Raw genomic sequence first — 231,949 nt, 5'->3', positions numbered from 1 at the left:
ATACAGGACGATATCCTCAAGCAGAATTTGTTTTGGTGAGCTGGTGGTTGGGATTGAACAGATTGGTATAACTAGGGAACTAGCTTAACTAACTTCATTAACCTCTCTGTTAGCTTCACAGGTGCAAAATTCGGCCAGAAATTCAAAATCGAGAGCATCCCATACGATCGGCCAGATTTTCAAATGGAATCAATACCCGGCATTTGCTCAGTCTTGTCAGCCATGGAGGCTGCCCGGAAAATTGTATTTATATTCTCAGTCAACGTGTCTCATCTGGATGAACTTGAAAACTGATTAAAATGTAATAATGTTACCTAATAACATGACAAAAGAAGAGAAATCAAATTCCTTGTGATAATGATTTTCATTAAATTGATTGCATTCTTTTGAACATAAAAATAAAAGGACTACCAAAAAGATAGTAGCTACTAAAGGCATAACGGGTCTATCTAAATATAGCAAATATCTGTTGTATAATGGTTATCTCTTCATTGAAGAAAAAATTAAAATGACTTAGAAAATTTAAAACCGAAAATGACAACTGATGCTCAACTTGAATATCTGATGAACCTGAAACATGTAGTCCGTATTAACAGGACCTCTTATACGAAAAAAATAATAGTATCATACCCACTTTTTTTTCGTCAGGCAGTCATCAATGGTACGGCTGCATAGATATATATTTTCCTTATATAGATTTTTTTATTTTTAATAATTATATAATATTATTTTTCATTACTTTTTTTAAACACTTTAGTTTTACTAACATTTTATTTGTTTGCATGTTGTGTCGGCTGCACTTCTATTCTTTCCTTCCTTTGCATTTGCTTCAGCTTCGATTCTCGTCCTTCGTTTCTTGTTCTTTCTCAGTTTGGTTTTGCGCTTACCTGTGATGCAGTCAAGTCACAGTGCACTTATCGTTCCCCACTGCATTGCTGGCTGCATGGTGCATCCTATTTGCGTACAAAAACGCCTACTTCAACCACGATGATCGTTGCGCTCCGGCCACGATCGTCATCTTCGTTTTACCATCTAACCACCCGAGAGCGAGCGTTCCACACTTTGCCGTGTATGCTTATTTTCATTTTCCATTCCTCCTTCTCCTAACCAGTGTTTGTTTATTGCATCCTTATTTCAACCATTTGCATTGCAAGGATGTTTTCCGTTTTCTTGTTCTCCATCGGTTTATCCTTCACACACGCTTGTTTTCCTTTATTCACAGAGTTTGTTCTTTTTTTTTCTTTTTTGTTGTTTGTTTAATATATATATTCTTTGTTTTTCTCACTACCCGCAGACGCCTGCCTGCGCCTGTATTATGTGCTTGCGTGTGTGCACATTTATCCCCGCTTTTCGCTCCCACAAACCGGCAACAAGACTCGTGTTCCGCTGTTTCACTTGTTTGTCAACATATGTTTCGCCCTGCTTGAATTCTCTTATTTGACTACTATTATTTATCATCAGCACAGCATCATTCTCTCTATTCTGGATGAAGAAGGCTACACTAGCCTGCTGCCTGCTTGACTTTACTGTTATGGGTTCAGCATCTGTACCGGTTTCTTTTGGTAAGAAGATCCATTACGACTGTCCGGTGATGAGAATGAGACTAAGGATGCAGCGGGGCGTGTGACTATGTGTGTGTCAGTGTAAGTGTGTGTGTGTGTGTGTTAGTTACATATTCTACCACAATTGCATTTTTACGTGTTGCTGTGTAAATCAGTGGGTGGTGTGTATTTATGTGTACACGTCTTCATATGTTTATGAAGGATCTGTTTGTCCACTGGGCTATACTTATCTGTGATTTATTTAGCCTTCCTGATCGCTTAAATTCTTTACTTAATCTCACTGACATACGTTCTGCGTAACATTGTTGTTTCTTCTTTTTTCTTACTACAGCATATCTTTCATCCCACTAAGTTTACCACAAAGCGTTGCGTAGGAGGTTTCTAATGCTGTGAGTTTTTTTTTTCTTTCTAGTTTTGCGTACAGTTGCTCGTAAGTTTCACGTCTATCATCGTGAAAAGTCGCTAGGGATGCGTTTGTTTTTGTTTTTTTTTTGTTTGCGTTTGTTATCGGTGCATACGCACAACACACTTCATAGCCGAACATTGCGTGCCTAGGGTCTATCATTTCACTTCCCCGTTATACGCGTTTTAGCTCTTCTCGGGAAGCTTCTGTTTGCAGAATATCTATGATGCTTTCATTTTTACGATCTGTTTTGTAGTTTTTGTTTTATGTTTTGTTCACTTCGATTGACGATCCTCTAAACAAGTTTTATGCTTCGGTACAGTCACAAATATTCCGCAACGCAATTTAAAAACATTTGTCATTCGTTCTCCTAGACAGTGCGTTTTGTGGAAATTCGAAAGTTTTCATGGGGTAGTTGTATGTAATGTAATTTGTGTGTATGTGTGTGTGTGTGTATTTGATTAGGAGATGAGTTTGCTTTTGAATTTCTATTAATTATTTATACAACGGAGTTTTTACCCGGTGTGCTTCTGTTCTACTCCCATACGATTTTACCAGGTCCCTATAGATATTGGTACAACAAAAGAGGGGATTATTTTGCATTACACAGGGTTTATTTTTGTAACCAACCATTTCGAGGGGTTTGCACCGGGCAGGGTAAAGCACGACTACTTCGATCGCGAATTTACGCGGTAACCGTCGTAGATTTTCAAGATGACTCGATCCCGTCATTAATCATGCCTCCCCCCCAAACCTTAAGGATGCCTCTGCTGCAAACGCACTAGCTACGGGGGAAATCAAAGTAGCACATCCACGCGAAACTACATACATTCACACACCCACACAAATGCGCACATACAAACACACATTCCTATGCTGCAAGGACACTCGAACATGATTTGCACTCCTAGTAGCAATAAATCATACTTTTTTGCGACATTGCCTACTAAGGTTTGCCGGTGAAAGCTTAGTTATCATACACATACACCAGATCGGAAATACGCGAACAAGCCTGGGAAATAAGTGCAGTACACATTTTCTTTTTCTCTTAGACTTTGCGGCGGAATTAACAGAAACACTAAATCCAGAGTATATTTCAAACCGATGGTGCCGCCGGTCTTTTGTTTACAATAGCATGATTTCTTTTAACTCATGCAACTCAAGTTTATACTACAACGAGGATGATGATTGAGCAAATGTTTTGATTTTTTTTTCGACACTATATTTTATGATCGTTCAATTGCACTTCGCTATCGGAAAGGTTGGTTTAATGATGCTTTTTAAGCTGATCAAACGATGGTTGGTGAAAACTTTGAAACAAATAATAAGCATGCGGATCCTACAAGGATATTAATCCATGCTGTCGTACGTATGGCAGATCGTGTGCAACTAAGATAAACAGCATACACCCTTTCATCCATCCATCCTTCCACACACCCACACAACACACCCGTAAATCCATCGGCCGCTTAAACGCCATCGGCCGCTTAAACGTAGCAATTATGCAGAGTTCCATATGTTTCCAATGTCATATATTGAGTTTATTGATGTATCCATCCATCGTTCCATTGCTTTCTTTAGTCGAGTACAATATTTTTAGATAGTCGATACAAGCAGCTGCTGCTCTACCGTGACGTGCATAGGCTTTCTTCCTAGCCTTTTGGGTCACACACACACACACACTGTATATTTCTGTCCTTCTTATATGGTTTCAGCTGAAGTGTTTTGTTCTTCTAGTAGCGCTTGTGGGGGGAATGCCATCCTACAGCTGTTGTTTGTCCGGATGATGGGTGGTTTTGTTTATTAGTATCACGTCGATCGGTGCGCTTTCGCAGCCCTTCAGGTTATGGTGGTTTCACATCCGATGTTTTTCAAACATTCGATCTGCAACTTGTATTTTGGGTGCACAATAATTATTCTTCCTTTTAGTTTTGTTATTCTATGCGTTAAATTTAATGAATTTGGGGTGACAAACCGACTACGTGAAAATGTTCTCCTAAGGGATGAACCCAGAGGTTCTATTATATTTCACCGCGAAAAGAAATGCCCGGAGAAGGTACAATCTAACAGGTTGTAGACCAGGCTGCAATCGGGGAGCAATTGTACAGCCTTGTTCCGCATGAAAGGAAGAGAAAACAGAAAAAGAAGCTTTGAAACAATTTCCTCTCCCGGTACAAGCTGACCGGATTGGGTGTCAGGCATGGGCGATTGGGACAGACGGAAATTCGTGTTGGTCACACATGGACCATGATAGTGTCGACCAACGTCGCTAATAGTTTCCACCCGGGCTGGAACCGTAATAAGGCGAAGGGTGACGAAGGACATAGCGCATATCAATCGGGGAAACGAAAATAGCGAATAAACATCAACAAAGGCTAGCCTTTTATGCCGTATCATTTCCTGCATACTATCGAGCTTAAGCTTTCAACGACAGCTGGTCAATTTCTTTGCTGGCCACTTTCCTTCCTATCGTTAGTTTTTACTAGCCAAAGGTAGTCATATGGTTTTACATTTCTACTCTTGGGTTTGTTTATTAGAGGAGGTTTTTAACTCCTGGCACAGAGTTGGGGAAACAGAACTTATCCCGTCGGTTCTTTTGTATGTTTGTCTATTTGTTGAGGGAAGGAAGGGGATCGTCTTATGGTTTGGCAATTCGGCACTTGTGTTGTGAAGCATCAAAGTATCCCCTGCCACAGTGGCACACATAAAACACACAGCGGAGCGCAAGCGTACAGAGTTTGTGTGTGTGTGTGTGTGGGTGGTGTTCGTTTCCTGTTTGACATGCCATTATCAGCTAGTCACTTGCTGTAAGTGATCTTTCAGGTTGATCTCTGAATGATTTGCTGTATGTATGTATGGTATATATGGTGTGTGTGTGTGTGATAAGGTGAATTTTGTTTCGTTTTGTTTTGCTTTATTTCATTCCATTTTCCATTGTTGATATCTATTAACGTGTACAGCACGGTGTGAATTTCCCAACAGTTTAACGAGCGAGATGTTGTGTTTTTGCTTTTGTTTTTTTCCTGCTACCTGCAACCTCACAGCAAGGACACATTCATATCTGCACGCATACATACACACGCACACACACACACACCCCCGCCGCTACAGGATGTACCGCTCCATCTAGCTTCTCTGTCTTCTCTCGTTCTCTCCCTTCTCGTTCATACACACAAAGCTCAACTCATGCACACTAGAAAAAAAAAGCGGGAATCACATCGATATCTCTCATTCGCTCTGCTTCCATAGCGGGGACGACACTTTGCCATGTTCAGGATGTTTTTTTCTTATATCCTGCCACTACAAGCAAAACTTTCATGTCCCCGACTCACCCGCTCTACAGTGAGTGTGTGCTATAATCTTTTGTTTTTCTTCTGGCGCATAATAATAATTAATATTATAATTTTTCATATAACTACAACAAATACATCTTCTTTTATCAGTGTGTATGTGTATGTGTATGTGTGTGTGTGTTTGTATTGGGAGGGGTTGTGTATGCGTGTGTTCTCTTTTTATCCTTTACATCACTGATCTACATTTTCGTGATTTTTCCACTAAGTTTCTTATGTATTTTCACCTTATTTATAATATAATCATCTTGCATATTATTTTATCTTTTTTCTCCTTTCTTCGGATGATTCATTCTGCAGTGTTTAGTTGTTTGTTGACTTGTTACATTACGCATCCCCTATTAGTTTTTTCCCTTCGACGCGCAAATTTTTTTCCCTCGCTCTCTTTTCTCTCTTTGTAGTATTGTTAATATGTCTAGAATATTAAGCATGGTTGTTCAGTAATTCTTTTTTTTTCTCTGTGAGTGAGTTTGTTGTGTTTATGTGGGGCGTGGGGGAGTGGGGGGGAAAGTGTACGTTGTTACTCGTTTGTTGCACTATTACTTTGCTTTTTTTTCTCTAAATATTTGTTGTGTTTTTTTTTCTCGTCATTTTTCCTACACATTCATCTGGCATGTTATCTTTCGTAGAAGTTTACCATTTCACGATCCTTATTACTTATAAACATCGTAATTCACTACCGTGTTTTTTATTTTTGTTTTTTCTTCTTCACCGCTATCCGGTTACGCCGCCGTATCTGATACTGTGTGTGTGTGTTAGCTAGCAGATGATGTTATGCTATGCTAATGCAATGCAAACCGCGGTGTGTGAGTTGGTTTGGGGCAATGATGATGACTATGATGGTGTTGCTTTTTTATGTGCTTCGCATGTTATGGAGGGGCAAATGACGAAGGATCTAAAACAAAAACTTCTTCAAAAATTTCTCCTATTCACGTTATTCTTTTTATGATGGTCATATTGCATTATTGCAAACCCGGTGGTAAAGCGTGTATCAATTAGTTTTTTTTTCCCAAAAAACTCTATGCTTAAGCAGCTTTTACATATGATTTCCTTGTCGCAGTGTAGTTTATACTGTTTTCCTCTCGCCAATTCGTCTCGTTTCTTCGTCTTCGACTGCCGATCCGTCCATGCCGGTTTCCATAAATTGAAGGCTACCCTATGCTTGCAATGAGTGAGTAATATCGAGCTGCATTTTTAAACAATTGTTTATGACATCGCACCAAATGAAGATCAAGTATTCTGTACATTATCCGATGCGAAGAGTACATTTGAAATCAGTACAAAAATGAAGTTGTAAGACACTCCGACGTAACGTCCAAGAAGAGGTCTAAATAATTTGTGAAATTTCTTTACGCATGACCAACAGAATACACTGTCGTTTCGAAAATTAAGACGACTCGTGACGGAACTTTGTACTTCGAAGATAATCAATAGCTTCAAGATTTTTTTTTTCAATTCTAAAGAACTAAAAATCAATTTGTATTTCGTCTACTAGTAAACTCTCGTTGTATGTAAACTATTTCACTGGAGTAGGACTGCTTACAGGAGCATACGATTTTCTTCTATATTCGTTAGCTTTTGTTTTGCCTCTTTTTATTTTTCATTAACTTATAAGGATATTTGAGTAGCATCAATGACAATGTTTACTTCTTGAAGAAAAGATAAGTAGTAATGCAAAGCAACCGAAACGATTTCTTAGAGATTAACGGTAACGGTTCTTTTTAACATTTTTTTTTTCCATGAGCTCGACATTAACTCCTTCATATTATTGATTATTTTTTTATCTAGCTGTTTTCAATGGGTACAACACGCACATATTTCGCAGATAGGCATTTTCGACCTTGCTCTTTCGGCTTACCCAATCGCTACAGTCTAGCTTTCGAGGGCGTAGATGGTGTAGCGAAATATTTTTAACAGCTTTTACGACGAAGTATGACATCAACACGTGACGAAGGAAATGTGTTCGTTTAGGTGTCTATGCGTGTATGTAAGTGTGTGTATGTGTGATTTATTTGACTCCATCGAAGTGGAAGGAGCGCGAATGAAAAAAAAAACAATTATAATTCAGTGCAAGTCTATGTGTTGCTGCTGCTGCGGCTGCTCCGAGGCAGGGGCGCACTTTTAGAAAAAATATTTTTCAGTACATCACTTGTTTAACGCAGCTGCCGCATCAACCGCCGCGGCGTTCTGCTGGGAGGTGGCGGATAGTGCGCTGGCAGCAGCACCGACCGATGACCCCGGCGGCTGCGAGCCAATGCTATTGTTGTTGATGTTATTGCCAGTCGAGTTCGCCGACGACGGCGACGAGGATGAGGCTGATGTAACGGATGCGGACGATGAGAGCTGGTTGGGATTTAGCTGCGCGTTGCCGGGACCCCCACCGAGTGGCGCATTGCCACCGTCCTGTATTAGTCCTCCGGCCGATTGATTGGTGAGCTGATTTTGTTCTTTGTTTGGCGCACGGGACGATATCTCGAGCTCGTTCAGACGCTTCCACAGTTCCTCACGCTCTCGTTCCCGCCGCTTCTCTCTGCCAATGGGGTTGAAAATAGTGACGGACGGTTGTGGAGGGACCAGCGGGTGGTAAAAGCCACGCATCAGACAGGGAAGGGAAAAGATAGCGCGCAGTCAATTGATGAAATAGAAGGAAAAAAAATGGTGGTTAGCGGCGATCGTGAGTATATTAGGGTAAAAGTTTGCCAGTAAAAGTTGAAAAGCTCCCAAAAGCTATGTTTACACTCCATGGCCAAAACCGGTACACTTACTTCTGCCGCTCCGCCTTGTAGCTTGCTGTTAGCTCGTCGAACAACTTAGAATTCATCTCCATAAATGTTTTCAGCACATTGTAGACCAGCGCGACAATCGTCTGATTCCAGTGCTCCTTGCTGATCCGGTAGAGGGCCGGAAACATAATTGGCATTATAACGGCATTGTTGTCCTCGATCAGCGACATCGCGTACTCATTGTTCCAGAAGTAGAGTGCCCGTTCGGCAACCTATCGAACGAAACAAATGCGGTGGATCACACGTGCCAAATGAATTTGTTGTACCGCCCGTCCACGCCGTACCTGAAAGTGTGGACTGGAAACACACTTGGCGATCTGTCGAAACAGTGGTTCCTGTATTTTGACAAACTGCGGCGGCTCGATCACGTCCAGTATCTCCTCGATCTCGCCCAGAAACATCACCTCCTTCTGTGAGCACGTCTTTGGCCAGAATTTCAGTAGACCCCGCACGACCGGTTCCGTCAGTGAGGCATCCTTCTCGAGGAACTGCACCACGCAGTAAGCGAGCTGGGCATGGTAGAGGGACAGCACTTTTACCTTGTGTAATGGCAACAGGACCTTCACCAGAAACTGCTTGTGTTCCGCCTTCAACGGTAAAGCAAATCCATTGATTATGCTGCAAAGAAATGAAATACGTTTAGAATTTCGTTAAAAAGATTACTTCTTTTATCTTTTCCATTACAATACACATTGATGTAAGCACGTTAATAAAATGCTTTTCAAAATAATGTTAGTGCATATTCCCAAGATAGGGTGCCTCAGCTTGGGGGTGTTTTTATGTGTATTTATTTTATGAATCAATTTTCACGCATCGACACATGCGCCAAGAAAAGCACGTACACACATCCATGTGTGCCCACCAACGAACTTCTCTCCCGTTGTATGTCTCGAGATCATTTCAGTATTCCCAATGAATGAGGAAGTGTTTGAGGAAGACGGTCAAACCCGCGAAGGAGGCGGACGCGGAATGAGTTCCCCGTCTTGCGCGAATGAACGCAAGCAGCGCCGCCGCTTGCGAGGAATGAACACGTGCTGTCTGCGCATGGTCATTGTGAGTGTGCCGCTTACCCCAACCCAACTCTCCCCCCAACAGCTTTGGAAGAACTGAGGATTGGAGACTTTCCACGCAAGTGTCAAATGTGCCTCTGAAAGCTGATGTTTTTTACGGCTCCTTTCTGACAGTTCCACATAAAACCAAAATTATAAACCCGAAAGATCAGCAGATTCACTTCTCGAGAATGATTTTGTATTTTTTTTTTTGTTTACTTCGAACTCACCTTCCCAAAATCTCCAGCAGTTCGCCGACGCCATTGAAGTGTTCCGTTTCGTATATAAAACGTAGGAATATGTTATTAATTTGCTTACGAATAAAAGCGCGTAATCCTAGAAATTTGCCATAGATACGATGCAACACGGTTTTGAGAAAGTCGCGCTCTCTCGGATCTTCAGAGTCGAACAGTTCCAACAACTGCAAAAATGTGTAGAAGAGGAATGAGAAACACTCGAATTTCATACTCCCAAAACAACACCACCGAAAACATACCTGTAGGACAAATTTCTGATCAATCACCTTCTTCCCGAACGTGGCCTGAAAGTCGGCTGACTCGAGAAACCGAAGAAAAACCTCGTACACCAGCTGCAGATGGGGCCAGGAAGCTTCTAGGGTGGGATCGTCCTCTTCCGGATCGAAGTCGGGGTTTTCGCTCGGCGGCAGGGTTCGAAACAAATTTACCGATATCTGTTTGCGAACGCGATGGGGCGAACGGGGACAAAAAAATTTGTCAGAACATCAGCGTTAGTTCCAGTCGCAATTTGATGCTCCGCACGGAGTGGATATTGCTCTACGCACGACATCATTGCACGCTTACCATTTTGATAATCTCCGGATAAACATTCTCCGTCAGCACGCCGCGGCCGTGTGTGATGTAGGCTGACAGATCGTTCAGGGCTGCCCGCTTGATTTCCTTCCCCTTCAGATCCGACAGGGGATCCATAAAATCGAACGATACGCAACATTGCCGTAGCTTTCGGATAAACAGTTCCTCCTGCTCTAAACTGGAACAGTCAACTGGAATGACAGCAAAGCGTTTAGTTTCGCCACAGCCAAATCTTCTTCCTCGCTAATGCACCACAAACATACCTTTGAGGGATGGCAACTGCTGAAGCTCCACATCCTGTGAATTCCTGTACCGTGATGAGCCCTGAGATTTTTTGCTTTTCTTCTTGAGCGAACGTTTGGCGAACGGATCGATTCGATCTACGAACGTTCCAGACGACATCGTTTGTTCTGCGGGTTGCTGCAGTTTTGCGTCCTTGCTTGATGCGGGTTCAGGTGTGTGTATGCGTGTCGTTGCTAGGTGACGATCCTCGCCAGCTCCGAAAGCGATGGATCCACCTCCCTGTGACTATACCTGCAGAAGGATCGACGAGTCACCGCCAGTGGCACGGGATTATCAGTATTTCTCGGCCGGTCGTTCGTTTCGTGGAAACGACGTTTGGCTGTCGGTACGACAACGGTTTTGCAAGCTTCCGGTTACCGTGCGCGCCGTGGAGGGATGAGTTACTTTATATTTTATCAGCAAAAACCTACGGCAGTAGATATCGTACGATGAATCAACGCCAACTTTTCGACTGTGTGTTGCCTACTGTAGTACACTCAACGAGACACCACACACACTTAGCAAAACTTGACTCACAAAACGATGCTTTCAAGCAGGAGCAACCGTTCGATGACAGGATAACCGTAACCGTCACTGAACCGATTCGCCGCAGTAATCACACCGAAGAGAACAGGATTTTCCTTTTGCGATATTGCATTTGCGCTACACTGTTTAGATCATTTTCCTCACGACCGCGTACCGACTGGCTGGCTATTTCTTCTACCAAAATGCACAAAACAAAAATTATGAGCTCAACGATCAAAAGGATACGCTATGAAAAAAATAATCAAATTAGCGCTTCCCACTTGTTTGCGGTGAGTTGCGAGCAACACTTCGTACACTGGTTTTATATCGGCCTGCTTGGTTTGGTTGGGCAACAGTAACAATAAACTTAAGAAAACCAACGGAAAATTCAACTCGCGTACAAAAACACTCGGTGCTGGCTTCCTTTACAGAACGGCAGGACAAACGTACACACGCCTCGAACTGATTCGTGAATCTGTTAAACTGGCATCTGTTACCGGATCGGGAGCTAGTTGCTTGGCGTCACATTACACCCAGAACAAGACAAGTTGCTGATTAACGTGCCAGCTTCACGACGATTTGAAGGTACACTTAGCTTAAACTAGAGTGCAGCAGGGGCAGTACTACGGATTAGAGCATACTTTTGTTTTTTTTTTATGCTAAACGCATTCCTCTCGCTTGGAATACTTCCGTTTTCACATGCAACACACAGCGGAGGCTTCTCGTTTACGCCGATATTTTCATCAGATTTTTTAACTTCAACATTCACACAACAGGGGAGCACGGGTTCGATTATTATCACTTTGAATTTCAACGGCTTCTTTTACCACGATTGCCGCATCACTGTGAAGTACACATCCCTATAAGTAAAGATGTAAAATATAAATGACATTTATTGCAAATAGTACGCCGGATTGACGCCAGATCAACGCCATGCAATGCAATGTGGTTTTTAGTTGTTTTGGTCCCTAATTGAAATCTTTACGAGCATTCCAGTCCATGTGTTTGTTAGCCATAGTTTACAACTTTTCTTTGGAACATTTGTAAGTCATATGTTAAGCTTTGGCTTTGGTTCTTCGATACATGCAGCATCATATCTAAAAGGAGAGAAAAGTAAGAAAAAATAAATTAGTTAATCGATACCGGCTAAAGTAAATAGAGTGAGGTGCTATGTCCAAATGCAATGTCAGTCCAACGTGAAATTTTCCCTTTCAAAAACCTCGTCACATTCCGTCACATTGTCCTAGTTTTATGCTTTCTACGCCACGATCGGTTCAATACAACATACAAGTGATTCCACTTGAAGGAATTTTTCATTAAACAAGAAAGCTGAGAATGATAAGTTTGTCTGCTCCAGATAAACATCCCTTATATGATAGATACAACCTGTGTTGTCCTCTTTCCCCTCCTATTGGGAACGTAAAAGACTGCCGGTAGAATGAGTGCGGGCAAGAGAGGTCACCCCTATACACCATGAGGGACTTTAGCGCATTGCCCACCCACAACCATACTACCCCTCCCTGGTCAGAGTATGGTGAGAAGGGTTGCATGGGGTGTGTATTATTTGTTTGATATTGATTCTTTTTTTTTACTTTTGTCCACACCCCACCCGGCATCTTATCAGTTATTGCAAATGGTATTGCCACCGTTTACAGCAGAGGTGTGTTTGTGTGCAAAGCTCTATCCCCCGTGTTAAGCGCCAGACATTGTATGGTGACTGCCTTTTTTATAATAAGTGTAACATAGTTCTCGGCCGCTAACGTTAAACTTCACTCGGCGCACAGCAGAGTTTATTGAAAGTTTCCTTTTACATAATGACATCGGTAAAAACTTTTCCATTTCCCTCTGTCACTGTCGGTTGCATCATTTCGAAACCATACACCTTCTTTACATAAGAACATCCAGCATCAGTTCATCAGTTTGACCTAGTGTCGTCTGTGCCTCGATCGCTTCACAAAGTATTCCATGCTTCACCACCCACCGTCCTGGCATGGTGATGGGGACCTCCTTCCGGGAAATGCGCAGGTGCATCACACATCAAAGGCAAGCCTTGGAGTGTTCATCTTCGTCCCGCGTACGTTTATTGAAAAAGGAACCGCAAGAAAATCTCTCCCAAACCGTATCAAGTATTCTCTTTCTCCTCCCGTGCGGAAAGGATACGAACGGATGCGTTAAAAAAAAGAACACACACACACACACGCACAAGATCATTTAAATCCGAAAACAATTCCGTGCCATTGGTGTAGTGGTTTCATCTGTGCGAGAAGCAATACTCATTTCGCCGCATGGAGTTCTCTCGTTCGTTCAATTCATCGTCATCTCATCGTCGACGACATCCACCAGGGCCGTGTCCTTGGAGTGTCAGTCGTGTGGTGGAATGAAGGTGGGGAGATGTGGAGGGGACGCGTACAACGCAACGGACGTAGCCCAACACACTGTGTACTACACTGCCGGGTGTACTTTGAACCAGCTGATTTTACGATGACGCTCCACATCAAAGCCGAAAGCCACAGCCATCAAAAAACCCTCCAGGCATCATCATCATCATCATATAGTTCTTGCACAGGATTATTTTCCTTTTTTGCGGCACATGCGAAGCACCACAGCCATCGATAGTATGGAGCGAAGGAAAGAATATCGGGATGAGGTTGTAAAGCAAAATAACGAACACTTTTCCAGCACTTTTTCGTTTGCAATCAACGACGATTCTTAACCGACAAAGAGTTTGCGCTGGAGAAGTGCTTAATCGTATAACTCGTTAAAGCGCCATTACCACAATCTTTGCAATACTTGTTATTAGTGTCAGGAGGGTTTTGTTCAAAATTTTGCATTGAATTTAACGACACTCCTGGTTCTCAAAATTAACAATGTTTGCAAAACTGAAAAGGCAGACCTAGGGTGATGGTTTGGTAGAATGATCCTTTTGTTGCCTATGATCCTGTATCCGGTTTAGACCGTAGGAGCGTTCTACTCGCATTTCCTGTACTCTCAAGCAGCCCCACCAAAACACTATTGACAAAACACAATACTTTTACGTACTAAAAATAACACAAACCTCCGACACAGAGAACATTACACACTTCTCTGTGAACCGCTCACTCCATTCCGGATTGGTTTCCTTTTTTATCCCACCCTCCATTTCTCTTCTCACCGGCGATGATGATGATGGCCGTTCAATGCACGTTAGACGCAGCGATGCGAATTCCAACTGCTGCTGATGGGTGGGTGGATGGTGGGAGCGGCATCGGGGATAGGGGCCACCGCCAACAGATTGTTCAAAAATTTGCATTAACATCAATCAACGGCGTCAAACAATCAACAACCCATTCGACAAGCTACGCGATTTGCAGTTTTGATGCATTTAAGCGCACACACGTGGAAGATGTGGTGGGGTTGGAGTGTGAGAGTGGGGTGGGGGAGAGGGTCTAGAGTTGATGGCAAGGGCAGTGGCAGTACATCATTGCGTACATTCACATCAAACTATTCCCAAATTAGAGCACCCATTGTTCGAGGACCCACGAGGACCGACCCCGGACTATTGCTCCGACAGCCATCCAAGCCTGCATCTGGCCGTTATCGGGAAAAGCATTTGGAAAATTTCGATTCACCGACCGCGCTATCGGGGGTGATCCAGGAAGCGAGCGAAGGGAAGAGAACTGTAATTAATGTGCACCAATGATTGCAACTCCTCACCCTCGCAGGCCCGTTGAGAAACGCGTCCTTTCCTGACGCTTGCTCGCCTAAATACAGGTCGGCCATTACGAAACGGCCATGAACTTATGCATTTGCGCGCGCGTCAGCTGTGAGAAACAACACAGACCTTCTTCTTTTTTTTTGAGGGTAGCGAAACAAAAAAAAACAACTCCACTTGACGTGGGTGCGAGTGATGACAAACTGTTCGCACGAATCGATCTCGAAGTTCTCGGCCCCACGAACTTGAGAGAGATTAGGGATGACGGATTACGTGCGCTTGGCCCTGCGTCGGGGGATGATGCGGGGCTTAAGAAAGAAACCAGAACGGAAACACTGAAACAACCGATTGGTTAGAGGCTTGTATGCAGTATAATAAAAATAAAACCACTTTCAAAAAATACATTCTCTGCCCTCCCCTAGCATCCGCCCGCCCCCTCCCCTCATTACTCGAAATTAAACAGAAGGACGAATCCTACACGCCAGGCAGAAGTGAAGCAGAATAAACCGGCGAAGAGATGATAGCTTCTAAAAATAATCGATTCTACCGTACGAAAATATCACAACACACCGCATTCGAACCCCGAAAGCGATTGGAGGAGAGCACCAGTGCCTTAGAGTACCCGTACGCCGAAGGATCGCTCGCTCGCTGTTCAGCTACCAGCGATCGTCGTCACCATCATCATCACAGATGATAATGATGCTGATGATGCGTACCGCCTGAGGCGTTCACCGATATTTATAAAGCGAGACGCCCACCGCGCGAGACGACGGTGGACCGGCCGTAAACACTGGGCTTATCATTATGGTAGACAGCAATACGGGAAGTAAATGAGCGTTGGGTAAACTAATCCACTAAGGGTTGCAGTACCTGGCGTACAGGATGGGGGAGTTAGACTTCCTTGTTGCTTGACTTTTTTTTGTTACTCCGAGCGTACTAGAGCTACTCCGCAGCTATTGTGTCTAGGTAACAGAGACAGCAACGATACAAAGTATGCTTTTATCTCGTATCTTAGACAGGAATCTATAAACTATAAACAGTATCAAAGTTTTTCTATTTTATTTTTGCTGTCCAAGGGAGTTCCTATATAGTTTAATTGTTTATTTGTTTTACATTACTTTCCTCTAGGGCTGTCTAGATACAAGTTAAGATTAACACAGGTATCGTACAAACTTAACTACATAGATGTAGGTAGATTGGTGACGACCATAATGGAGCTAGATTCGATATAACGAGCCAGCCAAATTTTGAATTTGTCACAACATAATCCAGCCGACATCCCTAGTGAATCTTGACCTCTCCAAGAATAGTAACATCGTATAGAGACCAGACTCAAAATGCGAACCCAGAATTTCCGGACTGGTTGGTGGATTGTTGTGCTCGCGCAGCATCATGAAAAACGAAATACTTTAGATGTGGCAGTTTCAACCATCCCAAAACCCGATTCTACACCATCAAACGTAATTAACAGAAAACATGTCTTAATTTCTTCGATAAGACTTATTAAATGCTTGCTCCAATTTCATCATCGTGTGATAATTATCAGTTCGTGGATTCGATAGGTTGATAGGGCGCCCATTTGTTTAACAGCATCCCAATACCACTACCCTCACCACCAACCACACCGTAAGTCAGCAGTAGTTACCCACAAACAATAAGTTGGCCCCGGAGCGATGCGAGTGTGGAACTTACATCCCTCCCAACTATTCCCAGCTCATACATAGTTTGATGAGCTATAATGAAGCACGAGCTGGGAAATATAATTGCATCGGTGCACTCGAGAAATGTGTGTCTATTTGTATGCGTGTGTGGGTGTGTGTGTGTGTGTGTTTTAACAACTACTACGGGCTAAAGAAAATGCTTCGGATCCTCGAGAGGCACGTTAGAAAAATGTGCAGGCTCTCCCCCGATCCTCACCAACCGTGAGCTCATTTCTCCACTGCACTTCAGTTGAGCGGAAGAAATATGCCTTTCGCATCCCTTGTGCATCTCCTTCCTCTCTCTCTCTTGCCTACGACGTCGCGAAAAAGCATCACCTCCTTCAAGACGAGGGACGACAGCAGACATTGCAAAATAAAATCATACTGCAAATAACTGTACACACTCTGCAAAACACACTGCACGCGGAACGGGGGACCGCCGTGGGGTGGGGGGCAAGCAAACAGTAAAAATAATTGCCATACGTCCTGCCGGAATATACAGCAGTGAAAGCAAAAGCTCCTTTCTTTCCACTTGCCCATGGGCAACGGTGGTAATGTACCGTTTTCGTTTTTCTAAATGCTGTTCCACCACCGCGTACATACATATCTGGCAAGGACGTGAGTAGAAAGAAAAAGGAGGGGAGGGGGGAGGACTCGGTCCATAACAATCCACCCACGTCGGAAGTGATGAAGGGATTCCAGCTACAAACGCTGAACCTTACCCGTACCCCTTTTTTCCTCGCGTTGCATATTTTAATCCCCATCTTGTTTCCCAGTGCTTAAGGAAGGATGGTATGCTTGGGTGGAATATGCATTTTACTTCGCCGCTCATGAATACCGTTTTCCCAGCGGAAACGGGGCAACATGTTCCCGGAAGGTAGTGTCGTGGGCTTTACATATTTGTTTGTTGAAAATAACGAAACTATGTCCTTCGGTCCTTTTCCTTTGACAATCATCAGGGGTTTAGGACACAATGCTTCAAGAATCTCAAGCTACTACTTCAGCTCTGCTTCATAAACAGTATTATATTTGGTTTCCCAAAGTTGTGAAAAATAGCTATAAGACAGAACCCCTGTACCAACCCCTCTGGAAGAGAATAAGGTTTAACCTCTGATCGTAGGCGGGCAAGGGTAAGCTTCACCTCCGGTGACGATGCAACTAACACCCTTCGCTTGTTGGAGACCGAAGGTCCGAAGCAATGTAGTAGGTGGTGAGGAGCATGCGGCGCGTTATAATATCCGCCAACCGAACCTCGCACGTAGCACACTGTCAAGGACACACGGTCCGCAGGCGACACCAGTGATTGGGACGTTTTATAGCAACTGCACCTGCGAGAGAACTAGAACCAACTGAGAAGGACTATCATCAGTGGCCACCTTGCCAACCCCTTCACTGACGGACTCTCACTGTCCCACACTTGGGGGTATATGTAGGATGGCACAGGAAAAGAAACACAACAATTTAATTTGCACCACAAGATTGCCACATTTCTCGACTTTTACCCTTTTGGTTGGATGGTTGGTTGTTTGCTGGCAAAGGCGTCGTTGGTACGTCTGTCACCTGCCTGACGGAAGGCAATAGCATTTTGCAAAGATCTTACGGGCCGGGATGCCAGTCATTTTGGGTAACGTACGTCATTTTCCTTCCAAGCATCGGTGACCCAAAAGCTGTCCTGTCTTGAGGCGGGGACACGATAAAGAAAGTCTCTTATGAAACCTGATAGAATGGCAAGGACAAGTAGATAATACAAGGATCAAAATTATAAAATAGCATCTTTTGTTCCGATCCTCGCCCCCAACCGTCCAATGTCAAGTCAAAGGCGGCCGTAACTACTTTTCACAACAAAAAAAACCTAAGATTTTACACTGGCATAAGAATGGGCGAAGCGGTGACAACAACTAACCCGCCTACTGCTTTGCACATCTGTTATGAACTTTTTTTTACACATCACAACAACGACAGTATTGATAATTTTCGCAAGTAGGGTGAAACAGCGTAACATCGTGCACTTAGTAACGGCGAACATCCCACACCCACAATAAATGGGAGTAGGCAAGAAAACCCCCCTTCTCACGAACGAACAAATGGATGGAATACAAATCTACTAGTGTTAGAAAGAAAGATTGAATAATTAATCCACATCCGCGTGCATTTTGTCGTATTTCTAGCCTTTCCTGGTATACTCTTTTTTAGTTGTTAACCTTCAGTTTTCACTTACACGCGCTCCCGTACAATGCAAATGCACTAATAAAACCGAGCATGGGTGCGCATTGTTTGTGATCCAGCGGGCGATCGGAGGGGGACAAAAAAAAACACAACGTTTGTGCAAAACACAAACAATGCAAACTGCACCACATCCCATTGCACTGGGTGGGTGGGTGGCAGCAGCTTGTGCAACAGCAATATGATTTACACAGGCGCTAGGATTGTCCACCAACACCCGGCTAGGCTTGGGACGAAGAAGTAAAGCCAAGGGTGACAATAATTTAAAGACAATTTGTGCAACACGGCATCATTGTGTGTCGGCGACATGTTGTTTTGTTTATTGTTGTATCCAATGCAAGCACACACACACACATTTGGAGGAAACACATCCGGCGAAAACCTTGAATCATAAATCTATTACACGTTCATGCATCGTATTAAGTTAAAATCGTATTTGTATTCATTGTGCTAGGAAGTACGGATGATGGTACAAGTCGTCTCTAATATAAAACGTGCTTTCTTATGCTTTTAAACCTTACACTTTTCTACGAGATGTGGTAAGATGGGTTGATGATGCAATTCAATAGTTGAAATGCATATTATTGTTGCATTGTTTGCCAATATTCCTACATGTGAAAGCTGTAATGAAAGGATGGCGAGAGTAAAAAGTATTACCACCGCTTATCCATATTTCTCCTTATATCCTTTTCAGTTTAATGAGTATCCTTCCTGTTCCTGCAACGGGGTGGATTTCTGTTCAATTAAGGACAACCAATTCCATTTTCCTTTCCTGCCTCCAAATGTGTTGAAATTCCCAACCTTTGGGCACAACGTATTGTTTGTGAAATGCAATGCGCCACCGAATGTTCTTTTAGCAGGCAAATTGAAATCCTTTTCCAAGCACAACTAACTAAAATACGACGGATGATTGAAACAGCGAGTGGTGCGTGTGCTTGTGAGCTTTACGGAGCCGATGCGCTCGCTGAACGTCAACGAACTGAATGGTGTTAGTGGCGCACTAATCAGCACATGACTGTATTTGCCTGGCAGCACGTTGGTTGGGTTGGTTGGGTTGGGTGGATCGGAAAGCCGAGACGGAGCGGGGTGCGCGCTATCTTGCGACTGAAGATGCGATAAAAAAAGAATATTCAAACAAACCATCCGTACGCGGCCACACAACATGAACGTCTACACAGCACACAATCCACCCTGCCACAGCCACCCATTCACCCACTCTCTCTCTTATCCTTCGTTCTTGCTGTCAGTTTTCTTTCGTGGCATTATATAATACACGCGAAGAAAATTATTGTTAGGAGGGTAAAAGCCGCCTGCTTAAAAATAAGTCAACAATCGATGCAACTTGCCACCCCCCTTGGAGCTGTTATTGAGCAGCCGTTTAAGGAAGGTTTTATCATTACACTTTGGACAGCGAATATACACAGTTAATGAGCTTGCAGGAACAACCCTGTTGATGGATCAACACTTAACATACACAAGGCCCGGTGTAAACGGGGCAAACTACATCTATCTACTTTTACTACCTCAAACACAATAACAAATCCGATAGGGGTGAGCAGCGTTAGAATGAGGCTATTGCAAAACGTTTACAGCGTTTGATAAAAGCACCAGGAACAGATAACACCGCACACTTTTCCCATAGCGATCCATTTTTGAGGCGATATCCTGAATAAGAAAGACCCCAACAGTGCAGCAGAGACAGGGAACAGAAAATCAATCGAAACATTTCATCAACCTTTTAACACCACCCTTGCGCCCTCGCTGCAAAAATCGTTGTCGTTCGATCAAGTGTACAATGTCCGGCTCCACGTTCGGAGCGGGATGTCAAACATACTTTTGCCGAAAGAGTCCACGGCGGTGCCAGGCGCTTTTCTATCTCTCCAGAATTCCCCGTTGGATACAAGGTAGTACAGTTGGGTTAGTCTCGCAGAGCGCATATATGGGCCTCGAGAGGCCACAGCTACAAAAGAGACTGAAGGAGTAAATTTCCGTATGTATAAACGCAATCCCCATTGAGGGTTTGGGTGGCGCGTGTGGAGCGATAACAGGGGCTAGTAGTACTAAAGGGAGTGATTGTCCCTTTAAAGGGATGCAGAGTGAGAAGGCTAGCAATACCCTGTGACCGTTACCATACTAACCTACTGTCAAGGAGTCGATCGAATGAACCTTGAACGTACAGCAGTGTATCCAACAACTGGCGCTTCCAAACTCGTGCCGCCGTGTCCGGCGCCACGATCGAACGGTATTCCGGAGTACTGTTCATGGGAAGTATCGTGGAAAACGATGCATCACCACGGGCGATTGTGAAAAATGTTCGTCCATCTATTGGAGGGGTTTCGATTGATTTGGACGGTCAGACGACGGTGGAGCGCACACACCTGCACAATTTACTACAGAACCATACCAATACTTTTGCAGCCCATCTGTCAAATGACGAACCGTTTTGAGGGAGCTCACTCGGTTTCATTGGGGGGAAACCTCGAGATGAATGCGCCGCTGCGCTGTTCATCGTGGTCCAAATGAACATTTCCAACATTTGACAGATGCTAGAGTTGATGATGACCAAGAAAAAATACTTTTGCAACCCACGACATCAGCAGACCAGGAACACCTTACGCATTAGGATTGCACAGCCTGCTTAAATGAAACCCATTGTATGATTTTCACGACAGCATTGACTTTCAATACCATACCTGTGGGCAATTTTCCATGAGGTCTTGTACGGCTCAGCCGACAAGTATTAGGACATTTCTTCCACAATCGACCACACCACCGTCCTCTCTCGCTCGCGTATTACTCGGGCCGGGGTGGAAGAAGGGATTTGGTCACGGTCGAAGAAGGAAGTCATGTCGACTGGTGGTCACGACGGCGACGGAAACTATACACACATTCACACACCCACGTACACCGTCGTCTTCATGTGGACCCTCTGTCCGTTTCTGTCACCATAAACTGCTGCTAATTAAATCTTCTTTTCTTTCGACTTTCTTCCGGTGTTCGGTCAACGCGAAGCAATGCAACCGCCCGTGAAGTGCACGTAACAAAATTATATCTGTACACAATATTCCTCCTCTTTACGCAGCAAACGACACACCGTCAGCCACAGCAGTCAGCCAGCCGTTCGATAATCTTATTAAGCAATACAATGGCGAGTGAACACACACCTTCGTCGCCCCGTTCGTCACAGGTAGGGCCAGAATAGCAGACGAGCCAAGAAAGCGCTACGACAAATGTGTTCCATTTCGCGATATCTTCTCGTCTTCACACACTTACGAAGGAGCGGAAAAAACCTTTGGCACTGTGCGGTGATAATAGAATTCCTTACTCGAGCACCCCAACCCACGTACGATACTCGACTTTTCGAATGCCACCGTGAATGGATAGTTTTTATCACTTGCCACAACGGTGCTCGTGCAAGAAAACTATACGCCGAACAGCGATACCGTGGCCGGTTTCGCTAGGGAAAGCGCAAGAAAACGGAGCACTGGCAGCCGTGCCCTGTGTACGCACTAGCTTCGGTTTTACAATACCCATCACCGAGGGCTTCTTTTTCTTGGCACCAGAGAGTTCAGGTTCAGACTACACACCCATTTTTCTCATCCATCGGGGCAAGGGGATGACTTCACTGACCGCCTCTGTACCGCTGAATTACTGACTTTCTAGGTGACCGATCGGCGGACACAACCCGCAGTTCACAAAACAGCAGCAACACCAGCAGTAGCAGCAGCTCTGTGCCAGCCAAAACTCTCCACGAAATAATATGTAAATAAAAATCAAAATGGCGGAGTCGGCTGAGTTCCGGGATGAATGAAGAAAAGACACTCAACCATTGACAGAGGTTCATCTCGGCGAAGGTTTCATCCACGAGCCCCTCCTCGACGGTCTCGATGAACGGCTTTGTTGACAGCCCATTCCGCTACCACATCCCCCACCAGTCTCCTCGCTGAGGAGAATTTTCCGGAGAGATCACCCTTTCATCGAGTAAGATAGAAAACATCCTCAAGTATACGCAGATTCAGTGATCATGTTTTTCTTCTACAGAAAAATGATCACTACACACGTTGAGGCGCCACAAACAAACAATCAAACTTTCATTGTCATATCTGAATAGGCTGTGCACCTATTCTTCGCTTCGTGCGTCATTGTACAGACACCACACACAAACGATCGTCATTGATTTATCATTCAATCATGTCAACGGTGAAAGGTCAGCCAATCAATTCATTTATGTATAACTACTGCACCACAATTGTTCTTATTTTGCTTCATACGCAGAACGTTTACATACAAACAATACGGATAAGCGTTACCTGGTGGTGAGTATTGGGATAGGCTTTTATCATCAGGGGATTCGATCCCCTGCCAACTGTGAACTACAACAAAGCATTTGTAGCACCTTTACCAGCTGGACCATGGAACTGTCTCAATGAAGCTGGACTATTTTGCTGTACATGAATGCAAAGCAGCAAGATGCAAAAAAGATTGAATTAAACGGGTCTTCGTATGCGCCAACAAAATAGATCAGAGGCGCACCCTTTTTCTTACGCTACACGCTCTTACAGGTACAATTTACTACCAGCTTTATTCACAAATTACGACGATCATTCCGTACAGTAGCCACAGGATGAATGATAATCCATTAGCCGAAGTATTTCTCAGAAACGTACGCAAACACGATACACTCTATGACGGAAGGAAAAAGTACGTGGAAAACACAATAAAATTAACGACCCATAACGTCACGTTTCGGCCAGTGGCTGCTCCTTTGGCCACAATGCGCACCTACCGGCGCAAAACGCTTTCTCTGATATAAAAGAAAATTTATATTCGCATGTTCCACGTACCGAAAAGGAAGGGCCTGTTAAAAGCTCGAGACAGTCCAAGCTAGTTTGAAGGTATTTTATTTCATACTTTCGCTCCAAAACAAAGCCAACCCTGTGAATGGAAGAATCGAAGAGACCGCTTGTTTTATCGCTTTCATTCAACAACGAAATCGCGATGAACCTTTGTTCTTTGCACCTTGTACAGTTTTCTTGCTAATTCGAGTACACTGTACCTATTTTCGTGGTTACCTCTATTTATAATTTCTAAATGAATGGCTACAGTAAACCTATGTAAAGTGAACCAAGTGTGTACTACGTAAAGAAAGCAGTTGTAAACCGATAAAAAAATAATATACAGTGCCTGCGACGGATGAAAGCATCGTACAAACAGCTGACCTTACACGGTCATGGGATAAAATATTATCTGGATTGGGACTTTATTGAATGGGAAAGTCATTTGTTTTGCATAGCAGTTGAGTCGACGACGAGTTCCGACTCTTGGCATAACATAGGTGTCGTGATTTCACGAATCATTTCTCTATTTCAATATATTTCAACTTCCAAATTCAACTATTAGCTTCATTTTCACTATCCACTCTCGTCAAAATCAATCACAAGACTGATGGTTCAATCCTTTTCGTTTTTCAATGTGTACTTTGTTCCACCTTTTTCCATATGCAGATCCATCTCGGTTCAGTAGTAGACCATCACTCTTCCAATTTTCGTTGCCAACTATCTAGCGAATAATATCATTTTTAATTTTTCGTTGCCCCGCATTCAAAATTCATTCGTTTATAATTTCGATCAGTTCGTCCATTGTTATTATCATTCTATATATTCATCTAGCTCGGTTCAATCCCTACAATAGGTTTGAGAATGACAAAGTTATCTAAAGATAAAGTTGACGTCAAAGTCTATTACGAAGCTATGGTTTTAAGTTGGTCCCGTTAAGCAAAATTCGACATAACTTACCTTTAGCAACTATTGAGATATTTGATGCCTGTTTCTGCGCCGATAGAAGCTTTTTGCGTTTTGCTTGAACAATATCCTTGTTTAACGCAAACTACACTTTAAACGGCAAGAGAATTTCGCACACCCTCTTTAATACCGATGGAAAATGGGCAATTTTTGTTTTGTTCTTTCCGTACCCTCCGGTTTGAGGTTAGAATTCGTTTGCTGATCATATGTCGATCGCTTCCCCGCTGCCGCTATCCAGAGTTACTTTCTGCACTTTTTTTTTATACGTCACAAAACACAAAATGCTTCGAACCATCAATGCAAGGCCCTCACTCGCTCTTTCATACTTTTTCTACTGTCTCCTTCTCATTCTTGCCCACATGGTTTAGCGCGATATGGAGCGATGTATCGATTTTTCCGTCGTACTGTCTGGGGTTATTTGCGGTTGGTCTGCAAAGCTTGTTGTGACTACTAATAGTGTAGCGAACTTTTTGAAACCTTCTTACAAATCGAGAAACTTAAGTTAACAGTGAACAAATATGAGAAAAATAATCTAAATCCATATAAACCACTACGTTCCGAACTACGCTCCTGAGAGCAAGCAAGACAACACGAATCTCATGGATCCGCTTTTTCCATATAGTTTTCTTCTTCGCACGGCTATTCGTTCGTGATGAACATAGAATTTATGCTGCATTTGCATTTTTCACTTCAAATCAATTCCACGCCAAACGATTGATAATTCTAAGGACTCGAAGAGAGCGCCAGAATTGGACAAAATTCGTTCGATACTTGCTTGGAACGTCAACACATTGCGTAGTCATAAAGAAGGAAGCGTAGATAGGGTTAGACAGAAACTTCCGCAAAGAAGAAGTGGGAGAGAGAAAGAAAGAAAAACTACGGACTCAGTGAGGTGAGGTTATGGCATTTTCAGCGGGGATAGTGGCTTTTAAGAATTTATTTGATTTCAATCGAATCTCTAAAATGGAGTAACGAACACTGAACGCCACACACTTTGCTCATGTCTAGTGCCAACGCGATTACTACGGGATTTCACTACTTTTTTTTCTTTCGTTGGATCACCCACGGGATTTGAAGAAACACACAAAGATGACGCCTTTTATGACGTAGACTGGGACAGCGAAGGGTTTGTTGCTCGTCGCATCGAGCAACAAAAACGAAGTTGAAGCACTTTACGCCTAATAACACCCGTGCACTTGAGGAAGGGCTATCAGCTCTTCTATGAAATTTTCGCAAAGGCGACATAAGGCATTGATTAAATCATCACGGTTTCGTGGCGGTGTAATGGCTCCACCGATAGGTATCACGCACTTTTTCTTTCGCTTTTCGAACGACACTTGCAGAGTAGCAACTCGTGCTACCAACACTTTGGCCGCCGTTAGGTTGGCCCCCTTTTCTTGCACATTGATATTAGAACTTTGTTACTGCAATTACGTATAATTAAATCGTTGTAAATTAGTTTTTCCAACCTACTACACGAAAGAACGCCGCGAAGACTATTTTTGCAATCGAAGAGAGATTTTTTCACACCGTGGTTTGACAGCTAAAAGACTCAATCGCAATTCGGCCGGCCATGTTGGATTTGTTAAAGCGAAACAGCGATATGTAAGAGGGAAGGCTATTTGTCTCAGTCCCACGTATCGCGATGGAGTAAAACATCCCAATACCGCTAGAGGGCAGTTTTAACGTTTTTATTTGATCTATTTTCCCCAAAAAATCTCTAATTTTATTACCACCAGCTTAATATAATTTGTATTAAAAATACATAATGGATAACTAAGTACATACCAAATCAAACATTCAATATGCCGGCATGTCTATACACATCTTTCAATTTAAACATGCCTTCTCTTTCTATTTCCTTTCTGTTTATGAACTGACGGTTAAGTGCAGACAATTGTAAAAAAATCTATTTATTCTTTAACTTGCATCGAATTTTACGGGAATTTTATCAACACAGTGTGCAAATAAGAAATAGTAGATGGAGGTTTAAGTGACATATATTTTCATAGTTCTTCAAGTAATACGCTTACTACAAACACGTTCACACTATTACCCAGTACGCGATAACGTTGTTTTTTCGATACAGTATCAGGAAAACTAAAATATTCTGGAAAATTCATCAACCTGGCCACCTCCTTCGGCGTAAAGTAACGCATCTGGAGTTGGTTTAATAAATTTAGCTTGATGTCTTCATCAGGGCTAACGGATGCTCGCTGATAAATCTGGTCAAATGTTTCCTTTGCTAGGGGACAGAATACTGAGCCGGTTCCTTCCGCAAAATGCGTGTAGGCTTTAGTAAAGCACATCGAATTTGTTGACTCTCTAGTGCACACATCCATCAGGGGCAAATGTTTCTTCAACGATACATCAGATAATAGGTAAGGCACCGGGTCTTCGGATCCATCAATTATATCTTGGATCTTGGATTGTGTTGTGCAGGCATTTGCGGGTGGCTCGGTAATTATACCATCATATTTCCTTCTGAAATCGCAACCCTTTTGTTTGGCGATGCAATAGTACCTGTGTCGCGTGTTCGGTATTCCAAACTGGTGCGGAGATAGTATGTATTCCTGATATTCAAATCCAGCCGCCGTAAGACGTTGCTTGTAATGTTCGCACGCTTGAGATTTCTCAAATCCTTTAACATTTTCCATCAGTATGAACTGTACGGTAGGAATGGCATCCAGAAGATCACAAATGTGACTAAATGGATCGCTTCGTCGGTCGTTTAAATCATTAAACTTTCCGTTCCTGGTAAAAGGTTGACACGGTGGGGACATGAGAATCGTATCGACATTCTGCTTAGTAATTTTCTTCGCCGTTAAACTGAGTATGTTTCCATTGCGGACAGTTTTTTCTCCAAAGTTGTGAGAGTAAACTGTATTGGCTACAGGATTGACGTCGATTGCAGAAACAATTTCGAACGGCTTTCCGGTCCCTGCAAAGAACGAGAAAATGTGTTTAGAATGTCGCTGTTGAGCCAAATCCACATGCTTACGTTCCAGCGCCATACGCATTCCACCGATGCCGCTAAATAATTCCAGCACTCGACGTTGTTTTCCCGTATGTGCAAAACTTTCCATCGTTGAATTTGGTATGAGCCTTTTGCACGCTGCTCAGCACTTTTGTTTATTATTCTAGGATGGTTGACTTCTGTCAAAACTATTTTTGACAATCGAGTATCGCAGTGCCGGACCATTTGTTTTCCTTCGAAGAAGCCGGCGTACACAGTCCCAGCAGCAAACATGTCTAATTCACATTTATTCCTCAAATCAGGATTCCCCCGAGCTCCACTACAGAATGGAATCGGTCGGTACGTGTGTCAGCTACAACGCATCACCCTGAAGTACTGCAAAACGAGTGGCTCCAGCAAAGGCATGCGTGAGTTTCTCGAACACGAGCTGGTGGACTTCAGCCGATCCAATCCCGGCGTTGTGGTGTACGTTAAACCTCGCCGGCACCGTACGGCGGTGATGACGGCGGAATTTCTAAACGGCGAACGGTCGTGGATCAACTGCCGCAACAATTCTCGGGAGGAGATATCGAAGTGGATTCAGGTGCTGAAGCAATCGAATGGGCAGTCGGAGGAGCTGCGCTTACGTAAACACTGGCACACGGATGTGCCGAGTGTGCAAGGTGCCTGGACACCGTTCACGCATCAACATCCCACAACCAATGTTACCGAGTTTCCCTGCAAAGAGCTTTCGCAGCTCAAGGTGGACGAACCGAGCGCCACGGAAAAATTGTTGCAGCTGTACTTGGCTCAGAGGAAACCGCCTACAAATGATTCGCCTAAAGAGGAAGCAAAGTAATTAAGGAATTGTTAAGTAGAATAAAACCAGCAATGAAAGAGTAGTGATAAAAATATAAATTTCATTTTTATGGCAATTCTTGAAGCGAAATGGTAATTTCTGTTGAAATAATCGATCATGTTGATGTTATGTCAAACTTATGTTTACAATCATGCGATCGTTGAAGTCTTATTCATGAAATGTCAACAAAAAGCAGCTGATGGAAAAAGTGGTGCTGCTTCGAGGAGGAGTCATAACAAAGCTGTGGTAGAGGAAAGGTCGTAGTAGAAATTATCACCTCCCATGATAAGACCGATAGGCTAGTCATTGTGCCTTGTTAAGCGATAAACCGGGAATCCAATGTTTCCCAAGCAAAGTGCAATGGATTCTGGTAATATGCGCAAACGTGTCCCACTTTTTAAGCCATTCTCAACTTTCACTCCCTTCCGCTGATTACACAGCTCGTCGTACCCAGGGCGATGGTATGGAGAATGAAGACTTTGCTGCACCGATCAGTGCAAAGCGAACATCAACGACGTCAACTACCTCCTCGTCGGTAGTATCGGCGGATATTAAATTGCCGGTTAACTTTTCCATCGAAAGACTACTGCCTCACTCCGGAGCCAACCCAGTGTACCGTCCGACGGAGCTCGTCACCGGTGGCAATACGTCGCTCGCGGCTGTTGTACCTCGCGGTAAGGTGTTCAATCTGGTCCCTCGGCTAGTGTCGACAGGCACACGCAGCAAGCTGTCCACGATGCACAACAAAGAACCAAAGTTTGTCCCGTTCGAACCGTACAAGGGTGCCGTAACGCCAATCATTCCTGGACGAAACAGTATTCCCGGAGGTGGCAGCCGTGTGAAGCTTAGCAATCGCAATAACCTCGACCTGAGTGTGCTTGTGTCGCAAATGTCCACCATCACCGATATGGAACTGCGAAGCAAGTCTGTACCATCGACCGCGGACGAGGAAAAGCTGCGGTACGGGAAGGAACTCGAGGAGCTGCGCAAAGAGCGCGATTACTTCCAGGGACAGCTAAAGTTTCAGGCGCAGGTGAATGCGGAGCTTAAAAATCTCCTAGTCGCTGCCGTCGGCGAGGACCTGCAGACGAAGGTTAACGTGCTGACCGAAGACAAACTGCATCTCGCGCGCAAGCTGTTGAACTCGGCCGAAAATCTCTCGTCGCACACGGAACAGATTGAGTTTTTGGCCGGCCAGAGTGAGGTGTGGCGCAGTAAGTTTCTCGCCAGTAGTTTGATGGTGGAAGAGTTGGCCCGCTGGAAGACGAGTCTGCTGCAGCGGAACGGTTTACTGCTGACGTCCAACAAGGAACAACTCGAAGTTATTTCGAAAACGCGTGAAATGACGGTCGACGTGCTGAAGCAACTACGTTTTTTGGCCAACTTGAAGGATCCACTACAGCTTCAGTCGGCCACTGTGCTCGATTTGGCCGCGGAGTGTGTTAACATATCGCAGCTATTGGCGCTGCAGCATTCGGCCCTCGGTATGCCGGATAATTTGATCGGCTTGACGGAGTTGGAGAGTATGACGGAGGCGGAAAAGTTAGCGGTTCAAGCGTTGCAGCACTCAAATCAATCTCTCGTCCCGACGGACGATGCATTTCGGGCTATCGTTGGCCAAGCGTTTCCGTCCATACACTCCATTAGGCAGCAACAGTACCATGCGGACATGTCACCGATGTCGACGGGTTCCGATTTTGAACTTATAGCAAAACCGGACAGTGAAGCGATGAACGAATCGTCGAATTGATAGATTTAATTTGTGAACGCACTTCACCTAAGTTTGTTTGTGTTATTTTAAATTTTCAATGTTTTACCCCTATTATCAGCTGGACAACTTTATTCGTGGAATTAAGTATTCAGCAATAAAATTCAAACGGGTCCATCAGATAATTTTCTTTAACTTGGAACGGGCTGGAAAGAGATTCCTTCGGTACATCCAATTCGCGTCGGGGTGCAGGCCAACGCCGTTCAGCGACCGCCGCTGGCGTTTTTCTCGACGAAGGTAATTCCCTCGGTGATCTTGACGTCTCCATCGACGGCATCAACCAGGCGCAAGGCACGTTCCTATTCGGTGTCAGTAAGCGTTAGTGCAACAAGAAATGAAACAAAAAAATTATCCCTCCAGGAAGGGTTCCGGATCTTCCAGAGAAATTAATCAATATCAATTGATCACACACGATCCCTGTTTGCATAACCGCTTCATAAGTGGCAATAAATTCTGGACGTGTTGCACCAACATGGCGCGTTCAACGATCTAAACGGAATGATAAAGTCTGCATCGTCCGAATCGGCTTACCTTGGCGCAAAGCACAATTGATAGTTCGCCGCAGTCCCGCACGAACTTCAGGGGGGAGGTTAGTATTCCATCGGCTTCCGTTTGGGGGGCGGCTGCGGCCACGGTTAGTACGATGATCAAAACATAGAATTGCTTCATTCCGAATCAACTGTAAGTTTGGATCGTTTGCTTCGTCCTTCAACTAATTTGCAGGATACGTATGAATGAAATTACCTCTCAAAACGAAGGTGCAACGTGGATTACCACGTTTTACTTTTGATATACGTTAAGACGTTAAGACGTATATTAAACGAAGTAGTTTATATTTCTACCATGAGTACTTCAATCGAAATAATTTTCCTGCACGATCTTGATATCATTCCAAAAGCATTGGATCATACTACCAAAGAAAACAACATGATATTGTAAACAGACCGGCTTCCGGAAAAATAACATTCCTGACTTTTTTAATTGTACGATCCGATTCGTAAATTCTTGTTGATGTAAAATAGTGCCACTAGTGCAGTTAAGAAATTTTAAAGTTCAATGTTTATTTTATGTTGCCGAAAGCGGCGTTGAATCACACAAATACATTGCTAGCACGACTCAAACGAGTTGCATAATCAGCGTAGACGTCTAGTTCATTCTTCGAATCGTAAAAACAAACACAGTGTTTGCGGAGTGAGAAAGATGGTAATGTTAAATATTCAAAAACCCTACGCGGTAATATTTTGCTTGTCATTGATATTCCACTTCCTATTTGTACAACGCAGTTGCGGACGATCGGATTGCGCACGGTCGGATTGACACGCGGGGTGCCAAACTTTTGCCGTACGATGTCTTCCACCGATACCAGTTTGGTGCTTACGGACGAGGTCGGTAGCAAGGGAGTGATAACGCTTAACCGGCCAAAGGCGCTGAACGCGATCAATCTGGAAATGGTGCAGCTGATCTATGGTGCCATGCGGCGTTGGGAGAACAATAAGCATCTGGTCATCATAAAGTCGGTCGGAGAGAAGGCTTTCTGCGCGGGTGGCGATGTACGTGCCATCACGGAAACCGGCGGAGCAGAGCTGGCGAAGAAATTTTTCACGACCGAGTACCGCGTGAACGCGCTGATCGGTAGCTACCGTCCGACGTACGTTGCCTTCATCGACGGAATCACGATGGGTGGCGGTGTGGGTTTATCCGTGCACGGAAAGTATCGCATCGCGACGGAACGCACAATGTTCGCCATGCCGGAAACGGCAATTGGACTGTTTCCCGACGTTGGCGGTGGCTACTTCTTGCCGCGGCTCGAGGGAAAGTTGGGTCTTTACCTCGGATTGACCGGGTTTCGGCTGAAGGGTCGCGACGTACATAAGGCGGGCGTAGCGACTCACTACGTCGAGAGCAAGAATCTTCCGGCCCTTGAGCAGCAGTTGCTGGCGAGCACGAGCAACGACGAGGTGGAGAGCGTTTTGGAACGATTCTCCGAGAAGAAAGATGCCGGTGTGGAGTTTGTTCTGCAGAAGCAATTGAAACAAATCAACGAATGCTTCGGTGCACCAACGGTTGAGGGCATCTTTGCGAAGCTTGAACAGGATGGCAGCGAGTGGGCCCAGAATACGCTGAAGGTGTTACATAAAATGTCCCCAACGTCGCTGATGGTCACGCAGAAGCAGTTGGAACTGGGCGGTAAGATGGACCTGAAGACGTGCCTGCGGATGGAGTACCGTTTGGCGGTCCACCATGCGATCGATAGCGATTTTAAGGAGGGCGTTCGGGCGATGCTTGTCGATCGGGATCAGAAGCCACGTTGGAATCCGGCCACGTTGGCGGAGGTGGATCCATCGAGGGTTGAAAAATTCTTCGGACCATTGCCGGACGGCGCCGAACTAGTTTTTGAAGATGATGATCCGAAAGCCAACCTCTAGATTTGGTGCAATTTTTCCCCTTTTTGGAGACGCCAAACAAAGAAAGTGCATTTACTAGAAATTAAGAATGTTTATGTACCACAGCAAAGCTGTGGGAAATTCCACGTAAGCAGCGAAATTGCGCTTGCTTTTCCTGATTAAATTTCCAATTAAATTCCGAAATAAAAATATTATACATATATTCTTATAAATGAATTATTTTTTTCGGATACTACGGGTTGCGGTCAACGTGCTCCGGGAGGGATAAAAACTGTTTCGTAAAAATGGTTCCTTTCTGTTTATGTTTTTTTCATTCTTCAATCTTTTCCATTCATTTCACTCTCGTGTGTAGTGTGTTCCGGGTCCCTGTGGTCTTGAATGGAATTTCTTCTTCCACGGTTTACTGCGTGCTTGATTTTTTTTGTATGTAAACATTTGTTTTTTTTTTAATTCGACTGGGTTGCTTGTTTGAATTTTTTAATTCTATTTTAGACTCAATGCTAAACTTGCTCACTTGCTAAAGCGGAGGGTCCGGAAAAATCGAGCGTAGGCGTAGTTGTGACGAACCCAACGAAGACGGGGCCCTCCCCTGAACGGGAGGACTGAATATCCACGTACGCAAAGCCGCAGCATAAAGTACGTGCGGCAGAAGCCAACTAGTCTAGTAGACGAATGAAGTATTATTTGTTCCTAATGTGTTTGTCTGACAAATGCTGCTAGTTCAGGCCATGGTGCGTGAGTTTCGCTAGATAACAAAAAAAAAAAAGTTTAAATAGACAACCAAACAAGATGCACAAAAGAACGGTCCATAGGTGGGTGGTAAAGTACAAGTTTTCTCAAGCGACTGAACAAGAAGTAGATGAAGAGTTTAAGCGAATAAAAACCTAGTGTTTCGATTGGACGACAGGCCTTGCGCAGCAACAGATGGAATGCTTTCGGTTCCTTTCGTTAGCTTCTGAGTACTTTCCTTCCTTAGACTTAGTAAGTTGATGACAATGTGGCGCACAACGGTTTTTTGATGTTTCACTCTCACAGGTGAGTTTAATTTCTCTACAGTTTTAAGCACTCGTGGGCGCAGAGGTTGCTGCGTTGGATTGACGTAGTTCGACCAATTGTTTAACAATACGTTTTGTGCTGGCCTGACTTTTCGGTCATAGCAAGCAGATTCGACGGCGCACACAATAGTAGTACAGCACCACGCACACCACTCACACACGCACACAACGGCCCGTGTTGTAGTTTTTGTCCTTCTGAAGGGAGGTCTGTTTTTGTTCACGCCTGTAGGTTTCAGATGATCCGGTTGTGTAGTTGTTTTTGTTTGCCTTAATCCCGCACCCTTTGATACCCGAGGAAAAAAAATTATAACTGCCATACGGAAGGATACTATTAATCGATGTACTGTGCCAACCAGCGGAATCCTTCGCCGTAGCCCTGTCGCTTCAACACGGAACACATGAACAGCTCGAGCGGACGGCCTGGGAGCTCCGAGCGGGACACCTTGCCTTTGCCAGTGGTAAGCTGGTAGAGGGCGAAATAGTTCCTCAGCTCGTCCTCGCTCGCTGCACCCGGTTTGTCGATCTTGTTGCCGAGAATCAGTACCGGGCAGTTCGATAACGCTTCGTCGGTGAGCAGCGAGTCCAGTTCGTTTTTGCTTTCGGTGAAACGGCTTCGGTCCCAGGCATCGATCAGGAACACGATCGCGTCCACCGCCGGGAAATAGTCCTTCCAAACGCGTCGTGCTGAATGAGGTAGGAAAAGAATGTTGTAGAGACGTTTTTCGTGTCATTTTATGTCAACAACGCGCTGAGCGTTACCTTGCGTGTGTCCACCCAAATCGAATGTGGTGAACCGCATGTTTCCAATCGACAGCTCTTCCGAGGCTGAAAACAGGAAAAGCGTACAATTGGATTAGAAACGTTTCGAAACAAACCAAGATTGGTATACAAGACGGGGGAAATGAAACTCACTCGGGTGGAGTGTTGGGACGTGCTGTGCCAGTCGGTCATCCTTCAGCATGTGTAGCAGTGTCGTCTTACCAGCATTGTCTAAGCCAAGGAAGAGCAATTTGCCTGATTTCTTCCACAGCCCTACAACGGAAAGAAAAGCATGGTTGGCAGTTACATTATCGTACCCCCGGGGACATGCCAATCTACACTCACCTAGGTATCCTAGTACTCCGGTGAACCAATCCCAGATGAACATTTTGGCAATGTCACACTAGCCTTAAACCCGGTACGCTAACGGATGGGATCCAAAAATATCCACCTCACCACGGTGCGGGCGACCTGCGGGTGTGTGTGTGTGTGTGTGTGTGGTGATGAGCAACAGCAGCAACAACGGCGCACGATTCACAGCTGCGAGTCGGTGGGAAAGGACAAGACAAGAAGCATTGATTACAAACATTCGCGATCGCACGATGATGGGGCAGATTTTCCTCCAATGCAGGCCACCCCGTTTAACTGCGTGGATCTCCGCCACGGGCTGGGCTCACTGTGGTGCAAATTGTGTGAGTTGTCGGTTGATAAGGTGAATCAAATAACGGAGGCATGGGTTTCTTTGAGTTATGCGTAGAGTTTTGGGGGCAGAAAAAGCGGAAGGGGGAAATGTGGAGCTCGAATGTAAATGTATACGTGCTCTTTGTCGCGCCTTGGAGCAGATGATTTGTCCTTCCATTCGGGGTCTACAAGCGTTTGAACTTTACCCTTTCCTTTGTGTGTGCATTATGGTCAGTTCTGGCGTTAATGAGAATTATCATTTGCCTCGTTCGGGCAATAAACCCTCCAGAAGGCGGCAGGTATTTATCGATTCGTTAATGAGAACTAAATCTAGTCTTCAATTTCACACATTTTACTATGTTAAAGAGGTTATTATAGGAAGGAGGAGGAGGAGGAATAGGAGAAAACTATTTACTCTTTGATAACGGGATAAAAGAATGTTTCCCTTGAGCACTTGAACTTGAAACAGCACCGTTTACACAGGGTCTTCCGTACTATCTACGTACAATAAACACTAGAAGCGCGAATATCAAATCACGCACGAAGCTGCACCACGTCCGTATCCAGCACGCGTCATTGAAATTCGGTGAAAATGTTACACGTAAGTATGTTTTAACGCACTCCTTCTTCAAGGCAAAGAAGCGACCAGATAACTCGCCTGACCCTGGATAAGTGCTGCAGCTAGACTTACACACCACACAGGCCAACACGGCAGGCAACCAATATTTTAACTCACCTAGCGATTTGTCCGAAAACAAATCTCACTCGAACTGGACGAACAACTCGGTGATGCGATTCGTGTCAGTCTGAATGTAACTAGCGCGGAAGAAAAGTGACCGAAAACCTCACAAGTTTCACGACACAGAAACAGTTTGCTGTTTCTTTTTCCTCGAGATCCAGCCGTTTGGATGATAGAGTGGAGCATTGGGTGATGGATCGTATGTAGAATTTCGATTCACTCATGTACCGTTTTTGGTCTTACTCCAGCGTTAATTTGATAGCTACATATCGAAATTGACGAGTGATATAATCAATTGATTTAGATAATTTATAGTTATGTGCCTTGTTTTTGGCCTTACGGTATACAACGTGATTCCGTTTTAGACCGAACTCAATCCGTTCAGAGCGGTTGTGGAAGATCTCTGTAAAATCCGAGCTACCATCACTAGCAGAAAGTATTTGACGGATTTAGACGAACTGCTCGAAAACTGATCGAGTTTGGACGTGGAGAGTCGAGCAGTCCGATGCTTGACAGCTGTCAAATATGACGCAATTGCTATTCGAATTGGTCGTTGTTGTACATGAATTAATAATGCTCTTTTTAACCTTCAGGTCTACGACCAAAAATACCTACGTTAACATACGACCGCCTACCCGGGTAGGCCATACGTTTTGTATGGGGGTTTGCATTTTGCTGTGCTTCAAAGCTAATATCTTTTGTTCTAGATGCCGTAGTGAGTTGAAATTTTCAGTAATGATACTTAAGAATGTTTTCTAACACATCCCATTCAAATAATATTATTAAAAATTCAATAAGTAAGTAATTTTTTCATTCAAATATATTTTAACCCATAGATCTACAATCGCCAACTCTGTAAACCATACATTTTCAATAAGTTATTGTGTTTGTTTATACTTCTTAAGTTTCTGGTGAAGTAACTTCTTGGTGCCTTCAACATTTTTGCTTATAAATTGAAATTTCAACGATGTAGAAATATTTTTCTATTAAATTTTACGTTTTGGAAATGTTCATGTTCCTCAGTAAATTCAGTGGCATATCTGGAGGAAATTCTTCATTATACATTGTTACAACTGATATTTAAGCCTTAACATTTTAAAACTTAGCTCATATACATAAATTCGATCGTTTTGTTTCAAACGATAACAGTTTCTTTTGTATTTAATTCAACCCGTTGCATCATGATTTTTTTGCAATTAATAAATTATTATTTTGTGTAGCAAATTATGAAAGTTCACCTAGAATGCTTTCGTTGCCGCTGTGTGGTCCAAAATGTAGCATAATTTGCATATTTGTACATCGTCTTCGAGTTTATCTCATTACTAATTGTTCGAGGAGTTCGAGGAGTAAAACAGTCTTTCATAGTGTGTCTTAGATAAATTTGGATTGTTTTCAATATAAATATAAAAAGAAAAACCCGAGGGGCACCTCCTTTCACCTACTGGTGGTTTGTCTTGGTACAGAAAAATATAAACTCTCGTACAAAACGTATGACTTACCCGGGTAGGCGGTTGTAGATTTAAGGGGTATAAATAGAAAAATGGTGTAAAAAAATACTTAGAATAAAAATAAAAAGTCGGTTTTCGGCAGAATGATAGAGAACATGTTGCTTGAGGCATTCCAGGAATTTCGAGTCGATATAACTGTTCAATTCGAAGTAATTGCAAAATAAAAGGGCAAAACTTACCCAGGTAGGCGGTTGTAGATCTGAAGGTTAAAATGCCCATCGTTGTTGATCAAAATTACGTCATAAACATACTAGATTGATATTTTCATTTGGTTTTTTTGAATTAAATTAAAATATCACAGCAAACAAATAGTGTCTGCAAACCACCATGTTTATTTCCATTCAATAAAAATAAAATTGCATCTTTGTTTAATCGTCCCAGTCCGATTCATCCATCCATTCCGGGCCGGCTAACGTAGAGTCGCTCTGCCAAGTGCAATCAATCTCCTTGTAATATTCAGGATTCCACCAATCAAGTACATTCACGCTTCGGGTCGGGTCGAAGATGATCTCGTCCATCCGCTTTCCGCAGTAGTTCGCCAGTTCGAGACGAACCTTGTAGCGCATCATGCTTTGGGACAGAGACTGTGTAAGATTTTTCACGAAAAGAGTTTCGCTGTACATCGGTATCACTTTAAGATAGTCCGTTGTTATCTGCAATCATAAAAGATACAAATAAAGAATGAGTTGGTCAAACTCCCGCCACCTTTCAAACCCAGTGTCTACCATCAATATCTGGCAACCTTCTTCCGGATTCATGTAGATATCCTGCATGAAAGCAAGGCTGTTTTTCTCCCGTTGCAGTTTCGCAGATTGCGCCGGCCGACTGCCGGGTAGTGAAGATGCTTTCAGTCGGAAATAATACGTCCAGCAGTTTTTCGTGCGCCTGTGCCACACGGATAGCAATTGTCGACCAACTACACGGTATGGGTTGTGATAGGATGCTAGCTGGAGTCGTTCTACGAATGGTGGGTAAAGGTAGAATAGTGACCGTATCACAGCCGACCTGAGTCCACGCAATCGGACCATACTATCGGGCTGGAAACGAGGGGGCAACTCAATCAGATGGTTATAGTACGATCGATATAGTTGAGACCAAAATCGACCACTTTGTACTACTTCTGCCGTTTTGCGGCATATAAGCGCGAATCGACAGACATCCTCCGGGCGGATATGTTCCGCTACCAGGAACCATAGATCGATGTGATAGTCGTGATATTCGACCATTTGCAACGTTTCGTCCGCTTGTCGCTTCTTGCCCGCCCGCCCCCGTTCTCCGACTAGTTGGTGATCGAGATCGGGATCGTCTGCAGCTATCTCCGAATCTAGATCGATTTCGGCGACGGTTAGCTGGTGCGAAAGCTTCGATGCCCGATTCGTACACTTTGAACTGTTGGCATAATCATAGATGGTAAGGTCTGAAAAACAAAAACCGACATGTTGAGCATTTTCCATGTTTATCCCGCAAACACACAACATCGTTACCTCGCCCGAAAGTGGAGCGGTTCTTGGTCGCCTTCACTTTCACGCTGAGCGCCATGGAATTGAGGCAAGGCCAAAATAAGAGGTTACACTGGGACACGGGATTGTAGGGGGTTTTCCTTCAAGCGGCAACATACGTGGTAAATCACAAATTAAAGGTTGCAATGCTAAACGTTGCAACATCCATTGCATGGATATAGCGTGTACGAAGCTAATTACGAATTCTATCGAGAATCCATCGCGTAGCGATAAGGTTGCTTTCGGCCCACTTTAGCTCGTCCGAATGAAGAGCAGATTTTATCACTCGTTTGTAAATGTTGTAAGTTGAAAAATTCTATGTTTAATCTGCACTTTACTTGTTCGTTTGTTTACATTTTCACGTTTGTTGTGACGTTTCGGAATCTTACCGGTTCTTAACGGTTATAACGCATGTAACGGCTATAACGCAAAATACAAATATTAGAAACAGCAAAAAAAAATTTAAATTGTTTCAAGCGCATTAGTTTTCTAAATAACTAAAGTATGTGAAGAAAACAGTAGTAAGGGAAAATACATTTTTATTTTTATAATTTGGCCATATTGCAGAGAAAAATTACGGGTTCAAAACTGTTTCACACGCCTCTTTTCACAAGATTACATGTCCTCCCTTCAAGAAGTTCGTTTCGACACCACTGAAGATGGAAAGCTGATTGAAATTTAAAACCCGGGCGCATGTGTTAGTTCCCGTAGAAATATTACTTAAACCCTGCGCACCGCCCAGCATCCGACTCAGTAGCAGTCGTACTGTCGATCGGTTAAAAAAGTCTCCCAAACTATGGAAAAGTGGGTAGGAAAGGTAGCCCTAGTGACCGGCGCAAGTTCCGGCATTGGACAGGATGTGGCTCTCGCGCTGGCCAACGCCGGCATGGTGGTCGTCGGTATAGCCCGCCGTGCCGAACTGGTAGCGCTTCTCTCGACCCAGGTGACGGGCTCGGGTAAAATCTACGCCAAAAAGTGCGACGTTGGCAGCGAGTCGGAGATCATGGAGAGTTTGCAGTGGATTCGTCGCGAGTTCGGTGGAGTCGATGTGTTGATAAATAATGCGGGCATTTTTCGGTACAATTTTATCACCCGTACGTTTTGTTTTGTGTGTTACGTCCGAAGGAAGATATCGTACTGATTTTTATTTCCGCTTTACAGAGAGTGAAACGACCGATTTTAGGGATACTTTCAACGTGAACGTACTGGCCACCTGTATCTTCGTGCGGGAAGTGATCAAAGACATGAAGGAACGGGAGTCAAAGGGCCATATCGTGCTGCTGAACAGTCTGCTGGGAAAGCGCGTTCCAGACGTTTCTGTGCCGGTGTTCGGGGTTTATCCCGCTTCCAAATACGCCTTGGTCGGGCTGGCGGAAGTACTTCGTCAAGAGTTGAACTTTTTCAAGCTACCTATAAAACTAACGGTACACGTTTCACCCCATAAATAAGCTACATCCATTACGGTTAGTTTAACATGCTGCTTCCGTTTACTCCTCTCAGAGCATCCACCCGGGAATGGTCCAAACCGATATGATCAAAGTGTTCGAATCGCAATTGGCCGAACGGCTGCCCAAGCTACAAGTGAAGGATATTACCTCGAGCATCATACATTGCCTCGAGACTCCACCACATGTGCGCGTAAGTAAAGTTCCGGTTTGAAAACCCCCACCGCATGATTTTGATCGTTGTGGCGGAAACAAAAATCTATAGAAAATATCAAATTACAATTGACGTATTCTCGTTCATCGTGTGGTTAGCGACTGCAACAACATGAAACCGGTTGGTAATTAATATGGCTGATGTTAAGAGAATTCTTTTTGTTTTTATCTTCCACAGATTGACGAAATCACATTAATGCCTGCCATGTAATAATCGACCAAACAAAGTTTATTGTAGCGGATTAAATAAAACATTCTTTCGAACACTGGAAGCCTTGTTGATAATTTTTCACTCCCAATAAATTTGATCTCGCGTAGCAGACCTAAAAAGAGATCAAATTGGATTAATTGACAGCAATCAATGAATCCACTCGCTGCTGGATTAAATAATTGGCGGAGTATCTGGCTGTAACTTCCGTATGACAGCAGCCGGGCGGTAAAATGCAGATAAATAGGGCATCATAACCTGCACTAGAGTCGAGGTATTCCATGTAGTTACTAATCCTTTAAAACAATGCGCGTGCATATATAATGCGGAATTTTGAAATCACATAAAATCTGAGTTTAATCCAAGCGGAAGCAGGATATTCTATCTATAGGAATACTATCTAAGCGACATTTTGATAGTTAGTAAAGTGTCATTTATAACAGTGCTCGCAGTTGGTAGTACATTCCGGTTCAATCTGCCACGTTAATAAATGCTCGAAACTAGCACAGTTTTTCCAAATAAATAAAAAAGAAACCTGGTATGCAACATACTCTAGCCGCTCGGTTCATTTCGAGCGAAACTATTTCGGCGTTGCTGCAGTTTTGCGGCTCATTCAACGAACTTGGGGTTTGCAGTCGCGCAGGAAAAGCGCCGCAAAGCAACCGGAAATAATGGTTGTTCCTGGCCGGCGTTCATCCTCATCGAAACACCACGACCGTGTCCGGTCCCAGGAGGGGGTGAACTCCGCGGGAAGGGGGAAGGTTTTATGGGCCAGAATGAAGATATGTACTTTATTAAAAGAATTATGCGAACGGGGCAGTGCTGCAAACGAGCCGGCGCAGCCCATTGCCATCTATTCTCCGATACTGCTAATGCATTTGTGCAGTTGAACCAAGGGCGGGTTCAGCCGAAAACGAAGCCGAAACATATTCAAACGGAGCTACTGCCGTTAAACCAGTAGGAGTGTAATGTAATCGATACGACTGGTTTTTGCATTATAATTTCGGAGAGCATTTGGAAATATAGTAATGTAGGTTTTTGGGGTAAATGGGGGATGGCCTAAGGCGGAAATTATGGCCAACTATTCGTTTAACCTGTTATGTTGTTAGAGTAAATTTGCGCTCTGAAATTATTTTCAATTGAAATAGAAATTTTTATAGTCTTTCGAAAAGAAAAAAAATCCCATGAAGGAATTTAATGGTCGTTTGAATTTTTGGGATTATTTATTATTAATATACTTGGTTTGTAAATAAGTTTGATCCAACCAATTTAAAATGTATTTCCTTTTTAAATAACTTATAGTAAACTTTCCACGCGTGAAAGGTACGATCAAGTAGCAATATCGGCTAAACTTAAACTTAATTAAATAATCAACGTTGTTTTGGATGAAGCACACACTAGAAGCTTTGGGGTTCACAGGCTCTATCCACTCTCTTGGATTTTCAGTAACACAAAACAAACACTCGAAGGCATTTGCACAATGTAACGGTGCCATGTTGTTCCAAAAAATCATGCCACAAAGTAGTACACCGCTCTAGCACCGAAACCCTACCGGTGGTCCTGCATACCGGTAGTAAACCAAGGTACACCGACGCAACGTTGCATCCCGGTGTGGCCGCTCCGGCGGTAGTTTTATCGCGGTTTTATTTATTTTCCATTTGCTGATGTTTTATCGCAGATGAGTGGCGAAGTTGAACTGTGTGGTTCGTGTTGGTGACACTATTTTTGTTTTCCGTCGCGTATGTTGTTCCACCGCGCGTCCGTGCCTTCCTCCCCTCCCCACCCACGGGGGTGCATCTGCCATGTGGAAAAGCGGGTCAGTTTGCTGGATCGCGAATCACCACCCCACGACGGCAGCATCCCGATCCCCGGTGGGATGAGCTCACATTTTCCTAATCCCATCGCGTGGCCTGCCATGGATACTGGCCCCCTTCCCGTTTCCTGTGTTGTTAGCTGGTGTCCTTCCCGTTGGCGCCCTTTGGTGGAATGTAAATTATGCAAAGTCTTTTTCCATCCTTTCTGGTCGGGACCCCGCAGAATGCTCTTTTGCACTCTAGGTTTAGGAGTTCGGCGGGGTTCGGTGGGAGGATGTTGGTAGATCGGGACTTGAAAAGCATTCCGAGCGTCTTCATCGCTTCATTCGCCGAGGGGAAGTGTTGCGACGGGCGCGGGGTCGTTGTGGAGAAGTTTTCCTGTTTGGGTTTTGTTTTGTGTGGGGGTTGTACTTTCGGTAGCGTATTTTTTTGTCCATTTCCGTGTCGTTCCGGGTTTGGAGCGTGAACATAATTTTCCATTCTTTCACCCACTGGCGGGTTAAAATGACAACAGCAAAAAAAATGTTAACAATAAAATATTTCGTGCACATTTTCAGCACCGAAAGGAGCCACGGTGAAGCAATACCATAACCCGTCCCACTGCGGTGGGACGAAAAGCCTGATGAAAGGACGATTCGCTGTCATCGCGGTACGCTCACGAGCTGGTCTTATTGAGTTTCGTTAGCTCGTGCTGGTCGGCCGGTGTGCGATACTCCTCGGCACGGGATTCCACCGGCGGGGAGGGACGTTTCGGGACCGCCCAGAACCGTTGGTCACGTCCGAACTGGCGTCCCTCCTCCATCGTTTCCGGCAGCTTTTGGTGCAGCGTTTCGGGCAGGAAGATCGCACTGACCGCCCCGACCAGCGCAATCAGCGCCATCGCAACGAACGGCAGCCGGATGTCATAGTTGGTGCCAAGAAACACGATGTACGGTCCCAGTGCGCCGAACACGTTGGCCATGATGATCCCGAAGGAGGCGCCGGTCTGCCGCAGGGACGTCGGGTACATTTCGACCGACTGCAGGTAGAGCGCAAAGTAGGTAACGCAGACGAAGAACTTCACCACGATGGCCAGCATGGTCACGTACAGCTCGTTGCCGGGCCGCTGGATGAGCAGAATGACGGGCAGGCAGACCAGGGTGGCTCCGAGGAAAGCGCCACTGTTGGTGAACCGCCGACCGAGCCAGTCGCAGCAGATTTGACCGAGTAGGTACGCGGGCAGTTCGACCGCACCCTGCCAGAAGTTGTTAAGGAATGGGTTGCCGCCCATCTGGAGGCTCATTAGGAACAGGGTGAACGTGGGTATCGTATTGCAGATCCAGCTAACCTGCAATAGGCACGTCAGCTTGGTCATATGCCATCCACTGAACAACGATGCTATACCATAAGTCCGTTCGATCTCCGGCCTTGGTACGAGGGCTCGTAGTTGTTCTTCGTCGATCGTCAGCGGTCGGCCATTGATGGAGGCGATCTTGCGCAGTTGCTTCAAACAGTCACCGTAGCGTCCCTGACTGGCAAGCCATCGCGGTGATTCTATGTTATACTGCGGGAAGCAGTAGAACAGCAGACATGGCAGTGAGGTCACGATCATGAACCAAAACCAATCACGCATCCACCAAAGAGCGAGCGGTGCCAGGCAAACGCCGGCGGTCCATCCAACCAACTGCCAAAGGGAAAGGGCTGCCCGGTTGGCATCTTTCGAGATTTCCATCACGATGATCAACGGTGACTGGAACGAGGTGTTGGTCGAAAAGCTCCCTACGAAGGCGAGTGCCGCAAACAACCAGTATTGGTGAGCGGTGAAGATGGCAAACACCCGCCCCACGACGGCTGTGAGGATGCTGAACAAGTACACCGGAAGTCGCCCAATGCTACAAAATAAATGGTGAATAATGGTCCAATTGGCGAAATCTTTACTTCGAGCCATCATACCGATCTCCCAGCTGACCCAAGATGAAAGTACCACAGACCTCGGACACGCGTACGATGGCAAACGCATTGGTTCCGTAGAGCTCCTTCTCGCATACCCAGTTCTCTTCAGTCACCGGTGTTCGGTCGTAGTACGTGCGATCGTATTCGTAACCGTAAATGCAGGGCGTCGTGGTATTCGATGGAAGAAGGTCCAGATTTTGAAAGGAAACGTTGTACATAAGACAGGAGCTTGCCACATACTCTCCTCTGCTGTTGTACTCTCTGGAAAATGAGTTGAAAGATCAGTGATACAAAATGTCTCAAGGGCCTTAGAAGAACCTCTGATTTTGCTATCCAAAGCTATCCAAAAGAAAGTATGTAAAAAGTAATTTACAAAGTATGAAACAGGTAAATTTCAGCATATCTTTGTTTTGTGGAGTAAGCGTTTTACATTTATGGAGTGAAATTACGAGCTCCATCTTGATCGCAATTGGATTGAGACAAGATAAGATATCTTGCACTCAATGTTGATCAAATATTACCGAGCAAAATGGTATGTGTATGCTTTATCAGCGCAGTAATCATGACTTTATCAGGAAAGATGATCGACATTGTTTAAGTAAGGGATCATCGAAGGATTAAAATGTATTCACTTAGGAATAAAATAAGTATGATAGGAAAAGATTCACACCTTCGTTGATACTTACTTGGGATAAAATAAGTCTTCCCAGTGCTCTGTTGATGTTTGATTCCGAGCTGTCTCTATAGCGTCCGGCGGTATGCCGCACCGATGATCCGGTACTGCCAGTATGAGAAGCACGTTCACGACCGTCATCGCAAAGAATAGTACGGCTGCGACATTGAAGATGATATTGTAGCGCTTCTGAAACGGTCCATCGTTGCCGATGGATTCCATAATCCGATCGAACGCCGCATCCGATCCATCAGCTTCACCGCCCTCTTGCGTTGCGGACATGTTTTCATACGGTAGCACTCGGTTTTGGTTTGGTTCACAGTGAATCGTGCCCGACTCAGCACATCGTGTCACACGCTGATATCACACTGCATCAATGGAGCACGTATTCCTCTAGCTGCCCTTCATTTGGGGAAGGGGTTTAACAACACCTTTCCTTATCACATCTTTTGGTCACTCGTCGTCGGTAGTATTATTTCTTTACTTAGCTCCTAAGCACTGCAAGATATGGAACACGGACCAGCTGTTACTGAGGAACGAAGGCAGCGAATTCAACTGCCTGCCACAGTATTTCGCCACCATCGTCAATGCACTCTCGAATCGAAACTCGACCGGCGACTAACGCCCGTCCTCGACAACTAACTGGGGGTGGCAAGAGATTGTCGTTGTACCGGCCGCGGTTCGCGCGTTGTAGATGTGCGGGTGATCTCGCGGTATGCTGCACATGTGCTGGTCCGCGCTCATCGTGGTTGTTTGGTTTTTGAGTTACACTAACCAAACCATCATTGTCTTGGGATTTGTTTGAAAATAAATACTAGATTTTTGTATCTGATTAATATAAAAAATAAATAGAAATGTCTTCAACCAAAAATTTGACAAATTTTTCTTTGAGTTAAAGTTAAAATGATGTAAACCAAACTCTGTAAATCTTCACGATTAAATCTGATTTTGTCAAAATTGCCTACAATGGTTTGACTAGTGTCACGTAGGCCAAGTAGAAGACACTAGATCGAATGCATTCTTCTGCTCTATAGTCAACACCAGTGCAATGTGCATTGAGATGCACAGTTGTTTTTGATGTCTATGTATTTGTGTTCTTGGTTGATTGACGCCAATAAAACGTTGTTTTCATTCATTCGGTTGTACGGTTTCCTGTCCTTTTGTGTGTTGGTACAATGCAGAATAGTGCAACGAACTTGAGATGATCGACTGCCAAGGTTTCAATCCAATATGAGGCAGCTCAAGTAGTTATTATGCCTTTCGAAGATTTTAAGTTTTAACAAAAAAGAATACAAACAATTTAAATTATTTCTTCCCAAAATTTGATTCTGTACATCAACTTTTAAAATTAAGCAACATACAAGTGAGAAAAACTAGTTTCTTGACGCTGCTAGAGGCTTTGCCTAGACGAAAAAGAAAAAAAACAAATAAAAAAACACAACAAAAGGAAACGTTGTTATTGCGCTGAATTCTCATTCAAAACTTTGACTATAAGCCACTATGCAACAAAGCGGCAGAATAAAGACCAACAGCTACGGGATGTAAATTTTCTTATCGATGAGCGAAAAACTTTTCCCTTAAGGCCCCTTGTAAAAGCTGAAGGAAAAATTCCAACCGAAAGTAAAACTACTGTATAGAAGTCGGAAGCTTGACCAACGAAAGGCTGTTGAAGGCATTGCTAAAGCAGAAAAAGGAAATCCCTGCACCAGTGCTACAACACAACGGGTCGTTCAACGTTCGTCGTCGGCCCTTGATAAAAAGTAACCCAATAAATTTTACTTTTAATCTTTTCGAACCCATTTTCCTTTCGGGGTGGCGAAAAATCACGTTCGTTGGACGTCAGGCGCCAAGATTTGGTGAAATGCCCGCGCGCTCGCGTACGGCGAGGTGTGGATGATGAGATCGTAAGAAACTTTTCTGCCAAGAAAAATACCCAAACTTCATTCCATCGGGTTTGGTTCGGAGTGACAAGCAGCGTTCCTCGGCGTGGCGAAAGGCGTGCCGGTCCGCAAGAGGGCAGACCTGGCGGTAACGAATGGTCTCATGTGACATGTGACACCGGTTCGTGTCGTCCTTGCCCGTCTAATTCTCATGGACAGGGCTTGCTTCACGTTGCTCCTTGGTTTCGTCCCGGGAACGGTTTGCCGAAAAGGTGGCATACGTTTCGCTTTGCAGAGTGAAGGTGTCCGGCAGTCGACAGAATCAGGACCGGAAGGAACCATTCCCGGAATTTAAGGGTTTCGAAATAGTAGCTCTCTCGTTCGTTGGTGAAAAGAATTTCCATGCAACACCAGCACCAGCGTGCCCGGGGTGGCAATGTGTCTGCCTTTTTTCGGTTCTAAAATGCAATAAAAAGAGAGTTAATTGTACATGCTGACAGATCCTAAGCCATGTTACGAGTCAGCGTGTTGTGGAAGTGCGTTGGAAAAACTGTAAAACGTTCTCCCAAGCCCTGTCTCTAAGCCCTATTTAGATCGGCAAAAGTTTGACTACAACTTTCCAACACTCTGCCATGTGGGTATGCCGTACTGAATAAAATACTAGCCAACCCGGAGTGTTGACCAGCAGCACGCATTTCGCCACATTTTCGTTCGTCCAGCAGGCAGTAAATTGTTGTTCAAAGTGTAAAACTTTTTAACGGCACATCCCACCTCCTGCAGGCAACAATTAGTTTTTCCTTGCAAGAGTGTATTTGTTTAATCGACTGTATGTTGGTGTGCTTTGGAGAGGAAAATTAACCAAATTTAAAACTGATGCGAGCGCACCAAGAAGACATTAACTCACTGGAAGGGTTATACCATAACATGGATGTTTTTATGTGATGAATCGGATTATGTCAAAAATACAGAAAGATTTAATAAAAACAATCTCACACTTGTACCCTGATCCTTGTGGCAGCTAAGTTACGCAGTGGTAATCCAATGTTTGTTGGACCTTCTGCGAAGAACCGGTTCGGAATGATTACCCAGTAATTGTCCGTAAGTTTTGTGTTTTGTTGGGTTATTCTTGACCATGCTGTACTCATCACGCACACGTGCGCTGGTGTCCATCCTAAACCTCATCCTAATCAGAGGTATTAAACCTTTCGTTTTTGCTTTTTTTTCGTTGGGACGGCCATTACAAGAAGCTCCATAAAGTGGCAAGAATGTATGAACCCATATGGGAGATGTAATGTTCCTGAATTGAATGAAGCAAAGGACGAAAAATAAAGAGAAAGTCTGCAGGTTTGCTACAATGATGGCAAAAACGTGGATAGGACTCGTAAAAAAGGGCAGTACATTTTTATTTTACATACCCGATGGAGCCCCAGCATCATTTAGAGAATGGTAATACAAAAAAGGACACAGGAAAAAAGAAACATCGTAAACCCAACGTCCCTACACGTGGCATCGAGTTGGCTGTGCAGTTCTAACTTGATTTGGGTGCAAAAGTAATTAAAAATTCCCCCGTTTTTCGGCTTCGTGCTTTCCCGTAGCTGTGTGCCCTGGTACTGGTTACGCTGGTGACCTTTGTACGTTTGCGTACGTTTTCTTGCCGGCTTCTCAAAAACCGGGCCGAGTGTCAGGTGATGAGGTTCATCTTTCCCTTAGGGTGAGTGGCGGCTTGTTGCCGTTACTTGCGGTAAAATAGAATACAACATAAAACCAAAACCAGCAAGAAAGATTATCCGAAACCTACACAAAGCCTTGTCCCGGATAGAAGCATCTGTTCTTAGTTCTTTTATATTTTCATCTTCACACTCGCGGAAAGGAAGAACGCCCGTATCCCTTATCATCATCATCATAATCATTTGAAAGTAGAACGGTAGACTGCTTTTGGCAGGCAAAGCTCCACGTTGGGTTGGGCAGGGGGTGCTGGGAACAAGTAAAACCTCATCCGGCCGACGCGGGCATAAACTTCAGTCTGATGTATCAAATTATTTTCACCCAAAGCCGGTACAGGCCCGACACGGAGCGTTAGACGCTCTACGTGTCTACGGAGAGGATCCTTTCATCTCACGACAAGGTGGCCCCGCAAGGCACCGGGGATATTATCCCTGGTACCGGCACGTCTGGTCTAACGGCGCGCAAACGATGGTCCTTTCCCGGACCGACAGCTTACAGGTGCAGCGTTGCGAAGATTTGCCTGTTAATTGGGACGGGCACCTACATCTGGAACTGATTGGAGTCTGTGGTTTGCCGACGAGTTAACTGGAACGTATCCTCTTGAACTGGCGTTTGGACAAAGATTGATTTCTAAAGTACTTACCGATGAGTGTTGCAGACACTAAACTACGCTGATAGTTGTCACCTATATCAAACACTAGTTAGAGTACCAGCAGCCGATTCCAGCGTTTGTTATTTGCTATGGGAGTATGTATTTTTTATTTCACTCCGTCATTATTATCGCCACGAATGGTTGACCAGGCTCACCATCCAGTATCAAGTTCGTTATCGGTGAGTGGGTATGTTGCGTTCTGTCATTAAAATTACACTTAATGTCAGCAAACAGATACGCTCCTGGTTACGCTTAAGTCATTCGACAAACCAAAGGCTTGTTATGGAGTGAACTCTGTCCGAAAGATTATTTTATGGAGGTGCATATTCCGATCGCATAATGATGGTTCTACCGATGTTACCTCTCAGGTACCTCGTAGTGCGTTTGATGGAAACAGTATGCTTGCCTGTGTGTCGTTGACGACAATTTTCAAGTCAGTAACCACGCATACCACGTGATACACGTTTCTAAGCAAATGAGACAACGTTGCAAATAAATTGTAAAAGGAAATTGTGGACAGAAATGATCCATGTTATTACTAAAGCGAATAGGAAATTTTGAATAAATCTTCGACGATATGGTGATGTTTTTTCTAAATTTTGTTGGAGTTTTGGTCTGAGGTTTTCTAAGCAAAACGTAATTTTTCATCAAAATTTAATTCTAAGCTAGGCTTATTTTCCAGAGTTAGTTTTGATGTAAAAATAAATCAATTATAGACTTATCGTTGTCCAATCAAATCAGCAATACTACAAAAATATTGCTTTTTTTGCATGAAAGAGAAGAGCACTCTCAATCTATCAGTACGACGGTAACTTACTTCGCTTGTGGTTTTTCTTTGTTAAGAACCGTCTCCATCACTGTTGAACTGCTCGAACTTCCTGGGAAAGATTTCATCCAAAAACCACAACGAGAGACAAATTACGTGACAAATAACCTCAATTTTCCGGCTACTTGCAACAGGCGACGGTTCTCGGTAGGGAGGAAGTGTTTCGCGCCATCGTAAGCACTGCGGCGGAAAGCTGGCGTATCAGTGGCCGAATCATGTGCGAGAAGAGCTATACGGTCCCATTCAACATTTCCAGTTTCGTACTGTCAGCACTTTTCTACCTCGTGTTTACATCATTAGTCCGCCCGGCAAGAGGACGGGGTAGGACATGTGTGTTGTTCCTTTCTGCGTGTTGGGTTGTGACAAGTTTTGCCGAAGAGTAACCCGTAACGAGGCACGTCCCTGGTAGGACAAAGATTGAAGATGTTCGATTGTGCGGTTTTGACACCTTTCAGGTGCTTAGCAGTGCTATTTTTTAATCAAATAAAGGCAGTCAATGAGCTAAAAGAATAACATTAGGGAGTTTGAACTAATTCATAATATTAAAAAAAAACTAGGAAACCAACCAAACAGATGGGTTGACTCAAACATTATTAACATATGGGGTGTTCATGGAGAGACAATCAAATCGTGTCCTGACTTCACTCACATGCTGAAGGTGGCTGCTTATCGATGCAATTATCCTGATCCTTTCAATTTTGCCTTTCAACGATTCCACAAGGAAGTGTGAATTAAATCAAGCATTATCGGTTAGCAAGTGTTGCATGAAATTGAATTCTAAATTACGCACCAACCGGCATAAGCGTCCTCCCCGAGGTGTTAAGATAACTATCATACCGCAAGCTACCTGTCGCATGATAGTGCTATTAACCAAATGCCTTTGGCGGCACAATCAGTTGAGCATCGAAGATAATGAATCAAATGAAGTGATCTCTCCGAGAAAATGACCTACTTTGTGCATATGCAGTAGCTTCTGGGTCAATTTATGTGGATGCCTTTAGACCCAAGTAAACCACTGATATTATGCTGCCTCAATTTGTGCATGAATTTTTAAGCAAAAAATGTTCCTGCATTGTCCCTGACAGCTTGCTATCTCATTTTCGAAGTTGAATGTATTCAATCATCATCCACCATGCGTCTCCATCGGCGTTGTCAAGGCAATTTTCAAGACTATTTAAACGAATAAGTGATGTTTGAAATAGTTTCAAATGGATATTTTCATGATAAATAATTGTATAAAATATAAAACAGAGTCTAGTAAAGAGCTCAATATGACTATTTGAACCTATTGTACCACGATTGTACGTTTAAACAAATGTTTTGAAAGTGTTTATTTCCACACTGTACTGCTCTTTTCGTACTTGTGTGCTTCATCGACATACGAGAAAGGCCCAGTCGCTCAACAGTACTTTTCTTCCACCGTAAGCACTTCCGTTCGCATCGAGGTGTGGACTCATAGGAAAATTTTCGCCTTTGCACCCAGCACCGGAAACTTTCTGCTTTTTAAATAATAAATTAACTTGAAACTCATTACGAATTTAAATAAATTACATCCCCTTTCCATCGTGTACAATAATAAAAAAATGTACACACACCAATACTCTCGTACATATTTCGCTTGCAACGAGCTCGGGCAAAACCATGACCTAGCCCGGCTGGGAATAAGCACCGGGAATGGAGCTAGTTGCTGCCGGCGTCCTACCCCATCCCCGAGGGAACCTCAACGAGCATCATAAACCGGAATTTCGTAGCAGGAAGTGAAACTATGAAACTAGCATTAAAATCTTTTAACTTTTTCACTTCCTTCCCCCGCTCCTCTCCCCCGCTAGCGAGGTCAAAACGGGTGGAAGTAGAACCGGAATGCTTGCGGAAGTGATGGCCGTTAGGGAGGAAAGTGCAGTTTCCGAACCAAAAGTAAGGGGACGAGAGGGGGAGGTAGTAAGAAAACGAGCCAGGTTCTTGTACTATGATCTTCCACTGGCTTCAGGGTTCGCCTCGGGCCAGGGAGACAAGAGATGTTGGAGTTTCTTCAGCCTTCAGCGGTTTGCACGATAATGGAAGTTCATTTACGGCAGGAAAAATAGAGAAAATTTCGTACTTTCTTGTACCCGTGGGTGATCGTCGTGGGGAAAATAGTTTTCCAAGGGCATTCGAAGTTATTTTCCATTCTTTTTATAAGCCAAAAAGTCAATAAAAAGGAGTGTTGCGTTAAAGATAAACATTGTTTCTGTTTGGTTGGTAAAAAATCAAAGACATCTTCGCAGCAGTTAATTACGGGTTTGAGAATTGTCAGTATTCTGTTAGCGGGTACTGTCGTAGCAGGCATAATTAATATCATTATTTCCTGGAGGCGTGTATTAAATCAAGTTTCGTTGCATCCATAATTCAGAGCAATGTAATGTTAAAGTTATCAACCGTTTTTTACCGTATCAAATTATTTAAAGCAGTATTTGTATGCTTTTGTTGATTGAAACAGTTTGGTGAATATGGTGAAAAAAAAAAAATCAACGGTTTTTTTGCCGCGTCTTGGTGGGAAACAGCTGAGAGCATACGAAAAAGTTTTACGAAAGCCTGGTGAAAAGCCTCCCTCTCATGAACGAGCACCAAACCTTAATTAGCAAACTTTGAATTACCTCAAGTGCGTTTAAAAAACGCACGCAAAGGTACTTTTTGCTCTGGTAAATCGAAATACATACAATTAAATTTTAATAAGCAACACAAAATTACTAAATTTTGTTTTTCCGTACATGTTGTCTGAGCTTTTCCTTGATAAAGAACAAAATGTTTACTTCGAATTACAAGTTTTTATCTTTCAACAATGTCAAGATAGTTACAATTTATAGTTGTAGATGATCGCTTGAATCCTCACAATAAGCTGAGGATGTAAATAGATATTTAGTGAACAATCGGTATGGAATTTCTATTAGATATTCCATAAAAAAAGGAATGCAGCATATAACCATGTTTTTGCTGTATCAATCGAATTCCCTGCTTTTACATTTTATCATGTAAGCCACATTTCTTTGGTTCTTTTTTTACGACTTGAATGGCTAAACTCTTGTTTCATCAAAACGCTAATAAACGCTTCAGCAGGCCTGTCGGAAACGAACATTGAGGGGTTGAACCGACAGCACCATAATTCTCATTCTAAAACTTTGAAAACAACATTGGACGTTAGGGCATCTGGCAGCACAGCTTCCTCAGACACAATACCAACCTCCCCTTCTGGGAGTGGGAGAGAGCTCGAAACCGCTTTTTTTCTCCACCGTTTCATCCCGGGTGTATATTTCATAAAAATTCAAAATTCAATTTCACGCTTTTTGATCATTTAAAATTCATAAAATACTGTTTTTCGCTAACATTTTCTTTTGCTCTGCTGTGGCCATATTTTCCTGTATCTCGACATCGTCCGGGTTGGTTTGGTTTTCTCACATGACCAGCCACCATCTATCTGCCGCGTTATTATTGTTGTCCCGCGTGGGGTAGGAGGGAAATAGAGAGCTGATGGAAAGAAAAAAAACCTCCAAAGCCACAACGCCATTTTTAACAAGGAAAAAAGTTTCACGCGAAAACATTCGGAACATACCGGTCGAGCCTTGGCCTCACGCTGGAGGTGCTTTTTTGTGCTCGCTGTGCCGTGGTGTTATGTCAATTTTTTATGCCGAACGATAAAATCGACTGAACAACCACTGAATCATGTACGAACGCGTTAAATGGATTTCACGCAAATATCGCCGGTGTTAGTTAGTACGAGGTAAAGAAATTGTTTTCAATTTTCGAAAGGAAATTCGAAATAGAACGTGAGTATGTTTTATGCATCCCTGTTGGGGAATGATCGGTATCTGTCTAATCCACTCCATAATTGAGAAACTACTCGTACAAATGAAATGAATGTGGAATGTATTCAGCATTCAACATTATCCACTCAAACTACCGCGTGTGACATTCATTTACCAAGAAACACTTCTTTATATAATGTTATAATTGTGTGAGAATCCTTCTCAAACAAACTTTCGAATTAGAAAGCTTCGAAAGAATCCTCATCTCAATGTATTTTGTGTGGTAAAGTCTAAAAGATTTTTCGAATGAAGATATGCTCCATTCGTTTTTACATTGTTTCGGATACTTGTGTATTGTTTGTTTACGAAGGATTATCGAAAAAAGATGCATCGCTGAGATGCAATGAAAAGGAGCTAATTTCAAAAGTAAAACGAAAAACGCATGACATAACTGTATCCATTCACCTGAGATTGATATGAAAAAGAGAAATTTCAAAATTACAATCAACACTAGAATTACAATACATTAACTTACATCCATCGATAGTTTGAAATGATTTACACACCTTCTGAATTTAGTGCCAAGTTTCCAGAGCCACATAAATATATATCTTCACAAGAAGATGGGGCCATAATTCACGCACAGCACCCATTAATAGTCCCGACCAAGAGCCACTCGTCTTTAAGCTGGCAGTTGCATATAAAATTCTGGACAAACTGCAAAATTATTCATTCGCTCGTGGACCATTCCCTTCCAGGTCTGGGCAACGCCCGGCCTCTCTTCTTTCCCGGTGAGTGATATTCGCCATTTTTCTTTACCTTTCCCGATAGAAAGGGTCCCCAAAAGAGGCGGGGGTTGGATGGACGAAACAAAGGGGGCAGCTAAATGAACGAAGATGAATTGGGTTTGAGGACCGGTAGCGTAAATTTGCTCCCCGGCTCGGTCGCCCGGCCCACGGAGCGAGTGGACGGAACTTTATTTTATTTTCCAGCTGAATAGCGAATAATTAGTGCTTTGTGCTGTCGGTGGAAATAAGGGATCGGTGTCCTTTTCTTTGATCCCTTGTCGGCTGCCAGTGTCAAGCGTTGATTGTCCGGTAGGGGTGACTTGCGCCAGGTCCCTTTCTTTGCAGGAGGACCGGAAGGAGTTTCAAGGATGGCGCTGGACTTTCGATTGGCCACTTGGCTTTTGCAACGCGTTTTTGCAACCCTTTCCCAGCGTCCCGTTCGTTCGAGGAAAAGCGGTGAACTTGTTAATTAGAAGCAATTATACGATTGAAAGCACCAAAAGAGACCGGGACGGTAAAATGATTCCCCGTCTGGCCAAAGGATGCGAAAAGGCAATCGGACAAGTATTGACCGTGCGAAACGAAAGAAACCGGAAGTGGAAAGGATTTACTGTTGACCAATCGACGGAAGCAAGTGCGATCGGAAGTGGCGCGGGACAGATTGGTTGAAGAAGTTGTGTGGAAGAACAAAGTGGACAAAAATGTCCACCGTTCCAATGTGCACGTTGGTCACAACAACGTCGGGCGCCATTCGAGTGGCGTTTCGTTGAAGTCAAGTCGGCGATCGGCCGTCGATGGTTGCACTTTTTCCCAAAGGAGTCCTCAATGGGTCTTTTTCTTTTGTGAGTCCTTATTGAAATGAATCGGTCCGTTTTTGAATAACTTGGCGGCTGCCAGAAGTGTGCAGCGATGATGACCGTTTGTTCTTTCTTCCGTTATGTTTGATTTCGTTCTGTCATACTGCACCTTTTTTTCGAACGATTTTATCTTCACTAATCTGGATGCATCGCTTTGAGGGTTGTGATGTTTTCTTCAATCTCCACTCGTTTTTCTATCCACACAGACTTGTCGTATTCGAAAATAATTAAAGTATAATTTTATAGAGTAGCAACAAATGTAAAAGCCATTCAAAAATTATTTCAATTAGTATGTGTTAAATTATGATATTCATAAGAAATGAAAATTTTACCATGAAGAGACAATTTTGAGAATTGATCAATTTGCTAATTATTTTATTTAAAAAATGAGTTGTTTTCGTTCATATCAGTACAATTCGTCAATTAATATCATAATTCTCCCTCAGTAACGTGCCCTCCCTGCGTTTATTTTTTCCGCCCCTACACTACACAAATTTACGAATGTGAATTATCGTCATATAAATGCACACCCTCCGGGGTTTTTTTCCGACCGTTCCGAAGGCAAGAATCATTTGCAAGAATATCATACTGTATGTGTGCGTTGTGCACTGGTTTTTTTCCCTCCCATTTGTGCACTCGGGCTGTTAATTTATTCTGTAAGTAAAAAGGATAATTTCACCGCAGCCGGGAAGCCGGTTCGCATCATCCACCCACTCCCGGGGGACAACGTCCATAAATTCACACATGACTGGCCCAGATGTACGCCTCTGACACATGATGTCACATTTCCGAAGTGGTCCCGACACGGTCGCTGACCGTTCCGAGGGCTGGGATGCTGTTGCACGAACCGCAGCTCGCGTTGAAATGTGACCCATTCATGTGTTCATACTCCCGGTGGACCAACCCGGAGCATGACTATGTTTTCCGGTTTTTCTCCGGCTACATTTCTCCCTTCCCGTGCGGGGTGACGAATTTTTCTTCCGTCCGTTCGGTTCGGCACTCGCGGGCAAAAAGCCATCCTAAAGCGATAGCCAAAGTGATGGCGCAATTAATCGTTTCATTAGGACACTGCCGTGCCGTACCGGGTTGGTGGTGAATCCTTGTCGAAGCGAGCGAGCGATGAGAGCGCAAGCTAGCTCACGCATAAATACCACCATATGGAAGCTGGTGTTTGCCCTCCGGGGAACGCAGCATCGTCGAAAAATAAAGTTGGGTGACGAAATTGTTGGCGTAATTTCGGACCACCGGTGTCTCGGTGTTGCTCGTGAATATGTGATAATCCAATTAGAGCTCCCCTGAGAGTGGACATTTGATTCGGCAGGGACTGAAAGTAAGATTTATGGTGCGACCTAGCACGTCACTGTATCTCTACCTTCCGGTGAGGTTGGTTTCCGGATGGTTCCTCGGATGTGGTTGTAACTTTCGCTAGCAAATCTTTCTTGCCTAAGCTCGCAGTAGCTTTACATTTTTCCTGTACCGATAGTATCGTTTATTTCATTAGCATGACTCGTCGGCCGGTTCGCTCGTGAGCCGTAGAATAGACGCGGCAAAGGAAAAAACAAATCGTTAAATGTTGGAACGATGATGGTGATGGAAACCAACTGTCAGCGAAGCGCCAAACTCGCGAAAACTAAACCCCGTTGTTTGGCTCAACTATCGGCGGACCCCGGCTGTTGAACCTGGAACGCTATTTTAATAGGAAAACTTTCGCACTCCAAATTAATGATCATTTGAAAATTTTCAAGACGAGTTTTTCTATGCACTTCGACCCGGCGCTGGCTGGCGCATAGTTTGCTGCCGTCCGCAATTGGCATGTACTAGGTTAGCATCGCGCACAAATTCCCTGGAGAGTGCACTTTTCGGTCAAAAGTGTTTGACTGAGAATTGTTTGAAATTGTAAAAATTTACATAGATATAAGTTAGTACTTCCATTACTTTAATCATAATCGGCACGACGGCTAGCTCATGTTTGGTGCTGTTCCATGGAAAAATGAACTATTTTCGGAACACCTAAAATAACCGAATCTCAATCCCATCGTGTACTTTTAAAACCACTGGTGAGACCAAACAGAAAAGTTTATCTGCTTTGCTTCACGAATCAAACCGTGTTCCGTCAGACGAACGTGGTACGGGAAATAAGGCAAACATTATGTCGAGTGGACCGAAGGAGCATGGTTTGATTTTTCAATAATTTCATACATAGTAATTTTATTGTTTCATAGGTTTGGATTTATTGTTGGAAAAGTGAATTACTAATTAGCTGAGTCGTGCACTTTATAATTAGTAAAGTACTTTAGTAACGGGTTTTTGCTGAAAAAGTTTATGCATGATGACCATTTGGAAGCATTTCAAATATAGTTTTTGTTTGCAAATTTATTGCTCAATGAATTATTGAACACACCGTCTAACTTCGTTTAAATTCTCAAACTCAAAAACATTTGAACGATCTTGAGAAACAGCACTAAACAACTTTTTGAGCAATTTGAGCACTAAACTCAAATTATTAACCACTTTTACACTGCCCAATACTTATTTGATTACAACAGGCTTTCGTCGCCACAATAAAACCTCTGACTTTAAAACATAATTTCCACCATTTCTAACACCTCGCCACCATCCGGCCATTCCTTTGGTAAATGTTCGATTCGTTGTGCGCTTTGTTTACGTCCCGCTTTTCCACGGCACAATAAATTTCCACCGGCTAATAATTTATGAAACGCAAGCCAATGATTTACTACCCTCGAAAGATGACTCCTATCACCATTGCTCTTCCGGCTGACAGTTGTTGCGGTTGTCGCGTGCCCATACCGGCACGATTTATTGGACACGTCCCGCGATCGATGTCTGCTTCCGGGGCCCGGATTGGTGGAGTTTTCTTTTTTGCTTCATCGCCATCCTGTAATGTTTGTCCCTCTAGACATTTTACGTGGATGCACATGTTCAGGGTCATTCGGATTTGTTGTTCGTTTTATGTACTTCGTATCGAAAAAAGTAAGCCCGACCGATCGTACCGGGGTCAACGGCAGGTACCTTGGTCCTAAGACACTCGACGAGGATGCTTAAGGCTGCCAGTGTTACTCAAGAACGGTACATTGGTGGAACTTCCTTCCGTTGCGACTTGCTTCGAAGCGTGATTTGAATACATAAACAATGTCCTCACCCTTCGTTACTTTCCACCCACGCTGTCTGGCCGTAACACATCTAATTCGGTGAGAATGGGTAGGATTATCCGTACCGGTGGTTGTGCGAAACGGAAAAGCAACCCCCGATTGAAGCCATGCTTTCGTTTACTTTTCGCTCGGATCTTGATCGCGTGCCGTTCCTTCTCGCCGAGGAATCTAAGCGCTGCTTCCCTTTTTTCTCGATTGTTTTCCTCCCACATTTGTTACGTGTTGGTTGCTGAAAGTTTGTTTGAGCCGCTCGTTTGTATGAAATGAGCGACAATAATTTAATTCGAGTGAGGACATACTTTGGAATTCTGGCCCAGCGTGGGCTACGGAATCGATGCCGGCCGACTAACGAGCATTTCCTCCCGGCCTGTAATGTCTTTAGTATTGATTATCAACTCGTATAACGGGCCACGATTGCACTCAAAGAAAAAATCCATCGTTGTCAGGGAAAAGTATTTTCTTGAAAACGACTTTGGGTTGACAGTGTTGGTTCCAGGTGAGTGGAAAAGATAAAAGGGAAGTTAACGTTTCGAGTGTTCTTTGAAAATTGAGAAATGCTTAACCATCTCAGCGAAGGGTAATCAAAAACGATAATAATCGTCTGATTGAATTTGAAAGAAAGGTGTTTTGTAGGTGTATCAAATATATATTTACCTAGATTAACTATAATTATCCAAATTTGATACAACTATTTTGTTCTTTCAATTAAGGTTATTTATTAAATTAAAGATGACAAAATGCTTAGTACATGATTTTTGTTAGCCCCTAGAACAATATTTTAGGCAGAGTAGATTAAATCGTTTCGTTTGCAAATAAATTGAAACACCGCTATTAAGTTCGTTACTAAGAATTATGTAAAATGAGTCTGATCTATATTAGCACGCTTACCATGTTCGGCAAGATTGATGGAATAAGGCAAGAACAAAATCGATTAATCCACCCCTAACGAGCTCAAAGCTTTCTTCTTGCAAGGTAAGTCGAAATTTCGATCCTTAAGAAGAACATGGAGCAATATTCCAAGACGTCTCGCTCCCATTTGTATGCGAAATGGCAATTTACTGCGACGGATTCTAGATCGTCTCGCTCGTTGGTATGTTGTTGGTGGACATTTCGATTTGGGAGTTGGAATTGGGAAGCGTTCAGACGTCTGCTGCTTGTGCTAATTTATTTCAAGTATCATTGACGAGTAGAAGATTAAATTCAATAACACCGTACAGCCTGTATGGTGCCGGTGCACCTGAACCAATCTTCTAGCCGATGGAGCCAAGTTAGAATGTTTGGATTGGAAAATGATTAAAATGGGATATTTCAGGATGAATTCGTTAACGGGGATTTGGTATCAAATTTAAAAAATAGTCTCGGACTGAGAAGTTTTAAAATTAAAGTACATGTATAAGAATATAAAAATTGAAATGAAACAAAAACCGAATGTTCAGAATAAAATGTGTTAATGGTATCAAGTACGTAAAGTTTTCTTTAAAAAGGGGAAAAAGATTGGATAGTATGTTTGAATTGCCCAAGATTTCAATCCTGTTAAGTTAAGTTTAATGCTTTCCTTGTATAAAAGAAGCCAGTCCCGGAAAACATAATTTGTGTTCGTTTGCACTAGTTCAGACATATGCCCCATTTAAACCGTATTGCATACGAAAAAAATACAATAAAAACATACGTCAATAAGTGGTAACGTTATGAATATAAAACATAAAGAATGCATTCGAATAATATTGTAAATCGTTCCGAAAAATCATACTTGCAGGGAGCTGAAAATTGTGCGTGGAAGATGTAAAACCTCAGATCGATTAGAAACAGATCGATCGTGTGTGGTATGAAGGCTTTCCTGGTAGTCTTCTAGGATTCGTAGCCATTCCAGATACTCCATCCGGTCTTCGGTTTTTCCACCCCATTCAATATTTCATTCCTCCTCCACTGTTTTACTACTTTCCACAATGTCTTCGCCTGGTAAAAAGCAACAGGATATGAAATGGGTGGGTGGCCAGCGTAGAAGGGTGGATAAATTTCTGCTGCACCGAGGATAGGTGGATTGGGGGCGGAGGGATGAAACCACAACCGCAGCCGAACCGATGGTAGCAGTTCCGTTCTTTGTCGATCCGTGTTTTCTCGTTGGACTCGCAAATCGGAAACTCCTTTTTTGGTATCCTCTACTTCGAAGGGAAGTCTTGCCAGGAAGCTTCAAACAACTTTGAACAACCCTTTCTCTGAAGGACACAGGCATCCCTTGGCAGGTCGTGGGTTTAAAAGGAAACGGATGCACGCTCTCTCCGTTCCTATCTCTCTTTTCTTCTGAGGGTAAACATGGTGAGGGCAAAGCCACAGGAAGCATGAACTTTCGAATTCGTGCACGCACTTTCGGGTAACAGGCACGTTCGTTTGTTGGTGCGTACAGTTATGCTGGTTCGAAATTGGCAAATGGTACGACCACATCCAGGAATTCCCTTTGCTGCTTTGTCTTGCATTGCTGGAGATCGTTGTGCTCAACTTGCTGCTAGGATATTGAAATTAATCTCCTAGAATAACCAATTTTCTAAATCCGACGTATTGATCACTGGCTCTAGGGGATTTGCCTGAAGGGTTCGCTAGCAGTAGGGCAAACTCAAACGCAGATATGTTGAATATATTAGGCTTGAGAATAAGCTCAATCTCACCCATTTCTCTACGATTTATTATTATAATTGAAGAACAACGGATCCGAATTTTACACGGAAAGAATCTTACTCCTTGTTATTTTTGAGAACTATGATCATGAAAATGCTCGAGATCTTAAATGTTCCCATAATTTTGGGATAATTTTGGATGGTTAAAAAAAACTAACAACCCGACACACATAACAAGGTAACGGTGTAAAGTAACAGATTGATTGGTGTGAAGCTTGTGTTATTTGCGCCACAGTTTGAAGGAGAAAATGAAAAATGATAAATTTCAAAATCATTTCGTACAAGAAATCGCGAGTTTCCACCTCGCCTGGGTGGCAAGGGATTTGGTGGCGAGCAGAAGATGATCGAAACAAGATTTGATTTATGGACTTACAATAAATTATGTGCATGCTCGCTCGCAGCCAGGACTTGCGGGGACTTTCGAAAGTTGTGCACACGAACACGTACCCGCTATCCACAAGGGGCATAGGAGCCGAGCCAAAAGCGAACCGGTTGTTGATGGTCTTCATGTTACATCTTAATTTTATTTGATGCTTCACATTTCCCGCGAATGGAGTAAAATTTCCAATTTGAGCGCTACCGCTTGACAATGTTGTTTCTTTTGTCCACGCTGCTATTTTTCACCTCCGGCAGTTCGATGGCCAGTTGTGTGGATCAGGTTTTGGCAGGTTTCCAAATTGAAGGCACTGTGGATGAAAAGGTGGAAGTTAGGTGAACCAAAAATTATGGAAGAAACGATATAATAGTTCATCTCATTGTACGATAAGAGCATTTTAGGTATGGGTGAAAATTTATAGTTTTTTCCTTATGACGTAAATCTCCCAAATACTAATCTAGGAACGAGAATATCACTTGGTGGAAATAATAAATCCATTCTATTCCACTGGTCTTACCCACTGTGCGGTGGGACGGCGTCAAACAAAATTATCACTACCGCACCCCGGGTACGGAAACGGGGACGAACGAAATCGAACGTGATGCCAATCCACAAACAGCGCCGAGTGCCCCCCGGGAAGCGAGTGATAAGAATGACCGGTGGACTGCCGGATGCTCACCCATTCTAGGCCACCGTTACATTTGCTTCCGTTTCCGCGCGCGGTTTCGGTGAAGTGATCCGGAAGCGAACAGTCGTTGTCGAAATTTTCGGCAACCTCCATCGTGCTCGGGAGCATACACGTGTTCGAATTGGTCGGTTCGATCGATCGAAGGCCCACAAAACCCGTCCATACTTTCACTTCAATTTCTCTGTACGAGTTCGCTTGGGAAAAGCTGTGACTGACACGTATACCGGTATACCGAAGCTTTGTGATGCTGGGAAGGGGGATCATCTTTTCGCCGGTAGGATTATCTGCGTGGCAGAGCGCGACGCAAAAGAAGGAACCAAAGTTGAGTGAGAAGAAGTGGAGTAACATAAATCCAATCATGGGCACAAGGATGCTCCAACCTCGCGACACTGCACCGGATGGTACCGTAAAGTGTCGAAACATGTTGCAAAAATGATAATTAAGTAGCTCACATTTTTTTCCATTTCGCCTTCGCCTCAGAAATGCTTATCCGCTCGAGCGGTGCAAGGACACAGACAAAACGCGATGTGAGATGCCGATGGAACGTTGTGAGATGCCTGCGGAAGGATTCTATCTGCCGCTCGCTACCATTTTTCTCCGTCCGTTCCGTTCGGGCCGCACGTGCCGGTTTTTGTTATTAGACGTCACTCCTCACGAACGAGCGCCGGGAATGGGCAGAAACGTAATGAAATCGTCTGCCGGTGGGCCAAAATAAAAATGCGCCTTCCGTGCCGTGCTGCTCGATGATTTATGGTGATCAATATGATTATTCGCTATTCGCTACGCTTCACTGACGTTCGCCCGCTTACTGGTTGGCACGCGGGTTCCTCACAACAACCACCAGGGAAGACTCAATCGAAAGTCAAAGAAGCGGACGGTAGGGATGGTCAAAATACAAGGTTGAAAAAAAAGGTGACAGAGCACGAACGAGAGAAAGGGAGAGAAGGAAAGAAAGTGTAGAAAGTGAACGACTTTGCTATTTATTTGACAGCTACGGTGCGCATCTCCCGCGCGAGCAGGGGAGAATTGGATTGGGAAGACGTTTTTTGATAGATACGTGACGCTAGGACGCCAGCCGGATTAAAGCATGCGGGCCGAAAATGGGAGGCAAATGTCAATAATTTGCCGCGTGGAAGCGGGATAAAAAGTTTGCACGCGAATAAATTGAATTTTCCCGCTTGGCACAGCACGCACAACTACTTGATCGTGGAACGGTTGTTCGCCGAAGGGACGCCTTTGCTTACCTATTTCCCTAGCGCCAGCCCAGTTCGATCGCAATACGTTAGCCAAGTATCCTAGAGTCGAGTTAGATACTGCTTAAAGTTGGTTGGCAGTTAGTTCGGGCACACCCAAGACTCGGCTTATTGGACGGCTTTAGTCTAGTAAAGTTTCCGACACTTTCTTTGTGCCGCGCAGTGTCGACTGGTTCCGTTTTAAGTTTTGTCAAGCTTTTCTCCAAGCAAAGCGACTGCATTGCAGATTATCGCTGGGAAAGGAGCTCGCCGAATCGTGCTTTGTTTTTTTGGATGAAGAAAAAATATGAAAAGTTCTTCAATGTTCAGATACTTTGAGCAAAAATTTGACCTAGAGAAAAAGTTCCTTAGAAGTGGCTTGTACAGCGTTCTGCTAGAGGTAGTGATTCCTACCATAAGCTTTTATATTAAAAACCGAAATACCTACCGCGTGTGTCGGAAATCATAGTTTTATGCTGTTTAGTTCATAATAGTTTCGTGTTACTTGTGAAGTATTTTAAATTAACGGTTTTTACCCAACGTACCTTCTCGAACCCAAAGAACCGGTTCTCTAAAACACAGGAAAGACGCAAAGTTTTACTTATTTTACTTGCTTTAGAAACATACATTGACATGAGCAAAAAAGATTCGTTGCGATTAAAAAATCTTCGACGTATTGTAACACGAACTTTTTTACATTTACTTGCCCATATTCCCTTCCTAACGCACACAAAGGAAACCACACACCGGGAATGACTTTGGTTTGGAAGACGAATACTAGGAATGACTGGAAAAAGGTTCGGAGGAAAAAATGGCCCGAACGAGAATCGAATATTTATCTTGTTCACATAATTTAAGTCAATTTGAGTTATTGACTTTCCACCGGAGTTTACTGGAACACAAAAAGACGAGCTATGGAAGCTCGGGCATGCAATAGGAAAAGAGATTTCGCTGCCGAAGTTGAACCTCTGCTGCGAAGTTAAACGAAACCCTGTGGAATAAGTTTTCGAAAGTGTAAGGGAAGCAAGCGCACTGTAAAAATGAAGGATTGAACACCAGTGTGGATCGAAGAATCTAAGATTTTTTCATTTCTACTTCCACTGGGATAATGGAAAGCTGCATCAAGGCACTAACAGTTGTCGAAAGTAAAGAAAGGTATCATGATTTAGCATTGTTTGTAAGTTTGTATGAAAAAAAAAAAAGATGTTGGAAAAGTGGTTTTTCACCAGTTTTTTTTATGAACTGTAATACTAGAAACTCAATTATTATAAGAAGAAGTACATGGTAATTGTCTTGTAACAATTTAATGAGATGAAATTATAATTGTAGTACGTGGGAAATATGACTTACAACATGCTTGATAATCAAAGTGCCACAGTCACTTCCTAGCATTTCATTTCATAGGAGCGATCATCCACTTGTTAGTGGAGAAGAGACTAAACTCGAATCTTTGCAATCCTCTCCTTTGCGACGATTGAAAGGTTTTGCATACGATTGAAATGTGTTATTGAATCAGAAGTACCTGACCTGGGGGCTTTCAGTCAATCAAACATAGATTCTACTCGTATTAAGTCTGGTCTACAATAACTGGGAACTATTCATTGGTTATAGCTTTTATCGAATGGGCTGTATAGGAGGAAGAGGGACAAAGCATCTTATGTCAGTCGAAGTCACCCGGATCTGAAACCTTCAAATTGGCCACCGACAATCAAATACTCGAAAACACGAGAGCTCTTTGTTGGCGGGAGTGTCCGGCGCATTATTCAAAAACCGTTTGACAAATTAATCACCCACTTAGGATGGACAACCATCGGGTGACATCGTCTTTCCACTCTGCTAGGAGCTGCTGAATATTCCGAGCCATGCGCACCGTGCAGATTAGAGTAGAACGCTTCTTCGATTCGAAAACGCCGCGAAGGATGATGGAAAATTGGAAATTTATCGGCAAGAAGCATCTTAATGGGAAAATTGTCAATGCTTCAATCAAAATCACAGCGGTATAGACCGTCAAAGGACTGGGCAAACGAACTGTAGGCTAGCAAAAGAGCAGTGCAAGAGCATCTTATATTTGGATAGGATAATTTCCCTCATGAATAGCTGTTAATTGTAGTGCTGTTAAAAGTGTCTTAGAAAACAAGTATTTAATAGAATTAAAAGTGAAATTTAAGACAAACCATCAAAAATTATCGTGTCAGTGACCGTGATCAGCGTCATATGTTTTTTTGAAGGTTGATAGAAAGGTTCATCATCATCACCTCTCTGCTGCTACGAATAGACCATTGAGGTAATAGAGATAATAGACTAACATAAAAATGCGACTGAAACACAGTAGTGAATTTAATTGTTGTGATGCTATAAAGTACGAGGGCTCAACCGGGATTTGAACCCGGGACATCTCGCACCCGAAGCGAGAATCATACCCCTAGACCATTGAGCCGATAGAAACAATAGAGAGCAGAGCAGACCAGCAGCTACAATCAAGTGAAACATAGTAGAAAATTCCATTGTTGTGATGCTATAAAATACGAAGGCTCAACCGGGATTTGAACCCGGGACCTCTCGCACCCAAAGCGAGAATCATACCCCTAGACCATTGAGCCGATAGTAACAATAGAGAGCAAAGCACGTCAGCGGCAACAATCAAGTGGAACATATTTGAGAATTTCATTATTGTGATGCTATAAAATACGTGGGCTCAACCGGGATTTGAACCCGGGACCTCTCGCACCCGAAGCGAGAATCATACCCCTAGACCATTGAGCCGATAGATACAATAGAGAGCAGAGCAAACCAAGAGCAACAATCAAGTGAAACATAGTAGAAAATTCCATTGTTGTGATGCTATAAAATACGAGGGCTCAACCGGGATTTGAACCCGGGACCTCTCGCACCCGAAGCGAGAATCATACCCCTAGACCATTGAGCCGATAGATACAATAGAGAGCAGAGCAAACCAGCAGCTACAATCAAATGAAACACAATAGTGTGTTTCATAATTGTGATGCTATAAAATACGAGGGCTCAACCGGGATTTGAACCCGGGACCTCTCGCACCCAAAGCGAGAATCATACCCCTAGACCATTGAGCCGATAGTAACAATAGAGAGCAAAGCACGTCAGCGGCAACAATCAAGTGGAACATATTTGAGAATTTCATTATTGTGATGCTATAAAATACGTGGGCTCAACCGGGATTTGAACCCGGGACCTCTCGCACCCGAAGCGAGAATCATACCCCTAGACCATTGAGCCGATAGAAACAATAGAGAGCAAAGCACGTCAGCGGCAACAATCAAGTGGAACATATTTGAGAATTTCATTATTGTGATGCTATAAAATACGTGGGCTCAACCGGGATTTGAACCCGGGACCTCTCACACCCGAAGCGAGAATCATACCCCTAGACCATTGAGCCGATAGATACAATAGAGAGCAGAGCAGACCAACAGCAACAATCAAGTGAAACATAGTTGAGAATTCCATTTCTATGATGCTATAAAATACGAGGGTTCAACCGGGATTTGAACCCGGGACCTCTCGCCCCCGAAGCGAGAATCATACCCCTAGACCATTGAGCCGATAGAAACAATAGAGAGCAAAGCGACCAATAGCAACAATCAAGTGGAACATATTTGAGAATTTCATTATTGTGATGCTATAAAATACGTGGGCTCAACCGGGATTTGAACCCGGGACCTCTCACACCCGAAGCGAGAATCATACCCCTAGACCATTGAGCCGATAGATACAATAGAGAGCAGAGCAGACCAACAGCAACAATCAAGTGAAACATAGTTGAGAATTCCATTTCTATGATGCTATAAAATACGAGGGTTCAACCGGGATTTGAACCCGGGACCTCTCGCACCCGAAGCGAGAATCATACCCCTAGACCATTGAGCCGATAGATACAATAGAGAGCAGAGCAAACCAAGAGCAACAATCAAGTGAAACATAGTAGAAAATTCCATTGTTGTGATGCTATAAAATACGAGGGCTCAACCGGGATTTGAACCCGGGACCTCTCGCACCCGAAGCGAGAATCATACCCCTAGACCATTGAGCCGATAGATACAATAGAGAGCAGAGCAAACCAGCAGCTACAATCAAATGAAACACAATAGTGTGTTTCATAATTGTGATGCTATAAAATACGAGGGCTCAACCGGGATTTGAACCCGGGACCTCTCGCACCCAAAGCGAGAATCATACCCCTAGACCATTGAGCCGATAGTAACAATAGAGAGCAAAGCACGTCAGCGGCAACAATCAAGTGGAACATATTTGAGAATTTCATTATTGTGATGCTATAAAATACGTGGGCTCAACCGGGATTTGAACCCGGGACCTCTCGCACCCGAAGCGAGAATCATACCCCTAGACCATTGAGCCGATAGATACAATAGAGAGCAGAGCGACCAATAGCAACAATCAAGTGAAACATAGTTGAGAATTCCATTTCTATGATGCTATAAAATACGAGGGTTCAACCGGGATTTGAACCCGGGACCTCTCGCACCCGAAGCGAGAATCATACCCCTAGACCATTGAGCCGATAGAAACAATAGAGAGCAAAGCACGTCAGCGGCAACAATCAAGTGGAACATATTTGAGAATTTCATTATTGTGATGCTATAAAATACGTGGGCTCAACCGGGATTTGAACCCGGGACCTCTCACACCCGAAGCGAGAATCATACCCCTAGACCATTGAGCCGATAGATACAATAGAGAGCAGAGCAGACCAACAGCAACAATCAAGTGAAACATAGTTGAGAATTCCATTTCTATGATGCTATAAAATACGAGGGCTCAACCGGGATTTGAACCCGGGACCTCTCGCACCCAAAGCGAGAATCATACCCCTAGACCATTGAGCCGATAGAAACAATAGAGAGCAGAGCAGACCAATAGCAACAATCAAGTGAAACATAGTTGAGAATTCCATTTCTATGATGCTATAAAATACGAGGGCTCAACCGGGATTTGAACCCGGGACCTCTCGCACCCGAAGCGAGAATCATACCCCTAGACCATTGAGCCGATAGAAACAATAGAGAGCAGAGCAAACCAGCAGCTACAATCAAATGAAACACAATAGTGTGTGTCATAATTGTGATGCTATAAAATACGAGGGCTCAACCGGGATTTGAACCCGGGACCTCTCGCACCCAAAGCGAGAATCATACCCCTAGACCATTGAGCCGATAGAAACAATAGAGAGCAGAGCAGACCAATAGCAACAATCAAGTGAAACATAGTTGAGAATTCCATTTCTATGATGCTATAAAATACGAGGGCTCAACCGGGATTTGAACCCGGGACCTCTCGCACCCGAAGCGAGAATCATACCCCTAGACCATTGAGCCGATAGAAACAATAGAGAGCAGAGCAAACCAGCAGCTACAATCAAATGAAACACAATAGTGTGTGTCATAATTGTGATGCTATAAAATACGTGGGCTCAACCGGGATTTGAACCCGGGACCTCTCGCACCCGAAGCGAGAATCATACCCCTAGACCATTGAGCCGATAGAAACAATAGACAGCAGGGCAGACCAGCAGAAACAATCAAGTGAAACTCAGCAGTGTGTATCATAATTGTGATGCTATATATACGAGGGCTCAACCGGGATTTGAACTCGGGACATCGATTGTTTTTTTGTTATATGACGTGCAACATAAATTACTTTCAGATTTGAATTTCTTGTAGTAGTGAAGAGTATTGTTACCATTCAGTTGATTGTATCGACCAGATACTGGTCAAATGAAGACGCCTCAGCCAATAGTTGCACAATAGCTGTAGAAATGCGTCAAATTATCAAAAAGTTTTAACAAAAAACTACGTGGTTTAAATGTTTCAGCGAAGGCATAGCGTAAAGTGAAAAGTCAAAGTTTTTCTTTGACGCCCATTTTTTTCTCAACAGTAGCAGAACAATAGACTCGTCTCGTGCAATGGACGGTTGATGATGGGCTTCGAAATAAACACCCAACAGCGACGAGGAAAAACTTTTCCATATCCATAAAACGGTGTCTTCCTCTGTTCTCGACCCGTACCAATCACTCAACCTGCTGGCCGTTGCGGAGGTAAAGTTCAATTTAAAAGAAAGTTTCTCCACTGCTGCCACCGCACCCCTCATCGTTTAGGGGCGTTCAAGTGTGAGCCGGGCACGTTGCTGGTTTTGATTCGACCATTTTCCGCTTGCAAGGACACTTGCAATGCATGAAAATGGATTTTCGTGTGGAACGAGTATTGACAAGCTCCCTTTGTGTGGTTGCTCGTTGCGCTTGCCGTGGTTTGGTGTTTTAATAAACTAATTCGGATAAGACGAATTTGCTGACTACAAGTGGCCTTTCTTCATTTCCTTATTTTCGTGAAAGTATTTTTCTTGTGGCAAGGTGAAATTTAAACTTTCATGAGAACCAAGCACTCCCCCCAAACATCAGATCCAGGGTCTGTTTAATCCATATGAATATTTCCATGCTAACGTTGGACCGGTTAACCGGAGCAGTTGGTTGAAAAAGGATGAGCAAAAACACGCGAAGTAAGTGATTTTTTTACCCCACCCGAGCTTTGTCCAAAATATTTCGCCAAGTGTCAGCCTCTCAGCCATGATGAATATACTTTGTGATAAGCGCAGTCGGTGCGTCACCATTTACGTCTTGAAAGCAACTTTTTCTGGCATCCCAGTATCTTTACCCACCGTAAGTTTTCGAAATCACTTTCCCGAGGTCATGCAAATGGAAGCCGCAGTCAGCACTATCATTAAAAATAAATTGAAGAAGGTTCGAAGTGGGCCTGTTTAGGGATTTTCTTGTACTCGAACAGGATGAAAAGAAGCACTGTTTAACGTATTACAAGGACCTTAAGACATAGTACTTTAAGAGAACTATGAGTTTGGGTCATGCGAGTATTTTAACCTCATTGTTCGAGGCAAAAGTAATAGACGTTTTATATTACTTTCAATTTCAATTAAATCATACCGAACGATTGATGTTTTTTCTAAATTAAATTCGATTCTTTAAGAATTTTCCGTTCCACAGTTTTCCATTTAGTTGAGCCTTTATCCAAGCATAATTTTTAATGCTCGTGTGTTATTTACCGAAATTCATCCTTATCGCTTCAAATGCTAAGAAATTCGCCAATGGTTGGAAACCATTGCACAATGTTGTTTCTTCGTCCGTCCTCTTGTTACACCTTTTTATTCTTTTTTATCCGCACATTCACGTAGTGTTTATCTTTCAATTCATTGTTCGGCTTCTAGTCCCTTTTTGCAGTTCCAACCCGAAGGCAGTTCGTCGGGGGGCAGTAAAATATCAATTCAAACGATAGTCCTTTCTGGTCCGGCACGATTTACTTGGTACCGTCTCTACCCCGAAATGGACGAAAAAGCGTCACGGTCAGTGTTGTGTATTCATAAATTTCAATAATTTCTTCCTTCCTCAACTATTACCCTGTGCACTTCGGTGGCCGGCAGTCCGGTGAGGAAATTTATGGACCTTGTATCGTAGGCCTGTCCCGGCCGCTGAAGTGTTCTTAGGAATAGCAGAGGAACCCTACCAGGAGCTATGAACGTATTTTGTTTTTCCCATTCCACCTGTAACGATCAAGGGTGGTGAGTTGATGTCCGGAAATGTTTAACGTCCGTCCGAGTGATCTCGATCTAGATTGACCATCTGGCACAGTTCGCACCGCCCTCCGGTGTCCATCGATTGCTGGGAGCTTCATTAAAAGGTTCCGTATATCCTGAATGCTCGTCGTGCGCGATAGTGTGTCATTTTTATTTAACCCAAAGCAGACGTAAAAGTATTCAGAACTCTCTCCCGCTCGTACCGGGGACGCAAAACGCACTTCTTTCTTCAACCAAACTTTTCCAGTGGGATGAGAACCCTACCCTCTGCCGTATCCATTTGTCGGTTACTTCAGTGGGAATGGGTGTGAGCTAAATCAATTTGTCAATACGTTGATGGACACACACGAACGAATGCGAAAACGTTCGTCAACATGTTCGGTGTGGTTCTATTGATGGATGGTAAATTAGATTTTTGATACACACTCCAGGGGATAATGTTTTGTTGTACGTTTGATAAAGCACGTACATAGCTAAGAAGAAGAACATTATATAATGGAAAAGAGGGTATCACACAGAAGAACAAATTGTTTTAAGATGTTCTCACTTTAACAAAACAAGATACAGATATACATAAAAAAGAACTGATAGAGAAACAGGGCTCAACCGGGATTTGAACCCGGGACCTCTCGCACCCGAAGCGAAAATCATACCCCTAGACCATTGAGCCTCTCTACAAATAGAGATAAATAATTTGTACTAAAACCAAAATTTCCAAACGAACCCTCACTAAACCGAACTGAAGGAAACATTCAAAAGTAAAGTATGCTCACTGAATTGATAAAACTATCTTATTATGCCCTTTGTTACGCAGTGCTCGGAATTTGCTTCCATTGCATTATTGTGCGTGGTGTCAGCTAATTTCCCTTGCTTACAATATCATGAATCTGTTAAGACAGCAGCGGAAGTAAAACGGTAGCAGGAGTCGTAGATTGTTCAAAGAGCCAACAACAACCTGCGAAGAGGCTCACAGCGACGTGCGAAGCAAATTAATACTAAGATGAATTATTTAGTTACACTTGACTCCACCGTAACGGTGGTGGAAAGAGATCCAAATCTATCTGTTGAAGGTTTTCAAGAAGGCAAACATGTGTTTGATGATTTCTTTAAGCTTTTGTTGATTATGATGATAATTTTCTTTCCGTAAGGTCAATATAGTCAGAAGGAAGTTCTTAAGATTAAGTTTAACCCAGTTTTAATACTCTTCTGAGCACCACAAAAAACGTTAAGTGCAGAAGGAAAGAAGAAAAATGAACGTTTATAATATTCGTTAAATAAGTATTAGGACGTTTGGTGAACCAACGATCAATGTTTCTTAATTTTCCCATTGAATTTGTGCAGTAAAACGAACAAAACTAAAGAAATTGAAAATTTCAAATTTCGGTTCAACCGTTAGTTTCAACCGGTTTTGGTTGCATAGATTCCGGCGTTGGATTCGAAATGATAATCATTGCATCATTGATTCATCATCAAGTTACCCGCTCTTCTTATCTCTCTTGAACTCAAAATCTTCTCTCTTCGACGGAAAATCTGCAATGGTATGTGTGACTACCGCACAGAGCGGAGAGCCGTCATTGGTCAGCGAACCGGTAATTACTGATTTCGCAAACCGGTAAGTTGAGCGCAGGGACGAGGCTTTTTTAGCCGGCAAGGTCAATGAATCGGTAATTACCGATTGGCTTGCGTATCGGTAATTGCCGGTAAATGGATTTTGTTCCGCGAAGGTGAACGAAGCGGTAACTAGAGGTCAGAGAGTAGGAACTCCAAACAGCTGACAGCTTTTTGAAGTCAGTTTGAATTTGTGCATCGTCGAGGGCGGACGTCTTTTCGATCCCGTGTCGTCGCGTGCGCGTTATTCGATGAGATTGGTTTTTTCCCTTCCGTGTTTGATTCGCGCGCCGCCCTTTCAAGGGAGAAGCAGTGTGCTTTCGTGAAGCAATCTTCTTTCGTGAGGTGAAATCTTCTTGAAAATGATAGTGTGATGCAAAAAATAAATGATCAAGTGCTAGCTGGCTCGCCGTTCCAGGCACGTTTGTTTGGAAAATATTAAGCAACAACAGTGCAGCGAGCATGTGAGTGGTTGTGCGTGTTTGTGTATTTTTGCCTATTTCTCTGTGATTTTGTGGGAGGCTGCTCCCCTACCGATAGAATGCAGTGTACCAACCCCTCCCGCCGACCCAAAAAAAGCTCGTGCAACTTTGTGCACACTTTGTTTGTTTATTTTTGAGCCCCACCGCCAGACACATAACGTGCAGTACGCCCGTGTGTCGGCATTGGGTTTCATCGTGATCCCTTCGCAGCATCTTTCTCTCCATTGGCGAACGTACATAAAAAGCTTCCCCACGCCGAGCCAGTTAGTTTAACGCTGCGTCCATGAAGTTTGCCTGCAGACGAAACGGTGGTTTCATCCGGAATCTGGCGGGGAGGCTTTCGAGGGCTTCATGTTTGAGCACGAGGCAAGAGGCAAAGTTCTTGCACCGACACACGCTGTGGAGGGCTGTCGTGGAAAACGTGAAAAGAAGACCGCGAACGTTTTGGAGCTAGTCGGGCTGAGAAAGATGAGAAAAAGTACCCCACGAGCCTTTGTGTGGCTCCTTCGATCGGCATGTTGTTTTCCGGTTTCGTTTCGTTTCGTTCGTTCGTTCGTTCGCTCGCTCGTTCGTTCGTTCGTTCACCGTGGATGCGATGGGATTTGGTTAGTGATTTTAGTAGAGTGTTGGATGTTTATTTATTTCTTTTCCTGCTGCTGCAGCCACCGGGAGCCCCCGAAAAGGGAACCGGGCCGGCAGCACCACCACACGGAGCTTTAAACGGTGAGAGTGTGCAATTCCCTGCGCTGGTGGATGCTGGGACCCGGTTGTTATTGTACCTGCCTACACCTGACTGCGTGTGTTCGTGCTTTAAGATGGATTGCATTTTTGTCACACAACACAGCACCGTCCGGGGCGGTTAGGGAACCGGCGATGAACATCCCTCAGGGATCGACGAAGGTCAACCGGGAAGAAGTGTGTGGATAAATAGAGCAGCAGCAACATAAGAAACCGTAAGAACGAAGCGAATGGAAGACGGGGAAAAAACAACAAAACGTGGTGGTGTTGTCGGAGGCCATGATGTTGGTGGTGGTGGCGGTGGTGGTGTTTGTGCTCGATCTTCGATCTCCCGTGGGCCTTCGAGGCAGCAATAAAAGGAGAAGGTAACGATGCAGAAGACGAAAACCTCCCGCTCGCAAAAAGAGGCTAACCCGATGATGAAAATGCTATGCAAAAGTTTGCAAAAAAAAACCACTCACACTCCCTGGAGGATGGATAGCAAAGAAAGAACACGCCAAAAGGCGGCATAGGAAAGGAAACGGCCGAGAGGGCAGGAGGACGAGCGAAAGACGGGGTAAAAAAGCACACGAAGACGCGCGTTCGAGAGCAGCAGCAGCTTAAGACGATCCAAAGCTCTCCGGTATGCAAGCGGCGGAGAAGCAGGAGGAGGATGAGGAGGAGGATGCGAAATGTAGCAGATCTCTTTCTTCCATTCCGCCCGAGCTAACGTAGATGAATCTTTCGTTTCTGCTTTCTTTCCCACTATTTTCCATCCATCGTAATGCCACTATTTTTCAATTCTAAATCTTCCGACTGAATCGCTCCGTAATGGAAAGGATGTCCCATTTGTGGTTTATTTGAGGTTCTCCTTTTAAAAAGAGCTACAAAGCGTACCGTGATGTGTCCTCGTGGGAAAGTAGGAAACTAGACGATCCTTTTCGGATGTGAAATCTTGTTCAATTTTAGTTAATCGGGTAAGTTTGTGGTAAGAACTCGTCAGCAATGGAAAATAAAAAGAACTGGTGTTATTTATGTTCGTAAGACCGAGGATTTTTGGAATAAACTATTCCAAAAGTGGAAAAAGCTGAAATGGCATTTGATAAAAAAAACCAGAATCGCCGTAATTATCGTTGCGTCGCAGCAAGCAGTTCCAATCCAGTGTGCTCCAATCATCGAACCAGAGGAATAAAGCAGGCCGTGCTCAGGTGCATCGATTCGTCGTCGCGTTGAAACCAAAAAAGCGTGTGGAACTTGGAGCGGAATTTTGGACCGCAAAGAATCCTTTACTTGGCCTTCTTCCCCGCGTAAAGAAAATACATCGAGAAAAAACACATCCTTCTGAGGTAAGTTTCTGTTTGTTGACGCCAAAGAACACCACCGGGGAAGCAAAGGAAGGAAACCTAAGGGGTCCACGGTTTTAAGATTTTTTGGCAGACTTTTGTGAGACGTCGTGCGCGCTTCGTGATAAATGATCGTTCACGGCGCGTCTTGGCACGGTGAGGGCTGTGTGTGTGGTCCATTAAGAAAAGGGTAGAGAGGGACAGGGGGGTTGTTGGGGTTGGGTGCGCTGCTTTCGTTTTGTTTTCGAACCTTCCGGATTGCGCGCTTCTTTCCCGGTTTCTCAATTTATTAGTCTTGTCCGTGCGCGCGTGACGGTTCTTCGTGCGTCAGCATGACCTTTCTTCGGGCGGAGGAGAGTTTGTGCCGCTTTTAATCTCATTAATCAAAACAAAAGGAAACTTAACAGCAAGAAAAAATATGGTTTAAAGTTTTTCCACAGCGAGAAAAACAAAAAAAAAAAAAAAAACGTGTGCTTCACTAACCGGACGCGGAAAGCGACTGTTATGTTGCCCGGTCGTCCGTGAAACTTGCCGATGCCGCAATTTTAGCAGCTTTCATCCGCCCATGCTAACGGGCCGGAATGTCAAAATTCCAGAGCATCTGGGCTGAAGTACTCTGAACCGGGTCGGGGCAACCAAGAGCAGGAGGACGAAAATGACTCGATGGTCACCGTTCCGGGCACAGGGTCGGGCCCTGTTGGCCGCTTCAACCACACTTCCACCCGGTGGAGATAGGACGGTTTGTCAAAAAGATCGAGATTGATATCGTGGAGCCTCGGGCCCCCGGGGGGATGTCTCCACCCTCTTCCTCGTTGGTGCTCCAACGCGACATCTCGAGTTCACTGCCTGAAGAGGATATATTCTGGTTTTTTGCTCTCCCAAAGGCAGCAGGCGGAAGATGGCAGATACGTCCCGTCGGTCGTAAAGAAGTTTTGTCGAAAAAGATCGCGAGATCAATCGTAGATGGATTGTTGTAGGAGCGATAGGCAGGAGGAAAGGAAAAACCAACCAACAAGAAGAAAGAGAATTAACGAACGATGGCGCTCTCTTTCCTTCAATCTTATTTCGTGTTTATCCACTTCTTTCTTTAAATATGCTTTTTTTTACCTTTCTACACTCGTGCCCACCAAGACCACCTGCAGTTCACACCGGACTTCGATTGATGCGATTGCGTCCAAATCTTGCTTTTGCGCCCCCATCTCTTCCTCTCATGCGTCCGCAAAACGCGACCCAAACGATCGTCGCCCGTCGTCGGGTGGGGGCTTGAGATTTTTAGTTTTCTTTTCGTTCGAGCCCACGGCCGCATTAATGCTTGTTGGATGATTTTATGTGCATTTAATGTGATCGTATAGCAAAATTTATGCCCCACCGTGGGATAGTCATATTTGCCCCGGCTCTTTTTTTTTGTGTCTCCCTTCCCAATCTTCACCCTCCCCCTCGATTCCTTTCCTCGCGTGCTGTTCCAATATCGCCGTCCGATCGATGTAAAATCGATACGCCGATACTTATTGCACTTTAATGGCCACATCAGTTGTCGGTTGACAGGCGCACGCAGGGAAATTAATCGTACCTTCGTTTTCCGTTCCGCGAATGTGGAATGCCCGCGTATGGTAATATGGGTACGGTTGGAGGCCTTTTCGATATCCGCAAAGTGTAAGCATTTGAGGAGCGTAAAAATATTTTCCGGTTAAGCTTGTTTTGCTTAATGATGACCCATTACAGTGTTGCAGTTTTTGGGGGAAGATGAGTAATAAATGGAAACGCGTATCGGAATCATAAATACACATCCGCCTCGGTGATGGGCTTTTGCCAATTTAGGTATTCTTAAATGTGACTACATTAATTTTTAACGACGTTCCATAGCCTTCATTTTCGATAGGAATTTATGTGTATATTGAATGGAGGATGTCGGTTGGTCATACATTCCACGTTAATTTATTTGCGTATGTGACTTTTACGCGATCCCGTTTTAGGTGAAGAGGGAATTTCATCGATGCTCGTTGAGATTCTCATTAAATGGCACAAAGCGAGGAATCCTTTCGAGCAGCCGGAAAGGAAGGAATGTTTTTCATTAAATAGACACCTGATACCGGTTTCCCCGGAGCTGTGAAGCACCGGGTACCGGGTTTCAATATATATCCTTCAATTGGCATCGGTTTCATCGGGAGAGTTTTGAGAACAAACAATCTTCAACATCCACTTTTTTCCTTCCCCAACCGATCTATCCTCATCCGCACCTGCATGGCTGGGAATGGAAACAATTACGACTTGAAAAAGGGAAAAGAAAAACTTGCCGTAAATTATCCCAACCGTTCGAATGCCGCCCGGTGCTGGAAACTCCCGGTTTGAAGAATACGGTGGGATGCGGTGGTAAAAGCGTTATTTATCTTTCTCACTTCCCACCAGCATCGAATCCTTCGGTTATCTAAGGACCCGGCTTTCGTCGAATGGAAACGAACGCACACACACGTACGTACAAACACGTACACACTGTGAGGAATACCCGGGGATGGAACCGAACTCGAATAGCACCTAATTAAACATCCCTTTTCTTGGTGCGCTTCCGCCCGGCGTTATCCTTTTCACAGGCCACCGTTTGTTCGCACGTCTTCTTGGCCACTCTTCCTGCCATGGAAATCAACGTTTCCCGTACCCCCGTGGCCGCGCGGGAAAGGTACCTGACGTTTCCCGGCACCGGTAAATACTTGTGAAAGTATCTTTGTACGCGGATCGGCCGCGCGCGAAAAGGACAACCGGCGGTGGCGGTGGGGGAGTTTTGGTTTTGGTCACGAGTTTGGTCCCCGTAAACGATCCTCGAATGAAATTCTATCTTCCAATTAAATATTCTCTCGCCCGCCCGCGTGTTGTGTTGGGCCGGGCCTTGTTTTGTTTTGTTTCGGGGTGTTTCGGCTTTTGTTTGGGTTTGGGGAACTTTTCGGAAACTCGGTCGCACCTCCGAAGACAACCCTGGGCAAACCGGGCTGCTGCTGCTGAGCGAACCCGGGAATGGGGCGTGGGCCGGGACCGTTCCGGAACGGGAATTTCTTACCCAGAGCGCGGCTGGTAGGTGGCAAAGTTTATCCGGTGAAAATTTATGACCCAACCGAGCATAATCGGACGATGCTGAAACGATACGGCTGCGGATGATGCTGGCCTGCTGGTGCCTTCGCTTTGTCTTTTTTGTGTTTGGTTTTGCGCCAAATGAAAGTGGAATTCGGTTTTTGCTAATTGAAATATTCAATACGGTTTTCGGGGAGGCTGTTTGGGAGGAATTAGCGGGTGGCAAAAGCACGTTCGTTTCGATTGAATATTAACGACAAGGGTGTTTCAATTATTGATATACCTTTCCGGTTTTTTCGCTCGGTGAAACCAAAATAACGATCGATAATACGCCTGTGCTGTTTTTGTTTTTGTGACAATTCATAGAGTTTGTTGAATTATTATTTCCGTCGGTAAATGTACCATTTAGTGTAGTATTTGAAACACATTTCCCACATGACGTATTGACGGTTTTATGAAACGAAAACCCTTCAAACGCCCTTGACATTCTTGCCGAAATTTGATTAAGCGTAAACGCTTAGATTAACAAGGATTTGGGATGTTGAAGGAAAACGAAAAAAGTGGGAAAACCTGTCTTAAAACACGCCAACCGAGTGCGCAGATCGCAAAATGCTGCGACCGTTTTCCCTTAGGTATTTGTCATACCAGGGGCTGCCGCTACCCTTTGTTGTTGTTTCGAGCTGTCCGTTTTTTTTTTCATGCTGTTGTTCGACGCTAGGGTGGGCGTTGGACTGTTTTCCAATTTTTCCGAACAGCTGGCAGGTCCGTAATTTTAGGATCTCTACCGGGCGGAATGCCTGATGCGTTCCTTGCGCACCGGGTTTTCCCGGTGGGAGACATAATTTAGCATTTTGATTAGATCCAAACCGAATCGCCCAATCATAACTTTTGTTTTTCACGCAGGGGTGAAAATGCGTCGGAAATCATGTGGGCTGGAATGTGCCGGTTGTGGGAGGGTGGGAGTACAGGGACAGTACCATTTGCGCCCGGTAATAGAGAGATTTTGAGTCGAAGGGGAAGGCTGATTTTATGACATTCTCATTTGGTTTTGTTCGCCTTTGTTTTGATGAAAAAGAGCCTGATATATTGAGATAGCAAAACAAGCAAAAGTCCTTCTAAATTTCATCTAAGGATAATTACACAACAATCCCTTTTTGACGTGTGTGTTTTGCAAATGCTCTAAACTAGTTTTCAGTTTTCGTTGAATGCTTGTAAATAAAAGAATCTCCTCTTGTTGATATCTGATAATCGATGTGCATAATGACCTTTAATTTGTCCTTCCTTTTCCTTATCTTTAACTACTTGTCCTTCGCCTTTCGAACAGATGATATCTCAAAGTGTCCTTTAATGCCACCAGCGTAGTTTGTCGGATGCTTCTTATGCACTTCCAGTTTCACTTGATGGCCATCCCGCGTTGGAACGAATATTTCCGTTCCAGCCGTTCCCTTTCGAAGGGTGACAGCTTGCACCTTCAGGCGTTTTCTTTGTCGTTATTTTTTCCAACTCATGCAAGGTGTCCTGGGTGGGCTTCAGTGCGCCTGCCTACGACAGAATCAAGTGATACCATTTTGTTAGGAAAGAGAAATGAAGGGTGCGATCGGTTGGAGGACACCGGTGGTGGAGGACTTTTTATGTGCTCCTACACGATGTCTATGTATGAGGCGTGTAAGAATAAAAAAGCAAACGGAAGGGTGAGTAGGTGGTGATCGAAAATTGACCCCGAAATCGTTGACGATAATTCGAAGCGACGGCGTCTCGGTTGGATTTCCGGGGGGAAGATCATAAAAACCAGCGAGAGACAAATCGTGCGGCTGTGGCCACCGGCTTCCAACCGGCCTAAACGACGGTTCGAGCGGAGAAAACAAAACACGATAGAACCGTAAGATAGATGGCATCCTGGTAGAAGTAAAAAAGTATCAAGTCTCACGTCGTCGTTGTCGCGTTTCCTTCCCCCGCCGGCGCCCGGGCCGTGGCGATTGCGTGAAGTTTTGGTTTTCCATCGACTTCGGTCACAGCTGAATTTTGGCCACACCGTGTCTCGCATGGCGCAACCGCTGGCTTTACGGGCGACGCGGGGCCATGAAATATGATTGAAGTAATTCTATCCGCGCACGGTTCGGTTCGGTTTCCACGCCGGGGGGAAGCTCGCGGTGTTGGCGTGGCGTGGAATTGTTTTCCTGGTGAATATTACTTCGTAGGTTATGATTTCGATCGTCAACCGAACGGGTTCCCCGCTGCGCCAGAAGCCCCGGGGATGGAACATTTAAGGGGCGCGATCTTCGATGCTTCGGCACCGAGCATCATGAAATCGATTTTCACCTTCTAGGCTTTAGAGAATAGGTTCGATGCGCACCGTGACCCTCTTTCCAGGGCATCATTTCAGGTTGGCTAGAGTTGATTCTTCTGCTCGATTGCTTTAAAATCCCTCCACCTTTTGCTGTCGTCAGTGGGAGAATTTGTGGGCGCGATGTGAGTGCGGGAAAGATTCGAAAAGTTAAGGGAGGGTCTACCGAAAATGTCGGTGTGTACAGCCCATTGATTGGTTCGGAATATTGATTACGGCAGAAGTCACCGGAATGCGAATGGGGTTTTGTTTGATCAATTTAGGCGAGATGGCATCGTGGGGGTTTCCGGTCGATTTTCACCTGCCGTGGAGCTGTTTGATTGTTCCTCGAACAGAACGTTTGTCGACTTTAACACTATCGGGTTGCTTTAAATTTAATTCTTTCGAATTGTGTTTCACACCGATGAAAATAATTATTTCCTTTGTTTCATATTTGATACTCCTTTTACAACTTCTCTTTGCTTTAGTCCTACTTAAACTTGTTGCACGCAGTTTCCTTTTCAATTGTCAACCCACTGCAAAGGCGTGTGTATTTACATTCCCTTCATTTTTCCACGAGTACTTCCACTGTTCCGGAACGCAGGGATTTACACACACATTTCCAAGCAAATAAGGCTCGTACCGAAAGGGCCGCAGAGGCGCCAGCGAACAATTGATCGTTGTTAGCGTACACATTTATTTGCACGTTTGTTTTATCTCGAAAAATGCTTTTATCAATTGAGGTAGCGTCGGGGGTTCGGAGGCAGAATGTAAATGTTTAGCTGCGTTTGGGGTGGCTAAAGCCTTTCCCCGATGGGTCCCACGATGGGGACGTGAAAATGTACGAACAATACTCGCCGGCACTGTGCCAGCCATCCCGTTCGTTGGCCCTTCACGAATGGGTTTCGTGGCGAATGAAAAATCAACACCGACCGTTTTCGACACCAAATTGACTTGCATGAGTGGAAACCGACTCGCTGGAAAATGTGGATATTGTTTTTGTTGTTTTCGTTGTTGCTGCTGTTGTTTATGTGAGCTTCCTGCTCGGTTATTTGTATTTTCAATCAACCGAAATTGTGTTTGAGTTTGCACTGCAAATGTGAAAAATAAGACCAGCAAATCCATAAAAGAGTTATTTGCACACCGAATCATAGACTCATCGAAGGGTGGTTGTTGGCTTTGGTAAATTGTTTTCCCTTCGGAAGGACATTTGCTTTGCTCCGTTCGGTGTATCGCGCGACTTATGGGCGCACGATGGATAAGCATGAGAATTTTTCCGCGAAAACTTAATTACTTTTGAAAATGTTTTCCCTTCTTTACCGTCAAATATGTAAATGGGGTGCAATTTTCTATCTCTGGCAAAGTTTTCGTTTTGTTTTTCCTAGAACGCCGAGTTGAGTTACTATGTATCTCTTCTCGGCGCGACCCGGTAAAGTTCTCCTTTACGGCGTACGACCCAATTAGCAAGTGCAAACGTCCCCACGCGAGCCAAACCCCCCCCCCTCTCCTCCTCCCTCTCCCCTCCCGGGGGAAAGTAGAGTTTTCGCAAGGACAAAAACCAAGGAAAATTTTACTTTTTTTCACAGTCGCCTCGACGGAGGTGTAAAGTTTTGTAAATATTTAATATGCAAAGCAACGACCGTCGTTGTCGTGGTGCTAGTTGTGCACCATTTCAACCGCTAGGCTTCTGGGTCGGTCCACCGTGGTGGGATGTTGTTTGGACATGTTTTAAAACTTGCGCCAGCGATGACTCGTGGAACGTTGGGTTTTTACCAGTGCAAGATAATCGAGTTAGCTGTTCCGGTTGGGGACGAGTTCTGTCGTTCCTGGAGTCTCCCCCAAGTCCTGTGCATGGCGAGGGTGATGGTTTTGCTGGCCGCAAATTCTCTGCCGCTAAAGCAGTGCTTTAAATGAAGCCTTTTATGTACACTTTTCGGTCGTTTTGTTTTGGTTTGAGCTATGTTTGGCATCCTTTGTTCTGTGTAGTTTATTTAGGTGTCGTTGAATACTATAGAAACAGCCATAAAGAGCGCGGAAAAAGAGTGCTAAAGCCCAGCATGGATATGGCATTTTCGTTTAGAGCTACTTCAAAATATTGAAATTAGATTTTTCTGTGGCTGTGATATTAAGTGAGAGTGACACAAACCCCTGAAGACATTTGTGATATTCCAACCACTCATCCTGTTTGCCCATTTACCATGATATATCATACACGCTGAGGAAAATTCTCCGTCAAACTTTGCATTCCTGGGTTAGAATTGCAAATATTCGAATGCCACTTTTGGGAACTGACACTTGTGTCGCATATCCGGTATAATATATAACCATTTTCCTTTGCGACAGAACCTGTCCACCTAGATATTTTAATACGTCTGACCCGTAACCGGGCATCGGTGTCGAACACCACCGCCTTCCACCGATGCGAAGGCCATGCCGGGACGTGATGCGTTTTGGTTGCGCTACCACATGAATAAATTAGCTCTCAAACCTACCTCCTGGTCAGTTCGTTCCATCCACCTTGAATAATGTGAAAATGGTAATTCCTCACGATGTGGACCTATCTCAAGAATCGGTCCTGACGTGCTGCATTAGAAGATTTCGCAACCGACATGTGGAATAGAACACGGGACATCGGTTGGGGTAGCTCCGGAATATTTGTGACCCACTTTTCAGCCATTAGTGTTGTCAACCGGTCCAGTTCTGCCTGCTGATGGATGGCGAAATTGTGGCTTCCATTAATGGCGCCTCACTTCGGGGTACCGGTGTCCGTTCCATTGCCACTTATGACTTCATAGATCCAGATTTGCATCGGTGCATCGGAAAGGTCGAGAACTTAAAAGCTGCATCAACTTTCTTTGGGTATTTGCATATTTCCTACCGGGGGTGAATTTACATTAACGGCAAATGTTTTGCATGAACCGGTATGATGTTAGATGGCTCGAGAGCATGGCGTACCTGGGTGTTTTATGTGATGATACCCGCTTCGCCGCCCAGAACCAGCACCACATCCGAGCCCTTGACGATAGCGGCAAATTGTTTGTTGCGTGCGTCGGTAGCAGATTTGTGTTCGTTTGTGCAAGTTATTTCGCTGAGCTTCCTTTCCAGCCCGAAGGCAAGCAGTGCCGGGCTCGAAAGAAGCTATTACGACGCGCAAGGTGAATGACTTTAGCGGGCACACACACATCGTTGACGGTGCCTTGGTGGAAATTTATTCCGAGGAAAATTGAGCACCCTGTCTGCGCGTGGAAAATATCTTCGTACCTTGCACGATTTGAATCTATTCCCGGTGGAGGGCACGCAAAGGGCGGATGTGACGCAAACGAAACGAAAAGGGTTCCATACTACAATAGTCTGATGAAAATCACCCAGCACAAGCATCCTTTGCGAAAACCACCTGCGAAATCTTGCAGAATTCGAAGGGAAGGCGCCTGAAGGTATTCGTACCCCGTTTTTTTTTATTGCGTTGCTTCACGTCTCGCACTTTGCGAACGACGAGGGAGAACACGACGCGGTAGGGATTTCCCGAGGGGACCGGAAAGTTCACCGAGCGACGAGAGTCCTTTTTACCTATTCCGGCGCTGCCTCGCCGGAACGGTGACCTTCAGCCAGACGACGAAGGTGACGGCCTGGGGATTCGCATTCATTCAGCAGATTCATTCATCGTGGTCGGGAAAATCGGTAGACCATCTGGGTTCGGTTTGGGTCGTGCGGAACGTCCCACTGCAGGAGGTCGACGTCCATCCATGTCTGTGCAAAATGTAAATTGGCCACTGTGTTTGCGCTGTGTGCTGGGTTTGTTGTACGCTAGGATTCTTTACCTTTCTTCCTCTCTCCTTTAATGTTGCGTTTTTCTTGCAAACACGCATTCCCAGGACACAGGGCGTGCTTTTGTATGTCCTGCGAAAGGGCACAAGGGCGACCCAGCCAGCAAACGACGAAACACGCTGGAATGTTGGGACGTTGGGGATTTTACATAAACAAAAACAAAACATGATCTGGTAAGATGGGCCACCGGTAGAACGATGGGGTTTTTTTTGACGAACTTTCACCTATGCGTGGGCATGTCAGAGGTTGAAGCTTGGCTTGCGTGCCATTTTGATCCTTTTTGGCTAATGAAGCTTGCATATTTGTTTTGGAAATTCAAGCTTACGAAGGGTTGCAACCGTAAAAAAAGTACTTTAAATGATAATGAAACGAAGAAAAATTTGTTTCACTCAAATGTGTAGAATACATGTCTTATGTTTGAGGCGGAATTAAAATAAGTGAAATAGGGATTTAATGTTTTACCACTAGTTCGATTTCTGTAACAAAATATTGCCAATTATATTTTGATCCCTTCTAACTTTTCCACCATTTCAAATGCTTTTCTTGAAGTTTGATAATTTTTGTTTACAGATTATCCTCTAAAGTGAGGTATCAAATTTCGTCCTAGTAAATACTTTTAAAAGTTAGACATCTTTGAAATTTCCTAGAAAGCGAATGGCGTTGGAAAATGCATAGCAAAATTAGTAATGATTCATAGAACATTGTTTTTGGAATATTTTGAAAACAAATATTTTATTAAGAGGCTTCGTAATTTTTATAAACAAATTTGGAAGAATCTTCTCCAAAAAAGAAAAATTCTAAGAAAAGCGGACAGATTACACTCCATAATCGGTATAATGTGAAACTTAAAGAACGAACAAGTCATTCCATGCGCAGCTTTGTTCTCATTTACGCATTCCTGTTGACTGCACATTTCGTCAAACGATTTAGTGTCACTCATTTTCCCCGCAACGCCACACCGGCAAGGAGAAATGTTTCTGCTTCCGACCTGCTGATCACCTTTCTTCGTGTGCCCAGCAGATACGGCGCACGTTTGTCTCCATAAGTCATCATCATCGCCAGCATCATCACCGAACATCGCCGTTTCACAGCACAGTGGTTTCCATTAGCGCGCGTCATGAAGTGTTCGCGGGCACCTTTCTTCTCGGGGTTCTCGATACGGGGTGTAAATGTGACTCCTATGCGAGGAACGGTGCGAGGTTGGATGCCGTGCTCGCCAGCATTAGGCAGCCTTCACCTCCGTTGTCTCTTTCCTCTGGTTTGTGCGGTTGCCGTCTTCACGTTTCTTTTTAATTGCCACATTCATAAATCTTAATCTGTCAACAAAAATTTTTCAAACCCACCAGCCTCCTATCCTAACTTCGTGGTTCGGTGATGGCTTCGGTGAAGAGGCAAGGAGCAGTTCCATTTTTCCTTCCTGTTGGACCTCCGCGCTACCCGAACCCCCCCCAACCAGCGAAGGTCATCACGAAGATCCTGTCCTCGCGACTGGCTTGACGGCGTTTCACCTCACCCTGTCATAAATCTTACTCGATTTTTGAGCCGAACCGAATAATGCTACCTCCGGTATCGGAGTCGAGACGATGCTCGATGGCTTTCGGGAGGTGGTGGAGGTACACGAAAATATGATTTCAACTGGATTTCAGGCTAAGCACACGAGATGAACGACTAGGCACATCGATCGCCTGGCGGAAGGTTCTTCCGTCGAGCTTGCTGGCGTCGAATGCCGTGGGTTGCAGGTCGGGCCAGAACCACGGCGAATGTACCGTTGCAAGGAAGAAGACTGTTCGACTTGTGGCGTTTTTCTTCCCGTGGCATGCTCATGCTTTCGTTCCTTAATCTTAAGGGCCGCGGCCTGAGCGAACGCCCAAGTACAGGCGCACTTGAGGGGACGGGTTGAGGGTGGTGGAATGGAGAGTAATAATAATCTTTATCATCATCATTAACCAACTCGTCACGATTCCAAATGGTTAACTTTGTTTGCTTCTCCTGTTGCCGTTTTCTTTCCAGCTTTCCGCCGTGGTCCTGCTGCGAGCTGCTTTCCTGGTTTGGAGTTCCCGCGCCGTTCATCATCCGTCGTCGAGGCAGAAGGGCAAAAACGGCAACAGATACACACACCGCGCCTAGGACCAGTTTTGTGGCTTTAAAGACGACGACGACGACGACAACTATGATAGCGATGTGGGAAAGCTCTCGCTTCGAGTAAGGAGCGAAGTAATTGCGCCGGTTTTGCGATCGTCTTGGGATTCGCCTGTGAGGTGCAACGGGGACGAAGCGTCTTCTGGTCAGCGGTTCGTGCGAAGGAGGACGAACGAAGCCGGTTCTTGCGGGCGGCGGCGGCCCTTCCCGGTGCAGGAAGAAAATAAACCGACAAGCCAATGAAGGAGCCATCTCGGAATGTGCCCTGGAGAGAAGCGATGAATAATACCACACTCACACACAAAAGGCACGAAAAGCCAAGTAGCAGGCGCACTCCTCAGGAAGATCGTACTAGACGAAAGATACAGAGAGAAAAAAACACAAGTGAAGGAGAGTCAAATGAAATGTGTTACTGACTGGTGCAAGAGGCTGACAGAGAGACAAGAGGTGACTTACAGTGGATAAAATATGACAATCAAACCGAGCGCTCGTTTCTTGAACATGTATGCACAAACGTGCACTTAGTTAAGCTCCTCATCTACACATCAAGGAATCACCCTAATGAGTCACAGTTGATGAGTCATTAGCAAACACAATGTGGAACAAACTTGCTTACCTCACCTTAACCCTCCAAGTGGTTGCAAAAACCAACAAAACCCAATGACTTTGAAAGAAACACCAAAGCCAAACAAATGTTGAGAGAGTCGAACGGGAAAAGAATTCAGTTTGACGCTTAAACGTATTTCAAATAAATGATCGTCCCAAAACGAACGAACGCGCACACAAAAGTGCGAAGGAATGTGAACGAAACGAAACACGGAACGAAACTGCCTGACCCCCAGAAGGCAGATCGGTCGAGATGAAGAAATGCAGCCCCGGAGTGAGGGACGCTTCGGGGGAAACGGAACATTAAAACGGCCGAATGTGTAAGGTCGAAACAAGGATAAACTTTGTGGCATGAAAGAAGTGTTGAACGCAAGATGCAAGAAGGAAGTAGGAAGTGGGAAAATGAACGAACGAGAGCAAAGGGAGAGAAAGTGCAAGGGCTGGTGGGACACAAATGGACGGCCCTGGGTCGTCCGCTCGGGGGGTGTGGGTGTGTCGTCGTGGGAATCGTCGTCGCTCGGCGCTGCCGGGCGAAAAGGACGATTTTAATTAAACGTTTATGTTTACCTTGAAATTTCATTTCTCTTCCCTCCCCCCCGCGGGTCGTTTTTCATGGCACAGCCGAGAAGAAAATCGTGGTCCCGAGTGGCGATAAAAAGGTGTCCGTGTGTGTGTGTGTGTGTGTTTGTGTATGCGTGTTTGTGGGAGTTCGTGGTACAAGATCCACTCGCGGCTCGAATGGCGTTCGAAGTAAGTGATGTGAAAGTGTGTAGGTGGTCGTAAACGTGGGACGATTCGTGAGGCGGTGAAAAGCGGGTCGGAAGGCGAAGGTTTGGAGTAAAGTTTTCCCGCACGGTGCCGTTAGGAGTGTGCCACCCCTGGAACTCAGGGCGTAAGGGCGAAGAAACGCCGAGTAGTGTGCGCGAATCGTTCCGTGTTGTTCCGCGCGAGCCGATCAGTACGATCGGAAGTAGATCGAACCGACTGCAGCTAGGAAGATGGCCGTCAGCAACATTGTGTGCGAGTGGCTGCGCGCCCTCGGGCTCGGCCAGTACGCGGAAAGCTTCCTCGACAACGGGTACGACGATCTGGAGATCTGCAAGCAGGTGGGAGACCCGGACCTGGACGCGATCGGCGTGCAGAACCCGGCGCACCGGAGCAAGCTGCTGAAGAGCGTGCGGTTGCTGCGCGAGAAGGGCGCGGCCAGCGTGTACTTCCAGCTGAACGACCCGAAGTCCCTGCTGTCGGACAACAGCGACAGCCTGGAGCGGGACAGCTCGCCGCTGATGCTGAGCGAGCTGGAGGCGCTGCTGCAGGAGCAGCTGAAGGCGGACGGCGTCTGCCTGACGGCCCATCCGTACTCGACACCGGTAAGTGACCCGGGCCAAAGGCCACCATTTCGCAATCCAGTACAGGCGAGCTGCCAGCCGAGTGAAACAATAACCCACAGCAAACGTCACGGCTGTCAGCGGCGTGTCGAGGGATTCCCCAAACGAACTTTGCTGTCCATTCCAATTGTTCGAAGCCCCGAGGGGTGGAAGCAATGCGGCAACTTTTCCAATTTCCACCGATCGCCACAAACTTCCGCCAACAACGCCAACCATCATTGCAGGTCGAGTGTGACGGAAATTCTTTGCCAAAGTCTTTTCGCCCTCAGCTGGAACGAAGCCGGCTTGGTCTTGTTTCAAAGAAGAGTTAAATCTTTCTTCCCGGGGAAGAGATTCTGAACGTAGACGGAAATAAATTGTATTTTGAAGAAAGTCTTTTTGGTTTCTACCAACACCGTAGAGAACGTGGAGACATATCTTGATGAGGGATTTCTTATATCTGTAGAACAATCAGGTAGTTTCTTTGGGATGTCCTTGCTCCGTTTCACATATCCGAATGGATAGGACACGAGATGATGTGAAATTAGATCATTCGTCTCGATTGTCTTTGCTTCCGATTTGGGAAACCGGATTCAAATTCCACAAAAGGGTCCCTTGTCAAACCAAGGTTGCTTGATGTTCTAATGTATACTGATATATAAATCTTTGGTATCCATAAATCTACAAATTTGTTTCTTCTGCAACCTTTGGTAGGGTAGTATTTGGTAATACTTCCTCCACATTTTTCATCAAACAAATCACTGGCACGGATCTAGGAAAAGCTTATTATGCACTCCCAACCCGTCCAGCGTCTCTCTTTGGCCTGAGAGAACGCTGACAAAGGGCAATCTTATAACGAACAACAACGCTAGTGAAACCTACTCAATTTGGAATGGAATTTCATGATGCATAAAGTCCATGTTTTTTTCCAGATTGTCTACACGCGGGGCCCTGTCGTTGCTTGGAAGGAGAGAACTTCCAATGAAACCCGAGTGCTTCGTGATTGCACTCCATGCGCGCCGCTCCAATTATTCCCCCGCGAAGCATGTATTATTGCATTTGCATTGCAATCAGTGCAGTTAATATTACATGAGCAAATTGACGGGCGGAGTTTCTGTTGGCCGCCTTTGTGAAAGTTCTTTTCTTCGTTTTGTTACGTCATTATCGTGGACGTCGTCTTCGCTCGCCGTCAGACGCGACCTTCTTACCGACTCCGAGCGGATGCCGGTGGTCCGTTCAGCATTAGTGTAAGCAGGCTAGCCGGGGACACAGGGATGCGAATGTTCAGCTTTGTTGGCAGGTTGTCAGCAGTCGTCATAAAACGTTGGCCAAATAAGAGTCGGTAGCCTAAAAAAGGTGGGGAAGAACTTGTTGGTGCTGGTCCTTTCCCTTTTGCTTTGCGGTAGAACATGTAGCGAAATCTTTGATCTTGCGTTCCCCGATGCGAACCCTTGATAGTTTCCTCCGTAACGCAAGTAACGTTGTCTACGGCAAAGGTTTATGTTGCCAACCAAACGGGAAGGTAATTTTCATTGCTAATGTACCGGCGACGGTACAAGAGCGAGAGAGAGAGAGAGACAAGAAAGATAAAAAATAAAATAAAATAACAGACACATAAATGGTTAGAAAGCCCAAAGAGGTCACGGGCGGGGCGGGTAGTCGATGGTGGTAACGAAGGAAAAAAAACAAAAACCAAACTTACCCTCGGTAGGGCTTCCCCAATCCAACTGAAACTGCCGCTTCCAAGCCAAACGAAAGCCATTCGCAAGCGGTCACTGCCACTGCGAGGGGGAAAAGGGAGGAAAGGCAGGGAAAGGTTTGGGTCGGGTCAGAGCCATGAAGGTATCTTAAGAAAGCCCCCAAAAACTTCACTCGTGATGGAGTCGGGGAGCCGCGCGCGGGCAAGGTTGTACTAAAATGCAATAAAACGTAATTTACGATTGGAGTTTCTTTGGCGAGGTTTTTGGGCGGTCGGCCGGTCGGTCGGTCGGTGGTGTTTTCGGTTGATTTTTGGAGTTGGTTTGCGTTGAACTGTTGTTGCTTTTTTATTATTACACGAGGATCTCTCATGCGGTGCGACGACCCGAGTGCCAGTGCAGATTCTGAAAGCACACAGATAAACGGCCCGAGGGAGTCTGAGCGCGTTGGCTCGAGCGAAAAAACTGTGACCCGTGAGCCATACGGTTGTGTGTGTGTGTGTGTGTGTCTTCGTGCTGGTAGGCACCTGCGGGCAAACAGGGAATGTCCCGGAAAAAAGGGGTGGAACCGCCGGAAACGGTGGAGCGCATCCTTTTGCGCCCGCGAAGACAACCTTGGTCCGGACGGAACCCGCAAAACCCGAAACGATTTTTGGGGCCGAGAGAGTATCATAAAAATAAATCAACGAAGACTGCAACTTTTGCGACTCCGACGTTGGACTGTGACTTTTATATTTGGTTTCCCTTCCGCCCCCCACCCCATTCCCGTGGTCCTGCCCTGTCGGCCACGAGTCTGATGTAGGTTTGCCCTGGAGGGCTTTTTCTCTCCGTTCTTCCGCGGGAAACGGAACGTGAACGCCCGATTCAAATATGCACGCTGATGGCCGGCGGGTGCGCGACGGGGGGCGGCCAGGGTTAGCGCCACGCTCCCGCGTGCTTGGGGTGGCTGTGGTCGGCATCCTTCCTTCCGTTTCTTCCCATGTTGGAGGGGTTTTGTTTTTGTTTTTGCATTCCACCCAGCAAAAGTAAATGCCGAAACGTGCGCGCCAGAGAGTGAGTTCCAACCGATGGGCGAAACTTTCCGTAGTGCACAGCGGGGAGGGGGTGGGGGGAAAATAAACCGTACACATTTTCTTTTAATAACGTACATGGTTTCCTGCACCGAACAGTGCTGGGTGTTATTTTGCCAAAGTAAATCCATTACTTCGTCCCAGGTGTTGTAAAATCAAATGGACAAAGTTCGACTCAAAGTCATTGCGATCGTGATGTCGTCGGGTGTGTGTAGTTGTGCTTGTTGCGGGAAAGTAAGTGATTTTTAGTCGGTAGAATCTTCTTGCGTGGCTTTATAAAGAATTGAAGAATATTTCTTTTTTTTACTGTTTACTGTTTTTCTAGTTGTTCGTTTACTTTTAGTTTAACATATTTACAAAAGCACAACAAAGATGTTTCCATTTTGATCTATCATTTTACTATTTGCTTTTTGAAATGATCCGGTCGTTTGGTCTGTCTAATGACTATAAGAATATTTTTTTGCTTTATTGTTCAATGTTTTTAGTGTTTCATTTGATTTTATATTTACAAAATTAGAACAACGATGGTTTGCTTTACATTCCATCACTTTACGGTTTGCTTATGAAATGGTGATGGTCGTTTGGTGATAACAGGAAAGTAAATATGGTTTATTCACTGACTCTGGCACTAACTCTCGCCCACCGTCCGTTCGATAGAACCACTGTAAACACGCTTTCCGCCACAAATCACTAGCCCACAATCCAATAAAGTCGGTCACATCTGCACCGAACGGCGCTACTGGCTTATATTTACTGCACGAACACCCCGCCCGGGTGCGTGGCGCGTGGTGGCATCAATTTTGCAGCTTCTTATCAGCTCCACCGATGACCTCGTAACCCGTAAGGAAGTCTCGGCGCGGGACGGCGAGGTTCCGCGAACCGGAGACCACACAATGGAGTAGAAAAAGAAATGTTCCATATAGAACGTCATCTTGGGGACGGCGAAGGTTATCGCTTGCTCAGCTCGATCCGCCCGGTCTCATCGGCCTCGACCTTCGTCAGGTTTCTAACGGCGCCTTTTTGCCCGCGTGGTCTGATACGATGCCACGAAGACATTAATAATTACTTAAAGCAAAGTAAAAAACACCGACCGAAATGCTTCTGTATTCAGAAAAACAAGAAAGAAATTGAAAGAAAAGGGAAAAACGGGACCGGTAAGCGACAAGATCGACAAATCCCCGTGTGGTGACGAGGTTTTTAATAACAAACGCTTCGGGTGTACCGGCGCAACAGCTGGGTCGCGAAAAGGTCGCCCTCCCCCGGCGGTATATGGCAATTGCCAAGTTGTGCTGAGGTTGTTTTGCCGACGGATAAGGATTTTTCGACCAACGAAGGGATATTTTTAGCCGGCAGACGAAACAACAAAGCAGGAAAAGGCAAGCCTCGAAGGTCTGCTGGAGAAAGTAATACCGGAGAAACATTGTCAAGCGCGTAATGTAGGTTTTTGGTTTCTCGGAACAGGGGACAGTCTGTCCGAACGGGAAAAGAGACACAACCCGGAGCAACAGGATGGTGGGTTCGTTAAGCTTGGGTTTTGATTGTCTTTTTTCCCGACTCGAACAGATTTGCAGATGAAGATCAATATGTTAATTTAAATATTGCCCGGGACTTGACCGTCCTGACCTCAATCTCGGTCTGGCGGTCTGGAGAGTGGGGGTAAAAATCTTGCTGTGCGTCTTTTTATCTTCCGCTGCGGCATCACTTCCGAGGCACTACGCTTGTTCTGCTTTGTCAGGATCGGCGGTCCGGAGGTCTCTCCTCCTCTTGAGAGTACGTTCCCACGATCGGCGGACCCTGACGCGCTCGTCGTTTGATCTGATTGCCTCCCAGGCGAAGCTCCCGGAATCATTTCGATACGCCCGATAACAACAGGTCCTGTTCCGCTCCGTGCCCGTCCAGGGTTCTCTCCCGCGGGCGTAGCCCACCGTTTGGACAGGTTGGAAGCCGAGGCCGAGCCACTGAAACGGTAGTCTCGAAGCCGGCCGGCGGCAGCTGCTTCAGTCGGCGCCTCGTTCGTTTTTCCGTCAGCTCCTTCCGTTCCGGATGATGCGGTGGAAATAATTTGATTCCTTTCGAACGCTCCGTTGTGGAGCGCGGGAGGACGGAAGCGACGTGCACTGTTGCTGTCCGTCGGCGGGAGAAAAACCTCGTACAAAACAAAACGCAATGAGACACACGAAACGAACAAAAAAACGAAGTAAAACACGACATCAAGAATGTGTACCTTCGAATCTCGTCGGCGCAGGATATTAGGTTGTTGGTGCGGGAAGGGGCTGGCGGCCGATAGCTGGGGCGGGCCCGGGGAAATAATCATTCTTAAGCGCAAAGAACATCAACGGCGCACCGGAGATGAAAGAGCTTTTTCCCCGTCGACCGATGTCCGCCGTCCGGTAGTTCGCCAGGTTTTGCGCCCGGATAAGCTTTTCCCTTTGAACTTTGACCGCATCCTTCGTTGGCTCTTTCTCTCTCTGGTGGGAAGAAAGGAAAGGGTCGGACGATGGTGGAGGAAGGAGGGCGGTTATCGAGAGCAGATCTTTGCCTTGTCTGCCGGTGCGCTTAATAGCTGCGGGTAAATATTTCAATCAATTTCCCTGTGTTTTTCCCCCGTCTCCCGTCCCCCGTTCCTCGCCGGGCCAATATAAAACCATCGAATCGGGGCAATTAAATTTTAATCAAAGGCAAACGCGAACGCGCGGCCGGGAAATTGTGCTCCCATCGGTAAATAGAAATCAATCCGACGCGAATCGGAAAACCGGGCGCTTCGACGTCTGGGGTGGGTCGGTTTGCATTCCCGGCTCGTTCGCTCGCTAATTAAATGATTTGTTTTGTACTCGTCAAATGTTTTTTCGGCGGAAAAAGCCACCGACCAAGGAATAACCTAACGCAGAAGGCATAAAGGACAATCGGACGGTGGCGTCGGAGGACCATCAACACTTTGCCGTGATTCGTTTGGCCACTTTATAATTGATCGTAAAAGGGAAGTTTGCGTTGGGCGAGTTCCTTTTATATCTGGATTATTTTCCTCCCCCCTCCCACACGGCGGAAGGTCCGACCTCCTCCAAAGGGTCTGCTTTATCGGTGTGGGTTTTTGACGAGCGCAAAAGAAACTTTCCGGCCGGCGCAAACTTGTTTGGTACATCGGCATTAAATAATTTACTTAATTGGATTCAATTTTGAAATGCTTCTTTGCCGGCCCTTGCCAGTTGGGCCGGTTCGTCAGCGTCGGCAGTCCGATGGGAAGTCCGAGTGCAACTCGTTTCGGGCGAGATTTCAAAGTTAACGAAGGAGAACTTTTCTTCACGGGTTGTTTTTGGACGCCGGACGCCCTGGCAGTTCTCGCGGACCAGCTAAATGATTTGAATTGCCTTCTTTTTTCCTCACTCAAAGTGAGCTAATCAAATTGTTGCAAATAAAATCAACGCTACGTTTGGTTTCCTCAACGCTTTCTCGGAATTGGGTTTTATGTGGTTATTTTTAACAACTGGAAGGTAAAATGGCAATCTTCTAATTATTTTTAGTTTGTTGGTTTTATGCCGGGATCATGAATTTTAAACTAAGTCTTTTGCAAAAATAATGAACCCATTTGTTTTTTTAATGCATTGTGCAAGGTTTGTAAATGTTTGATTCCAATTTACTGCTTAAATAAATTCTATGAATAATGAAACAAATTATGTGCTTTTGATTTCACTTGTCAAGTATTTTAGTTCGTTTAGTTCGTTCTGAACGTTTGTTTTTTTATTTCCCGTTTATCATAAACCTATAATATTATTGACTTTTCAAATCATTGATGCATTTTTTATGGATCATTTGTCTTCATCAATGGTTGCCCCGTGGAGTTATCCCATTTATTTCGTTCACTCAATACAACGTTTTAGTTCCTTTTTCCTTTTTACTTTTCGGTTTCTTTCTTACCTTCCCTAAGTGCATTCTGCTGCAACTTGATGGTTGATGGTGGGGCGTCGTTGGTCATAAATTCGGCCACAACAACCGGGTGTTGCGTCTTCCGAGCCGGCAGCTGGTCGGAAAATCCATGTCCTGCCGATCATCTGCCCTTTCGGTGTGCAACCTAACCTCACAAAGTGCACCGAGTGTGGACGGTGACAATAGATTTTTTGACTGATTGCCGTTTATCGCTGGGCGCTCTATCTTTTTTCCTGCCATTTCCCTTCTTCTTGGGCTTGCTCGATGTCGCGCTCGTTGTATGCGCAAGGGCATGTATGCGTTCCGATGCCTGCATGGAGGCACGGGCCATGCTTCATTAGGGTGACCATTGTGTGTCGGTGTTATTGTAACACGGGAGGGTTTCAGTATCGGTGTCATCCTTGCCGAGGACCTTTGCTCTGGTGCATATGTTGCCTATGTGCTGCCGACCTTTTTTTTTCCTCCACCATCGCTAATCGGCTTTTGCGTACACACGCATTTTCCGAACGCATTTTCCGGCCCGCTGTGGCGCGTGGTGAAATAATACCGAAGAGGATACATAAATGTGGCCACCTTTTGTGCCGTGGCAACTATTTTGTTCTGGCCATTTTCGGACTGCATTATGCGAAACGTGTCGGAATCAAACCAAACCCATACACATACTCACGGATATTACATGTTACCTCCGGGGGGGTGTTTCGGTTTCGTGCCGACCTCGGTGCAGGCAAAGTGTTTTTATGTTAAACTTGTTGTACGACCTCATTAAAGACCCACCTTTTAGAATCGTGTTTTAGAAAACTCCTAAACGGCAAGAAAATTGTGCTTTCCCCCGGAATAAACCCATTACCGCCGGCGGTTTAGTTACCTTTTCGTGTGGTCGCGCCGGCAGAACATTAGTGGTTTGCGTGCCGATGTGCGGATGGTTGGTCGGTTGGTTGATCATTTAAACGGCCACTTTCATCGCGAACAGCGGAGAAACCCGCGCGCGCGCGCTGCACTGATTTTAAACAATGGCATGTAATCTCGCCCGATCGTCTTGCCAAGCTGGTAAAACTAATCATTCGTCTGGAAACGAAGGGGGCCGACCGGTGGTGGCTAATTAAATTACATCGTAATGTTTGCTAATGGATATTTTATTTCTCATTATAATGGTAATGTAGTATGTTATACAGCCGCTAACGTTTTGTTTGGTGTGCCGACCTTTTTTTCTTTGACCTTCCTTTGGTGTGGGAGGGGGAAGAAAGTTATACTCGCCGCGAAGGGAGTGAAGGGAAGGCGAAGAAATTCTTAACGTCGATGAAAGGCATAGTGATTGTGAACCAATTTAATCAAATCGTATATTTTAGGTAAATTTGCTTGGAAAGACGCATAACAAATGTGACACATTTACTGACACGGATATTAGTAGTTCTTCTTTCGATGACTGTATTTCATTCCATGGGCACGCGAAGTTTGGTTGGAAAAGAATAGTCGTAAATATGCGAGAACGCAATCTTGCAGAAGATTACATTTTCGTGCAGGGTAGACATGGCCTCTTTGTCGAGATTACGATATAATTAATCTTCATTATCTAAATTGGAATGTGATACGATGTTGAGTTTTTTTTGGGGCTTATTATAAGTTAATAAACTAACGAATTAGGAAGAAGTTTGAATTGTGTGCTTTCATGAAACTGAATGCGTTTGTTGGTGTTACTTTAAACTTGATCTTAAGCCATCCTATAATAAAGAAAAAAATCTGAACAGCATATAAAAAATTCTACATTTCTTAGTACGGAATGGACACAAACTGTTACAGTCCACCTAAAAACATTGTTTTAATTACCAGGATAAACCAAAGCGACGCGAGTTTCGGCAGATGTGCGAACATTCCAAAGCAGCTTCTTTTCCTTCCAATTTTCCGGCCTGGCAATGTACCGATGCTGCCCGACGTTGCCTCAGCTGCCGGTAAACAATTTTAACGAGTAACGCTTAACAACAATTGCCAGATCGGTGTGGAATTTTGTGCTGTGCCTGTGCGCAGCAGCATCCCGGGTGGTATATGCGCCACCAAAATGCAGTTTTAACTTGATCGATGTTTAATGTGTCACCGAAACGGCTGCTAATTACTACCACGGCGCATTCCGGCATGATGTGTGTGTGTGTGTGTCTGGATGAATGCATGTGGTTGGAGCATCGTCTAGAGATGCACATTATTGCTGCTTTATTTTATTTTTTTTTTGTTTCGTTTCGCTCGGAGCAGCCACCCTCCTTGTCATCAATCTTCCCATTACCAACCGAACGGTGGGAGCTTAACCTGAAGCCGGAGGGATAAAGTCAGCGACATAAAAAAGCAAACTGGGTACGGTTCCGATCCCAGAACGGGGAAAGGGGAGAGACATACGGGGTGAAAACACAGCGCGAGTTCCAAAATTATAATAATCACTGCGCTGAATGTGCTTAATTAGGCATTTAAATTTATTGTTAATTACCATTGTGCAACATAATTTTCCATTATTTTATTGCCATCGGCTGCCATCGGTGGGGAGATGTGCTCGGGCGGGATGGGATTGGGGACGGGAACGTCGGTTGGAAAGCTGAACTGGTTTATGGCTGGCGCAGTGGTACAGTTCTCCTTTGCGGTGTTAATGCTTACAGCAGCCACTGCGTCGAATCCTTGCACCAGCCCGGGTTCTCGCCACGAAGTAACAACGCCAAACAACCCGTACGACACAGCTGTCGATGATGACGACGACAAAGACCGCGACCGGTGTCGTCGACTTCAATCGACGGTGGAAGTGGGATAATTAGGCGCGATTTCTTCTAAATTCGTCGCGGAAGTTAGTTGTAAACGTGCGCTCGTTTGTAGACGGTTTGTGGAAGGTGGTGGCCATCCAGACATGCATCCTGCCGCTCGCCGTCCGAAGTCTTTGTGGACGCAATCGGGCTCCGGAAGCGGACAACATGCTCCCAAACCCGAACTGCGATAATTGCGCTGTCGAAAAATGACGACAATTCGGTCGCTGGTGCGCTACATTGCCTCTAATTAGACCGAATTGGAGGATAATCGGTTTTCTATTTTGCTGTTTCTCGCGCAGGAAACCAGTCGTCTTCAATGACTGATGTAATTTCCTGCAAGCGGACTTGAGTTTTTGGTTGCTTCTTCTTGGTTGAGAAATGGCAGTTAATCGTTGTGTACTAACGCTTTCAATTTGACAGTGAGAATGTTACGGCACATTAGAAAAAAGAGTGGAACAGTTACGATGTTGATGATGTTGTTACATGGTGTGAGGTCAGTCGAAGTACATTTGAGGTCAGTCGAAGTTACAGCCTCTTCGAAGCCTCAACAGTTATAGCCTCTTTTTTGTCAAAAATTGAATATAATTTTCTAGTCAATTCAAGGTATTTGTATATTTTTCGTAAAGTTTAGCAACCGTTTTTGAGTCCTTTTGTTCAAATTACAGAATAATCCGTGTAAAATACCATGCCATACGTAAGCCTCAGAACTCATAATAAAGAGAGCATCAATTTCTAAATTTATTGCTTAAGTTTTTGTCGTTTTTGAAATCCGTGTTAACATAAACTTGGTTTAATGAGTTAAACAATTTTCTGAAATCAATCAAGAAGAGTTTGTGTAACTAAGTGGATTGAAGATTATTATTTGAGTTGTACTTCGTGTGGTTTGAGTGTGTAAATTCTGAGTTTTTTTATGCAACTCAAACTAATCTTTAAATCATAAGAACACACAGACAACTGACTTTACATTTTAGTCTTCCAATCAACTGCTCTCAACATTTGATATCTGTTTCCTATAAGTTTTAGCACACAATGTTACGAGTCGCTTGTTGCAAACCGATGCAATTTACATTCCTCTCACTGCCACCAATCCCAGGTCTACCTTCCTCACGTCCACGACCAACATTGTTTTGCACGTGCCTTTTGCGAGCATTCCCTTTCGGTGGAACGGAATGTCTGCATTCGCCGGTCGGTGCATCGCGTCGCCTAATCGTCGATAGATATGCCCTTTTTTCGCTCGGAAGGTCGGACGTTGTTGTGTTTGTTAACCCATGACTTTGCCGTCCCCGTTTTGGTGGCAAACATATTTTCCCTGGTTTGGTTCGACGGAATGCCAACGAGAGGTATCGGGAGACACACATTCCAGCGGTGGCCTCCCCGTGTGTTGAGGTTCGTTTCGCCGGTGGCACAGCTGGTGGCCTGGTGCGCGCGGTCGAATGGTCCCAGAGCGCTAAAAACGACACCGGAGGGACACTGCGACTTCCAGCAACTTTCGAAATTCAAATTCTTTTGTAGCAAATATTTTGATTTGCTCGCTAAGATTCCGTGGCTCCCGGCCACGAACCTCGGGAAAGGTGATCACATTGGGGGATGAATGGATGGTATCGGTGGACAGCATCTGCGGCGGTCGCCTAAGGTAGCGATGTGCAAGCCGAACACTAGCGTAGGCTATTAAAAGAGCATTAAGAAGCGGTGGAAAAGACCGACCCAACGCCAAAGACAATCCAAGGGGGAATCAACGGAAAGAAAACCGAAAACCCAACACCGGCCGGGTTTCGGGAAGCGGTGGCGTCGATGGCATTTCTCATCTGCATTAATTTTCGTTAATTGATTTAAGCTGTTATTTTATCACTTGTTCCCCGGAGCTACGCAGGATCGCTGCAACGGGTGGGCCCTTTTCTTGCCGTCCTCCCGTTGATGCGTGCGTCACATATTCCTGTCTGTGTGTTTTGTTCCCTTCGAAGTTGGATAGTAGGCATCGGTTGAAATTTGAAAAACAAAAAAACCGACAGACATATCCCCTCCACTCCCGGCTGTCAAACGGGTTCCTTCTACGGCACTGGGTCGTTTTCCTTTCGGACGGTCCCCGACATGGTTTATTCAACGTTTCGGCTTTGGGAAATGTTTTCGGAGAGAAATCTTTCCGGGGCCCGAAGAAATACCGAAATGCCACACAACAACACGGAGCGCTAGGGCACTCCGCACTTGGCTACAATCAATCAAACTTAAGCAAGACCGTGGTAGAAAGAAACCTGAAATTCGGAGACTAGAACTGGAACTGTGTCGGGGCCGGCTTCCGAGCCCTTCAGCGTTTCGTTGTTTCTGGTTGTTGGGCACCGACTAGCTAACACAACATCGATTTCGATTGTGAACCACTACGCAGCGGCCGTACTTTGACAGGTTGAGATGAAATGGAAAGAAAAACATAGCACCCGAGGGGGGGAAGGGCATGGAGAGCAGTGAGGGAGGCGATCCCAGAAGTCGCGTTGAAAAGCCGTCCGACCGAAAGGGAGAGGTTGGGTGCCTTTGCGAGTTGCGGTCGTAAAAGCGAGCAAATGTGGGAACCCCCGGCGAAAGACAATCCAACTAGGAAACTAATTAATTGCCAAGTCGGTTCGGTCCCGAGTTCTCTCTCCCTTGCGTCGACGTAGCGTTGTTGCGGCTCATTGTTAATTACCCAAAATAGACAAATTACTTGTCAGTTGCGGTGTTACACCAGACCACGCGCGAGGCGGCCCGTTTTTGGGGTAGGAAAATTTTGAACATTTCCACCACATGTGCGCACCGCCGGGGATGGTTCTCGTTTTCTTGGTGTCTGCCTGCGTGAATCTGCCCTTTTCTTGGGGTCGACGATTTGTCGTTTCCATTCTTACGCCCGTTTGTCATTCGTACGTTTCCATTCATGGAAGGGCGCAGTGTTGTTCCGAGCCCTTGCGGTGGCAAATGTTGTGAATGTCTTAATTTATGGTCTCGTGAATTCGGGCACCTTTTGCTCCACATCGGGGAGTTTTATCTGCAGCGCGCGTGTCTGTGTTGGGCGCGGAGAAAGTTGTGCCTCGCAAAAGCGATCCTTTTTCCCCACTTTCGTACCGAGGGAAATTATGTTTGCACTGGTCCGAAACAGTCGTTACACTTTACCGCCCCACCCACCCACCCAACCCCGACGGCGTGGTTGTGCGATAGTTAATTTCCAAAATCAGTTTTTATTACCGGCTCGATAAACATCCTTTTTTTGTTGCTGTCCTCCGCAGCCTCGGCACACAATCTCGATCGGCATCATCATCATCCGCCGCCGTTAGCTTACGTAATCTGTTATTTTTTGTGTGTCTTTGCGAAGGATTTGGCTTTGATTTTCCTCCTCTCTGCCCTTTGGCCTGCGACTTTTTCTCCGTTGCCCAACCACGACGCTGGACGTGCCGCTTTCTGCAGGGTTACGGATGATGGATCAATGACGGATTTTCCCTCGGCGGCGCCCATCGATTGTTTTTGTTTGTCGGCTTTTCCACTTTCCTCGTCGGGTGGAGGATTTTCCTTTGATTGACCCGATGAAAGGTGGAGGTTTGGGAGAGAGTGGTGGACTATGAAAAGGGAAATGGGATTTGCTGGAGCTTGACTGTAGAAAGGGCTTTAAGTGGAGTGGAGGAGGCGGCTACAAGTGAACGCGAGGTTTGGTTTATGTTTGTGTTTTTATTTCGACTACCGCACGCGGTAGACCGGGAGTCGTCGACACACACGAAAAAAAAAGTGAAGTCTTCCACTTCAAAAAGTACGTGAACGCATGCAGTGAAAATAAAACATCGCTACAAAAGGAGGCTCCTCCAACCGAAAGTTCGGACGATTCCGGGCATGAGCTATCCTTCCGGCGAAGAGATCGATGAGAGTTGTTTTCCGAGAAAGTGGGAAAAACACGGAACCGGGACGGGAGGGTCTTTGCTTTGGGTATGCTTTACAAGCCTCAGTCATCGATCGTTCGGAAGCAAATCAAAGCGAAACGCTTTGTAACGTACGATACAGTGAAATACGGCCCCGGATGTTAAGGTCAAAAGAAGTGGTTTTAGCTGAAGGGATCAACGAAGGGATGGGAATTCCATCCTGTGTTATCAGGGCGTTGAGGATTATCAGGGGGGAAAACCGGAGTCTCAGTTGTTATAGAACAAACAAATCTGATTCTTTAGTTTGGTGTTTTATTTTGTTTCTTGTGTTGTCTTGTTTTTACCTCAACCAAACTAAGTAAACATATTTTATAATCATCAATATTGTTGGTTCATGCGGTTCGAACTGCTGATTGGCTCCACCGTATTATAATCAGCATAATATCAGTCTGCCACTAAAGCTAATGTAGAAACAATGAGTCATCCTACCGGCGGTCTATAAATTGAATGCAACGATAGTTTTGTTTGCTCTAATCCCCGATGATCATTTATCATCATCCGACCTACACCGACGCCCCCTGGTGCGAGTGGGAGGAAACGAATTCATCCGCTTTAAACGATGTTGAATAAACCCGTACAACATGTCCCAGCGGGTGGATGGTGCGTGCTGTCCTAGTGGTTTTGGGAGGGGGAGGTGTGCAGCCGAGGTACGCAGCTAGTGTAGAGCATCTTCTCGCTGCATAATTCTCCCATTAATAAACTGCAGATGTCTGAAATTAGGCTTTGCCGGAGCAAATGAATAGACGATTGTAGTGGGCAAAATGGTTATTATTCCCTTGCCACGGGCCTTGGTGAGGAGCCGGGTGATGAAGTCGTCGTGGTCATATGTCGACCCTCCGACTCCGTTTCCCATTTCCCTCTTTTGCTTGACGAACCTAGGGTGTGATGTTCATTGGCATTTGGGGTTTCTTTGTTTCTGCCGCTCGGACGGAGCGGATCGTCCTTAAGATGGAACCGAACGGACATCTTCACCTCGAAGTACCACGTCATCGTCGAGCAGCAAACTAACAAACTCCTGACGCCGTTGGGAAAGGCGGTGCCTTGCGGTCAAGGCGATAGGCTTCCTTTCCTTCTGCCAGCAAAGGCGCAACAGCGTTCGGGTCTAATGCTTCTGAACGCAAAACACCGACCGAAAAGGTCGGTTTGTCCGGACAAACCGTTCGCCAAAAGTGAACAAAGTGTGAGACATTTTACGACATATTTCTCGTGTCCATCGGTGCTGGGAAAACTATGGGAAAAAATCGTTCGGGAAAACGCACCGTCACTGTGCTGATGGTAGTGATGATGATGCTGCTACTGCTGCCGTTGATTCCAGACGATCATGATTCGGATGACGACGGCAATGAGCACAAATATTGCCCTCGTTTTATGGAGAGTCATGCCGGATGAGTAAGCAAACCGTGCAATCAATGCAAGCAGCGAACAACTTCTGGGGCAGGTGGTGACGAACTCCTTATTCCAATAGGAAGAGGTTGTTTTTGTGTTTGACGTACTGGTTTTTTGTGGGAATAAAATTGTCTATCAAAGTCACTGGAAGAGATGTTTACATATGTTTCTACCTAGAACATCAAAGAGAACTTGAATTTGAAATAAGACATTTTGGAAACTTTTGGAATCTGAAAAAGGGTTTGCCACCCCTGCACCAGAACTTCCATCCCGGAGAAAAGGCACATTTCTCCCCGTACGTGCGAACAAATACTCGATCTGAAAGTGCCTGTGTTGTGGTGAAGCCAACTCTTGGTTTCATTTCGTGCATCATAATACTTTTCGTCACCTGCCAAAACTGTTCCGATGCCAACAATGGCACTCACACACACACACACACACACACACACACACACACACACACACACACACACACACACACACACACACACACACACACACACACTCAGTGGAAATAAGAAATTTGCCGGAAAATAGCCTTGCCGACGGCTGGCAACGCTTTTGCACCAACGTGCCGGAAATTTACCTGTTCGATAAATCTTTCGTTAGACGGTGTTAGTCACGTCTACTTCCGATGCGAAAGCCGTCTCCTCCTCCTCCTACCGAAGCTTCCGGCTCCGGCCTCCCGAACCCAGAGAAGGGAAAAGTTTTAGCAGCAGCAAAAGTTATGTTCACGTACCACATGTAGATTGTTGGGTCAACGCAACAGGAGGATTATGAATAAACAACAGAACCACCGACCCTGCTTGAGTTGAGGAGGGGGAAGTTTTCCTTTTTTTTTGGTTTCGTTTCTACAAGATCCCCTGGACAAAGTGGATAAAAGCATAATAAAATCATAAACGAAAGCTCCAAATTGGTTGGAAATAATTTAGACGCTTTCATGAAAGATTTATAAGCGGAAGGAAGGTCTTAGGGATTTGTTTCGAGGCGAGTGTGATACACATGATGTGTAGTTCTTCAACCGATTATAGGTGCCTAGATTGAAATTCTTCTCATGTGGAGTGTTTTCTGACCCACTAAATGGTAAACCATTCATCAGTCTCGGTTACAAAGGTCCATTTCGGATACTTAGGAGATAGTATCGACATGGGTCGACAATATGTCACACCGCAAACGCATCCCGTTTCATATTTCACTGTGCATGTATGCGCTCATATCTGCATCGACGATTGCTCCTTTGGGAAACCGTCCATGGTTGGGACAGCCCGAACGACGTGATAAGTGAGGACAAATGACATGGGGGCGTACATTTTCCAATCGATCGAACTCCTATCATTAGCACTTGGACTGGTTTGGGAACTGGATGGATGGGATGAAGCGGACCGGAGTTTTCCCGCGGTTTCGGGCAAACAGCTACGACGTACGGCGCTTGCTGCTGATGACGCGCCCGGACGAGTTTGGTAATGGAAAAAAGTGTCGCCGGAAAAGCCCGAACCGGTGGCGTGCTGTGTGATTTCCTGCTGAAATGATACATTAACGGTTTGGTCGTTGGTATAGGACCTCTTTGTAGTAGGTGGGTTGGAGGTTGTTGGAGAACTCACATGTTTGTCGATTGACGAACGCCGAGGAGCGAAATGCGGCGACGTTCAAATTGCTCACTGATGCGGCATGTCGTTAGTGTCGACCTGTGCGCTGAGGAGTGAAAAACCAGCCGGATGGTCTGATGGATTGCACCTCGTACGAGGAATCGGAAAATCTTTCCATTTTCCGGACACAATCCCACTCGGTGCATTAGCGTACGCTCCATTGGTTTGCGGGCGGATTTCATCGTCAGTGCACGGTGTACGGTCGATCGATCGCTTTAAAGCCTTGCTTTCTTTTCCACCACGAAAAGTCTAACTCCCAACCCTGATGATGGAGAACGGCCGCAGACACATGGGCAGAAGAAAGAGAAGCTGATAATTTATCGCGCGGGGCGTATAGAAAACTAACGGAAATAACGATTATATCGTCATAAATTATCGATTGAACCGCGTCTCCGGGTGGAAATGAAAGGCCACCGATTGAATTTGGGCATCAGATCAAGGGTGAAATGGTGTGCACGTATGTGTGTGTGTGTGTGGGTCGCTGTGGGCGGGTTAGCTAGCCGCAACCAAGTGTCACCGTGGCACCGCATAATTATACAGATGGCGCGGCTCCCGATGATAGGGGTTTGTGCGCTCGTGCCATCGCGGGGTGGGTTGTTTATTGTGATGTATTATGGTCTTAAAGTGTTCAGTTTCAATTGATAGGCCGTGGCGTTGTCCATTAGTGTCCATTAGAGGCGTCTTAAGCGTCCCGCTCGCTTTTGTGGTGAGAAATGGAGCCGCCTTGGAGGCGATAATAAAATCTAAGTGGATTGGCGGTGGCGAGGATCATTTGGTGGCATTACCGTTTATGTGATACTTTAAAGGGTTTTACCAATTCGGAGAGGCTTAGGAGAGCGTTAAGGATCGAACCTTTGTTGTTTTAGTGGTATTAGTTTCGTTTTATGCACTAAGGTTCACTGTTGAAATACTTTTTGTTTACTTATTTGTTTGTTTTAAACCAGAAGGAGTTAGAACCTTTACCTTTACTTTAATTTTTAAGAAACTCTCAATCAAACTTTCACCAGACATTCTACCATGAATTTCGAATCATCTTTAGAAGCCCAAACCCTTTATTTAGAAAACAATTTAATTCGGGTTGACACATTTATCTTCCAAGTGTCTTCCCTGTTTCGAGTATTTCGAAAATAGAGATGTTTCACCCCGCGTCCAAACGTGCGGGAGTCTCGGAGGCAAAATAAATCAACACCCGTATGCCGCTTCCAATCGCCAGCGGTGCATACTATTAGCTTAAATTATAGATTTCCCCCGGGAGCGATTGATAAATCATACAACGGTAAAGGTGCTGCTCCGAGTCCGACTCATCGTCGCCGAGAGGTTGCCACCAAAGAAGAACGAACATTCTACCACCAGCCGGATAGACGCAGACGAGCGCACTATCTTCAACGGTCGCGTTCGCTTTAATTAGTCCAAATGTCTTATCGGCGGAAGCATTTTTCTTTGGGCAAAGCGGTGGGACCGGGGCAGGTAGGGTGATTGGTCTCGCGCGGTTCTCTTCCAGAGCCAATTCCGTTGACCTCCCGATGCCGGCGACAGTTGCTCGGATGCTGGGACGGGATTCTTTGGAATTCAACTGTTGGTGGGCCCTGCTCTGTTAATGAGAAAATGCCACACATCCCGCACGGTGAGCAATAAACGTTCCACGATACACACCGCACACGGCATTCGGTCGGTTACTTCTTCCATCCTGCCTTCCCTCACTTCTCTGTGGTTGCCTCTTTCAGAAAAGTCATCGCACACACGCTCGGGAGAGCCAGGCCAGGGGGTTTCCGTTTCCATTCGCGCCGGTATATGGTTTGGGAAATTGAAATGTCACATTCAGCTAATTGATCTCAAACTCGAAACGCGAACGAGTGTCCCGGAGGTGGCTTTCGGGGGTGGCCGAGAAACCGACGGGGTAAGACGGTGGGACCGCGCCGGTTTAATAAAGTTCCAAAAAGCGCACCGCCGCGCCGGTAAGATAGAGAGCATTCTTAATGTCCCGGGTCCAGTTTTAATGTGCACCGATAAGACACACACAAGGGGGGTGGGCGGTCGGTAGGAGCGAAAGGAGCGGGACCAATTGTACCGCCGCCGGGGGAAAATTGAACGTGATACCGGACGATGGTCGTCGCCCGGTGGTCGCCAGGTTTATCGGACCAACCGCCGCGGAGCAGGTTCTTCCCTTCTTTTTTTTTTTGGTTCGCTTTGCCGGTATTTACAATTCCATCTTCTGATACGGAGCGCGGGGAGCGGTTGTACCGGGGCCCGGGTCGGCAACACCCTTTTGGATGTCTCTAATTAAGGTGCTTCAATTTGTACGGTAGCCCTCGGGGAAACGTGAACATACAATGGATGCATTAATTGGAGGAATTTTTGTTTTATTTGAAAACAAAACTAACCTAATTGAATGTTACATCCAAAGAAACGTAATCTGATTGGTAATATATTTAGTATACTTTTTTTTCATTTTTAAGGCATCTCATGTCGAATAAAATTAACCTCAAACTGTGTGCCGAAACAGATGAAAACCGAAGAAAAACTAGTTTCCCGTGCACGAAAAGTGCAGCTGCTGAGAAGTTGTTTGTAAACCTCGTTAAAACTGTCCCTCGAAGGTCCTTCTCGTATCTCCTGGACGTCGGGAGGGGGTTTTTGTCCACGTTTTCTTGCGAACCACTGTACCAGTGTTCGGTGTGTGTGCCCGATGTCCAGTATTTCATTCCCCCTTCGGGGTTGACCGGTGGTTGTCTTCCCGTTTTTCTCCTCCCCCCCACCCCGGCGGAGGACTGGACGAAGGATGGACACGAAAGGTAGCGGCAAGTGCGGTAGCAAAACCCTCTTTAAACTTTGCTGACAACGTTTTTCCCAAAAAAGGTTTTCCCTTACTTGGCGGGTTTCCCCTTTGGTGCAAAGGGGTTTTTTTTTCGTCGTGGTGGTGGAGAGAGTAAGAGAGGGTAGGGCAGAAGATAACGAAGTTACCAATCACTGGACCCCTGATGATGGTCGGGGCCTTGTCCTGGCGGTGGTGGTTCGTGCCCTCGCTACTCCGGAATCGGACTCAGCTGTAGTTACCGTAAATGTTGTAGCTTGCTTTTATGACGTGTTTGTCCTCCTGCTCCTACTCCTTCCTTGGCCCTCTTTCAGTTTACCAAGTTCTGCTCAGGACCTTGCACGACCCGAGGTTGAAGAAAGATTGGAGAGAAATTGAACCGGTTTCCATCTTGCGCTTTTTGCTCGTCTTGGCTGTTTTTTTTTGTCTTGCGAATTCTTTATCGATTGCTTCTGCTAGTTGCTTTCGGTTCGTGGGAGCTTCTGGTAAGACGGGGACACAGGAAAGGGAAGGAGGCGCTGGAGAAGGTGAAAAAAGTCAACAGAAAGCGAGCCCGAGTGTAAGCGAGTTGACATTTCGAAGGCCACCGGGCACACAAACACACATACACACGTCCATCGATGATCTCATTAACTCATCCTTGCCTTTTTTGGCCCCGAGGCCTCGTCCCGTCGTCGCAACCAAGGAGTCCTACCACCCGTCGCAGCAGGAATTCTTCATCCGGTCGGGTCCGCGGGACATTCCGAAGATCCGACCGGTCGATTTCTTTTGATCCACGGTTTCGGTCACGTCGCAGCCTTTTATTCCGGTGGCATTATTTTCTTCGCCTCCGTTTTACGTTTTCCCTTCGATTTTTTCGGGATCAGAATCATTCGCTATTGGGCGCATTTGGGGCGGTTTGAGGGTGGTTTTATCACCGCGCTCTCCGGGGTTCGATGATGCTAACCTTTTGGGTTTTTTGTTTTTCAAATGTTCAAATTGGGTTCAGCCGAAAGGATACAACACACCATTGTTTCCAGCGGGTTCGAATGGTTTCGGGTCTCTGCTTGGCTCATCCCTGTTTTTTTTTTGACAGAAAGAAGCTGTAATGTATTAATTTTTCCACCACGAAACGCCGCGCAGAAAGGGAAAGGTCAAACTTTCTGCCGATGGTTTCTTCCAACAAGTTTTTTTCCTTTCATTACCTTACAAACGATTAGTCCGGTGGAAAGATATCCCGATTGTTCGGTTGGCTTTGTGCCGTTGTTGGTTTATTTACCCCAAAGAAATTTGACCTCATCGTTTCGCCGGCTGTTGCCACGTGGCAGGGAAAATTCTTTCCCCGCGGACAACTTGTGGCGCCGGGGGAAAGTTTTTTAATTTCGCGCGAACTGTTTGCGCTTCGCGGGTCACCGAAAGTTGATGATTTTTCGCGGATGGCCGAGCCAGGTTGTGGTGTTGCCGTAAAACTTCGCGTGGGTTGCGGCCAATGGATCAATCGATGAACTCGGGCCGAGTGTTCGATGGCGTATTTTAATGAAGTATCGGTTTTGGGGTAAAAAATTGCCCAATATTGGAAGACGAAATTGTTAGATTATACAAAGTTTTGGGGTTTTTTTTTATCCTGCGAATGATAATTTGAAATGTGTTTGTTTAGCAATTTTGTTTACCGGAATAAAGGCGGAGGAATTGCAAATTTCGGAAGAGGCTTAAAAACAACCACTTTCTGCCGATCATGAGCAACGGCGTACTCAAAACACCCGATGACATCAATTGCATATTCAATCAGCACGTCCGGTGTGTTATGGTGAACATTTTTTGTTGACGTTTTGCATGACTGTCATCGCTCGTGCTGCCAATGATTAATATTTTATCAGCTTGGCTTTTTGTAGGTCCTTTACGGTGTCGAATGTCATCACTTCCTTCTTGCCTTCGAGTGGCGTATTCTATGTTTACCTTTGCTCTCCTTCTTTTGTATTTGTTCGGAAAGCTTACCGGCTCAAGCTGGCGTTCCGGAAAACGGCCGGCCGGGTGCGCGTTCGTTGCGCCACTTCGCCCGAATGTTCGCGCGGATGTACGGAGACACATTAAAATGTTAATTAAATAATTACATTAGAACGCCAGACGGGGACCGGGACCCAGTGCTCGCAGAGTCGCCATAGTCGCATGTCAAGGTGAGGTGTAAAGTGAAGCGGTGATGAGCAAGGCAGCTGTAAGAAAGCAAAAACGAAGGTGGCCCTAGCTAAATACAGAAGTCGCGGCACCCATCAACTTATCCTGCGACAACGACACGTACGGTGAGAATGGGAGGCCGAGTTCCTTGCGCCAGTTGTCACCCGTCTTTCGCCCTTCGGCCGTCTCCGTCGCCGTCCGACAAGCCCTCCGAAACGGTGGCGACGGTTGACTTCCACTTTACGCTTTGGCGAGCACGCATTCCCAACGCGCGCGAACCACTTGGTTTTCCCTACGATTCCTTCTGCGATCGTGTGCGATTTTTGTCCTTCTCCCGTTTGGCCATTGGGCCCGGGGGAAGAAATGCAACCGTGCATATGTGCATGGATTCGCGGGGCCAGACTGACAGGCAGACGGACCGAACAGACAGACAGACAGACAGACCGACAAACAGCGCGAGTCCGGCCCAATAGAGGCGACACCTAATGTGGAGTGCCAACTGTCTTTTTTCCCTCCCCCCGGTCGAACACCTTCAGGGGAGGGGGGAGGGTAGTAGTTGGATGGAAAACTCAACCCACCACTTCCGCCACTCGAGTAACATGATACTCCATTGGCCGCGGTGTCTAGAGTGCCGCAGGGCGAGAGGCCATCTTTGTCGTCGTCGTCGTCGTCTGCTGCGGGCGGTGTGAGTTTTAGCACGTTCCTGCGCCGCTTGAAGTGCGAAGTAAGAGGCCCGCCAGCGTATTGATGCGTTGCCGAGGATGTCGCTCCACCCCTTTTGGTGTGCACCAAAAGTGAGCATGCAAGTGGAAAGCCCCCGCGACGACGACGACGATGCGAGGTGTTTGCACGTTGGGACAACATTTATCATTAACTTTAATGAATAACTAACCGCAGCCTCTGCGACAATGGCGTCGGCGGCGCCCATCACTGTGTTTTTTTTTCCCGCCAGGAATGGAACCACGAACAGCTGCTCGTTCCTGGTGCTTCACCGCCTCAAGAAGGATACCCGACACAATGAAGGCAAAGCCCGTGCGTTGTCGCGACGATCAAAACCCGCCCCGACGGCGGTACGACAAATGGTGGGAATCGCGTCTCACGATGGCGGGAACTCCCGGCGGGGGAGGGGGAAAGCACCCGTGAGGAGTACTTACGTTACCACTTCTTTTTCCCCGTGCATGCGTGTGCAATTGCACGTGCAATTGCTCGCCCCATGGGCGTAAGTGTCGCCCCAAGAGTGTGTGTGTGCCGTCCGTGTGCTTTGATCTGCAGCCAGCGGCCATCTTCCTTTTTTTTTTTATTGTCCCCCGACGAGTCGCGCGAATGGAAGTCTGTCTTTCAAGCTGCTCTCAATTGGTTTCTTGCTTTGGTGCGATTCTTTCTTTTCTTTCCACGATGAAAAGCGTACCTTTGAATGGCAAGTGCCATAGGGGGCGATAGAAGCATCCCCCTTCGGATGGACGTATTGAAAGGAAGCAAAAAAGGAGATGACAATTAAGCAGGGGATCATTGAAAAAGACAGCGTTGTTAATTAATTATACAACGTGGCATCGTAATTTCAGACGGCATTTCTGTCCGCTCGTCGTTGGCGTTGCTTTAATTGCTGGTACTGTAATGTTGTTTCATTTGAAACATAATGCTGGTCTTTTAAACCAGAGTGTTGTAAAAACAAAAAAAAAGGTTGTTTATCTGAGCGTCCAATTTGATAGGACGAGCTCATAATAAATGTATTTGTTGACCAGTAATGCACGGATGACGACGTCGATAAACAAACAGCACAGAAACATCAATCGCTGGTTCGTTTCAAAAACGAATAACTTAAATCCGTTTGATTTTTTTTTGATCGCGCTAATCGGAGAATAAAAAGTCCGCCCAACAAATAAACAGTTAATAATTAATTCTCGCTCGCTGTTTGCGATGTGAAAAGTTAATAGATTGGCCAGGTTAATAGGATTTTCCTCGAAACAACGGGTAAATCACGATTGCAAAACTAATTTGCGGTCCTTTGCGGCAAACCTAACCGGAACCATCCTCCCGTTGGTTGGGTTGGTTCAATATTGATTGTGAGCACACTTGAGGCTCGTTTGTTGATATTTGGAAAAAATGTTGTTAAAAAATAAATATGACATGAACAAACGGGAGGATCAAACTAACATGGATCTATGGTCCGCGGTTGGGCGAGCGGAAAGCCTTCCATTTAGGGGGGTGGGATGGAAAAGCATTTATGCTGTGGGGCAGCCAGCAAAACCGATGTTTATGTAGTGGCTATGAATTGACCGCTCATCCATCGGTAATGATGATGGGTGGATAATAATAACATTACGCTAGTAATTGGCCCAATTTCACGTCCATGTTCCCCTGCGCGGCTCTGCTGTGTGCGTGCGGCCTTTCCCAAAGTGTGGGGGCGGTTGGGAGTTACAGAAAAGAAGAAATAAACGCTACATAAAGCCTCCCAATAATCATCACCATTCCACATAATGGTCGCTAGGGACGGACGGCGATAGAAGCGACTGTTGACTGATAAATTAATTGATCGCTGAATTCATGTACCATTCGTTTAAACTGGTATGTGGGATAATTTCTTTTTTTCTCCGCGTGGAAAAGTCCTATGGCCCAAACGGGCGCCGTTGGGGTCTGTCGAATCCCAACCGATGGACACGCATTATTTTAATTGATCCATTATTACACATCCTTTTAACACACTTCCGGGCTCTCTGGTGGGTGACCGGGCGTGGATCTGCGTGTGACACCATTCACCCGATGTTGCATGTGTGTGTGTGAGTGCGCGTTTGAAGGGGGTTGCATTAAATTCAATGTTTACCAGCACCCACGGCGCCACACCGCGCCAGGCAGGTTCGCCGGGTGAGAAAGAATTTGTTCCGCTTCGGCCGAAAAAAAAAAAATGGGAACCGAAAAGTTGAGCCAACGTTTTTCGCCACGGCGTACGCCAGGGTGCGTCCTCTGTTTAATTGCTGTAAAATGGAGCAATCATTTTCTCATTTTTCACGCTCATTGCTCGCGCCGCTGGTCCCCCGTCCCGGCCGTTTTCCTCGGGCGGCCGTTTTCGCACACGCCCTTTTGCCTCGCGGTCTTTTCCGCCGTTTGACCCGCGCGATCGAGTTCTCACCTTCTGCACGCTTCAGCTGGTTTCCAGCTTGCCCTCCGTATGGTACGCACCGTGTACGCCGCCGGAGGTTTAAAGGCTGCAGGGTCTCTCCACCGCGCAGCATTCCGCCGGCGCAAATCATCATCAATCCCGCGGCAAGAACCGAACCCCCCCCCCCACCTTGTGGGGAAAAGAAAGGGGCGAGCGTGGAAAGAATCGAAATGCATTTGCATAATTTATGAATCCATCATAATGACACTTCAACTCGTAGTAGTGTTCGGTAGTTTTTCCTTCTTTTCCTCTTCCTCCGATCTGCCGCGCGGGTTTTTCTTTCGGTGTTAATGGTAGCTTCTTGTTTTTTTTTTTGCAACGCCGATTCTCCCAGGCTTCTAGGTGGAACGAATTATTTCTGCATTGCTTTGGGAGCGCCATTACGGCATTCTTATGCTGTCGGCTTTGTTTCCTCTCCCGCACCCTCGTCGGAGGTGTGGTAATCTAGTTGGCGGAAGTATTTGTCTTTGTGTGTGTGTCTGTTTTCCTTTGATGTGACCGTCGGAAGGGAAACGCGTGCGTTGCATTGTTGGTAGATGCTTTTGTTTTCATGTGCGAAAAATTAACTACATAGTGGATGTTTCATGTTTATTTCACCTAATCAGCATTCACCGTTAATCAGCGTTAATTGCAGACCACTGATTTACCGCTTACTGTTGCAATATCTTCTGTGCAGTGTACGTGAGAAGCCTAATTTATGATTACAATATGAATAATAGAATTTTATAAAAATATTAATCATTCAAATCATATAACTTTATTTAATTTGAAGTTGGTTTTGGGTGAATACCAAACAGGGTAGGTTAAAAGTAAAGCAAGCAAGAACTTTACTATGTAGTCGCCACAGTTATTTGAATCTCTCCTAAATCGTTCACATGGTTATCGATTCAGTTTTGTTTTTCACTTTTCTCCAGTAAGTAGCAAGTATTCAATCGATGTGTATTGCTTCATCGGTCCTTAATAGTTTGGGTGTTTATGATGGGGGAAACTTTGTTATTTTTATAATATTACCCACAATTTCAACCTGAAATAAAACCAATTATTTTCTTTGCAAGCTCACGATTTTCACTCTTCATAACTTTGATTCATTGAAGATTAATTTTTCTTGATCAAAAGGTTTTAATAATAGTTGACATTATATTCTAATTTTCATCACTTAATTTTTAGTTGGTTGGTGGCGAATAGTTGCCATATAGCGTGTGTGGGCTGTAATAGGAGTTATAATTCGGTGTTAACTCTTGATGATAGCTATAAAATGGAATAGCGATTTGTGATTCGGCTGGCTGTAATGGCATGGCAGGCACAGCAGATGACTCAACGCAGCAGGGACGCTGGAAAACGGTGCTCTATGTGTGTTTTTTTTCTACTTTGACTCTGCGGCTGGGAGCCATATGACGTTTTGTCTACTTCGGAAGCCTGTTTCAGTCATCCGAACGCACAACGGGGGGGCCCTGGGTTTAAATTTTGATCTACGAAACATTAAAGGCTGTGGCGAAAGGTTAGCAAAATGTAGCCGGCAAGCATTCCAGCGGTCCGGCAGCGTGAAACCCGAGGCGAGATGGCGCGCGCTTTTCACGTTAATAACCATTACAATAATCATAATTTCTAATGCGTCGAAAACGATGACATCGACACGAATGGTGGGTCGGTTGGTCGGATAACCGGTAGAAAAAGGTGCACCAAAGCCCATCGGCTTTAATATAACCGATTTCTGATCATTGCTTCCCCCCTCCCCACCTCAAAGAAGACTGCGGGCGAGGGGAAATTTGGCCATAAAAATGATCGGCAGCCACATTCCAGGACATGTCAACGCCTGCAAAGGTGCGCTCGAGGGTGTACGGGCCGGATCGGGTTCGCTCCCGTCACGCTCCTGGAACGTGGTAATTTATTACCGGTAATTCCTATCGATTACGACACCGTGGAAGGAGAGAGAAAGAGTGTCCAGAGGTCTTTGGCGCGCGCATCCGGCCTTACGTTGGGGAGGGCGGTAAACGGAGGGAAGGATTGGTCGATGGCGATGCTCGGGAAAGCGGTGAAACTAGGATGGGTTACAAAACGACGACCGCCTGCTAGCGCGCACGATGTTGGGAAATGTTGAGTGGTGAAAAAAATATACGTGCGGCAATAAATTGTGTGGTGACTCCTGGTGGCGTCCGTGTTGCGCTGTTTTACTTTTTGTATCTTCAAACCGTCGTCGACTGGCGTCCCCGTTTCCCGCTGAAGCTTCACAGGAAGAGTGTGAGAACGCGGGGCACACCTTCAGCAAGCCGTCTTCGTGGACGTTTGGTATGGTTTTTCATGGGTAAGACTATTTTTTCCTAAACCGTCCATGACAACCAGGACACTGTAAAAAAAAGGGAAAGTGGTTTCCTCGATAAAGATTAGCCGACTGCCGACGGTACTGGGTGGGAGGAGAAAAATACTCTGCTCTATAACCGGGAAGCACCATGAAGGCAATCGATAGCGGCCTTAAAGACACTCGAAAACGAACGCTAGAGAACAATTTCGCAAGAATTCGCGTCTAGAAGGAGAGGCCAGTTTTTCAACTGTTTGTTTTTTTCTTCTTCTCTGCTCCTTTCGGCAAATGAACGTAAATATTTCACCCGCCTGTCATCGGGCGTATCGAGTGTTACAGTTTGCTGCGAGCGACGCAAGGGCAAAGGCAATATCTTGCACAATCGTTTCGTGTTGGGTTTTTCGAGGCAGGGCAAGATAACTTACAGTGATTAAATTTAACCTCATTAATTAGCCAAATTTGGACGAGATTTTGTGTGGCGTGTCGTCAAAATTAATTTCGAACGTAGAAGGCCAATGTTTCTTTTGTTTCGTCTGTTTAAAGTATTTAGTCAACGGCGGTGGAAAGCCGGAAAAACAATAAACAAGCGGGGAACTGAAGAATGTGATATTGCGTTGAGTAATTCGAGAGTAGAAGCTTAAAATTTCAAATAAATAAAGCTTCTTTTATCAATCTAATTTCGTCACACAAAACACCAAAGTTACAAATTTTGCCTTTAGAAGAATCTTTTTCGATAGTCACATAAAGACCCTTCTTGTGGTCAACGAACGAATACGTCCTCCGGATGTACTTAACTGTCATAGCGTCTGTCAGATTGTGTTTTCATCTTGTCGACCACAATCGTCGGAGGAAAACTTCGATTACTCTCAACAGAAGGAAGAAAGAAAAAAACCTTATGCTAACTAACTGCCACCTAGACGGAAAACTTCCCGCTGAACTGTTCGCCAAACTTCATTGCGCTTCAGTGAACGCCGCACTTCGCTAACGAGACACGGGACATCGCAGCTTGTTATGGGAAGAAGATGCGTCGTTCGCTGGTGCACTGAAGCCATCCGCGGAGCCATCGTCCGGAAACGTGACCGACTTTGGCACAATCGATGCAGTCGCGTTCGGCTTTGTGAGTTCGGTCTAAAGTTTCGAGGCGCTTTTTTTTCTTTCTTGTTCGCCGTTGAGTTTGACTTCTATTCCCAGCGGACTTCTCTCGTTGGAAACCGGAGACAGCAATCCGTCAGCCATCCGTATCTGTCAGTTAATTGGGCCTAATAGGAAGTGTGCGGTAAAGTTGGGTTATGGTGTTTGTCTTTTTTTTTTGCTTGTGTCACAAAGACTTCTTTCAACAGGGTCGCTTTGCTGGAAATGTTTCGAAGTGCAGTTGTTTGTCGCTCGATGTACAAACGTGGCTATCTGTGTGAGCTAATCGATAATTTCCTCGGAAAATAAACTATCTTAATCTGTGCATTTGACTTCGCGTGTGGAATTTTTCCATAATTCTTTCGATTCCTAATGGTCGTAATTTTTCACCTCATGGGTCGCTGTTTTACTTTTAACTGGTGTCCGCATGAAAATTGACCCTAAAAGCCGAGTAATTATTCATCGTTGCGATCGAAATCGAGCCATCGGGGTCGCAGCACTGTCCGGTGGAGATCACCGGCGATTATTGTCCGTGGAAAACCGATAAATTTCCCCGGACATGACAACAATGCGCGCGCAACACGTGTTCCGGGCGGTTTTTCGGGAGGTGTTCGCCAGCGGTGGCGGGAGGGTGGACACGGACATGGTGGCCGGCAATAAATTACCTTAATTTCCCATGGCCCCCCCCGGCCCACGCCGGTGCGTGTGTTTTCCCTTTCCCGGTTTGTGGTCGCGTCGGTGTGCTTTTCCCGGTGGCGGTCAAATAGTGCTAGGCGATCAAAACAGAGGCTAGTGTGTTTGTTTTATGACCCCGCCAAGCGTCATGGTGGTGGTGGTGTTGGTGGCGATGCGGGAGAGCATTCGAAGGGACGTTTTTCGTCGTTAAATTCCGCCTGAATCGGTTCGCACGGGAATTATGATAAATTGCACCCGGAGCGGAACCCCTCGGTGGTGGTGGTGTTGGTGGCTTCTCCTGCATTGTGATCGGGTGCGTTCCGGAACGAGGCCGGCGCGGGCGAGTGGGTTGGCACCAATTTGCCACCAGCATGTGAAGTTGATCGTGCGAAAGATCGATGAAGGCTGCGGCCGAGTGAAGGTGTAAATTGCTTCGGTTTTTATTGCCCGAAAGGCAATGGTCCGAACGGAACACACCGGAGGCAAACGGAGGCCCAACCCCGGGACGATTAGGGATTAGGGAAACGGTAGGCTCCGTGGCGCGCTGCTGGTGGACCGTGACTCGTTTAGTGTGATCCGAAATTGTGGTCGTTGATTTTATGATTATTGCCCATTGACCCCCGTGTTTTCGTCGACGCAATTTCGTCCGGTGTGGGGGGTGGGGATCTTGAAGAAACCCGAGGACGGGGAAGGAGAATGATTACTCCCGAAGGAGAAGGGGCGCCCAGGTAAGGGTAAGGTGTGACCAAAGTTCCGGCCGCCTTTCGGTAATGAATTTGTGGGTTTTTGGTCATTGTTCTCGCACTTTTCATGGCGCACGATTTACGACCGGCCCGGGCCGGAACGACGGAACGACGGGGTGTTACTTCTGCCGAGCGGCCATTAGGCCGTCCAAAATGGCGCTGGCGATGGAACAGCGGACAAAACGGGACACCCGAGAGAGGGAGAAATATGGACTGATGGGCTCACGGGTTTGTCATTCGTTTTGCCGGGGAAATAGGCAACATAATTGTCCAATGAAGCGCTCGCTCGCTCGGCGTCGCCTGCAGCGGACTCTTTTATGTGCAGTAATTGGGAATGGAGGGTCCTTTTCGCCGGGAACCGGGCCTTTTCCGCTCTACAATAGCGCTCGGGATGGGATTAGACATTGCTTTACCGGTAACGATAATTCCAACATGTGCCCGCTGTCTAATGGATTAAGCTGGAACAGAAAGCGGATTAATTATTTCGGGCCTGGTGTGAAGAGTACGTTTAAACTGGAACATGTTTCCACCATTTTCCCATCGCTTTGGATATACGAAAATTGCCAATTGTAAGTGTCTTTGACCCACATTGTTTGCACTGCGACAAATGGCACAAAGGATAGGCTTAGGAATTATCTTTTAGTAACCTTTACTGACTACCAATTTCAACGCTTTTGTTCATTTAATTTGACAATGGACGTCGTTGGGCCTAATCTCGATGTGAAAGGATTTAATTTGCAATACGAATCGTGTTGGTAACGGTTTGTTTCGTTCACTTTTTCAACATCGTAAGAAACGATAGCTAAATATGTTCCTTTCATACATCATGTCGCCATTTAGCAGTCAGTTTGAGTCGATTTAATTTTCTTCCCTACCGCTTGGCAATCGATCATGCCTCCTGGCAGCTAAGAGTGTGTGTGTGTGCGTGTGTGGTGTGCACAAGGAAAGGGCATACATGCACCATTCCACCCGTTCACTTTCCCACGCCATGATTTCGTACGGCACTGCACGCTGCTTATTAAACGATAATATTTTTCTTCCGTACGTCGGTGGAAAATTTCGTTCGCATTTTGTCCCATCATCCTTGGAGTGCGGCTCCTTGCGGGAGAAAGTGTGCGTGTATTGATTGTGCGACGCGTCTGTCGCTGTAGTGACGACGGATTCAGAGGATCGTTTACAGCCCATTAATCACCTTGGGCTGCTTTTCCAGCGAACAGGGCACCATTTGGAGGGGAACGCGGAAGGTGGTGGAGGGGGAGTTTTCTTACGGAACCCCCACAAGACACCGAGGGCACGCGACGACGCATTTTTGCCCGGCGCCCTCTTCTCTACGGCTTCACGTTGAGCAACAATCGATTCGAGCGAAAGTGATTCGTTTGGATTCTATTATTGCGAAAGAAAACAGTTGGCGCCGGGATGCAGGGGGGGGTTTTCCGACCCCGGTCTGGAGGAGTTCACCTTGTCGTGCCACAAACTTCCCCCCCCGGCCCTCGGTAATGAAGAGAATCATTTCACGTTCTTCCTTGATCCTCTGTTTCATGCCTGCTGCCCGGGAGAGATGTAAAGGAAAACTTTCCCGAGCCTTGGCCTTCTTTTATTTTCGCCCCCGCTCTGTGGTGGTGTTTTATCCGCCCGACGAAAAACGCCCCCGGGGAGGAAGTTCTTTCTTTTCCAGACGCTCAGGTAGGAGGCAGGAGGGCGGAATTGTCAGCCCTCGATTGGGCACAAACACGAGCCGAAGTGAATTTCGCAGTGGGGAGGGTCTTTCGTTGGTACGACCGAGCTTTACTCGAGGGAAATTTTGGACGCGTCCTTTTCTTCCTACCTTTTGTTTATTTTTCCCAAGGACTTTTTCCGAGGAAATAAAAGGGGGGATTGGGATCGGTTTGTAGACATGACGGGATTTTATTTAAAGAAAAGTAAGCATTGCAGTACCTTCGGGTGCTTCGTTTACCCGAAAGTCCTGTTCTTTCTTTCCCTTCGTAGGAAAAGAAATCTGTAATTGCGTTATAGCGAGCGGGCACACAAACACACATAGGTTGAGAGGGTGGAAAATCGAACTCGTGCTGGGTTGCGACCAACCCTCCGCGGGTGTCTACGATGGTTGAGATGATTAGATAGATGTGTGTAGGATTTATTAGCGCTACTCTCGCTGGAGCCGTGCACTGGGAAAGCGTCGTGTAATCGTCACTACAAATAAGCTCCACTTGCAACAAGGGGTGATTATGCCCCGGCTTAGTTGGAAAACGTACGTGTCTAATGTGTTTTCGGTGCCGTTGGGTCACCAGCTGTGCGTTATCCGTCTTAAAGGGGGAGTCTTGAGCGAAAACCAACAGCTCTAGGATCAACAGTGACGAACGTTGTGCTTGTGGGGGGGGAGAGTAAGTCTTGCTTCCTTCCGACACGGGACGAAATGGATTTCTTCCCTTAATAATACCAGGTTTCCCCACGCAAATGCCGCCTTTTCCATCCGCTTTGCCATTCCTTAACCATTCCGGCATACACACATACCACGGACGCCATTATCGAGCTTATTAAATTCAGTCATTTTGGCTTTCACTTGCCTGTCACATTTTCCCGACACGACAAATTTTCCCCACCCCAGCGACAAAAACATTTCCTTTATTCACCGTTCGGGCCCGTGTTCTCCCGCTGTTGTTTGCCCAGCGCAAGCAAATCACTACCAACAATCCTCCTTCAGTGCCGACCCGTTTTCCCGCCGCTGTTTTCATGCTACATTCAGCATAACAATTCAAAGCCGCACGAAAACCATTTCCTTCACCCCCATGCCACCCTCCTCCCAGCACGCATGACGAACCGAAACCGACGCTAAGCTCCTTTCCACGTGTTGGATTGGAACTGCGTACGCACGCACACGCAAAATGGGACCGAGCGGAAAGAAAGAAGGAAGGAAAACCCGGAGCCGAAATATCCCTCTTTAAAAATCATGTCACACACTCTCCCAACACGCGCCTGGTTAAGAATGATCCTGTCAATCAAAAACGGAACTCACCCCCGCCGGGCCGCGGGTTTCTTTCGCCCACGCCGCGCGGCGAAGGGTGGAGATGTTAAAAGTGAAAATTACTTGACATTTCCCCGCCTTCCCCGACGGTCGGGTTTGCGGTAGAGTGCATTCCATCGGGGGTATTTTTCTCCCGCACCGAACCGAACACTGCTGAGGCTGGCTAATGTTTGATCCACGGAACGCGCCGGAGCTTGTCACAAGTCAATAATATTTATAAATATTTATGAATTGCTGCCTCGTCCCGGGCTTGATTCTGTAGGGAGTTGTTCAACGCCTTTGAGTTGGAGTTAGTGGTTTTTTTTTTGGTCGTGGGCGATGTAACACCCTCAACAAGGGTGACTAAATCATATAAATGTGACATTGATGTGGACAAGGTTCGTGGCTTAATAGTTAATCGGGGACGAACATGATAGGTCCGTTTTTATTAAATAATAATGCAAACAGTGGTTCCATATAACGTACTTTGAATGTCTGGCATGTTGAGTATATCTTGATTATTTATAGAGTTAGATGTTCTTCTTACAATATACAACTCTCTTTGACGTTTTTTCTCTCGTTTCGTGACGCTACTCTATCTTTGTGTGTGGGAAAAAATTACCTTCTCCGTTCGAAAACTCGCCCGTTTCTAATAAAATTCGACTGTTATTGAGCTTCGCTTCCGGTGTTGGGCGAAATTATTAGTTTCCTATGGTAATGAGCTCGATTCGTACCTCGATCGCTGCTGTCTCCGGCACAGGATGCGACTTGTAAAAGCGTTTGCGTTTACAAACGGGCGCGCGTGGAGCACCGTTTGTGCGCGAATAACGACGCTGAAGCGAAAAGTTGGTCCCTTTCGCGTGTCTGGGGATTGGGAAGAAAAAACCCGCGCGAGGGGAAATTTTCAGATTCTATTTGATGTGTAGAAAAGTTCGTTCGAGTTCGGGTTGTGGCATTGCGCGCGAAACAAACATCCGTGCAGGGGAAAAAAGTACCAACGTTCGGCCAAGTTTGACAGTTCAGTCGCTTGTTTACACGCATGTCGTCTTCCTTTTGGAGGGTTGGGATATAAAAGGAAAAATGGGGCTGTCGCGAGGGTCGTGTGTTGGAATTATGAATAAATTTTACTCAAGCACACAAGAAGACAGAAACACACACACACACATCAACACGCGTGTGAACAGTGGGAAAAGTAAGCAGGAGGAAGGTGCAAAACATTTGAATAATTGCAGCGCAAATTCCTCCAAACTGACATGCGCGTCCGCCATGGCCTCTGCAATGTTGGGTTTCCGTAAACTGCCCTTGGTTCTCTGTATGTTGTCAGGTGCCTTCCAGCCAAAACTAGGTCCCCGACGCTAAGTCTTGGGGTGAACCATGCGCCAACCCTTATACTGATGACTCTTTCGTTTTCTCTTCTCCTTCCCAGGTAAGCCGACGCATGCTAATTTATTGACTCGTTCAAGAGTATATAGCGGCTTGCGGAGGAGCTAATGCTAGGTGGTCACATTACTCTCTAAAATGGGAAAAAGGTATTGTATGACGGAATGGAGGAACACCGAAACGGATTGGGCGGGTCGGCGTTTGTGCAAATTTATATATCTCCGAATGGAACCGTTTTGTTTCCGGTCCGGCGTTCGCCTAAAGGACGACGAGCCGTCAATTTTTCATCACGAAACGTGCTGAACCCCGTGGGTGGGGAGTGAACATCATTTTGCATCCATGCCCCGCTCTAAAAACTAGAACAATTTCCAACCCACCCGTAAAGGGCAGGCGCTTATCGCCCGGGTCGAGTCAGTCGAGGAAAAACGGAGCGCACGGAGAAGCACGTGGCTGGAATCAGCTTTCCCGGCCGGCCATTTATAACCGCGGCTTAGCAGGCAAAAGGCAACCACTTATGATGAACGCGGTGACGCTATCGCGACGCGAGGAAAATGGGCTTTCCCCTTGCCGGTGGAAAGTCGCACACGAACGCTAGCTGAGGATTTGCATGCGAACGTCACATCGGTCGGGTGAAAGGTGCGAAAAATAAGCTTTCATCCATCATTGGAAACCATTTCAATTGTATGTGTGTGTGTGTGTACGATGGCGAGAATCCGCGTGGCAAGAGGTTGGCACTGCAGCGCTCAGGGAGAAAAATGCTGTACTTTCGCGATACTGCACGGGACGGATGGCACGATACCTGGCCCCTGGTTCCATGTCCCATTTCCCGGCCTCGGTGTAGTCAAGCGGTGAAAATCGATCGGGCTGGCACGGGCCGTTTCGTTTGACTTCGTTTGATGCGTCTCAGATTGGAAGGTGGGAACCTTCGCTTGGAAATAAAAAAAGTAAACGTCTTAAGAATGTAAAGAGCAGGGAAAACTCCTTGAATCTCGCAACGCGAAACCAGGCACACCAGGCGTTGGCTTCGCCTTCCACACGCCGCACGCAAAGTAGGATCATCAGGAATGGAAAACCATTTATTCAGATGAATGGCGAAACGGGACAGGAATTGAAAATTGCGTACAGAATATAAAACATCCCTTTATGTTGGGTTTGGCTTTGGGGGGAGGTGGGGTCGGGAAAAAGGGGTTCGATGGGGGGGTGGAGGGATGAAAATTTGGATGTAGAAAATCGAATAGCACGCTACAGTAAACGCAAACGAGTCTGGGCGTTCTTGGGCCTTTGGAAAAGGTGTGCGATTTGGTGCGGGTTCATTTTCTTTTTTCCTCTTTACGGTGGGGGTTTTTTTTTGGGGATAAAAAATGAACTTGTTAGAATGTAACTTTTCTCGTGCTCGAGTTGCCGCTGAATGGCGGATTGGAAGACGCTCAAGGGAAAGAAAAGCACAGAGTTAGCTGCAGAGCAGGTGGTTTCCAGTGGTTGAACATTCGTTACAGCATTTCGGTCGATCAAGTCCGGGACTTTTTTTGTATTGCTTTTTCGCTTTAGCGTTAGCTGAATGGGAGGATAAAATAACACATCTACTTAGCCTGCCGTTGCCCCTGGCACAAGGATCATCATTACGGGTTCGACGGAGTGTTCCTAAATCTCTGTAGCCTATTGGCGAGACTGCTGGCAGGGCTGCGATATTACATAGGTATTGGTTTATTCGATTAAATTTATACCCTTTGCATCGCAAACTGGTTGAGGAAAAATGTGTTGGCCCAACCCGTACGAACCCCGTTATGATTGGCCAATATTTTATGCACGACCATTTCTGGGCAGGTTCGGGTAACGCTTGACCTGGTGGAGATTTATCCCATGATCTCGTTATAAGGGCAGTGTAGACGTTATACTTTTTATTCTACGATGCACAATCTATCAGAGGTTACTTGGTGTAGCCAGTTGTATGGTTCATTAATTTTATGATTTAAGTTTATACCAAATGTTATCTATCAAAGAAATTGTTTGTTTCATACAAGCCTAATCTCTGAAGAAGTATAAAATATTGAGAACTCCCTAAAGAAGAACGGATGTAACTTATACTAGAACTTTGCGATCATCTTCAGCTAGCGCTAATCGATATTGCGAAGCAGAGAGATCACAAACCCTGTGCTCCTTTGTTACGAACCGCGGCCGGTTCGATGACCCGCTTCTCCCAGAGGCACCTTATCCCGAGTGGTTGAGATTGTGTGCTTTTTTGCTGTTGTCGGTGTTGCGTTGCTTCTCCATATTCCATTTTCAATTTAATGCCCTCACCTCTCCATCGCGAAGAAGCGCCTTTTGCGCGCCCCGCGGAAGCTTGCCTTTAATGAAGTTGTTCGCTCGCCTAATCCAACACCCGGTGGTTCGGTGGTGGCTGAACCTGTTTCTTGCCGCCCGACGTCTTCGGGGTGTAGGTTCCGCAGTGTGTGGTATGTGTGTTTCTTCCACTCCCATCCCCAATCCGAGCGGCTTCGGCCCCGTTCGCCCATTCATGCATCCGCTACACTTCACCAAGCGTCCCCTCACTGGTTCCCTGCAATGCAAGAAGGGCGGTGGAGAACCGTCCGTCCGATTCTCGAATAATCAATTTAATATCGTAATTGAACCGCTCCTCCGGAATCGATTCCGTAAATTACAGCTCAACTTTAAATAAGCCATTCGCTACGTTTGGAGCGGATCTTGAAGCAGTGCACGGGTGGGGGATAAAGGGAGACGAACAGGCCAACATACACACACATACTCACACACAAACACAAACCGACGTATACAAAAAAGAGGCAAATCCTGCCGACCGTCTCTTATCCAAGGGCGCAGACTGGCGTCGCAAAAGGACGAACTCCGAGTGACGTTCTGACGTCCACTTCTGTGGCTTCTGCTTCGCGGAACAGATCGATTGATTTTCCATCATCCCCGCCCCGTTTGGTGCCATCATCCCTCGACCTCGGGCAGCTGCTTTTACACAGATCTACCTTCTTGTTTATGCCTCCATGTGTTGGCCCTTGGCTGTCTCCCTTTGGCATGGAATGAGGCGCGCGGTATTTCTTTCCGTTCGAACTGTTCCGCGGTCGCTTCAAATATTGCTAAATCGATTCGTTACGGTCGCGCGGAGACTTCGTCGTTCAAGTGCCCCTTGCCGCACGGTGGAATGAAACGAGTTGAAAAGGCACCTGTTTTTCGTACAGTCCATAAGAAGTATTACACCATTTTGACGTTAATCGAAATTTATAAAAAAAATTGGAGGAAAATCCTATTCATAAAATTAAAACATTCTTTTAAAGAAATTGGTAAGACGTTGGAGAAGTGTGTTGTGTGTACTTCTACCCTTGTGCCCATCGGATTGGAAGTCGTTGTCCACTGTGGCGGCAGAAAACAAAAAAAAAGCTTACCCATAATCTTCTTTGCCATTCTATCCGCGACTTCTCTTAAGCTTCCATTAAGACGCTCATCATCGGGCGGCAGCTGTAATTGCGACCGAATAAATCGACATCGTAGGACCAGCTCCTCTGGAGGGGGTGGCTCTACGATGGAGGGTGATCGGGGCGTTAAGCCAGGCGCAAGGCGGCCATTGCCTTATCCCGGACCAACATCTGGGCAGCTGGGCGTGCGCATTAGTAATGCTACCGCAGGAACATTGCCAGTGAGGGTAATTAGCAATAAATTTGAAAGGCGAATTAAGCTCATGTCAAAGCAGCGATTTCCCAACGCCGTTCCTGCCGGTGCCGGGGTCCCAAGATGGATGACCGAGACGACGCGCGCCCGACTACTCTAGGAATTCCCAATCCGGTGTTTGCGAATGCGCCGTTGCAATGAATGACCTCATGCGTTATGTTTGACAGAATTACTGGTCCCAAAAACGGCAAACGGTAGAATCGAACCCGAATCGACATGTACGGCGACCAGCGTCGTCGGCATCACCGGTGCAATTCTTTTCGGTCGGAGTCACGATTGCGAAAGCGCGGACCGACTGCACTCGTAAACGATTGTCTTTTCGGGCAAAAGGGAAAAACGATTCCGCGGGGGGCTGTAGCCAGCATCCAGTTGCTTTATTTAGCCAAAACGAAGCATGTTCTCGGTGGTGTAGTGAATGGGCTCCCCACCGCCGGTCTCACCCGACCTCGTTTTTTTCGTTCGCTCGCGTTGCCAAATAGACGTTTGAATTATTGCACAAAAGGTGAATGCACACGCTTTGTGCACAACTGCACTTCGGGCCCAAGAAAGGGAAAATACGTCACGGAGACGCTGTGCTCGCTAGTGAAATCGAAACATGTTCCATTACTTATGCTTTTCTTGGCGTATTGCTTGGCAGGAGGACGGCAGATGCAGGTAGATATTATGGAGCTCAATGTTAGGCGCTTAGGTTAAGCCGATTGTAGGTGATTGGCTCTGATGCAAGCAGCTGGTGCATGTTGGAGGTTTTGCCTAAATGTCAATACAATAAATCTTGATGAATAATTTTCGATTGAAGTCGATGCACCGAACCGAGACTTAATATAAATGAAATTGACAAATGATAAAAATGTGTGTGCAACCGTTGGTACTAAACAAAGGGAAAACGGTTAAATAAGTCAACTAATAGAAAGGTGCTTGGAAAACTAAATCATAGTCGTGAAAACGCTACCTTGCACAAAAATTGACTCGCAATTACATCTCGTTAACCTTTGCATCTATTTGATCTTATTTGAAGAAGAAAAATCACTAGCTGTAAACAAAACCTACTTTCTTTCGGGAGCAAAAAGTCTCGCACACCGGAGCTAAACCACCGGTCAGAAGGTTAAGGCTAGTCATGCTGAGCTAATTACTATCCGGCATCCGAACAAATCGCTTAAATTTCGGAAGTTTCACCTCGTTCGCCCGAGCCCAATCTCGGGTATCGATGTCGATGTGGTTGAGTGGGGTGGAAAAACTGGTGGGGGGGCGCACGGCGGAGAGTTTACCATAAACCTTTTGCACGATCCATGGCTTTCACCACTCGTCCGGCGGCGCGGGCGGCATGGGTTAGAGTTTTTCCTCGCGATTTTCCCCTAATCCGAATCAGGCTGGAAGTTGTTTCCGGGCCCTCCGAGACTTCGAGACCGACCCTTCTTCTCCACCCCACCCTCAGGGGCACGTTGTCTGTGGTAATATTTCTTCACCCTGTAATGTAAACGGCCGCCCCGTTTCGTGAGATTGCTTCCCGACGCTTCCACACGCTGCCCAACCCACCTTTCATCATCGAGCCGGGCTCATTAATTTTATTAATTACAATTTAAATTATAAAAAATAATACCATGCCGTTGCTTTCGGTGTTTTTCTTCCTCGCCCTCCCTGCGCCCTCACGATCCGCTCCCCGAAAAGCCGAAGAAATCGTGAGAAGGGTTGCGATACTTTCACTAATCCCGAAGAGGAATTACATCCCATTTTCCCTCGGTGTACGCTCGGTGTTCTGATGCAAATCGTGCTTTCAAGAAAGGCGAACCTTGCGGGCGCGCACGGCGAAAAAAGCGAGCGGGAGGTGAAAGGATGCAAAAATGGGTTCTTATCTCCGGAGCGGGTTTTATCGGGCAGCCCACCCTTGTCGCGCGCGCTGTTCATTTGCGAATGCCCGCCAAAACCCGGGGAGACTTCAAGGAAGTACGCAACGCCACCAATCCGTTTGTTTCAGTGACGGGGAGGCGCCGAGAGGCAAGAAGCGTACAATTTATGAGCACACCTTCTCGTCCGTAATGAAAGTGGAGAACCGTTCGAGAGTGCGAACGATAAGATGCGTTTCGCTTTGCACTTTGACGTGAAGGAAGAGGAGTGTGCGTTGCTGGAGAAGGGCACAAGGAGGACAGGAGACGAAGGGAATGAGGATGGGTGCGTCGGCAATGGATGGGTACCATTACAATCAAATTGCGCTTCCGGTAGTGGGGAAAATGGCGGGAGGTAAGAAAATAAAAAGCCACCCATAATAAAGAAAGTCTTCGGGGAAAAACGCGATCGCGCAGTATAGAGAATCGTTCTAACGAGGACTGGTACCCGGTATAGATAAGGAGCATTGCATTGCACCGGGTATAATTATTTTCCTTCGATTTCTCCAAAGCTAAGCAAACGGTTCGTTTGCTTCCCGCCCGCGTAAGTGTGTATCGCTTCCTTATCCGACAATGCAACGCCAAAGGAAAGCGGTGCCATTTTTAATTGGAATCTTCAACGGATTGATGGAACACCACCGGGCACAACCTTCCGCTAGGAGTTTGAAGAAAAATGATCCAATTAAGAAACCAGCTCAAATGGACGTATTGGACGCAACGATCGATGGGACATCCCGTTCAATAATGTGCAGCAAATGAATTGTTTTGTAATTGCAATGCAAATTGGAACACGAACATAATTGACCGACCGGCGTTTCCATTGCTCTAAGTGTATTTCATTCGCCAACCGGTACGGAAGGAAGGTTCAACCTCTTGATGTCGACCGTTCCCCGCGCCGCATAATGGTGGTAGTGATTGATTGACATTCAATCGTTGCTCGTTCTGTTCGTTGGCAGCTTTTTAGCGAATGGTGGAAAAAGCGTTGCCGAACCCCCGTTTTCTCCAGTGTCGGTTTCCGTTTCTCATCTACGGTAGGACAACGGCAGCGTAAAGTTAGTGCTCGAGTCGGGCGACGGTCGGTGGCAAAGGCATGCACCAGGTCTGTCCCTGGCGGCCGTTTCGCCGGTGGAATGCATATTTCATAACGAGCGGAGACAAAATTTACATTTCATTTCCCAGCGTCTTGACGCTTTCTATTCATCCTTCATGCTTCCTGGTGCTCCTGTCCTGGATGGTTTCAAGAACAGCCAAAGGCGGACTGTCCCATGCGGAAAGTGTACTGCTTCGAAAGGGGGCGGCGAAAAACGGAAGGATGAGCACGTGTCTTGGAACTTCGCCACTGTACTTGTTTTTTTCATCCCATTTTCGAAAAAACCTTCCACCGTCGGTTTGTCGCTTTTTCCACCGGTATTTTCTGGTTTTTTGTTCCCCAAAACATTTTCACCGAGGTTAGAAGTTCCCAAGTTTCGGTTGCCAGCGGTTTTCCTGTCCTTAAAAGAAGCATCATCGCTCGAGAGATGAAAAATCTCTCTATTTATTTATTCATTCCCCCCAAGAATGGTTGAATTGAACGCGGGGATGGTTCGTTTTTTTTTATCTTTTTTTTGGGTTACTTGCTGGTTTCTTTCTGGTTTCTTCATGTATGTTTTCTTTTTGTTTTTGGGATTATCCGATGTTGATTTTGTTGAAAACAAAAGTAAACTAGCAGGTTGATGGTACGGTTTCGCGGTTGGTTGCATGTAATAGTATCTTCTTATTTTGGGTCACTGCAGTATCTATCGTCTTTTGGTACGTTATTTTGTTTGAATGCATAAAATCGAGCAAATTTTGAGTTTATTATACTAAACTTGTGCTTATCATAAAACATTTTACTATTTTTAATTTCGAATCGTATGAATTTTTTGCTGCGCTTTGAGATGGAATATTTTTCTTAGTTTCTAATTTCGTATCTATCAGTGTTCGTGTTTCCCTTTTAAGAATTTGATCAGCGGATGCCCCGAACCAACCGTGGGTGTGCGTTAAAATGGCGTGAACATAATTTGCATAAAACCAACTTGAGAGTGCAACTTCCTTTACCATCCAGAATCCTAACAACCTCGCCTGGAGTGTTGAGCAATTTTTTTGTTTTGACTGTTGGTAGCGCTAAATCTTGTTCGATTGGAAGAAATATTACTGCGCTCGAGTTAGAATGGCGTCTATTTTCGTACCACCATTGGTGGGGCATCGCTGTTTTGATTAATTGAAATTTTTGCTTATCTTGCGCTCCTTTGCCGGAAGCGAAATGTGGCCGCGCTCTTACGCCCTCTTTCGAGCGGAACAAGAAGGTCTGTGTTATCGTAAGCGCTCGATGAGAAATAGGTTGTAACTTTTCTCTTTTTGTGTCTTTATGTGCTTTTTTTTGGAAGATGTTTGATATAAGCGGGGTATAACAGCGTCTTTCGATATATTTGGAATACAGGCTAGCAGTATTTCGAGCCTTGGTTTGTAAAGTATCAGCTATATTTAGAAGGTTAAATGAATTGGCAGGTTCTGATTGATGAGGATGAATTGGAACTAAGCTACGTTAGAGTGAATCAATTTGAGACAAAATAAACGTATGAGGTTTAAATGTTTCATCAAAAAGGGGAGAACCACTGTAAAATCCACTATCTGGTTCCTAGCAAGTACTCTCAAATAACTCCTCAAATACTGTAGTCGAACTGATGGTTCATCTTTGAATAAAACATGAGTCAAGAGAAGGCAACAGAACTAGCCCGTTGCTTTTCATCCTTGTCTTATGAGGAAGCACCTTGCGTTGATAGCTTGGTCATTTTCCAACCCTCAAACACGACGGCTGAGTACAGGAACGTTGTCTGCTCGAGAATTTGTGCCCTAACGAGAAAAGATAGACCACGGCATGGAGCGAACGACCGTCCGTGCCACAGGATAAGATTGAAGAGTACCTGAACGAAAAATCTAAGCTTGGCACGATAGTCTGGATGTCGGGAACTTGTGTTGCTTGGCCAATGGGTCATTTCTTGGTGGTACAAATGAAAAGTAAACAAAGACACATGGACACTGCCATGGTCAAATGGGTGTTTTATCCCCAGAGTGTCCTCTATGCTGTTCGTCTCGATGATGGTGAATCAGCAGCATCAACGTGTTTATCCATCTTTAAATAAATGAACTTTGTAAGTAAGACCCTCTTCTGGCTATTCTGGAGGTGCTCTTGTTTGGCAAGCGAAGCCGTGTTCCTAAGTTAAACAATGGTGGTTGATGAAATAGTCGAATGACTCATCGCCTATGTGCGCAGTTCATTCTGTAGTAAGATAGATTCTAGTTCATGAATTCGTTGACTTCTGACTGTTTACAAACTTTTACTGTATGGAAGTAAAAAAATTCGTTTTCCCACCTTCGTTTTGCAAAAACAAAAAAGTCAATCAATAATGGATTTCCATGAGCATCGTAAAAGCTTCCATTAAGCGTCGTAAGTAGCTCAATATATGCGCATGTATGATCCAATTTTCTTGAATAATTCTTTTCATTCATCTCCATTCGGCGAATGCACTTGAATTGGACCTTCTGCGTTCGGGAAACAGCCAACCTCCCGGGTTGTTGTGGTCGCAACCTGCAGGTGCAGCAGTGCCCTACGAGTGACTCGACGTAACGAAATAAATTAACTTCCCCTTTGGCTGGCAACCCTTCGCAGTTTGACCGACGCGCGGGTCCTTGCCATCGTGGGTCGCGGGCGGGGACTTGCGGAGGCATATTTATGACAGCGACTCGTGTGGTGGCGAAGAAAACCAACAAAATATGTAATAATGACGTTAATAATAATGAACCGGACCGTTTATTTACCGGTTTGATGGGCAGTTTCTCGAGCGCCGGATCAACGAACAGGGTCCTCCGGCTTCTGCGTTCGGGGGGCCACCGAATTCGCGCCAGGCATGAGAACGATAAGAAAGGAGCAATAAAAAAAAAGAAATCGCGATTCAACTCCCGTGGACACGTCGTACGGGATGCGGGCTCGGACCATGGAACCATCCTGAGGCGGTGTCCATTACGATGATGATATGACACAGTCGGCCGCAGCGATGGTGCGACGGTGGTCCTCCGGCCTGTAATGAGCGGATGGCGAAAGGACCCTTCCGCGCCTTCGCCTTGGCTTCATTTTCGGGGCAAACCCGTCGACCACCCACATTAAAAAGAGATTACCGCGTATACGGACATGCGGATCGGGCCGGGTTTTTGGCACGCCGCAACGGTAACGAAATACCGACGGTGGCAAAGTAATCGTGCTATAAAAACTATAAAACAGCTTTATCGCAGCTGCCCCGCGATGGAGGGTATTAGTTATGGAAAGTCGAATGAAGTGTGTCTTTTACGATGGTGCTTTGGAAGTGATGAGTTTTTCTGGTGGATGTTGACACGATCGAAACACCTAGTTACGATCGAATGTATAATTTGTCAAGCCACTAAAGAAAGATCTAAGGGAGGCAATAAGAATCACGCCATCAATTTTACAATGCACTCGAGTATAGCGAGCGAATGTTAGCCACATTATTAGCTCTTGGAACATCCGTTGAGTTTCTAACAAAAGAAGCTGTGGAAAAGGAATTATTACTTGCGGCACAACATGCATGAAAATACTTTAAAGATGAAAGCTTTAATTTATCCTCGGTAATAATCGTTCCGATATCTTGAGTTATTGTCAGCGTTAACCCATATTGACATCGCACACATGCCGTTGGTATCGGTATCTAAAAAAAAAAATACACGATTCACGAAATCTGTAGAGCATCGTCGGAGAGATCGCATCGCCAAAATCGTTCTGAACTCTAGCTTTTACTGTAATGAAACCGCTCATCATAATGGCCCCAAGATATCCTTCTGTTTTCTACCCCTCTCCCCAATCCAACTCCTCCGTTCCCAACCTTTCAACTCTTACCACCCGTCGTCGCGATTGATAAAATCTTACTCGTGAGACAACTTCATCCTTTTTAACCCAGTGTCGAAACCCGAATCTGTGGACTCCCAACCTCTTTTCCCCGGATTCGACAAACATCTCGACGACAGACACCACCGTCGAGAGCCGCCACCGAAGTCGCGACGTGCAAACACCCCCGGAGAAAAGCTTGCTAAGCGCGAAATGCTTTTCAATTTTGCTGATGGAAGATGAGTTGCTCGATGGAAATTTGTACGGCTCCTCCGGTTTACGGGCGCATAAGCACTTCCGGGCTGAAGTTGGTCGGGTCGGTTTTGGGATGGTGGATGTGTCCCGTAGCCCTTTTGTGAAAGTTTTTGTGTGTGTGAGTGTTAGAGTGTGTGCATGCGACTGTGACTCGAACAATGGTTCTAGTCCCGAAGTGCCGGTGTTAGACAGAAGTTTGTTTCCTGGCTTTGTTGTTCGGATGTTTTTTGGGCATAGGATTTTCGAACGGAAAAGACTATCGGTTTTGTTTCAGCTATCTTTACAAAGCACGGGCTCTCGATGCGATGTTTCGCAGATGATTTATGAGGTGTATTTCGGTTCCAGTAGGGAAAACCGTTGCTCCTGAACACCCTTATGTATACAAAAGGCTTATGTTCATGGAACATATTATTTTGTTTTGATCAATCCGTTTGATCACATTTTAAAAAAGGAACTGAAAACGAAACATTCTCAAACTAGAAAATCAACTCTTGTTTTCACCTCACGCTCGCAAAGGTTCCTCCTTTGATGTGGTTTTCGGTCAGTCAAAAACAGACCATCCGTATTTTGGGCGTAGCTCGTTAGTTAGGCCGAGTTTTCTTTGGGTATTGAGTAAACAAATCGTTCTCTTATAAGTAGAGGATTTTCCTAGCGGTAGGGCTGATTAAAAAGGTTGAGTTTACTTGGTGGACTGTAAAACTAAAACTTCAACACTGGTTTGGTGGTTGCGGATACGGAAAAACAAATAATCCCCCACAATGAGTTAGTTTTGGAGTTATAAAATACACGATTAAATGGTTACTTACATTCAAATAAAGGAATATTTGAAAGCGCTTTATAGCGCTTCAGTTTTAATTCATCGATCAGAAAATCGATAGCAAATCCCTTATTATTCTAATATCCAGTTCAAGTGAGAATTGGGACCACACTCACACATTCTACGAACCATTCTTATAACCTCCAACAAATGGGCTCAGAGATTAGTATTGCGAGCTGAAATTCAATGGTTTGGCTTCCGCTCTAGTGCGAGCATTCTGAATCAGTGGTTTGGAAAAATCGATTTTCAACCCCTTCACGCCGTACGAATCTTTACAAAAGGGCTCCCAAGGCGGAATTAGGGAAGAAAGGAAGGTTTGCGAATTCTATCACACGTACACACGCTCCCAGTAGCACGCTTCCGGTGGTGGTTCGGTTGAAACAATCCCTCCAGCACAAACACAAAGGTGCACCGTATGCACTTTCCTGTTTCGACAAGCCCCACAGTCATCCCCACTTTTGCCCCTTTACCCGTTCATGTGTTAATGTCCCGAACCCTGCGGCTTCCGTTTTCCCTCGGGAAAAACAAACTCAACCAGAAAACCTTGGAAACTTTTGCTGGTCCCAGCCCGGTGCAGGAATTTTGAGGAAAGGCCGATCTTTGGTCGGTCGTTTAGAAAAACATGCATTTTCCTGATTCCCATCCACCCCGGAGGGGGGGGGGGGGGGGGGGGGGTGATTCTGCCACCGTTTCACGTCCCTTTAAGCCATTTGCTTTCAGATTTGGCGATCATTTAGTTCCGCTGTGGGTTTTCCCCCCCGGGCGACTTCACACGAGACCACAAAGCATCGGCGTGCTGGAAAAATGGTCAAGTTGTTTGGACTTCGATTCTGCAGCCGAGTGTTTAAAATTTACTTTCTTTTGGTTGTTGGCGCCCGATTGAGCAAGGTTTTGCGGAGTACATGGGTTAGTACGGAACTCCACCATGAAGTGGTATGGTTTTCCAACCGTTTTCCACTCATTCTTCACCACAGCACGGAGAAAATGGGACGGACAATTTATTCAAAATAATTCAGAACAGAAATTGTAGTTTATTTACCTTTTCACACAGTCTGTGAACGTTGCTCCCAGGGGGGAAGGAGAAAGGAGAAAAGGAGCATAGGCATGTCCTTTCCGGTGAACAGGACAGCGCCCTAATCGGCTGCTAATCCCTCGATGGGTAACTCCCGGGCAGCGGGACGCGTCCTGTGTAGCCGTAAATTAGTTTTCGGTGGCGGTGACCCTTTTGCGAAAGGCCCGTTGTGGTGTCTTTCCCGCTTGGTGCTGCCATTGAAGGAGAATACCTTTCGGTGGAGGGAAAGGCATAAAATGACGTTCAGAATTATCTCGAGAGTATGTGCCTTTCTATTCTGTGTCTGCTTGTGGTGTCCTGTGTCAGCAGAGCAATTTGCGAAGGTCGACCCTCGCACCCCCTCGATGGAGGATTGGATTGTGAGTGTGGCCGGGTTGGGATTTAATTTAGTGTTATTTAATTTATCATTGTATACACGGGGAAAATGAGGCGTAAAGGTTTAGTTTTAAGGGGGTTTCTATTACAGTGATATAAGCTTCAGCTAGATGAGATGGAAAGAAAGCTGAGATTGTCAGCAATCTGCATGGATGTGGGATATCAATTTCTTTTCGAAGGTACGAAACAAAGAGAAGTTTACTTTTTCCCAAGAATCTGTCAACAGTGTTCTGTTGGTTTAACTTACTTCGCTACAATAATATTAACGAATCAGCGAGGTAAGAGTTTGATTTCAAAAAGAATGGATGATAAATCACACAACAATCCCACGGAGAGTATTTGATCAAGTACGACCGTTTCTCATTATTCTTCTCCAACCGGGTTCCGTCAAGTGCTGGGGAAACAGAGTTGAGTGCGATAAGCGGATCTTAGGGGATGAGCTAACGAAGGAACGAACCCGTCGGAGCACAAATTGCGGAAGGTCTTGAGGAAAGAAAATTATTCCGCTTAAGGATTGCAACGGTTCGAATGGACGGATAAATCCAGCGCGCTGTTAAAACAAAACCCGGCGCAGAAAAAAAAGTAGTCATTTCCATTAAACACACACACACACACACAGGCACACACACAAAATGTGGAAGCATTACAGCGTGGGCGTGGGATAAAGGGAGCGAAATTCGTCGAATGAAGTGCATAATCAGCATTAAAAGCGCGTCGTAATAATTATGGTAATGAGCGCCGGCGTAGAAGTAGACAAAAATGGAAGGATCGCTAGGATCCCACCCGGGCACTGGTTCGCGCGAAAGTGGGACTTTTAAAGTCAATGCCGAAGGTGATCCTTCGGGTGGGTGGGTGGGTTTCGATGCAGGGAAGAAGCAAAAGAAACAATGTGGAGTAAAATCCTGAAAAAAAGGAAAAGCAGACCCTCTTATCTCGAAGTGAATTTGAATAAATAAAGAGCCGGCAAACGGAAGTGCCGATGAAACGTATCTCCCAACTTCTTACTGTTTTTATTCCTACGAGCGCGAAAAATCCGCTCATCGTCGAAGCAGTGGAAGATATCCGATTTCCGCCCCGTTGGGACGTTTCCACGTCCGATCTGTTGCGCTCCCTCCGGGTGGCGTTCGGGCGTCGATCGCCGTCAAGCGTGTTGGCCGGAGGCGTGATACCAGTTATGTTTTGTTTTTCCTTCATCCTAGCACCAAACCTTCGGCTGCGCGTCGAAGCGTTACGAAACGACGGCGAGGAAGGTGTGGTCATTGCGAGTTTTGATTATGTACATTATTTTACGTTTTTGGATTTCTTGGGTTTTTTGTTTTCTGGTCGCAAAAGCAAGCCGATGGATCGCGAACGGCAGTAAATCATTTCGCCAACCGACGTCAATCGGTAATTGTCCCATTGTTGTTGAAGATGATTTTTTTTCCGGTCACGGTTGAACTGTCTTATGGTTTCGATACGGGCATTTGCTTTCCCTTGACAAAGCATTCAAATTTGTACTATTATTTTAAGAGCAACTCGAAGGAATGGGTTCAAAATATTACGTTACGAAATTAGTTTTCATCTTTATGCTTTTTTGTAGCTTCAACATCCCTTGAATGTTTCAGAGGAGGATGTTTATATGTTTTCCTTAACATTAAATTCAATGATTGCCATGTCGTTTAAGTTCTCGTTAGTGAAAGATACTCACACTGTATTTTTTTCTTTTCTCTCTTTTCAGGTAAGTTCCCGAATGTTGTAAAACAAGTATTAACGTAATTTGGTTTTCGGTCGTTGCAAGAACACGACGTCCTTGTGAAGTATATTTTCCATTTTTATGCCTTTTAAAGCTGATTTCGTCTCAACTGCGTCATAACTCTCACAGGAAACAGAGAGAAAAGGAAGTGCAAAGCGTTGGTCAGTGCCTCTGATGGACGTAAAATGTATGCTAACGATGGCCTTGGCGATTTGTTTCGAAAAAAGAAACTCCCACTTTCTACGTAAAGTGAGGTTTTCATTCTAATATCGTATGTGCCTTTTTCATCGCACTAGCGGCTAATAAAAAACCGCCAGATTCGTTCCTCTGCTTTGGTTTCTTTTTTTTCTACAAGATAAAGCACTTTTACGTCACCGAATGAGCGACACGGACTTTGCCCATCAGTCCATGGCTAAGCCATTCCAGTCAGTATTTACGCTTAGTTTAGCGACGTGGTGGAATTTTCGGTATGTTTCGCAATTGCACGCAAAAAAAAAAAACGGTGGGCGGTGGTGGCCTTCCCGGTTGACGGCTTTTTGACGGTTTGCGTGCACCTCCCTGCAGCAAAGATACACCTAGTTTGTGTGGGGCGAAAAGTGGGAAGCGAAGAAATGGTGCGAAAAAGCTGTGAAAGTCACAAAAAAGCGAAATTACCATCCCGTGAGGTATTATTTGCTCTCCCGGCCGTCGGGTTCGGTATGGCGCAGAAGCTGAATGTGACAGGAAAGGTGGCAGTAGCAAAAAGGAATCCAGAAACTTATCTCCCACTAGGCCTCGTTGCGGCCGTTATTAATGGGGCCAGTTTTAGCAGGTGACGAGTGTTTTTTTCTCCTACTGCACGGCAATGTCTACGGGCTTTCAGTCCGTTGAAAAGTTTCGAAAAGTACTGGATGAATTTTTCCGACTCATGAACTCGTATGGTTGGCTGTTCGGGGGTTTCTCGCTTCCACGCTGATGCGTTTAGAAACGTGAAGTTTGATGTAGAGTTTTTGTTCTCGGTGGTAAAGGCGGTTACAGTTGCGTAGGTACATTGAACTTTTTATATGGAAACAGGAAAAAATCGCTTAGTTTTGTTCATTTTCGAAATAGCTTCCGTTTCCCTTCCAAAAGCACTTACAATACGCTCGGTTGGTAACGTTCAGCATCGGTGTTGGTGACAACAATCCGACGTACATCACACCGTTCGTCGCCTGGCGCGTCTCTACCCTCCTAAAGGATTTACGACAATTTTGATGGTTGGGGTATTTACGGTGCAGCTCAGCCCATTTCATCCACATTTTACAGACCGGTGCGTGAGCGTGGAAGGACGCCGGCAAGAACCTCTGATGCCTGGCATGCGGACGATAAAAAAGTTTGTCACGCAAAAAAAAAAAGTGCGAAATGTCGGTCACTGGTGGTAAATGGCGCAAAGCGGTGATACGGTTTATGATGAGGAGGAGGGCCAGCCGATGTGTGAAAGAGCATTTTCCTGTTGTGTCAAACTTGTTCTTCCTGGAGGAGAAGGCAAACAAATGCAGTGCTTAGATATGGTCTTTTGCGGTCAGGTGCTCACTCTGCGAATCGATATGTTCCAGAAAGCACTAATGGATTGAATGTAGAGATATATGTAAATGAATGTAGGCTAAGTAGAAGACTTAATTTACTTGCCTACATATCGCCCCCAGGGCTAGTAAAATGCAACGGAATGTATGTGCGAGTTCCATTAGGGCAGTGAGTTGGCCCTATGAAGCATATCGATTTGTTGATTCCATACACCGGCCAAGGATGCACATAACTCTTCCAGATAAGGCCCATTAGAAGGCGGAGGCTCTTCGCAAAAGATCGCCGAACGGGCGGAATGGAATGAAATTCAATTCCTTCAAACTGGTTGGTATGGAGCACTTTGCTTCACCATATTTGCTTAATAACGTAATCCAATAGTGATCCTTTAATAGATCTTGGTACTTCGATGCAGTACCATACCGGTTACCGGTGCTATATCATTGGTTTTGAAGCAATCCGATCGGATCGGTCTGGTCTTATCGCGATTGGTAAAGAAAAAAAAACACTCACACCATTTGCTACAAACTCCGGCAAAGGAAAAAGGACTACGGAAACTTATGTTGGTTCTTCGGCGCGGAACGGAATTGAACTGCTTCCGTTGATTGGTTGCACCGGTACCTACTCCCTACTCCCCCACCAAAAGGATGTGGGAAATAAATCCCGTGCCGGACCGGGGCGGGCTCGAAGGGGATGGCGGTGTGTGCGCAACAAAGCGTGAAAATAACATTATCCGCAATCCGGATTTTTGTTTGCGCTGGAATATTGGGGAGTGCATCCGTTGGCGGATGGTTGCTGGCAAAAGGCGCTCCCACACATGCACACACACACACACACACCATCCTGCTGCCCTACATAGCCCCGGGCATCCGAGGAATCAGCTGCAAGCGGACCTGAAGTGAAAAGTAATCCCAGAGAAAATGGAATGCATACACATCGCACCGTTCTACTTTCACGCAATTGGTTGAAGAAAGTAAAAAGCGCTGAGTTCGGTAGGGACGCCGAGATGGGCGTGTGAATCACGTGCGGTTGGCTGTGCGGTGGTTTATAAACATTGCATATTTTCTAACTTTGCACAACCGCACGAGCCGTGTCCCTGAGGTCCCGGACGGTTCGGGAAGCGATGTTTACCGTTGGAGTGGCGGTGAGTAGTGGGTAGAAAAATCGATTTTCCACCTGAACCGAAACTGCAAAGTGTAGAACACCTTTTTTTGCCCCTTCTACCAACTTGCAGCGCATCTACTTCCACTTTGCGCTGGTCGAAAGTTGTGGCACCTTCGACCTTTATTGCTTCCCCCGCGTGTGGGAAGGATCCCGGCGAAAGGACGCACGCGTCGCTAAGGAAAGATATGAGGACACTCGCGCGATCCAACGCTGGGCAAACAACGGTGTCCTCGATGGCATTCCTCAACTTTAGCTGGACGGAAAGTTCCCCATAGTGCTGATGCCGGTGTCTGGTGTTATCATTGCTGCAACGAAGTCAAGATTTCGAGTGGAAAAGTGAAAACTTTTCGGCCTGCCTTTTATTTTTCCTCACGAGGCGAACACAAAACCATGCTGGTTTCGAAGTTCCAAACGTACGCTGCATGGGTGGGTGGGGAAAAAGTGGGTTGTGAACTATGGGTCGCCTTTTTTCTTTACGAACGATGAAGCGGCTCACCATCATCATCAAACGAAAAACCGTGCCGTGAAAAGTGCTGGTACGATTCTGAAGGCCTCCGTTGTGGCGTGTTGATGGGCAGGATGTGAAAGAAAAGTTTCGTAGGCCACCCGAACGTCGGCGGTGCGGAGGGAGCACAAGCGGTCGGAAGCACCACACAGCCGAGGCACACATTAATTTCCGCCGTTTCCGTCGGGAAACAAGAGCAGGTTAGAAGCTAAGGCGGAAAAGCGGCTCCGGTGGGCGGCTGGCTGGGTGTCGTTCTTATTACGGGAGGCACACATACACACACACACAGGGAACGGACTTGGTTGGGGCTGGTTTACGGGACAGCCAAGTCTTTCAAGAACCTCGAAAGGCAGCAGACTGGAAGAAAGCATGTGGATAAACACACGATGCCGTCGGTACCGAAAGACGGGGCGACACTCATTTTCGTTGTGTCTCGAGTGTAAATAAATACGCCACCGAGAACAACGAGCACACCGCACGGACGTGGGGCGAGAACGAGCAAGGATAAGTGCTCCTGTGTGAAGCCACAAGCACTAGTCTGCGTCTGAACGGAGCTAGAGGACCAGCTAGGATATGTGGTGTTAGTGTCGACCCCGTTGTAGTGTGCGCGCACACAAGTGAGTGAGCATATGTGCAGTGGGTATTTTGTGTGCCAGTGTGGAACCTGTATGTTGGGACCCAACCGACTCAACGACTGTGCACTGTTATTACAGGAAGCAGTCATAATATGCTCACAGGAAGCGAAACGGAAGCCCGCAGTCCCGGTAGTCGTTCGGTAGCCGCCTGCGGGGAATCGTTGAGCAATCGTTGGGTTGTTTGATAAGAAAAATGGTCAAACGAGGAACACCGGCGTGAAGTGTGCCGGGAAATGATGCGGTAGAAGGCGGGGCGGGGGGTTCTCGGGTTAGATAGTGCCAAACAAGCTGCACTGCCGGAAGTCGGGGACCAGTGCGGGTCGTGTTTATTTCGCAGTGCATTGTGGACCCGTTGCTTGTGGCGTTCCAGGTTGCGAAGGTTAGATACACGGTCTACCAGATGCCAGAAGATGGCCCGATTCTACTCTTATCGTACTATTTCGGACCGACACATCTGCAATTTTCCCAGATTCGCGGTGCGGGATAGCGAAAAGTTTTGCATTCCCCACCGATAGCGTGTAATTTTGCTGACTTTTGGTGGAAATTTGTCGTTCATCTCGCGGCTTATTTCCGGACATTCGCAACCTTCTAGGATTTGGTCAGCTTCACGGAGCTGATACAGGAAACTGACGATGTAATGTGAAACCTTTTGAGGTGCTAGTATACGCTTTACTAGAGCTCACTTAAAGTACGAAACTCAATTTTGTTGGTTCAGATATTCGATACTAGAGCCCTTGAATGAATTATACTTGAAGAATTGCTTGGAAAGGTTGAGTGTCAAACCAAGTATCCTTCATGTTAATCCTTGTTGAGATAAGCTGAGTACCTTAACGAATCGGGTAACGGAAGTGAAGGGTTAGTGTTGTTTTCAAAGTAATTTAGAAAGTTATTAGGGCTTAAAATTGACTCAATCAAGACGCTGGAAATTCCTTTGATCAACATAATTCCTTGAGAAAGCCCTTGAAAACCAAACTACATCAAACGCTCGACCCGTCAACTAACTATCAATTAGATTTAACAAGGTTGTTGTTAATGAATGAAACAAAACTAGATTTATTTTAATGTGAAACAATAAATACTCCACTTTCAACGCCCGGTAGAGGATTTATGTTGTGCAGAAGAGAATCAACCTTTTTGTTCGGGGCGATTTGTAGCAGTGTATTAAAAACTAATCGCGTACGAACCAGAACACATTATTAATTGCTCCCGTCGGTCCATAGATCACGCCGGTTTTCAACGGGCAATAATCCGGCTTAAGCGTGCCTCGGTGGCGTATAAATCTTTTTATTGCCAAAACAAAGTTTTTCCTTTCGTTCCATTTGCTTTCCTCCAAGCTGGAGAGAACCGGAACGGGTTCGGAGCGAGGTTTACGCAACCCAGCACGGGCTCGCAAGACGCGGCACACATTGACAGATGTTCTCCGTTCGGGTTTTTTTTCGGAGAAAGTAATTGTTGCCCGGTGGGTTGGCTTTAGTTTAACGACCGAGAAATCCCCAACATCTTAAATATCTGGCCCCAAACCAACGGTAAGGATAGTTCCTATAAACTATCGGAAAGTAAACGCGCCACCCGTACTGCGTACTCCTAAGAAGTCTCGAGGTCAAACTCCATCTTCACGCGCTCACGGCAATGGAGCGCTGGTCGCCGCAGCGACGCCTAGGTCCAGCTGCTTCGTCCACACGATGCGTGTGCCCTAATCCAAACATAACAAATCATTAAACCAGACCACAAATCATCCGGCCAAGTGGGAGCGGGACGGGACGACCAGCCCGGGGTCGACGTCGCCAGTTGTCGAAGACTCCGTAAATCCCCTTCCCGATGCGGACTAAGCGACTGTTAGTACAACTCGGCCGTGGTTCGGTCACCGGGATTTAGGGGATTGAACCAGACAGCGAGCGCAACCGTTTGGCGCGTTCGTTTCGGAAAGGGAGAGGGAGAGGAGGAGAAAGGGGTACCTCTTGAAGAGGGAATCAAAAGTGTAAACAATTGGCTCGGCTGTCAGATAATCTTCACTGTCTGTGTCCGGCTGTCTGGCTCGTTGGCGGTTGGCCGCTTATTAGGGTGGCTTTGGCCCTTGAGGTCCTTAACCGGCTTACGGTCGAGCTGTGGCCTTTGATTGCAACTCCCATCCCAATCCCTGGGGTCGGGAAATGCCACCAGCCTCTTCGTCCGGTAGTCTCCAATGTCTTGGTCGGGCAAAATGGAAAAGAATCACGGTGACTTAACCGAAGGCGTCAGAAAGCCGGTGACTCGCCGCAAAATGCAATTCACCAGTGAAACCCCGAACGGGGTAGGGAAGGAGCGTTTGAGGTAAACCTGTTGCAATAATAGGCATAAATCAGGGGAGACCAGCATTAATGTGGAAGAAAGAAGAACAGGAGGAAAAAAACAAGACCTTACAGATAACCACAGATCGAGAACAACAAAACAAAGGGCGAAAGCAATGGGAGGCTTCCGCTCGAGAGTGCGCAAGAAATTGAAGTAAATCACTCCCGTTGCCGATAACGATCATCGTCAAGCGAATGAAAAGAGTGCGGGAAAACTAGGTCTCGGGCCGTATCCGCGGACCGAAGGTTCGATGGTTTCCCCCCTCCCGTTTTCGTCGTCGTGCAGAGATAAATCAATTTTTGCCAAGCTGTTGTCGGCAAATCACAACGCATGCTTCTTCCCGCCGTCGGAAGCCTTGGAAGGCGCCAGCGGGAGCGTTTCGCAGGTAAACGATAGGACCTTATCGTTGGCCATTGATCGGATTGCTTCCATTACTTCGTTCCCGTTTATCTTTTCCGCCCACCCGACCTTCCACCTCCCTTCTATAACGGTTCTCCACTCGACGGGTGGATTTTTCTCTCTTGATAGTTATGCGTTCTGACTTGATCCACAATTGATGTTGTTCACTTTTTTTCCCGTTCACGTTTCGCTGGAGTTATGCTTGCTTCAGGGGCGGATTAATCCACAGGCGCCTTGGGTTGCGCGCTGGCTTTGATCGGGTTTTTGTTTGCGTCTTCGGGTCGCGGGGGGAGGGGGTGGGATCTTATATTTATCTTTATCGTACCACCAGCTCGCGCCACCACCTTCTCGGTTCGTGTTTGCGTTGACGGGTGATCGTAAATCGTTTGATGTAGGTAGGCATCGTACGCACACTATAAGGCCAACGTCATTTCCGGCCGTAAAGAAACAGACGACGTCCGTTTCAATGTTTCTGCCCCAAACCCGTACGGTTGGTGTGTGCAGTGTGGTGGTATGGATCAAATTTTATGTTCGATTGATGCCGGGAAAAGGCTTGCGGCCATACATATCAATGAGCTATTTTTGTTTCGTGCCTTGCTGTGAGGCAGTGATTTTGATAATTCTTTCACGTGCAATGCACTTTGTTGTAAACGAAGTATTGATACAAATCAGTATTGTTTTGTTTTTGTTTTCTACTATTTTATGCTTTTCTAACCAAATTTGATAAATGCTGTTTATAGGTTTTATTTCCTTGAGTACTTAAGGAGAAACACTACCAACATTAAAAACTGTGCGAGTGCAAAAGAAATTGGAATGAAGTGAACGGGAAAAGTATTTTGTGTCGTTTTATGGCTGGCTTTCCGCCACCGACTCTACCACCCGCCCCCAATTGTGACAGTCAATATTTTCTCAAACAAATCATATTTACTGCACGACCGTTCATGCGTTGCCAGTGAAAGAACAGTGATATATCGTGGGCACATAAAGTTTTTCCGATGTCAGGCGCGCATCGCTGGGTCACCCGAATCGTTTTTCATCGCGTTTATTTCGCTTCACTGCCATTTAAAGGCTCGTGCTTGGCTCGAGACGCGAGAGCTCTCGATATTGTCGTCTTCTCGCGCGCAAGATATTGGCAAGGAAAAAGTGTACAACCAGGCGGGCCCCAATTGTGCGCTACACGACATTTTCGACACACGACACGACACAAGACGGCGAACTAGACGCCACCTCCATCCTTCCGCCGCTGCGTGGGTGTGTTTGGGTTTCTTTGGCCCATGATTTGTGATTTCGGAGCTTGTCTCCCTGGCCTGGCCTGGCCTGGAGTTGGTTGTTGGCATCGATCGAGGCCGGCATCCGGGAGCGAAGGATCCGCTTGACGTGCCGCACCCTTCCCCGGGGGCCGTCCGTGCGGTCACCGGATGGAATCAGGTTGATTCAAGGCGACGCAGTATAATGGAGCCCTGTTTATCTACAGCTTCCTTCCGCCTTTTTTTTTTGATGTTGCTTTCGGCCGGAGATGTGGCTCGGTCCACCGGTATTGCACTCCTCGGAGACGAAGTCTGTCGCGATGGTGTCGCTCTTCCTACCAATCTCGTACGGTACTCTCGGAACGGGAATGTCGCCCGTGTGGCGTTTGCTTGTCGTTTGGATATTTATTAGACATTTTATTGACATTATTATGTCGATTTAATGTCTTTTATCGGCTGTCCCGGGAAATCTTCCGGCAATGGCGCGTGGGCGCTAGCCGATGATGCGGGCCTTCGGGTGTTCCCGGGTTCCGGGTCTGGCTTCGCACGGCAGTTGCCATTGCCAGTCGCCGTCAATTGAGTATTTGAAGGCTGGAAAATGAAATGTGACATGACGGGCATGAAAGGGATGCTGGCTCACCTGAAGAAGCTGTCCGAAACTGGGATATCCAGAGGGTGGGTCGTAATCGATCCGGCGAATTTGTGTCGCTCCGGCGTGTGGGCGATCCTTTCAGGCATGTTATTTATTTTCCACCTCAGTTGAATCACGGTGTTGGTTAATTGTCGTTCAAATAAACCCATCTGGAGTATCTTGCTGTTCTCTAAATGCGGGTATCGGGGTGTGAACTTTGTTCGAATTATAAAGTCCGGACAGGGACAAACAATGGATTTAACCTAAAATAAACTCCTTAACATGTGAACAATACAATTCTGAGTTCCAATGAAGTCTACGTAAAGCATGTTTCGCCCATTTCCGTTGTAAATCCCTAAGCATACCACAAGAATATAAAGAGTGTGACATGGATTTACCCAACTGTGACACTGTGTCACCAATTTCTGACGGAATCTCTCATGGACCATAAAGGATCAGCATTCCGTTCGATCCGAACTTCTGTGTATGTTTTTGGGTTAAGTTGTTTGCATGATGGTCATCGGTCCAGAAGCACCGATTCCGGTCCCAATGAATCCGGGGACACTGACGATAAAATCAAATTATACCTTCTCGTTCGAACGTAGGATGTGTGACGTCAATCCTTCGGGGAGAATGTGCTGGGTCTTCGGTTACACGGTAAGTACCGATTCGGGAACGTGCCAAAGAGTCGAACATTTCAATCGTTTTGGGACAACCGACGTCGGAGTAAGCGAAAACAAAAAAGAGCTTTCTACTCAAAACACTTGCCCAGGTGTTATCCGACCGGCCATTGGAGGCGATGGTGCCAGCAGCACCGGCTCTGTTAGGGGTTGTTCGGTAGTCCCCATTCGTGGGACCGTTTGGAAGTTGGAATCCGTCTGCCTGGAGTATGATGTTAAGCTGGAAATGGAATGCAAATAGTGTTACGGAGCCGTCCATGCTTCGCCAGTGTGTACCTATAGTGGTCATCAGTGGACAATTGATTTTTTAAGGGCATTCTTTGGGACACAGTTTATCGTCACACGACCACATGCGGAGTACCTCTGGGTTTATTTCTCAGCAACTTTGGGTCTTCTTTTAATTATGTTACATAAACCACATTGGAATAAACCGATTGCTATTTTCAGTTCAGCTTCAAAAGGGCATAAACACTGGTTGCATTTGGGAAAATGTGACTTGTTTGAAGTAGAAATGTTGAAATAAGGTTGGAATTGTAAAATTTTTATTTGAGTTGGTCTTTCATTTTATATTATAATACCTTCATTTGAGATAAAGCCTTCAGTAAAAAGTGTTAAGTCGACCCTCCATGGGGTATAACATTAAACTCTTCTAGATATGTGTAAATCGAGTAGATGCACCTCGGAATAGGTAACACATTGTCTCTATCCGGTGCGTTAACATGACACCAGGATGCAGCACTCGCCCACTTCTGATTCGCTCCGTTGGGCATGTCTCCGGTGCGACACGCGCCCATTGGCACGCGCCTTCGCACACGCGGGTTTCCAGTTTCCTGACGGACTCTGGCCACCCATTGGGCATCAGCAGCAGGTGTGCAATGCAATCTGTTTTGGCTGGGCGGTGGGATGCACCGTGGCAGACCGAACACTTGCTGCACTTACACCGTCCCGGATGACGCCATCTTGTAATGCCATCTGTCAGCCAGGCGGGCTGTGTGAGGTCGTGTTTCAGGTTTCAAATCACATACCCGAACCCCGAACAACAGGTCCTCCCAGCGCATTGGCCATTCCGGTTCGCTGATCTTTGGTGCACACGAGGTCCCCCGAGCAGCTTCCGGTGGACTGGGACTGGGAAATTTAAAACGATTCCACGCAACAGCGATCCGATTGTGTTCCCTCCGATCCTTGCTGGTTACAAACCGGTGACTACTGGATCCCGCCGTATCCCATCCGGAGCAGCATCACACCACATGTTGCCGAACCGGTCCGGGGGAACCGTATGGCCATTTCTTTCCGGAGCCTGTTTTTTTCCCGTCACCATCGTCCATTGGCGAGCATTTGCGTGTAAATGTAAAACACAAATTACCATATGGGATTCAATCCACCGTAACTTGCACCGTTTTGTTGTTGGCCCGAAGAGATTGGCAAACCCATCGAATGGTTTCACGTTCTCCGCGTGTCTCTGCCTCTGTGTCTGTTGACAGCTCGCTGCGCAACCTGTCCCGGGTGCTGACAGTAATTAAAAACAAATCAATTTTGACCAGAACGACCCGGGCCCGCTTTTCGCGTGCCGCCCACCGAGTGCGCAACCCATCGGGGATCGCATTTCCTCGTCGTTCTGACAGGCGTTCGGATTTCACTTTTCCCCGGTGCTCGCATGGGTGTTTGTATGGGATACGCCCGAGCGGTCTGTTTTACTTGATTCTATGTTGTTTTTATTTTTTCGTCAGTTTGGCTTTGTTTTTGTTTTAACCGCGCGCGTTCGTGTGTGTGTTTTTTCCGTGTTCTTTTCCTTCCCGGCGGATCGTTCCTGACACGAAACCTTCACGCGGACATTTATGGGCTGCACCTTCGGGCGTTTCGGGCGTACGATCGCGTGCATCGCGTCGTTCGCACGGAGAAGGACTGCATCGGATCCCGGAACCCACCTGGTGCTTTTATTATCCTTCTCCACTGGGTGCCGTTTCACCCAGTCCACCCATTCCATACCGGGCGGGGTGGGCGCGAGCTATGTTTGTTTTCAATTAATTTTGCAGGAAATGTGTTTGAATGTTGTGTGACCGGGTAAGAGGGCGTTGGAGTTTCGGGCAGATTGATTGCTGAGCATAAATGTCAGGGCAGAACAAAACATGTCGACACGGGTGCGCGCTCGGTGCGCCAAAATATTGCTTTTCGGAATGAATTTGTAGGCATCGTGGCAAGTATTTGACAGCTGATGGCAAACTACCAACATCTGAAACGGTTGTTGCATTAAAGATGGAAACTAATTTTAATGGCCCGGGACAGCGATGGCGGGTCCCGCGAACGTACGAACTCACTTAAATTCAAATATTTTTTTTGATAGGCAATGTGTGCAGTTGAACGAAATATTGAAAATACATTGCGTTGATTTTATTTTTAAAAAATCTCTGAAAAATTATATTGACTGTATTCTCTTGAATTTTTTGAACCGGTTGTTCAAAAAATAAACGACGACTCAAAAAGAACTCCCAATTTCGAACATAAAACAAATGCAAAAGAATGGTTGGTAGTTGATTCGAAAGAAGTTCGTTCAATGTATCGTTCTCGTTCTTCCAGCGCTGGAGGGCAAAGGTACGATGCGAAATTCGCAATTCATCTGTTCAGAAGTATGATACAATTATAGAGATGTTTGTCTTACCGGTGCTGCACCATGCTGGCAGAATAATAAAAAGGCATTTCTCTCGTCTGTCGTGCAGACGGTCGGTCGTCGGTTCCCAATGGCACTGACCCGGCAGCGGCACGTAAGCGTACTTGGAGTTCATAAATCATGCGATCAATTGAGAAATTTTCTGTTTCGTTTGTCCACATCAGCCCCTCGGGGCTACGGGCAGGAATTACCTCGCCTCGGCCTTCGGCTGGCTGTCGGAATTTGAGTCGGCACTCAGGAGCTGTCATTCGTTGAACCGGGACAGCATCCGCAGGCTTTACCTTTGCCAAAGTGTGCTCTAAAGAATCTCTCGAGCACGCAAATATTTCAATCCAGAGGGATAAAAGCGCCGGTGAGACCGAAGACTGGGTCGGAAAAATCATAAAAAGACAAGCACGGAAAAGAATTGAATGTATGAATGCAGTGTTCTCCAGTGGAGACAAATTTTCTTACTTTATCCTTATCCTATTCCCCCTTCCCTCTCCCCACCACACCCCCCATGCCATTGTACCATTTTCGGAGCTACGACATTCCACCTCACGTGTGGCACACGATATGAATATTGAATTTTTCCCCGGCCAGTCCCCGGAAGGCTGTTTCGGTACGTTTCGTTTGTTTAATAATTGTTTTCTGCTGCCGGTGCAGCAGTGGCCGAAGTCGAGGCGGAGATCCCAAACCCAGGCAATCCCTTTTCCAGTTTGCTCCAGTTCCCTGGGACGGATATTCTTTCCATAGCATTTTCCGTTGCCCGTCCCCGTGCCCCGACCCAAACCACCAAAGTGTGAAGCAAAACCGCAGCGACCGAAGCACGAGTCGTTGGGTTTCGAGTTGTTCGCTTGCCAGCAGAGTTCTTAAACTAGAACTAACCTTCCGGGCGGAGCAGATATGCTGATGGTGCATAGGCACACAAACATACATACACATACACACACACCGGCACACCATCGTGCACCGGAAGGGTACGGGTAAGGTGATAATGATATTTCTCCCGGTTCCGGCCTGACAATTGCATTCCATATTGTGAGACACATGTTTTCGGCAAATAGTTTTCCCTGCGCCATGCTACGTTACGTTCCGGAACATGGTGAGGCTTCTTTCGTGCGACAAAGTAGACTCGCAAAGGGGAAGATCAGATGGTGATAAACGAGGCTATATATTAATGGTGCTATTTCTTCTTTATACTGCAGGTGCTAAAATATGGCTCAAGTATTCGTTTTGACAAATGGATGCATTAGAACATATATTACTGCAAGCATCTTTCGTACGACACGTGGGAAAGGCATGTTGTAAATTTTTGTTTAGAAATGGTATTGCCCAAGCAAAACTATAGAATAAATTGTCAAAAATAATGCAAAAATTATAAAATTTGTCTCTTTTCAACGACCCGCTATGAAATCGTTTCGATGGACAAAGGAATCATTGTTTCCTGTTAGTTTAAGGACATTTTTCCTAATGACCCCTTGCGAGTACAACATTCAACGCGATAACCTATGCTTATGCAATAAAAAATGGAACACTCTACAACACGCAGTTTATTTGTTTAGCAGAAGGGAAGTAGCCAATCGTGCACACTTTACCCCTCAATTTCAAACCATTACACCGATACCGGAAACGAAGGAAGGTAACGATGCCGTGTCAAACGTCTGTAAATTCAAGCAAACTAATTCGACACAGTTTATGTAGTATTTTCCCTAGAAAACATTGTGGGAGTACTCTTTGGCGCCATTCCATAGTTTCAATTACATATTTGAGTGTTTGTTTCGTGAGGTTTCGCTAACAAATGTTTGTTGTTTAACCATTTTTCATTAGACTTGTCGGAAATTCTTGGTTTCTTTAGTAGGGGTTGTATTCGCATCTAAGTTAAAAATAAATGCACTACTTTATCTCATCAAAATTTTTCAGAACTTTTTTCGGGGCTTTAAGATCAAAAATTGTTGATGTTTTTTATCAGTTGCGTTAAAGGCTCTTACACTGTCTTGTACCCATGAATCATTTAAGGATGTGTGTTTATTCATTTCCAACGTGTATAATACTGCATATTGCCGAGCACATAAATATAAAACACAAACCCACTGCCCCAACAGTGGAATGAGCCTGTGTGAAGCAGGAAAACCGGCAACTGTAGCAAACCGGAAAACAAGTCGGACATTTTCCGGATATCCGTACTCGCCATACGGGCCGCTCCGAGCCCGTAAAGGGACTGCAGAAGACTATTAATTTTCCAGCAACAATCTGTTTCCCATTGTGCCGGCCATTACCGCCAAGCAGCGAGCTGGAAGAACCGCGACTGCCAGTGCTCTTCACACTCATGAGCAGAGCTTCTTTCCATGCGGGGAAGGTTATTTTTCCCGGCTTACATCCAGTATGTGGTTTGGTGCTTGCATGCGTGCGATACCGTTGTACCCTTGGCCGATCGCAACAGGAGGTCGTAGTGTAGACACGAACTTTCTCTTACGGTGGGTTTTATCTGAGCACTAGTGAACTCCACGAGTTGGAAAAACTTGGACACACACACACACTAGGTGAACCATGCGCACCCGGGTTCCATAAAAGTGGATACATCAGTTCAAATTAAAAACACATAAAAATTATGTCGAAGCAAAAGTAAAAGGGAAGCACCGAAAGGGGTTGGAAAAGCGGCAACAACTTCGCCGTTTGGACCATAAAAAAGGGAGAAACCACCCTAATGACTGCCAGCCAAGAAAAAAGAACAGTAGACCCGAAGCATTGGTATGGCTGTGACCTTGCGTGGGAAATGGAAAATAAAACAATTTTATTTACATAACAAAACCATAATTTGAATAAATTTATCCGATTCATATTCCGTTTCCCCAAGACCGACGCGGTCGATGGCATGTCTTGGACGAATCGGATGGCCAATATTAGCTGGGAAATGTTCACCCTGAAAACCGCCCGGAGGTGCGGTTCGATTGGCGGCGAGCGAGTTGAGTGGTACCGAAAAGGCGCTCTGCGGCGTGTCCTCGTCGCCGAAAAGTTAGACGTCGTGCTTGACAGCCTGGTGCGCTTTTTGTGTCTTTTGCCTTTTTGCCGTTCGTTGACATGCCGGCAAGTTTCAAGAGAACCGCCTCCCCCACCCTCCCAGAGAAATTTGACCCGGGGGTTTGGCACGCAGACCATCCTACCGCCTTGACTGTTTCGGAATCGGTGAGGGAAAATGTTTTGCCGAAATCGCAGCGGATCGGAAAACGTTAAGAAAATTCGCAACTTTTGAGCTGCTTTGGCAGTGGGTTGTCAGCTTTGATTTCATGCGCTACTGACAACCGTGGGTGGGGGTCGTTGGGTATGGTTCGTGACGCACAAAGGGTTTCTTAGTGTGTTGTATAATTAAACCATCGGCAGTGGAAACCCTGTTGACAGGCGGAAAATTGTACGTATGAAAAATTGAATCAATAACTAACGTGCTTTGTCCAATCGAGCAAAATCGCCCCGGCTTTATAAAAAGCTTAGACCCAACGGTTGAAAGGGTTTTAGTTGCATTTTTAGTTCAAGGTACTGGCCAACATAACCTAAAGAACCTCCATGAAAAATATTTGTCGGTGTTGTGAAGGTGCAGGGCAAAAGATAGACAAAAGGCGACAAAAAACGACAGAGGTTGCAGAAATCGAACTTCCACTTAAGCCTCCTTAATCCAAGACTCTTGTACGGAGCTCTGCATCAAGCACTCCCGTGTTGAACAAACTTGCACTATGGGGGAGCACCTGGTTTCATGGCGAAAATTAAATCAAAATTAGCAAAATAAAAAATTGGGAAATTAGCTCTGCTTGTTTGTTTGGTATTTCATTTGATAAGGAATTACGCTTTATGTGGAAATGTGTGATATAATGTTTTTTACTTGATATGTTATATAATATATTTCCTTGACAGATATTACAGCAAAATAATGTGCCTCAATAGGCTTTAGTTATTTTTGTCTTCTTGAAAAACATTTAGAAAATAACGGTTTCGTGTTTCCATGGAAACCTTCCTCACTGTGCTAAACAAAGCTCACTGACCTGGATGCTGCCAAGGGTCCTGGATCCAAATGGCCGGAGTAGGACAGTAAAGAACTGGTTGTAAAATTTATTGAAATAGAATTAGTAGGATTACCGGGGCAACAGCAACAGCAGCAGCAGAAACCGATTGTTGTCCTTTCTTTCCGCTACACTTTTGCATGTAGTCTTGCAATAAAATAAAGGTTTGTTGAGCTTTCGGTGGGGTTAGCTGGGTTCGATCGTCCGGAGGACGGTTATCCGTGTGTAGAAATTGAATTTATTTCCATTGCTTTGGCTCCTCGTTTGACTCCGTAGGGCTCCGCGAAGGCACTCGAGCTGGGCCCGTAGCAGCACAAAACTGGATTAAAGTGTGAGCTGCCTCGAAAGTGGTCGATTGTTTGCCGACCCGTGTGCAAAGTGTACCGCAGTGGCTTAATTTTGTATCGAGCGTGCCGAACCGATACACCCACGTACTGTTCGCGTGGCCGCTCAAACACACAAACACACGACACCGAACACCGAACGCTCCGGAACGGCGCGGGTTTCGGGTACACAATTGCCCTGTTTTGCGATCGCGTTCGCGAGCGTATTTATCATTTCGTCGGTAAATTAATTATTCAATCACCTCCCGGTGCCTCCGGGAGCGACCCGGCTCGTGGATCCGCGTTAATATTCCGGTTGATGAAAAGCGCACGGCACCGTTTGGAGCTGCCACGGAACAATCTGCTGGTTATGATTCATTCGAGCATCGCCACAACATCCATCCTGGCTGTCCGGGCACCGGATGCTTGTGTTGCTGAAGGGACATGGGGAGGGGCATTACGATGAATTATTTGACCGTACGTTCCCGCAGCTCCGGATTCGGAGTCGCTCTTCGAGTGGGATGGCAAAATTATTGCGCACCGATTCTCGTCGCGAGCGGCCTTCTGGTCTTGGATCAAAGTTTTTGCTGCACGCACGAGTGACGGACTGGTTTCGGGTTATGGTGCGTTACGCACCGACGGATCGGAGGCGACCGGATCCGGAACCGCGTTATAGCGTCCCTTTCCCGCACGGTCACGTGGCGGGCGCACTGTAAACTCCGGGGTAAAATCAAAGCTCATCAGGAATTCATGAGTTCGCGGGCTCCGGGAGAGGGTTGCAAGGTGGACGGTGGCACTTTCACCATACAGGATTGGGTCGTTTTTCCACGTCATGCGGTGGAGAAAGCGGGAGAGAGGAAGAGACAAAGAGTTGTGGAAGCATGTGGAAAAATCATGTAAAAATCATTCCCCAGCCGAACATTCGCTCTCGTGTTGTTCGGGGTGGGGGAGGGAAATGAAAATCAACCGGTCGCGTGCTCAGAGCAATCCCGAGACGGCATAGACATACCCGGCTCGATGATCCCGGGCCTTGCTTCCGAGCCGGCAAGCCCGTAACGAGCCACGTTATGCATAATAAATTGACAGGAAATGGATGGCGGCCATCGCTCGCGCCGTCCGAGAGATCCTGGGTTCGTGTACCTTCGGTGAGTGTCCGTTGTATCTTCTGCACCGGAAGAGTCGAGCTCTCACACTCGTACTCAAGGATGGAGATGCTACTTCAGTGCCCCGCTTCTGGCCACCGTCGTCATCTGGACGCTGCTAATCTGGAACGGAGAAGGATAAGTTACGGTACGGTGACACGGTCCGAATGGCTTTTTGATTCGTTTAATATTCCTTCGCTGATGATTTGCTAACTTCGTGAACGGTGACCACCGGAACGGATGACAACGTCGCGCTGGTCAGTGGTTTGTCCCGGCAAAGCAGTACGCTCCACGGTCCCGAATTCACCACATCTCCGGTACCGTGGGTCGAGCTCGGGCGGGTAATCTTTTGACCGGGTCAGATCCGGGGGACGTGTCGGGCCCAATCTATGTCGTGCTAGATGTAGTTTATGGAACATCCCATGAATGCTGCGCTCGACAAACACTTCGTACATCGGGCTGCAGCTGCAGGGCAGACCGGATTATGGACTTCTGAGTTTTGACGTACCACCGAACCAGACATATGTCCGCAGGATCTCCGTTCTGACCGGATAGATAATTCTTTTATCCTACCTTCCTGGTTCGTTGGATTACGTTGGGGGATGACCGCTGTTTGCTCTGTTACAACACTCCCGACTGGTTGGACTCCGATAAAACAGCTCATCTTTGGGCAGTAGTGTGTAATTAACCTTGTTTTCGTATGCTACGTGTCATGCCACTTCCTGTTGGTTTGATCCGACTTTGTCACCTCCAATAATCAGTGAAGGAATTGGATGACAAGTTAAGGAGTGTAGGAACATTTCACGCGATGTAATCTCGAAAGAACCAGTAGATGTTTAGAAACCTAGCTATAAGTGCGTATTAGGCACTACGAATTGATTCAAATTATACAGTGTGAAAATGGGGGAAAAGAAAGTCTTTGCTCGATGTTACAAAAAATCTTTGAACGGCTGATTCCTGAACGTTATTTCGGCATGTCTGTTCCATTTGCTTAAAATAACTTTGATCATGGTCATGGTGGAAGGAAAAACAGAAGTACATTTCAAAACTAAGTAATCCTCCTCGAGTTTCGGGCCCATCGCATCATTTGGTACGACCACACCAGGTTCGGTAAAAGAGCGAAAGAAATCCAAACCAAACGCTCCTGACGCACCGACGGCGCTATCTTCTCTTCCCGATACGGGGCAGGAGTTTTGGGTCGGTCGGGAAATTGAAATCCGTACCGTATGCAAATTAGTGTCACCATCCCCTTCGCCTTGGAACATGTTGCCCAATTCCTTCTCCTATGTGTTTCAGAACTAGAAATTCCTGCTTTCCCCCCGCCCCTTCGGGTAATACCACTCAATTTCGTCGACCCGTCTCGGTCGGCCTCCTCGGCGCCATTAGATGACGTGTACGGCCGCCACGTTCAAACCACGAAATGCCGGGCACGTTTTTCGATTTGACATTTTCCGTCCATTTCCCGCAAATCGCCCACCGGCCCCCAGCCCTCTTTGCCGCCCTTCTCATCCAGGCGTGGCACGCTGATTGCTGGGCAGGTAGGACTAGTTTCGGCCGAGGAAATCCGGAAAGGCCTCGCTGGAAAACCTTAAAAACAACATCGTCGCAAAAAAAACCTATCAAAACGAAAACGAAAATGAAGGCGACAGGAGGAGCAGGAAAAAAAGGTTGGATCCAAAATGCACAAGTCGTCGTCGTCGTCGACACCGGGCGTCCCTTTTTGCATGGCCCGTAGTCTGCGCGAGGTTTTGTCGAGCTCCAGAAAGGGGCGGCTTCACACAGTGCGGAACGGAATCCGCACCGATTGCTTTCGACATTTTGGCGGGCTGAATTATTCATCCTGGCCAGGTGGAGAAGGATATTGGCCGTGGCGGCCGGTTCGTGTGTTTGTGCGTGTGTGTGTGTGTGGGTGCGCGCGGGTAGAATGTGTTTGAACAGGAGGCGGCTTTGAGTTAATAAAAGCTCTTCAATTGCTGTGCGCCAGCCCCATCGGGGAATGTGTTTTTCTTCTGCCGTTTTCCACCATGACCAAGGGTTTGCCCGGTGGCTAAATTGGGGAACCTGGTGCTGCGAAGTCTAATGGGGCGCTGCGAAGAAGTCGGGGATCTAACGAAACGGCAAACAACACCATGAAGGTGGCAAACGCACCGTTTGTGGTTGGGATATTGATTTTAGTGAGTTTGTTTTTCAAGCCTGCCATTGTTCTATGTTTTTTCCCGGTTTTTTTACGCTGTCTCTCGAATCGCACAGAAACATTTCGATCAGTTGAACGGTAGGAGCTATAATATTTTCAGAGGGTTCTTTAATGATACTAGAAAAAAAGCTTTGAATCATTCTATTTTACCAGATTTATATCTTTCAATTTATTTGTGATGTTTGTTAAAGATAATACTGATTATTCAAAACGAAATTAAATATCCTTTCTTAAGTGCTAATGCCTATTTTGGGAAAAAATAATCACATCATTTGCTTGAAAAATTCTCCATTAATAGCGTGAAACCAATTTACGGTTGAGTAACGGCGGAACCGTTGACGTGATTTAAAAATATGCATGCGAAAACGGCTTACACGGTATGTGAAACATATTCCATTCACCTACATTCGTGAGCTAAATCCACTTACCCGTTAGTAACACTACGCTGCAAAACATAAACAACCACACACTCATACCCACATTTTCATTCAGCTTAGTCCTTTATTGAGGCAGGAGAAACAAAGCACCATTGTTTATCTTCGGCGCCGAGTGCGATTGTGCGTCGGTTTGATAAAGAGGTGAAAGGAAAAATATATACAACCCAGTTCCGCATACCAGCGTACTTGTGAAGGCGGCTTCAGTGATCCTTTTGCGTGTTAGACAAAGCGTAGACGTTGCGTGTTGAAGTGCGTCGAGATTGTTCCGCTCGGCGGAGGGTGATGGAAAACCTACATTCAACAGAGCAAATATACGCTCTGACACCCGTTGCAGGCAGACCGAACATCTTCAGGGATGGCCAACCTTGTCTATGTCGCAGCGTTTTTGAGTTTATTTGCTATATCTGTACTTTGATGCTGAGATTATTCAAAATACTCTGTGAATTCGAGGAAAAATATAGCATTTCAATATCGTACTATAATTTGCCATTGCTGGAAAAGTTTGATGCACGTCCACTTTTGCATTCAACTAATCAAAAGCACCATCGGAACACTACGCCTGACGCATTCAATGCAAGGCCATTGGTAGTGCAAATACTTCGCATGAAAATGGTTGTAAATAGTTTTCCCCGTTGCGATATGGCACTGCAGCAAAATAGGATTAACAATTCCTGGAAATTCGGAGCAAAATAAAGCTATGTTATTGCTCGCGAGGAGTTTATATGGTTTCTTGGAATGCAAGCTCAATAGTGGAAGCTCAAGGACTCATGAAGCTGGTTGGTACATGCAACACAAACAGTCTCGTCCGCTCCTTGTGGCCAAGTGCATGAATCAATTAATCTAATGACGCAACGAGTTTTCCAAGCCTTGGACCTAATTGAAACGTTGGTCGCGTGCAGGATACTTCGTTCGTCCGCTTGCCGTTAGGAGTGGCCAATTCCTGCACTCACACACTCACCCTGGTGTGCTCAAGTGCTATTTGGCTATTTGTGTGCGGGTAATTCGAGCTGTTTGCATTAAGACGTTAACGAGTGTGACGAAAGAACGTCAGAAATCACTATTTTTCACCTGTATGTGGTACTTTGAGCGCAGGACATGCCTGCATGAACTCACGCAACCCGGCGATAGGCGGGAGGACTCCTGCTCCCTTTACATTCTCCTCTGACACTACCTAGCAGGGTTAAGAGGTGTGTCCTACCGATTGCCTAATGGTGTGGTCGATGGCCGATTCGTTTTTGGGCCGACTCTATCCTTTAGCCGTCTTAAATCGTATTATGTTTCAAGACTCACGAAAATCAACCCAAAAGGAAATAAAACCGAAAAAAAAATTAGCCATACTACCGTCAGGCCGGCATGTAGTTCCGTATCGTCACCGGTTCGTTACACTTCATTAGCCGCCATGTTGTATGCCGATGCCCTTATGCTCCTCAAGTTCGCCCGGCGAAATCCTTCGGAAGGGTAATTTTTGCTCCGGTATTTTGCTGTTCTGTTTGCCTTCCCGAAAAACATCGTTCCTTCCATTGACCCTGACCTCTTTCCGGCCGCCGATCCTCCGCAATCCGGAACGGAAAGGGGTATTGTCACTCGAGCGATCCCTTTCACTTTCTGGGTTTCTTCTGGGATCTATTGTCCTTTGCCATTGCGCTCGCGTAAAGCACAATCAGCGGGGACTCCAAGCCTCCACTCAACGGCTGGTGACGGAGGCGAGGGGGCTCGCCGGGAGGGCACGGCAGGCTTAATTGGGTACTTAATTAATGATGTCGCTTTGTGGTTCGCTTCCTGCGGCACCGAGAGTGCGGTGCTGACGGCGACAACGACGACGACGACGACGACGATGACGACGTTCGTTCGGGGCCTCCGACTGGCTATATGGCAGTGATGCATCAAAGGTAAACCTGCCCCCAGCAGGCCGTTTGCCGGCATGTTTAAGACACCAGAAACTGCAGCACACCGATGTGGGCCGGACGGTCAGTGTGCTGGCAGGGAGGGGAGGCACCGGATCACCTGGGGTTCTCTTCCGCACGATCGGTTCTGCGTTCGAGCACTGATTGCATTCAGCTGTCAAGTGTGCGGTGAAGTGCATACAGAAGAAGAGTGCACACTGATTGGCTTGCAGCCGACCTGCTGTCCGCCCATTCTGCCGGTTCTTGCACAATGGGAGTGTGTTCGAAAACATCACTCAAATTAGGATAATTATTTCAATCTCTCTCGCTCGTGTTTGTCAATTCATCACGAAAGTGTAAGTAATTTTATTAAACATATGAAAATATCCTATCAACTCTTTTCTCTACTGTTCGACATTTGAGCAATTGGACTCGTGATATTTTTGTCCTCGACATCGGCATAATGTGCGAGAGTGAGGATCTGCGGCGTCTAATAAACATATATGCACATTCGCCAAAACCCAAACGGAAAGCGTAGTCCTTTGAATGCAGCTCAAATTTCTTGATGCATTATATTACCAATGGGGCCTGGCTTACCGCTGTACGGGTCGACGAACGGGAATTTGTGCGTCCTAACGAACCCGAACGAACACACTGTCGACGGGACTAAAGGACTAAGAAAAAGGAAGAGAGTTAACCCCAAAAAAAAACAATGGGTTTTGTTCCACCATAGTTTGACGTATGGGAACAAACTGAGGTTTTGTGATGTGTGCGGGGGGCGGGTTTTCCCTTTTCCTCTTCCTGCGATGTTAATTATGAAATTCGGTATGAGTTTATGTAAGCGCTGGTTTGTGTTGATGTAATTTCGTTGTTTATTTCGTTCGCTTCGCTTTTTTGTTCGACTGAGTAATTCATTACGCTTACACATTGCTTTTCGCTCTTCTTTTCCCGCCTTTCGCAGGATGGCGCCCGCGGACACCTGGAGGGGCTGGCGTCGGTGTACTGCGAAATGCTGATGGCACCGTTCGGCGAGGTCCTGGCAGCGCTAGAGGAGGCCCGGCAGCGGGCCTGGTCGGAGCGGAGTCCCCACAGCTCGTCCGGTGGCGGCGGGGGGTTGATCCGGGGCCACCGGGGAAACTCCTGCCACGGCGGCTTGCCAAACAGCCACAGCCAGCCGATCTACGTGCCGGGAAAGTATTCGGTAAGCAGATCCTGTTTGGGTTATGGATTTGATTTGATTTCTTTTCTATAGTAAAATGATTTTTTCCTGCTAGATGCATTTATTTATTTGGTATTAAATTTGTTTTCTACAAATATTTAGACAATTTTCTTCTTGTTTTAAATAAGTAACTGCGTTTGAAAGAATGGAAAAATAAAAGTCCTGTAAGAATCTCGTGGAAAATTTTTCCGAAAAATTCAGCCACCTGGTGGCCAAAATTCTTCTTTCGATGTGTTAGTTTTTCCTCACTGCAAATGGCCACCAAACCCTAATTGCCGTCTGCCACCCAGATCGAATCGGAAAAGGATACGACTTGGATGGGAACGGTTTAATACTCCAGCTTCGAGTGGATCTGCAACTCAGAAGTTGTTTGGTCGATACGAAAAAAAGCCCGCGCGTAAATTATCACGTATTACTAAACCCTTCCGCAGGTAGGACTGAAACAACAACCTGTCCTGTTGTTTGTTTATTTTCGGCCAATCTGTGTGGTCTTCAATCAAGCCTTCAGTTCCAGGTGGAACCATCCCGCGGGCGAACGAATGCGAATGCGGCTCGAATTAGTCGAACGTAAACGCATCCATTTGAGAAAATTGGTCACATCGAGCGCCATCTGTGCTCTGGGCTGGGTTCCGGCAAATAACAGGGCACGGAAACGCAATCCAATTGCGTCTTGGCAGCAGAGGAAAATAACAAACACCACATCCTCGCGGGCTCGCTTGGGGACGCGGCAGTTCTTCGAAAAGAAGATGTTCCCTGCGCTAAACGGATTACTTGCCTCCCGGCGGAATTCGTTGGCTAGCGAGGGTTTGCTTTCGGTCTGCACCTCCGCATTGGAAACAAACGACGAACGCGCAGAAGGCAGACAAACAATCGAAAGAGACACGTTTAATTGTTATAATTAAATTGCAAATTCTGTCCGCATTCGTCGTGCGCAGTCCTTCGGGATTATCCGGCCCTTTATGCTGCTTTCTTATGCTTTGGTGCGTCTAGCGCGTTGCCCGCGGGGGAAAACCCGCTTCGATATGCGTCCGTGTTGATCGGCAGCATTGGAGGTCGGGTGGGCTTTCCATTGCCATTCGGTTGGCAATTCGAACGCGGGTTTTCTTTTGTAAATTGTGTCTGTTTTCATTTTCCAATTCCACTTCTTCTCCCGCTTCTCTCTCGCGTATAGCCCTCGAGCTGTTTGTCCGATAAGGAGGAGGACGAAATTTATGGATTCGGATACGGCGTGTTCGCTCCCAGGGTGGCCAGAACGACGCTCCAATCGCAGCAACAACAGCAACAGCAGCAACAGCAGCAACAGCAGCAGCAGCAACCACAGCAACAGCAATCCCAACAGCAACAACCACAACAATCACAAAATTCCACCAACGTACCTGCCAACAGTGCTGCTGCACAGCAAAGGTAAATCATTCGAAAATGTATCTTTAATTGATTTGAAGATTGTTACTTTATTACACCAGTGTTTAAAGATAGTTTAAATTCATACTTTTACCATGTTATTGTTTATCTTTAAACTTCACTACCATCCCATTATCTTTTTAGGCTCGATAAAAATATGTTAAATGGTTTAAAGGTAGTTTAAATTCATCCTTTCGACATGTTATTGTTTATCTTTAAACTTCACTTCCATCCTATTATCTCTTAAGGCTCGATAAAAATATGTTAAATGGGAACGTACAATGCTAAACATAATTGTTTATTTTTTATTTTTATAAGTTTTTTCCTACTGACACCTTGTACAGCTCTTTAACAAAATCAATTATTGGATTTCTGAACAAGAGACCTATTGAATTAGCCTTTCATCGAGGAGTTTTCAATAGATAAACTCGTGTGGAATACACTTGATTCGAAATACTTATTCATAACACCATATTTTCAATCAATCGACCCGTAAGTGGCAACAGTTTGATCTGCCACTGTACGCCCTTAATTGTTTATTCGCACCCTCGAGGGTCTGAGGCGACCGTTTATACATCGATTCCGCCGTGCGGCTTTTGATTTATAATAAAGCAGGACAAAGAATAACAAATATTGCGCGGAAAGGTGGAACGGGTGCAGCGAATCACACTGTTGGCGCTGTCATCGCACATACCGGACACGTGCTCCAATACAGTAACACATACAAACACACACATACATGAGTTGCCTTCGCCGATTGCCATGCAACATGATGACGGTGCTCGGGGTTGCCCGTATCGATTATATTGTAATAAATTATTCATATTTCATATTATTATAGATGCATGTTTTATCGCAAATGCTATGATTGTTTATGGCCCGGCCCCTCCCCTCTTCTCCGTTCGTCCCCGGCAGGATCGGCGTCAGGATTGCGCCAGCGAGCGATACGGCTCGCGATACTCACGTAATGGGACCCCTAAAATGCAACCCCGGGATCCGTGGAGGGCGTATTTTATTTCCGTTTCATATTCAATACCAATAACGAGCGGCACAACGGGCCTCCCGATGCCTACCATTGATTCGTTGTGCCAGTAAAATATGCCACGATAAAACAACGAACACACACACCGGTGGCCTTTCGGGGCCTCCCGATGCAACTCCTCAACCTCGAAGGCCTACCTCCACTTTCTAATGGACGGCACCGTACCGGCGTCCTGAGTTCGTTCGGTCCGATTTACGGAAACATTTTTTTTCGCCCTTTTGTTGACTCGTGTATCCTTCGCAATCAATTGCATTTTCATGGCTTTTCCAATCGGAAAAACGAGCCCCCTGCCGGAATGGGGGCAGGCAGAAATGGAAAAGCGCCAGCCATCTTTTCATTAGCAAATGGCCAGAGAAGCAGAACGCTCTCCCGAATGGATGTGATCGTTTATTTAAGGTGTCACCGAAGTTGCACCAAATCGGACCGGGATGGTGAAGTTTTGGGAATTTTTCCACCCCTGGGGGGGGGATGGAAAACAACGGTGGTGGTGACCATTAGTGGTCCCTTTTGTGTATTCAATTATGTATGCGACCGTGGCGAGTCGCAGGCGGCGGTGAAGGTATGCAGGTGACGACAGTTCTAATCGGAAAATTTGCACATACTCACACACACACACACACACACACGCAAACTGGGTGGCTCGTATTGAATGGGCCAAAAGTGGCCCGTTCGAAAATAAATGAATTATTGGTTGTTTGTCTGGTAGCAAATAGATGGACGTTGAAAGCGATGAGCCGTCGGAGGGCAATGAATTTTAATTTTATCTAGTTTTGAGATAAACTCAACAAAATATTATGTGTACATACCCTCGATGTTATTTTTATAATTTATTTGTGTCAATTCCACACGTGACAATTTTTAAAATATTGGAAATTTAATTCCCTCTGCCAGTCTTTTGTGACGTGAAATGTTTCCAATTGGCACCCGTTTAAAGTGTCCGTAAATATAATTTAAATCCCAGACAGTTTGTACGCAATTATCACACTCTCACTGCCGCATTCACTTTCGTCGCAGTCAAGTCGCGCTATATACTGATCACACCTTTTTCCGCTTGCTTCCTCTCTCTCTCTCTCTTCCAGCTGTCTCAGCCCACGATCAGCATACTTCTACGAATTTCCACCAACGGGTAAGTATCATCTCGTACGCACGGAATGCGACGACGCAGCCAGTAGCGGCTGTCAATCATCGATGAGCGAACACACGTACTTCGCGCTGCCCCCGGTCACTTTACGCACATCCCGTTCAGGTGCCTATATTTGGTGCCCCTTAGACCTCCTCCCTGCCTCGCGACGAGGCACTCGCACTCAGCGAGCCACTTTATTTCCCATCAGCCACGGGCCCTCCTCCTACGGGGATTGTGTGCCTAATTTGACGCCAAATAAATCATCGCATCCGAGGCACACAACAAAACGGCGTAATAATTGAGATAAATTATCCAAAACGGCGCTCCTCGGTGTGCGCTCTCGTACCATGCCCGTGCCATGTCCGATTGGGGAGCGTGTTCCGTTTCGGAGGTGCGTGCCGAGCGTGGCCTTTGCGGTGGAGCGAAGTGCGAACGACGGTTGGCGGGGCGGGAGATGATCTGCGAATGTTTATTGGTCCATCAGCCGCGCCGTGTGGGACATAATCATCGGATTACGTCCGGCCAGACAGCGGACAATCGAGGCGTTAAGGTCGTTATAGACTTTCGGTTTATGTTGACTACCATCGCAAAAGGATTTTGTATGTATTTTCATGAATTTTATGCACTTATTATCAGTTACGAAGTGTTGAAAGACTTCATGCCACAAACTTTCTTTTGAAATCACTCGATTGTCAAATAAAGAAGGTTAGTCTTTTGGGTTTGTTGTTTTTGAAACTGGAGCAGAGGAGACAAAGACCAAATCGATTGCCTGCTTATGCGGAAAATGGTTGAACCGAACCGTGAATGTCCGCAAATTTGCGATTGTTAATTTATTTTTATCGCTATCGAGCAGCATCCTCGGCGCGCAGTAAAATACGGTGATAAATTGTACCATTTTATGTCGTTACGAAACGCTGTTGTTCACCCCGGGCCGCGGTCCAACTCCGTGCCACTTTGGTGCACACCGAGCGGATGATGGACAGCCAGACGGCCAGAGGCCAACTGAAGGCACTCTCAAACGCACAGCTCTCCGAAATACGCCACCGCGTCGAAGATGAAGTGAAGGGCGCACTTCAAACGGGCTCCAGCCTCAATGGGAACAGCGAGCGAACTACAAACTTCTACAGCCGCCTTTCCAAACATCGCACACACACACACTCAGCGTAGCCTTCGAACTTCGAAAGCATTTCGCGTGGGCAGCGCCAAGTGTCCGGATGCTCATTGGGTACTTTATTCTGTGATTTTTCTTTTCTTTTTCGTTTCATCCACTACACCCCTACCCCACCACTACAGACGGTCGGGAGACCAGTAAAAAGCGGACGACGCTGGCGCGACTCTTGAGAGGATTAAAGACTGTTAATAGGCGTGATAGATCGAATCAAAACACCAGCGGCGGCACAGCGACGCAGTCGAGGGTAAGTAAGCTGTGAATGAATGTGCCCTTTGAGTGGTGGTACCTTTTTTTTTTATTTATTATTTTGTTTGTTTACACCGAGAGCGTAATCACACCGCAACGACGAAAGCGGGCGGAAAATCAAAGACGGATGCCATGCATCGCAACGAAACCGCAGATATACGTCGATTGAAAACTGAATGAAGTCTTTGATAGCATCGCAAGATGAGGTCCGTAAATGGGGCGAAGGCAAGTCTATCGATTTTTGTTTGTTTTGAGCCATCAAACCTGGTTCGTCTTCAAATGGCTGTAGGCATAGTAATGCTGCTTGCTGCAAGCTGTATGACGCATGTGAATGATTGCTGGCATAATAATACGCACCATCCGTCACAGGAAATATTATTACGTCCAAATGGAGGCTTTAATAGAAATGCATGACACACATGCATTAGTTATAATTGTTGTCTATTCATCTTTCGAAGCGCAAAGTCGATACAAAATCCCACGTCGGGAGTGCGAAACGTGTCGTTGGGTCGCAAGCTGACGAAAGATGACTGAATCCCCTGTCAATGATATCCTTGAGACACGTCCGTCTCCGTAGGTTGTTTTCTATCGCGCGAATGCGTTTTTCCTCCGACGGTTGACGACGCGTCCTTTACAACGGTTCGTTGATGCTGATGGCAATGTAAAAAGGAGGCTCGCGAAGGAACGTTGTCGGGATGGGAAAGATATCGACGTACACTACACGACGAAGGCAACGGATAAAACAGTTGCCTCGAAGCACTTGAGAACCGTGTCTGTCTCCCGTGCCGAGTAAGCAATCAGCCAAGTGTGCACCCACTCAAGCAGCATCACTTTCGCTCTCTCTCTCTCTCTTTTGCTCCGTACACGCTCGAGCAATTCCGGTGGTGGTTCCTTCGAGCGGCGTCCTGCGCCACACTTCCGTCTCTCCTTTTGTGTGGCGGCCAGGCAGAATGCAGCAACAACTTCAGCACGTATCATGTCACATTAGGGGAGTCGTCCAGACACTCAGCCGGGCAGGCTGGTACAAACTGCTTCCCTTTTACTACCTCCCCCCCTCCATCTACTGCTCCCTCCCGTTGCACTGTTGCAGTTTTAATTGCTCTTTGTTTTTGTGCGCCTTCCGTGATGCATTGCATCGCTAGACGCTCGTTGCGCTCTTTTTTCTTTGTGGCATAGAACTTGATGGCCTACCGGAGCGCGTGATGCTGCTCTCACCTGCACACAGCGCTTGTGTCGAACACAGCTGAACCGGGAATGCCCACCCAAGTCCTTCTAGGTTAGCGTCGGAAGGTGAAGAGATGTCTCACCACGCTTCTGGTAACTTGAAAAATGCGTTTGTCTAAGAGGGGTGCTGATGATACATTGTTTGTTTTGAAGTCGCGTTCCAATATATGAAGAAGTCAGGAAAAGACTGTATGCAAAATGCGTAAATAAGGGAGGCACGGTGTTTACGATGTGTGGTGTAAGTTCATGGTCAAAGTCAGGGTTAGATTTGGAGTAAGTATACAGCTGACTTTTTTCTTTTTTGGGTTGTTTTGTACAGTATTTAAATAACACTTTCTTACATGATAAGCTACCCAAGTCATCGTATGCTGTTTGATTACTTTTACTTCTGATTTCGGCTTTCAAATGGGTTAAAAAAATAATTCCAAAAATCATACGGAATAAGACTAGACAACTTTGTCCCTACTAGGCACATGCAAGTCCTTAAACAAAATGTAAAATTATTCCAACCCACTTGAGCGAGATGAAAAGTTCAACCTAATTAAGATCTCCATCTTTTCGAGCACATCCATCGCACTATCGCCCCATCTCCCGCATGGGTTTTATGCAGGAGAATCATAATTTCACTGCGCCTTTATGTGCCACCAGCGTGATTGCGGGGGTTTGAACAAAAAACCTTAAAATTATGCCTCCCCTGTTGCTGTTGTCAGATAACGGGCCTGAAGTGAGTCGCTTGTCTTCCCTAAAAAAAAAAACGGGACGGGGCACGGGGTCGAGACGGGGAAGTGTCTTCTGCGTGACGTCGTTCCGACATTTTTGGAGACAATTTTTGCCGTGCATGCCTTCGCGGTGTGCCATGATAGCAATCATAATTATGCTGCCATCCTTCGCTGCCTGCGCATCGGTTGGATTGAAACGGGAGCGACAGCGTAGGGGAGGGGAAGGGGGGGAAGGGGGAAGCCATAACCCCTTTTACTTTGGCACTTCATTTCATGGTGCCTTCCACACCACCGGCGGTGCCTTCTTCCAGAAGTGTAAGTTCTTTTGTGCGCCTTTTGGGATGGAGGGATCGTAAGCGGTGGTTGGAATAAATCGTACTTTCACCTTTGTTGAAGGAAAGCAAAAGTGGAAGAAGAAAAAAAAAGTAGAAAAGACATGAATAACGAATTTCATAACCATCATCTTTTTGCGCGGGCGCCCTCACTACGCCATCAACCGTCATATATTTTTCGTGCTCAGAACCTCGTCAAAAGTGTACCCAAGCAATGCGTTTCGGAAAAGTTAGTCCAGTTTTTCCTCGGCAAGGGGGCGCAAAGCGCAGTGGTGAAACAATGCAACAGCCGACGGTCTGTCCGTCTGTGCCTTCGGGAAGGCAGTAAGTCGGGTCGGGGCAGCTTGTTGAGTGCGATAAGACATGGAAGGGAGGGAGAAAAGGACTCGGCTTCTCGGTTAACGGTTCGCCTGGGAGCGCTTAAAAAGAAACGTACAATGATAAGACTCGCCCGGTTGTTGACCTGCCGGTGAAGAGTTGGGGAAGAAAATATGCTTGGCACTTGAGGCCCCTTGGCGCAGGCTATTATTTCAGTATATTTTTAATTATTCATCGTTTAAACCATTTGTTTTCTAAATCCTTCATACTTGCAGGTGGTTGGAAAAAAAATCCAGTCAGGACACAACTATTTGCTCTAAAACTTTTGTAAATTTAAAGTTTCTGCATGAAAACAATGCTAAAATGTTACACTGATCTCAGTTACTTTAAGTTGAGCCCGCTGTGCTGATGAGTCACAATGTGACAGTGAAACTTTTGAATGCAAGTGATGATGACTTTCAAACGTTCGCATTCGTTAGTGTACGGAAACTGGAAGTTTTGTCTGCACTTTCTCTATGGCCAGAGTAAAGTGTTGACGTGTAGACAGTTTTTGAATGAAATGTTTGCACCATTTGCTTTCACTCGCCGTGCTCTTTCTTTGGATGTTACATCGAGTTGTAGAACAATTTTTCATTTCGCCTTATAATTGTCTCTCACGTGCAAAACAAAAATCCTAGAAGTTTGAGCAACACCGATCTTTCTGTTTTCGACTTGGATTTTTGTTTTCTCGTTTTCTTTTCTGTTTAGAACGGGGATTGCGAAGAACAAGAACGCGTAGTTTTGTGTTACTTTCAGTTGTCCAACATAATGAAATTGTTGAAGCTGCAAATGAATGACAGCTGGCTGTATTTTCATAAAGTGTTACACAAATCTGTGCTGATGTCCAGCTCTAAATGTTTTACCCGTATTTTTATCAAGTTTAGTATTGATATTTAGAATAATTGTATTAAATGAATCGAAACGGTTTTATTCGTAACTAAATTCTCAAAATCAAAGTAACAAAATGAATCATCGAGTTTTGTATGTGTGTTTATTCCAATAATGGAGACGCCCCATGCTCAAATGGAGGCGCCTGGTATGTGATTTGGTTTTCAATTATGTTATTTGAACTTACTACATTTTTATAGCTAGAATCGTTCAAGATAATTTTTTCCTTCATTTTATGATTGTTTTTGTTAATTTTTAAATGACAATAAAAAAGAATAGAGGCACTTTTCTTTGTGCCTCGTGGCAGAAGAAATGTTTTTCGCATTTTTTGTCGTTTAAAGTACTTTTCGGTTTCCGTTTCACACCATAAAATACATGCGACAGCTAACAGTTGTACAAGCGTTGCAGCGGAAGTGCATGCATGGAAAGTGTTAAGAAACCACCAAACTCTTTGCGTGTTTTCAGGAACGGTGCTGAGAAAATGAAAAGTGATTTCCCTTGCCTGCCTGCAGCTTTTCCGTGACTCACGAATCACAGAACTGGGAGAAAATGTGCAGCGGTAAAGCAACACCGAAACGAATGGTTGATTGCTGCGCTAAAACAAATAAGACTTGCCAAAACGGCGACTAAGGAGCTTCACGCCCCACGGTAGTGGCGGTATACTTCGCAAGTGTTCAACCCTGCCAAGAATGGCAGGAAGTTGCGATGGAAAACGAAAAAATCCAAAATCATTTAATTTATTATGCAAATTGTCCAACTTTTCAACCTCAGATGCAGACCCACGGTCGTACCGTTTTTCATAGCTTCCATTGGGGCCCGGTTCGTCGCCATTGACCGAAGGCTTTCGTTTCCGGTGAGACGCGGTTTCCGTTCGGGGCCGGCGTGATTCGTGCAGTTGCGCTGCTTCGCGTCACAGCACTTCCGGTGGCGAGACTTTTTGAAAAATGGCTCAATGCGTTGCTTTGTGGCGGTTCGCTATTTATGTGGTTGAATTTTTGTTTCAATAATTGCCGGTTAGCTCCGGTCGGTTATTTCGCACTTGAAACAGTTTGTGGGATTGCCTTTTTTGTTTTCCTTCCCTTCCTGCTCGCTTGTTTGTCACTCTAGTGATTCTACTCTTGTTTTCTTTTCAGTCACAAAACGAAAGACTGAGACATTTCCAAATGAACGGCGGTGGACCGCAGCCGAGTTTCGAAGAAACCATCCAGAGGGTAAGTGTTTCGGGGCAAGAAGTTTAATTTCCATTCGGCAGCGCCGCGACCGGTGATATAAAATGCCACCGGAAGTGACCGCCCGCCCGGTCGCGGGGGGATGGTGCGCCTGTGTTGCAAGTGGGTGAAAAAGTAGTGAAAAATGTTTAAAATTGCTTCAGTTCTCTCACCGTTTGTTCGCCGCGTCACTGCTGCTCGCTCGTTGCGCTCAACACGTTTAATTATTTTCCAAGCTTGTTACCTCGTTTCGGAAAATTAAAACCCACCAGCATGCGGTGCCGTCCAAGGCCCGGTAACCGCGCTAGCGAAACGGGACAGCTCGTCCTGGACACTGGGCCCTGGACCGGAACGCGAACTAGCGATGAACTAGAAAGTAGAGGAAAGGAAAAAACATGGACGAAAAAAGCACCGGGCGAAAACTTCACCGACCGGCAAAGCGAAGTGACATTGCGCCACTTTGCCTTCCTGACGGGAAACTGGTGCAGTCGAAAGCCACTTCAAACTTTTAACCAACTCATTTGTTTTCACGGCATTTATCGTTACCCCGTTTTCCTTTTCTTTTTTATATTCTAATTTTCCGTTCTTTCTCTTTTTCTCTCTCTCTCTTTCTCCGTGGCATTTGGGTTTCCGTTTTGCCTTCTTGCCGTTTTCCATCTGCCTTTGTTTTCGTTTCCGTGCACAGCTAAAAATACAGGAAGCTCTTCGGAAGAAGGAAAAATTTCAACGCGAACACGAGGAGGTAAGTACGAGGTGACTTGCATGCTATTTTTCTCCCCACAACCCCCCTACGTCCTTGTTATGGCTATTTCGTTTTGTTTTTTCCACCATTTCCACTGCATCGTTGCTAGTGGTGTGACGATTAATTTTAAGTTTTTCCCTTACTTCTAAACTCAACTAAACCTGATTACTAACCCCTTGCTTGTCTTCCTTTACATTTCCCCCGAGAAAAAAAAAAACATCCTGAATCATCTGCGAGGTTTATTGGCATTTTTACTACGGTCAATTTTGTCCATTTAAGTTTCCTTTTTCGATGCCTTTTTCTGCTGAACGGTTGTAAATTTGGCTACGGTGGCTAATATTTGATCCTTTGAAGGGTGCGCAGTGCGAATGGTTGAGCTTCGCTTCATTTTTTGTTTTTGGCTTGGTTATGGAACGTTGAAATTTACTTCCCTCCAGAATCGGTAGCTTTTCCTCGATGGCCCTTCTAGTGCAAATTCAAACTCACTGTGAGAAACTTTGAGGTGAATGAGTTTCATTTCGATACGTTTTTCCATCGAAAAGTACTATGTGAAATTACACGTCAATGTGATTTAAATTATTATTCAGGAGTTCCCTTATATTTCGTGGAAGGAAACTGTTGGCAACCTGAATATCCGTAAACACCATGAGCATGAAATGTACTTTTGGGCGTACCAAGTGAAAATCATATTCATTTGAACACAAATGCTTTCTATTGCTCATTTCTAAAATTTCAAAAGCTTTCAATCCGCTTACATTGAAATCTGATAAAAAAAACCTATGTCTACAAACATTGCACATAAAAAATAGTTTGTAGATTGTAGCATCAGAAACAAATTTGATTCTGATAAAAATTTTCGATCAAAATAAGCTGACGGTTTTTTCTACCATGGCTATACTATGGCTTCCATGCTACACTCAATTGGGAAATGAAACATGGCTTTACCATGCAATCTTTTCGTTAATGGGTTTTTTGGGCACCTTTTTCCTGCATATATTTTTGTTCCCGATTGGAAGCCATGTTGGGGAGGCTTATGTTGACCTCGTTTTCATTATTTACCCAAGTTTACGCATTGCAAATGGATTCGTAAAATCAATTACAGCTTGATTCTGGCGAACGAGATGGACGACTTCATTACGGGTAGATGTTTATTTTTGGCAGAAACATGTTTGCAGTTGTGAATTCATAAAACTGATGATGCTTTCGAGTATCATTAAAAAGTGCACTATAGATGTTGAGAGGTAAACATTGCAACGTTATTCATTCCGAATTTTACTCTTGCACTGGAAGGGCCATGCCATGAAAAAGAACCATACGAGCTAGTTGATTTAGAAATCACCATTCATTTTTGACGTAGACTCCTTTTTCCAGAGCTTTTGTTGCTTACATGTTTTAGCCCAGATTGATGAACCTTCCCGTCACTGATTTGTGAATACTCTAATGCTTCATGTTTTTTTTCTTTACTTTCGTTTGTTCGTTTGTTTCTCTTTTTTCTTCCTACGCTTTTTGCAACAACAACAAAAAAACAACATAAACGATACCAATATGTAAAAACACATTGCCTTTCTTATCACACACATCGAAACGCAACGCGCCAGCGAAACTATTCCAACTCCAACTCACCGTACTGGATTCGAAGTGATCAACTATAAGAGTGTGGTCGGCCAACACTCATTAAGCAATCCCGTGGCTCTTTTCGATCGATTGATGGGGTGGGGCGTGTAAAATGTTAAGCGAAAGACTTTCCAACAAAATTATTTTACAAATGGATAACGAAACAAAATCAATACTGCGATAACAAATCTTTTGGTAGACAAACATTTTAAAATTGGTATACTAAATCAAATCAAGGCTGCGATAATATTGCTTTTGCGAAGATTGGAAAGCAATCAAATAATAGCTTTGCCAAATTGTGTTCCAATTATCGCAAAGCTGTGTTTCTAAACACACGGTCAAACTCGTGAAGCGTGGTTCAAATTGGCAAACTCAAAATTAATAAGGTGCGGTAACGGTGAATCGTTGAAAATTTAATTGTTATATGATAAGTACGAAGAGTATTGCTTTGCACACCTTTTGGGTGGTTATGGTAAAACAAGTGTTAGTCTTTTTCCCACCGGCAGTGGTTTTCCAGTTTACCCAAGCTGTGCGTCTCATTGTGCCGAGCACCGTAGCTGTAGTTATCCTGTTGTGATTCGCTGTCATATAGGTCGTTAAAAGTATGTGTCCTTTGTGTAGTTCATGTGTGTATCGAAAGAGGAGAGAGAGAATAGAGAAGGACTAACTTCAATTTGTCAATGAAGCTAGGCTAGTTATTTTGTAAAGGTGTCGTTTTAATAAAGATTTCCATTAAATCAATAGAGCGTAAAACTTTACACATAAGAAACGTTTAAATACAACGAGAAACAAAACTCATATGATTTTCCTAATAAGTCAAATGACGAATGGCAACATGTAGATGGATGTTCCCACCGAGCAAAGCTAGTGGAAAAGGTTCATATATTCGCAGCGAAATGTAAGAGAGATGCTAACAAAGCTGCCAACTTCGGATAAAAGGGCAACGCCACATAAACCAGGGAGCAGAAATTAAAGGATTAGCGAAACCGGCGCACACGGCAGTGAATCTTGTTAGTGAACAGGAAAGTATGCACCCATCAACCTCCCCTAAAGGCCTTCTCCCCCCCACCCTCCGACGGTTTTCCGGATCCGCGCGGGCATTGACAGACGTGTATCCCTTGTCCCAGCGTGGCTGACGCTGGTGAAGGTATTTTGTATACAATTTATTACCAGAGATTACGCCCACCTCCCCGTTATCTCCACGCTCTGGTTTGAGCCACGCCGTTTGACCACGCTTCCCCCCCCCCCCCCCCCCCCCCTCACCACCCACCCTCCCACCATGTGTACAACGTTGGTTCCACTGTGTAGTGACTTTTGTTGTGTGTTAGTTCGCGCGCGCGTCTCGCGGAGTCCTGATATTGCAACGGGAATATTTCCCTCCTGAACAACGGTGGATGGAAAGTAATCTCTCGCGTTCGGGAAAATTCGCCACCACCACCACCACCACCGACGCGCCCTGTCCGCGGAACATTTACCGTGCGTCCCTTTTGCTCGCAATTCGTAAGCACTACACCGGAAGCATGCAGGAACTTCGCAACCCGCAAGCACACATACAAACCTTTCACAACCGGTGGTGGAGCCTTTTAGTAGTCCATCTCCCCCGCGGGTTTCCACCCCATCTCCTACAAAAAGAGGGGCACACGGTTCGGTAAAGGCTAGTGTAAATAGGAAAGATCAATTTAGGGTTATGGAAGTTTGCAAAATCCCCACTACCCCTTACCACGCTCCTTCCCCGTGTGGATCCCTTCTCCGGAACTCTTGGAAGCTCTCCTGGCGATGGTCCCGCTTGTTCTGTGCATGTTGCCACGCTGGCGTTCCCTTTTAGAAGATAGAAACTGTTTTATTTTCACTCACTTCTCCAGTTTTAATCCCTCCGGTTTGTTGCCATCCCACCGCGTGTTAGTTTGAATGCCCCTGTGTGCGTGTGTGTCTTTATATGTGTGTATATATGTGTTCTATCCCGTGGAACGGTTCATCTCTCGGTAAACTTCACCACGTTCCTCTGGTACGCCGCCCCCACCCCTCTGCCCCAGCACACCGCGGCGCCAAAGGGCATTTTGGATTTGATCTCATAATGAAATTTTATTAGATTCCATATTCCCTCGCTTCACGGACACTGCAAATGGTGCAGGTCTTCTGCGTCTGACTCGGAAGGACCTCACCTTGGCTCGGCTGTGTGGCTGTGGCTGCCTCCCCGTGTGTGCGTTTATGAAGCGTACTCCCGCGTGTGCGGTTGGGTGTGTTTGTGTGGACATGTATGTTGGTTGGTCCATCTACATCCCTCTCCCACCCCGGTGCTGTCTAGAACACGTTTGGTGCCTCCATGGGGTGCCCCCCTACTCTTGCAGGGACGGGTGTGTTGGTAGGATTTCAATTTCGTTACGCCCAAACCCAAACCCGGCTGGCCGGTGGTTAAATGGGAAAGAAAGTATCTCGGTTTGAAAATTTCATGCCTTCACTAGCAGAGTAGCCCACCGCTGACGATGGTACGTTCGAAATGGCTGCTCGCAAAATTCATCCTAATAACGTTACCCCAGCTGCGAGGGGACGAAACAGTAACGGAAGAAATTAGATATATAAAAAAAATTCCATCATATTCCGGTTCATGCACACACACACACACTCTCTCGCTCTCCGCCGCAAGATGCCACCGAAAGTCGTTCCGGAACTGATCAGAATCTGTGTTGATTGCATTGGAGCATCCATTCGGGGCTTTTACGACAGCGGCCAGGACATCCCTTCCGCTCGTTTATGGTTGCATTATGTTGCGTGGTTCAGCATCACGGTTAACACTGGCTTCGTTTGGTGTCATTTAAATTCACTTCAAACTGCCGCCAACCGGCCGATTTTATCTTCGGGCCGAATTGGGTTTTGGCTTCCGCGAACAAGGAAGCGGTGGAAGGAAAGATTAAGATGGGGTTTCCGTCCTGTTTTTCCAAGACGGTCTTAACCTTGCTGGTTAGTTATTTTTCCAGCAACTTCTGAGAAGCTTATTACGATGATTTTATTTCTGTGGAAAGGATTTCAAAATGGATTATCCAACACGTCTGGTATATTGCATACCTTTCAGGCGCATTGCGTTTCGTTCCAATCCAACGTCATATGAACCTGTTTAGAGGCGAAAGAAGTCATCAGCAACAACAGCTGTTTAATCACAATTAAACTCACATTGTGGAATAACTAGGATAGCCAATCCCAAGCTTATAAGGCAGTTATATTTTTCTAAAGAGCTTAACTTGTGTATCCTTCATCTAATGGATGATAATAAATGACACGGCTCTTGATCCTTCTATGCTTCGTAGTAGACCCCTTCACAAGCTTTTTTTTACCAGTTAAGCACCATCGTCGATTGGATTACTATGGCTGTAAATATTTTATTTGTCCAACAGGCAGTAAAGCATGTCTTTCCGCTTCAAATGACCTACCAGCAAGAATTGATTGACCGATAATTGAAATCATCCATGTCGAAAGGGTTGGGCTCATCCTCTGATGGATGGGTTCCCGTAGTACACCGACGTGGCGCAAGATTTGGCTCCAGCGTCGGGTCGTATTCAGGTCACGGTGGCTACACTCCAACCAGAGGGGGAGAGTATTTGATTAGCGTCCATTTGGTGCCCACGGGCCATGCCCCCCCCTTGACATGACCGGTCGACCCACATAAGATGGCGCTCTGGTCGTGCTCAGGCGTGACACAGACGTCGTACCACGACTCCCTAGCCCGTGTGTCGCCCATAAAACCGTACGAACGTGCTGATAACTGCACCAAAAGTCAACCGCATTAAATCACGCTAGGATTGAATTAATCTCTCGGGAGTCGTAAAGCGTCCTCGGTCCCGCTCGCTCCCTCTAGCGGTACAGTTTTTGTCCGACTGCCTGGGTTGTTGATCCGCGTGGTGTTTCGCAAAAGGGCGAAGCAACTAGTCGCGTCTAGTGAACCACCCGGTTGTAAAGACACGGAAAATGCCTCCGTTCGATGTTGCCGTTTGGGCAATAGGGGAAGCCAGGATCAAGGATTTCGTCCCACCGCCTTGCGTTGGAAATATATTTTTGGCACCGAACGACGCAACGCTACCGGTGGCTAATCCACCGCCCGGAGGGTCCGGTTCGGGGGAAGGTCGGAAAATTATTTATGGAACAGTGTAAAAACGCGAAAATATCTACAATGAGGTGGTAATAACGGTGGCGTCTTGCTGGATTTGGTTACTCCTAGCTACATGTTTCCCTCGCCCGCCCCCCGCATACCTGGCGGCAATCGCATCGCAGACGATTGCGCTTTCCGATTGTCGAAAAAATGGCGTCGGGCAAGCGACCGCCGGAATATGGCCTTGTGAGAAGATTACCGCCTAGGGAGGTTGCGTGGTGACTTTGGCAACACCAACAAGAAAAAACGCCCTAAAGAACCGCGTGATGATTTACGGGCACGGGCGGAAAGGCAATGTTTCCATTTGGCGTGTAGCGCATTTGTTATAGTCGTGTAGTTTGGCGCATTTCTACTCGCCAAGTCACAGTGGAAGATTAAGCAGCCGATTTATCCGAGGGCGACTCGGAGCTCGTTTGCACGCCGCTCGGTAAACAAACATGGTGCCGAACTCGAAGGAGGTGTGGTGGTGGTGATGGTCGGGTTTTATAGCCCCGACTTGGATAATTAGGTTTGGTCCCCTGTTTTTGGCCGGACAACCCGCAGCGCGCTGGCGAGAAAGTTCGTTTCGATTATTGCCACACACCCAAACCATCGAGCGGGCGTTCCTCCGAAGGCCGCTCTCGAAATGGTGCCTGAAAGCTGGAGTTTGCAGGAAAAACGTTGCACCTGAGGATTCATAATAACCGACCACCGAGAGGTGCGAGAGGATTTTCACGACACTTCCCGAACACAGGCCAACCATTAGTCCATTATGGGCTAGACCGGGCGTAGGGAAAGTTTCGGTCCGGGTTAAACTTCTCCTACACCGGAACCATCCCTTCTCCCGGGCCGTAATCTGGCACTCGTAGGCAACGCAGCTCGAAATGACGATGGACCTCTGTTACCCCACACACACACACACAGAAGGCTCCGTTCCCGAAGCGCAGGTGCCCTTTGGGAGGCCATCCTTCATCGAGCGGGATGGAATATGAATTAGGGCATTATGGTTTGCAAATTGCTTGACTTACTGTCCCGCTAACGGCCCAGGGCCGAACGGTGCGGCGCAAATTTTCAATCGTGGACTGCTGGAAACTTTCCCATACCGCCGTGGTAATAATGGAAAATTAACAATGCAAATCATCGCTGAGAGACTTTCCGTTTTCTTGTGGAATTAGAATGGAATTTCGTTTCACTGCTTACAAATGGTGGTGAAGTTCAGCTTGGAGTCTTTCCAGTCGACGTTGACACCTTTAGGGTGAAGTATAAAAACTGATTTTTGTCAGGGATTTTTTAATAGATCCAAGATTAAATTTAGTTTCCCGAATCATATGACTCATTATGTGTTTAATTCGTCTCTATATGCAACAGTCTTTCAATGAGAAGTCTTTATCAATTCCATAAACCTACAATCTTAATTTCCGCGGAGTGAGGAAATGGAGAAGCTTTTAGCAATCTTTAATATCTCAACCAACCAAGGATAAGTGCGTTGATTTTAGCCGTGTGTGTTTTCTCCGATTGAGGCCCATTACCATCACAAAGTCTTCATAATCAATCATGCAGAATGCCTCGCAAAGCATTTATGCGTGTATGTGTGTATGTGTGTTGGTGGGAAAATCTACCAGCAACCATTCAATCAACTCACACCTACCGATGAAAGCATTCCATCAACGATTCCTCCGGCGGTTCCTTGGAGCACCCATCATAATCAACGTACCGCCCGCTAATGTGTTCGAGGAAAGGGAGCGAAGAATAATGAGAGGCTGCGAGGTAGGAGCCCTGATTGGGCCTAATTTATCCGTTATTACACCACATACCCAAGTTCCCGGGACGGGACAGCATGCCTGGAAGTTAGTGTTCGCGCCTTACATGACGTTTAACATGGGATGGTCCCTGGTATTATCTCTTTCGCTCTCTCTCTCACGCTATCCTGAGCCAGAAGTTCCGGAGCACTGAGGTTTTCCGGCACTGTCGAAACTGAAGCATGTGGATCAATCAAGCCGACCGAGGAGGAATCTGTCGGCGGGTTTTAGTATGCGAACAATCACGCCCGCGCCAAGTGCCAGCCGAGTGAGAAAGTGATTGATTAACTTGCGAATTAGCGGCTTATAATATCCCCGGCACGTCACGTTCGTCTTCAAGACACATACACACACACACACATACACACATACACACACACACAAGCCACACGTGGTTATCGGAAGGAGGTGCGCGGATATGGAGTGAGTTAGAATAGTTTTGCTTGCAGCATGCGTTCTCTAGCACCCGGTTTGGCTTATCCCAACATCTGCAAAACACATCCTTACACAAATATGTACAGCAAAAACATACCGAGTAGAGCGACATCCCTGCCAATTGGGCATGGGAAACAAATGAGAAACATTCGTTTCTTTCCCGTTCCCATTCCCGGTCCCGCTTCCCCCCATTTCCCGTGCGGTTCATTAGCCAGCGAGTCACCCCGATTTTGGCTGCGATTGAACTCGAATTCATGTTCCCTCGCCCCAAAAAAACTCCTAGGTGTATTTCCTCCCTTTCCGGGATGCCATAAACCCTCAATGCCCTGCCCATCCCCTCCAGGGGAACGGGGAACCAGGAGTCGCATCAATCATCCACCCTCTAACGCATCCGTTTCGGTTTCTCGCTCACCTGCGCTGTCATTCCAGATCCTTCGAGACATCCGGCAAGGATTGCTGCAGCTCAGCAGGGACTCGAGGGGTAAGTTCCACGTTCACCCGGAGTTCTGTCGTCGGTGTTCGTCCTGTGTGCCTGCTGTCGGCCGAACAAGCGGCGGCCCCAGTTCGTCTTGTCTTGTTGCCGGTTGGCCCCCTCGTTGAATTGGCTGATTGCATCCAATCAAACCGATCACTCCTTGGAGATTCATCAAACCGTGGCTGTGCGGCGGGTAGCGTTTTGCTAATCCTGTTACGATCGGAACCCAATTCCGGGTTCCTCGGGAGTGTGGGTGGTGCGGTCGGGTGGCAAAAGTTCATTATAACGTTTTGCAGTGCAGTGAATCTCATTTCTTAGCCATGCCGGCGCATGCCGTTCCGGGAAGGCCACCGCCTGCCAAACAGGCGCCGTTCCCAGAAAGAATGTGCATGCCGACATTCTCCTCTATGTGGCGTTTGTTCCCTTCCGATCCCGGGGGACACATTTTGACGGCACGAAACGGAACAAGCAAGTATTTGATGGTCGGCGAAAATGAGCTTAGTGCAAAAGAAAGCAAATTGGATTCCACATCGGAAGCGGGCCCCTTTTTATTCTTCATTGCTGCTGTCTGCACAGCTCGCAGAAATCATGCAAGGATATGTGTGGCTGGTTTTTTTTCCCCTTTTTGCAACCCCTCCCTGCAAAACGCTGCACTCCGTACGAACCTTCGGAAGACTTCAATATTTGTGCATCGTCGGATGCAATCAGAAATGTTGATATCCGGTAGCAATCATGGCCTTTCGGTGCATGTGTGCTTCGGGGGCCCCCGGAAGCCAATCTGAATCGGAATAATGTGACAAACTTTGGCACGGCGTGAATCAGCTGACGACGAAGACGACGACACCGACGACGGTGACGACGGTCAAATAAGGAGTAAAGGATGTTACCACATACGGGGGGAGGAAGAATGCAGCCTTTTAACCGACGTTTGTCTTTATTCCGTCTCCATTTCCGGCAGATGACACGTACATGTACGACGATGCGGTTACCAATGTGATGCGAATGCCCCACCAGGGCCACTGGTACGACGAGCCGCCGTACGAGAGCGATCCGGACGACTTTCTCATGTCCGGCATGCGCCAGATCGGGGCGGCCGGGTACGCGGGCGACGGGGGAGGAGGCGGAGGAGGGCCGAGTGCAACCATACAGGTAGGAGACAAACGCATCTATGACTAAGATTATTGGGGTGCCAACACAATAACCAACCGAATGTTAAGGAATCATTAAACAGATTAATCAAATCGGACTTTATTCTTCTGAACTGTTCCAATCCTTACAATTTAATGTTTTAAAAGATTCTCATCTGACTTCCCTATTCATTCCTTTTATTTATGTAAAATTATGCTTCTTTTCATTTATAAGAATTTATAAATAAAAGGACTTTATTCTTCTGATCTGTTGTAATTCTTACAGATGATATTCTAAAAGATTCTCATCTGGCTTTCTTATTCATTCCTTTTGTTTATGTAAAATTATGCTTCCTTTCATTTATAAGAATTTAGAAATAAAAGGACTTTATTCTTCTGATCTGTTGTAAATTTTACAGTTTTTTATTCTAAAAGATTCTTATCTGGATTTCCTTATTCATTCCTTTTGTGCATGTAAAATTATGTTTCCTTTCATTTATAAGAATTTAATAATAACAGACTTTATTCTTTTGATCTGTTGTAATTCTTACAGTTTAATATTTTAAAAGATTCTCATCTGGCTCCCTAATTCATTCCTTTTGTTTAAGTAAAATTATGCTTCCTTTCATTCATAAAAATTTAACAATAAACGGACTTTACTCTTCTGATCTGTTGTAATCCTTACAGTTTCATGTTCTAAAAGATTCTCATCTGACTTCCTTATTCATACTTTTTGTTTATGTAAACTTATGCTTCCTTTCATTTATAAGTGTATTTATTTTTGTAATCCTATATCATTGCTGAAATGCCAATAAATACACCGGATAAATTGAAGTCACCTTTTCCAATGGGATGTTTACTAAACTTAAAATGATTTTCCTTGGGATACTTTTAGGGCGGCCGCGTCTGCTACAGTTCCAGTGGGCGCGAAGGGCAGAGTGTGATATCGTTGCGGTCCGCGGGCGACATCTCCATACCGCAGCGTGGTCCCCGCCGGGGATTGATCGTCCCCCAGCAACCACCGAATCCGCCGACCATCATACCCCTCAAGCACGCCCGGTAAGTATCGCACGGTGGGCCTAAAGTCCCAGACGGGCTGAAAAGGTCCTCGGTATTAAAAAGTGATGGTATGATGATGCTGATGATGGAATCCGGCGGTCGTAAATCGATTAAGCTCATTATCTGATTTAAAGAACGATGCTCACGCGGATGTTCACTTGCAGTTTCACCAACCGGGCTCCAGTTCCGGTACAAGCCGGTCGGTTTGTGGGTGTGTGGGAGGGTGTGATGTGAGTGGATGGATGGCCGGTAATTATAATTTTACTCTAAATTTAATCAATCCAAACTCGACGCTCGTCCAATTAAAAGTTCGTCGATGAGGGCCTAGCTGCTCACTCTGCCCTCACCACCGGGACGGGTGAGGACGCTCGTGGATTCGCTTCAGGTCTTTGATTAACTTAAAATTTGGTGTGCAATGCCCTCTCCATCATCATCATCATCATCAACATCATCGACACCATTCCATCCGTGTCACGATCGGCAGGAACGCCGGCATCATCACAGATGGTTTAAATAAATCGACCAAACCCATCACACCGTTCGCTTTTCGGCCGCAAACCCGTAAATACTAATATATTTTCCCCTTAATTTCCCCGACACTCAACTGTGTGTTTTTGTCTGCTCACTTTTTTTCCACTTTATCACCGATTCACCGGAAATTGACCCGACTCGCCGTTCGGTTTCGGGTGCAGATCGCACGATCGGGAAAGCGGAGACTACGCCGGCTCAATATCGGACCTGCACAGCGTTACCTCCCGGTTGAGCCAGGTTTCGGTAAGTAGTGATTAATTTTTACAGCCCACCCTACCTCCGATACTGTCCTCGGCAGGGCGGCAAACCGTGAGGCCCCGTTAAAGTTGGATTAGATTAGTCAATGGCGGAAATTAATTTTGCTAACGGCTGCTCTCGGGCGAATCTTTGATTGAACGTAATTTACGAGGAGCTCCATGCCGGGGGGGGAAAATGGTTGTCATTTTTCATCGATGACGGGTAGCTAACTGCTATATTGGGCCATATTTTAGGAGAAACTGTGGGAAATTTAATCAAAACTTCGCAACAGCCAAATAGAGAAAAATTACGTTTAAATAAGGTTTGCAATGGATAAAAAATCCGTTCGTAATTTAATCGCGCTGTAAGATGGCAATCGTTTGCGTTGGAGTACTTTTTCCCCCAGCAACTTTAATTAGCTTTGCGGTTGCAGCAAAATGTTTCACGAACCCTCGCGCACCACACTTTAAGTGGTTTATTTTCCATTTTATGTTTTAATGAGCGTGCCAAAAAGTGATGTATTATTTCCATTTAATTCCTGCGCCTTAATGACCGCATTATGAGTGGTCCTTGTTTCGGAATTTGTATGCAAATTTACGCAATTCATTCATTGCGTTACTAGGCAGCCGCTGGGCCGCAGCCATTGTCCTACACCGCCCGGCTAACGCCGCCGCAGCCAAGTGGACGCGATTATAATTTTTCTTCGGTATCTGTTTTTCAATTTCTACCACACTTGGCAAATGAACTTCTTCGCTTTCATGAATGTTTTTCGCTTTTAATTAGCGCCATAAACACAGTCGCCGAAGTTTTACTTCTCCATGGAGATGGATACAGCGTTGCGGTCTTCAAGGAGGGGAAATCTTGAAACTCGCCTTCGCCCGGGGCTGGAGTCACTTAAGAGGCTTGGATTTTTGTGTGGTTTTTCAACGGAAACACTCGTCCGTGCTGTGCTGGTTGGGTGGAAAAGTTCGTTGGTTTGTAGAAAAATTTAAAGAGACCTGCAAATAATAGCATTTTCATTTTCCTCCCCCCTTTAATGCAGGGACGATACCTTTTTCGGTAACAGCAATCCCCCGCGAGAAAACAATATCATAATTCTTCCAGGCAACCCGCCAACGGCCAACGATGCAATGAGCACCCCCGCAGTGCTTATATCCACCGAAGGGGAGTGGAACAACATTTCTTTAGATCACCATCTTTTCGGAAGGTGCTTAACCGGCTGGCTCCTAGGCGAGCGCGCACACGAACCTAAATTCGGGGGTAATTCCCAGTCTGGCCACGGGCCACGGGCCAAACGGTGGCCAAGCGTATCTCATCATCTTCATCGGGTGCCATTATTGTTCTTATCAACTTCATAAACGTTATCGTTATCCCCTTCGAAATGAAAAGGTTTTCATTCGCGTGCTCGCTCCTCTCGCCGGCCACACCGGGGGTTGATGGTTTTCCTCACGAAGACGAGGGAATGAAATTACGCCTCGGGATCGGTAACACACTGATTATTGCTTCACCGGCGCCAAGCGAAGGTATTGTGAGAAGAAACCATCGAGCTTAGAGGAATGAGTAATATAAAATGGAACAGAGGGTAGTTAAGTAAACATTTACTCTGTTTTAAGGTAGGAGAACGTTGCACAAAGCCATAAAGTCAAACAAGTATCTTTGAAATGCAGCTCATTTGAACCTCAAGTAAGCTCCATGCTGTAAATATTAATTAGCAACTAATGGGAGGAATATTATTATTTTATTGTCTCAATTTACGGAATGGCTAGTTTCAGTAATTGAATCGTAGCTAAGAGTTATAGGCGGTGTTAAAAAACATATCCTATAAGGATTTGATGGAAAGAATACCGATGATTAGAACAGTATTATTTCCAACCTTCTGATTATTATGGTGTAATAACTTTATTTTACTACAAGCACCGAAAATCTTTACTAAACAAAGATGTCGGTCTCTTTGACGAAACAATCCGACTCGAAAATTAGCCATCATTACTTCCAATGGCATCCTGAAAGCATTCCGTGATAACATAATTATGTCGAATATTTTTTCCTAATGCTTGCTCAAAGCGGCCACCGAAACACGCCAGGGCGTTGGAGCCAAATTCCTCTCAAACTAAATCCCCTTCGCTAAAGTTTGAAATAGGATAAGGCGAACGTACTAGCGAACCATCGGCCGACGGGGAAGGAGCTCTTTGCTAATGCTGCGAAAATAATGAGCCACGGACGTGAGATGAAATCGAAAGGAGGCCCGAAAGTTTCTATTGATCCAGCGCGATCCAACGCCAAGCCCGAACGGAAGGGAAGTGTGTGTGTGGGTGTTTGCTGTGTGTTTTCACTCGCGAAAAAGCGGATCATACCAAAGCTGTCGCTAATCCCCCCCGACTGATGATCAGCTCATTGGCCCGTGGGAAGATTATCGTGCCGGATGGCGGGCGAAGATGGCGAGCTGGATTTATCATCATTTGTCGTCCGCCGGAAGGATGCCGGAGAGGAATGACGGCGGAGGCGGTGTTGTCGTTTACGTTTCCTTCCCGGTGCAGTACGCCACAAGCAGCCTACAATGTCGCTGACTTTCTTCCCGCCCGTTGACTTTTGCAGATCGGAACAAATAATTGCACCGCCCGGTACCGTACGCTCAGCGCCGGTTTGGGGGACGAGTCGCCCTCGCCCTCGCCGACACCCTCGTCCGAGTACGACGACATCCTGCAGGCGAGCGCACTCCAGCTTCAGAAGCATCTGCATCACCATCAGCATCAGCTCAAGCACGCCGACAGCGGTCAGCCCGGCGGTGGACCGGGCGGCTCGGGCAGCGGGATGGTGGGGAGTGGTGCGGTAGGAAACACGTCCGGCACCGGCATCCTGCTGGCCGCGGGTGGTACCGGCGGTCCGTTGGGAGGAGTGGGCGCGAGTGGTAGCATGACACTGGCTTCCGGTGGTGCTTCCGGCGGCAATCTGCCAGCAAGTCTTGCTGGCGTCGGAGGCAGTGGCGCGGGGGTGGTTGGGGTGGCCGGGGGCATCAGTGCGGCGGCCAGCTTTGCGACGGACATCAGCAGCGCGACCAGCACGAGCAACACCACCAACAGCAGCAGCGCCAGCAGCAACAACAGCACCAGTACAAAGAACACCGTCAACAATCTGAAAAGCCTGAAGGCGGCCAAAAATCGGAACAATCTCTCGTCGTCGCTGGTGGCGGCCACGGCTGCCGCGTCGGCGGGCTCGCACAACAATAAGAATTTAAGCATAAGTCAACAGATAGCTTTAGTACATCACGTGAGTTGTTTTCCGCTGAGACTTTGTTATTTTTCGGCTCGGTTATTAACTTTTTTATTATCATGCTTATCTCTCCTCTCCTCTTGGTTCCTAAAGTCTAATGACGCTCGTACATCACCAAAGGATCATCTGCTGTACGGTGGAAAGGATCGCAACAATCGAGACTACAGCAACTGTTTAGATAGCATCAGTGATCAAACGTTCCAGCATTCGGCCAGTTCGGTCGAAAGTTTACCGAGCGCCTCCGGTTCGAGTAAGTATTGCTTCGACGAAATAACGTTTGCATTAAAAAAACATAGACAATTTTAAATTTTAATTGTAAAGTTACATCACTTTATGAATTTAAAAAAATGTTAAGACGGTCAGTAAGCTGGCCTTACGGTACTTGGCCGAAACTTTTGTTATAGCCGACAAAATCAGTCATGTAGGAATGTTTTTCAGTTGTTGTGTGACCTTCACAACCAAATGGGGCTTCGTTTGGGCCTTTAGAATAGGTTTTATCTATAAGAGTTGTGAATGTTTTTTTTTCGATTGGTTGTAGTTGAGAGGGATAAGGAGGGCTAGCTTTGCTCGGTATATTAATTATACTTGACCGGTTCATCATCTCCGATGATCAAAGTTGCTTAGTTTCGGAAGGCAAACTTCAGGCTAAACACTTCTACATACGCCGGAAGTCTTGAGAGGAAGAACAGGGACTTTGCGCAAAGGGTGTTTTATGGAAGTGTAGGGACCTCAAAACATTTGAAATATACTTTAACATGCTTCAAAAGGAACATAAAGTACCAGGTGTTTTTTACGACTCGCCGTCGTCTAGCTTCAATTAAGGAACAACATCCATGATGGTCACGTTGTCGCGATTTTCCGAAAACTTGTTTGATAGAAGCTTCGAGTCGTTTTGTTTGAGTAACTGGTCTCGATCGACACATCTGTATAAGAATGTCTATCTTTTCTAAGTTTTTATTAACTTTAAGGCCAGTTGAAGCGACCTGCTGGCCCAAAGAACAAAGTCTTTGGGAACAAGGCTTTCAAATCATTTTTTAACCTTTCTCCATAAGTGACCAAATAGTAAAAACTTAAATCAGCTGAGTTCGGCGGACAGGAAATATCTCACCACATCAAACAAGTTCGTTCCGTGATAAAGCTGGACGTTCCCACATAAAATCAAATGTAGTTGGTTCAACGTTGTGGTCACTGCGGATTCAAGTTGAATGATAAAGTTGCCAAATTTGTTCTGAACTCAAAAGAAATACTACTCTTTATTTGACTTTCAGCAGAAAGTTGCTAGCGTATTCCGTTTTTGCATAAAACGTCGTTAAAATTTGTCTACGCTCTTTTTTTTAATGCAAACGATAGTTAAGATACTCCAGAGTGTTAGTAATTTTTTGTTTGAACCCTTTTTCGCAGGTACCCAAGCACTCGTCCGACCGGGCAGCCCTCACAGTTCCCTTTCGGCGGAAGATCGCACCACAATGATACCGATCTGTAGGGCAATCGCACTCGTCGACAGTTGCCCGAGTCCGTACGATAAGGAAGCGTTACGATTTAAGGTGCGTAATTGAAGGCGTTTACTTCCACCCGACATGTGGAATGACTCATTCAATTCATCCCCCACAGAAAGGAGATATCATCGACGTCCTCTCGATGAACGCGTCGGGTGTGTGGCGAGGGTACGCTAATGGGCGCCTCGGGCACTTCAAGTTCATCAGCGTGGAGGTACTGCCGGACCTTCCGACCACCGGGCTGATGAAGGGCTACGGCGGGAAACTGGTCAGCCGGCACCGTCTACCGACCAGCTGCCCGACGAGCGTCGAAGAGTTGCTGCTACGGATCGGCTTGAAGGAGTACACCTCGGTGTTTGTGCTCAATGGGTAAGGGGACCGAAAAACATTTCCACAACCCTGCGTAGTTGGACAACATGCCGAGGAATTTGAATTGATTTTGCCAACTTCTCGCTCCCCCGTCCTTATCAGGTACGAAGATCTGGAGCTTTTCAAGGAGCTGGAACCATCCGACCTCGACTACCTGGGCATCGGTAACACGGAACATCGGGCGAAAATCCTTGCGGCGGTGCAGCTCCTGCACGACCTGGACTGTAAGTATTTCGTGGCGGTGTTCGTGGTCATCCTCTCCCGTCGCTTCCACCCGGCGACGTTGTGGTCTGGTTGTTTAACTAATGACCGGCGACAAAAAGCGCTCTCTAACCCCGTGCGAACTTTGCTCCGACTTCATTAACAGCTACCTCGGACGGCGATGTGGCCGGCTCGAGCTCGGAGAACGACGAGGGTTTGCGTGGGCTGAACCATGTCAACTGTTCCGGTGGACTCGGTGGAAGTAGTGGAGGTGGATCAGGAGGGGGAAGCGGTGGGTCGACTCATCACCAGACGTCGCCGTTCGGTCGGCGGCACTTTCCACGTGACTCCGGATGCTACGAAGGTTCGCCGGTACCGTCGGCCCAGGGTCATCACCATCCGTACCAGCCGCTTGCGCACAACAACGGGCTCGGCCAGCAGGTGCAGCAGCAGCAGCAGCAACATCTGGGCACCCTGCTGGCACACCACCACCATCACCACCCGCACCACCTGTCGGACAACGAGTCGAACAATCTCGATTCGGTCGTGGCGCAATGTTCGAACGAGATTCTGAAGCGCGTCGAGTCGGCCCGAAGGTTCAACGGCACCACGGAGCGCGGCTCGTCCAAAACGATGAACAGCCACCGGGGGGTGGCCAAGAAGGGTGGCCTGCTCGGTGGGGGCGGTAGTGACGGGGGTGGCGGGATGGTGCCCGGCGTCACCGGGGGTAGCAGCGGGGGAGCGCTGAGCGAAAAGTCCAGCGATTCCGGAGTCAGCAGCAGCAGCCTTTCGTCCGGTCCGGTGAAGGGCGGTGGTGGACTCTAGCGAACCACCATCCGGGGACCGTCGACGATGGTGATGATGATGGCGGCGACGGACGAGGACGACACCCTGGTCCCGTACGTGTGCCCCACCCTCCCCCCTTTGGCCGGTGACGAAGAACCCGAACCGCTTCACGTCGAACGGTAAGTGTGAGTTTGTCTATTGTCGTTCGGCTGGAGCGTTGCGTCGGTTGCGTGCAGGAAGCTGGCCCAATTCCGGGCGGAGATACAAAGGAAAAACCAACCGGCACGTTGCCGGTCTTCGAAAGAAGCGAAAGGTCTGTACCTTTGTTTTAGCTAAGAATAAAATCAATACGCACACGCACATTAAACCCCCACGGCACTTTCGCTGTTTCCTGATGTCTGAGCAAACATGGAAGGGGAAAAAAAAACCCAGAACCATACCATCACATACACACACACATATATGCCCAATAATGGTCCATGTACACACACTGCCAAAGGGATCGCAAGCGGAAACGGAAACAGTAGAGCACGTCGATGAATGGTTGGAAAAGGTTGCGCGAGCGGAAAAAAAATGCGTGGAATGAATTGGACGGCATGCGATGAGCGATGGAAAAGCGAGGAAAAGCGAGGAAAAGCTTCAATCAGTTGGTAGTCGATTGGAACGAGGGAAAACAAAACAAAACTCTGATCTGTTTCTCTTAGTTCGCGCGAAAGCGATTGGATCGACCTGCTGAAACAGATGATATTGTGATGCGCAAAGATAGAAGTGGGCGAGGGAGGGGGGGGGGGGAGATGTGTAGTGAATCGGTGGAGTTGTAGGGTGTGGGTGAGAGGCAAATTGTGATTCTGATTGTTATTGATGATTGTTGACGTGTGATTGGAAATGAATTCGAACCAGATTGATGGAAGACAAAAAAAAAAGAGTAACCTAGGGAAACCTAGGCAACGGGCATGAGGGAATGGGAAATGAAACTGGGGCAGGGGAATGGAATACATTTTGTGATATTTTTGACGAACGCGAAAATCGGACAAATGAATTAACAGAACAAGGCACACTAGGAACGCAACGCAAACATAAAACAAGGAAATAGAGATGCAGTTCTCTCCCCCAAGTAACGAAGGGAGGGAAAACTAAACCAATCGCACCAACACTAGCAGACAGGCGCCGTGACAAACGGAAATAGTTTTTAATCCTCGTTGCAATTACTACTACACAAAACACTGCTGTTGTCCGTTAAGGTTTTGTTGAGATTAGCATTTTTGTTTTGTTTTAGCTTCTTCACATGAAGTGCACTCGATGTCGATGGATCGATTGGTCCTTTCGGCCATGTTGGCAAGGATTCGGTTGTTCATTTACACACTCCGTACTCCTTGAGAGTATCTACACATTGAGAGCATAAAGGTTGTGTTTTGTGCTTGAATATTAAACAAACTTCGGTTGATTTGTATCCAACAATCTCTGGAGAATGCAAAACACACTTCAACAAACTACAAAAGATGGCTCAAGCGACCATTAGAAGAACAGACTTCGACATAGGGTGACATGAATGCCCAGTAATGTAGGTCATCTTGAACGAACAGTGAACATATTCTAACAGCAACACGTGGCGGCAGTGGATAATGTAAAGATATCATTCAAAACGAAGCAATAGTGCGTTCATCGCGGTTAGGAAAATTAATTATGAAACGACTGTGGCGAAACCGGGTCACCCGATGGCAACAAACAGTAAGTTTCCAGTAAGAAAACGAAAAACCTTGTGGCTAAACAATCAAAATTCTCTCTCGACAATTAGAAAGTTATCTTCGCCTTCGCCATCTTTCCGTACCCTCTCTGTAAATAAACTTTCGGAACTGAGCTGTTGGGGATGTGGGATTTTTAACCTAATTTACTTAAGCACGATCCACACTGCTACAGGATCGGAAGGTGGTTGTATAGATAAACAAATGAATCGAAACGAAGGAAGGTGAAAGGAAAACACGGAAAAAAGGAATCTAATAAATTCATTCCACGAGTCAATATTTTTAAGAGCAACAACGCAACCCGAACCGCCCGAGAGAAACTCTTTCGCTTTCTTCTAGATGGTCCGATGGGCCAGTACCCGATGTGGCCAGATACAGAGCACTCAATCATTAGCTGGAAAACCGTAAATAAAGCATCGAGTAAATGTGAGTAGCTTAGAGCATGAGGTATATGACATTCAGATTAAATTCCAATCAAATTTATCATCGAGTACGCGGGGAGTGCGTAGGGCGGACATAAAACGAATAACAATTCTAAGAAATATTTGACAATTGTTTAATATTGCGAAAATTTAGTAAAAATTTAAAAAAACATAGCATAATAATAGGACGCGATGGATGATGAGCAAAGCATTTAAAAAACACAGAGGATTGCGTTTGTGAGAAAAAAAAAACACAAACAAACAAACTTTAAAAGTATGAATTTCATATCGAAAACGAAAATTCTAGCCAAAACCAAACCAAATCTTTTATTGCAACGTATGAGTTTAGAAGAAGACAAAATAATCTTGAAATGTATTTAAAAATTTATCGCTACAAAATTAGATGAAGAAAACAGGGGTGGGAAAATCGAACACGTGACTGCTCTCCAAGACACGGTCAGGGTTTCATTAAGAGTGTAATTTAACTTAAACGCAAATAAACCATCAACATACTTGTTTGATGTGCCCGAGAGGGGGAGCACAAGTTTCCGAGGGGTGGTCGCTTGCAGGGGTTTTAAAACAGGGTTTTAAAATGGCGTCCAAGAGGGATTGCGCAATCCCTTGAGGCGAGCTATAATATATTGTAAAAAGACAAACGACATTGCATTCGCTATGAGATTTTAATTTTGTAAAGAAAGTGTATTTATTTATTGGAGTTTTTAATTCTTTCGTTTCCTTTACCACAAACCTAATTATGGAACAGTGAAGCATAGGGTCGGTTTCGTTCGTCATCTCACTATCGGTTCGCGGATGGTTCGCGCGATTTAATGCGAAGTTTGTTGTGTTTTGATAACGAGTTGCAGCCAGAAGCTTATTGCCGGTGATGAAAATGAAAGGGCATCTTCAGCGCAACCGCGATGATAAGGACAATGTGGTTCACCGAACGATCGATGTTTATAACTTTAACAGGAATCAAATTATAATAGCAAAATAAATTAATTAATCTCTTATCGTGGAAATAAAACAACAATTTGAACAAAATGTACCACAGGCCCAGGGGTTGGTGGAAATTGGATTGGAGGGCATACGAATCGCATAGATAGAACGAGGGACACGTGAATTAGAAAGGAAGTTAGAAGGTGGGTGGAGTTAGGAAACGCTAATGAAATGATCGATAAAGGAGGAAATACAAGATGAAAAATGAAAATGTTGTACTGAACGGATTAATATTTTTTCCGGTGAAAGAAATTTGTGAGTTCTTGTGGTTTGATCGATTATAATACGCAGTTCTTTGAGGTTCTGGAAAGAATGTTTTATTTTACCCCCATGCGTCGCTAGCTAATTCTTCTCCTGCTCCGGTACGTTCAACCGAATGGCCTCTTCCGCTTCGGCAGCGCGGTGCTCTTTCTTCGGTGCCTTCGGAAGCGCCCAGAACCGCTGATCCTTGCCAAAGTTCTGCGCCTCCGCGATCGTGTTCGGTAGCGATTGGTGCAGCGTTTCGGGCAGGAAGAGCGCGGCCAGCACGCCGACCCCCATCGAGATGCCCATCACCAGGAAAGGATAGCGTACGTCGTACTCCGTGCCGAGGTGCACCAAGTACGGGCCGACGATGCCGAAGCTGGTGGCCGCGATGGCGCCGACGGCGAGACCCGTTTGCCGCAGGCAGGTCGGATAGATCTCGATCGACTGCAGGTTGACGGCGAAGAACGTGATGCTGACGCAGAACTTCACGAACGTCGTGAGCATCGTGGCGGCCGACTCGTTCGCCTGATCGCGCACGATCATCACCAGGATGGCGCAGGCGACGGTGGCGCAGATGAAGGCGGTGGCGTTGGTGGCCCGCCGGCCGAACCGATCGGCCGACTTCTGGCAGAGGTACGCCGCCGGCAGCTCGATCAGGGCCTGGTACATGAAGTTCAGGAACGGGTTACCGTCCATCCGGGAGCTGAGCAGCACCAGCGTGAAGTAGGTAACACTGCAGACTGTCCTGTGAGGCGAAGGGGAGGGACACATACAACATGTGTTCGTGGGACTTTCTCGGGACCGTTTCTTACCAGCAGAGAATAACCAGCAGCGTGTTCTTCGTCATCCGCCAGCCGTTGAACAGGGACGCGATGCCGTAGATGGTTTCCGTTTTATGGTGCGAAAGTTGCTTCTCGAGGACGCCTTCGTCGAACGTCAGCTCCTTGATGCCGTTGACGGTTGCAATCCGTCGTAGCACCTTCATGGCAGCTCGGTAGTTTCCTCGGGTGGCCAACCATCGTGGGGACTCAATAAGATAACTGCATTGTTAATGTATGTAGTACATTTAGTTAAACTTCAATGGCCTTTTTAATCAATACAAAATGTCTAAATTTGACAACTGTTTCCTTCTTGAACTCAAATTCGTTTTTAATTTTTGATTATATTTCCTTAACCAAATAATAACATGTTTATATGCTGCGTTGATAGCCGGTTTTCTTCTTCAATATTATAGAAAAAAATTTAAGCTTTTACTGCTCTTTAAGCCTTTACTGCTTTCGCTCTTAGTTGTTGATTTCAATCACACAAGAATTGTTCAACAAAAGTGTTGCACTTTCCATCGAATGACCTGTTTGATTATGCAGTTTTGTTACTGATGCCAGCATGAGTAATATTTAATTATAATCAATTTGCTTAAGTGCTTCCACATTTCAAAAACCTATTTAATTATTTTTTGTTTAAATTCACAAAACAAAACATGTTATTTTGATATTCCCTACATTGTAAACTTTAAAATATAAATCTTGCAATTCAAATATGTGACATACAATTTTATAGGCTCATTTATGTATGCAATTCTTCTGTATTTCGTGACTTTATTTTCCTTTGGAAGGGGAAAACACCTTTCCAAACGCCTTTCTGAACATTAGCTATTTTACGAATTTCAATATTGCCACACCGCGTGCACAAGCTTAAGTGAAATTTCTTTCCCTGGCGATGTTTCAGGAGAATTGCAATTTAAAAACTTCCCAACGTCGAGCTGCACATTGTTGCATTTTCCATCAAGATGCTCCTTGCCTTGGCTCGAGTAGGTCGAGCATCCTCACGGAAACATTGGCCAGAATGTTCTGAATTCCGGTGTTTCACGAACAGAAACGAGACGAGTGAGGTAGCTTCGAAACGGGAAGACCGTGTCGTGTTTGTGTAAAAGCGCAACAACACAAACCGGAATGTGTTTCCGGCGAGCAAATAATGCAGCGCCGTTTCCCCCCCCCCCCCCACCGGTTGACATTCCAGGTGGAAAGTTTTCAAATGGAACAACCACCATCCGCCGAACGAGTTCGCGCTCGTTGTTTATCCCTCGTGACATTGACACAACAATTCGCAGGTATTTCCGTAGCGTGAACTCGCGCGGATGGCGTTGCCGAGCGAAGCAATTTGTCAAAGGCTTGTCCATTTTCAGCGCTACCCGGTGCGCTTCGAGTTTTTCCAGCGGGGCGAGGCCAAACCAAACCTCCCGATGGGAGCCTCTTTTTTGGGCCACCGTTGGCAAGTTTCGTGCGCAATGTTAACACACTTTCGCCGTGCGAGCTTTTCAACAAAGTCCTTCCGGGAGAGGCCGTGAGGGTTCCGTTCGGGATGTTGTTTTTCTATCTCCGGTTGTCGATTACTACGAGCGATTTCAGTGGATGGAAAATAAAGCAATCTTGTTCTTTGCACACGTTGATTTCGATTTCGGAACCCGTTCCGGCATTCGGGTGATGATTAAATAACAAACGCGCAAGACAGCGAGACTTACCTGGGAATGAGCAGGAAGATCAGGATCGGCAGGGTGGCAATCATCAGCGCCCAGAACCAGTCCTTCGTGGCCCAAAACACCATCGGCAGGATGCACAGCCCGGACGTCCAGCCGATGCACTGGACCATCGAAATGTGTCCTCGACGTTCGCTGCGCAACAGGGACGCAAATGGAGCAGGGTTATTGATTGGTTTACCGGAGGGTGTTGCTTTCTTTTTCCGCTCGTAACCGGGCGGTTACCTTTTCGATATTTCCATGGCAATGATCAAAGGCGACTGGAAGATGGCGTGCGCCGACATGCTACCGAGGACGGACGCCACGGCAAAAACGGCGTAGTAGGCGGCGGTGTACATGCACACCAGCCGCCCGGCCGTGATAATCAGCACGCTCACATAGAACACGAACCGTCGGCCAAGGCTGTAAACAAATAGAAGCCAAAAATTGAACGAATAAAAAATAACAAATTAAGGTCAGTGCTCCTTGGCTTCTTTCAAAGCGTGTAAGGACACGTACGTGTCACCGAGATGTCCGAAGATAACAGTTCCGACCAGCTCGCCGAGTCGGTTGTACACGAAAATGTTCGTCTCCCGGAAACCTTTGTCGCAGATCCAGTCGTACTCCGTGATCGGTGTTCGGTCGTAGTACGTCCGGTCATAGTAGTAACCATAGGCGCAGTCTGCACACATTACCGTGTGAAATTAAACGAGCGAAAAAGAGAAAGAAAAATTGAAAGAAAGTTTTTTGATGTTTGTGTTATCGCCTGGTCAAAATTGAATGAAAGAGGTTAAATCCTAATGTATATTACCAAAAGTCTCGACTGATTCAAACGACCAACCATTAACGTGAAACTAATGTTTATCTCATTTTATTCTTTCGGAAATAAACGATTTGAGAACCTGCGCCAAAACCACACTTAAAAGAACATACCTCTCTGCTGATTTGTCTACAGCTAGTCTACTCAAATTAATATGATTTTGGTTTTTTGTTTTCAAATGTGTTTGTGCTTTAAATGTAAGTTTTCAGTTTTCCTATTGCACGTTTGGGTATTTTAATTTTTATGGTTATTTTGAAAATTGCTGTTTTATGTGTGAATAAAAAACATAACAGTCATTTTTAAGCATTTGTATCGTACCAATTTCAAGTTGATTTGACACTTTAAGGCTTTCATGGTGAAGCTGACAATATTAAAGCAAAACGTACGTAGATAGCTATCTTGCTCTGTTTTACTAACTCAACTTAAGTAAAAAATTATTAACTTATTCGAAAAAAGTTCCATTTCTTCAACAGGGGAAACACATTTCCATCTTAGCGAGTTTCAATGAAAGAGTTCCACCCTTTGACTCAATGGCATTCAAAGTGACCACAAACATGCCAAACTTCCGGTTCGATTTCAGCAAAGCGATTATAGCAAAGTTGCTTTTAACGCTCTTTTCCTCTCAGGTTTTGAATGGAAAATATCAACAGCACAAAAAATCGAGCGGTAGGAATAAAACCGTTCCCTTTGGTGGATTCGCATTTGAAGAAATCCGCACATCCGGCGGCTTTGTGGTAACCGGTTCTACCTCCGGAAGTAATCCGCTTCTATAGATGCAAAACCGAAACTGAAAGGATTCAAACCGGATGTTGCGGAAAAAGATGTTTCTCCTTTCTTCAACCGGTCCCTTTTTTTTCCTTGAATGGTATCCTTAAGAGGAAGCTAGTCGCTGGTATTGGTGTGCCAATTCTCAGTGGAAAGGCTCTTCAGGGTAAGAAAAGGAAAAACACAATCCATTAACTTAAGTCGCCCATAAATGACCATCAGCAGAATGGCAGCGGAAATGCACTGGAATGGAGGACATGTTTTTCCAGTTCGACGAAAAGAGAGCAAGGTTTGGAAAACGGCCACATTTTCCCTCCCAGCGATGACCATTACTGAAGTTGAGGCTTTTTTTCTTGTTCCCTTTTTATTTTCTTGCTTTGCAAATGTCCCGCAAAATGTTGGCCGTAGAAATAGTGGGCAGCCCACTCCGTCGATCCGGATGGCAACCTGACCCTCCTCCCTCTCCGATGGCTCTCTTTATCCCCGTGTTACCTAATCAAACATTGGATAAAAGTGGGGACTGCGGAAAATAAGCAAAATAGTTTTCCACAAGATTAAACCTCCTTCACGATTTGCCATTTGCTTACGCAACTCTGGAGGGAAGGTGGCGTCGGCTCGGACAAGAGATCTCGAGCGTTTTTCCTCGATGGCCGTAGCCCGGGTTGTGGGGTCACACGATACCAGCGTTGCCAACTTTCTCACTAACCGTTTAACGGCTTCTTTGGGTGGACGTCTAATCTTTTCCACAAACGACTTCCAGAGTTGTTTGCTGGGTAGAGTTCCTTGTATGGTATTTGTGCCACCGTTACTGCTGCAGGATAAGGATCCCTTCCAGCTTCCGTTGGGCAGGGTGATGGAAACGGGAAACCCGGCTGGCTCTCCGATCGCTGTACCTTCCCGAAACGATTGGAATAAGTTTAAGGGGCACTAGCATGCCCTGGATTTGAGTCCCGGGGTGGCTCGAAAGTAATCCTCTTTAAATTGAGCAAACGAATCCGTATCCTTGAAGGATTTCTCCACACTCCCCGCACTGGACGAAAACGTTGGAACCGGGAGCCAATTCTCCCGCTACCTGGGCAGAAAAGAAAAGGTTAACGGCAGTAGCAACATGTAAAGATTTCCCTTTTCGACCGGCATCCGGATTGCCCTTTGGTGTCCTTTGCACCCGTTTGCCCTCATTTTTCCGCCCCTTTGGATTACCATTCTAATGATGGAATGATGCTGCGTTGAAGGAAGGAAACGGGCAAACGAGATGGATTCACATTTTGATATGAGGCACAAATAAAAATAACAATTCCCATTTACAGTCCATCTATGTTTTGCTGCGTCTACGAAGTGTGGTAGGGGAGAGTCGAAGTTTGGGGCAGGGATTTGTTTGGAAGCCAAAACAAGGAACAATCCTTACCGGTGCACAATCATTTTGAAGTGAAATTGGCACTTTACCTGGCTGTTTATGCAAATCCAATCGTGAAATAAGCGACCGCTTTCTTCGTTTCCTTGTTTTATTTTTGCTAGGTTATGTTTGCCTTTAAGTGACGCTTAGTTTCACTACTCACCGATGATGTCGCTTTCTTGAAAGCTCCACTCCGAGTAGGGACGAGCCAAGTGCTCCTCGGTGACGTTGTACATCTGACACTTGCTGTATCCCAGCTGGCCCCGATTGTCTTCTTCCCTGGCGTGAATGAAGCAAAACCGAAAAGTGTTTTGAAGTCTCAATCCTCAATCGCGAGACGCGTGGGTTTTCGGCTATTACCTGGGCAACGTTAGGTTCCTCCACTGGTCCAGGTCGGTGATGTTGTACCGCTCCATGCCCGGCACGTGGCAGTTGTGAGGTGGTTTGTTTAGGGCCAGGATGATGCTCATGTACGTCATCGACGTGAAGCAGATGGCGCCGAGGTTGAACAGGAGATTGAAGCGGTTCTGAAACCTACCATCGTCACCGACTTGCACCAGAAATTTGTCAAAGTTTTCATCATCGCTAGCCATGGTGTGAGTGGGATGACGCCAACGGTTAGCGGGTTATGAATTAACACGTTCTTTAATGAGATTCTCGTGAAGTAAGACTGAATAAGAAACGAAAACAATCGGTTCGGTTGGACTTAAACTCTCTGTTGAGAATATGACACACAGTAAGTAATTATTTCTAGGAATCCAAAATCCCTTCCACAACATTTTAAGTGTAGCTTTCAGTATCATTGTTATTCAAGTCGTTTCAAGTCAATTATGAAATCCGAAAGAACACTGTGTTTGTATGCTTTACTGCGTTATTTTTATCCTTGAAATTGCTTTTATGATCAATATTTGACCGTTTTTAGAGAAAAATAATTTGAGTTAATTTTTTTAAATAAAATTAGCTTTGAAGATACAGACGCTTATGCAGATTGATATCAAAAATTTAGTAAAGATTATTTTGGGCCAATTTTTGTGAGCTAGAAACATAAAGCTAGAAACTAAAACTAACAATTAAAATTGAACTATCCACTTTTGCTTGAATGAGTGACTAAGTTTATAGAAAAAGGGAATTATTTTCATGCAACAATTTTGTTGTACAATCTAGTATCACGTTTTCACTTTATCTTCCATGCGAATGTGTTTTTTTCAGAAGAATTAATCATGTTGTGCCCTTCAGCACTTTCACCAACGCTAATCAACGATGGATACCTGGTCGTAGCTTTCCAGCGACGACCCTCAAAATGCGTACGCAATGCGTACGAAATGTTACAGCAACAATTCCTCCAATGTTCTTGCGCATTCACTGGAAACGAGTCAGAGGTTAACCGGCTTGTAAAGGGAATGGGAACGCCGGCGAAAAAAGACTCCGGCCTTCGTGAACCTTATTTTCCCTACGCAATCTCTGTCACTGACATGTCGTTTCGTATTTCGCGTGAGCACAGCGAGATTGCTGAAGCGAACGGGGGAAAAAAAAGATGAATTAAAAATAACACACTCCACGGCACGGATGGCCCTGGAAGGGAGGAAAGATGGAAGGAGGAGGGGGGCGGGGCAGGGTGCACTGAACGATCCAGCGATGGCGCTTCATTTTCATATTTTAATTTTCCACCCAAAAGGATTCCGGGCATTCGAACCACGGCTGACGGTTCACGCAACGCGAACCGGGCGTGTGCATGTGTTGTACCTTTTCGCAAATGTCCTCGTCAGCACTCTCGTGGGAGCCACTTCCACCGCCACTGACCCTCGACCCTCTCAGCCCGGGGTCACCGGTTTCGGTTAAATTTTAATTTCGATGTAGAAATATCCTTCGCCAACGACGTAACGGAGACGGGGTACGCTTTGCAGTTGTTTGTATTGGTGCGAGGACAGCTTAGCACTGATTCACCATTTTTTAAAAAAGAGAAAATGCTGGTTTCAACCCACGGGCCGGGTGCGACGTGGGTTTGCCAGAACCGAGCCACAAAAGCAATATCGTTCGCTGAGCTCATGTAAAGCGATCGGTTGATTCGATGGAATATTCTATGCTCTGACTGGGACACTGCGAACTCTTGCCACTTGCCGACGAGTCGGGAATGGAAATGCAACGCCCGACCGAGCCCGGGGCAATGTTAAAACGTTGAATTACTATCTGCCGCGGTAGAACATGCTGATGGCATGTATTTTGTTTTAAATTATCCGTTTGAAACACTTAAGTGGCAGACGTACGAGTTTCGTTTCGTTTGGGCTTCCCCTTACAACCGATTTGATATTCACAAATTGATACTGTGAGAGTGCAGCTCATAAACGCAAAAAAACATCGACTGAATATAAATTTATCTTGTCTATGATGCTTATTTCTATAATCGAGAACTCAACGGCTTCGAGGTAGTAAAAGATTGCCCGACATTATTCGGGAGGATTTAACTCCTGAATACGCAAACGGTATAGAGCAATCAAATTTGATTAATTGGAGAAAATTGCCTTTTTATTAGGGAGACAGCAGGCACTTAACTTCCGTCCCGACATTTGACGCTTCAGAAGAGTTCAATATTTTCTAAAAACCACTAATCACATTAACCCTCTCACGTCAAGTTGTCTGTTTGATGTCTTCCCTAACGAAGATGGACATGCACTTTCCGTAAACCAAAAAATAGACGCTTTCCATGCTTTGTCACCGGCGAAAAAGATCCATAATTTGCATTAATGCACTTTGCAAACTCACTCGACCCACACACGAACACCCACTCACTTCCAAAAAGTACCACCTAAGCGCACTTTGCTAAAGATCATCCACTAACCTCTGAAAGATTGACCTCAAAAGCACTTGACCGGGGACCGGGGACACCTGGGCCACTTCGATTGATGTCCTTTCACAATCATCCACTCACACGTGGGCACACACAAACACATATGCAAACACTTTAATTGACGTTTAATTACGATTCAATTTGCTCCATCTGCCTCCACAAACGTTTGCCTTCCAAACCCACTTCGGTACTGACGAGGCCCTTCCGGTTCCGGAACCACACTTAGACGCTTCCAAAATTCTCGAACGGTGCGGTTCGGCGGCTGCAAACAAACTCCGGAGTTTCTCCGGGCACTCCAACCATCTGTTCGGAAGCTGACGGACGTACTGATAAGCCGGGCTCGAGGCTGCCGGAGCGTAAACCGCCGCTCGGCTTAGTCCACCGCGTCCAAAGTGGGAAGCATTATCTTTTATTGGATTTAAGATTCTTTTTTCTCTGCAAGCATCTTCCAAGGGAGGCAATGTGTTGGCGGGATCGTGCCTGGACCGGTAGACTTTGTGCGAACTAGTTGTAGTTCACAGCGTTTGATAAGGATGGATGTGATTCCCGGTCGTTGCCGTGCCGACCGGTATCTATTGCGCATCGTCGGTCGGCGTGTTTCTTGTGGCTTTGAACCAGGAAAACATTCAACCTGAAGGGCATTAGATTGTTCTACTTTGGAATGAATTTACCTAGCGATCATCTGCGGCGGGCGTGCTGGCTAGCGTTTTACATCCCAGATTAGATATTTCCTTCCGAGCCGGTGAACTATCTTAAGATACAACATACTTGATGCCGGCATACATTTGTTCGGCCTACGTCACGGTCACAATCAAGTTGCGTTGAACTTGAACTTCTTGCCGAACTCAGACCTCACTGCGCGAGACGTGGCATTAAATTTGGTCCAATTATTTTGTGCACGGAAAGAACGAACCGACGGAAGCTAGCGACAATACATTATCCAATCAGCTCCATCAACGGCCGGTCGAAACCGATGAGATGCCTCGTCGTACTGTCAAAAACTTCTCTGTCGGCATTGTTGACTCCAACCGAGTGTGTTTGGATTGGATTTTAAATGTCAGCCCAAAATATGAACTAAAGAATAAATGGGATTAATTTTACCGGAGAAGATGAATTTGAAATGTGCTTCATTTGAGAATTTCAATTCACCTTTGACATTATTTTTACTTTTGTCAAATGATTTAATGTAGTTCGCCATGTACTTCTTTCAATAATCTATTTCTAATTTTCATAGACAATTCATTGGAGTAAATTGCGGTCTTAATGACTTTTATTTAAGCTACATCAACATTTTTCGAGCATGGTGTTAATAAAATTTAATAGTTCAGAGAGTTGATGATAGTAATAGTACAAGTAAAGTTTTCTGATCGAGCATAACATTTTAAATTGAAAATGTCGCAATGCGAGGAAATGTTTTCAACAAAAATATATATTTTAGAGGGATTATCAATAGTTTTTCCATACCTGTCTCAGCCCATCTCAGTTTTGTGGCATAGAAAGGATGAGAAATTAAAAGTTATGATAAAAGACAATTAAAAGTTAAAAAGGAAGAAAGAAAAAACATTAAAACTTATGAGTTCCCTGTAGGGAGGACTGACTATCCACGTACAACAGGGAAACAAGTCTCTTAAGCCCTTAACGGGCAGGCATGACCAAGAGATCGTTACGCCAAGAAGAAGAAGATGCAACTGCACCTTCAAGGGTTCATTGTTGCTGAGGCCAATTGCAACAATAATGTGCGAGAAATGAAAGCTTTACATACAATGTCATCCCAGGATCCGTTACAAAGCAAAGCCCACCATTATTTCAAATCCTTTTTTTTACTCTGCCCCCGATCTCCGTCGTCTTCTAGATTACCGATTTTCCGCCACTCCTCTCGACGAGAAAATCCACTCCATCACACGTTAAGTATCCACCGAATCGCCACTCCTGCAGCGCGTGGATATCCTTGGCCCACTTCATTCTCGGGATGGCTCATTGTTTTTCTTTCCGTTTCGATCCGGAAATTAACCTTCCCCCCTATCCCGTTTGGCTTTCTTCGGCTTTGGAACGATTGACCCTCTTGAAGATCCGGCCCAAGAAGGCTCACCATGTTGCAAAAGGGAAAGGACAACCCCCGGACGAATCGAACCAAGAGGCCGGAAGGAAGTGAAACAAAGCAAACAAAAATCAATAAGCCGATTGTTTATTGCTCCATCAAACGGGGGCTTTCTTCGGAAACCGGGGGGAGGGAAACACGGGTAACGTTGCGTAACGGTTGGGAGTGGATTTCCGTAGGAAGAAGAAATCTCGAAGCAGGAGAAAGCAGGAAAATTCACCTAATGATTATTGTTATTTTCACGATTATTTTACCACACGGTGAAAGGAAGCGCGGGCGGATGAAGGCGAAAAAATGTGAAAGTGTATGTTTTTCGTGAAAAATGGGTGTGGATGTTTGCGATGTCAGTTGTTTGTCGCTAGCCCAGGGTTAAGAGAGTGCCGGTGGCGGGAATGGAAGCAGGCGAGACCGGGGATCAATCGATTGCTGCTGATCTTTGACCTGAAAAGGCTAAACGGTTATTGGCACTTTGAAGAATTAGAACAACATTTCGCTCGATTGCTCGCTGCTTTCAAGCAAAGTGCGTTTGAATCATAAAACATTTACTGGAAAGATTTATTGCACCAGCCCCAGGAGCCGATTGTGTGCACGAAATATGATTAATAAAGAGATTTTTTTGTGATTCATTCGAGCAACATCACTTTTTTCCGACTACTAACCAGTAGATGTGTTCTTATCGCCACCGTTTTATTGCAAACCCGCAACCGATATCGATGGTTTCCATTTATACTGGCCCCGCTCGAAGTAAACGGCGTTCGGTCAGCGTTTAATGAGCGGAACTCAACCGACCGAAGATTTCCCATTCTCCGGGGCGATAAATTTTGCCCACAATTTACGGCCAGTTGATCGAATTTTATTTCATTCCAACGACCATCCGTCTTTTAACGACGCGCTCGCTTTTAAAACGGGTCACGAGAAAGCTGTCATCCGATTTAATTGCCTTCCGTGGAGCCACATGGGGCCGGTGGAAAATGGGTGGGGCAGGTTATTACCGAGTTTAGAGGAGCTTTTCTCGAACCCTTCACTGTTGTGTATGTGCCCGGGGAGGTTAAGTGTTCCCGGAAAATCTGTACCGAGGAAGCCCCGAGACAATGACAAACTTTTGATCCTACAGGGCGAATGGGACGCTCGAATCTCCCCGAATCCGCCTTTAAATGCTGGTATAGGTCGGCGTCTCTAAGAAAGGCGTCGCTTTCATCTCGTGTGAAGTTTTGATCCTTTCATAAGCTTCGGTGCAATGCTGCATAGATGCACACGGACCGAGCTCCTCATCCCGTAGCTACATGCAGCGAACTCCACTCCACCTGGTGTCCTCATATCTCGGTGAACTTTGCGTTACTTCTTTGAGCAGTGCGTCGTTTATCGGGAAACCGGTTCATATTTTCGACAAACGACTGACACCAGCGCACGCCATGGCACAAATTGGTAAGCTAATATTTGCATGCACCGCCCCGGAATAGTGGGTGAAAATTGGGGACGATGCATCCCGCACTGGGAAGGAGGCCGAGAAGTCTTACTGTGTCGCTGCATGCGGGAACCAGCTTACAATGAAGAGTTGAAGAAGAGCTTTCGAGTGGTTTCCAAACCGTCGACCGTTCGAAGCACGGGCCGGGTTCGATTGATGTTAAGCCTCTCTGGCTGGAGGGTGGGTGAAAGATTAAGTTGTGTAGTTGCCACACTCGGAAACCAGATCTTGGGAGCCGGGAAAACCATGCCCACGAGAAGGTCTGCTGTTGCTGTAGACGTTCTGATGAGTGATTGCCTGGTTTGTTACATGACATGGAGTTTTGTTCGTCGTTCCTCGAACAAAGGGAAGAATGACTTGCCGGTAGCACTTGCTATGTTCTTTGTACGTTAGCGTTCCATGGATATCTCCCGGGTGGTGACGTTCTCTCACGAGCTGGAATATCGTTTCTAATTGGCAATTCAATATCTCTTGGAAGTCAAGCTTTGAAATGGAATTCTGATCATCATCCGTCAACCAGTAGGGAGATTTTCAGAATGAGTGCTGTTCTTCACGGGAATGATTTCGGAGTGAGATTCCAGCGAAAACCACGACCAACGACACGCGAATCTGTCACGAACGTGTGTTCCACGACCCGGATTTCACCGGGAAAGTGCACACTCATTTCTCTCCATTTGCTCCAAACTGCGTGACCACATCAATCCGCATTCGTCCCGGCCATTTCCACTGGCACATACATGTTTTCTTTTCTTTTTAGGCTGAAAGATTTATGCGAACCATTGGCGCTCGTCCACCGTCGCCGGCGAATGACCCTTTCGGTGGCCCTTCTCCGGCGTTGGTGGTTATCGGGAAAACACGGTGGGACGAAATTTGAATGAATAGAGCGCGACCGGGAAATTTATTCCTAAACTCGCTTTGCGGGTATTAAATTATCAATAAATCTTCGGTCAGAAAAGAAACGGAACGACAAACAAACTGGTCGGTGGTGTGGACCGTTTTTGGGTTGGCGCCGGGCGCAGAAACCGCGGTGGAAATGTCTCGTGTCTTGGGCTACACGTCTGTACCATTTTCTGGGCGATGGCGCTTCGGTGAATTTCGCCGAATGGCCGGGACCGTGGCTTGGGTATCCTGGTTTGGTAGCAGAGTGGAGCAAACGTGTGACAGTTGAAAGGTGGAGGTTAAGTTGGGATTAGGCTGCCTCTAGGTTGTCTCTTTGGGCTCACATTGGGTATTATTATTTTAGAAAAAGGACATGAAATATTAGATGTGGTTTTATTATTATTTGATCTCTACTGTAATGGTTTGGTTTACTAGACTGCATCACTCGTCGACTAAAAAGTAGTAGAACCAATAATTAAATTCGCTTTTCCAATAAATTGTCCACCAAAAAGCTCCACTGTGCGTCCCCAACATTCTGCCAATCGGCTCCAAAAGTCCGATAGAGTTCAGCGAGCTTTCGCTGCGAGTTTTTCCCTCAAACGCGTCTATCGGTTTATTTATTTTTCTGTCCACCAATCCGAACCACCCCATTCCACCCCGACCCGTCGTCTGTGAATCGAAGCAAAAATGGAAATCTAATAAATATTTCCATCATTCAGTGAGCCCGGTTCTCCTCAATCCCTTTCTTTGCCGTCGCTTCCGTCGCTTGGCGGGCATGGGAAAGCTTTTGTGTGTCGTCTAGTTTTTTTTCTTTTCCATTCCATTTTTCCACTCAACAAAAGCCAGACTAAACACAGTTACACACACACACTCAGCTAGAGAAAAAAGCACCCCGTGTCGTCTATTTGCAAACTGGAAAATTTGCGAAACATTTTTGGCAACGACGATCGTCGGGGAGGATTCGGGCCGTCTGGCAGGGAAGGTGAAAGGGAGAGATTACTGATACTGGTATGGGCACCCGTAGAAGAAACACTGCAGTGAGCCGCAGGAAATAATATGCTGAATGGGATTCTAATCTCCATGTCTTTGAAAACTGTCACGAGCCGGTGACCTTCAAGCGAACGGCACGAGGCTTAAGAACTGTCGGCGTGTCTCGTGTGTTGAAACAGAAACTGCACCACGACAGAAACGATGCTTGCAGAATTGGGCAGACTTTTTTGGGGAACGCTTTGGGGCTGGTTTGCTTCACTTTCGGTCTCTTTTCTGCCCTTATCTAATCTTCCCAACTTTGGATGCTTAATTACCCCAAGTAACGAGCATCATTTCCGGGTGCCCGTTTGTGTAGCACGTTCTCAGAAAAGAAAACAGCTGCCAAGTTTAAGCCCCCAAAAGCGCTGGTAGCTGTTTGTGCAACGAATTACATCCTGCTGGACACCGGACGCTCATATTCATCAAGATAAGAAATGTCCACACGGAGCTAATGAGTGTGGATATAGCGCGGGCTTAGCTGAACCATACCGTGGCAATACGCCCCAGAACCCCTAGATAACATCCAGCAAGCCATAAATCTAGCCGCGGAAGGCAAATATGTGCAGTATTTCAATCAAAAGTTTTAATTGGCCGGAAAACGCGAGCCGAGGTTCCACTGGAGAAGTGATTATTCGAAACTATAACGACTAACGCACGTCCAAAAAAATATTTAAAAACGTATGCAACGTCTTGCTGTCACTTAGGCGAAACATTCCGACCGGAATAGTGACGAAACGCAGCTGGCTAAAAGTCAAATCCCATAATGGTACATTTACCTTGCGAAACAGCTTGGAAGGATTTTTCCCTAAGTGTGCCCGTTAGCTACCGACGGGAGATTTTTCTGCAGCTGCAATCTCGCGCATAAAGAAAAGAAATAAACATGCACTAAAAGTGCTTTCCAGAACCTTTAGGGAAACGGTTTTTTAATGCCCTCCCATTCGACCTGACGAGACCGCTTTTCGTCGGTCAAATTTGTCCATCCCGATGCTTTTAGCCTTAGTGTCGTAGGTGCACCGTACAGCACATTTTTTCTCCCTCCCACCACCACCACCCAACAACATATCCCATCCGTCAGTTCGGGATCCTGAGCGACATGCTGATATTTAAATATGATACACTTTTCGACGGCAACCGGACGCTTTCCCGGACGCCGCACGGAACGCTTGCATAATCCGGCGCTGGAAAGCGAGGAAAGCGAAAATCCTGCTCGTTCAAAACCGCAATTTTGATGAAGAGATTGGAAGGAATGCTTTCGCGCAAGATACGATCCCTTCTTTCCATTTCAGGCAACTTTCTTTTTTGTTCCTACCGTCTTCAGTTCTGACAGTCAGCAGTTTTGCTGTTCCGAAATTTAGCCCACGAATGAAGTGCAGCTGCACTCGATTAGTGTGGCGGAAAATATGTTCCGGGCTCTGTGCTTCATTATGCTTCCGTTCGCCGGCCCTTCAGTAAACGGTCTTTCTTTTGGGCCCCTCAAGCACCGGCGTCTTGTTCTTGCCCGGTTAAGTCTTTTGGCCGGTTCGGCTCCCAATGGACGCCGTCTTTCTTTCATCATTGTGGCCGCTTTTTTCTCCGTTTTGTTCTCTCTTGATATTTTTCTCTGCTCATCGCTGCGATGCACTTTGTTGAGCACGATTCCGTTTTCCGCTTCTGTGATCTTTGGCCGCTCGAGAGTTTCCTCGCGCGCCGCCACGCAATCCATCCGGGGTGCAGGCAGAGCCCTTTACGCTTTCTTGCGGTTGCAGGGCAAGGGCGTAAGACGACGATTGTGATGACGATGATGGTGCCGATGATGATAATCATGCTGGTGCGACGCAATTGTAGGCACCGACTGGCGGGGAGGGGGTTTGAACGGGTGGTAGACTTTCTCCACCCACTCGACGGGCGGCTTTCCGGTCCCGTTGGGGCCACTTTTTCTTTCAGTCTATGATTTTCCGCCGTTGCGTTTTCGGGATGATGCATGATTTATGGAATTCCTTGACGCCTGTCGTATGGAAATTTTGAGCATGAAACGCATATCTTTTCTGTATCTGATTGGTAACTGACCTAACTAACTGGCAACCTTTATATAAAGCGAGAAAGATAATAATGTAGCTTGATTTAAATTTATGAAAAAAAAAACCCTTTTTCATAGTTTTACTGCCAATAGTTATAATAGTTATGTCTAGTGATTAGTTATTCCAAAACCGTTTTCAATTTGTTTCGAACCTCCGGGACAGTTTTTGAAACAAATTTATTTAATCAACATTCAGCTTTTAATAAAAACATATTGGGTAACCTCTTTCTAGGTTTTTTTTATAATAAATTCTTGAATTTAAAAACCTTGAAAAGAAATCGTATTTATATTTTTATCTATATCTACTATAAGTATACATTAATATTTGAAATCTTACACAGGTTAATAAACATATGAAATTCATAATTTGTTTCTGAGCCAAGAAATGTTTCAAATGTTCAAATCCAATTTTCACCGACTCAACATGACGTGCATTTAATGATTTTCCGAGGGAAACTATCGACCATGTTATCTGTTGCGAAGAAGCGAACCAACTGTTAAGCCCAGTACATTCTAGCCGGTAAAAACTTTCCCGAGAACAAATGACCGGCTTGTACCAGTTCAATGTGACATCTCTAGTACCTGTGTGCGAAACAAAATGAAACTAATTGAACCGAACCGCAGGGCACACCCACACACATACACACACAAAGTTACCTTCTGCCATCGGTCACTTCGTATCGGTCAGCGCCAGGACGACTAGTTTGGGGTGGAAAAGTTTAAAGATTTAATGTTTTTAATAGACCACCACGGGTAAACTTCATTTCGGGCTGGGGCCAAAGTCCCAGCATCCAGAAGGTGTGTAAAAAAACAGCACGTTCCCGCTTTTCCCTTCGTGTTATTCGAGCTACTGTGTGTCTCTGTGTGTTTATTATGTCTTGCTGCATTCCTTACTCTCCTTCATGGTCCTAGGGCGTTCCTCTCATACCAACTTTGTTAAGCGAGTCGAAGCAGAAGTTGTCGTGTCGTGGCGTTTATTTAGTGTTTACTGTCCATCGGGATCGGCGCCTCGTTCCTGGTTTCTGGGCCGTCCCACACCGAAGGCCATCGATTGTGGCCGAAGCCGAGAGAAGCACAAGTTTTTCGAGAATGTGTAAGAAAGTACGAAACATGACCACAAGAAAGTTTCGGTCTGCAGTTAGTGTCGAGTTCTTGCAATGCAAGGGAGACAAGAGGGGTCTGAGGGGAGGATGGTCGGTGTCTCGAGGCAGAAAAACACGACCCCTTTGGACGAGGGAAAGGGGCCGGGTTGAGTAGGTAAATGAAAACAATTAATGTTTTTCCACCCGGCTCTCGACGTCCTTCGGTCAGCCTTTTTCCACTTCCGCAGTGAAGCTGGGAGGAGCAACAGGGAATTGGCGCACTTGGCCACACCATCCTGGGGCTGGACCTGAACCGGGGCGAATGGTCAGCGTGTGGAGAGTGGATCCGAGTCCTCAATTTGCTTTCCCAAGTCTGCTTGTTTTCCCGTCCACGGCCAGCTGGAAGGATGAGATAAGGAAAGTTCACTTTGCTTCACCCTTCAAGCTGATGTCGTTTTTCTCCACCCGGTACCCATCTTTCTGGGTTGGCTGTTTACCAATGGCTCCGGCACGACGACAACGATGCTACCGAAGGACGACCACAATGTGCGACCAACTCAACCGACGGTCCCTAGCGGCTGGCCGGAAGCATGCCTTCGACGAGTCTTGGAATCTCGGTTTTCTTCAACTCGCCCCTCCTCGGCCTCCGGAGAAACGTCCGGTATTTATGTCTATTTACATGCCTCACCGAATCAATTTCACTCAATTTAACTTCTGTTTCTCCGAGGGCTATTACGAGTCTGGACAGGAAAGAGTTACTTACCGCATGGAACCGTGGAGACGAAAGAGAAGGCAAACGGTTTAGGGAAAGAAAGGACATCGAGCGTGAAATGGAAGGTGATCGATGACTCTATTAATAATTTTGTTAAATAAGATCGAGCCTGGGGAAAGTTCCGAAAGGCAACATTTAGACGACAATTATGCTAAGTGTGTAGGGTCGTAAAACAAATCGTGAGAAAAGACTAAGTTAATGGACCGTTATCAGTTACTTATTTAAATTTAAATGGTACAAGTAGAGTGTTTTAAAGGAATTAATTTTGTAAGAAAATAAGTGAAAAGCTTACTTCAGTTATTTAAAAACTTATTTATGTAGTAGATGGCAAGAAATTTAATTTATTCAATGATACGAAAAGTTGAAACAAAGCTCCACCAAACTGACAGATGGCAGTTTAAAAACAAACAACACTTTGAACCTTGTTTCGGAATGCAATTTCCCCGTTTGCCAAATTTCCACCGGCGCCAAGTACAATCGATGACTAAACCCCAGTGTGTCAGAGGTCACCATTTTCGACAGTGCCACGCTCAAAGTCCACAAAGGCCAAAGCTGGACAAACCAGCCCTAGTCGGAAGGTAATGATGCGAAATGCTAATGAGTGTACAATAAATATTAATCAACAACTGCACTATAAATGTAAATATCACCTCATAAATTAATGACCCCAATGAGGTATCGCAACGGTACACGCAGTTCATTTAGTCAGCCCCCACCCCCGCGGGGACCGGTGCGGGGCTCGGGAAAACTTTGGCCAGTGACTTTGGGCGTCAATTTCGCACCGGTTTCGATAATGATCTAAATTATTATTGGCGGTCGAAAAGCGAAGTGCGGTGCAAAAGAGCACCGTATCGTGCATCCAACTGACTTCTGCGTCAATTCAAACAAACGCACACACACACGCACACATAAAACACATTTAGTGCCAGACAGAACTTCCCAAAACTACGGACTAGTGTCATCGATGTGCATAATTGAGCCCGGTGCATTTGAAAGTCAATGGCGAACGTTTTCCGACGCTGATCGAGCTGATGTTGATGAGGGTAATAAAAGAAAGATCCCGCCCCGCGGGTTTGGCATACGGTTCGTGTCCGGCACAACAAAAGGCCAGAGAAATGTTGGCAAGGTTTGATATTGTGCAGAAAAATTAAATTAAAATTAATTACCGTCTAGTGTTTAGTTCTTCCGCAAAACGCCCAGAGTTTTCGATCTAGATATAGTGATCCATAATTTATGCACCTGCACGAAGCACAACGAGGCAGTTCTTTATGCTAGAACATTACACCCAATGATTGGCCATTTCTCGGAACCCGGGGCCCGGTATGTAATGATGTGGCAAAACTATCTGGAAACAATTATCTCCCGCTGCGAAAAACAAACCATTCTCGCCCGGGTGGAGAACATCTTAATTGAAAAAGTTTCCTGCAGCCACTCCTGGTGTCTTATCTGTTGGTGGTGCTTTTCTTTCGACTCGACACTCCAGCGCCGGAAAAGCGCACCGGAATGGCTTTCGCCGGTAACGATAAACGTGTTTGTCGATGCCTGGTTTCGTTGAGCAAATCATCGCAAGGAAGGGAAGAAAAACTCCCGTTCATAAATTATTCTTCAACGCCAGCGATTGCTCGAAACACAACACCTTCCGTATCGCAGGAAAAAAAACGGGGCAGCAAAGATGGAACCTCTTGCTGTTCTGTTTTCCTTTTCCTTACTTCGACGCTGGACCGTGCTCTTGTTGTTTGTAATATTCATGCTTCCCTCGTTATCGGCTTCCGTGGGCACAAATGAAAAGGAAAAACTACCCTCAGTGTTCTTTTCCTTCGCCACACTTCTGGTGCATAGTGTTGGAAAGTGGAAAATTAGTAAGTCAGATAACGCTGGCAAAAAGTTACGCTTGCACTTCGGCTCCGGTTCCGGGGGGGAAATAGTTTATTTTTTTCCCCCGCCTTTAAGTCGATGTTTATTTATTGTTTTAAAACTTTTTCACTTATCAGGCCGAAGTTTAGCTTCTCGGAATTTTTGCTTCTCACTTTCGACGTTCGTCACTTGATCTTTCGAACCGATCGTCACTTCCCGTTGACTTTTCGTACCGATTCGAGGTAGTTTTCCTGCCCGGAGCTGGCGGCTTGTTCCGACCACGGTACGTGGGACGCTTAAAGGGGTTTCGAGTCCTGTTCGAGGTGGTTAGCAGTTGATAGCGATCGGAGAGCTTCTCGTAGGCTGCGGCCGCATCTTCCGCACTCGAGGTATCGTCCTCCTCCGAACCGATTCCTGCCGTCGCCGGGTCGACGCTCGAGTCGATCCGATCGATGTAGAACTTGCGCCGGTTTGCGCCCGCCGTCATCACCATCACCGTCGGGTTCATCGTGTCCATGTGCTCCTTGAGGCAGCTCTGGAGCAGGTTCAGGAAGTACAGAAATGCCAGCAAGGTGAGCGCCGAAAGAGCCGCTCCTTTGCCCTTGCTCTTTCCACCGTCGGACGGCCCCGGCCAGAGTGGTGGCAACGGGTGATGGATGATGGAAGGTGGCGGAGGGTGAGGAGGTGGAGGTGGGTGGTAATCGTAACCACCCCCTCCACTGCTACCTGAGTGCGCGCTGGCTCCGTATCCGTCGGCCGTCACACCATATCCTTGCGATCCGTCGGCGGCGACCACGAGTGGATGATGCACCACGGAGTGGTGTTGGTGGTGCGGGTGGTGGTGGTGAACCGGCGGATGGTGGTGGTAGGCCGGCCCTCCCGGGCCATCGAATCCTAAGCCGGGCCCAAGCGCATCCCCCGGGCCGGACGCGTACGGATTCCAGCGATTCTGCAAAAACGACTGACTCCGATCGACGGCACGCGGAGCAAATGCATCGACTGAGTTCACCACCATGGCTACGATGCAACTGCTGCACCGGGTGACGCGATGCACCACAAGAAGCTTCCGAACGCTACCGGACGTGCTACTCACATCAGCCGCGCACAATTATCAACCACGGTGGCGGGAAAGTGTGACACCGAAAGGCAGCACCGTACGATGGCGTTTGCGAGCGTGACAGTTTTCCTCGTTCCCAGCACCGCCGGCGGGGAAAACTACACATCACTCGTACCGGACAGTCGTACGAGAGCAAAAACACGGCATCGAAAACACGTGTTTAATCAACATTTACGTTTCATTTTTTCCTTTGCGGAGGGAAAAATGCCCCCGAATGGGGAAACTGAGAGCACAACCGAGGAAACAACTAGCAAAGTGATGATTTCTCGCTTGCAATGCGTAACTGCGAGTTGGGGTTACCGGAGGGAAAAGCAGGTGATAACAGCGAAAGAAAATTACCGCCCATAACAGGCCTTATTAAATTCATAACGAGAAAAATGTTCAACATACCAGCGTAGAGAGAAAAGTTCAATGTAGCATTTCAAGGAGAAGAGGAAAAATTTCAATTTCATATCTTGCAAGTTAAGATGATTTGCTAAAGTTGTTTCTTCAAGCATCGGCTTTGAAGATTTTATTTATCTTATTTGTAAAATTGTTTTGAAGAGTCTTACCGGATACTTGTTTTTCTTTCTTTTCAATAATGAAAAGTGTTTCAATATGTATTTCGTAAATATTGTTGCAGTCATTTGAAAAAAGAAATAAATTAAGCAAATGTGGATGAGGGAAGAAGCGTGAGTGATGTGTAATTTCCTTAAAATATTTTTACAAACAAGTTTTCAATTGTTTCAAGAATGTTTTCACTAAACCAGAAAGATCATATTTTGCAGAAGTAAACATAAGTCACTACAAAATTAATTCCTATTTTCTCTCATTTTCTATGATTACCCCAACCTTCTTCACGTAGGATGTTTGTTTTCTCGACCTGTTTTTCATTTGTTGCTTTTATCTTTTGGATTTTTTTCATTGAATTGAGGATTTGTGGCCTACCAGCGCATATTGAAACGCTTTCTTCTAGTTCTGTTTAGCATAATATTTCTCTGGTATGTGATTTCCAAACGATGTTATTAAAACATTCCGTGAGGTAATTTTATTCATTCAAAGTTTTCATTTGGTGTACAGTTTCAGAATGTTTTTCTTTTCTCGTTCGGTGGACGTTGTTGAACATTACTTTTGCTTTGTTCGGTGGAGTTTTCTCCCGTTTTCCTTGTGTCGGTATGAATGGACAAAAAAAAGGGACACGAGCTACAATCACAAAAGGATACGCCACTTGCGGACGATCGATAAAAGCGTTCCGTTCAACTGATGAGACAAACAAAAGTTGGTCCGGCCCCGGTCTAGTCTCGGATGGAATCCTTTCCCGTGCGTCCAAGGCTTTCATGGCCGATTGACGCATGTACGCCGTCCGTCAGCATCCTGCGGTCATTTGACCCACACGAAGAAACCGCCTCGTTTAGATCGTTTAATCTTCCGTTTGGAGCGTAGTTTGGTTGGAAAAAAGGCCACGAATTGACGCCCATGCATGGTCGTGGATTAAATGCTGCAAAAAAGGACCCCAAGGCAGGATTCTAAACCACGCTTCCAGAGTGGCCCAAGCCAACCATCAGCTCGACCATCATTGTTCGCAACCCTGGAGCGTTTTTTTGGGGCAGGATGAGAATAAGTGAAGAGTGACAAGATGAGAAGATCAAACGCCTGCCATGACGCTCAGCACCCCTCGGGGAAGATTTGGTGCATTTTTATAGCTTCCTGCACCCCCTCACCCGCACCCCCACCGGTGGCTTCTGTCGGCTTCCTTGCCTTTTCCTTCCCGCGCAATCCGCGTACCACGTGGGATTAAATTGCAACGCCGTCAAGGTCCGGGGCTGTGAGCTGCGACTTCAAAAGCAGAAGTTAATTTCGTCCCATTTTGTCGCCTTCAGCCGAGGACGTCGGGCGGGGATCACGCTGGCCGAAGGGCGGGAGCAATATGGAAATTCCGGACCCAAACCCTTACCCGCCACCGTGGACGGGTTTCCTTCTTTTCTAAGGCCGGCGTTGTTGAATAATTTATTAACTTTTTAACTGGATTTTTCCACCCCCCAGCTTATCGCGATTGGCAAATGGCTTTATCTGCAGATTCCTTCGTCCACGTATCTTTTGCGCCCCATTGACTGACGCCTGCCGTTGGAGGGGAGGGTTTGCCTTTTTTCTCCTTATATTCTCCACCTCGAATAAAGGACGGCAGACTTCGGGAACATAAACTCTTTGCATTATCTTAAACCGCCTGCAAGGGTAAGGGTTTTTTTTTGAAACACGAAAAGTTACCCGATTGTAAAGACAAGTGTCAGACATGGAAGGTATTTTCCTGCATTTATATTTCCCTCGCACGAAAGCACAACCGAGCGATACAAGGATAACGTTGATTTGTCTATCTTTTCTCCCCAGGCGAATGGAGTTTGCTGATGGATAAAATAGCACTTGCATTCAATTTTAAAGAGTGTTTTTTTTTTGCTGTTATCTTTTAAACATCTTGAAGTACTTGCTCCACGAGACTCAAATAGTTTCCACATCATTTTACCTTAACCTTGTTGTTTAGCAAGTAAAAAAATGTTTCAAAAGTATATTCGATAAAATATATTCGATAGTAAAATGGAACATTTTTAAAACAGAGGATATTAAAACACGCCTGAGAAAGACAAAAAATGTTTTCAACAGTGTAAAAGCAGAATTTGCAGAAAGCCAGAACTGTTTTACTACGTTTTTTTCTTGGGGCTTCTAAAGTTAGATACAAAAAGAGCGGCAGGTAATAAGGATTCGTAATCGTTTATTTTTATTTCCTTCATACTTGTGGGTTAGTAAAATTAATTCATTTCAAACTTTGATACTTAACTCCTTATATTTTCCTATTCATCTTATCTATTATCCCTGTCCTTTTTCATTCGTGGCAGTATGTGTGCAATATTCCAACAATATCATTTTATCGTTATTTGTTCTATAAACTTCGACCTTCCAATGATAAAATACAAACCGTTACACACCGTTTCATTTTCACGAGATGATAAACCAACCAAGTTGATTGAAATGAAACATTCCTTTCCACGGGACAACACGTTGGTTCGTACTCAATAAGCAAACTTTTCACCATCCATAAATGCGTCGACAGTATGTTTCCCGCGTGCCGGAGCTAATCCAGGGTTCTGACGAAGCCCGCCATAAAAGAACCTTTCTATTCTTCCGACGTCAAACACACACACACACACACACACACACACACACACACACACACGCCCTCCCTTCGGGCGCGTACCGCGTGGATTGTCGCATCGTAAAACGCATTTTGTTCGCATGCAAGAGCCACGCCGCCCCCGTCACACGCTTTTCCGACCCCATCCAGTGCCATTATGTGTGCTCGTAGTTCATCATTATCATAACTATCGTAATCAACGTGCACGGTGGTGCCGGTGGTCACGCGGTGATGGAGCGTTGCTCGCTGCCGTCACGAACCATAATGTTGCTACCTGCTGCTCGAAAGTGTGTGTGTGTGTATGCATCTTAAACAGAGTGGCATAAAAGCGGTGACGTCGGGGGATGGGGAGCTTCAAAATGGTTGCCAAAGATGAATAAAATATAACGCAAGAATTTTCATTAGTACATCCTACCACGTCCGCCATGTGCACTTCCTTCGCGCGATCCCTTTCGGGAGGCGGGAGAGATTCCTTGCCACAACCACACACACACGCGTCGAGCGAGCATAAGGCTCGGAGATGGATCAATCTTTTGACTTTCATCATCTCACACCCACCATCCCGCGGTTCCGGGCGTGCTCTCGTTCGCCACTCGGCACTCACATTCCGGTTCCGGTTTGCATTTTATTACCTCCCTCGTGGCCCCGTTCATGGCGCGCTAAACCGTGAGCCTCCACGTGAGCATACCGTATGTCACGGTGGCCATTCTTTCACCTGCGCACAATGGAAGGACACCATGCATTGTGGAGGATATTTTTTACCCCCATTGTTTGCGTTACGCATTAAGGCGTGCCTTTCAGGTGAGATAAAAATTAAAATTAAATCAATTATTGAAATGTATGCCAGCCGCGCGCGAGATGAATCAGAATCCCCTGGTGGCGGTTGAAAATGGAGGACGAGCCGTTCGTTCCGGCAAACAGGGTCCAATGTGCTAAGGTTGTGGAACCGAGTACCCCCCTATAGGAAGCCACAGCTTCTGCTCCACAGCTCTATTTATTGAAAGCTTCGCGACGCAGGACCTGCGTTTCTAACACGTTGCCCCAACATCTCCATGAAGTTGATGGCAGAGTTTTGCATTTATTCCTGGCGCGTGTGACGCAGAACTCTTGCGTTATCACACTTATGTCACACTTCGTTCGCACTGTAGCAACATTTATTTTTCCTCTCGCGGGAAGGAAGAGTTTTCCTTTCCCATCCACAGGAAGTGCACTCGTGTCGAGCACGATTTATTGTGTCGGTTCCGCTTCTTTCTGTAACACGCGCGCACACGAGTACCCGTCGCGTTGGATAGAATTCCATTAAATAATTATGTCCCAGTTTTGCCACCTCCACACACGGTGTTCTACACTTTGTTTCGGTTTGGTGTCTTGTTGGCGGAAAGAAAAATTTACCGCGAATGTTGACGTTAATGGTATGTTAGTGCTTTTTGTTTTGTTCTTCAGCTAAACAGGGGAAGGAAAATGTTTTTATCGATATTTGTATTAATGTATCCTATGGAAAATATTCACTTTATAGGTGAAAACAATACAAGAGCGTTAGCGAAAGCGTGCAAATTTATTCGCAAATGTATTCGCAGTTTTATAGCTCGAAAAATTAAAAATTCTTCGTACCGAAAAATCGCGCTCTTGTAATTGAAAAGCGCTTTCGGCCAAACTTACTGTTCGAATAAACAGCATCGCTTTAAATTAATCATGCTCATTGCAATATTCATGATGCGGCTCGCTTCGTCCCAGGGCAACCTTTTAACGACTCGCGAAACTCGTCCGTTGCCGCTGAAACGTTTTAATCGAAACAAAGAAACATCCCATTTGTCTTTTTATGGCGTTTCATTTGCACCAAATGGCAGTTCTTGTTCGTCATTTTTTCTTCTTTTTCTTCCCTTCGATGGTGAAGGGAAATGCGAGCCTTTTTGGTGCATATATTTGCACAAAATCGGCGACACATTTGGGTCTAATTTTTCACTCAAACTTGAGCTGCCCGAACCAACCATCGCTTCTGCTTCGGCAGGGAAATTTGATACAATACCGAGGATGTTTTTTTTTCCTCGGGAAAGATAAAATGTGTGCTCCGAACGGCTCGGAGTGTACGCTTTTCGCGTCATAAAAATCATGGGAGCTCCAAAGGCGTGCGGTGTCCGGAAAGCGAATTGAATTGACTTTTCTCGTGTGTCATCAATTTTTAAGTATGGACAAATTTCCATTTGTTCCACCGGGTTTCCAATTTCTTTTCGCTCCGTTTTACTGTTCCCGTGGAACTATCAATGATGTGTGTATGTGTATGTGTGTGTGTGTGCGGTTTTATTTCCCTTCCGTCACGAGCGGCTCATTCATGGGCGTCCCGGTTTGCTTTTTGTTCTTCCCACGACTAGGACGGCATGGAAATGGATGGCTTTCGTATTTGCACTTGATACATTTTGCATTATCGGTTCCGTGTTTCGTTTGCTTTTATTTCACTTTCCGCGTGCGGCTATTTAGATAAAATAGGGAGCACAATTCTACCCCGTCGCGGGATGACAATAAAGGGACAGGAAAGGGATACCCGGGAAAGCCGGCCATTTTTAAGGCCTCTATTTTATTGCCCACCTCGCATCATCCTCGCAGCGCGCTGTCAAATATCTTCTTTATTTGTCATGCCTCGACAAATGGAGCGCTTTCGGTTCGGGTAGTTTTCCCGTTCCCCGTGCACCTCAAAACGTCAAAATGCTGTCCATCATTCGGAGGCGAAATAATATTATTCTCTATTCAAACGGGTGCACTTCAGGAGACCACTTCTGGTGGCATCTGTTTCGCTGATCGGAAGCCCACAAATGCTTGGCTTTTTCACATCGATCATCCCGACGCGGGCGCTTCATCGATCGTTCTCGGGGAAATTGTCGGAAACCCGGCCCCAGGCCCGATCAAACGCGAAAAGCTCGGCACGGGCACGGGAGTCAACACAATGGTGCTGGGAGGTATTTTTCCGCGCGCTGGCAGGAAAAAAAAGAGGCAGCTCAAATCTTCCCATCGAATGCCAGGAACGGGCTCCGTTCAGAACACACAAACCGGCAAAGAATGTGGGAGGTTAAAAAGGAAAAAGAAATCGTTGAGTCAGTCAACAGTACGTTCCGGTGGTGGAAAATATGGCGAAGCGAAAAATTTCGTGTATAAATATCGAGCTGAACGAAGGAGCGTTGGCAGAGTAAAAAAAAAAAGTAAAAATGCAACAATCCTGCCGTACAAATACGACGGACCAAAGTGACGAAAAGAAAATGTATAAATAGCGAATGTGTGCCGATTTTCCAAATACTTGTGCACCGCACTAGAGAATCGCCCAGCTGCGCACCCGGTTGGCTCGGAAAATGCCACACGGTGGAAAAATGACACGCGACAGTCGATAAATGTGTCACACCATTTTCCACCCGTCTCGAAAAGCAACGACACAAACAAGAGAGCACCCGCATCTGCGAAGGCGCAGAAAAGATTGCAGTGAAAAATATTTTAAAAGTTTATGGCACTTTCCCGCCGATAACGGTTGTCTTCTCTGAAATCCAACGAAACGCCGCGGAAATATGTGGAAGTATTTGTTTTCTCTTTTCTCGATTATGCTTTTGTTCCCGTTGCGTGAAGCATGCGTTAACATATTTGAAGCAAATGGCGAAATGTTGATATTCCCGCGACTCACATGGGATTCGCCGACCGAAGGGGATTCAAACGTTCCTGTTATGGCGTAAAATAAAGGGTCGAATTTTCACACGCGAACAAAAGTACGCCCGAAGAGGGAGGGATAATTCTGTTTACTTTAGATCCGCTAGATTGTGTGGGGCGCCTCTTCTTATGTCGCGCATTTTCCTACCACACAGCATCCCCTCTTACTTTTAGCCTTTGGGATAACATCTGATAACGTAATGTACATACTACAGTTAACTAGACGCAGCGAACGAGAGTGAAGGTTTAAGATGCGACCTGGAAAAAGCGGGGGCGAGTGCGTAAGAGTCGGCGAACAAAACCCAACCCTCCACTGTTGTTGTGTGCCACTGCCAGTCCCAAAAGAGCAAGCACAAATTGAAAAGGGGATCAACAACATTGATTTTGAAATCAGATACTTTCTCATTTTTAAAAAGCTTGGCCGGGAGACGGAAAAGCAGGAGAACAAATGAAGATTGGCTTTTTACGATAAGGGTTTTTTTTGAAGAAATAAACGGAAATTACCACTTTCCGCTAATATTGCCACATGGTAATAGTATGTGGGAGCATACAAATGAATGCAATAATATTGCACTTTAGAAAAATAGAAAATGTGTGAATTGTAAATATTAACTACTCTACGTTCAATTGTACATGAACTTAATAATGTATTAAAACAATAATTCTCCTAAGTTTGCAGTAAAACATGCAATGTATTTTGTTCGTTAAGCACTCGAAAGTTGAGTTCAACAATTTTCTATAATTTTTACCTCTTGAGAATATACAACACACTTCCGACCCACGCTATCGATACATTCGCAGCAATTAGATAAATGGCATTTCGGGTAACCGGTTCGTTGACCCAAACCATTTCCGCAGCTTTACCTCCAGAGATTTGGCCTCGCAAATTATTGCTGCGGGTATTCATCAGCATTACGGCCCGGTATGATCCAACATTCGTGAGCCTTTGTTTTGGTACTCTCGAGACGTACGAGAACCTTAGCAAAGGACACAAAGGAACACCTCCACTTTCCCCCCCTCATTACTACCAACTCTCGGGCGGAGTGAAAAGGGAAAGCAAAACAAAATGCGAAACCATTTCCATTCAATACGCTCGGAGCATTTGCTCGCCTCGTGTACGAGACATGTAAAACACTTCCGATGGAAGGAACAATTTTTGGGCACTCGAGTGCCAGCGAGTCTGAAGTCGTTCCGATGTTACGGGCGTAAGAACTCATAATGGTCCCGGCGAACAAAACGCACTGGAGGCCAGGTTTTCCCTCCCCTCCCCCCCCCCCCCCCACCCCCGGAGCGGACAGGACGAATCACTGAATCCGCGTCGTTGGCGCGGTTGTTGTTTGGCTCGTCATTTTCATTGGTTTATGTTTTCGACCCTCCCTCTCGGCCCCACTTTTGGAAATCTCAAACCATTAGCCCGGACGCTTTGGGCGGCCCTTTTGTGTTTGGCAAGTAAAAAATGGGAAAGCGGTGGAAAAATATCGCTGTTATGTGTTTTTGAGAGGTTTGACTATTTGTTCCTTTTTTTTCGGGACCGCCTCAGGGCGCTTGTTTTCTTCTGTTGCATCGCAAATGATTGCATCAGCGCCCGTCGGAATGATTGCCGTGGTTCGCAAAAGGTAAGCCAGAAGAAAAATTAAAAATCCAACAAAATCATGAGTCCGTGATTAAAAATTCACCACCCAACCACCCAGCCACCTCCGGTTGCTAATGGCTCCGATGTGCAAAGCTTTGTCACCCGACGTCGATGGAGCCCGGCGTCGCATTAGGAGGTAAATATTACAACGCAAATTCACCATCCACCCACTACTGGCCTGGGTGCACTTGTGAGTGTGTGTGTGTGTGTGAGAGAGAGAGAGTGGGCGAGCACTTTCTTCGAGCACTTGAGGCGGTAAATGAGGACAAACGCCAACCCGAAAGGGTCTTGCGGCCGAGTGCAATGACCGCTCCGTGCGGGGATGCTGTGTCACGGTGCAACGGTGTCGTGCAACCGCTGAAGGCCCTTATGAGTCCACCGGATCGTGCCGAAAAGAAGCCGAAGCGTCTTCGTCCATCGTTTCCTTTTGATCGGTGAAAGGCACCGTGGTGATGAAAGCGTTTTTTATCGTCCTTCCGTTAACTTTCGCGTTACTTTGATAATGAATAATGGCCGGAATAAAAAAAAGAGAAAACAAGAAAAAAGGCGTAGAAATGGTGTCCCTATTATTATGCGACATCTTCCATCAGCATTTGGCACTCTGTTTTCTACATTTTATGCATGTATTTTGGTTTATTCATAACATTTTGTATAACCTCGTCAGAATCCAAAGATGTTTTCAATGTGGTACTGAGAAAGAGTGTCAAATAATGTATAGTATATTAATATCCATTACATTTCGCATTAGAAAAAGGATCCTTTGGCTAAAATGTCAACTGAAAGTATTACTAAATATTCCTTCAATTTTCTGGTAAAGCAGGTAAAGGTAAACAGATTCCTTGTAAATGGAGACAAAACATAAAAAATGGAAGGTTTACTCTTTTCCTACGTAGAATGAAATTCTTCCGAAATGAAAACAAGGTCCATCTCCAAACGTCCTCCATCTTGCGTGAGCCAAGGGGTGAAAACCAAACCGTTCGTTCAAAACAACGCACCACAACTCGGATGGTGATGGGAAAAATTCAATTCCGTTTACGCTGTTACCGGCAGATCGTCAACCTTCGCTGGCAGGCTTCGTTCGGTCGGTCGGTTGGCCGGTTTGCGGTCTTCTAATTTATTTCCACACGCAGCCAACAGGGAGACAGCTCGTTCGCTAAATATTTCATCTAATCCCGGACGAGGGAAAGCAAAATCCATCCGTCCGTGAGTGGTTGGTTCCTTGCGTTTTGACTAAGACCAACCCGTGCGAAAATAAGAAAACCAAATAATAATCAAAAGAATCGGTGGAGGACAAAGATGGAAATGCAGAGAGGACGTGGATAGACTTTGCGCTTGAACGAAAATTCGCACGTTGATCCTTAATCTCGATGTCGATGGTGTGTAGACGTCTCGGAACGGAAAACAGCTGGCAAAGGCGAAAATCCAACGCCAGCAAACGCCAATTCACGCTCTATCGCTGCGTGGCGAAGGGAAAATCTAATCGCATCATCGCCATCGTGTCACCATCATCGGTCGTCGATCTTTGCTTTCGTTCAATCTTCGTCCGCGCGCTCGCTCTTGGGACCGCTTTTTTACGCAAGGTGTTCGCAGGAATTTTTCACCCCCGAACGACACGAGACGGCTTTCCGTCTTTGCTGCGGAGTTTGCTTATCAAAATCTTTCCCCTCCGAAGTGCACCATTTCCTTCCTTAACGGAAGCGCTCCCTTGTCGGTGACCACACAATATCTTGGCGCTGTTAACCGGGCAACATGGCACCTAATTCTATAGCTCGGCCTGGGTCCCCCGGTAGGTCGCAAACCATATTGAGGCCGAGCGCTGATCAATTATCTGATAAGTGTTCCGGCGAACCGTGTTTCACCCGATTGCAACACGTTTCTTTCACGGCACTTCCGGGAACGGCCAAACCGGGCCAGGTCCGAGGGAACGGCGGAGACGAACACGTTAAGTAAGGTTAAGTCTTGACAGCATCTTGACGCACAACAGCGACGTTCGAAACAAAGTGGTTCACTGGCGACGAGAAGCTTTTCTGCCGCACGATTGGCCAGACACGGAACTAGGTCACTGGGGGCGATAATACTTGCATCCGGCGGAAGGGTTCGGGTTTATCAACGTGTCACCGGGGACCCTGGGGACGTTTTGTTCTAACGCGTGTGGTTAACTCCTTGTTTTGGATCCGACCGAAGGCCTGTCGGCCGTCACGGTGAGCATGATTAAAATGTGAATACAGAAACTAATCACGACGGACGCTCGGGTTGTTCGGGGGCGACGAAGGCCTCTTGTGAAGATGAAGCGATTAGCATCAGCAAACTTACGACGAAACTTTCGGATGAACCTCCCTGCGCTCGTTGTGCTGTTGACCTCTGTCCGACCGATCCATTACCGATAAGCTCCGCACAGGGTGCCGAACTGAAAGCCGGTGGGATATCGGATGAAATTGGCAAGCACCTGGCAGGCCTTCACCGAAATGGGGCAAACCCAGTGCCCAAGAGGCCAAAATATGCTCGCAAAATAAGTGTTTACTGACAGGCAGAAGTGGCTCAGAAAATAATGAATTCTAACGAACTCATGCGGTGAGATTGAACCACGGACTTCATCCTTAACAACGGACATATTAGGGAAGGGTGACATGCTGTTCCCTCTAGCCATAATTTCCAGCGTTTGTCACTAACGTTCACCAAAGCCAAAAGTTTCAACATACATTGTCTCCCGCATCTATTTACCACTGCCATTTCCCTCATCCTTTTGTCCAGCGGTGCCCCGATTGGCGGCGAAAGTTCACTCATTAAATCCGGTCGCACTCTTAATCGGCGGAAGTAATCCGCCCGCCAACTGCTCGTCAGCTTGGCGAAGGGCTTTTAACTTCCAGCGATGGCACTCGCTGACGACGTCAGGAATCGTCAGCTTCAATTTTGGGGCAACATTTCTGGCGCACAAAACAGCGACTCACTCTCTCTCTCTCTCTCTCTCTCTCTCTCGCATTGTTTACGAGGACATTTATGAACTTTTCGATTAAGCAACCACTTTCAGCCCCCCGGGAAAGAGGCGTCGAACGAAAGCCGTCCAAGTTACCCCTTGTTGGGTTTACTGGAAGCGCTCTGGAGGCGCCCGACGATAGTTTGCCTACAGCTAGTGACGGTTCCCAGCGGTCGGCGACGACGCAAAAAGGGAAAATCTCGATGGCTTCAAGTTGCTGGAGCATGTCGATGGGGGTTTAGTGTAATGCTGGAGAAAAACTTGCTGCCTTTTCTTCAAGCAAACCTGGAAGTTTTCGGTTAATCTTGAGCCTATCCTCGATCTTTTCCATTTTGCTAAGCTGTAAGAAAAATGTATGACATTGAGTTTGAATAAAAATGGCATCCTGCGTACCTTAAAGTATTTCGAACGGTTTATGAAAAGTAAGGTACATAAAAACGACTATTTACCAGCATATACCTAATATGACCTGCCTTTTATTTACTTTGCATTAATAATGTTCATTTATTTTTAATGAGCTTCTTTGTGCCTTTGATTTCAAAACAATTTAATTGAGTAACAGCAATATTGCGAACAAAAACTTATCCAAACTCGTGTCAGTAATGGAATTTTTCTGTCGAAGTGAAACTAATAAATAACCACAGAGAAGATCCCTTAGGAAAGAGTAATTTGACAGCATTCAGGGTAGAAAAATGAGTCACTTACCGAAAGCTCGGGGATGCAAAGACAAAACTTTCGATTCACCAAACGCAATCGAAGAGCACGCGTGCAAGCCAAGATAGGTTACTTTTCACGTCTCATTCTCTATTCATAACCGCAACACGTTCAAAGCTCACCTTTGCCCAGCGGTTTGAGGTGCAAAAGCGATTTGTACCTCCTCAGAAAGTACCGGCAGTACGTGGATTTATATCCAATTCCGAACGTGACGTGGTTGAAACACCCCCTTCCCGGTTCCGTGGGGCAGCCCGTGCGAGCTTTCCCGATGAGCGGAGATGCGTCATGCACCGAGCGGTAGAAAATTGAGTGAAATATGCCAAACATAAACGGGAGGGAGAGGGGGAGGATAACGAGTGCACTTACGGGACAGCGAGGAAGCACGGGTTTACCGATCACTTGGGAAACCGTTCATGATCGATTGCCTGCCCGTCTGTGCGCCGTCTCTTAGACGATTGGCGATGCACTACGCCATCAAGTTTGGGGTCGAAAAATTGCAATAATCGGTAGATTGCAATATCAAACTGCACAACGTGCATCTGATGGGTGAGAAGTAGGTGTTTTTCCTTTTTCCAAATGGCTTTCGAATTGAATCCGTTTCTGAGGTTCACCCGCTTTCCATAGCAACATGTTCACTTGGCAATAAGAAACAGCTTGTGTTCCGCAGCGAAGGACGTCCCTCCGCTTTGTCTTTTGTGGGTGAGAAAAATGCAAAACTATAACTTATCTACACATCGGTTTGCCCTTGCTCTACCACACACACGCACACACACAAAGATGTAGGTGATCATAACCAACCCCCGGATGTCTGGTGACATGGTCCAGCTTGGAGTGGAAAACGAAAACCATAGAAAAAGAAAAGCCAACATGACTAAGAACCAGCATGACACATTCTGCTAACACTTCTAGATCAACTTATGCGCACTCACCCATCTTCACTCGACGGTAGGCAGGCAAGGAGTGTGGGCCGGAAGGATGGAGTGGTTGGATCCGTGACGTTTGGCAAACCCTCGTCGCCACCACACCGTCTTCGTGTCGACCGCTTCGACTGTTCAATCCGTTATCCAAGCAATCCGGGTCGTCAAGTGAGCCGGCTTCAACCAAATCCAATCCGGGCTTGAAAGTTGCACTCTTGCACGGCACCCCAGGCTCAATCGGCCGGGTTGTGGGAACGTACCCGTTTATGGGTGAAGCACATCGGGTCTAGGCCAGAGTGTGGCGTGGATAAATTTGCTGTTGACTTTCCACAGTGCCAAACACTTGAATCGCGGACTTCATTTAAAAACTGTGAAAAAGTCACTTGAAACTGTCTTTTTCCGCACTCAATGTGTAGGAGATTCTACTTTATAAGGAGAACAAACAAATGATTTGTAGTCAAAGTGTTATGTGACGTTTAAATAAAATGTCAAGCTCGTTAAAAACTGAAAAATGTTTGGTGGTAATATTTAATGGTTTTCCTGAAAAGTCTACTGGCAATCATCATTTCTTTTAATTCTGTAAAAATGATCGATTTCTACATCAATTTTTGACTTAGCTCCTGGTTATTAGTTCACACTTTAACAATCATTTATCATAATCAGGCAAATAATCACACGTATTTTATTTTAAGTTGAGTTGTTCTAAAATATTAATTCTATGTTCAGATGATTTAACTTTTCATGGCTATTATTGCACAGACTAAGTCTCCACGGTACAACTCACTGTGCTCGGAAGACCTTCAACACTTGCCCAACGACGAAAAGGACGGGAACGACAACGTAAAGCGCTGGCAACGACAGCGACAAAAGTGATAAGATATATCTGAACATCAGCACAAAATCTCTCCTTTAGTAATCCTTTCACCACTAGCTGGCCAACAGCGACCTCAGCCTCAGAATGTTGCCTTCCACTACCCCCAGCTCTCAGCACTCTTCACCGCCGAAAACGCGCCCGATATTACGCACACATGTATGATGTACAACGGCTGCCTGGTTCGGGAGCCGTTTCGAAACCAAATCCACCAAACCGAGCACCTCCCATCGAGCAACGAGAACACTCGTACCCACGACCCAAAACTAAAACTTGTCTCTAATCCTAACCGAGCACTCCGCGCTGCCCCCCACGTTCCCTCTTCTTGGCCCCCCGTGCCCCTGAAAGTACTTCTGCTTCCGGAGCTGTCTGGCGCTCGGCAAGTGTTGAAACAGGGAAAATTGCTGATGCATATCGTAATTCTATGTTTTTATAATAAGCTTAATGCGTATTTCATCAACCTCCGAGCCGGCTGTTGCTGAGTTTTCGCAACCCACGTCTCCCGGGACACAGTTCCCGCACGGTGTTGTGGGGAGAACTTTTCGGTGAAAGGCAAAAAGGAGGTTCTCCCTTTCCCCAGAGGAACGAATTTAAATCGGCTGCCATCTCAAGACGGCGTGAGGCAGGATGCGTTTAGCCATCCCGCCGTTTCCCACTCCCGCAAACCAAACGTGCCGATCGGTTGACGATTACACCGCATTGAAAATATCTTCGGTGGAAATGGCTTCGACGGAGCCGATGGATAACGATTCTGGTGTTGATTACCATGGTAAACGGTGTAACAGCACTAGCCACCGAGTGGCTCTAAATCGTTTCGATTTTCACTCCAGCTGCAACGATCGACTCCCACGCCTTGTTCTGGAGCAGTTCCAGTCTTCGGCGAAAGCCAATCACAAAATCCATTCCGTGATACACAATCGTCCCGTTCTGGATGGCGAAAAATCAACCATCCCCAGCTGTCGCCAGCTCTGGCGTCGGGATTTTATTTAATTTTCTCTCCACCGCAAGAGAAAGAGTGCGAAAATCGACACACGTAACAGGTTCCGTTCGACGGCGCTGGAACCAACCGTCGCCCGATTCGAACGCCATTTTGGTCGGAAATCGAACGGGAGCAAAATTATGCGCTAATGTGGCGCAACTGTTGCGGGTCGGCAAATTGAAAGACCGAAACGTGTGTCTGTTTGCTTGACTCAATCGGGTCACGTATATGGAAATTGGCGCTTCTGCTAACGGATGGAATCATATCATTAGCTAGCTCCCGTGTGAGGTTCTTTCCCGGTTGGTTTTAACTCTTTTGTAATCTCTTCAACACGCTGATGGATCCTATTAAAATGTCGTATCCAACTTATGACAGCTGCGGCTGTTTTGTTTTGTCGATTAATCATTCGCAGAACCATTTCGATGTGGAAGAGTTACAGTACCAAACAATCTTTAAAACAGTTCTACTACCGTCATATGATTATTGTCATCTTATAGTATCTCTGTTGTGTGAGTTGAATAGAGAAATAGAACGTCTTTAGCATGTTCTCAGAAGCTTCTACAGTAAAACTATTTACTCCCGTTAAACTATGCTCATAGAAACAGATCATCACTGGCTTGAAACACTCCACAACATTTATCATCCAACCGGGCCAGAAAGTTTGGCAACTTCTCATACGTGATATCTTTATGCAAGCTTCGTTCCCTCACGAGATAACAAGAAACTCCGTCAAACGTTCGTATAATCTGACAGACAAAAGGCACATCGGGAAAGTTTCCGTCCGTCTGTGATACAGCCCTGCTTTGAGCCACTTCACGAATCTGAAACAGTGGAGAACTTTGGAATTACATCACGTTCCCGGAAAGGAACTGGTAACGGATGGAACACTTCTAGCCTTTCCATCCATTTCTTTGAAGATACTTTAAGGGTATGGTTTGTTCTTTGTGAATCCCTGGAATGACCCACCGAGGAAGGAATATGTTAAGAACTGAGGAAACGAAACTTTCTTTCGATCAATCGCACCTGTCATTGTGCGTTATTCGTGCTGACATGGGACGGCTTACTAAACCACAGATGACTTCTATTCGTAACCTCAAGCAATTAGCACCAGTTGGTGCGACTCAGCATGGTATTTATGGAATGCGGGAACATATGAAGACAACAATTATATCTGTCTGAAATCATAAAGCATAACTATCACAAGGTGTTAACGAGGTTGGATGGGACAATTCTTGTGTTGAACCAGATATTGTGTGGTTCAACTGAACTCAATTATGTATCTATTATATTTCTACGCTTGATTTTGTATGCAGTTTTCGAAACATTAATACTGCATGTTTGCATCTGAATCTTTCTTCACCATTAGTTTAAGCTCTGCAGACGTTATAACAAAATTGTTTGATCACCTTTCTTTTCAATTAACTGGTTGCATTCGCAGCGTAGATTTACAAACAATTTACAATTTTATTCATGTTGCTCAAACCTTAAATTGACTACAAATTGAAAACATTTTTACAATAATCAATCGTAGAATTGATTTCGATAAAGAATTCAAACTGCGTGTATGTATGTATCGCTGTATATTGAGTCGTTAAGTACTAGGCGTCTCCATTTCGAGTAACATGAAACACTGGGCGCCTCCATCAAACCATAAAAACTATCCAAATTTTATCTCAATATGTTGGGTTATATGTTGGGTTTATGATCGGTTGAAAATTGTTGAAGCTGGCTTATTCGAGAAACATGGACATTAAATTTCACTGCATCTACTTAAACCACATGTCCTAGTAAGCTAAGCAGGTTGAAACAATACGGATACATTTCCTCATAAACAATCGCTATAATATCTTCCTCGTAATCGACCCGCATGACTTTGTCGCACGTGCGGAATGAAAAACATGTTGATTAGGAATGCATCCACCTTTCACCTAGATAATATTGATTCAATACCGTAAACAATGCTTCCGTGAACCGCATCGACAAACGGTCCCTCCCTACTTTGAAAACATAAACACCATCGTGCAAACACATCTGACCAGGTGGTGTAAGGTAAGGGCATTGATTTCCATTTGCTCGATATTTTAGCACCATTTTCATCGTGCCACAAAGAAAATCCCTAACCCAGGTGTGGTGGGCTTTGTACTCTACCGCACTGCTCCTTGGGCATGGATGCGTAAAACCTAACCTCAATCAAAGCCCCACCCTTGTCCTCCAACGGAACCAACCGTCAGCCCCATCGGTTGAGCCACGTTGATCAGCTGCTCCCTTCTGGGCTGGTGAACGGTTGCTCCGATGCCTGTCGGTGACCGGTGCTCGAATCTCAAGATTCCACTCACAAAAGCAATCGGAAATTTATCGCCTATCATTTCCATCAGATGACAAACAGCACAACCCACACTCTGTTGTGGTACGTTTGCTGGGCTTTCCCAAGGGATGGGAACGACTGCACCGAAATATACTACACTCGCGCAAATACAACTGCAAATAGAATCTTCCCTTGCGGGTGACGGCCTTTTCGTGCTCGTCGAGAAAAGCCTCCAACCACCAAGCCATAACCTCAACAATCAATAAAACCTTTCAACCATTGGACCAATCTCCACCGAATGACCACCGAACATCGGGCCGGCCGAAGGCGTCCTACAAGGCGGTCTGTGTGGACAAGTAAGAGTGTTCTCCCCGTTTCCGGAGAGTTGCTCCGACTGCGCCAGACAACTCGATGGTGGTGGAGATCTTCCACCCACCCGGACGGAGGATGACACTTATTTATGAATACTTCATTCATACGATATTTACACCTCCCAGCGGGAACCGGAGGGCTCCGGAAAGCAATAATACCAGTGTGAGCTATGCGTGCACGAGGCACGAGTAAGTTGGCCCATAAAATACACGCCTGCGTCACGCAACTTCGGGGCTCCGGATTGCATTAACGACGCCGGAAATGGGCCCGATGGAAACGGAAACGATCCGGCGTTTAGTGAGAAACGGGAAATAAACAAATGATCCGGCGATTGTTCGTATTTGTCACTGCTCCCGATGCCAATTGGTCTGACACGAAAGCATTGATGTCGGTGAGGAACAAGCAGCGAAACCAATGCAGCGGACTCTTAGCAGGCGAAAGAAAATAAATGACGTCTCGGCGTTTACCGGTGGAGCGCTCGAAGATTGTTTCTAATCTTCCAATTTATTCGCCTCTTTGCACATTTTTCGAGTGCACACCGAGATCCTCGTGGCGTTCGTCTGCGGACGTCAACCGGGGGTGGAAAAACCTACCCGCCCGTGAAAAGCGGCACCTTAATTTTGCGGTCACTTGACCAACGCAACGAGGCGTGCCTTATGGCTACATTGACCGTACCGAGGACGGCGACAGCGACTTCGACATCGCCGCTACTTAACCGTCCAATTAAACCCGAAAGCACTGACGAGGCTGACGACAACTCGACTGTGTGGGAAAATCTCGGGAAATCATCCAAGCCCCTGCTCTTAAGCCTTAAATCAGCACACTCAGATGAATTTTCTGAAGCAACAACTGGTCGACAAAAATGGGTAGAAAAGAATTACCCACAGGAAAGTCGAAGGAAAAGGAAGAAAATTAAATTAAATGTAAAATCTTTTAGAGCAAATAATTAAAGAAAACAAAAATTCATCTTCTCTCCAGCACCCGGAAAAGTCCCGTACGCCACGGTTGAGCGTTAAGTATGTGCTTATGATTCCATTAAAAATTATGGATCTTTTGCACCTTAGCCTCGGTGTTTCTGAGCAACCGAGCCCCGTGTTTCCCTCTCTTCTTGTTCCACCGTTCCACTTCCTTACGCTGTGGTGAACGGTAATTTTTATGCTTTCGGACGGACCGGGTTTGGACGATGTTTTCTTTTCCTCTTCCGACGGTTCCTTTCCGTGCCAAGCATTTTATCATCAATCCTGCTCATAAGCCTCCCTCCATCTCTGACCCCATGCTCCCTTCGTAACGACCCGCGGCAGGAAACGTCCCGGCCCGTAAAGTGGTCCTTGGATGAAGCGATAGAAGAAAACCGACGGAAAGAAAAAAAAAATACCCCGGGAAAACAGTTAGCCTGTGACCATTAAACGGCTCAACGATAGGACTGGCCGGAGGAAGAAGTCAGTCTTCCGGGTAGAACTACACCACGGGGACCGATGGCGAGCGATAAAACAAAAAACAAAACCTCCAAAAACTCGGAGTCCAGCTAAATGTTGAGCAATCATTAAAATTAAGGAGCGCCAAGTTCCCGGTTCCTTTTTTTGTCCATCCGTGTTGTTTCTCAGTGGAGCAATTTAACATCTGAATGGCTCCGGACTAACTGTTGATAGCTCTTCCGTCAAACCGTGGTGTGGAATTGTGTGGTAAAAGCTGGCGGTGGATGTGTTTTTTGCTAGTTATTAACACATTCGTTCTATTTAGATGGTGCATGTCAATGTAATAAAGGAAATTACTCCCATTAAAAAATATAAAGAAATATTTTCAGAAGAAATATAATTGTAACTGCTGAAACCTTAGAGTTTTGAAGAATTTTCCTATGTAGAATTTTCCTATCAAATTATCTCATTCCTCATCTGAAAATACAACATTGAATAATGGAACTCTGGAAGTAAACAATTTGTTAACCTATTTCGTGTGAAGAAACGAGTTTCATCTCGCTGTAAATTCATTTAAGATGGAATTCTCCCAAGTGCCACAAGCACATCACTTTTATTATACAAATTACCTTCCACCGGAATGAACTTCTACGTCTACCACACAACTATAGCATTCTTCACTCGCCGGCTCGAAACCTTTCGAAATCGACCATGCATCCGTCTTCAGCCGAAAAGCTCGCCAGCTCGTACGATGGATGCGAATTGTAAATAATTACATTTCCTGCTCCAGCACGTCCGCCAGAACTCCCGTGGCAATACCGCGCTGGGGGAGGGTAGGGGTGGAAATTTTGACAGTTGAATAAACTC

The 231,949-nt window shown here is 45.8% G+C and overlaps 12 protein-coding genes and 19 non-coding genes across 40 annotated transcripts; 5 read left to right on the top strand and 26 right to left on the bottom strand.

Moving 5' to 3' along the window:
• Positions 1-1,842: 1,842 nt before the first annotated feature.
• Positions 1,843-25,784, bottom strand: LOC131259681 (serine/threonine-protein phosphatase 2A 56 kDa regulatory subunit epsilon isoform). Of its 7 annotated transcripts, XM_058261246.1 has the most exons (10): positions 25,669-25,784; positions 11,426-11,644; positions 10,797-10,979; positions 10,241-10,686; positions 9,969-10,168; positions 9,644-9,838; positions 9,378-9,568; positions 8,383-8,716; positions 8,081-8,310; positions 1,843-7,845 (listed from the first exon to the last, which is right to left on the bottom strand). In XM_058261246.1, the coding sequence occupies exons 4-10, from the start codon at positions 10,377-10,379 to the stop codon at positions 7,461-7,463; spliced, it is 1,674 nt and encodes a 557-aa protein (XP_058117229.1). In that variant the 5' UTR covers positions 10,380-10,686; positions 10,797-10,979; positions 11,426-11,644; positions 25,669-25,784; the 3' UTR covers positions 1,843-7,460. The 7 variants fall into 7 exon arrangements, with proteins under 7 accessions (XP_058117229.1, XP_058117225.1, XP_058117224.1 ...); XM_058261242.1 differs by having other exon boundaries at positions 10,241-10,979; positions 25,673-25,734; XM_058261241.1 differs by lacking the exon at positions 25,669-25,784 and adding an exon at positions 25,511-25,641 and having other exon boundaries at positions 10,241-10,979.
• Positions 25,785-26,174: 390 nt separating this feature from the next.
• On the bottom strand, positions 26,175-27,312 carry LOC131258502 (tRNA (cytosine(38)-C(5))-methyltransferase). The gene is made up of 2 exons (XM_058259827.1): positions 27,201-27,312; positions 26,175-27,140 (listed from the first exon to the last, which is right to left on the bottom strand). The coding sequence occupies exons 1-2, from the start codon at positions 27,283-27,285 to the stop codon at positions 26,206-26,208; spliced, it is 1,020 nt and encodes a 339-aa protein (XP_058115810.1). The 5' UTR covers positions 27,286-27,312; the 3' UTR covers positions 26,175-26,205.
• A 92-nt stretch (positions 27,313-27,404) lies between these two features.
• Positions 27,405-28,075, top strand: LOC131258593 (large ribosomal subunit protein mL43). The gene has a single exon (XM_058259943.1). The coding sequence runs from the start codon at positions 27,448-27,450 to the stop codon at positions 28,012-28,014; it is 567 nt and encodes a 188-aa protein (XP_058115926.1). The 5' UTR covers positions 27,405-27,447; the 3' UTR covers positions 28,015-28,075.
• A 174-nt stretch (positions 28,076-28,249) lies between these two features.
• On the top strand, positions 28,250-30,291 carry LOC131261092 (golgin-45). The gene is made up of 2 exons (XM_058263005.1): positions 28,250-28,384; positions 28,455-30,291. Exons 1-2 carry the CDS (start codon positions 28,354-28,356, stop codon positions 29,762-29,764), a joined length of 1,341 nt encoding a protein of 446 aa, XP_058118988.1. The 5' UTR covers positions 28,250-28,353; the 3' UTR covers positions 29,765-30,291.
• A 542-nt stretch (positions 30,292-30,833) lies between these two features.
• On the top strand, positions 30,834-32,514 carry LOC131261093 (3-hydroxyisobutyryl-CoA hydrolase, mitochondrial). Its single transcript, XM_058263006.1, has 2 exons — positions 30,834-30,985; positions 31,066-32,514. Exons 1-2 carry the CDS (start codon positions 30,983-30,985, stop codon positions 32,206-32,208), a joined length of 1,146 nt encoding a protein of 381 aa, XP_058118989.1. The 5' UTR covers positions 30,834-30,982; the 3' UTR covers positions 32,209-32,514.
• Positions 32,515-32,545: 31 nt separating this feature from the next.
• Positions 32,546-35,566, bottom strand: LOC131261094 (GTP-binding protein SAR1b). Of its 2 annotated transcripts, none has more exons than XM_058263007.1 (5): positions 35,419-35,566; positions 34,347-34,541; positions 34,155-34,274; positions 34,002-34,067; positions 32,546-33,926 (listed from the first exon to the last, which is right to left on the bottom strand). In XM_058263007.1, exons 2-5 carry the CDS (start codon positions 34,387-34,389, stop codon positions 33,574-33,576), a joined length of 582 nt encoding a protein of 193 aa, XP_058118990.1. In that variant the 5' UTR covers positions 34,390-34,541; positions 35,419-35,566; the 3' UTR covers positions 32,546-33,573. The 2 variants fall into 2 exon arrangements, with proteins under 2 accessions (XP_058118990.1, XP_058118991.1); XM_058263008.1 differs by lacking the exon at positions 35,419-35,566 and adding an exon at positions 35,189-35,245.
• A 1,672-nt stretch (positions 35,567-37,238) lies between these two features.
• Positions 37,239-38,781, bottom strand: LOC131272810 (transmembrane protein 183). Its single transcript, XM_058274671.1, has 3 exons — positions 38,414-38,781; positions 37,655-38,346; positions 37,239-37,582 (listed from the first exon to the last, which is right to left on the bottom strand). The coding sequence occupies exons 1-3, from the start codon at positions 38,466-38,468 to the stop codon at positions 37,298-37,300; spliced, it is 1,032 nt and encodes a 343-aa protein (XP_058130654.1). The 5' UTR covers positions 38,469-38,781; the 3' UTR covers positions 37,239-37,297.
• Positions 38,782-39,211: 430 nt separating this feature from the next.
• LOC131258669 (farnesol dehydrogenase) lies at positions 39,212-40,791 on the top strand. Its single transcript, XM_058260028.1, has 4 exons — positions 39,212-39,522; positions 39,590-39,852; positions 39,929-40,066; positions 40,265-40,791. The coding sequence occupies exons 1-4, from the start codon at positions 39,225-39,227 to the stop codon at positions 40,295-40,297; spliced, it is 732 nt and encodes a 243-aa protein (XP_058116011.1). The 5' UTR covers positions 39,212-39,224; the 3' UTR covers positions 40,298-40,791.
• Positions 40,792-42,763: 1,972 nt separating this feature from the next.
• LOC131260462 (organic cation/carnitine transporter 2-like) lies at positions 42,764-44,995 on the bottom strand. The gene is made up of 3 exons (XM_058262190.1): positions 44,727-44,995; positions 44,041-44,301; positions 42,764-43,979 (listed from the first exon to the last, which is right to left on the bottom strand). Exons 1-3 carry the CDS (start codon positions 44,993-44,995, stop codon positions 42,764-42,766), a joined length of 1,746 nt encoding a protein of 581 aa, XP_058118173.1.
• Positions 44,996-65,723: 20,728 nt separating this feature from the next.
• Positions 65,724-65,795, bottom strand: Trnap-cgg (transfer RNA proline (anticodon CGG)). Its single transcript has one exon. It is a non-coding gene; the product is annotated as a tRNA-Pro (tRNA).
• A 91-nt stretch (positions 65,796-65,886) lies between these two features.
• On the bottom strand, positions 65,887-65,958 carry Trnap-ugg (transfer RNA proline (anticodon UGG)). The gene has a single exon. It is a non-coding gene; the product is annotated as a tRNA-Pro (tRNA).
• Positions 65,959-66,049: 91 nt separating this feature from the next.
• Positions 66,050-66,121, bottom strand: Trnap-cgg (transfer RNA proline (anticodon CGG)). Its single transcript has one exon. It is a non-coding gene; the product is annotated as a tRNA-Pro (tRNA).
• Positions 66,122-66,212: 91 nt separating this feature from the next.
• Positions 66,213-66,284, bottom strand: Trnap-cgg (transfer RNA proline (anticodon CGG)). The gene has a single exon. It is a non-coding gene; the product is annotated as a tRNA-Pro (tRNA).
• Positions 66,285-66,375: 91 nt separating this feature from the next.
• On the bottom strand, positions 66,376-66,447 carry Trnap-ugg (transfer RNA proline (anticodon UGG)). Its single transcript has one exon. It is a non-coding gene; the product is annotated as a tRNA-Pro (tRNA).
• A 91-nt stretch (positions 66,448-66,538) lies between these two features.
• Trnap-cgg (transfer RNA proline (anticodon CGG)) lies at positions 66,539-66,610 on the bottom strand. Its single transcript has one exon. It is a non-coding gene; the product is annotated as a tRNA-Pro (tRNA).
• Positions 66,611-66,701: 91 nt separating this feature from the next.
• On the bottom strand, positions 66,702-66,773 carry Trnap-cgg (transfer RNA proline (anticodon CGG)). Its single transcript has one exon. It is a non-coding gene; the product is annotated as a tRNA-Pro (tRNA).
• A 253-nt stretch (positions 66,774-67,026) lies between these two features.
• Trnap-cgg (transfer RNA proline (anticodon CGG)) lies at positions 67,027-67,098 on the bottom strand. The gene has a single exon. It is a non-coding gene; the product is annotated as a tRNA-Pro (tRNA).
• A 91-nt stretch (positions 67,099-67,189) lies between these two features.
• Trnap-cgg (transfer RNA proline (anticodon CGG)) lies at positions 67,190-67,261 on the bottom strand. The gene has a single exon. It is a non-coding gene; the product is annotated as a tRNA-Pro (tRNA).
• A 91-nt stretch (positions 67,262-67,352) lies between these two features.
• Positions 67,353-67,424, bottom strand: Trnap-cgg (transfer RNA proline (anticodon CGG)). Its single transcript has one exon. It is a non-coding gene; the product is annotated as a tRNA-Pro (tRNA).
• A 91-nt stretch (positions 67,425-67,515) lies between these two features.
• Positions 67,516-67,587, bottom strand: Trnap-ugg (transfer RNA proline (anticodon UGG)). The gene has a single exon. It is a non-coding gene; the product is annotated as a tRNA-Pro (tRNA).
• A 91-nt stretch (positions 67,588-67,678) lies between these two features.
• On the bottom strand, positions 67,679-67,750 carry Trnap-cgg (transfer RNA proline (anticodon CGG)). Its single transcript has one exon. It is a non-coding gene; the product is annotated as a tRNA-Pro (tRNA).
• A 253-nt stretch (positions 67,751-68,003) lies between these two features.
• On the bottom strand, positions 68,004-68,075 carry Trnap-cgg (transfer RNA proline (anticodon CGG)). Its single transcript has one exon. It is a non-coding gene; the product is annotated as a tRNA-Pro (tRNA).
• A 91-nt stretch (positions 68,076-68,166) lies between these two features.
• On the bottom strand, positions 68,167-68,238 carry Trnap-ugg (transfer RNA proline (anticodon UGG)). The gene has a single exon. It is a non-coding gene; the product is annotated as a tRNA-Pro (tRNA).
• A 91-nt stretch (positions 68,239-68,329) lies between these two features.
• On the bottom strand, positions 68,330-68,401 carry Trnap-cgg (transfer RNA proline (anticodon CGG)). The gene has a single exon. It is a non-coding gene; the product is annotated as a tRNA-Pro (tRNA).
• Positions 68,402-68,492: 91 nt separating this feature from the next.
• Trnap-ugg (transfer RNA proline (anticodon UGG)) lies at positions 68,493-68,564 on the bottom strand. Its single transcript has one exon. It is a non-coding gene; the product is annotated as a tRNA-Pro (tRNA).
• A 91-nt stretch (positions 68,565-68,655) lies between these two features.
• On the bottom strand, positions 68,656-68,727 carry Trnap-cgg (transfer RNA proline (anticodon CGG)). The gene has a single exon. It is a non-coding gene; the product is annotated as a tRNA-Pro (tRNA).
• Positions 68,728-68,818: 91 nt separating this feature from the next.
• Trnap-cgg (transfer RNA proline (anticodon CGG)) lies at positions 68,819-68,890 on the bottom strand. Its single transcript has one exon. It is a non-coding gene; the product is annotated as a tRNA-Pro (tRNA).
• A 2,698-nt stretch (positions 68,891-71,588) lies between these two features.
• Trnap-cgg (transfer RNA proline (anticodon CGG)) lies at positions 71,589-71,660 on the bottom strand. Its single transcript has one exon. It is a non-coding gene; the product is annotated as a tRNA-Pro (tRNA).
• A 16,251-nt stretch (positions 71,661-87,911) lies between these two features.
• On the top strand, positions 87,912-188,322 carry LOC131260755 (uncharacterized). Of its 3 annotated transcripts, XM_058262566.1 has the most exons (17): positions 87,912-88,463; positions 159,733-159,972; positions 161,162-161,394; positions 163,513-163,559; positions 164,850-164,971; positions 169,627-169,704; positions 170,387-170,443; positions 178,841-178,892; positions 179,845-180,035; positions 180,909-181,072; positions 181,765-181,846; positions 184,436-185,107; positions 185,204-185,360; positions 186,512-186,654; positions 186,722-186,975; positions 187,078-187,199; positions 187,343-188,322. In XM_058262566.1, the coding sequence occupies exons 1-17, from the start codon at positions 88,092-88,094 to the stop codon at positions 187,999-188,001; spliced, it is 3,645 nt and encodes a 1,214-aa protein (XP_058118549.1). In that variant the 5' UTR covers positions 87,912-88,091; the 3' UTR covers positions 188,002-188,322. The 3 variants fall into 3 exon arrangements, with proteins under 3 accessions (XP_058118549.1, XP_058118551.1, XP_058118552.1); XM_058262568.1 differs by lacking the exon at positions 169,627-169,704; XM_058262569.1 differs by lacking the exons at positions 87,912-88,463; positions 163,513-163,559 and having other exon boundaries at positions 159,842-159,972.
• Positions 188,323-191,426: 3,104 nt separating this feature from the next.
• On the bottom strand, positions 191,427-197,451 carry LOC131258670 (carcinine transporter). Its single transcript, XM_058260029.1, has 7 exons — positions 197,219-197,451; positions 197,022-197,137; positions 194,400-194,562; positions 194,127-194,303; positions 193,887-194,036; positions 192,181-192,408; positions 191,427-192,113 (listed from the first exon to the last, which is right to left on the bottom strand). The coding sequence occupies exons 1-7, from the start codon at positions 197,449-197,451 to the stop codon at positions 191,465-191,467; spliced, it is 1,716 nt and encodes a 571-aa protein (XP_058116012.1). The 3' UTR covers positions 191,427-191,464.
• A 13,656-nt stretch (positions 197,452-211,107) lies between these two features.
• On the bottom strand, positions 211,108-215,842 carry LOC131260455 (uncharacterized). The gene is made up of 2 exons (XM_058262181.1): positions 215,823-215,842; positions 211,108-211,969 (listed from the first exon to the last, which is right to left on the bottom strand). The coding sequence occupies exons 1-2, from the start codon at positions 215,840-215,842 to the stop codon at positions 211,108-211,110; spliced, it is 882 nt and encodes a 293-aa protein (XP_058118164.1).
• Between the last annotated feature and the right edge of the window lie 16,107 nt (positions 215,843-231,949).

Source organism: Anopheles coustani, chromosome 3, assembly GCF_943734705.1.
Source record: "Anopheles coustani chromosome 3, idAnoCousDA_361_x.2, whole genome shotgun sequence".
Classification (NCBI taxonomy): domain Eukaryota; kingdom Metazoa; phylum Arthropoda; class Insecta; order Diptera; family Culicidae; genus Anopheles; species Anopheles coustani.
The sequence above is the reverse complement of the archived record's forward strand: the minus strand, read 5'-3'. Positions and strand labels throughout refer to the sequence as shown.

Excerpts from the sequence above, each read along its gene's own strand:
- LOC131261094 (XM_058263007.1), bottom strand. The coding sequence starts at position 34,389 with ATGTTCATCTGGGATTGGTTCACCGGAGTACTAGGATACCTAG. Across the intron at positions 34,068-34,154 it reads CGTCCCAACACTCCACCCGA|CCTCGGAAGAGCTGTCGATT; the intron begins GTGAGTTTCATT and ends TCCTGTTTTCAG. Across the intron at positions 33,927-34,001 it reads TTTGGGTGGACACACGCAAG|CACGACGCGTTTGGAAGGAC; the intron begins GTAACGCTCAGC and ends TACCTCATTCAG.
- LOC131260462 (XM_058262190.1), bottom strand. The coding sequence starts at position 44,995 with ATGTCCGCAACGCAAGAGGGCGGTGAAGCTGATGGATCGGATGCGGCG. Across the intron at positions 44,302-44,726 it reads GAAGACTTATTTTATCCCAA|AGAGTACAACAGCAGAGGAG; the intron begins GTAAGTATCAAC and ends CTCATTTTCCAG. Across the intron at positions 43,980-44,040 it reads TTGGGTCAGCTGGGAGATCG|CATTGGGCGACTTCCGGTGT; the intron begins GTATGATGGCTC and ends TTTATTTTGTAG.
- LOC131258502 (XM_058259827.1), bottom strand. The coding sequence starts at position 27,285 with ATGGAAAGTTTTGCACATACGGGAAAACAACGTCGAGTGCTGGAATTA. Across the intron at positions 27,141-27,200 it reads AATGCGTATGGCGCTGGAAC|GGACCGGAAAGCCGTTCGAA; the intron begins GTAAGCATGTGG and ends CGTTCTTTGCAG.
- LOC131261092 (XM_058263005.1), top strand. The coding sequence starts at position 28,354 with ATGTTTCCCAAGCAAAGTGCAATGGATTCTG. Across the intron at positions 28,385-28,454 it reads GCAAAGTGCAATGGATTCTG|CTCGTCGTACCCAGGGCGAT; the intron begins GTAATATGCGCA and ends CTGATTACACAG.
- LOC131272810 (XM_058274671.1), bottom strand. The coding sequence starts at position 38,468 with ATGGCGCTCAGCGTGAAAGTGAAGGCGACCAAGAACCGCTCCACTTTC. Across the intron at positions 38,347-38,413 it reads CCGCTCCACTTTCGGGCGAG|ACCTTACCATCTATGATTAT; the intron begins GTAACGATGTTG and ends TTTGTTTTTCAG. Across the intron at positions 37,583-37,654 it reads AAGGTTGCCAGATATTGATG|ATAACAACGGACTATCTTAA; the intron begins GTAGACACTGGG and ends TTATGATTGCAG.
- LOC131260455 (XM_058262181.1), bottom strand. The coding sequence starts at position 215,842 with ATGCAAACCGGAACCGGAAT. Across the intron at positions 211,970-215,822 it reads ATGCAAACCGGAACCGGAAT|CAGTTGCATCGTAGCCATGG; the intron begins GTGAGTGCCGAG and ends CACCCGGTGCAG.
- LOC131260755 (XM_058262566.1), top strand. The coding sequence starts at position 88,092 with ATGGCCGTCAGCAACATTGTGTGCGAGTGGCTGCGCGCCCTCGGGCTC. Across the intron at positions 88,464-159,732 it reads CCCATCCGTACTCGACACCG|GATGGCGCCCGCGGACACCT; the intron begins GTAAGTGACCCG and ends CGCCTTTCGCAG. Across the intron at positions 185,361-186,511 it reads ACCGAGCGCCTCCGGTTCGA|GTACCCAAGCACTCGTCCGA; the intron begins GTAAGTATTGCT and ends CCTTTTTCGCAG.
- LOC131258593 (XM_058259943.1), top strand. The coding sequence starts at position 27,448 with ATGTCTAATTCACATTTATTCCTCAAATCAGGATTCCCCCGAGCTCCA.
- LOC131259681 (XM_058261240.1), bottom strand. The coding sequence starts at position 10,379 with ATGTCGTCTGGAACGTTCGTAGATCGAATCGATCCGTTCGCCAAACGT. Across the intron at positions 10,169-10,240 it reads GCAGTTGCCATCCCTCAAAG|TTGACTGTTCCAGTTTAGAG; the intron begins GTATGTTTGTGG and ends CTGTCATTCCAG. Across the intron at positions 8,717-9,377 it reads CTGCTGGAGATTTTGGGAAG|CATAATCAATGGATTTGCTT; the intron begins GTGAGTTCGAAG and ends ATTTCTTTGCAG.
- LOC131258669 (XM_058260028.1), top strand. The coding sequence starts at position 39,225 with ATGGAAAAGTGGGTAGGAAAGGTAGCCCTAGTGACCGGCGCAAGTTCC. Across the intron at positions 39,853-39,928 it reads AGCTACCTATAAAACTAACG|AGCATCCACCCGGGAATGGT; the intron begins GTACACGTTTCA and ends TACTCCTCTCAG. Across the intron at positions 40,067-40,264 it reads AGACTCCACCACATGTGCGC|ATTGACGAAATCACATTAAT; the intron begins GTAAGTAAAGTT and ends TATCTTCCACAG.
- LOC131258670 (XM_058260029.1), bottom strand. The coding sequence starts at position 197,451 with ATGGCTAGCGATGATGAAAACTTTGACAAATTTCTGGTGCAAGTCGGT. Across the intron at positions 197,138-197,218 it reads AGGAACCTAACGTTGCCCAG|GGAAGAAGACAATCGGGGCC; the intron begins GTAATAGCCGAA and ends CATTCACGCCAG. Across the intron at positions 192,409-193,886 it reads ATCTTCCTGCTCATTCCCAG|TTATCTTATTGAGTCCCCAC; the intron begins GTAAGTCTCGCT and ends TTAACAATGCAG.